We start from the raw sequence: 288358 nt of genomic DNA, 5'->3' as shown, positions 1-288358 counted from the left end.
GAGTGATGTACCGAGTGAATACTAGGAGCAGAGGTAAGAAGTCTGTATGGAAAGCTGAGTGATGTACCGAGTGAATACTAGGAGAAGAGGTAAGAAGTCTGTGTGGAAAGCTGAGTGATGTACCGAGTGAATACTAGGAGCAGAGGTAAGAAGTCTGTGTGGAAAGCTGAGTGATGTACCGAGTGAATACTAGGAGAAGAGGTAAGAAGTCTGTGTGGAAAGCTGAGTGATGTACCGAGTGAATACTAGGAGCAGAGGTAAGAAGTCTGTGTGGAAAGCTGAGTGATGTACCGAGTGAATACTAGGAGCAGAGGTAAGAAGTCTGTGTGGAAAGTTGAGTGACGTACCGAGTGAATACTAGGAGCAGAGGTAAGAAGTCTGTGTGGAAAGCTGAGTGATGTACCGAGTGAATACTAGGAGCAGAGGTAAGAAGTCTGTGTGGAAACCTGAGTGATGTACCGAGTGAATACTAGGAGCAGAGGTAAGAAGTCTGTGTGGAAAGCTGAGTGACGTACCGAGTGAATACTAGGAGCAGAGGTAAGAAGTCTGTGTGGAAAGCTGAGTGACGTACCGAGTGAATACTAGGAGCAGAGGTAAGAAGTCTGTGTGGAAAGCTGAGTGACGTACCGAGTGAATACTAGGAGCAGAGGTAAGAAGTCTGTATGGAAACCTGAGTGATGTACCGAGTGAATACTAGGAGCAGAGGTAAGAAGTCTGTGTGGAAAGCTGAGTGACGTACCGAGTGAATACTAGGAGCAGAGGTAAGAAGTCTGTGTGGAAAGCTGAGTGACGTACCGAGTGAATACTAGGAGCAGAGGTAAGAAGTCTGTGTGGAAAGCTGAGTGACGTACCGAGTGAATACTAGGAGCAGAGGTAAGAAGTCTGTGTGGAAAGCTGAGTGACGTACCGAGTGAATACTAGGAGCAGAGGTAAGAAGTCTGTGTGGAAAGCTGAGTGACGTACCGAGTGAATACTAGGAGCAGAGGTAAGAAGTCTGTATGGAAACCTGAGTGATGTACCGAGTGAATACTAGGAGCAGAGGTAAGAAGTCTGTGTGGAAAGCTGAGTGACGTACCGAGTGAATACTAGGAGCAGAGGTAAGAAGTCTGTGTGGAAAGCTGAGTGACGTACCGAGTGAATACTAGGAGCAGAGGTAAGAAGTCTATGTGGAAAGCTGAGTGACGTACCGAGTGAATACTAGGAGCAGAGGTAAGAAGTCTGTGTGGAAAGCTGAGTGACGTACCGAGTGAATACTAGGAGCAGAGGTAAGAAGTCTGTGTGGAAAGCTGAGTGACGTACCGAGTGAATACTAGGAGCAGAGGTAAGAAGTCTGTGTGGAAAGCTGAGTGACGTACCGAGTGAATACTAGGAGCAGAGGTAAGAAGTCTGTGTGGAAAGCTGAGTGACGTACCGAGTGAATACTAGGAGCAGAGGTAAGAAGTCTGTGTGGAAAGCTGAGTGACGTACCGAGTGAATACTAGGAGCAGAGGTAAGAAGTCTATGTGGAAAGCTGAGTGACGTACCGAGTGAATACTAGGAGCAGAGGTAAGAAGTCTGTGTGGAAAGCTGAGTGACGTACCGAGTGAATACTAGGAGCAGAGGTAAGAAGTCTGTGTGGAAAGCTGAGTGACGTACCGAGTGAATACTAGGAGCAGAGGTAAGAAGTCTGTGTGGAAAGCTGAGTGACGTACCGAGTGAATACTAGGAGCAGAGGTAAGAAGTCTGTATGGAAACCTGAGTGATGTACCGAGTGAATACTAGGAGCAGAGGTAAGAAGTCTGTGTGGAAAGCTGAGTGATGTACCGAGTGACTACTAGGAGCAGAGGTAAGAAGTCTGTATGGAAAGCTGAGTGACGTACCGAGTGAATACTAGGAGCAGAGGTAAGAAGTCTGTGTGGAAAGCTGAGTGATGTACCGAGTGAATACTAGGAGCAGAGGTAAGAAGTCTGTGTGGAAAGCTGAGTGATGTACCGAGTGAATACTAGGAGCAGAGGTAAGAAGTCTGTGTGGAAAGCTGAGTGACGTACCGAGCGAATACTAGGAGCAGAGGTAAGAAGTCAGTGTGGAAAGCTGAGTGACGTACCGAGTGAATACTAGGAGCAGAGGTAAGAAGTCTGTATGGAAAGCTGAGTGACGTACCGAGTGAATACTAGGAGCAGAGGTAAGAAGTCTGTATGGAAAGCTGAGTGACGTACCGAGTGAATACTAGGAGCAGAGGTAAGAAGTCTGTGTGGAAAGCTGAGTGACGTACCGAGTGAATACTAGGAGCAGAGGTAAGAAGTCTGTATGGAAAGCTGAGTGACGTACCGAGTGAATACTAGGAGCAGAGGTAAGAAGTCTGTGTGGAAAGCTGAGTGACGTACCGAGTGAATACTAGGAGCAGAGGCAAGAAGTCTGTATGGAAAGCTGAGTGACGTACCGAGTGAATACTAGGAGCAGAGGTAAGAAGTCTGTGTGGAAAGCTGAGTGACGTACCGAGTGAATACTAGGAGCAGAGGTAAGAAGTCTGTGTGGAAAGCTGAGTGATGTACCGAGTGAATACTAGGAGCAGAGGTAAGAAGTCTGTATGGAAAGCTGAGTGATGTACCGAGTGAATACTAGGAGCAGAGGTAAGAAGTCTATGTGGAAAGCTGAGTGATGTACCGAGTGAATACTAGGAGCAGAGGTAAGAAGTCTGTGTGGAAAGTTGAGTGACGTACCGAGTGAATACTAGGAGCAGAGGTAAGAAGTCTGTGTGGAAAGCTGAGTGATGTACCGAGTGAATACTAGGAGCAGAGGTAAGAAGTCTATGTGGAAACCTGAGTGATGTACCGAGTGAATACTAGGAGCAGAGGTAAGAAGTCTATGTGGAAACCTGAGTGACGTACCGAGTGAATACTAGGAGCAGAGGTAAGAAGTCTGTATGGAAAGCTGAGTGATGTACCGAGTGAATACTAGGAGCAGAGGTAAGAAGTCTGTATGGAAAGCTGAGTGACGTACCGAGTGAATACTAGGAGCAGAGGTAAGAAGTCTGTGTGGAAAGCTGAGTGACGTACCGAGTGAATACTAGGAGCAGAGGTAAGAAGTCTGTATGGAAAGCTGAGTGACGTACCGAGTGAATACTAGGAGCAGAGGTAAGAAGTCTGTGTGGAAAGCTGAGTGACGTACCGAGTGAATACTAGGAGCAGAGGTAAGAAGTCTGTGTGGAAAGCTGAGTGACGTACCGAGTGAATACTAGGAGCAGAGGTAAGAAGTCTGTATGGAAAGCTGAGTGATGTACCGAGTGAATACTAGGAGCAGAGGTAAGAAGTCTATGTGGAAAGCTGAGTGATGTACCGAGTGAATACTAGGAGCAGAGGTAAGAAGTCTGTGTGGAAAGTTGAGTGACGTACCGAGTGAATACTAGGAGCAGAGGTAAGAAGTCTGTGTGGAAAGCTGAGTGATGTACCGAGTGAATACTAGGAGCAGAGGTAAGAAGTCTGTGTGGAAAGATGAGTGATGTACCGAGTGAATACTAGGAGCAGAGGTAAGAAGTCTGTATGGAAAGATGAGTGATGTACCGAGTGAATACTAGGAGAAGAGGTAAGAAGTCTGTGTGGAAAGCTGAGTGATGTACCGAGTGAATACTAGGAGCAGAGGTAAGAAGTCTGTGTGGAAAGATGAGTGATGTACCGAGTGAATACTAGGAGAAGAGGTAAGAAGTCTGTGTGGAAAGCTGAGTGATGTACCGACTGAATACTAGGAGCAGAGGTAAGAAGTCTGTGTGGAAAGCTGAGTGATGTACCGAGTGAATACTAGGAGCAGAGGTAAGAAGTCTGTGTGGAAAGTTGAGTGACGTACCGAGTGAATACTAGGAGCAGAGGTAAGAAGTCTGTGTGGAAAGCTGAGTGATGTACCGAGTGAATACTAGGAGCAGAGGTAAGAAGTCTGTGTGGAAACCTGAGTGATGTACCGAGTGAATACTAGGAGCAGAGGTAAGAAGTCTGTGTGGAAAGCTGAGTGACGTACCGAGTGAATACTAGGAGCAGAGGTAAGAAGTCTGTGTGGAAAGCTGAGTGACGTACCGAGTGAATACTAGGAGCAGAGGTAAGAAGTCTATGTGGAAAGCTGAGTGACGTACCGAGTGAATACTAGGAGCAGAGGTAAGAAGTCTGTATGGAAACCTGAGTGATGTACCGAGTGAATACTAGGAGCAGAGGTAAGAAGTCTGTGTGGAAAGCTGAGTGACGTACCGAGTGAATACTAGGAGCAGAGGTAAGAAGTCTGTGTGGAAAGCTGAGTGACGTACCGAGTGAATACTAGGAGCAGAGGTAAGAAGTCTGTGTGGAAAGCTGAGTGACGTACCGAGTGAATACTAGGAGCAGAGGTAAGAAGTCTGTGTGGAAAGCTGAGTGACGTACCGAGTGAATACTAGGAGCAGAGGTAAGAAGTCTGTGTGGAAAGCTGAGTGACGTACCGAGTGAATACTAGGAGCAGAGGTAAGAAGTCTGTATGGAAACCTGAGTGATATACCGAGTGAATACTAGGAGCAGAGGTAAGAAGTCTATGTGGAAAGCTGAGTGACGTACCGAGTGAATACTAGGAGCAGAGGTAAGAAGTCTGTGTGGAAAGCTGAGTGACGTACCGAGTGAATACTAGGAGCAGAGGTAAGAAGTCTATGTGGAAAGCTGAGTGACGTACCGAGTGAATACTAGGAGCAGAGGTAAGAAGTCTGTGTGGAAAGCTGAGTGACGTACCGAGTGAATACTAGGAGCAGAGGTAAGAAGTCTGTGTGGAAAGCTGAGTGACGTACCGAGTGAATACTAGGAGCAGAGGTAAGAAGTCTGTGTGGAAAGCTGAGTGACGTACCGAGTGAATACTAGGAGCAGAGGTAAGAAGTCTATGTGGAAAGCTGAGTGACGTACCGAGTGAATACTAGGAGCAGAGGTAAGAAGTCTGTGTGGAAAGCTGAGTGACGTACCGAGTGAATACTAGGAGCAGAGGTAAGAAGTCTATGTGGAAAGCTGAGTGACGTACCGAGTGAATACTAGGAGCAGAGGTAAGAAGTCTGTGTGGAAAGCTGAGTGACGTACCGAGTGAATACTAGGAGCAGAGGTAAGAAGTCTGTGTGGAAAGCTGAGTGACGTACCGAGTGAATACTAGGAGCAGAGGTAAGAAGTCTGTGTGGAAAGCTGAGTGACGTACCGAGTGAATACTAGGAGCAGAGGTAAGAAGTCTGTATGGAAACCTGAGTGATATACCGAGTGAATACTAGGAGCAGAGGTAAGAAGTCTGTGTGGAAAGCTGAGTGACGTACCGAGTGAATACTAGGAGCAGAGGTAAGAAGTCTGTATGGAAAGCTGAGTGATGTACCGAGTGAATACTAGGAGCAGAGGTAAGAAGTCTGTGTGGAAAGCTGAGTGACGTACCGAGTGAATACTAGGAGCAGAGGTAAGAAGTCTGTGTGGAAAGCTGAGTGACGTACCGAGTGAATACTAGGAGCAGAGGTAAGAAGTCTGTGTGGAAACCTGAGTGAGGTACCGAGTGAATACTAGGAGCAGAGGTAAGAAGTCTGTGTGGAAAGCTGAGTGACGTACCGAGTGAATACTAGGAGCAGAGGTAAGAAGTCTGTGTGGAAACCTGAGTGAGGTACCGAGTGAATACTAGGAGCAGAGGTAAGAAGTCTGTATGGAAAGCTGAGTGACGTACCGAGTGAATACTAGGAGCAGAGGTAAGAAGTCTGTGTGGAAAGCTGAGTGACGTACCGAGTGAATACTAGGAGCAGAGGTAAGAAGTCTGTATGGAAAGCTGAGTGATGTACCGAGTGAATACTAGGAGCAGAGGTAAGAAGTCTGTGTGTAAAGCTGAGTGACGTACCGAGTGAATACTAGGAGAAGAGGTAAGAAGTCTGTGTGGAAAGCTGAGTGACGTACCGAGTGAGTACTAGGAGCAGAGGTAAGAAGTCTGTGTGGAAAGATGAGTGATGTACCGAGTGAATACTAGGAGCAGAGGTAAGAAGTCTGTATGGAAAGCTGAGTGATGTACCGAGTGAATACTAGGAGCAGAGGTGAGAAGTCTGTATGGAAAGCTGAGTGATGTACCGAGTGAATACTAGGAGCAGAGGTAAGAAGTCTGTATGGAAACCTGAGTGATGTACCGAGTGAATACTAGGAGCAGAGGTAAGAAGTCTGTATGGAAAGCTGAGTGATGTACCGAGTGAATACTAGGAGCAGAGGTAAGAAGTCTGTATGGAAAGCTGAGTGATGTACCGAGTGAATACTAGGAGCAGAGGTAAGAAGTCTGTATGGAAAGCTGAGTGATGTACCGAGTGAATACTAGGAGCAGAGGTAAGAAGTCTGTGTGGAAAGCTGAGTGACGTACCGAGTGAATACTAGGAGCAGAGGTAAGAAGTCTGTGTGGAAATCTGAGTGACGTACCGAGTGAATACTAGGAGCAGAGGTAAGAAGTCTGTGTGGAAAGCTGAGTGACGTACCGAGTGAATACTAGGAGCAGAGGTAAGAAGTCTGTGTGGAAAGCTGAGTGACGTACCGAGTGAATACTAGGAGCAGAGGTAAGAAGTCTGTGTGGAAAGCTGAGTGATGTACCGAGTGAATACTAGGAGTAGAGGTAAGAAGTCTGTGTGGAAAGCTGAGTGACGTACCGAGTGAATACTAGGAGCAGAGGTAAGAAGTCTGTGTGGAAAGCTGAGTGACGTACCGAGTGAATACTAGGAGCAGAGGTAAGAAGTCTGTGTGGAAAGCTGAGTGATGTACCGAGTGAATACTAGGAGCAGAGGTAAGAAGTCTGTGTGGAAAGCTGAGTGACGTACCGAGTGAATACTAGGAGAAGAGGTAAGAAGTCTGTGTGGAAAGCTGAGTGATGTACCGAGTGAATACTAGGAGCAGAGGTAAGAAGTCTGTGTGGAAAGCTGAGTGACGTACCGAGTGAATACTAGGAGCAGAGGTAAGAAGTCTGTGTGGAAAGCTGAGTGACGTACCGAGTGAATACTAGGAGCAGAGGTAAGAAGTCTGTGTGGAAAGCTGAGTGATGTACCGAGTGAATACTAGGAGAAGAGGTAAGAAGTCTGTGTGGAAATCTGAGTGATGTACCGAGTGAATACTAGGAGCAGAGGTAAGAAGTCTGTATGGAAACCTGAGTGATGTACCGAGTGAATACTAGGAGCAGAGGTAAGAAGTCTGTGTGGAAATCTGAGTGACGTACCGAGTGAATACTAGGAGCAGAGGTAAGAAGTCTGTGTGGAAAGCTGAGTGATGTACCGAGTGAATACTAGGAGAAGAGGTAAGAAGTCTGTGTGGAAATCTGAGTGACGTACCGAGTGAATACTAGGAGTAGAGGTAAGAAGTCTGTATGGAAAGCTGAGTGATGTACCGAGTGAATACTAGGAGAAGAGGTAAGAAGTCTGTGTGGAAATCTGAGTGATGTACCGAGTGAATACTAGGAGCAGAGGTAAGAAGTCTGTGTGGAAAGCTGAGTGATGTACCGAGTGAATACTAGGAGAAGAGGTAAGAAGTCTGTGTGGAAATCTGAGTGATGTACCGAGTGAATACTAGGAGCAGAGGTAAGAAGTCTGTGTGGAAAGCTGAGTGATGTACCGAGTGAATACTAGGAGAAGAGGTAAGAAGTCTGTGTGGAAATCTGAGTGATGTACCGAGTGAATACTAGGAGCAGAGGTAAGAAGTCTGTATGGAAAGCTGAGTGATGTACCGAGTGAATACTAGGAGAAGAGGTAAGAAGTCTGTGTGGAAATCTGAGTGACGTACCGAGTGAATACTAGGAGCAGAGGTAAGAAGTCTGTATGGAAAGATGAGTGATGTACCGAGTGAATACTAGGAGAAGAGGTAAGAAGTCTGTGTGGAAATCTGAGTGATGTACCGAGTGAATACTAGGAGCAGAGGTAAGAAGTCTGTGTGGAAAGCTGAGTGATGTACCGAGTGAATACTAGGAGAAGAGGTAAGAAGTCTGTGTGGAAATCTGAGTGATGTACCGAGTGAATACTAGGAGCAGAGGTAAGAAGTCTGTGTGGAAAGCTGAGTGATGTACCGAGTGAATACTAGGAGAAGAGGTAAGAAGTCTGTGTGGAAATCTGAGTGATGTACCGAGTGAATACTAGGAGCAGAGGTAAGAAGTCTGTGTGGAAAGATGAGTGATGTACCGAGTGAATACTAGGAGAAGAGGTAAGAAGTCTGTGTGGAAATCTGAGTGATGTACCGAGTGAATACTAGGAGCAGAGGTAAGAAGTCTGTGTGGAAAGCTGAGTGATGTACCGAGTGAATACTAGGAGAAGAGGTAAGAAGTCTGTGTGGAAATCTGAGTGATGTACCGAGTGAATACTAGGAGCAGAGGTAAGAAGTCTGTATGGAAAGCTGAGTGATGTACCGAGTGAATACTAGGAGAAGAGGTAAGAAGTCTGTGTGGAAATCTGAGTGACGTACCGAGTGAATACTAGGAGCAGAGGTAAGAAGTCTGTGTGGAAAGCTGAGTGATGTACCGAGTGAATACTAGGAGAAGAGGTAAGAAGTCTGTGTGGAAATCTGAGTGATGTACCGAGTGAATACTAGGAGCAGAGGTAAGAAGTCTGTATGGAAAGCTGAGTGATGTACCGAGTGAATACTAGGAGAAGAGGTAAGAAGTCTGTGTGGAAAGCTGAGTGACGTACCGAGTGAGTACTAGGAGCAGAGGTAAGAAGTCTGTGTGGAAAGCTGAGTGATGTACCGAGTGAATACTAGGACAAGAGGTAAGAAGTCTGTGTGGAAATCTGAGTGATGTACCGAGTGAATACTAGGAGCAGAGGTAAGAAGTCTGTGTGGAAAGCTGAGTGATGTACCGAGTGAATACTAGGAGAAGAGGTAAGAAGTCTGTGTGGAAATCTGAGTGATGTACCGAGTGAATACTAGGAGCAGAGGTAAGAAGTCTGTATGGAAAGCTGAGTGATGTACCGAGTGAATACTAGGAGAAGAGGTAAGAAGTCTGTGTGGAAATCTGAGTGACGTACCGAGTGAATACTAGGAGCAGAGGTAAGAAGTCTGTATGGAAAGCTGAGTGATGTACCGAGTGAATACTAGGAGCAGAGGTAAGAAGTCTGTGTGGAAAGCTGAGTGATGTACCGAGTGAATACTAGGAGAAGAGGTAAGAAGTCTGTGTGGAAACCTGAGTGACGTACCGAGTGAATACTAGGAGCAGAGGTAAGAAGTCTGTGTGGAAATCTGAGTGATGTACCGAGTGAATACTAGGAGCAGAGGTAAGAAGTCTGTATGGAAAGCTGAGTGATGTACCGAGTGAGTACTAGGAGCAGAGGTAAGAAGTCTGTATGGAAAGCTGAGTGATGTACCGAGTGAATACTAGGAGAAGAGGTAAGAAGTCTGTGTGGAAATCTGAGTGACGTACCGAGTGAATACTAGGAGCAGAGGTAAGAAGTCTGTATGGAAAGCTGAGTGATGTACCGAGTGAATACTAGGAGCAGAGGTAAGAAGTCTGTGTGGAAAGCTGAGTGATGTACCGAGTGAATACTAGGAGAAGAGGTAAGAAGTCTGTGTGGAAACCTGAGTGACGTACCGAGTGAATACTAGGAGAAGAGGTAAGAAGTCTGTGTGGAAATCTGAGTGATGTACCGAGTGAATACTAGGAGCAGAGGTAAGAAGTCTGTATGGAAAGCTGAGTGATGTACCGAGTGAGTACTAGGAGCAGAGGTAAGAAGTCTGTGTGGAAATCTGAGTGACGTACCGAGTGAATACTAGGAGCAGAGGTAAGAAGTCTGTATGGAAAGCTGAGTGATGTACCGAGTGAGTACTAGGAGCAGAGGTAAGAAGTCTGTGTGGAAAGCTGAGTGACGTACCGAGTGAATACTAGGAGCAGAGGTAAGAAGTCTGTGTGGAAAGCTGAGTGACGTACCGAGTGAATACTAGGAGCAGAGGTAAGAAGTCTGTGTGGAAAGCTGAGTGACGTACCGAGTGAATACTAGGAGAAGAGGTAAGAAGTCTGTGTGGAAAGCTGAGTGATGTACCGAGTGAATACTAGGAGCAGAGGTAAGAAGTCTGTATGGAAAGCTGAGTGACGTACCGAGTGAATACTAGGAGCAGAGGTAAGAAGTCTGTATGGAAAGCTGAGTGACGTACCGAGTGAATACTAGGAGAAGAGGTAAGAAGTCTGTGTGGAAAGCTGAGTGATGTACCGAGTGAATACTAGGAGCAGAGGTAAGAAGTCTGTGTGGAAAGCTGAGTGACGTACCGAGTGAATACTAGGAGAAGAGGTAAGAAGTCTGTGTGGAAAGCTGAGTGACGTACCGAGTGAATACTAGGAGAAGAGGTAAGAAGTCTGTGTGGAAAGCTGAGTGATGTACCGAGTGAATACTAGGAGCAGAGGTAAGAAGTCTGTGTGGAAAGCTGAGTGACGTACCGAGTGAATACTAGGAGCAGAGGTAAGAAGTCTGTATGGAAAGCTGAGTGATGTACCGAGTGAATACTAGGAGCAGAGGTAAGAAGTCTGTATGGAAAGCTGAGTGATGTACCGAGTGAATACTAGGAGCAGAGGTAAGAAGTCTGTATGGAAAGCTGAGTGATGTACCGAGTGAATACTAGGAGCAGAGGTAAGAAGTCTGTGTGGAAAGCTGAGTGACGTACCGAGTGAATACTAGGAGCAGAGGTAAGAAGTCTGTATGGAAAGATGAGTGACGTACCGAGTGAATACTAGGAGCAGAGGTAAGAAGTCTGTATGGAAAGCTGAGTGATGTACCGAGTGAATACTAGGAGCAGAGGTAAGAAGTCTGTATGGAAAGCTGAGTGACGTACCGAGTGAATACTAGGAGCAGAGGTAAGAAGTCTGTATGGAAAGATGAGTGACGTACCGAGTGAATACTAGGAGCAGAGGTAAGAAGTCTGTGTGGAAATCTGAGTGACGTACCGAGTGAATACTAGGAGCAGAGGTAAGAAGTCTGTGTGGAAAGCTGAGTGACGTACCGAGTGAATACTAGGAGCAGAGGTAAGAAGTCTGTGTGGAAAGCTGAGTGACGTACAGAGTGAATACTAGGAGCAGAGGTAAGAAGTCTGTGTGGAAATCTGAGTGACGTACCGAGTGAATACTAGGAGCAGAGGTAAGAAGTCTGTATGGAAAGCTGAGTGATGTACCGAGTGAGTACTAGGAGCAGAGGTAAGAAGTCTGTGTGGAAAGCTGAGTGACGTACCGAGTGAATACTAGGAGCAGAGGTAAGAAGTCTGTGTGGAAAGCTGAGTGACGTACCGAGTGAATACTAGGAGCAGAGGTAAGAAGTCTGTGTGGAAAGCTGAGTGACGTACCGAGTGAATACTAGGAGCAGAGGTAAGAAGTCTATGTGGAAAGCTGAGTGACGTACCGAGTGAATACTAGGAGCAGAGGTAAGAAGTCTGTGTGGAAAGCTGAGTGACGTACCGAGTGAATACTAGGAGCAGAGGTAAGAAGTCTGTGTGGAAAGCTGAGTGACGTACCGAGTGAATACTAGGAGCAGAGGTAAGAAGTCTGTATGGAAACCTGAGTGATATACCGAGTTAATACTAGGGGCAGAGGTAAGAAGTCTATGTGGAAAGCTGAGTGACGTACCGAGTGAGTACTAGGAGCAGAGGTAAGAAGTCTGTGTGGAAAGCTGAGTGACGTACCGAGTGAATACTAGGAGCAGAGGTAAGAAGTCTGTGTGGAAAGCTGAGTGACGTACCGAGTGAATACTAGGAGCAGAGGTAAGAAGTCTGTGTGGAAAGCTGAGTGACGTACCGAGTGAATACTAGGAGCAGAGGTAAGAAGTCTGTATGGAAACCTGAGTGATATACCGAGTGAATACTAGGAGCAGAGGTAAGAAGTCTGTGTGGAAAGCTGAGTGATGTACCGAGTGAATACTAGGAGCAGAGGTAAGAAGTCTGTGTGGAAAGCTGAGTGACGTACCGAGTGAATACTAGGAGCAGAGGTAAGAAGTCTGTGTGGAAAGCTGAGTGACGTACCGAGTGAATACTAGGAGCAGAGGTAAGAAGTCTGTATGGAAACCTGAGTGACGTACCGAGTGAATACTAGGAGCAGAGGTAAGAAGTCTGTATGGAAAGATGAGTGACGTACCGAGTGAATACTAGGAGCAGAGGTAAGAAGTCTGTATGGAAAGCTGAGTGACGTACCGAGTGAGTACTAGGAGCAGAGGTAAGAAGTCTGTATGGAAAGCTGAGTGATGTACTGAGTGAATACTAGGAGCAGAGGTAAGAAGTCTGTATGGAAAGATGAGTGATGTACCGAGTGAATACTAGGAGCAGAGGTAAGAAGTCTGTATGGAAAGATGAGTGACGTACCGAGTGAATACTAGGAGCAGAGGTAAGAAGTCTGTATGGAAAGCTGAGTGACGTACCGAGTGAGTACTAGGAGCAGAGGTAAGAAGTCTGTATGGAAAGCTGAGTGATGTACCGAGTGAATACTAGGAGCAGAGGTAAGAAGTCTGTATGGAAAGATGAGTGACGTACCGAGTGAATACTAGGAGCAGAGGTAAGAAGTCTGTGTGGAAAGCTGAGTGATGTACCTAGTGAATACTAGGAGCAGAGGTAAGAAGTCTGTTTGGAAAGCTGAGTGACGTACCTAGTCAATACTAGGAGCAGAGGTAAGAAGTCTGTGTGGAAAGCTGAGTGATGTACCGAGTGAATACTAGGAGCAGAGGTAAGAAGTCTGTATGGAAAGCTGAGTGATGTACCGAGTGAATACTAGGAGCAGAGGTAAGAAGTCTGTGTGGAAAGATGAGTGATGTACCGAGTGAGTACTAGGAGCAGAGGTAAGAAGTCTGTGTGGAAAGATGAGTGATGTACCGAGTGAATACTAGGAGCAGAGGTAAGAAGTCTGTATGGAAAGCTGAGTGATGTACCGAGTGAATACTAGGAGCAGAGGTAAGAAGTCTGTTTGGAAAGCTGAGTGACGTACCGAGTGAATACTAGGAGCAGAGGTAAGAAGTCTGTATGGAAACCTGAGTGATGTACCGAGTGAATACTAGGAGCAGAGGTAAGAAGTCTGTATGGAAAGCTGAGTGATGTACCGAGTGAATACTAGGAGCAGAGGTAAGAAGTCTGTTTGGAAAGCTGAGTGACGTACCGAGTGAGTACTAGGAGCAGAGGTAAGAAGTCTGTATGGAAAGCTGAGTGACGTACCGAGTGAATACTAGGAGCAGAGGTAAGAAGTCTGTATGGAAAGCTGAGTGATGTACCGAGTGAGTACTAGGAGCAGAGGTAAGAAGTCTGTATGGAAAGCTGAGTGATGTACCGAGTGAGTACTAGGAGCAGAGGTAAGAAGTCTGTTTGGAAAGCTGAGTGACGTACCGAGTGAATACTAGGAGCAGAGGTAAGAAGTCTGTATGGAAAGCTGAGTGATGTACCGAGTGAGTACTAGGAGCAGAGGTAAGAAGTCTGTATGGAAAGCTGAGTGATGTACCGAGTGAATACTAGGAGCAGAGGTAAGAAGTCTGTTTGGAAAGCTGAGTGACGTACCGAGTGAGTACTAGGAGCAGAGGTAAGAAGTCTGTATGGAAAGCTGAGTGATGTACCGAGTGAATACTAGGAGCAGAGGTAAGAAGTCTGTGTGGAAAGCTGAGTGACGTACCGAGTGAATACTAGGAGCAGAGGTAAGAAGTCTGTATGGAAAGCTGAGTGATGTACCGAGTGAATACTAGGAGTAGAGGTAAGAAGTCTGTGTGGAAAGCTGAGTGACGTACCGAGTGAGTACTAGGAGCAGAGGTAAGAAGTCTGTATGGAAAGCTGAGTGATGTACCGAGTGAATACTAGGAGCAGAGGTAAGAAGTCTGTTTGGAAAGCTGAGTGACGTACCGAGTGAATACTAGGAGCAGAGGTAAGAAGTCTGTATGGAAAGCTGAGTGATGTACCGAGTGAATACTAGGAGCAGAGGTAAGAAGTCTGTGTGGAAACCTGAGTGATGTACCGAGTGAATACTAGGAGCAGAGATAAGAAGTCTGTTTGGAAAGCTGAGTGACGTACCGAGTGAGTGCTAGGAGCAGAGGTAAGAAGTCTGTGTGGAAAGCTGAGTGACGTACCGAGTGAATACTAGGAGCAGAGGTAAGAAGTCTGTGTGGAAAGCTGAGTGATGTACTGAGTGAGTACTAGGAGCAGAGGTAAGAAGTCTGTGTGGAAAGCTGAGTGATGTACCGAGTGAATACTAGGAGCAGAGGTAAGAAGTCTGTGTGGAAACCTGAGTGATGTACTGAGTGAGTACTAGGAGCAGAGGTAAGAAGTCTGTGTGGAAAGCTGAGTGATGTACCGAGTGAATACTAGGAGCAGAGGTAAGAAGTCTGTGTGGAAACCTGAGTGATGTACCGAGTGAATACTAGGAGCAGAGGTAAGAAGTCTGTGTGGAAAGCTGAGTGATGTACCGAGTGAGTACTAGGAGCAGAGGTAAGAAGTCTGTATGGAAACCTGAGTGATGTACCGAGTGAATACTAGGAGCAGAGGTAAGAAGTCTGTGTGGAAAGCTGAGTGATGTACTGAGTGAGTACTAGGAGCAGAGGTAAGAAGTCTGTGTGGAAAGCTGAGTGATGTACTGAGTGAATACTAGGAGCAGAGGTAAGAAGTCTGTGTGGAAAGCTGAGTGATGTACTGAGTGAATACTAGGAGCAGAGGTAAGAAGTCTGTGTGGAAAGCTGAGTGATGTACCGAGTGAGTACTAGGAGCAGAGGTAAGAAGTCTGTATGGAAAGCTGAGTGATGTACCGAGTGAATACTAGGAGCAGAGGTAAGAAGTCTGTGTGGAAAGCTGAGTGATGTACTGAGTGAGTACTAGGAGCAGAGGTAAGAAGTCTGTGTGGAAAGCTGAGTGATGTACTGAGTGAATACTAGGAGCAGAGGTAAGAAGTCTGTGTGGAAAGCTGAGTGATGTACTGAGTGAATACTAGGAGCAGAGGTAAGAAGTCTGTGTGGAAAGCTGAGTGATGTACCGAGTGAGTACTAGGAGCAGAGGTAAGAAGTCTGTATGGAAACCTGAGTGATGTACCGAGTGAATACTAGGAGCAGAGGTAAGAAGTCTGTGTGGAAAGCTGAGTGATGTACTGAGTGAGTACTAGGAGCAGAGGTAAGAAGTCTGTGTGGAAACCTGAGTGATGTACCGAGTGAATACTAGGAGCAGAGGTAAGAAGTCTGTGTGGAAACCTGAGTGATGTACCGAGTGAATACTAGGAGCAGAGGTAAGAAGTCTGTGTGGAAAGCTGAGTGATGTACTGAGTGAGTACTAGGAGCAGAGGTAAGAAGTCTGTGTGGAAACCTGAGTGATGTACCGAGTGAATACTAGGAGCAGAGGTAAGAAGTCTGTGTGGAAACCTGAGTGATGTACTGAGTGAGTACTAGGAGCAGAGGTAAGAAGTCTGTGTGGAAAGCTGAGTGATGTACCGAGTGAATACTAGGAGCAGAGGTAAGAAGTCTGTATGGAAAGCTGAGTGATGTACCGAGTGAATACTAGGAGCAGAGGTAAGAAGTCTGTATGGAAACCTGAGTGATGTACAGAGTGAGTACTAGGAGCAGAGGTAAGAAGTCTGTATGGAAAGATGAGTGACGTACCGAGTGAATACTAGGAGCAGAGGTAAGAAGTCTGTGTGGAAAGCTGAGTGATGTACAGAGTGAATACTAGGAGCAGAGGTAAGAAGTCTGTATGGAAAGATGAGTGACGTACCGAGTGAATACTAGGAGCAGAGGTAAGAAGTCTGTGTGGAAAGCTGAGTGATGTACAGAGTGAATACTAGGAGCAGAGGTAAGAAGTCTGTATGGAAAGCTGAGTGATGTACTGAGTGAATACTAGGAGCAGAGGTAAGAAGTCTGTATGGAAAGCTGAGTGATGTACCGAGTGAATACTAGGAGCAGAGGTAAGAAGTCTGTATGGAAACCTGAGTGATGTACAGAGTGAGTACTAGGAGCAGAGGTAAGAAGTCTGTATGGAAAGCTGAGTGATGTACTGAGTGAATACTAGGAGCAGAGGTAAGAAGTCTGTATGGAAAGCTGAGTGACGTACCGAGTGAATACTAGGAGCAGAGGTAAGAAGTCTGTATGGAAACCTGAGTGATGTACAGAGTGAATACTAGGAGCAGAGGTAAGAAGTCTGTATGGAAAGCTGAGTGATGTACTGAGTGAATACTAGGAGCAGAGGTAAGAAGTCTGTATGGAAAGCTGAGTGATGTACCGAGTGAATACTAGGAGCAGAGGTAAGAAGTCTGTATGGAAACCTGAGTGATGTACAGAGTGAGTACTAGGAGCAGAGGTAAGAAATCTGTATGGAAAGCTGAGTGATGTACCGAGTGAATACTAGGAGCAGAGGTAAGAAGTCTGTATGGAAAGCTGAGTGATGTACTGAGTGAATACTAGGAGCAGAGGTAAGAAGTCTGTATGGAAAGCTGAGTGACGTACCGAGTGAATACTAGGAGCAGAGGTAAGAAGTCTGTATGGAAACCTGAGTGATGTACAGAGTGAGTACTAGGAGCAGAGGTAAGAAGTCTGTATGGAAAGCTGAGTGATGTACTGAGTGAATACTAGGAGCAGAGGTAAGAAGTCTGTATGGAAAGCTGAGTGATGTACCGAGTGAATACTAGGAGCAGAGGTAAGAAGTCTGTGTGAAAAGCTGAGTGATGTACTGAGTGAATACTAGGAGCAGAGGTAAGAAGTCTGTATGGAAAGCTGAGTGATGTACTGAGTGAATACTAGGAGCAGAGGTAAGAAGTCTGTATGGAAAGCTGAGTGATGTACTGAGTGAATACTAGGAGCAGAGGTAAGAAGTCTGTATGGAAACCTGAGTGATGTACAGAGTGAGTACTAGGAGCAGAGGTAAGAAGTCTGTATGGAAAGCTGAGTGATGTACTGAGTGAATACTAGGAGCAGAGGTAAGAAGTCTGTATGGAAAGCTGAGTGATGTACCGAGTGAATACTAGGAGCAGAGGTAAGAAGTCTGTATGGAAAGCTGAGTGATGTACCGAGTGAATACTAGGAGCAGAGGTAAGAAGTCTGTGTGGAAAGCTGAGTGATGTACCGAGTGAATACTAGGAGCAGAGGTAAGAAGTCTGTATGGAAAGCTGAGTGATGTACCGAGTGAATACTAGGAGCAGAGGTAAGAAGTCTGTGTGAAAAGCTGAGTGATGTACCGAGTGAATACTAGGAGCAGAGGTAAGAAGTCTGTGTGGAAAGCTGAGTGACGTACCGAGTGAATACTAGGAGCAGAGGTAAGAAGTCTGTGTGGAAACCTGAGTGATGTACCGAGTGAATACTAGGAGCAGAGGTAAGAAGTCTGTGTGAAAAGCTGAGTGATGTACCGAGTGAATACTAGGAGCAGAGGTAAGAAGTCTGTGTGGAAAGCTGAGTGACGTACCGAGTGAATACTAGGAGAAGAGGTAAGAAGTCTGTGTGCAAAGCTGAGTGACGTACCGAGTGAATACTAGGAGCAGAGGTAAGAAGTCTGTGTGGAAAGCTGAGTGATCTACCGAGTGAATACTAGGGGCAAAGGTAAGAAGTCTGTATGGAAAGCTGAGTGATGTACCGAGTGAATACTAGGAGCAGAGGTAAGAAGTCTATGTGGAAAGCTGGGTGATGTACCGAGTGAATACTAGGAGCAGAGGTAAGAAGTCTGTATGGAAAGCTGAGTGATGTACCGAGTGAATACTAGGAGCAGAGGTAAGAAGTCTGTGTGAAAAGCTGAGTGATGTACCGAGTGAATACTAGGAGCAGAGGTAAGAAGTCTGTGCGGAAAGCTGAGTGACGTACCGAGTGAATACTAGGAGCAGAGGTAAGAAGTCTGTGTGGAAAGCTGAGTGATGTACCGAGTGAATACTAGGAGCAGAGGTAAGAAGTCTGTGTGGAAAGCTGAGTGACGTACCGAGTGAATACTAGGAGAAGAGGTAAGAAGTCTGTGTGCAAAGCTGAGTGACGTACCGAGTGAATACTAGGAGCAGAGGTAAGAAGTCTGTGTGGAAAGCTGAGTGATGTACCGAGTGAATACTAGGAGCAGAGGTAAGAAGTCTGTATGGAAAGCTGAGTGATGTACCGAGTGAATACTAGGAGCAGAGGTAAGAAGTCTATGTGGAAAGCTGGGTGATGTACCGAGTGAATACTAGGAGCAGAGGTAAGAAGTCTGTATGGATAGCTGAGTGACGTACCGAGTGAATACTAGGAGCAGAGGTAAGAAGTCTGTGTGAAAAGCTGAGTGATGTACCGAGTGAATACTAGGAGCAGAGGTAAGAAGTCTGTGTGGAAAGCTGAGTGACGTACCGAGTGAATACTAGGAGAAGAGGTAAGAAGTCTGTGTGCAAAGCTGAGTGACGTACCGAGTGAATACTAGGAGCAGAGGTAAGAAGTCTGTGTGGAAAGCTGAGTGATGTACCGAGTGAATACTAGGAGCAGAGGTAAGAAGTCTGTATGGAAAGCTGAGTGATGTACCGAGTGAATACTAGGAGCAGAGGTAAGAAGTCTATGTGGAAAGCTGGGTGATGTACCGAGTGAATACTAGGAGCAGAGGTAAGAAGTCTGTATGGATAGCTGAGTGACGTACCGAGTGAATACTAGGAGAAGAGGTAAGAAGTCTGTGTGGAAAGCTGAGTGATGTACCGAGTGAGTACTAGGAGCAGAGGTAAGAAGTCTGTATGGAAAGCTGAGTGACGTACCGAGTGAATACTAGGAGCAGAGGTAAGAAGTCTGTGTGGAAAGCTGAGTGATGTACCGAGTGAGTACTAGGAGCAGAGGTAAGAAGTCTGTATGGAAAGCTGAGTGACGTACCGAGTGAATACTAGGAGAAGAGGTAAGAAGTCTGTGTGGAAAGCTGAGTGATGTACCGAGTGAGTACTAGGAGCAGAGGTAAGAAGTCTGTATGGAAAGCTGAGTGACGTACCGAGTGAATACTAGGAGAAGAGGTAAGAAGTCTGTGTGGAAAGCTGAGTGATGTACCGAGTGAGTACTAGGAGCAGAGGTAAGAAGTCTGTGTGGAAAGATGAGTGATGTACCGAGTGAATACTAGGAGCAGAGGTAAGAAGTCTGTGTGGAAAGCTGAGTGACGTACCGAGTGAATACTAGGAGCAGAGGTAAGAAGTCTGTGTGGAAAGCTGGGTGATGTACCTGTAGGGAGAATAGACTTGCTGGTTAGATGGTGGCAGGGCACAGTCTGTGTGCGTCATTGTGGATTATTTCTTTTCGCACACTTGTAGGATACACGCTGCAGACAGTGAATACAGGAGTGTCTCTGCCAGTGAGATCTAGGTGAAATCTATATATCCCTCTTTCCTTCGCAGTGAGGGAGCTGCCGCTCGCGCGTGGTGGACACCGTGGGCTCCTTACATCGGTCGCCCGATTGTCTCGGTCCTATAGAAACTCTGCCGGTTGCGGTTTTCTGCTCTCCGTTCGTGAATCACCTGCGCAGGATGAAGATGACGGGACGTGGCGGTGAGGACACAGAAAGCTCTTTATGTCCCGGGAAGGCGGCTTCAGGCTCCTAATGGCTTGTGTGACAATCTCCTTCAGCTTTCACGGGTGATGTACGATCCCCGGCGAGGCGGAGGGTTAGCAGCACATTACTGCCGGTCACCTCTTCCACCCTCTCTCTTGCCCGAGGCCATCGCTACGTGATGTGTTCCTGCACAATCTGCCACCTGGGAGCGCTCCACACTCCGCCGCGCTGCCGAACAAGCGAAGGGCATTGCTTCCATTTCACCTCTGCACAAGTGGGAGCGTCGTCTCATTACTTCCCCCCGCGCACATCTGTCACACACACGAGCCCGGGCGCAGCCGCCACATCTCCGCGCGCTGCCATCATTAATGGTTTATAGATGTCAGACTCTTCACTGACCCCCAGACATCGCTGCACCCCCGGGTTAGCCCCCCAGAGAGAAGGTAAGAAGGACATTCGTTAGATCTTTGTTAGATCCGGTTTGATCAACCAAAGCGAACGTTAGATCACCCCTACAAAATGAGATAGTGACGATCTTTTCCGGGGGGGGCTAATCCGCAGCTAGCCCCCCACTATGAAATATATCTGATATTCGGTAGATCCGGTTTGATCAGCAAAAATTAACGTTAGATTTCCTTTGGTTCCCGAGATATTGGGGGGGTCAGCTGGGGGGTCAGCTGGGGGGTCAGCTGGGGGGGTCAGCTGTGGGGTCAGCTGGGGGGTCAGCTGGGGGGTCAGCTGGGGGGTCAGCTGGGGGGTCAGCTGGGGGGTCAGCTGGGGGGGTCAGCTGGGGGGGTCAGCTGGGGGGTCAGCTGTGGGGTCAGCTGGGGGGTCAGCTGTGGGGGTCAGCTGGGGGGTCAGCTGGGGGGTCAGCTGGGGGGTCAGCTGGGGGGTCAGCTGGGGGGTCAGCTGGGGGGTCAGCTGGGGGGTCAGCTGTGGGGTCAGCTGGGGGGTCAGCTGGGGGGTCAGCTGGGGGGTCAGCTGGGGGGGGTCAGCTGGGGGGTCAGCTGTGGGGTCAGCTGGGGGGTCAGCTGTGGGGTCAGCTGGGGGGTCAGCTGTGGGGGTCAGCTGGGGGGTCAGCTGGGGGGGTCAGCTGGGGGGTCAGCTGTGGGGTCAGCTGTGGGGTCAGCTGGGGGGTCAGCTGTGGGGTCAGCTGGGGGGTCAGCTGGGGGGTCAGCTGGGGGGTCAGCTGGGGGGTCAGCTGGGGGGGTCAGCTGTGGGGTCAGCTGGGGGGTCAGCTGTGGGGTCAGCTGGGGGGGTCAGCTGGGGGGGTCAGCTGGGGGGTCAGCTGGGGGGTCAGCTGGGGGGGGTCAGCTGGGGGGGGGTCAGCTGGGGGGGGTCAGCTGGGGGGGTGTCAGCTGGGGGTGTCAGCTGGGGGTGTCAGCTGTGGGGTCAGCTGTGGGGTCAGCTGTGGGGGTCAGCTGTGGGGTCAGCTGTGGGGGTCAGCTGGGGGGGTCAGCTGGGGGGGGTCAGCTGGGGGGGGTCAGCTGGGGGGTCAGCTGGGGGGTCAGCTGGGGGGGTCAGCTGTGGGGTCAGCTGGGGGGTCAGCTGGGGGGGGTCAGCTGGGGGGTCAGCTGGGGGGTCAGCTGTGGGGGTCAGCTGGGGGGGTCAGGTGGAGGGTCAGCTGGGGGGTCAGCTGGGGGGTCAGCTGGGGGGTTAGCCCACCTACTTTGAGATTTGCCGTTTTTTGGATGGATTGTGATAGATATTGGTTAGATCGGTTTCAGCAGCGGTCCTGAGGTGTAGATGGAGAAGACGGGGGGGTCCAAGGACAGAACATTGGGGGAAACCAACAGAGGGAGAGTGAGGTGGTCTGATAGTTCGGTCAGCGAGTCATTCTCATCCCTGTGATGCCTACAGGCCGCCTCTTCGCAATCACTGGTGCAACCTGCCCCCCTCCCTCGCCGCGACACATCGCCAGTGACGTCCTGCCCACAACTGCCCCCGCTGAAGACGCCGCTGCTCAAACAGATCTAACCAATATCTATCAGAATCCATAAAAAAAGGCAAATTTCAGCGTACGGGGGGCTCGTTTTTTGTTGTATTTTCCTTGGCACCACTTTGGAGGGCATATAATGCTTTGTATAACTTTTATTTATTTTTTAGGAGAGGGAAAATTAAAAAAAAAATTAATTCCGCTAATGATTTTTGAGTTTTATCGTTAATTTCCCGTGCAGTAAAACTAGCAGAGTAGCTTTATTCTCCGGGTCAGGTCGGACACACTGATACCAAATTTATGTAATTTTTTTTTTTTTTACTACTTTGAAAAAGTAAAACAGTTTTTTTTTCAATAATGAGAGAGGATTTGTTGTCGCCGCGTGCGCAGCCCCGTAGAGCTTTTATTTGTCTGTGGGATGCCTCATTTTTTGCGGGAAGAGTTGTAGTTTTTATCCGGACCATTTTGGGATATATCCAATTTTTTGATCGCGTTTTATGCCTTTTTTGTGACTCAAACAGTGAAAAAAAATAGAAATGGCTTTTTTTAAAATTTTTTATGGCGTTTACCGTGTGGAATAAATATTAAAATATTTCATTTTTGGGGGTTGTGATCCCAGCTGACGGTAGGACAGCAGGGATCCCGCGATTGCCGACAGGGCTAGCTGGGGCTGCCATTCCCCACCCGACGTGAAAACTCTATGGCGGAGGAATAAAACCCGGCTAGCCCCGTCAATGGGCGGTCGTCAAGGGGTTAAAAAAGCCTGTACATAGACTGAACAAAAACTCCTCATGTGGTCTCAATTTTAATCAATTTAATTATCAAAAAAATAAATCTTACTTATTAGCACAGTGAAAAACAGAAGTAAAAGTCATACCGTCCAGAGACAGATACTTACAGTGGAAACTGGAAAGTTTAGGACTGGAAATCCCTGTGCTAGAAAGAGAACTCACACGTTTAACGTCTAGACGGCGTTCCTGAGTGATCGGTGTTTGACTTACACAAACAATCACTAATGTGACTCGATATAAATGTATTCAGATGTGTAATCCCCTAGAATACCAATGATAATCTACAATAGATATCCAGGAAAGCTGTGTCTGAAGAATAGAAGGACTGGACATCCCCAGGAGTGCCAAGTAACGCAAAGGAAAGAAGATCGGTGACAGCCCAACACCGGGGTGTCAGGCCGTGTTCACACACAGCGGGTTTTTCGCGGTTTTCCCACGGATTTACCACGGATTTACCAAAAAATCTGCTCAAACGCTTAAAAGAAGCTTCATTTTAATGCATTTTGCACTTTTTGTGCCTATTGATGCGTATTTTACCAGAAACAAAACGCTTCGCAGTAAAAAAGGCAGCACGGTCAATAATTTCTGGCTATTTTCTGTGTGTCTGGGGACGCGCTGCAAAAATGCATGGAAAAAATAAAAAACCGCGGGTTTTCTGGGAAGGAGTCCTGCTTCTATGCAGCAATGTTCTGCACACACCGATCTTCTTTCCTTTGCGTTACTTGGCACTCCTGGGGATGTCCAGTCCTTCTATTCTTCAGACACAGCTTTCCTGGATATTTATTGTAGATTATTATTGGTATTCTAGGAGATTAACATATTGGAATAAATTTATCTCTATTTCTCTTATAGTTTTTCTCCACTCATACAAAAACCCTACTCAGGAATGGAGGAACCGTCTTTGGCTGGGAAGAAGTGCGTGGCGGTCAGAGCGCTCCCCCGAGGCTGGTGTAGCTCCTAGCAGACGCTGCGCCATACGTAGGACATCAATACCGACCGTCACATGTAGTGAACACACTTGTACGAGGATGTGTCTCTCTGCCTGCTCTTAGGACGGAAGGGAAAATGAACATCCAAAGAAAAGGTCACACACAAGGTCAAACAGAGGGCGCGATCAAAATCACTCAGAAGTGGAGACATGGTGCTGATAAAACTACATGCAAAAGTACAAGGCGCTAAGCGGGTTTTCAAGCCATTGCTCACCTGGTTTTCCACATGTGGTTTTCTATGGCGGCATGCAGTGCTTAGGGAGCTGACGAGCATGTGATCGGCTCCATCATGCTGCGCTCCTCTGTTCCGCCGCTATCCCACCTGTTGCGTTTCCTGCCCTGTATTTACCTTTCAGGTAACTTTTGATAAGTCATAGAGGCGTATCAACGTTTATCTGCTGACGTAGGCTGAGTTCACACTGCTTAAATAGGACACCTGTTTTGTCTGAGCCGGCATTAAACTCTGAATGTGGTACTGCAGGGGTTCCTTGGTGTCTCCTGCTGGCGGGGTGACGTCGCTCCTCCAGTGTCCTATGCCGGGGAAACGCCAGGGAACCACAGACGAGCCCTGCAGTACAAGACCCACAGGTAGCCGACAGCAAGGGAGGCCATGAGTACCGGTGCCGCTGCAGCGAAGCGGGAGGACGATGTGCAGGGGAGCACTGCTCACCGGCATCCCTGTGTTGTGACACTGTAAGGATTCCCTGAGCTTTCCTGCTGGCGGGGTGACGTCGCTCCTCCAGTGTCCTATGCCGGGGAAACGCCAGGGAACCACAGACGAGCCCTGCAGTACAAGACCCACAGGTAGCCAACAGCAAGGGAGGCCATGAGTACCGGTGCCGCTGCAGCAAAGCGGGAGGACGATGTGCAGGGGAGCACTGCTCACCGGCATCCCTGTGTTGTGGCACTGTGTGACATCGGCGGCCGTGCCCGCCGATGCCCCTTCAGCGGCGGTGCCCGCCGCAGCTTCCTCTCACCTGCGTCCCCCTGTCCGCGCGCTCTTCCACGCTGCTCGCCGCTCTACTACGGGTGGCCGCGCCGGCCTTAGGCCGCGCCGCGCGCGTTCCCCCGGCCTCTTCTGTTAGTAGGGGGCGTCGCTAGGGGAGGGTCTGTAGGGCGACTTCCGGTCTCCGCATATATCAGGCGTCCTCTCTATTCTGAGGGCGCCTGGTGATTGTTTGTGACTTGCAGCACTCATCGGCCATACCCTTTTCCAGTTTACCCTGCCTGTCCTTGCCGTTTCCATTGTCTGCCCTGTTCCTGTTCCATTTCTGTCTGTCTGTCTTCTCCCCGTGGTCTCTGCTGAGCCTTTCCTGTGGTCTCCTGGCCATTGCCTTCCGCCTTTCCGCCCTGCTATTCCTGCTCTGTCTGCCTGTCCTCCGAGTCGTCCCTGCTGGCTCCGGCTGTCGCGGTTCCGCCCCCTGCGGTCCTGCCCCTAACGATCCCTGTACAGGGGTCGGTCTTCACCAGGTGCGCTCGGCCCAGGGGCTCCGGATCCGCGATCCAGAGGGTCCACTCTTGGACGTATTAGCCAGAGGCGTCACAGTATCACCAGGCCATGGATCCCGCCGGTGCCGCAGCCGCCACACAAAAGGAATTGCTTTTTCTTCGTGAAAATCAGACCCGGATTATGTCCTTTATGAAGTCTATGGACACCCGGTTGTCCGCCCTGCAGACCTCTGACCCCGGGCACGCTCCCCTCTTAGTCAGCCTCCAGCAGGAGCTCGCGCAGCAGCGCGACGCTCAATCCCACATCTTAGGCTACATGGCATCCGTGGATGATCGATTGCTTGCTCTACAATCCTCTGCTGCCGCTGCAACTTCCTCCCCGGCCGTAGTCTCTACTCCGGCTCCCCGTCTGGGTAAACCCCCCAGGTACAGCGGAGATCCCAAGTTATGCCGGGGTTTTCTAAATCAATGCAGGCTACATTTTGAGCTTGCTCCCCTTCAGTACCCCACTGACCGCGCCAAGGTGGCGTTCGTTGTGTCCCATCTCGAGGGTGAGGCCCTGTCCTGGGTGAACCCCTTGTGGGAGAGAGATGACCCCGTAGTGTTAAGTATACAGACCTTCTTGGAAACCTTTCGCAAGGTATTCGATGAACCGGGTCGCTTAGCATCCTCCACGGAGGCCCTTTTTAACCTCCGCCAGGGTTCCCTCACAGTGGGGCAATATGCCATCCGCTTCCGGACCCTCTCTTCTGAGTTGGGGTGGAACAATGAGGCTCTTGTGGGAGCCTTTTGGAGAGGCCTCTCCAGTAAGATCAAGGATGAGCTTGCCGGGCGAGACACCCCCACCACTCTGGAGGACCTTATTTCGCTGGCCACTCGCATCGATCTACGCTTTCAGGAGCGCGCTCGAGAGGCAGTTGGAGAGAGAAGGTCCTTTAGGCTGTATCAGGCTCCTGTCCCCCGTTCCCCTACATCTCCTGTTAGTACTGCTCCTGAGCCTATGCAGATTGATCGTGTCAGACTGTCCGAGCAACGCCGCAGGGAGAGGATGACCAAGGGTCTCTGCCTGTACTGTGGAGGTGCCAACCATTTTGTGCGTTCTTGTCCGGAGAAGCCAGAGAGGTCGGGAAATGCCTCCACCTAGGTCAGGTAGGAGAGGACCCCCTAGGTGATCAAAATCCCTCTCTTCCCCTTACCCTTTCAGCTTTGCTAATTACAGGTCGGGAGCGTGGATCTGTGGAGGCGTATGTGGACTCGGGTGCTGCCGGTAATTTCATCCGCCAGGAGGAGGTTGACAAACTCCAGATTCCGGTGTTGGTATTGAAGAACCCTCGCGCTATTTCCTCCGTTGATGGTAAACCTTTGCCCGGACTCATCACCATGGTTACCGTCGAAGTAGACCTTCAAATCGGAGCTCTCCACCTCGAAAAGATAGCCTTTTATGTCCTGCCACAACTAGCCCATGCTGTTCTTCTAGGGCTACCCTGGCTCAGACGGCACGAGCCGGTGATTGACTGGCGCTCTGGGGAAATTCTCCGTTGGGGGCACTCCTGCCAGGAGCACTGCCTACGGGCTCTCACTCGTTCCCGTCCATGCTCGAAGCCTGCCGACCTTCCGGGCCTACCCGCACCCTATCACACGTTTGCCGATGTGTTCAGCAAAAAGGAGGCGGACTCCTTACCCCCTCATCGCTCCTATGACTGCCCTATCGACCTAGTTCCCGGAGCCACTCCTCCCAGAGGGAGAACTTATCCTTTGTCCCCAGCAGAGACCTCGGCTATGTCGGAATATATACAGGAGAATCTGGCCAAGGGGTTCATCCGGAAGTCCTCGTCCCCTGCGGGCGCAGGTTTCTTCTTCGTCCGGAAGAAAGATGGGTCCCTGCGACCCTGTATTGATTACCGGGGCCTGAACAACATCACTGTTAAAAACCGGTACCCGCTCCCGCTGATTCCTGAACTCTTCGACCGGCTGAGGGGGGCCAGAATCTTCACGAAGTTGGATCTGCGGGGAGCTTACAACTTAATCCGAATCCGAAAGGGGGACGAGTGGAAGACGGCCTTCAATACCCGGGACGGCCATTATGAATACTTGGTCATGCCGTTCGGTCTCTGCAATGCTCCAGCGGTGTTTCAGGAATTTGTAAATGAGGTGTTCCGAGACCTACTCTATTCCTGCGTGGTGGTGTATTTGGATGATATCCTCGTTTTCTCGACCGACCTCTCCTCCCATCGGAGAAGTGTACGCATGGTCCTGCAGCGCCTTCGAGAAAATCGTCTTTACGCCAAGATCGAGAAGTGCCTCTTCGAGCAAACAGCGTTACCCTTCTTGGGGTATATCATCACGGATTCCGGTCTTAAGATGGATCCGGAGAAACTGTCCGCGGTACTCCAGTGGCCTCGTCCAGTTGGCATAAAAGCCATCCAGCGTTTCCTCGGCTTCACTAACTATTACCGACAGTTTGTACCCCACTTCTCTACAGTCACCAAGCCCATCACGGTCCTGACCCGTAAGGGGACGAAGTCTAACGTCTGGTCTTCCGAAACCGAGGACGCCTTTCTTGCCCTGAAACGCTCGTTTGCCTCTGCTCCGATCTTACACCGTCCAATGGCTAGTAGGCCCTTCATCCTGGAAGTTGATGCCTCCTCCACTGGAGCTGGGGCGGTTCTCTCCCAACAAGCTCCATCTGGACGTCTAGTCCCCTGCGGGTTCTTCTCCAAATCCTTTTCTCCGGCGGAGTGCAACTACTCCATTGGGGACCGGGAATTATTGGCCATTAAGATGGCGCTGGAGGAATGGCGATATCTGCTCGAGGGGGCAGTGCATCCCTTTACTATCTTCACGGACCACAAAAACCTGGCCTACCTGCAATCTGCCCAGAGACTCAACTCCAGACAAGCCAGGTGGGCTCTGTATTTTTCCCGTTTTGAGTTTAAGCTCCACTTCCGGCCCGGCAGTAAGAACATCAAAGCTGATGCGCTTTCCAGGTCTTTGCAGCCACCGGAGAAGGAGGAGGATCCATCATATATTATCGAGCCGGCTAAAGTTATCTCCGTGGCCCCCGTGAGATTCTCTACCCTTCCGCCTGGCAAGACCTTCGTCCCTTCAAACAAACGTCTGGAAGTACTGCGCTGGGGACATTCTTCCAAGGTTGCTGGGCACGTTGGGATTAAGAAGACTCTTTTGCTTCTTTCCCGCTATTACTGGTGGCCCTCTCTCCACCAGGATGCTAAGGACTTTGTAGCCTCCTGCAGGACTTGTGCTCAGAACAAGGTTCCTAGGACTCTGCCCTCCGGCCTCCTTCATCCGTTGCCTGTGCCAGAGGCTCCTTGGCAGCAAATCGCCATGGATTTCGTGACTGATCTGCCTCGCTCTGCTGGATGTACTACCATCTTAGTCGTCGCAGACCGCTTTTCCAAGATGGCCCACTTTATTCCCTTGGTCGGACTGCCATCTGCTCCAAAGTTGGCCGAGATCTTTATCCACCACGTGTTCAGGCTACATGGTCTTCCTCTGCGAATCGTGACCGATCGAGGGGTTCAGTTTACTTCCCGATTCTGGAGGGCCCTCTGTCGGCTCCTGGGCACGGCTCTCGACTTCTCCTCAGCGTATCATCCTCAAACCAACGGCCAAGTGGAACGGATTAACCAAATTCTGACCACCTACTTACGCCACTTTTCTAACGCCCATCAGGATAATTGGGTCTCTCTTCTACCTTGGGCGGAATTCGCTCATAATAATCATTCCAGCGAATCAACGTCCAAGACACCGTTCTTTGTGGTAACTGGGCTAAATCCTGGGGTTCCATTGCCCTTTTCTGCATCGTCTGGAGTTCCTGCAGCAGACACTCTCGCCAAGGAGTTTTCGCAAATTTGGAAGGAGACCAGAGAGGCGCTCGAGCTAGCCAACATCCGAATTAAGAAACACGCGGACAAAAGACGAAGGGATCTACCCCCGTACCATCCCGGGGACAAAGTCTGGCTTTCTACCAAACATATCCGCCTGAAAGTCCCTGCTTACAAACTAAGTCCTCGGTACATCGGGCCTTTTGAAGTTCTTGGGCGCATTAACAAAGTAGCCTACAAATTGAGGTTGCCGGCATCACTCCGGGTCCCTAACGCCTTCCATATCTCGCTCCTTAAACCTGTGGTCTTGAATCGGTTCCAACCAACCTCCATGTCCCCTCCCTCGCCAGTTTGTTCTAACAATGTCTTTGAAGTAAAGGACATTCTGGCTATGAAAAGGGTCAAGGGTAAGACTCTTTTTCTTATCGACTGGAAGGGTTTTGGCCCAGAGGAGAGGTCCTGGGAGCCCCGAGAGAATGTCGATGCCCCCCTTATCATGAAAAGATTCCTAACCAACCTCAGAAGGAGAGGACATATGGGAGGGGGTACTGTGACATCGGCGGCCGTGCCCGCCGATGCCCCTTCAGCGGCGGTGCCCGCCGCAGCTTCCTCTCACCTGCGTCCCCCTGTCCGCGCGCTCTTCCACGCTGCTCGCCGCTCTACTACGGGTGGCCGCGCCGGCCTTAGGCCGCGCGCGCGCGTTCCCCCGGCCTCTTCTGTTAGTAGGGGGCGTCGCTAGGGGAGGGTCTGTAGGGCGCACTTCCGGTCTCCGCATATATCAGGCGTCCTCTCTATTCTGAGGGCGCCTGGTGATTGTTTGTGACTTGCAGCACTCATCGGCCATACCCTTTTCCAGTTTACCCTGCCTGTCCTTGCCGTTTCCATTGTCTGCCCTGTTCCTGTTCCATTTCTGTCTGTCTGTCTTCTCCCCGTGGTCTCTGCTGAGCCTTTCCTGTGGTCTCCTGGCCATTGCCTTCCGCCTTTCCGCCCTGCTATTCCTGCTCTGTCTGCCTGTCCTCCGAGTCGTCCCTGCTGGCTCCGGCTGTCGCGGTTCCGCCCCCTGCGGTCCTGCCCCTAACGATCCCTGTACAGGGGTCGGTCTTCACCAGGTGCGCTCGGCCCAGGGGCTCCGGATCCGCGATCCAGAGGGTCCACTCTTGGACGTATTAGCCAGAGGCGTCACACACTGTAAGGATTCCCTGAGCTTTCCTGCTGGCGGGGTGACGTCGCCCCTCCAGTGTCCTATGCCAGGGAAACGCCAGGGAACCACAGACGAGCCCTGCAGTACAAGACCCACAGGTAGCCGACAGCAAGGGAGGCCATGAGTACCGGTGCTGCTGCAGCGAAGCGGGAGGACGATGTGCAGGGGAGCACTGCTCACCGGCATCCCTGTGTTGTGGCACTGTAAGGATTCCCTGAGCTTTCCTGCTGGCGGAGTGACGTCGCCCCTCCAGTGTCCTATGCCGGGGAAACACCAGGGAACCACAGACGAGCCCTGCAATACAAGACCCACAGGTAGCCGACAGCAAGGGAGGCCATGAGTACCGGTGCTGCTGCAGCGAAGCGGGAGGACGATGTGCAGGGGAGCACTGCTCACCGGCATCCCTGTGTTGTGGCACTGTAAGGATTCCCTGAGCTTTCCTGCTGGCGGAGTGACGTCGCCCCTCCAGTGTCCTATGCCGGGGAAACACCAGGGAACCACAGACGAGCCCTGCAATACAAGACCCACAGGTAGCCGACAGCAAGGGAGGCCATGAGTACCGGTGCCGCTGCAGCGAAGCGGGAGGACGATGTGCAGGGGAGCACTGCTCACTGGCATCCCTGTGTTGTGGCACTGTAAGGATTCCCTGAGCTTTCCTGCTGGCGGAGTGACGTCGCCCCTCCAGTGTCCTATGCCAGGGAAACGCCAGGGAACCACAGACGAGCCCTGCAGTACAAGACCCACAGGACAGCAAGGGAGGCCATGAGTACCGGTGCCGCTGCAGCGAAGCGGGAGGACGATGTGCAGGGGAGCACTGCTCACCGGCATCCCTGTGTTGTGGCACTGTAAGGATTCCCTGAGCTTTCCTGCTGGCGGAGTGACGTCGCCCCTCCAGTGTCCTATGCCAGGGAAATGCCAGGAACCACAGACGAGCCCTGCAATACAAGACCCACAGGACAGCAAGGGAGGCCATGAATACCGGTGCCGCTGCAGCGAAGCGGGAGGACGATGTGCAGGGGAGCACTGCTCACCGGCATCCCTGTGTTGTGGCACTGTAAGGATTCCCTGAGCTTTCCTGCTGGCGGAGTGACGTCGCCCCTCCAGTGTCCTATGCCAGGGAAACGCCAGGAACCACAGACGAGCCCTGCAGTACAAGACCCACAGGACAGCAAGGGAGGCCATGAATACCGGTGCCGCTGCAGCGAAGCGGGAGGACGTTGTGCAGGGCAGCACTGCTCACCGGCATCCCTCTGTTGTGGCACTGTAAGGATTCCCTGAGCTTTCTCGCTGGCAGGGTGACGGCACCCCACCAGCGTTCTGCAGCCTGAGGAAATCCCAGGGAACCCCTTCAGCACCACACATCACATGCTCACATTGGATGACAGATCAGGTACTACCAGGGGTCAAGTTCTGGGAAAAAAATGTGGGAACTCACCAAGATTTCCTACTTGCCCCCACTCTGATGAGAGTTACTCCAACGTAGTAATGAAACAATACTGCCATACTGTGACTGAATAAACACCATGCAAAGACCAATATTACTCCTATACAGGGACCACAGATAGGCAGAAACCAGCTACACGGGCGCTCCGCAGGCCGCACTAGCGGCTATGTTACCTTTAGGCCACTTTCACACGATCATATGCGGATTGCAGCGTTGTCACTGCGTATTTCCCGTCGTATTTCCCGCAGCCCAGTGATTTGTATTAATGGGCTAATCATATGATATGCTACAAAATAGAACATCCTGTAACTGCTATTTTATTTACACGCATTTGCGTATGCGTGTAAATAACGCATAAGAGAAAAAACGCATCGGTTTCAATGGGTAGATTTCATCGCGAAATACACATGTGACGTGAAAGAGGCTGTCACGGTCACGTGTGTCTGGACGCAGCAAGTACCGCAAGGCGAACCCATGTGACGCACGTGACCCTGGATACACTGCCTCCAGTGGGGCGAATTTAAATAATAGGACGTGCAGCTGGATACACCGCCTCCAACTGGCGAATTTAGACATTACACGTATTTACAAGTCTGGAAACCCTGCCTCCAGTAAGGCGAATTTAAACAATAAGGGAAACCTGGGAAACATTAACAATGGTGGGCCCTGCAATAGGGAATAGGGAAGTGGAGACCTCCTGAGCTCCCCTGAGACAGTGTCCCTGCACTCCTAACGTTCCCTATGCCAGTTCCGCACCGGGCGCGCAACAGGAACCTAAAAACCCTGACTCGCCCTGACCTAAACCCTCACTAGGGAATTGGTCAGTGCGGAAACTAATCCCACCACTGCACTAAACACACATGAGGAAACATGACAATACAAGGGAAACACCACTTAGCTTTGCTTTGTTGCGTACGCTCCTAGCAACAGAGCCCACCACCTGTGTGCATCTTCTCCTCCACCCGGATCCATCACCATAACTGGATCCTTCACCATAGTGCAGCCTTGGAGCAGAGTCCACCACCTGCGTGCATCTTCTCCTCCACCCGAATCCATCACCATAACTGGATCCTTCACCATAGTGCAGCCTTGGAGCAGAGTCCACCACCAATTGCAGCAGTCCAGTAACAGAGTCCCAAAGATGAGTTCAGCTTCTGCCCTAAAAGTCAAGCATGCTTGAGTCCAGCACTCAGCAGCCAAGTCCCGCATGCTGAGTGCAACTCTCTCCATAGTCGTCACTCCACCAAGCCATGCAAACACCTCCTGCCGACACCATAAACTGTGACTCCACCACGCCATGCCAGCCCTTCTAGCAGACCACCTAGTTGCCACTCGTCCCCTATGGCTGGGCTGTGCAGGACTCATGTTCAGCTCCTTCATTCACCCAGGCATCCTTGTGAATGACTAACACACAATATCTCCAACAGTGATTGAACACCCCTGGCTCCCTTTTATAGAGCCTAACACCTGATTTGTAATTGCATGCACATTAAACCTAAAACTAAGGTGCGATACCACTCACCACCACTGGGACAACTCAGAATGAACGACACCACATGTAATAATTCTAATGGCCACTGGGGGCAATCAACCCCACTTTGGCACCTAGCCAAAGGAAAAAAAAGTTCACTTTTCCATTTAATCTGTCAGATCCACACTGGATCATGACAGAGGCCTTATATCCAATGGTCACATGTGACGTGAAAGAGGCCTTATATCCAATGATTACATGTGAAGCGAAAGAGGCCTTATATCCAAGGGTCACATGTGACGTGAAAGAGGCCTTATATCCAATGATTACATGTGAAGCGAAAGAGGCCTTATATCCAATGGTTACATGTGACGCGAAAGAGGCCTTATATCCAATGGTTACATGTGACGTGAAAGAGGCCTTATATCCAATGGTTACATGTGACGTGAAAGAGGCCTTATATCCAATGGTTACATGTGACGTGAAAGAGGCCTTATATCCAAAGGTCACATGTGACGCGAAAGAGGCCTTATATCCAATGGTTACATGTGACGTGAAAGAGGCCTTATATCCAATGGTTACATGTGACGTGAAAGAGGCCTTATATCCAAGGGTCACATGTGACGTGAAAGAGGCCTTATATCCAATGGTTACATGTGACGTGAAAGAGGCCTTATATCCAATGGTTACATGTGACGCGAAAGAGGCCTTATATCCAATGGTCACATGTGACGCGAAAGAGGCCTTATATCCAATGGTTACATGTGACGCGAAAGAGGCCTTATATCCAAGGGTCACATGTGATGCGAAAGAGGCCTTATATCCAAGGGTCACATGTGACGTGAAAGAGGCCTTATATCCAATGGTTACATGTGACGCGAAAGAGGCCTTATATCCAATGGTTACATGTGATGCGAAAGAGGCCTTATATCCAATGGTCACATGTGATGCGAAAGAGGCCTTATATCCAATGGTCACATGTGATGAGAAAGAAGCCTTATATCCAATGGTTACATGTGATGAGAAAGAGGCCTTATATCCAATGGTCACATGTGATGAGAAAGAAGCCTTATATCCAATGGTCACATGTGATGAGAAAGAGGCCTTATATCCAATGGTCACATGTGATGCGAAAGAGGCCTTATATCCAATGGTCACATGTGATGAGAAAGAGGCCTTATATCCAATGGTCACATGTGATGAGAAAGAGGCCTTATATCCAATGGTCACATGTGATGTGAAAGAGGCCTTATATCCAATGGTCACATGTGATGAGAAAGAGGCTTTATATCCAATGGTCACATGTGATGAGAAAGAGGCCTTATATCCAATGGTCACATGTGATGCGAAAGATGCCTTATATCCAATGGTCACATGTGATGAGAAAGAAGCCTTATATCCAATGGTTACATGTGATGCGAAAGAAGCCTTATATCCAATGGTCACATGTGATGAGAAAGAGGCCTTATATCCATTGGTCACATGTGATGAGAAAGAGGCCTTATATCCAATGGTTACATGTGATGCGAAAGAGGCCTTATATCCAATGGTCACATGTGATGAGAAAGAGGCCTTATATCCAATGGTTACATGTGATGCGAAAGAGGCCTTATATCCAATGGTCACATGTGATGAGAAAGAAGCCTTATATCCAATGGTCACATGTGATGAGAAAGAGGCCTTATATCCAATGGTCACATGTGACGTGAAAGAGGCCTTATATCCAATGGTCACATGTGATGAGAAAGAGGCTTTATATCCAATGGTCACATGTGATGAGAAAGAGGCCTTATATCCAATGGTCACATGTGATGCGAAAGATGCCTTATATCCAATGGTCACATGTGATGAGAAAGAAGCCTTATATCCAATGGTTACATGTGATGCGAAAGAAGCCTTATATCCAATGGTCACATGTGATGAGAAAGAGGCCTTATATCCATTGGTCACATGTGATGAGAAAGAGGCCTTATATCCAATGGTTACATGTGATGCGAAAGAGGCCTTATATCCAATGGTCACATGTGATGAGAAAGAGGCCTTATATCCAATGGTTACATGTGATGCGAAAGAGGCCTTATATCCAATGGTCACATGTGATGCGAAAGAAGCCTTATATCCAATGGTTACATGTGATGCGAAAGAGGCCTTATATCCAATGGTCACATGTGATGAGAAAGAGGCCTTATATCCAATGGTTACATGTGATGCGAAAGAAGCCTTATATCCAATGGTTACATGTGATGCGAAAGAGGCCTTATATCCAATGGTCACATGTGATGAGAAAGAGGCCTTATATCCATTGGTCACATGTGATGCGAAAGAAGCCTTATATCCAATGGTTACATGTGATGCGAAAGAGGCCTTATATCCAATGGTCACATGTGATGAGAAAGAGGCCTTATATCCAATGGTTACATGTGATGCGAAAGAAGCCTTATATCCAATGGTTACATGTGATGCGAAAGAGGCCTTATATCCAATGGTCACATGTGATGAGAAAGAGGCCTTATATCCATTGGTCACATGTGATGCGAAAGAGGCCTTATATCCAATGGTCACATGTGATGAGAAAGAGGCCTTATATCCAATGGTTACATGTGATGCGAAAGAAGCCTTATATCCAATGGTTACATGTGATGCGAAAGAGGCCTTATATCCAATGGTCACATGTGATGAGAAAGAGGCCTTATATCCAATGGTCACATGTGATGAGAAAGAGGCCTTATATCCATTGGTCACATGTGATGCGAAAGAAGCCTTATATCCAATGGTTACATGTGATGCGAAAGATGCCTTATATCCAATGGTCACATGTGATGAGAAAGAGGCCTTATATCCATTGGTCACATGTGATGCGAAAGATGCCTTATATCCAATGGTCACATGTGATGCGAAAGAGGCCTTATATCCATTGGTCACATGTGATGAGAAAGAGGCCTTATATCCATTGGTCACATGTGATGAGAAAGAGGCCTTATATCCATTGGTCACATGTGATGAGAAAGAAGCCTTATATCCATTGGTCACATGTGATGCGAAAGAGGCCTTATATCCATTGGTCACATGTGATGCGAAAGAAGCCTTATATCCAATGGTTACATGTGATGCGAAAGAGGCCTTATATCCAATGGTCACATGTGATGAGAAAGAAGCCTTATATCCATTGGTCACATGTGATGCGAAAGAGGCCTTATATCCATTGGTCACATGTGATGCGAAAGAGGCCTTATATCCAATGGTTACATGTGATGCGAAAGATGCCTTATATCCAATGGTTACATGTGATGCGAAAGAAGCCTTATATCCAATGGTTACATGTGATGCGAAAGAAGCCTTATATCCAATGGTTACATGTGATGTGAAAGAGGCCTTATATCCAATGGTCACATGTGATGCGAAAGAAGCCTTATATCCAATGGTTACATGTGATGTGAAAGAGGCCTTATATCCAATGGTCACATGTGATGCGAAAGAAGCCTTATATCCAATGGTCACATGTGATGAGAAAGAGGCCTTATATCCAATGGTTACATGTGATGCGAAAGATGCCTTATATCCAATGGTTACATGTGATGCGAAAGAAGCCTTATATCCAATGGTTACATGTGATGCGAAAGAAGCCTTATATCCAATGGTTACATGTGATGTGAAAGAGGCCTTATATCCAATGGTCACATGTGATGAGAAAGAAGCCTTATATCCAATGGTTACATGTGATGCGAAAGAAGCCTTATATCCAATGGTTACATGTGATGCGAAAGATGCCTTATATCCAATGGTTACATGTGATGCGAAAGAAGCCTTATATCCAATGGTTACATGTGATGCGAAAGAAGCCTTATATCCAATGGTTACATGTGATGCGAAAGATGCCTTATATCCAATGGTTACATGTGATGCGAAAGATGCCTTATATCCAATGGTTACATGTGATGCGAAAGAAGCCTTATATCCAATGGTTACATGTGATGCGAAAGAAGCCTTATATCCAATGGTCACATGTGATGCGAAAGAAGCCTTATATCCAATGGTTACATGTGATGTGAAAGAGGCCTTATATCCAATGGTCACATGTGATGCGAAAGAAGCCTTATATCCAATGGTCACATGTGATGAGAAAGAGGCCTTATATCCAATGGTTACATGTGATGCGAAAGATGCCTTATATCCAATGGTTACATGTGATGCGAAAGAAGCCTTATATCCAATGGTTACATGTGATGCGAAAGAAGCCTTATATCCAATGGTTACATGTGATGTGAAAGAGGCCTTATATCCAATGGTCACATGTGATGAGAAAGAAGCCTTATATCCAATGGTTACATGTGATGCGAAAGAAGCCTTATATCCAATGGTTACATGTGATGCGAAAGATGCCTTATATCCAATGGTTACATGTGATGCGAAAGAAGCCTTATATCCAATGGTTACATGTGATGCGAAAGAAGCCTTATATCCAATGGTTACATGTGATGCGAAAGATGCCTTATATCCAATGGTTACATGTGATGCGAAAGATGCCTTATATCCAATGGTTACATGTGATGCGAAAGAAGCCTTATATCCAATGGTTACATGTGATGCGAAAGAAGCCTTATATCCAATGGTTACATGTGATGCGAAAGAGGCCTTATATCCAATGGTTACATGTGATGCGAAAGAAGCCTTATATCCAATGGTTACATGTGATGCGAAAGAAGCCTTATATCCAATGGTTACATGTGATGCGAAAGATGCCTTATATCCAATGGTTACATGTGATGCGAAAGAAGCCTTATATCCAATGGTTACATGTGATGCGAAAGAAGCCTTATATCCAATGGTTACATGTGATGCGAAAGATGCCTTATATCCAATGGTTACATGTGATGCGAAAGATGCCTTATATCCAATGGTTACATGTGATGCGAAAGAAGCCTTATATCCAATGGTTACATGTGATGTGAAAGAGGCCTTATATCCAATGGTTACATGTGATGCGAAAGAGGCCTTATATCCAATGGTTACATGTGATGCGAAAGAAGCCTTATATCCAATGGTTACATGTGATGCGAAAGAAGCCTTATATCCAATGGTCACATGTGATGAGAAAGAAGCCTTATATCCATTGGTCACATGTGATGCGAAAGAGGCCTTATATCCAATGGTTACATGTGATGCGAAAGAGGCCTTATATCCAATGGTTACATGTGATGCGAAAGATGCCTTATATCCAATGGTTACATGTGATGCGAAAGAGGCCTTATATCCATTGGTCACATGTGATGCGAAAGAAGCCTTATATCCAATGGTTACATGTGATGCGAAAGAGGCCTTATATCCAATGGTTACATGTGATGCGAAAGATGCCTTATATCCAATGGTTACATGTGATGAGAAAGAAGCCTTATATCCAATGGTTACATGTGATGAGAAAGAGGCCTTATATCCATTGGTCACATGTGATGCGAAAGAAGCCTTATATCCAATGGTTACATGTGATGCGAAAGAGGCCTTATATCCAATGGTTACATGTGATGCGAAAGATGCCTTATATCCAATGGTCACATGTGATGAGAAAGAAGCCTTATATCCAATGGTTACATGTGATGCGAAAGAGGCCTTATATCCAATGGTTACATGTGATGCGAAAGATGCCTTATATCCATTGGTCACATGTGATGCGAAAGAAGCCTTATATCCAATGGTTACATGTGATGCGAAAGAGGCCTTATATCCAATGGTCACATGTGATGAGAAAGAGGCCTTATATCCAATGGTTACATGTGATGCGAAAGATGCCTTATATCCAATGGTTACATGTGATGAGAAAGAGGCCTTATATCCAATGGTCACATGTGATGAGAAAGAGGCCTTATATCCAATGGTTACATGTGATGCGAAAGAGGCCTTATATCCATTGGTCACATGTGATGAGAAAGAGGCCTTATATCCATTGGTCACATGTGATGAGAAAGAGGCCTTATATCCAATGGTCACATGTGATGAGAAAGAGGCCTTATATCCAATGGTTACATGTGATGCGAAAGAGGCCTTATATCCAATGGTCACATGTGATGAGAAAGAGGCCTTATATCCAATGGTCACATGTGATGAGAAAGAGGCCTTATATCCATTGGTCACATGTGATGAGAAAGAGGCCTTATATCCAATGGTCACATGTGATGAGAAAGAGGCCTTATATCCAATGGTTACATGTGATGCGAAAGATGCCTTATATCCAATGGTCACATGTGATGAGAAAGAGGCCTTATATCCAATGGTTACATGTGATGCGAAAGATGCCTTATATCCAATGGTCACATGTGATGAGAAAGAGGCCTTATATCCATTGGTCACATGTGATGAGAAAGAGGCCTTATATCCAATGGTCACATGTGATGAGAAAGAGGCCTTATATCCAATGGTCACATGTGATGAGAAAGAGGCCTTATATCCAATGGTCACATGTGATGAGAAAGAGGCCTTATATCCAATGGTTACATGTGATGCGAAAGATGCCTTATATCCAATGGTCACATGTGATGAGAAAGAGGCCTTATATCCAATGGTCACATGTGATGCGAAAGAGGCCTTATATCCAATGGTCACATGTGATGAGAAAGAGGCCTTATATCCAATGGTTACATGTGATGCGAAAGATGCCTTATATCCAATGGTCACATGTGATGAGAAAGAGGCCTTATATCCAATGGTTACATGTGATGCGAAAGAGGCCTTATATCCAATGGTTACATGTGATGCGAAAGAAGCCTTATATCCAATGGTTACATGTGATGCGAAAGAGGCCTTATATCCAATGGTTACATGTGATGCGAAAGAAGCCTTATATCCAATGGTTACATGTGATGCGAAAGAGGCCTTATATCCAATGGTCACATGTGATGAGAAAGAAGCCTTATATCCAATGGTTACATGTGATGCGAAAGAGGCCTTATATCCAATGGTTACATGTGATGCGAAAGATGCCTTATATCCATTGGTCACATGTGATGCGAAAGAAGCCTTATATCCAATGGTTACATGTGATGCGAAAGAGGCCTTATATCCAATGGTCACATGTGATGAGAAAGAGGCCTTATATCCAATGGTTACATGTGATGCGAAAGATGCCTTATATCCAATGGTCACATGTGATGAGAAAGAGGCCTTATATCCATTGGTCACATGTGATGAGAAAGAGGCCTTATATCCAATGGTCACATGTGATGCGAAAGAGGCCTTATATCCAATGGTCACATGTGATGAGAAAGAGGCCTTATATCCAATGGTTACATGTGATGCGAAAGAGGCCTTATATCCAATGGTCACATGTGATGAGAAAGAGGCCTTATATCCAATGGTTACATGTGATGCGAAAGATGCCTTATATCCAATGGTCACATGTGATGAGAAAGAGGCCTTATATCCAATGGTTACATGTGATGAGAAAGAGGCCTTATATCCAATGGTCACATGTGATGAGAAAGAGGCCTTATATCCAATGGTCACATGTGATGAGAAAGAGGCCTTATATCCAATGGTCACATGTGATGAGAAAGAGGCCTTATATCCAATGGTTACATGTGATGCGAAAGAGGCCTTATATCCAATGGTTACATGTGATGCGAAAGAGGCCTTATATCCAATGGTTACATGTGATGCGAAAGATGCCTTATATCCAATGGTCACATGTGATGAGAAAGAAGCCTTATATCCATTGGTCACATGTGATGCGAAAGAGGCCTTATATCCATTGGTCACATGTGATGCGAAAGAAGCCTTATATCCAATGGTTACATGTGATGCGAAAGAGGCCTTATATCCAATGGTCACATGTGATGAGAAAGAAGCCTTATATCCATTGGTCACATGTGATGAGAAAGAGGCCTTATATCCAATGGTCACATGTGATGAGAAAGAGGCCTTATATCCATTGGTCACATGTGATGAGAAAGAGGCCTTATATCCAATGGTTACATGTGATGCGAAAGATGCCTTATATCCAATGGTCACATGTGATGAGAAAGAGGCCTTATATCCATTGGTCACATGTGATGCGAAAGAGGCCTTATATCCAATGGTTACATGTGATGAGAAAGAGGCCTTATATCCATTGGTCACATGTGATGAGAAAGAGGCCTTATATCCAATGGTTACATGTGATGCGAAAGATGCCTTATATCCAATGGTTACATGTGATGCGAAAGAGGCCTTATATCCATTGGTCACATGTGATGCGAAAGAGGCCTTATATCCAATGGTTACATGTGATGAGAAAGAGGCCTTATATCCATTGGTCACATGTGATGAGAAAGAGGCCTTATATCCAATGGTTACATGTGATGAGAAAGAGGCCTTATATCCAATGGTCACATGTGATGAGAAAGAGGCCTTATATCCAATGGTTACATGTGATGCGAAAGAGGCCTTATATCCATTGGTCACATGTGATGCGAAAGAGGCCTTATATCCAATGGTTACATGTGATGAGAAAGAGGCCTTATATCCAATGGTCACATGTGATGAGAAAGAGGCCTTATATCCAATGGTTACATGTGATGCGAAAGAGGCCTTATATCCATTGGTCACATGTGATGAGAAAGAGGCCTTATATCCAATGGTTACATGTGATGAGAAAGAGGCCTTATATCCAATGGTCACATGTGATGAGAAAGAGGCCTTATATCCAATGGTTACATGTGATGCGAAAGAGGCCTTATATCCAATGGTCACATGTGATGAGAAAGAGGCCTTATATCCAATGGTTACATGTGATGCGAAAGAGGCCTTATATCCATTGGTCACATGTGATGCGAAAGAGGCCTTATATCCAATGGTTACATGTGATGCGAAAGATGCCTTATATCCAATGGTCACATGTGATGAGAAAGAGGCCTTATATCCAATGGTTACATGTGATGCGAAAGAGGCCTTATATCCAATGGTCACATGTGATGCGAAAGAGGCCTTATATCCAATGGTTACATGTGATGAGAAAGAGGCCTTATATCCATTGGTCACATGTGATGAGAAAGAGGCCTTATATCCAATGGTTACATGTGATGAGAAAGAGGCCTTATATCCAATGGTTACATGTGATGAGAAAGAGGCCTTATATCCAATGGTCACATGTGACGTGAAAGAGGCCTTATATCCAATGGTCACATGTGATGAGAAAGAGGCCTTATATCCAATGGTCACATGTGACGTGAAAGAGGCCTTATATCCAATGGTCACATGTGATGAGAAAGAGGCCTTATATCCAATGGTCACATGTGATGCGAAAGAAGCCTTATATCCAATGGTTACATGTGATGCGAAAGAGGCCTTATATCCAATGGTCACATGTGATGAGAAAGAAGCCTTATATACAATGGTCACATGTGATGAGAAAGAGGCCTTATATCCAATGGTTACATGTGATGAGAAAGAGGCCTTATATCCAATGGTCACATGTGACGTGAAAGAGGCCTTATATCCAATGGTCACATGTGATGCGAAAGAAGCCTTATATCCAATGGTTACATGTGATGCGAAAGAGGCCTTATATCCAATGGTCACATGTGATGAGAAAGAGGCCTTATATCCATTGGTCACATGTGATGAGAAAGAGGCCTTATATCCAATGGTTACATGTGATGAGAAAGAGGCCTTATATCCAATGGTCACATGTGATGAGAAAGAGGCCTTATATCCAATGGTTACATGTGATGCGAAAGAGGCCTTATATCCAATGGTCACATGTGATGAGAAAGAGGCCTTATATCCATTGGTCACATGTGATGAGAAAGAGGCCTTATATCCAATGGTTACATGTGATGAGAAAGAGGCCTTATATCCAATGGTCACATGTGATGCGAAAGAAGCCTTATATCCAATGGTTACATGTGATGCGAAAGAAGCCTTATATCCAATGGTTACATGTGATGCGAAAGAGGCCTTATATCCATTGGTCACATGTGATGAGAAAGAGGCCTTATATCCAATGGTTACATGTGATGAGAAAGAGGCCTTATATCCAATGGTTACATGTGATGCGAAAGAAGCCTTATATCCAATGGTTACATGTGATGAGAAAGAGGCCTTATATCCAATGGTTACATGTGATGAGAAAGATGCCTTATATCCAATGGTTACATGTGATGAGAAAGAGGCCTTATATCCAATGGTCACATGTGATGCGAAAGAAGCCTTATATCCAATGGTTACATGTGATGAGAAAGAGGCCTTATATCCAATGGTTACATGTGATGCGAAAGAAGCCTTATATCCAATGGTTACATGTGATGCGAAAGAAGCCTTATATCCAATGGTTACATGTGATGAGAAAGAGGCCTTATATCCAATGGTTACATGTGATGCGAAAGAAGCCTTATATCCAATGGTTACATGTGATGCGAAAGAGGCCTTATATCCAATGGTTACATGTGATGAGAAAGATGCCTTATATCCAATGGTTACATGTGATGAGAAAGAGGCCTTATATCCAATGGTCACATGTGATGCGAAAGAAGCCTTATATCCAATGGTTACATGTGATGAGAAAGAGGCCTTATATCCAATGGTTACATGTGATGAGAAAGAGGCCTTATATCCAATGGTCACATGTGATGAGAAAGAAGCCTTATATCCAATGGTTACATGTGATGCGAAAGAGGCCTTATATCCAATGGTTACATGTGATGCGAAAGAGGCCTTATATCCAATGGTCACATGTGATGAGAAAGAAGCCTTATATCCAATGGTTACATGTGATGCGAAAGAGGCCTTATATCCATTGGTCACATGTGATGAGAAAGAGGCCTTATATCCATTGGTCACATGTGATGAGAAAGAGGCCTTATATCCAATGGTCACATGTGACGTGAAAGAAGCCTTATATCCAATGGTCACATGTGATGAGAAAGAAGCCTTATATCCAATGGTTACATGTGATGCGAAAGAGGCCTTATATCCAATGGTTACATGTGATGAGAAAGATGCCTTATATCCAATGGTCACATGTGATGAGAAAGAGGCCTTATATCCATTGGTCACATGTGATGAGAAAGAGGCCTTATATCCATTGGTCACATGTGATGCGAAAGAAGCCTTATATCCAATGGTCACATGTGATGAGAAAGAGGCCTTATATCCATTGGTCACATGTGATGAGAAAGAGGCCTTATATCCATTGGTCACATGTGATGCGAAAGAAGCCTTATATCCAATGGTTACATGTGATGCGAAAGAGGCCTTATATCCAATGGTTACATGTGACGTGAAAGAAGCCTTATATCCAATGGTCACATGTGATGAGAAAGAAGCCTTATATCCAATGGTTACATGTGATGCGAAAGAGGCCTTATATCCAATGGTTACATGTGATGCGAAAGATGCCTTATATCCAATGGTCACATGTGATGAGAAAGAAGCCTTATATCCAATGGTTACATGTGATGCGAAAGAGGCCTTATATCCAATGGTTACATGTGACGTGAAAGAGGCCTTATATCCAATGGTCACATGTGATGAGAAAGAAGCCTTATATCCAATGGTCACATGTGATGCGAAAGAGGCCTTATATCCAATGGTTACATGTGATGCGAAAGAGGCCTTATATCCAATGGTCACATGTGATGAGAAAGAAGCCTTATATCCAATGGTTACATGTGATGCGAAAGAGGCCTTATATCCAATGGTTACATGTGATGCGAAAGAGGCCTTATATCCAATGGTTACATGTGATGCGAAAGATGCCTTATATCCATTGGTCACATGTGATGAGAAAGATGCCTTATATCCAATGGTCACATGTGATGAGAAAGAGGCCTTATATCCAATGGTCACATGTGATGTGAAAGATGCCTTATATCCATTGGTCACATGTGATGCGAAAGAGGCCTTATATCCAATGGTCACATGTGATGAGAAAGAAGCCTTATATCCAATGGTTACATGTGATGCGAAAGATGCCTTATATCCAATGGTCACATGTGATGAGAAAGAAGCCTTATATCCAATGGTTACATGTGATGCGAAAGAGGCCTTATATCCAATGGTTACATGTGACGTGAAAGAGGCCTTATATCCAATGGTCACATGTGATGAGAAAGAAGCCTTATATCCAATGGTCACATGTGATGTGAAAGAGGCCTTATATCCAATGGTTACATGTGACGTGAAAGAGGCCTTATATCCAATGGTCACATGTGATGAGAAAGAAGCCTTATATCCAATGGTTACATGTGATGCGAAAGAGGCCTTATATCCAATGGTCACATGTGATGAGAAAGAAGCCTTATATCCAATGGTCACATGTGATGCGAAAGAGGCCTTATATCCAATGGTTACATGTGATGCGAAAGAGGCCTTATATCCAATGGTTACATGTGATGCGAAAGAGGCCTTATATCCAATGGTCACATGTGATGAGAAAGAAGCCTTATATCCAATGGTTACATGTGATGCGAAAGAGGCCTTATATCCAATGGTTACATGTGATGCGAAAGAGGCCTTATATCCAATGGTTACATGTGATGGGAAAGAGGCCTTATATCCAATGGTTACATGTGATGAGAAAGAAGCCTTATATCCAATGGTTACATGTGATGCGAAAGAGGCCTTATATCCAATGGTTACATGTGATGCGAAAGAGGCCTTATATCCAATGGTTACATGTGATGCGAAAGAGGCCTTATATCCAATGGTTACATGTGATGAGAAAGAAGCCTTATATCCAATGGTTACATGTGATGAGAAAGAGGCCTTATATCCAATGGTCACATGTGATGAGAAAGAAGCCTTATATCCAATGGTTACATGTGATGCGAAAGAGGCCTTATATCCAATGGTTACATGTGATGCGAAAGAGGCCTTATATCCAATGGTTACATGTGATGCGAAAGAGGCCTTATATCCAATGGTTACATGTGATGGGAAAGATGCCTTATATCCAATGGTTACATGTGATGGGAAAGAGGCCTTATATCCATTGGTCACATGTGATGAGAAAGATGCCTTATATCCAATGGTTACATGTGATGAGAAAGAAGCCTTATATCCAATGGTTACATGTGATGCGAAAGAGGCCTTATATCCATTGGTCACATGTGATGAGAAAGATGCCTTATATCCAATGGTTACATGTGATGGGAAAGAGGCCTTATATCCATTGGTCACATGTGATGAGAAAGAAGCCTTATATCCAATGGTTACATGTGATGAGAAAGAGGCCTTATATCCAATGGTTACATGTGATGCGAAAGAGGCCTTATATCCATTGGTCACATGTGATGAGAAAGATGCCTTATATCCAATGGTTACATGTGATGGGAAAGAGGCCTTATATCCATTGGTCACATGTGATGAGAAAGAAGCCTTATATCCAATGGTTACATGTGATGAGAAAGAAGCCTTATATCCAATGGTTACATGTGATGAGAAAGATGCCTTATATCCATTGGTCACATGTGATGAGAAAGAAGCCTTATATCCATTGGTCACATGTGATGAGAAAGAAGCCTTATATCCAATGGTTACATGTGATGCGAAAGAGGCCTTATATCCAATGGTTACATGTGATGCGAAAGAGGCCTTATATCCAATGGTTACATGTGATGCGAAAGAGGCCTTATATCCATTGGTCACATGTGATGAGAAAGAAGCCTTATATCCATTGGTCACATGTGATGAGAAAGAAGCCTTATATCCAATGGTTACATGTGATGAGAAAGATGCCTTATATCCATTGGTCACATGTGATGAGAAAGAAGCCTTATATCCAATGGTTACATGTGATGCGAAAGAGGCCTTATATCCAATGGTTACATGTGATGCGAAAGAGGCCTTATATCCAATGGTTACATGTGATGCGAAAGAGGCCTTATATCCATTGGTCACATGTGATGAGAAAGAGGCCTTATATCCAATGGTCACATGTGATGAGAAAGAGGCCTTATATCCATTGGTCACATGTGATGAGAAAGAGGCCTTATATCCAATGGTTACATGTGATGCGAAAGAGGCCTTATATCCAATGGTCACATGTGATGAGAAAGAAGCCTTATATCCAATGGTTACATGTGATGCGAAAGAGGCCTTATATCCAATGGTTACATGTGATGCGAAAGAAGCCTTATATCCAATGGTTACATGTGATGCGAAAGAGGCCTTATATCCATTGGTCACATGTGATGAGAAAGATGCCTTATATCCAATGGTTACATGTGATGCGAAAGAGGCCTTATATCCAATGGTTACATGTGATGAGAAAGAAGCCTTATATCCAATGGTTACATGTGATGCGAAAGAGGCCTTATATCCATTGGTCACATGTGATGAGAAAGAGGCCTTATATCCAATGGTCACATGTGATGAGAAAGAAGCCTTATATCCAATGGTTACATGTGATGCGAAAGAGGCCTTATATCCAATGGTTACATGTGATGCGAAAGAGGCCTTATATCCAATGGTCACATGTGATGAGAAAGAGGCCTTATATCCAATGGTTACATGTGATGCGAAAGAGGCCTTATATCCAATGGTTACATGTGATGCGAAAGAGGCCTTATATCCAATGGTCACATGTGATGAGAAAGAGGCCTTATATCCAATGGTCACATGTGATGAGAAAGAGGCCTTATATCCATTGGTCACATGTGATGCGAAAGAGGCCTTATATCCAATGGTTACATGTGATGTGAAAGAGGCCTTATATCCATTGGTCACATGTGATGAGAAAGAGGCCTTATATCCAATGGTTACATGTGATGCGAAAGAAGCCTTATATCCAATGGTTACATGTGATGGGAAAGAGGCCTTATATCCATTGGTCACATGTGATGCGAAAGAAGCCTTATATCCAATGGTTACATGTGATGGGAAAGAGGCGTTATATCCAATGGTCACATGTGATGCGAAAGAAGCCTTATATCCATTGGTCACATGTGATGAGAAAGATGCCTTATATCCAATGGTCACATGTGATGAGAAAGAGGCCTTATATCCATTGGTCACATGTGATGCGAAAGAGGCCTTATATCCAATGGTTACATGTGATGTGAAAGAGGCCTTATATCCATTGGTCACATGTGATGAGAAAGAGGCCTTATATCCAATGGTTACATGTGATGCGAAAGAAGCCTTATATCCAATGGTTACATGTGATGCGAAAGAAGCCTTATATCCAATGGTCACATGTGATGAGAAAGAGGCCTTATATCCATTGGTCACATGTGATGCGAAAGAGGCCTTATATCCAATGGTTACATGTGATGCGAAAGAAGCCTTATATCCAATGGTCACATGTGATGAGAAAGAGGCCTTATATCCATTGGTCACATGTGATGCGAAAGAGGCCTTATATCCAATGGTCACATGTGATGTGAAAGAGGCCTTATATCCATTGGTCACATGTGATGAGAAAGAGGCCTTATATCCATTGGTCACATGTGATGCGAAAGAGGCCTTATATCCAATGGTCACATGTGATGCGAAAGAAGCCTTATATCCAATGGTCACATGTGATGAGAAAGAGGCCTTATATCCATTGGTCACATGTGATGCGAAAGAGGCCTTATATCCAATGGTTACATGTGATGTGAAAGAGGCCTTATATCCATTGGTCACATGTGATGAGAAAGAGGCCTTATATCCAATGGTTACATGTGATGCGAAAGAAGCCTTATATCCAATGGTTACATGTGATGGGAAAGAGGCCTTATATCCAATGGTCACATGTGATGAGAAAGAGGCCTTATATCCATTGGTCACATGTGATGCGAAAGAGGCCTTATATCCAATGGTTACATGTGATGTGAAAGATGCCTTATATCCAATGGTCACATGTGATGAGAAAGAGGCCTTATATCCATTGGTCACATGTGATGAGAAAGAGGCCTTATATCCAATGGTTACATGTGATGCGAAAGAAGCCTTATATCCAATGGTTACATGTGATGGGAAAGAGGCCTTATATCCATTGGTCACATGTGATGCGAAAGAAGCCTTATATCCAATGGTTACATGTGATGGGAAAGAGGCCTTATATCCAATGGTCACATGTGATGCGAAAGAAGCCTTATATCCATTGGTCACATGTGATGCGAAAGAAGCCTTATATCCAATGGTTACATGTGATGGGAAAGAGGCCTTATATCCATTGGTCACATGTGATGAGAAAGATGCCTTATATCCAATGGTCACATGTGATGAGAAAGAGGCCTTATATCCAATGGTCACATGTGATGAGAAAGAGGCCTTATATCCAATGGTCACATGTGATGCGAAAGAAGCCTTATATCCAATGGTCACATGTGATGCGAAAGAGGCCTTATATCCAATGGTCACATGTGATGAGAAAGAGGCCTTATATCCAATGGTCACATGTGATGCGAAAGAAGCCTTATATCCATTGGTCACATGTGATGCGAAAGAAGCCTTATATCCAATGGTTACATGTGATGGGAAAGAGGCCTTATATCCATTGGTCACATGTGATGAGAAAGATGCCTTATATCCAATGGTCACATGTGATGAGAAAGAGGCCTTATATCCATTGGTCACATGTGATGCGAAAGAAGCCTTATATCCATTGGTCACATGTGATGCGAAAGAAGCCTTATATCCAATGGTTACATGTGATGAGAAAGAGGCCTTATATCCATTGGTCACATGTGATGCGAAAGAAGCCTTATATCCATTGGTCACATGTGATGCGAAAGAAGCCTTATATCCAATGGTTACATGTGATGGGAAAGAGGCCTTATATCCATTGGTCACATGTGATGAGAAAGATGCCTTATATCCATTGGTCACATGTGATGAGAAAGAGGCCTTATATCCATTGGTCACATGTGATGCGAAAGAAGCCTTATATCCAATGGTTACATGTGATGTGAAAGATGCCTTATATCCATTGGTCACATGTGATGAGAAAGATGCCTTATATCCAATGGTCACATGTGATGAGAAAGAGGCCTTATATCCATTGGTCACATGTGATGAGAAAGAGGCCTTATATCCAATGGTCACATGTGATGCGAAAGAAGCCTTATATCCATTGGTCACATGTGATGCGAAAGAAGCCTTATATCCAATGGTTACATGTGATGGGAAAGAGGCCTTATATCCATTGGTCACATGTGATGAGAAAGATGCCTTATATCCAATGGTCACATGTGATGAGAAAGAGGCCTTATATCCATTGGTCACATGTGATGCGAAAGAAGCCTTATATCCATTGGTCACATGTGATGCGAAAGAAGCCTTATATCCAATGGTTACATGTGATGAGAAAGAGGCCTTATATCCATTGGTCACATGTGATGCGAAAGAAGCCTTATATCCAATGGTTACATGTGATGGGAAAGAGGCCTTATATCCATTGGTCACATGTGATGAGAAAGAGGCCTTATATCCATTGGTCACATGTGATGAGAAAGAGGCCTTATATCCATTGGTCACATGTGATGAGAAAGAGGCCTTATATCCATTGGTCACATGTGATGAGAAAGAGGCCTTATATCCATTGGTCACATGTGATGCGAAAGAAGCCTTATATCCATTGGTCACATGTGATGCGAAAGAAGCCTTATATCCAATGGTTACATGTGATGAGAAAGAGGCCTTATATCCATTGGTCACATGTGATGCGAAAGAAGCCTTATATCCAATGGTTACATGTGATGGGAAAGAGGCCTTATATCCATTGGTCACATGTGATGAGAAAGAGGCCTTATATCCATTGGTCACATGTGATGAGAAAGAGGCCTTATATCCATTGGTCACATGTGATGGGAAAGAGGCCTTATATCCATTGGTCACATGTGATGAGAAAGAGGCCTTATATCCATTGGTCACATGTGATGAGAAAGAGGCCTTATATCCAATGGTCACATGTGATGAGAAAGAGGCCTTATATCCATTGGTCACATGTGATGCGAAAGAAGCCTTATATCCATTGGTCACATGTGATGAGAAAGATGCCTTATATCCAATGGTCACATGTGATGAGAAAGATGCCTTATATCCAATGGTCACACGTGATGAGAAAGATGCCTTATATCCATTGGTCACATGTGATGAGAAAGAGGCCTTATATCCATTGGTCACATGTGATGCGAAAGAAGCCTTATATCCAATGGTCACATGTGATGAGAAAGAGGCCTTATATCCATTGGTCACATGTGATGGGAAAGAGGCCTTATATCCAATGGTCACATGTGATGAGAAAGAGGCCTTATATCCATTGGTCACATGTGATGCGAAAGAAGCCTTATATCCAATGGTTACATGTGATGAGAAAGAAGCCTTATATCCAATGGTTACATGTGATGAGAAAGAGGCCTTATATCCAATGGTTACATGTGATGGGAAAGAGGCCTTATATCCATTGGTCACATGTGATGCGAAAGAAGCCTTATATCCAATGGTTACATGTGATGGGAAAGAGGCCTTATATCCAATGGTCACATGTGATGAGAAAGAGGCCTTATATCCATTGGTCACATGTGATGAGAAAGAGGCCTTATATCCATTGGTCACATGTGATGCGAAAGAAGCCTTATATCCAATGGTTACATGTGATGGGAAAGAGGCCTTATATCCATTGGTCACATGTGATGAGAAAGAGGCCTTATATCCATTGGTCACATGTGATGCGAAAGAAGCCTTATATCCAATGGTTACATGTGATGGGAAAGAGGCCTTATATCCATTGGTCACATGTGATGAGAAAGAGGCCTTATATCCAATGGTCACATGTGATGAGAAAGAGGCCTTATATCCATTGGTCACATGTGATGCGAAAGAAGCCTTATATCCAATGGTCACATGTGATGAGAAAGAGGCCTTATATCCATTGGTCACATGTGATGGGAAAGAGGCCTTATATCCAATGGTCACATGTGATGAGAAAGAGGCCTTATATCCATTGGTCACATGTGATGCGAAAGAAGCCTTATATCCAATGGTTACATGTGATGGGAAAGAGGCCTTATATCCATTGGTCACATGTGATGCGAAAGAAGCCTTATATCCATTGGTCACATGTGATGAGAAAGAGGCCTTATATCCAATGGTTACATGTGATGGGAAAGAGGCCTTATATCCAATGGTCACATGTGATGAGAAAGAGGCCTTATATCCATTGGTCACATGTGATGAGAAAGAGGCCTTATATCCATTGGTCACATGTGATGCGAAAGAGGCCTTATATCCATTGGTCACATGTGATGAGAAAGAGGCCTTATATCCAATGGTTACATGTGATGGGAAAGAGGCCTTATATCCATTGGTCACATGTGATGAGAAAGAGGCCTTATATCCATTGGTCACATGTGATGCGAAAGAAGCCTTATATCCAATGGTTACATGTGATGGGAAAGAGGCCTTATATCCATTGGTCACATGTGATGAGAAAGAGGCCTTATATCCAATGGTCACATGTGATGAGAAAGAGGCCTTATATCCATTGGTCACATGTGATGCGAAAGAAGCCTTATATCCAATGGTCACATGTGATGAGAAAGAGGCCTTATATCCAATGGTCACATGTGATGAGAAAGAGGCCTTATATCCAATGGTTACATGTGATGAGAAAGAGGCCTTATATCCAATGGTCACATGTGATGAGAAAGATGCCTTATATCCAATGGTCACATGTGATGAGAAAGAGGCCTTATATCCAATGGTCACATGTGATGAGAAAGAGGCCTTATATCCATTGGTCACATGTGATGCGAAAGATGCCTTATATCCAATGGTCACATGTGATGCGAAAGAAGCCTTATATCCAATGGTTACATGTGATGAGAAAGAGGCCTTATATCCAATGGTCACATGTGATGCGAAAGAAGCCTTATATCCAATGGTTACATGTGATGAGAAAGAGGCCTTATATCCAATGGTTACATGTGATGAGAAAGAGGCCTTATATCCAATGGTCACATGTGATGCGAAAGATGCCTTATATCCAATGGTCACATGTGATGCGAAAGAAGCCTTATATCCATTGGTCACATGTGATGAGAAAGAGGCCTTATATCCAATGGTCACATGTGATGCGAAAGAAGCCTTATATCCAATGGTTACATGTGATGAGAAAGAGGCCTTATATCCAATGGTTACATGTGATGAGAAAGAGGCCTTATATCCAATGGTTACATGTGATGAGAAAGAGGCCTTATATCCATTGGTCACATGTGATGCGAAAGAAGCCTTATATCCAATGGTCACATGTGATGAGAAAGAGGCCTTATATCCAATGGTCACATGTGATGAGAAAGAGGCCTTATATCCAATGGTTACAAGTGATGAGAAAGAGGCCTTATATCCAATGGTTACATGTGATGCGAAAGAAGCCTTATATCCAATGGTCACATGTGATGAGAAAGAGGCCTTATATCCATTGGTCACATGTGATGCGAAAGAAGCCTTATATCCAATGGTCACATGTGATGAGAAAGAGGCCTTATATCCAATGGTCACATGTGATGAGAAAGAGGCCTTATATCCAATGGTTACATGTGATGAGAAAGAGGCCTTATATCCATTGGTCACATGTGATGAGAAAGAGGCCTTATATCCATTGGTCACATGTGATGCGAAAGAAGCCTTATATCCAATGGTCACATGTGATGAGAAAGAGGCCTTATATCCAATGGTCACATGTGATGAGAAAGAGGCCTTATATCCAATGGTTACATGTGATGAGAAAGAGGCCTTATATCCATTGGTCACATGTGATGCGAAAGAAGCCTTATATCCAATGGTCACATGTGATGAGAAAGAGGCCTTATATCCAATGGTCACATGTGATGAGAAAGAGGCCTTATATCCAATGGTTACATGTGATGAGAAAGAGGCCTTATATCCAATGGTTACATGTGATGAGAAAGAGGCCTTATATCCATTGGTCACATGTGATGCGAAAGAAGCCTTATATCCAATGGTCACATGTGATGAGAAAGAGGCCTTATATCCAATGGTCACATGTGATGAGAAAGAGGCCTTATATCCAATGGTCACATGTGATGAGAAAGAGGCCTTATATCCAATGGTTACATGTGATGCGAAAGAAGCCTTATATCCAATGGTCACATGTGATGAGAAAGAGGCCTTATATCCAATGGTCACATGTGATGAGAAAGAGGCCTTATATCCAATGGTTACATGTGATGAGAAAGAGGCCTTATATCCAATGGTCACATGTGATGAGAAAGAGGCCTTATATCCATTGGTCACATGTGATGCGAAAGAAGCCTTATATCCAATGGTCACATGTGATGAGAAAGAGGCCTTATATCCAATGGTCACATGTGATGAGAAAGAGGCCTTATATCCAATGGTTACATGTGATGAGAAAGAGGCCTTATATCCATTGGTCACATGTGATGCGAAAGAAGCCTTATATCCAATGATCACATGTGATGAGAAAGAGGCCTTATATCCAATGGTCACATGTGATGAGAAAGAGGCCTTATATCCAATGGTTACATGTGATGAGAAAGAGGCCTTATATCCAATGGTTACATGTGATGAGAAAGAGGCCTTATATCCATTGGTCACATGTGATGCGAAAGAAGCCTTATATCCAATGGTCACATGTGATGAGAAAGAGGCCTTATATCCAATGGTCACATGTGATGAGAAAGAGGCCTTATATCCAATGGTCACATGTGATGAGAAAGAGGCCTTATATCCAATGGTTACATGTGATGAGAAAGAGGCCTTATATCCATTGGTCACATGTGATGCGAAAGATGCCTTATATCCAATGGTCACATGTGATGCGAAAGAGGCCTTATATCCAATGGTTACATGTGATGCGAAAGAAGCCTTATATCCAATGGTCACATGTGATGAGAAAGAGGCCTTATATCCAATGGTCACATGTGATGAGAAAGAGGCCTTATATCCAATGGTTACATGTGATGAGAAAGAGGCCTTATATCCAATGGTCACATGTGATGAGAAAGAGGCCTTATATCCATTGGTCACATGTGATGCGAAAGAAGCCTTATATCCAATGGTCACATGTGATGAGAAAGAGGCCTTATATCCAATGGTCACATGTGATGAGAAAGAGGCCTTATATCCAATGGTTACATGTGATGAGAAAGAGGCCTTATATCCATTGGTCACATGTGATGCGAAAGAAGCCTTATATCCAATGGTCACATGTGATGAGAAAGAGGCCTTATATCCAATGGTTACATGTGATGAGAAAGAGGCCTTATATCCAATGGTTACATGTGATGAGAAAGAGGCCTTATATCCATTGGTCACATGTGATGAGAAAGAGGCCTTATATCCAATGGTTACATGTGATGAGAAAGAGGCCTTATATCCATTGGTCACATGTGATGCGAAAGAAGCCTTATATCCAATGGTCACATGTGATGAGAAAGAGGCCTTATATCCAATGGTTACATGTGATGAGAAAGAGGCCTTATATCCATTGGTCACATGTGATGCGAAAGAGGCCTTATATCCAATGGTCACATGTGATGAGAAAGAGGCCTTATATCCAATGGTTACATGTGATGTGAAAGAGGCCTTATATCCAATGGTTACATGTGATGAGAAAGAGGCCTTATATCCAATGGTCACATGTGATGAGAAAGAGGCCTTATATCCAATGGTTACATGTGATGAGAAAGAGGCCTTATATCCAATGGTTACATGTGATGAGAAAGAGGCCTTATATCCATTGGTCACATGTGATGCGAAAGAAGCCTTATATCCAATGGTCACATGTGATGAGAAAGAGGCCTTATATCCAATGGTCACATGTGATGAGAAAGAGGCCTTATATCCAATGGTTACATGTGATGAGAAAGAGGCCTTATATCCAATGGTTACATGTGATGAGAAAGAGGCCTTATATCCAATGGTTACATGTGATGAGAAAGAGGCCTTATATCCAATGGTTACATGTGATGAGAAAGAGGCCTTATATCCATTGGTCACATGTGATGCGAAAGAAGCCTTATATCCAATGGTTACATGTGATGTGAAAGAGGCCTTATATCCAATGGTTACATGTGATGTGAAAGAGGCCTTATATCCAATGGTTACATGTGATGAGAAAGAGGCCTTATATCCAATGGTCACATGTGATGAGAAAGAGGCCTTATATCCAATGGTTACATGTGATGAGAAAGAGGCCTTATATCCAATGGTTACATGTGATGAGAAAGAGGCCTTATATCCATTGGTCACATGTGATGCGAAAGAAGCCTTATATCCAATGGTCACATGTGATGAGAAAGAGGCCTTATATCCAATGGTCACATGTGATGAGAAAGAGGCCTTATATCCAATGGTTACATGTGATGAGAAAGAGGCCTTATATCCAATGGTCACATGTGATGAGAAAGAGGCCTTATATCCAATGGTTACATGTGATGAGAAAGAGGCCTTATATCCAATGGTTACATGTGATGAGAAAGAGGCCTTATATCCATTGGTCACATGTGATGCGAAAGAAGCCTTATATCCAATGGTCACATGTGATGAGAAAGAGGCCTTATATCCAATGGTCACATGTGATGAGAAAGAGGCCTTATATCCAATGGTTACATGTGATGAGAAAGAGGCCTTATATCCATTGGTCACATGTGATGCGAAAGATGCCTTATATCCAATGGTCACATGTGATGCGAAAGAGGCCTTATATCGAATGGTTACATGTGATGAGAAAGAGGCCTTATATCCAATGGTCACATGTGATGAGAAAGAGGCCTTATATCCAATGGTCACATGTGATGAGAAAGAGGCCTTATATCCAATGGTTACATGTGATGAGAAAGAGGCCTTATATCCATTGGTCACATGTGATGAGAAAGAGGCCTTATATCCATTGGTCACATGTGATGCGAAAGATGCCTTATATCCAATGGTCACATGTGATGCGAAAGAGGCCTTATATCCAATGGTCACATGTGATGAGAAAGAGGCCTTATATCCAATGGTCACATGTGATGAGAAAGAGGCCTTATATCCATTGGTCACATGTGATGCGAAAGATGCCTTATATCCAATGGTCACATGTGATGCGAAAGAGGCCTTATATCCAATGGTTACATGTGATGAGAAAGAGGCCTTATATCCAATGGTTACATGTGATGAGAAAGAGGCCTTATATCCATTGGTCACATGTGATGCGAAAGATGCCTTATATCCAATGGTTACATGTGATGCGAAAGAGGCCTTATATCCAATGGTTACATGTGATGAGAAAGAGGCCATATATCCAATGGTCACATGTGATGAGAAAGAGGCCTTATATCCAATGGTTACATGTGATGCGAAAGAGGCCTTATATCCAATGGTTACATGTGATGAGAAAGAGGCCATATATCCAATGGTCACATGTGATGAGAAAGAGGCCTTATATCCAATGGTTACATGTGATGAGAAAGAGGCCTTATATCCAATGGTCACATGTGATGCGAAAGAAGCCTTATATCCAATGGTTACATGTGATGCGAAAGAGGCCTTATATCCAATGGTTACATGTGATGAGAAAGAGGCCTTATATCCAATGGTCACATGTGATGAGAAAGAAGCCTTATATCCAATGGTTACATGTGATGCGAAAGAGGCCTTATATCCAATGGTTACATGTGATGAGAAAGAGGCCATATATCCAATGGTCACATGTGATGAGAAAGAGGCCTTATATCCAATGGTTACATGTGATGAGAAAGAGGCCTTATATCCAATGGTTACATGTGATGAGAAAGATGCCTTATATCCAATGGTCACATGTGATGCGAAAGAGGCCTTATATCCAATGGTCACATGTGATGAGAAAGAAGCCTTATATCCAATGGTCACATGTGATGATAAAGAGGCCTTATATCCATTGGTCACATGTGATGCGAAAGAGGCCTTATATCCAATGGTTACATGTGATGCGAAAGAGGCCTTATATCCAATGGTCACATGTGATGCGAAAGAGGCCTTATATCCAATGGTTACATGTGATGAGAAAGAGGCCTTATATCCAATGGTCACATGTGATGCGAAAGAGGCCTTATATCCAATGGTCACATGTGATGAGAAAGAAGCCTTATATCCAATGGTCACATGTGATGAGAAAGAGGCCTTATATCCATTGGTCACATGTGATGCGAAAGAGGCCTTATATCCAATGGTTACATGTGATGCGAAAGAGGCCTTATATCCAATGGTCACATGTGATGCGAAAGAGGCCTTATATCCAATGGTTACATGTGATGAGAAAGAGGCCTTATATCCAATGGTCACATGTGATGCGAAAGAGGCCTTATATCCAATGGTTACATGTGATGAGAAAGAGGCCTTATATCCAATGGTCACATGTGATGCGAAAGAGGCCTTATATCCAATGGTCACATGTGATGAGAAAGATGCCTTATATCCAATGGTCACATGTGATGGGAAAGAGGCCTTATATCCAATGGTCACATGTGATGCGAAAGATGCCTTATATCCATTGGTCACATGTGATGCGAAAGAGGCCTTATATCCAATGGTCACATGTGATGAGAAAGAAGCCTTATATCCAATGGTCACATGTGATGAGAAAGAGGCCTTATATCCAATGGTCACATGTGATGAGAAAGAGGCCTTACATCCAATGGTCACATGTGATGCGAAAGAGGCCTTATATCCAATGGTCACATGTGATGAGAAAGATGCCTTATATCCAATGGTCACATGTGATGGGAAAGAGGCCTTATATCCATTGGTCACATGTGATGCGAAAGAGGCCTTATATCCATTGGTCACATGTGATGCGAAAGAGGCCTTATATCCAATGGTCACATGTGATGAGAAAGATGCCTTATATCCAATGGTCACATGTGATGCGAAAGATGCCTTATATCCATTGGTCACATGTGATGCGAAAGAGGCCTTATATCCAATGGTCACATGTGATGAGAAAGAAGCCTTATATCCAATGGTCACATGTGATGAGAAAGAGGCCTTATATCCAATGGTCACATGTGATGAGAAAGAGGCCTTATATCCAATGGTTACATGTGATGCGAAAGAGGCCTTATATCCATTGGTCACATGTGATGCGAAAGAGGCCTTATATCCAATGGTCACATGTGATGAGAAAGAAGCCTTATATCCAATGGTCACATGTGATGAGAAAGAGGCCTTATATCCAATGGTCACATGTGATGAGAAAGAAGCCTTATATCCATTGGTCACATGTGATGCGAAAGAAGCCTTATATCCAATGGTCACATGTGATGAGAAAGAAGCCTTATATCCAATGGTCACATGTGATGCGAAAGATGCCTTATATCCAATGGTCACATGTGATGAGAAAGAAGCCTTATATCCAATGGTCACATGTGATGCGAAAGATGCCTTATATCCAATGGTCACATGTGATGAGAAAGAGGCCTTATATCCAATGGTCACATGTTATGAGAAAGAAGCCTTATATCCAATGGTCACATGTGATGAGAAAGAAGCCTTATATCCAATGGTCACATGTGATGAGAAAGAAGCCTTATATCCATTGGTCACATGTGATGCGAAAGATGCCTTATATCCAATGGTCACATGTGATGAGAAAGAAGCCTTATATCCAATGGTTACATGTGATGAGAAAGAGGCCTTATATCCAATGGTTACATGTGATGTGAAAGATGCCTTATATCCAATGGTTACATGTGATGAGAAAGATGCCTTATATGCAATGGTTACATGTGATGCGAAAGAGGCCTTATATCCAATGGTCACATGTGATGAGAAAGAAGCCTTATATCCAATGGTCACATGTGATGAGAAAGAGGCCTTATATCCAATGGTCACATGTGATGAGAAAGAGGCCTTATATCCAATGGTCACATGTGATGAGAAAGAGGCCTTATATCCAATGGTCACATGTGATGAGAAAGAAGCCTTATATCCAATGGTTACATGTGATGCGAAAGAGGCCTTATATCCAATGGTCACATGTGATGAGAAAGAGGCCTTATATCCAATGGTCACATGTGATGAGAAAGAGGCCTTATATCCAATGGTCACATGTGATGGGAAAGAAGCCTTATATCCAATGGTCACATGTGATGAGAAAGAAGCCTTATATCCAATGGTTACATGTGATGAGAAAGATGCCTTATATCCAATGGTTACATGTGATGCGAAAGAGGCCTTATATGCAATGGTTACATGTGATGAGAAAGATGCCTTATATGCAATGGTTACATGTGATGCGAAAGAGGCCTTATATCCAATGGTTACATGTGATGTGAAAGATGCCTTATATCCAATGGTTACATGTGATGAGAAAGATGCCTTATATGCAATGGTTACATGTGATGCGAAAGAGGCCTTATATCCAATGGTTACATGTGATGTGAAAGATGCCTTATATCCAATGGTTACATGTGATGAGAAAGATGCCTTATATGCAATGGTTACATGTGATGCGAAAGAGGCCTTATATCCAATGGTCACATGTGATGAGAAAGAAGCCTTATATCCAATGGTCACATGTGATGAGAAAGAGGCCTTATATCCAATGGTCACATGTGATGAGAAAGAGGCCTTATATCCAATGGTCACATGTGATGAGAAAGAGGCCTTATATCCAATGGTCACATGTGATGAGAAAGAAGCCTTATATCCAATGGTTACATGTGATGCGAAAGAGGCCTTATATCCAATGGTCACATGTGATGAGAAAGAAGCCTTATATCCAATGGTTACATGTGATGCGAAAGAGGCCTTATATCCAATGGTTACATGTGATGCGAAAGAGGCCTTATATCCAATGGTTACATGTGATGAGAAAGAGGCCTTATATGCAATGGTTACATGTGATGCGAAAGAGGCCTTATATCCAATGGTCACATGTGATGAGAAAGAGGCTTTATATCCAATGGTCACATGTGATGAGAAAGAGGCCTTATATCCAATGGTCACATGTGATGAGAAAGAGGCCTTATATCCAATGGTCACATGTGATGAGAAAGAAGCCTTATATCCAATGGTTACATGTGATGCGAAAGAGGCCTTATATCCAATGGTCACATGTGATGAGAAAGAAGCCTTATATCCAATGGTCACATGTGATGAGAAAGAGGCCTTATATCCAATGGTCACATGTGATGAGAAAGAGGCCTTATATCCAATGGTCACATGTGATGAGAAAGAGGCCTTATATCCAATGGTCACATGTGATGAGAAAGAGGCCTTATATCCATTGGTCACATGTGATGCGAAAGAGGCCTTATATCCAATGGTCACATGTGATGAGAAAGAGGCCTTATATCCAATGGTTACATGTGATGCGAAAGAGGCCTTATATCCAATGGTCACATGTGATGAGAAAGAAGCCTTATATCCAATGGTTACATGTGATGCGAAAGAGGCCTTATATCCAATGGTCACATGTGATGAGAAAGAAGCCTTATATCCAATGGTCACATGTGATGAGAAAGAGGCCTTATATCCAATGGTCACATGTGATGAGAAAGAGGCCTTATATCCAATGGTCACATGTGATGAGAAAGAGGCCTTATATCCAATGGTCACATGTGATGAGAAAGAGGCCTTATATCCATTGGTCACATGTGATGCGAAAGATGCCTTATATCCAATGGTCACATGTGATGAGAAAGAAGCCTTATATCCAATGGTTACATGTGATGAGAAAGATGCCTTATATCCAATGGTTACATGTGATGCGAAAGAGGCCTTATATCCAATGGTTACATGTGATGTGAAAGATGCCTTATATCCAATGGTTACATGTGATGTGAAAGAGGCCTTATATCCAATGGTCACATGTGATGCGAAAGAGGCCTTATATCCAATGGTTACATGTGATGCGAAAGAGGCCTTATATCCAATGGTCACATGTGATGCGAAAGAGGCCTTATATCCAATGGTTACATGTGATGTGAAAGATGCCTTATATCCAATGGTTACATGTGATGAGAAAGAGGCCTTATATCTAATGGTCACATGTGATGAGAAAGATGCCTTATATCCAATGGTTACATGTGATGAGAAAGAAGCCTTATATCCAATGGTTACATGTGATGCGAAAGAGGCCTTATATCCAATGGTCACATGTGATGCGAAAGAGGCCTTATATCCAATGGTTACATGTGATGTGAAAGATGCCTTATATCCAATGGTTACATGTGATGAGAAAGAGGCGTTATATCCAATGGTCACATGTGATGTGAAAGATGCCTTATATCCAATGGTCACATGTGATGCGAAAGAGGCCTTATATCCAATGGTTACATGTGATGCGAAAGAGGCCTTATATCCAATGGTTACATGTGATGCGAAAGAGGCCTTATATCCAATGGTCACATGTGATGTGAAAGATGCCTTATATCCAATGGTCACATGTGATGCGAAAGAGGCCTTATATCCAATGGTTACATGTGATGCGAAAGAGGCCGTATATCCATTGGTCACATGTGATGAGAAAGAGGCCTTATATCCAATGGTTACATGTGATGCGAAAGAGGCCGTATATCCATTGGTCACATGTGATGAGAAAGATGCCTTATATCCAATGGTTACATGTGATGTGAAAGAGGCCTTATATCCAATGGTTACATGTGATGTGAAAGATGCCTTATATCCAATGGTTACATGTGATGAGAAAGATGCCTTATATCCAATGGTTACATGTGATGAGAAAGATGCCTTATATCCAATGGTTACATGTGATGCGAAAGAGGCCTTATATCCAATGGTTACATGTGATGTGAAAGATGCCTTATATCCAATGGTTACATGTGATGTGAAAGATGCCTTATATCCAATGGTTACATGTGATGAGAAAGATGCCTTATATCCAATGGTTACATGTGATGCGAAAGAGGCCTTATATCCAATGGTTACATGTGATGTGAAAGATGCCTTATATCCAATGGTCACATGTGATGCGAAAGAGGCCTTATATCCAATGGTCACATGTGATGCGAAAGAGGCCTTATATCCAATGGTTACATGTGATGTGAAAGATGCCTTATATCCAATGGTTACATGTGATGCGAAAGAGGCCTTATATCCAATGGTCACATGTGATGCGAAAGAGGCCTTATATCCAATGGTTACATGTGATGTGAAAGAGGCCTTATATCCAATGGTTACATGTGATGAGAAAGAGGCCTTATATCCAATGGTTACATGTGATGCGAAAGAGGCCTTATATCCAATGGTCACATGTGATGTGAAAGATGCCTTATATCCAATGGTCACATGTGATGCGAAAGAGGCCTTATATCCAATGGTTACATGTGATGTGAAAGAGGCCGTATATCCATTGGTCACATGTGATGAGAAAGAGGCCTTATATCCAATGGTCACATGTGATGCGAAAGAGGCCTTATATCCAATGGTTACATGTGATGTGAAAGAGGCCTTATATCCAATGGTTACATGTGATGAGAAAGAGGCCTTATATCCAATGGTTACATGTGATGAGAAAGAGGCCTTATATCCAATGGTCACATGTGATGAGAAAGAGGCCTTATATCCAATGGTCACATGTGATGAGAAAGATGCCTTATATCCAATGGTTACATGTGATGAGAAAGAGGCCTTATATCCAATGGTCACATGTGATGCGAAAGAGGCCTTATATCCAATGGTTACATGTGATGTGAAAGATGCCTTATATCCAATGGTTACATGTGATGAGAAAGAGGCCTTATATCCAATGGTTACATGTGATGAGAAAGAGGCCTTATATCCAATGGTTACATGTGATGAGAAAGAGGCCTTATATCCAATGGTCACATGTGATGAGAAAGATGCCTTATATCCAATGGTTACATGTGATGAGAAAGAGGCCTTATATCCAATGGTCACATGTGATGAGAAAGAGGCCTTATATCCAATGGTCACATGTGATGAGAAAGAGGCCTTATATCCAATGGTTACATGTGATGAGAAAGATGCCTTATATCCAATGGTTACATGTGATGAGAAAGAGGCCTTATATCCAATGGTCACATGTGATGAGAAAGATGCCTTATATCCAATGGTTACATGTGATGAGAAAGAGGCCTTATATCCAATGGTCACATGTGATGCGAAAGAGGCCTTATATCCAATGGTTACATGTGATGTGAAAGATGCCTTATATCCAATGGTTACATGTGATGAGAAAGATGCCTTATATCCAATGGTTACATGTGATGAGAAAGATGCCTTATATCCAATGGTTACATGTGATGAGAAAGAGGCCTTATATCCAATGGTCACATGTGATGAGAAAGATGCCTTATATCCAATGGTTACATGTGATGAGAAAGAGGCCTTATATCCAATGGTCACATGTGATGCGAAAGAGGCCTTATATCCAATGGTTACATGTGATGCGAAAGAGGCCTTATATCCAATGGTTACATGTGATGAGAAAGATGCCTTATATCCAATGGTTACATGTGATGAGAAAGAGGCCTTATATCCAATGGTCACATGTGATGAGAAAGATGCCTTATATCCAATGGTTACATGTGATGAGAAAGAGGCCTTATATCCAATGGTCACATGTGATGCGAAAGAGGCCTTATATCCAATGGTTACATGTGATGCGAAAGAGGCCTTATATCCAATGGTCACATGTGATGTGAAAGAGGCCTTATATCCAATGGTTACATGTGATGAGAAAGAGGCCTTATATCCAATGGTTACATGTGATGAGAAAGAGGCCTTATATCCAATGGTTACATGTGATGAGAAAGAGGCCTTATATCCAATGGTCACATGTGATGAGAAAGAGGCCTTATATCCAATGGTCACATGTGATGCGAAAGAGGCCTTATATCCAATGGTTACATGTGATGTGAAAGATGCCTTATATCCAATGGTTACATGTGATGAGAAAGAGGCCTTATATCCAATGGTTACATGTGATGCGAAAGAGGCCTTATATCCAATGGTCACATGTGATGAGAAAGAGGCCTTATATCCAATGGTCACATGTGATGAGAAAGATGCCTTATATCCAATGGTTACATGTGATGAGAAAGAGGCCTTATATCCAATGGTCACATGTGATGAGAAAGAGGCCTTATATCCAATGGTTACATGTGATGAGAAAGAGGCCTTATATCCAATGGTCACATGTGATGCGAAAGAGGCCTTATATCCAATGGTTACATGTGATGTGAAAGATGCCTTATATCCAATGGTTACATGTGATGAGAAAGAGGCCTTATATCCAATGGTTACATGTGATGCGAAAGAGGCCTTATATCCAATGGTCACATGTGATGTGAAAGAGGCCTTATATCCAATGGTTACATGTGATGAGAAAGAGGCCTTATATCCAATGGTTACATGTGATGAGAAAGAGGCCTTATATCCAATGGTTACATGTGATGAGAAAGAGGCCTTATATCCAATGGTCACATGTGATGAGAAAGAGGCCTTATATCCAATGGTCACATGTGATGAGAAAGATGCCTTATATCCAATGGTTACATGTGATGTGAAAGATGCCTTATATCCAATGGTCACATGTGATGAGAAAGAGGCCTTATATCCAATGGTCACATGTGATGCGAAAGAGGCCTTATATCCAATGGTTACATGTGATGTGAAAGATGCCTTATATCCAATGGTTACATGTGATGAGAAAGAGGCCTTATATCCAATGGTTACATGTGATGCGAAAGAGGCCTTATATCCAATGGTCACATGTGATGTGAAAGAGGCCTTATATCCAATGGTCACATGTGATGCGAAAGAGGCCTTATATCCAATGGTTACATGTGATGCGAAAGAGGCCTTATATCCAATGGTTACATGTGATGTGAAAGAGGCCGTATATCCATTGGTCACATGTGATGCGAAAGAGGCCTTATATCCAATGGTCACATGTGATGAGAAAGAGGCCGTATATCCATTGGTCACATGTGATGTGAAAGAGGCCGTATATCCATTGGTCACATGTGATGCGAAAGAGGCCTTATATCCAATGGTCACATGTGATGTGAAAGAGGCCGTATATCCATTGGTCACATGTGATGCGAAAGAGGCCTTATATCCAATGGTCACATGTGATGAGAAAGAGGCCGTATATCCATTGGTCACATGTGATGAGAAAGAGGCCTTATATCCAATGGTCACAGGTGATGTGAAAGAGGCCGTATATCCATTGGTCACATGTGATGCGAAAGAGGCCTTATATCCAATGGTCACATGTGATGTGAAAGAGGCCGTATATCCATTGGTCACATGTGATGCGAAAGAGGCCTTATATCCAATGGTCACATGTGATGAGAAAGAGGCCTTATATCCATTGGTCACATGTGATGAGAAAGAGGCCGTATATCCATTGGTCACATGTGATGAGAAAGAGGCCGTATATCCATTGGTCACATGTGATGCGAAAGAGGCCTTATATCCAATGGTCACATGTGATGAGAAAGAGGCCTTATATCCATTGGTCACATGTGATGAGAAAGATGCCTTATATCCATTGGTCACATGTGATGCGAAAGAGGCCGTATATCCATTGGTCACATGTGATGCGAAAGAGGCCTTATATCCATTGGTCACATGTGATGAGAAAGAGGCCTTATATCCAATGGTCACATGTGATGAGAAAGAGGCCTTATATCCAATGGTCACATGTGATGTGAAAGAGGCCTTATATCCAATGGTCACATGTGATGAGAAAGAGGCCTTATATCCAATGGTCACATGTGATGCGAAAGAGGCCTTATATCCAATGGTCACATGTGATGAGAAAGAGGCCTTATATCCAATGGTCACATGTGATGTGAAAGAGGCCTTATATCCAATGGTCACATGTGACGTGAAAGAGGCCTTATATCCAATGGTCACATGTGACGTGAAAGATGCCTTATATCCAATGGTCACATGTGATGCGAAAGAGGCCTTATATCCAATGGTCACATGTGATGAGAAAGAGGCCTTATATCCAATGGTCACATGTGACGTGAAAGAGGCCTTATATCCAATGGTCACATGTGATGAGAAAGAGGCTTTATATCCAATGGTCACATGTGATGAGAAAGAAGCCTTATATCCAATGGTCACATGTGACGTGAAAGAGGCCTTATATCCAATGGTCACATGTGATGCGAAAGAGGCCTTATATCCAATGGTTACATGTGATGCGAAAGAAGCCTTATATCCAATGGTTACATGTGATGAGAAAGAGGCCTTATATCCAATGGTTACATGTGATGAGAAAGAGGCCTTATATCCAATGGTCACATGTGATGAGAAAGAGGCCTTATATCCAATGGTCACATGTGATGTGAAAGAGGCCTTATATCCAATGGTCACATGTGACGTGAAAGAGGCCTTATATCCAATGGTCACATGTGATGCGAAAGAGGCCTTATATCCAATGGTCACATGTGATGAGAAAGAGGCCTTATATCCAATGGTCACATGTGACGTAAAAGAGGCCTTATATCCAATGGTCACATGTGATGAGAAAGAGGCTTTATATCCAATGGTCACATGTGATGAGAAAGAAGCCTTATATCCAATGGTCACATGTGACGTGAAAGAGGCCTTATATCCAATGGTCACATGTGATGCGAAAGTGGCCTTATATCCAATGGTTACATGTGATGCGAAAGAAGCCTTATATCCAATGGTTACATGTGATGAGAAAGAGGCCTTATATCCAATGGTTACATGTGATGTGAAAGATGCCTTATATGCAATGGTTACATGTGATGTGAAAGATGCCTTATATGCAATGGTTACATGTGATGAGAAAGATGCCTTATATCCAATGGTTACACGTGATGCGAAAGAGGCCTTATATCCAATGGTTACATGTGATGAGAAAGAGGCCTTATATCCAATGGTCACATGTGATGCGAAAGAGGCCTTATATCCAATGGTCACATGTGATGCGAAAGAGGCCTTATATCCAATGGTTACATGTGATGCGAAAGAGGCCTTATATACAATGGTTACATGTGATGTGAAAGATGCCTTATATGCAATGGTTACATGTGATGAGAAAGATGCCTTATATCCAATGGTTACACGTGATGCGAAAGAGGCCTTATATCCAATGGTCACATGTGATGCGAAAGAGGCCTTATATCCAATGGTTACATGTGATGAGAAAGAGGCCTTATATCCAATGGTTACATGTGATGAGAAAGAGGCCTTATATCCAATGGTCACATGTGATGCGAAAGAGGCCTTATATCCAATGGTCACATGTGATGCGAAAGAGGCCTTATATCCAATGGTTACATGTGATGAGAAAGAGGCCTTATATCCAATGGTCACATGTGATGCGAAAGAGGTCTTATATCCAATGGTCACATGTGATGCGAAAGAGGCCTTATATCCAATGGTCACATGTGATGCGAAAGAGGTCTTATATCCAATGGTTACATGTGATGAGAAAGAGGCCTTATATCCAATGGTTACATGTGATGTGAAAGATGCCTTATATGCAATGGTTACATGTGATGAGAAAGATGCCTTATATCCAATGGTTACATGTGATGCGAAAGAGGCCTTATATCCAATGGTCACATGTGATGTGAAAGAGGCCTTATATCCAATGGTCACATGTGATGCGAAAGAGGCCTTATATCCAATGGTCACATGTGATGCGAAAGAGGCCTTATATCCAATGGTTACATGTGATGCGAAAGAGGCCTTATATCCAATGGTTACATGTGATGTGAAAGAGGCCGTATATCCATTGGTCACATGTGATGCGAAAGAGGCCGTATATCCATTGGTCACATGTGATGTGAAAGAGGCCTTATATCCAATGGTTACATGTGATGCGAAAGAGGCCTTATATCCAATGGTCACATGTGATGAGAAAGAGGCCGTATATCCATTGGTCACATGTGATGTGAAAGAGGCCGTATATCCATTGGTCACATGTGATGCGAAAGAGGCCTTATATCCAATGGTCACATGTGATGTGAAAGAGGCCGTATATCCATTGGTCACATGTGATGCGAAAGAGGCCTTATATCCAATGGTTACATGTGATGCGAAAGAGGCCTTATATCCAATGGTTACATGTGATGTGAAAGAGGCCGTATATCCATTGGTCACATGTGATGCGAAAGAGGCCGTATATCCAATGGTCACATGTGATGCGAAAGAGGCCTTATATCCAATGGTTACATGTGATGCGAAAGAGGCCTTATATCCAATGGTCACATGTGATGAGAAAGAGGCCGTATATCCATTGGTCACATGTGATGTGAAAGAGGCCGTATATCCATTGGTCACATGTGATGCGAAAGAGGCCTTATATCCAATGGTCACATGTGATGTGAAAGAGGCCGTATATCCATTGGTCACATGTGATGCGAAAGAGGCCTTATATCCAATGGTCACATGTGATGAGAAAGAGGCCGTATATCCATTGGTCACATGTGATGAGAAAGAGGCCTTATATCCAATGGTCACAGGTGATGTGAAAGAGGCCGTATATCCATTGGTCACATGTGATGCGAAAGAGGCCTTATATCCAATGGTCACATGTGATGTGAAAGAGGCCGTATATCCATTGGTCACATGTGATGCGAAAGAGGCCTTATATCCAATGGTCACATGTGATGTGAAAGAGGCCGTATATCCATTGGTCACATGTGATGCGAAAGAGGCCTTATATCCATTGGTCACATGTGATGAGAAAGAGGCCGTATATCCATTGGTCACATGTGATGAGAAAGAGGCCTTATATCCATTGGTCACATGTGATGCGAAAGAGGCCGTATATCCATTGGTCACATGTGATGAGAAAGAGGCCGTATATCCATTGGTCACATGTGATGAGAAAGAGGCCTTATATCCATTGGTCACATGTGATGCGAAAGATGCCTTATATCCAATGGTCACATGTGATGAGAAAGAGGCCTTATATCCAATGGTCACATGTGATGTGAAAGAGGCCTTATATCCAATGGTCACATGTGATGAGAAAGAGGCCTTATATCCAATGGTCACATGTGATGCGAAAGAGGCCTTATATCCAATGGTCACATGTGATGAGAAAGAGGCCTTATATCCATTGGTCACATGTGATGAGAAAGAGGCCTTATATCCAATGGTCACATGTGATGAGAAAGAGGCCTTATATCCAATGGTCACATGTGATGTGAAAGAGGCCTTATATCCAATGGTCACATGTGATGAGAAAGAGGCCTTATATCCAATGGTCACATGTGATGCGAAAGAGGCCTTATATCCAATGGTCACATGTGATGAGAAAGAGGCCTTATATCCAATGGTCACATGTGATGTGAAAGAGGCCTTATATCCAATGGTCACATGTGACGTGAAAGAGGCCTTATATCCAATGGTCACATGTGATGCGAAAGAGGCCTTATATCCAATGGTCACATGTGATGAGAAAGAGGCCTTATATCCAATGGTCACATGTGATGTGAAAGAGGCCTTATATCCAATGGTCACATGTGACGTGAAAGAGGCCGTATATCCAATGGTCACATGTGATGAGAAAGAGGCTTTATATCCAATGGTCACATGTGATGAGAAAGAGGCCTTATATCCAATGGTCACATGTGACGTGAAAGAGGCCTTATATCCAATGGTCACATGTGATGCGAAAGAGGCCTTATATCCAATGGTTACATGTGATGCGAAAGAAGCCTTATATCCAATGGTTACATGTGATGCGAAAGAAGCCTTATATCCAATGGTCACATGTGATGAGAAAGAAGCCTTATATCCAATGGTTACATGTGATGCGAAAGAGGCCTTATATCCATTGCTCAAATGTGATGCGAAAGAGGCCTTATATCCAATGGTTACATTTGATGCGAAAGAAGCCTTATATCCAATGGTTACATGTGATGCGAAAGAGGCCTTATATCCAATGGTCACATGTGATGAGAAAGAGGCCTTATATCCAATGGTTACATGTGATGCGAAAGAGGCCTTATATCGAATGGTCACATGTGATGCGAAAGAGGCCTTATATCCAATGGTTACATGTGACGTGAAAGAGGCCTCATATCGAATGGTCACATGTGATGCGAAAGAGGCCTTATATCCAATGGTTACATGTGACGTGAAAGAGGCCTTATATCCAATGGTCACATGTGATGAGAAAGATGCCTTATATCCAATGGTTACATGTGATGCGAAAGAGGCCTTATATCGAATGGTCACATGTGATGCGAAAGAGGCCTTATATCCAATGGTTACATGTGACGTGAAAGAGGCCTCATATCGAATGGTCACATGTGATGCGAAAGAGGCCTTATATCCAATGGTCACATGTGATGAGAAAGAGGCCTTATATCCAATGGTCACATGTGATGAGAAAGATGCCTTATATCCAATGGTTACATGTGATGCGAAAGATGCCTTATATCCAATGGTCACATGTGATGAGAAAGAGGCCTTATATCCAATGGTTACATGTGACGTGAAAGAGGCCTTATATCCAATGGTCACATGTGATGAGAAAGAGGCCTTATATCGAATGGTCACATGTGATGTGAAAGAGGCCTTATATCCAATGGTCACATGTGATGCGAAAGAGGCCTTATATCCAATGGTCACATGTGATGCGAAAGAGGCCTTATATCCAATGGTCACATGTGATGCGAAAGAGGCCTTATATCCAATGGTTACATGTGACGTGAAAGAGGCCTTATATCCAATGGTCACATGTGATGAGAAAGAAGCCTTATATCCAATGGTTACATGAGATGCGAAAGAGGCCTTATATCCAATGGTCACATGTGATGAGAAAGAGGCCTTATATCCAATGGTCACATGTGATGCGAAAGAGGCCTTATATCCAATGGTCACATGTGATGCGAAAGAGGCCTTATATCCAATGGTTACATGTGACGTGAAAGAGGCCTTATATCCAATGGTCACATGTGATGAGAAAGAAGCCTTATATCCAATGGTTACATGAGATGCGAAAGAGGCCTTATATCCAATGGTCACATGTGATGAGAAAGAGGCCTTATATCCAATGGTTACATGTGATGCGAAAGAGGCCTTATATCCAATGGTTACATGTGACGTGAAAGAGGCCTTATATCGAATGGTCACATGTGATGCGAAAGAGGCCTTATATCCAATGGTTACATGTGACGTGAAAGAGGCCTTATATCGAATGGTCACATGTGATGCGAAAGAGGCCTTATATCCAATGGTTACATGTGACGTGAAAGAGGCCTTATATCGAATGGTCACATGTGATGCGAAAGAGGCCTTATATCCAATGGTTACATGTGACGTGAAAGAGGCCTTATATCGAATGGTCACATGTGATGCGAAAGAGGCCTTATATCCAATGGTCACATGTGACGTGAAAGAGGCCTTATATCGAATGGTCACATGTGATGCGAAAGAGGCCTTATATCCAATGGTTACATGTGACGTGAAAGAGGCCTTATATCCAATGGTCAAATGTGATGAGAAAGAGGCCTTATATCGAATGGTCACATGTGATGTGAAAGAGGCCTTATATCCAATGGTCACATGTGATGCGAAAGAGGCCTTATATCCAATGGTCACATGTGATGCGAAAGAGGCCTTATATCCAATGGTCACATGTGATGCGAAAGAGGCCTTATATCCAATGGTCACATGTGATGCGAAAGAGGCCTTATATCCAATGGTTACATGTGATGCGAAAGAGGCCTTATATCCAATGGTCACATGTGATGAGAAAGAGGCCTTATATCCAATGGTTACATGTGACGTGAAAGAGGCCTTATATCCAATGGTCACATGTGATGAGAAAGAGGCCTTATATCGAATGGTCACATGTGATGCGAAAGAGGCCTTATATCCAATGGTCACATGTGATGCGAAAGAGGCCTTATATCCAATGGTCACATGTGATGCGAAAGAGGCCTTATATCCAATGGTCACATGTGATGCGAAAGAGGCCTTATATCCAATGGTCACATGTGATGCGAAAGAGGCCTTATATCCAATGGTCACATGTGATGCGAAAGAGGCCTTATATCCAATGGTTACATGTGATGCGAAAGAGGCCTTATATCCAATGGTCACATGTGATGAGAAAGAGGCCTTATATCCAATGGTCACATGTGATGCGAAAGAGGCCTTATATCCAATGGTCACATGTGATGCGAAAGAGGCCTTATATCCAATGGTTACATGTGACGTGAAAGAGGCCTTATATCCAATGGTCACATGTGATGAGAAAGAGGCCTTATATCGAATGGTCACATGTGATGTGAAAGAGGCCTTATATCCAATGGTCACATGTGATGCGAAAGAGGCCTTATATCCAATGGTCACATGTGATGAGAAAGAGGCCTTATATCCAATGGTTACATGTGACGTGAAAGAGGCCTTATATCCAATGGTCACATGTGATGAGAAAGAGGCCTTATATCGAATGGTCACATGTGATGTGAAAGAGGCCTTATATCCAATGGTCACATGTGATGCGAAAGAGGCCTTATATCCAATGGTCACATGTGATGCGAAAGAGGCCTTATATCCAATGGTTACATGTGATGCGAAAGAGGCCTTATATCCAATGGTCACATGTGATGAGAAAGAGGCCTTATATCCAATGGTCACATGTGATGCGAAAGAGGCCTTATATCCAATGGTCACATGTGATGAGAAAGAGGCCTTATATCCAATGGTCACATGTGATGAGAAAGAGGCCTTATATCCAATGGTCACATGTGATGAGAAAGAGGCCTTATATCCAATGGTTACATGTGATGCGAAAGAAGCCTTATATCCAATGGTCACATGTGATGAGAAAGAGGCCTTATATCCAATGGTCACATGTGATGTGAAAGAGGCCTTATATCCAATGGTCACATGTGATGTGAAAGAGGCCTTATATCCAATGGTCACATGTGATGAGAAAGAGGCCTTATATCCAATGGTCACATGTGATGTGAAAGAGGCCTTATATCCATTGGTCACATGTGATGTGAAAGAGGCCTTATATCCAATGGTCACATGTGATGCGAAAGAGGCCTTATATCCAATGGTCACATGTGATGCGAAAGAGGCCTTATATCCAATGGTCACATGTGATGAGAAAGAGGCCTTATATCCAATGGTCACATGTGATGAGAAAGAGGCCTTATATCCAATGGTCACATGTGATGAGAAAGAGGCCTTATATCCAATGGTCACATGTGATGAGAAAGAGGCCTTATATCCAATGGTCACATGTGATGAGAAAGAGGCCTTATATCCAATGGTCACATGTGATGAGAAAGAGGCCTTATATCCAATGGTCACATGTGATGAGAAAGAGGCCTTATATCCAATGGTCACATGTGATGAGAAAGAGGCCTTATATCCAATGGTCACATGTGATGAGAAAGAGGCCTTATATCCAATGGTCACATGTGATGAGAAAGAGGCCTTATATCCAATGGTCACATGTGATGAGAAAGAGGCCTTATATCCAATGGTTACATGTGATGCGAAAGAGGCCTTATATCCAATGGTCACATGTGATGCGAAAGAGGCCTTATATCCAATGGTCACATGTGATGAGAAAGAGGCCTTATATCCAATGGTCACATGTGATGAGAAAGAGGCCTTATATCCAATGGTCACATGTGATGAGAAAGAGGCCTTATATCCAATGGTCACATGTGATGAGAAAGAGGCCTTATATCGAATGGTTACATGTGATGCGAAAGAGGCCTTATATCCAATGGTCACATGTGATGCGAAAGAGGCCTTATATCCAATGGTCACATGTGATGAGAAAGAGGCCTTATATCCAATGGTCACATGTGATGAGAAAGAGGCCTTATATCCAATGGTCACATGTGATGAGAAAGAGGCCTTATATCCATTGGTCACATGTGATGTGAAAGAGGCCTTATATCCAATGGTCACATGTGATGCGAAAGAGGCCTTATATCCAATGGTCACATGTGATGCGAAAGAAGCTTTATATCCTATGGTCACATGTGATGAGAAAGAGGCCTTATATCGAATGGTTACATGTGATGCGAAAGAGGCCTTATATCCAATGGTCACATGTGATGAGAAAGAGGCCTTATATCCAATGGTTACATGTGATGCGAAAGAGGCCTTATATCCAATGGTCACATGTGATGAGAAAGAGGCCTTATATCCAATGGTCACATGTGATGAGAAAGAGGCCTTATATCCAATGGTCACATGTGATGCGAAAGAGGCCTTATATCCAATGGTCACATGTGATGAGAAAGAGGCCTTATATCCAATGGTTACATGTGATGCGAAAGAGGCCTTATATCCAATGGTCACATGTGATGAGAAAGAGGCCTTATATCCAATGGTCACATGTGATGCGAAAGAGGCCTTATATCCAATGGTCACATGTGATGAGAAAGAGGCCTTATATCCAATGGTCACATGTGATGAGAAAGAGGCCTTATATCCAATGGTCACATGTGATGAGAAAGAGGCCTTATATCCAATGGTCACATGTGATGAGAAAGAGGCCTTATATCGAATGGTTACATGTGATGCGAAAGAGGCCTTATATCCAATGGTCACATGTGATGCGAAAGAGGCCTTATATCCAATGGTCACATGTGATGAGAAAGAGGCCTAATATCCAATGGTCACATGTGATGTGAAAGAGGCCTTATATCCAATGGTTACATGTGATGCGAAAGAGGCCTTATATCCAATGGTCACATGTGATGTGAAAGAGGCCTTATATCGAATGGTTACATGTGATGCGAAAGAGGCCTTATATCCAATGGTCACATGTGATGTGAAAGAGGCCGTATATCCATTGGTCACATGTGATGCGAAAGATGCCTTATATCCAATGGTCACATGTGATGTGAAAGAGGCCTTATATCCAATGGTCACATGTGATGAGAAAGAGGCCTTATATCCAATGGTCACATGTGATGAGAAAGAGGCCTTATATCCAATGGTCACATGTGATGTGAAAGAGGCCTTATATCCAATGGTCACATGTGATGAGAAAGAGGCCTTATATCCAATGGTCACATGTGATGTGAAAGAGGCCTTATATCCAATGGTCACATGTGACGTGAAAGAGGCCTTATATCCAATGGTCACATGTGACGTGAAAGAGGCCTTATATCCAATGGTCACATGTGATGTGAAAGAGGCCTTATATCCAATGGTCACATGTGACGTGAAAGAGGCCTTATATCCAATGGTCACATGTGATGTGAAAGAGGCCTTATATCCAATGGTCACATGTGACGTGAAAGAGGCCTTATATCCAATGGTCACATGTGACGTGAAAGAGACCTTATATCCAATGGTCACATGTGATGTGAAAGAGGCCTTATATCCAATGGTCACATGTGACGTGAAAGAGGCCTTATATCCAATGGTCACATGTGATGTGAAAGAGGCCTTATATCCAATGGTCACATGTGACGTGAAAGAGGCCTTATATCCAATGGTTACATGTGATGCGAAAGAGGCCTTATATCCAATGGTCACATGTGATGAGAAAGAGGCCTTATATCCAATGGTCACATGTGATGTGAAAGAGGCCTTATATCCAATGGTCACATGTGATGAGAAAGAGGCCTTATATCCAATGGTCACATGTGATGTGAAAGAGGCCTTATATCCAATGGTCACATGTGATGAGAAAGATGCCTTATATCCAATGGTCACATGTGACGTGAAAGAGGCCTTATATCCAAGGGTCACATGTGATGTGAAAGATGCCTTATATCCAATGGTCACATGTGATGTGAAAGAGGCCTTATATCCAATGGTCACATGTGACGTGAAAGAGGCCTTATATCCAATGGTCACATGTGATGTGAAAGAGGCCTTATATCCAATGGTCACATGTGATGTGAAAGAGGCCTTATATCCAATGGTCACATGTGACGTGAAAGAGGCCTTATATCCAATGGTCACATGTGATGTGAAAGAGGCCTTATATCCAATGGTCACATGTGACGTGAAAGAGGCCTTATATCCAATGGTTACATGTGATGCGAAAGAGGCCTTATATCCAATGGTCACATGTGATGAGAAAGAGGCCTTATATCCAATGGTCACATGTGATGTGAAAGAGGCCTTATATCCAATGGTCACATGTGATGAGAAAGAGGCCTTATATCCAATGGTCACATGTGATGTGAAAGAGGCCTTATATCCAATGGTCACATGTGATGAGAAAGAGGCCTTATATCCAATGGTCACATGTGACGTGAAAGAGGCCTTATATCCAAGGGTCACATGTGATGAGAAAGAGGCCTTATATCCAATGGTCACATGTGATGTGAAAGAGGCCTTATATCCAATGGTCACATGTGATGAGAAAGATGCCTTATATCCAATGGTCACATGTGACGTGAAAGAGGCCTTATATCCAAGGGTCACATGTGATGTGAAAGATGCCTTATATCCAATGGTCACATGTGATGTGAAAGAGGCCTTATATCCAATGGTCACATGTGACGTGAAAGAGGCCTTATATCCAATGGTCACATGTGACGTGAAAGAGGCCTTATATCCAATGGTTACATGTGATGTGAAAGAGGCCTTATATCCAATGGTCACATGTGATGAGAAAGAGGCCTTATATCCAATGGTCACATGTGATGCGAAAGAGGCCTTATATCCAATGGTTACATGTGATGCGAAAGACGCCTTATATCCAATGGTTACATGTGATGTGAAAGAGGCCTTATATCCAATGGTCACATGTGACGTGAAAGAAGCCTTATATCCAATGGTTACATGTGATGTGAAAGAGGCCTTATATCCAATGGTCACATGTGATGAGAAAGAGGCCTTATATCCAATGGTCACATGTGATGCGAAAGAGGCCTTATATCCAATGGTTACATGTGATGCGAAAGAGGCCTTATATCCAATGGTTACATGTGATGCGAAAGAGGCGTTATATCCAATGGTCACATGTGATGAGAAAGAGGCCTTATATCCAATGGTTACATGTGATGCGAAAGAGGCCTTATATTCAATGGTCACATGTGATGCGAAAGAGGCCTTATATCCAATGGTTACATGTGATGTGAAAGAGGCCTTATATCCAATGGTCACATGTGATGCGAAAGAGGCCTTATATCCAATGGTTACATGTGATGCGAAAGAGGCCTTATATCCAATGGTCACATGTGATGAGAAAGAGGCCTTATATCCAATGGTCACATGTGATGTGAAAGAGGCCTTATATCCAATGGTCACATGTGATGAGAAAGATGCCTTATATCCAATGGTCACATGTGACGTGAAAGAGGCCTTATATCCAATGGTTACATGTGAGGAGAAAGAGGCCTTATATCCAATGGTCACATGTGATGTGAAAGAGGCCGTATATCCAATGGTCACATGTGATGTGAAAGAGGCCTTATATCCAATGGTCACATGTGATGAGAAAGAGGCCTTATATCCAATGGTCACATGTGATGTGAAAGAGGCCTTATATCCAATGGTCACATGTGATGAGAAAGAGGCCTTATATCCAATGGTCACATGTGACGTGAAAGAGGCCTTATATCCAATGGTCACATGTGATGTGAAAGAGGCCTTATATCCAATGGTTACATGTGATGTGAAAGAGGCCTTATATCCAATGGTCACATGTGATGAGAAAGAGGCCTTATATCCAATGGTCACATGTGATGCGAAAGAGGCCTTATATCCAATGGTTCCATGTGATGCGAAAGAGGCCTTATATCCAATGGTCACATGTGATGAGAAAGAGGCCTTATATCCAATGGTTACATGTGATGCGAAAGAGGCCTTATATCCAATGGTTACATGTGATGCGAAAGAGGCCTTATATCCAATGGTCACATGTGATGAGAAAGAAGCCTTATATACAATGGTTACATGTGATGCGAAAGAGGCCTTATATCCAATGGTTACATGTCATGAGAAAGATGCCTTATATCCAATGGTCACATGTGATGCGAAAGAGGCCTTATATCCAATGGTTACATGTGATGCGAAAGAGGCCTTATATCCAATGGTCACATGTGATGAGAAAGAAGCCTTATATACAATGGTTACATGTGATGCGAAAGAGGCCTTATATCCAATGGTTACATGTGATGCGAAAGAAGCCTTATATACAATGGTTACATGTGATGCGAAAGAGGCCTTATATCCAATGGTCACATGTGATGAGAAAGATGCCTTATATCCAATGGTCACATGTGATGCGAAAGAGGCCTTATATCCAATGGTTACATGTGATGCGAAAGAGGCCTTATATCCAATGGTCACATGTGATGAGAAAGAAGCCTTATATACAATGGTTACATGTGATGCGAAAGAGGCCTTATATCCAATGGTTACATGTGATGCGAAAGAAGCCTTATATCCAATGGTTACATGTGATGCGAAAGAGGCCTTATATCCAATGGTCACATGTGATGAGAAAGAGGCCTTATATCCAATGGTTACATGTGATGCGAAAGAAGCCTTATATCCAATGGTTACATGTGATGGGAAAGAGGCCTTATATCCATTGGTCACATGTGATGAGAAAGAGGCCTTATATCCAATGGTCACATGTGATGAGAAAGAGGCCTTATATCCATTGGTCACATGTGATGCGAAAGAAGCCTTATATCCATTGGTCACATGTGATGCGAAAGAAGCCTTATATCCAATGGTTACATGTGATGGGAAAGAGGCCTTATATCCATTGGTCACATGTGATGAGAAAGATGCCTTATATCCAATGGTCACATGTGATGAGAAAGAGGCCTTATATCCATTGGTCACATGTGATGCGAAAGATGCCTTATATCCATTGGTCACATGTGATGTGAAAGATGCCTTATATCCATTGGTCACATGTGATGAGAAAGAGGCCTTATATCCATTGGTCACATGTGATGCGAAAGAAGCCTTATATCCAATGGTTACATGTGATGGGAAAGAGGCCTTATATCCAATGGTCACATGTGATGAGAAAGAGGCCTTATATCCATTGGTCACATGTGATGCGAAAGAAGCCTTATATCCAATGGTTACATGTGATGGGAAAGAGGCCTTATATCCATTGGTCACATGTGATGCGAAAGAAGCCTTATATCCAATGGTTACATGTGATGAGAAAGAGGCCTTATATCCATTGGTCACATGTGATGCGAAAGAAGCCTTATATCCAATGGTTACATGTGATGGGAAAGAGGCCTTATATCCATTGGTCACATGTGATGAGAAAGATGCCTTATATCCAATGGTCACATGTGATGAGAAAGAGGCCTTATATCCATTGGTCACATGTGATGCGAAAGAAGCCTTATATCCATTGGTCACATGTGATGAGAAAGATGCCTTATATCCAATGGTCACATGTGATGAGAAAGATGCCTTATATCCAATGGTCACATGTGATGAGAAAGAGGCCTTATATCCATTGGTCACATGTGATGAGAAAGAGGCCTTATATCCAATGGTTACATGTGATGCGAAAGAAGCCTTATATCCAATGGTTACATGTGATGGGAAAGAGGCCTTATATCCATTGGTCACATGTGATGAGAAAGAGGCCTTATATCCAATGGTCACATGTGATGCGAAAGAGGCCTTATATCCATTGGTCACATGTGATGAGAAAGAGGCCTTATATCCAATGGTTACATGTGATGCGAAAGAAGCCTTATATCCAATGGTTACATGTGATGGGAAAGAGGCCTTATATCCATTGGTCACATGTGATGAGAAAGAGGCCTTATATCCAATGGTCACATGTGATGAGAAAGAGGCCTTATATCCATTGGTCACATGTGATGCGAAAGAAGCCTTATATCCATTGGTCACATGTGATGCGAAAGAAGCCTTATATCCAATGGTTACATGTGATGGGAAAGAGGCCTTATATCCATTGGTCACATGTGATGAGAAAGATGCCTTATATCCAATGGTCACATGTGATGAGAAAGAGGCCTTATATCCAATGGTCACATGTGATGAGAAAGAGGCCTTATATCCATTGGTCACATGTGATGAGAAAGAGGCCTTATATCCATTGGTCACATGTGATGCGAAAGAAGCCTTATATCCAATGGTTACATGTGATGGGAAAGAGGCCTTATATCCAATGGTCACATGTGATGAGAAAGAGGCCTTATATCCATTGGTCACATGTGATGCGAAAGAAGCCTTATATCCAATGGTTACATGTGATGAGAAAGAGGCCTTATATCCATTGGTCACATGTGATGCGAAAGAAGCCTTATATCCAATGGTTACATGTGATGAGAAAGAGGCCTTATATCCATTGGTCACATGTGATGCGAAAGAAGCCTTATATCCATTGGTCACATGTGATGCGAAAGAAGCCTTATATCCAATGGTTACATGTGATGGGAAAGAGGCCTTATATCCATTGGTCACATGTGATGAGAAAGATGCCTTATATCCAATGGTCACATGTGATGAGAAAGAGGCCTTATATCCATTGGTCACATGTGATGCGAAAGAAGCCTTATATCCATTGGTCACATGTGATGAGAAAGATGCCTTATATCCAATGGTCACATGTGATGAGAAAGATGCCTTATATCCAATGGTCACATGTGATGAGAAAGAGGCCTTATATCCATTGGTCACATGTGATGAGAAAGAGGCCTTTTATCCATTGGTCACATGTGATGCGAAAGAAGCCTTATATCCAATGGTTACATGTGATGGGAAAGAGGCCTTATATCCAATGGTCACATGTGATGAGAAAGAGGCCTTATATCCATTGGTCACATGTGATGCGAAAGAAGCCTTATATCCAATGGTTACATGTGATGGGAAAGAGGCCTTATATCCATTGGTCACATGTGATGCGAAAGAAGCCTTATATCCAATGGTTACATGTGATGAGAAAGAGGCCTTATATCCATTGGTCACATGTGATGCGAAAGAAGCCTTATATCCATTGGTCACATGTGATGAGAAAGATGCCTTATATCCATTGGTCACATGTGATGCGAAAGAAGCCTTATATCCATTGGTCACATGTGATGAGAAAGATGCCTTATATCCATTGGTCACATGTGATGCGAAAGAAGCCTTATATCCAATGGTCACATGTGATGAGAAAGAGGCCTTATATCCATTGGTCACATGTGATGCGAAAGAAGCCTTATATCCATTGGTCACATGTGATGAGAAAGATGCCTTATATCCAATGGTCACATGTGATGAGAAAGAGGCCTTATATCCATTGGTCACATGTGATGAGAAAGAGGCCTTATATCCATTGGTCACATGTGATGCGAAAGAAGCCTTATATCCAATGGTTACATGTGATGGGAAAGAGGCCTTATATCCAATGGTCACATGTGATGCGAAAGAAGCCTTATATCCAATGGTTACATGTGATGGGAAAGAGGCCTTATATCCATTGGTCACATGTGATGCGAAAGAAGCCTTATATCCAATGGTTACATGTGATGGGAAAGAGGCCTTATATCCATTGGTCACATGTGATGCGAAAGAAGCCTTATATCCAATGGTTACATGTGATGGGAAAGAGGCCTTATATCCAATGGTCACATGTGATGAGAAAGAGGCCTTATATCCATTGGTCACATGTGATGAGAAAGAGGCCTTATATCCATTGGTCACATGTGATGCGAAAGAAGCCTTATATCCAATGGTTACATGTGATGGGAAAGAGGCCTTATATCCATTGGTCACATGTGATGCGAAAGAGGCCTTATATCCAATGGTCACATGTGATGAGAAAGAGGCCTTATATCCAATGGTCACATGTGATGCGAAAGAGGCCTTATATCCATTGGTCACATGTGATGAGAAAGAGGCCTTATATCCATTGGTCACATGTGATGCGAAAGAAGCCTTATATCCAATGGTCACATGTGATGAGAAAGAGGCCTTATATCCAATGGTCACATGTGATGAGAAAGAGGCCTTATATCCAATGGTTACATGTGATGAGAAAGAGGCCTTATATCCAATGGTCACATGTGATGAGAAAGATGCCTTATATCCAATGGTCACATGTGATGAGAAAGAGGCCTTATATCCATTGGTCACATGTGATGCGAAAGATGCCTTATATCCAATGGTCACATGTGATGCGAAAGAAGCCTTATATCCAATGGTCACATGTGATGAGAAAGAGGCCTTATATCCAATGGTCACATGTGATGCGAAAGAAGCCTTATATCCAATGGTTACATGTGATGAGAAAGAGGCCTTATATCCAATGGTCACATGTGATGAGAAAGAGGCCTTATATCCAATGGTTACATGTGATGCGAAAGAAGCCTTATATCCAATGGTTACATGTGATGAGAAAGAGGCCTTATATCCAATGGTTACATGTGATGAGAAAGAGGCCTTATATCCAATGGTCACATGTGATGCGAAAGAAGCCTTATATCCAATGGTTACATGTGATGAGAAAGAGGCCTTATATCCAATGGTCACATGTGATGAGAAAGAGGCCTTATATCCAATGGTCACATGTGATGCGAAAGAAGCCTTATATCCAATGGTTACATGTGATGAGAAAGAGGCCTTATATCCAATGGTTACATGTGATGAGAAAGAGGCCTTATATCCAATGGTCACATGTGATGCGAAAGAAGCCTTATATCCAATGGTCACATGTGATGAGAAAGAGGCCTTATATCCAATGGTCACATGTGATGCGAAAGAAGCCTTATATCCAATGGTTACATGTGATGAGAAAGAGGCCTTATATCCAATGGTTACATGTGATGAGAAAGAGGCCTTATATCCAATGGTTACATGTGATGAGAAAGAGGCCTTATATCCAATGGTTACATGTGATGAGAAAGAGGCCTTATATCCATTGGTCACATGTGATGCGAAAGAAGCCTTATATCCAATGGTCACATGTGATGAGAAAGAGGCCTTATATCCAATGGTCACATGTGATGAGAAAGAGGCCTTATATCCAATGGTTACATGTGATGAGAAAGAGGCCTTATATCCATTGGTCACATGTGATGAGAAAGAGGCCTTATATCCATTGGTCACATGTGATGCGAAAGATGCCTTATATCCAATGGTCACATGTGATGAGAAAGAGGCCTTATATCCAATGGTCACATGTGATGAGAAAGAGGCCTTATATCCATTGGTCACATGTGATGCGAAAGATGCCTTATATCCAATGGTCACATGTGATGCGAAAGAGGCCTTATATCCAATGGTTACATGTGATGAGAAAGAGGCCTTATATCCAATGGTTACATGTGATGAGAAAGAGGCCTTATATCCATTGGTCACATGTGATGCGAAAGATGCCTTATATCCAATGGTCACATGTGATGAGAAAGAGGCCTTATATCCAATGGTTACATGTGATGAGAAAGAGGCCTTATATCCAATGGTTACATGTGATGCGAAAGAGGCCTTATATCCAATGGTTACATGTGATGAGAAAGAGGCCTTATATCCAATGGTTACATGTGATGAGAAAGAGGCCTTATATCCAATGGTTACATGTGATGAGAAAGAGGCCTTATATCCAATGGTTACATGTGATGAGAAAGAGGCCTTATATCCAATGGTCACATGTGATGAGAAAGAGGCCTTATATCCAATGGTTACATGTGATGAGAAAGAGGCCTTATATCCAATGGTCACATGTGATGCGAAAGAAGCCTTATATCCAATGGTTACATGTGATGCGAAAGAGGCCTTATATCCAATGGTTACATGTGATGAGAAAGAGGCCTTATATCCAATGGTCACATGTGATGAGAAAGAGGCCTTATATCCATTGGTCACATGTGATGCGAAAGAGGCCTTATATCCAATGGTTACATGTGATGAGAAAGAGGCCTTATATCCAATGGTCACATGTGATGCGAAAGAGGCCTTATATCCAATGGTTTCATGTGATGAGAAAGAGGCCTTATATCCAATGGTCACATGTGATGGGAAAGAAGCCTTATATCCATTGGTCACATGTGATGCGAAAGAGGCCTTATATCCAATGGTTACATGTGATGAGAAAGAGGCCTTATATCCAATGGTCACATGTGATGCGAAAGAGGCCTTATATCCAATGGTTACACGTGATGAGAAAGATGCCTTATATCCAATGGTTACATGTGATGGGAAAGAAGCCTTATATCCATTGGTCACATGTGATGCGAAAGAGGCCTTATATCCAATGGTCACATGTGATGAGAAAGAAGCCTTATATCCAATGGTCACATGTGATGAGAAAGAGGCCTTATATCCATTGGTCACATGTGATGAGAAAGATGCCTTATATCCAATGGTTACATGTGATGGGAAAGAAGCCTTATATCCATTGGTCACATGTGATGCGAAAGAGGCCTTATATCCAATGGTCACATGTGATGAGAAAGAAGCCTTATATCCAATGGTCACATGTGATGAGAAAGAGGCCTTATATCCATTGGTCACATGTGATGAGAAAGATGCCTTATATCCAATGGTCACATGTGATGAGAAAGAGGCCTTATATCCATTGGTCACATGTGATGCGAAAGAAGCCTTATATCCAATGGTCACATGTGATGAGAAAGAGGCCTTATATCCAATCGTCACATGTGATGAGAAAGAGGCCTTATATCCATTGGTCACATGTGATGCGAAAGATGCCTTATATCCAATGGTCACATGTGATGCGAAAGAGGCCTTATATCCAATGGTTACATGTGATGAGAAAGAGGCCTTATATCCAATGGTCACATGTGATGCGAAAGAAGCCTTATATCCAATGGTTACATGTGATGCGAAAGAGGCCTTATATCCATTGGTCACATGTGATGCGAAAGATGCCTTATATCCAATGGTCACATGTGATGAGAAAGAGGCCTTATATCCAATGGTCACATGTGATGCGAAAGATGCCTTATATCCAATGGTTACATGTGATGAGAAAGAGGCCTTATATCCATTGGTCACATGTGATGCGAAAGATGCCTTATATCCAATGGTTACATGTGATGAGAAAGAGGCCTTATATCCAATGGTCACATGTGATGCGAAAGAAGCCTTATATCCAATGGTTACATGTGATGCGAAAGAGGCCTTATATCCAATGGTTACATGTGATGAGAAAGAGGCCTTATATCCAATGGTCACATGTGATGAGAAAGAAGCCTTATATCCAATGGTCACATGTGATGCGAAAGATGCCTTATATCCAATGGTTACATGTGATGAGAAAGAAGCCTTATATCCAATGGTCACATGTGATGCGAAAGAAGCCTTATATCCAATGGTTACATGTGATGCGAAAGAAGCCTTATATCCAATGGTCACATGTGATGAGAAAGAGGCCTTATATCCAATGGTCACATGTGATGAGAAAGAAGCCTTATATCCAATGGTCACATGTGATGAGAAAGAGGCCTTATATCCAATGGTTACATGTGATGCGAAAGAAGCCTTATATCCAATGGTCACATGTGATGCGAAAGAAGCCTTATATCCAATGGTTACATGTGATGCGAAAGAAGCCTTATATCCAATGGTCACATGTGATGAGAAAGAGGCCTTATATCCAATGGTTACATGTGATGCGAAAGAAGCCTTATATCCAATGGTCACATGTGATGAGAAAGAGGCCTTATATCCATTGGTCACATGTGATGCGAAAGAGGCCTTATATCCAATGGTTACATGTGATGAGAAAGAGGCCTTATATCCAATGGTCACATGTGATGCGAAAGAGGCCTTATATCCAATGGTCACATGTGATGAGAAAGATGCCTTATATCCAATGGTCACATGTGATGGGAAAGAAGCCTTATATCCATTGGTCACATGTGATGCGAAAGAGGCCTTATATCCAATGGTCACATGTGATGAGAAAGAAGCCTTATATCCAATGGTCACATGTGATGAGAAAGAGGCCTTATATCCAATGGTCACATGTGATGAGAAAGAGGCCTTACATCCAATGGTCACATGTGATGCGAAAGAGGCCTTATATCCAATGGTTACATGTGATGCGAAAGAGGCCTTATATCCATTGGTCACATGTGATGCGAAAGAAGCCTTATATCCAATGGTCACATGTGATGAGAAAGAAGCCTTATATCCAATGGTCACATGTGATGCGAAAGAAGCCTTATATCCAATGGTTACATGTGATGCGAAAGAGGCCTTATATCCAATGGTTACATGTGATGAGAAAGAGGCCTTATATCCAATGGTCACATGTGATGAGAAAGAAGCCTTATATCCATTGGTCACATGTGATGCGAAAGAAGCCTTATATCCAATGGTCACATGTGATGAGAAAGAAGCCTTATATCCAATGGTCACATGTGATGCGAAAGATGCCTTATATCCAATGGTCACATGTGATGAGAAAGAAGCCTTATATCCAATGGTCACATGTGATGCGAAAGAGGCCTTATATCCAATGGTCACATGTGATGAGAAAGAAGCCTTATATCCAATGGTCACATGTGATGAGAAAGAAGCCTTATATCCAATGGTCACATGTGATGAGAAAGAAGCCTTATATCCATTGGTCACATGTGATGCGAAAGATGCCTTATATCCAATGGTCACATGTGATGAGAAAGAAGCCTTATATCCAATGGTTACATGTGATGAGAAAGAGGCCTTATATCCAATGGTCACATGTGATGAGAAAGAAGCCTTATATCCAATGGTCACATGTGATGCGAAAGAGGCCTTATATCCAATGGTCACATGTGATGCGAAAGAGGCCTTATATCCAATGGTTACATGTGATGTGAAAGATGCCTTATATCCAATGGTTACATGTGATGAGAAAGATGCCTTATATCCAATGGTCACATGTGATGTGAAAGATGCCTTATATCCAATGGTTTGTGCACTAGGTTTCATATTGCAGGTGTTTTTTCACTAGGTTTCATATTGCAGGTGTTTTTGCACTAGCTTTCATATTGCAGTTGTTTTTGTGCTAGTTTTCACATTGCAGGTGTTTTTGCACTAGGTTTCACTTTGCCTCAGTTTTTGTGCTAGGTTTCAGATTGTGCGTGTTTTTGCACTAGGTTTCACATTGTGGGTGTTTTTGCACTAGGTTTCATATTGCAGGTGTTTTTGTGCTAGGTTTCATATTGCAGGTGTTTTTGCACTAGTTTTCATATTGCAAGTGTTTTTGTGCTAGGTTTCATATTGCTGGTGTTTTTGCACTAGGTTTCACATTGTGGGTGTTTTTGCACTAGGTTTCATATTGCAGGTGTTTTTGTGCTAGGTTTCATATTGCAGGTGTTTTTGTGCTAGTTTTCATATTGCAAGTGTTTTTGTGCTAGGTTTCACATTGCGGATGTTTTTGCGATGGGTTTTACATTGCAGCTGTTTTTGGCAGTAGGTTTCATATTGTGCTTGGTTTTATGGTCGGTTTCATATTGGAGGTGTTTTTGCGCTAGGTTTCACATTGCGGGTGTTTTTTTGTGCTAGCTTTCATATTGGAGGTGTTTTTGCACTAGGTTTCACATTGCTGGTGTTTTTGCACTAGGTTTCATATTGCAGTTGTTTTTGTGCTAGGTTTCACATTTCAGGTGTTTTTTGCGCTAGCTTTCATATTGCAGGTGTTTTTGCACTAGGTTTCACTTTGCCTGAGTTTTTGTGCTAGTTTTCAGATTGCGCGTGTTTTTGCACTAGGTTTCACATTGTGTGTGTTTGTGCACTAGGTTTCATATTGCATGTGTTTTTGCACTTGGATTCAAATTGCAGGTGTTTTTGCACTAGGTTTCACTTTGCCTGTGTTTTTGTGCTAGGTTTCAGATTGCGCGTGTTTTTGTACTAGGTTTCACATTGTGGGTGTTATTGCGCTAGGTTTCACATTGTGTGTGTTTTTGCACTAGGTTTCATATTGCAGGTGTTTTTGCGCAAGGTTACACATTGCAGGTGTTTTTGCGCTAGCTTTCATATTGCTGGTGTTTTCGCGATGGGTTTCATGTTGCAGGTCTTTTTGCGCTAGGTTTCACATTGCAGGTTTTTTTGGCGGTAGCTTTCACATTGCAGGTGTTTTTGAGCTAGGCTGCACATTGCAGGTGTTTTTGGCGGCAGGTTTCATATTGCGCTTGGTTTTATGGTAGGTTTCACATTGTGGGTGTTTTTGCACTAGGTTTCATATTGCTGGTGTTTTTGCACTAGGTTTCATATTGCAGGTGTTTTTGCACTAGGTTTCATATTGCGGGTGTTTTTGTGCTAGGTTTCATATTGCGGGTGTTTTTGCGCTTGTTTCACACTGCAGGTGTTTTTGGTGGTAGGTTTCATATTGCGCATGGTTTTATGGTAGGTTTCACATTGTATGTGTTTTTGTGGTAGGTTTCACATTGTGGGTGTTATTGCGCTAGCTTTCATATTGGTGGTGTTTTTGCACTAGGTTTAATATTGCGGGTGTTTTTGCGCTAGGTTTCACATTGCACTTGGTTTTATGGTAGGTTTCACATTGTGGGTGTTATTGCGCTAGCTTTCATATTGCAGGTGTTTTTGCACTAGGTTTCATATTGCAGGAGTTTTTGCGCTAGGTTTCACATTGCGGGTGTTTTTGGTGGTAGGTTTCATATTGCGCTTGGTTTTATGGTAGGTTTCACATTGCGGGGGCTTTTGCACAAGTTTTCATATTGCAGGTGTTTTTGCACTAGGTTTCACTTTGCATGTGTCTTTGCGCTAGGTTTCACATTGCAGATGTTATTGGCGGTAGCTTTCATATTGCACATGTTTTTGTGCTAGGCTGCACATTGCGGATGTTTTTGCGCTAGCTTTCATATTGCTGGTGATTTTGCACTAGGTTTCATATTGCTGGTGACTTTGCTCTAGGTTTCACTTTGCGGGTGTTTTTGGCGGTAGGTTTCATATTGCGCTTGGTTTTATGGTAGGTTTCACATTGTGGGTGTTTTTGCGCTAGGTTTCACATTGCAGCTGTTTTTGGCAGTAGGTTTCATATTGTGCTTGGTTTTATGGTCGGTTTCATATTGGAGGTGTTTTTGCGCTAGGTTTCACATTGCGGGTGTTTTTTTGCGCTAGCTTTCATATTGGAGGTGTTTTTGCACTAGGTTTCATATTGCAGGTGTTTTTGCACTAGGTTTCATATTACAGTTGTTTTTGTGCTAGGTTTCACATTGCAGGTGTTTTTGCACTAGGTTTCACATTGCGGGTGTTTTTTTGCGCTAGCTTTCATATTGGAGGTGTTTTTGCACTAGGTTTCATATTGCAGGTGTTTTTGCACTAGGTTTCATATTGCAGTTGTTTTTGTGCTAGGTTTCATATTGCAGGTGTTTTTGCACTAGGTTTCATATTGCAGTTGTTTTTGTGCTAGGTTTCATATTGCAGGTGTTTTTGCACTAGGTTTCACTTTGCCTGAGTTTTTGTGCTAGGTTTCAGATTGCGCGTGTTTTTGCACTAGGTTTCATATTGTGTGTGTTTGTACACTAGGTTTCATATTGCAGGTGTTTTTGCACTAGGTTTCAAATTGCAGGTGTTTTTGCACTAGGTTTAACTTTGCCTGTGTTTTTGTGCTAGGTTTCAGATTGCGCGTGTTTTTGCACTAGGTTTCACATTGTGGGTGTTATTGCGCTAGGTTTCTTATTGCAGGTGTTTTTGCGCTAGGTTTCATATTGCTGGTGTTTTTGCACTAGGTTTCATATTGCAGGTGTTTTTGCGCAAGGTTACACATTGCAGGTGATTTTGCGCTAGCTTTCATATTGCTGGTGTTTTTGCACTAGGTTTCACATTGCTGGTATTTTCGCGATGGGTTTCATGTTGCAGGTGTTTTTGCGCTACGTTTCACATTGCAGGTGTTTTTGGCGGTAGCTTTCACATTGCAGGTGTTTTTGAGCTAGGCTGCACATTGCAGGTATTTTTGGCGGTACGTTTCATATTGCGCTTGGTTTTATGGTAGGTTTCACATTGCGGGTGTTTTTGCACTAGGTTTCATATTGCAGGTGTTTTTGCACTAGGTTTCATATTGCGGGTGTTTTTGAGCTAGGCTGCACATTGCAGGTGTTTTTGGTGATACGTTTCATATTGCGCTTGGTTTTATGGTAGGTTTCACATTGCGGGTGTTTTTGTGGCAAGTTTCACATTGTGGGTGTTATTGCGCTCGCTTTCATATTGGTGGTGTCTTTGCACTAGGTTTCATATTGCAGGTGTTTTTGCGCTAGGTTTCACATTGCACTTGGTTTTATGGTAGGTTTCAAATTGTGGGTGTTATTGCGCTAGCTTTCATATTGCTGGTGTTTTTGCACTAGGTCTCATATTGCAGGTGTGTTTGCGCTAGGTTTCACGTTGCAGGTGTTTTTGGTGGTAGGTTTCATATTGCGCTTGGTTTTTTGGTAGGTTTCACATTGTAGGTGTTTTTGTGGTAGGTTTCAAATTGTGGGTGTTATTGCGCTAGCTTTCATATTGCTGGTGTTTTTGCACTAGGTCTCATATTGCAGGTGTTTTTGCGCTAGGTTTCACATTGCTGGTGTTTTTGGTGGTAGATTTCATATTGCGCTTGGTTTTATGGCAGGTTTCACATTGCGGGGGCTTTTGCACAAGTTTTCATATTGCAGGTGTTTTTGCACTAGGTTTCACTTTGCAGGTGTCTTTGCACTAGGTTTCACATTGCAGGTGTTATTGGCGGTAGCTTTTATATTGCAGAAGTTTTTGTGCTAGGCTGCACATTGCAGGTGTTTTTGTCGGTAGGTTTCACATTGCGGATGTTTATGCACTAGGTTTCATATTGCTGGTGTTTTTGCACTAGGTTTCATATTGCAGGTGTTTTTGCACTAGATTTCATATTGCGGGTGTTTTTGCACTAGATTTCATATTGCGGGTGTTTTTGTGCTAGGTTTCATATTGCGGGTGTTTTTGCGCTTGGTTTCACACTGCAGGTGTTTTTGGTTGTAGGTTTCATATTGCGCTTGGTTTTATGGTAGGTTTCACATTGCAGGTGTTTTTGTGGCAGGTTTCACATTGTGGTGTTATTGTGCTAGTTTTCATATTGGTGGTGTTTTTGCACTAGGTTTCATATTGCGGGTGTTTTTGCACTAGGTTTCATATTGCAGGTGTTTTTGCGCTAGGTTTCGCACTGCAGGTGTTTTTGGTGGTAGGTTTCAAATTGCGCTTGGTTTTATGGTAGGTTTCACATTGCGGGTGTTATTGCGCTAGCTTTCATATTGCTGGTGTTTTTGCACTAGGTTTCATATTGCTGGTGTTTTTGCACTCGGTTTCATATTGCAGGTGTTTTTGCGCTAGGTTTCGCACTGCAGGTGTTTTTGGTGGTAGGTTTCAAATTGCGCTTGGTTTTATGGTCGGCTTCACATTGCTGGTGTTTTTGTGGCAAGTTTCACATTGTCGGTGTTTTTGCGCTAGCTTTCATATTGGTGGTGTTTTTGCACTAGGTTTCATATTGCAGGTGTTTTTGCACTAGGTTTCATATTGCGGGTGTTTTTAGTGGTAGGTTTCATATTGCGCTTGGTTTTATGGTAGGTTTCACATTGCACTTTGTTTTATGGTAGGTTTCACATTGCAGCTGTTTTTGCGCTAGATGTCATATTGCTGGTGTTTTTGCACTAGGTTTCACATTGCTGGTGTTTTTGCACTAGCTTTCACATTGCTGGTGTTTTTGCACTAGCTTTCACATTGCAGGTGTTTTTGTGCTAGGTTTCACATTGCGGATGTTTTCGCGATGGGTTTCATATTGCAGGTGTTTCTGCGCTAGGTTTTACATTGCGGGTGTTTTTGCGCTAGGTTTCACATTGCTGTTGTTTTTGCACTAAATTTCACATTGTGGGTGTTTTTGGTGTTATGTTTCATATTGCGCTTGGTTTTTTGGTAGGTTTCACGTTGTGGATGTTTTTGCACTTGGTTTCACATTGTGGATGTTTTTGCTCTAAGCTTCACATTGCTGGAGTTTTTGCACTAGGTTTCACATTGCAGATGTTTTTGCCCTAGGTTTCACATTGCGGGTGTTTTTGCACTAGGTTTCTCATTGCTGGTGTTTTTGCGCTAGGATTCACATTGCGGGTGTTTTTGCACTAGGTTTCACATTGCTGGTGTTTTTGCACTAGGTTTCACATTGCTGGTGTTTTTGCACTAGGTATCACATTGCTGGTGTTTTTGCTCTAGGTTTCACATTGCGGGTGTTTTTGCCCTAGGTTTCACATTGCATGTGTTTTTGCGCTAGGTTTCACATTGCGGGTGTTTGTGCACTAGGTTTCAAATTGCAGGTGTTTTTGAGCTAGGTTTCACAATGCGGGTGTTTTTGCACTAGGTTTCACATTGCTGTTGTTTTTGCACTAGGTTTCAAATTGCTGGGGTTTTTGCACTAGGTTTCACATTGCTGGTATTTTTGCACTAGATTTCACATTGCTTGTGTTTTTGCTCTAGGTTTCACATTGCGGGTGTTTTGGCGCTAGGTTTCACATTGCAGCTGTTTTTGCGCTAGATTTTTTATTGCTGGTGTTTTTGCGCTAGATTTCACATTGCTGGTGTTTTTGCTCTAGGTTTCACATTGCTGGTGTTTTTGCTCTAGGTTTCACATTGCTGGTGTTTTTGCACTAGGTTTCACATTGCTGGTGTTTTTGCGCTAGGTTTCACATTGCAGCTGTTTTTGTGCTAGATTTTATATTGCTGGTGTTTTTGCGCTAGATTTCACATTGCTGGTGTTTTTGCTCTAGGTTTCACATTGCTGGTGTTTTTGCTCTAGGTTTCACATTGCTGGTGTTTTTGCACTAGATTTCACATTGCTGGTGTTTTTGCTCTAGGTTTCACATTGCTGGTGTTTTTGCTCTTGGTTTCACATTGCTGGTGTTTTTGTACTAGGTTTCACATTGCGGGTGTTTGTGCACTAGGTTTCACGTTGCTGGTGTTTTTGCACTAGGTTTCACATTGCAGGTGTTTTTGCGCTAGGTTTCACATTGCAGGTGTTTTTGCGCTAGATTTCACATTGCTGGTGTTTTTGCACTAGGTTTCACATTGATGGTGATTTTGCACTAGGTTTCACATTGCAGGTGTTTTTGCGCTAGGTTTCACATTGCTGGTGTTTTTGCACCAAATTTCACATTGTGGGTGTTTTTACACTAGTTTCACATTGCTGGTGTTTTTGCACTAGGTTTCAAATTGCTGGTGATTTTGCACTAGGTTTCATATTGCAGGTGTTTTTGTGCTAGGTTTCACATTGCAGGTGCTTTTGTGGTAGGTTCCACATTGTGGGTGTTAGGCTAGTTTCACATTAGCGTTTTTTTGCGCAGCGCATCGGGCGCATAAAAAACGCAAAGAAAAACGCAAAACAAACGCGCGTTTTTTTAACGTCATGCGCACGCTGATGTGTAAAAAAACCGCAGCGTTGTTTGCGTTTTACATGCGTTTTTTGCATGCGTTGGCGTTTTTTATGCGCATGCGTTTTTAAGTGTGACGTTTTTTCCATTGTCTAGAGAACATTCTAGACTTGTTTCACTCAAAAACGCATGCGTAAAAAAACGCAACCGTGCGCAAGACCATGCGTACGCATGCGTTACCATAGACTTCAATGTGTTGTTTTTGCGCATTCAGTGCGCAAGCGTGCGCATGCGTTTTTTTGCCGAGACAGGGCGCACCAAAAAATCCAACATGTTGCGTCTGGCGCACCTGGCGCAAAAGACAAAAAAACGCATGCGCACGAAAACGCAAGTGTGCGCAAAAACATGCGCACGTCATGTTAAACATAGGTGCGCAGTGCGCATGCGCACGGGTGCGCACGATGCGCTGCGCACAAAAGCGCAAATGTGAAACCAGCCTTATTGCGGTAACTTTCATATTGCTGGTGTTTTTGCACTAGGTTTCATATTGCTGGTGTTTTTGCACTAGGTTTCATATTGCAGGTGTTTTTGCACTAGATTTCATATTGCAGGTGTTTTTGCACTAGGTTTCATATTGCTGGTGTTTTTGTGCTAGGTTTCATATTGCGGGTGTTTTTGTGCTAGGTTTCATATTGCAGGTGTTTTTGCGCTTGGTTTCATATAGCGGGTGTTTTTGCACTAGGTTTCATATTGCAGGTGTTTTTGCACTAGGTTTCATATTGCAGGTGTTTTTGCACTAGGTTTCATATTGCAGGTGTTTTTGCACTAGGTTTCATATTGCTGGTGTTTTTGTGCTAGGTTTCATATTGCGGGTGTTTTTGTGCTAGGTTTCATATTGCAGGTGTTTTTGCGCTTGGTTTCATATTGCGGGTGTTTTTGCACTAGGTTTCATATTGCAGGTGTTTTTGCACTAGGTTTCATATTGCAGGTGTTTTTGCACTAGGTTTCATATTGCTGGTGTTTTTGTGCTAGGTTTCATATTGCGGGTGTTTTTGTGCTAGGTTTCATATTGCAGGTGTTTTTGCACTAGGTTTCATATTGCTGGTGTTTTTGCACTAGGTTTCATATTGCAGGTGTTTTTGCACTAGGTTTCATATTGCAGGTGTTTTTGCACTAGGTTTCATATTGCTGGTGTTTTTGTGCTAGGTTTCATATTGCGGGTGTTTTTGTGCTAGGTTTCATATTGCAGGTGTTTTTGCGCTTGGTTTCATATTGCGGGTGTTTTTGCGCTAGGTTTCACACTGCAGGTGTTTTTGGTTGTAGGTTTCATATTGCGCTTGGTTTTATGGTAGGTTTCACATTGCAGGTGTTTTTGTGGCAGGTTTCACATTGTGGGTGTTATTGTGCTAGTTTTCATATTGGTGGTGTTTTTGCACTAGGTTTCATATTGCGGGTGTTTTTGAGCTAGGTTTCACATGGCACTTGGTTTTATGGTAGGTTTCACATTGTGGGTGTTAATGCGCTAGCTTTCATATTGCTGGTGTTTTTGCTCTAGGTTTCATATTGCAGGTGTTTTTACGCTAGGTTTCGCACTGCAGGTGTTTTTGGTTTTAGGTTTCAAATTGCGCTTGGTTTTATGGTCAGCTTCACATTGCAGGTGTTTTTGTGGCAAGTTTCACATTGTTGGTGTTATTGCGCTAGCTTTCATATTGGTGGTGTTTTTGCACTAGGTTTCATATTGCAGGTGTTTTTGCGCTAGGTTTCATATTGCGGGTGTTTTTAGTGGTAGGTTTCATATTGCGCTTGGTTTTATGGTAGGTTTCACATTGCAGCTGTTATTGCGCTAGATGTCATATTGCTGGTGTTTTTGCACTAGGTTTCACATTGCAGGTGTTTTTGTGCTAGGTTTCACATTGCGGGTGTTTTCGCGATGGGTTTCATATTGCAGGTGTTTCTGCGCTAGGTTTTACATTGCGTGTGTTTTTGCGCTAGATTTCACATTACAGGTGTTTTTGTGCTAGGTTTCACATTGCGGGTGTTTTCGCGATGGGTTTCATATTGCAGGTGTTTCTGCGCTAGGTTTTACATTGCGGGTGTTTTTGCGCTAGATTTCACATTACAGGTGTTTCTGCGCTAGGTTTTACATTGCGGGTGTTTTTGCGCTAGGTTTCACATTGCTGTTGTTTTTGCACTAAATTTCACATTGTGGGTGTTTTTGGTGTTATGTTTCATATTGCATTTGTTTTTTTGGTAGGTTTCACTTGTTGATGTTTTTGCACTTGGTTTCACATTGCAGATGTTTTTGCCCTAGGTTTCACATTGCTGGTGTTTTTGCGCTAGGATTCACATTGCTGGTGTTTTTGCACTAGGTTTCTCATTGCTGGTGTTTTTGCGCTAGGATTCACATTGCTGGTGTTTTTGCGCTAGGATTCACATTGCTGGTGTTTTTGCACTAGGTTTCTCATTGCTGGTGTTTTTGCACTAGGTTTCACATTGCATGTGTTTTTGCGCTAGGTTTCACATTGCGGGTGTTTGTGCACTAGGTTTCAAATTGCAGGTGTTTTTGCGCTAGGTTTCACAATGCGGGTGTTTTTGCGCTAGGTTTCACATTGCTGGTGTTTTTGCACTAGGTTTCAAATTGCTGGTGTTTTTGCGCTAGGTTTCACATTGCTGGTGTTTTTGCTCTAGGTTTCACATTGCTGGTGTTTTTGCACTAGGTTTCACATTGCATGTGTTTTTGCGCTAGGTTTCACATTGCGGGTGTTTGTGCACTAGGTTTCACATTGCTGGTGTTTTTGCACTAAGTTTCACATTGCAGGTGTTTTTGCGCTAGGTTTCACATTGCAGGTGTTTTTGCGCTAGATTTCACATTGCTGGTGTTTTTGCACTAGGTTTCACATTGATGGTGTTTTTGCACTAGGTTTCACATTGCAGGTGTTTTTGCACTAGGTTTCACATTGCTGGTGTTTTTGCACTAGGTTTCACATTGCTGGTGTTTTTGCACCAAATTTCACATTGTGGATGTTTTTGATGTTAGGTTTCATATTGCGCTTGGTTTTTTGTTAGGTTTCACATTGTGGGTGTTTTTGCGCTTGGTTTCACATTGTGGGTGATTTTGCGCTAGATTTCATATTGCTGGTGTTTTTGCACTAGGTTTCACATTGCTGGTGTTTTTGCACTAGGTTTCATATTACTGGTGTTTTTGCACTAGGTTTCACATTGCTGGTGTTTTTGCACTAGGTTTCACATTGCAGGTGTTTTTCGTGTTAGGTTTCATATTGTGCGTTGTTTTTTCGTAGGTTTCACATTGTGGGTGTTTTTGCCCTAGATTTCATATTGCTGGTGTTTTTGCACTAGGTTTCACATTGCTGGTGTTTTTGCACTAGGTTTCACATTGCTTGTGTTTTTGCGCTAGATGTCACATTGCTGGTGATTTTGCACTAGGTTTCACATTGCTGGTGTTTTTGCACTAGATTTCACATTGCAGGTGTTTTTGGTGTTAGGTTTCATATTGTGCGTTGTTTTTTCGTAGGTTTCACATTGTGGGTGTTTTTGCCCTAGATTTCATATTGCTGGTGTTTTTGCACTAGGTTTCACATTGCAGGTGTTTTTGCGCTAGGTTTCACATTACAGGTGTTTTTGTGCTAGGTTTCAGATTGTGGGTGTTTTCGCGATGGGTTTCATATTGCAGGTGTTTCTGCGCTAGGTTTTACATTGCGGGTGTTTTTGCGCTAGGTTTCACATTGCAGGTGTTTTTGCGCTAGGTTTCACATTGCAGGTGTTTTTGCGCTAGGTTTCACATTGCAGCTGTTTTTGTGCTAGATTTCATATTGCTGGTGTTTTTGCACCAGGTTTCACATTGCTGGTGTTTTTGCACTAGATTTCACATTGCGGGTGTTTTTGCACTAGGTTTCACATTGCTGGTGTTTTTGCACTAGGTTTCATATTGCGGGTGTTTTTGCAATAGGTTTCACATTGCTGGTGTTTTTGCACTAGGTTTCACATTGCTGGTGTTTTTGCACTAGGTTTCACATTGCTGGTGTTTTTGCTCTAGATGTCATATTGCTGGTGATTTTGCTCTAGGTTTCACATTGCTGGTGTTTTTGCACTAGATTTCACATTGCAGGTGTTTTTGGTGTTAGGTTTCATATTGTGCGTGGTTTTTTCGTAGGTTTCACATTGTGGGTGTTTTTGCCATAGATTTCATATTTCTGGTGTTTTTGCACTAGGTTTCACATTGCTGGTGTTTTTTCACTAGGTTTCACATTGCTGGTGTTTTTGCACTAGATTTCACATTGCAGGTGTTTTTGGTGTTAGGTTGCATATTGTGCATGGTTTTTTCGTAGGTTTCACATTGTGGGTGTTTTTGCCCTAGATTTAATATTGCTGGGTTTTTTGCACTAGGTTTCACATTGTGGGTGTTTTTGCACTAGATTTCACATTGCTGGTGTTTTTGCACTAGGTTTCACGTTGCTGGTGTTTTTGCACTAGGTTTCACATTGCGGGTGTTTTTGCACTAGGTTTCACATTACTGGTGTTTTTGCACTAGGTTTCACATTGCTGGTGTTTTTGCACTAGGTTTCACATTGCAGGTGTTTTTGCACTAGGTTTCACATTGCGGATGTTTTTGCACTAGGTTTCACATTACTGGTGTTTTTGCACTATGTTTCACATTGCTGGTGTTTTTGCACTAGGTTTCACATTGCTGGTGTTTTTGCACTAGGTTTCACATTGCTGGTGTTTTTGCACTAGGTTTCACATTGCAGGTGTTTTTGCGCTAGGTTTCAAATTGCTGGTGTTTTTGCACTAGGTTTCACATTGCAGATGTTTTTGCCTTAGGTTTCACATTGCGGGTGTTTTTGCACTAGGTTTCACATTGCATGTGTTTTTGCCCTAGGTTTCACATTGCTGGTGTTTTTGCACTAGATTTCACATTGCAGGTGTTTTTGCACTAGGTTTCACATTGCGGGTGTTTTTGCACTAGGTTTCACATTGCAGGTGTTTTTGCGCTAGGATTCACATTGCGGGTGTTTTTGCGCTAGGTTTCACATTGTGTGTTTGTGCACTACGTTTCATATTGTGTGTGTTTGTGCACTAGGTTTCACATTGCTGGTGTTTTTGCACTAGGTTTCACATTGTGGGTGTTTTTGCGCTAGGTTTCACATTGCTGGTGTTTTTGCACTAGATTTCACATTGCTGGTGTTTTTGCTCTAGGTTTCACATTGCTGGTGTTTTTGCTCTAGGTTTCACATTGCTGGTGTTTTTGCACTAGGTTTCACATTGCGGGTGTTTGTGCACTAGGTTTCACATTGCTGGTGTTTTTGCACTAGGTTTCACATTGCAGGTGTTTTTGCGCTAGGTTTCACATTGCAGGTGTTTTTGCGCTAGATTTCACATTGCTGGTGTTTTTGCCCTAGGTTTCACATTGATGGTGTTTTTGCACTAGGTTTCACATTGCAGGTGTTTTTGCGCTAGGTTTCACATTGCTGGTGTTTTTGCACCAAATTTCACATTGTGGGTGTTTTTACACCAGGTTTCACATTGCTGGTGTTTTTGCACTAGGTTTCACATTGCTGGTGTTTTTGCACTAGATTTCACATTGTGGGTGTTTTTACACCAGGTTTCACATTGCTGGTGTTTTTGCACTAGGTTTCAAATTGCTGGTGTTTTTGCACTAGGTTTCACATTGCTGGTGTTTTTCGTGTTAGGTTTCATATTGTGCGTTGTTTTTTCGTAGGTTTCACATTGTGGGTGTTTTTGCGCTAGATGTCATATTGCTGGTGATTTTGCACTAGGTTTCACATTGCTGGTGTTTTTGCACTAGATTTCACATTGCAGGTGTTTTTGGTGTTACGTTTCATATTGTCCGTGGTTTTTTCGTAGGTTTCACATTGCTGGTGTTTTTGCACTAGGTTTCACATTGCAGGTGTTTTTGCGCTAGGTTTCACATTACAGGTGTTTTTGTGCTAGGTTTCAGATTGCGGGTGTTTTCGCGATGGGTTTCATATTGCAGGTGTTTCTGCGCTAGGTTTTACATTGCGGGTGTTTTTGCGCTAGGTTTCACATTGCAGGTGTTTTTGTGCTAGGTTTCACATTGCAGCTGTTTTTGCACTAAATTTCACATTGTGGGTGTTTTTGGTGTTAGGTTTCATATTGCGCTTGGTTTTTTGGTAGGTTTCACATTGTGGGTGTTTTTGCGCTAGGTTTCACATTGCTGGTGTTTTTGCGCTAGGTTTCACATTGCAGCTGTTTTTGTGCTAGATTTCATATTGCTGGTGTTTTTGCACTAGATTTCACATTGCGGGTGTTTTTGCACTAGGTTTCACATTGCTGGTGTTTTTGCACTAGATTTCAAATTGCGGGTGTTTTTGCAATAGGTTTCACATTGCTGGTGTTTTTGCACTAGGTTTCACATTGCTGGTGTTTTTGCACTATGTTTCACATTGCTGGTGTTTTTGCTCTAGATGTCATATTGCTGGTGTTTTTGCACTAGGTTTCACATTGCTGGTGTTTTTGCACTAGGTTTCACATTGCAGGTGTTTTTCGTGTTAGGTTTCATATTGTCCGTGGTTTTTTCGTAGGTTTCACATTGTGGGTGTTTTTTCCCTAGATTTCGTATTGCTGGTGTTTTTGCACTAGGTTTCACATTGCAGGTGTTTTTGCGCTAGGTTTCACATTACAGGTGTTTTTGTGCTAGGTTTCACATTGCAGCTGTTTTTGTGCTAGGTTTCACATAGCTGTTGTTTTTGCACTAAATTTCACATTGCAGGTGTTTTTGGTGTTAGGTTTCATATTGCGCTTGGTTTTTTGGTAGGTTTCACATTGTGGGTGTTTTTGCGCTAGGTTTCACATTGCTGGTGTTTTTGCACTAGGTTTCACATTGCTGGTGTTTTTGCACTAGATTTCACATTGCGGGTGTTTTTGCACTAGGTTTCACATTGCTGGTGTTTTTGCACTAGGTTTCATATTGCGGGTGTTTTTGCTATAGGTTTCACATTGCTGGTGTTTTTGCATTAGGTTTCACATTGCTGGTGTTTTTGCACTAGGTTTCACATTGCTGGTGTTTTTGCGCTAGGTTTCACATTGCTGGTGATTTTACACTAGGTTTCACATTGCTGGTGTTTTTGCACTAGATTTCACATTGCTGGTGTTTTTGCACTAGATTTCACATTGTGGGTGTTTTTACACTAGGTTTCACATTGCTGGTGTTTTTGCACTAGGTTTCACATTGCTTGTGTTTTTGCACTAGGTTTCACATTGCTGGTGTTTTTGCACTAGATTTCACATTGCAGGTGTTTTTGCACTAGGTTTCACATTGCTGGTGTTTTTGCACTAGGTTTCACATTGCTGGTGATTTTACACTAGGTTTCACATTGCTGGTGTTTTTGCACTAGATTTCACATTGCTGGTGTTTTTGCACTAGATTTCAAATTGTGGGTGTTTTTACACTAGGTTTCACATTGCTGGTGTTTTTGCACTAGATTTCACATTGCTGGTGTTTTTGCACTAGATTTCACATTGTGCGTGTTTTTACACTAGGTTTCACATTGCTGGTGTTTTTGCACTAGGTTTCACATTGCTGGTGTTTTTGCCCTAGGTTTCACATTGCTGGTGTTTTTGCACTAGATTTCACATTGCAGGTGTTTTTGCACTAGGTTTCACATTGCTGGTGTTTTTGCACTAGGTTTCACATTGCAGGTGTTTTTGCGCTAGGTTTCACATTGTGGGTGTTTTTGCGCTAGATTTCACATTGCTGGTGTTTTTGCACTAGGTTTCACATTGATGGTGTTTTTGCACTAGGTTTCACATTGCTGGTGTTTTTGCACCAAATTTCACATTGTGGATGTTTTTGATGTTAGGTTTCATATTGCGCTTGGTTTTTTGTTAGGTTTCACATTGTGGGTGTTTTTGCGCTAGATTTCATATTGCTGGTGTTTTTGCACTAGGTTTCACATTGCAGGTGTTTTTGCGCTAGATTTCATATTGCTGGTGTTTTTGCACTAGGTTTCACATTGCAGGTGTTTTTGCGGTAGGTTTCACATTGTGGGTGTTTTTGCGCTAGATTTCACATTGCTGGTGTTTTTGCACTAGGTTTCACATTGATGGTGTTTTTGCACTAGGTTTCACATTGCTGGTGTTTTTGCACCAAATTTCACATTGTGGATGTTTTTGATGTTAGGTTTCATATTGCGCTTGGTTTTTTGTTAGGTTTCACATTGTGGGTGTTTTTGCGCTAGATTTCATATTGCTGGTGTTTTTGCACTAGGTTTCACATTGCTGGTGTTTTTGCACTACATTTCACATTGTGGGTGTTTTTGCACTAGGTTTCACATTGCTGGTGTTTTTGCGCTAGGTTTCACATTGCTGGTGATTTTACACTAGGTTTCACATTGCTGGTGTTTTTGCACTAGATTTCACATTGCTGGTGTTTTTGCACTAGATTTCACATTGTGGGTGTTTTTACACTAGGTTTCACATTGCTGGTGTTTTTGCACTAGGTTTCACATTGCTTGTGTTTTTGCACTAGGTTTCACATTGCTGGTGTTTTTGCCCTAGGTTTCACATTGCTGGTGTTTTTGCACTAGATTTCACATTGCAGGTGTTTTTGCACTAGGTTTCACATTGCTGGTGTTTTTGCACTAGGTTTCACATTGCAGGTGTTTTTGCGCTAGGTTTCACATTGCGGGTGTTTTTGCGCTAGATTTCACATTGCTGGTGTTTTTGCACTAGGTTTCACATTGATGGTGTTTTTGCACTAGGTTTCACATTGCTGGTGTTTTTGCACCAAATTTCACATTGTGGATGTTTTTGATGTTAGGTTTCATATTGCGCTTGGTTTTTTGTTAGGTTTCACATTGTGGGTGTTTTTGCGCTAGATTTCATATTGCTGGTGTTTTTGCACTAGGTTTCACATTGCTGGTGTTTTTGCACTAGGTTTCACATTGCTGGTGATTTTGCACTAGATTTCACATTGTGGGTGTTTTTACACCAGGTTTCACATTGCTGGTGTTTTTGCACTAGGTTTCACATTGCAGGTGTTTTTGGTGTTACGTTTCATATTGTGCGTTGTTTTTTCGTAAGTTTCACATTGTGGGTGTTTTTGCCCTAGATTTCATATTGCTGGTGTTTTTGCACTAGGTTTCACATTGCTGGTGTTTTTGAACTAGGTTTCACATTGCTGGTGTTTTTGCGCTAGATGTCATATTGCTGGTGATTTTGCACTAGGTTTCACATTGCTGGTGTTTTTGCACTAGATTTCACATTGCAGGTGTTTTTGGTGTTACGTTTCATATTGTCCGTGGTTTTTTCGTAGGTTTCACATTGTGGGTGTTTTTTCCCTAGATTTCGTATTGCTGGTGTTTTTGCACTAGGTTTCACATTGCAGGTGTTTTTGCGCTAGGTTTCACATTACAGGTGTTTTTGTGCTAGGTTTCAGATTGCGGGTGTTTTCGCGATGGGTTTCATATTGCAGGTGTTTCTGCGCTAGGTTTTACATTGCGGGTGTTTTTGCGCTAGGTTTCACATTGCAGTGGTTTTGTGCTAGGTTTCACATTGCAGCTGTTTTTGTGCTAGGTTTCACATTGCTGTTGTTTTTGCACTAAATTTCACATTGTGGGTGTTTTTGGTGTTAGGTTTCATATTGCGCTTGGTTTTTTGGTAGGTTTCACATTGTGGGTGTTTTTGCGCTAGGTTTCACATTGCTGGTGTTTTTGCGCTAGGTTTCACATTGCAGCTGTTTTTGTGCTAGATTTCATATTGCTGGTGTTTTTGCACTAGGTTTCACATTGCTGGTGTTTTTGCACTAGATTTCACATTGCGGGTGTTTTTGCACTAGGTTACACATTGCTGGTGTTTTTGCACTAGTTTTCACATTGCAGGTGTTTTTGCACTAGGTTTCACATTACTGGTGTTTTTGCACTATGTTTCACATTGCTGGTGTTTTTTCACTAGGTTTCACATTACTGGTGTTTTTGCACTATGTTTCACATTGCTGGTGTTTTTGCACTAGGTTTCACATTGCAGGTGTTTTTGCGCTAGGTTCACATTGCTGGTGTTTTTGCACTAGGTTTCACAATGCTGGTGTTTTTGCACTAGGTTTCACATTGCATATGTTTTTGCCCTAGGTTTCACATTGCGGGTGTTTTTGCAATAGGTTTCACATTGCATGTGTTTTTGCACTAGGTTTCACAATGCATATGTTTTTGCTCTAGGTTTCACATTGCTGGTGTTTTTGCACTAGATTTCACATTGCAGGTGTTTTTGCACTAGGTTTCATATTGCAGGTGTTTTTGAACTAGGTTTCATATTGCAGGTGTTTTTGCACTAGCTTTCATATTGCAGTTGTTTTTGTGCTAGTTTTCACATTGCAGGTGTTTTTGCACTAGGTTTCACTTTGCCTCAGTTTTTGTGCTAGGTTTCAGATTGTGCGTGTTTTTGCACTAGGTTTCACATTGTGGGTGTTTGTGCACTAGGTTTCAGATTGCGCTTGTTTTTGCACTAGGTTTCATATTGCAGCTGTTTTTGCGCTAGGTTTCATATTGCAGGTGTTTTTGCACTAGGTTTCACATTGTGGGTGTTTGTGCACTAGGTTTCATATTGCAGGTGTTTTTTCACTAGGTTTCATATTGCAGGTGTTTTTGCACTAGCTTTCATATTGCAGTTGTTTTTGTGCTAGTTTTCACATTGCAGGTGTTTTTGCACTAGGTTTCACTTTGCCTCAGTTTTTGTGCTAGGTTTCAGATTGTGCTTGTTTTTGCACTAGGTTTCACATTGTGGGTGTTTGTGCACTAGGTTTCAGATTGCACTTGTTTTTGTGCTAGGTTTCATATTGCTGGTGTTTTTGCACTAGGTTTCACATTACAGGTGTTTTTGTGCTAGGTTTCACATTGCGGATGTTTTTGCGATGGGTTTCACATTACAGGTGTTTTTGTGCTAGGTTTTACATTGCGGGTGTTTTTGCGCTAGGTTTCACATTGCAGCTGTTTTTGCACTAGGTTTCACATTGCTGTTGTTTTTGCACTAAATTTCACATTGTGGGTGTTTTTTGTGTTAGGTTTCATATTGCGCTTGGTTTTTTGGTAGGTTTCACATTGTGGATGTTTTTGCACTTGGTTTCACATTGCAGCTGTTTTTGTGCTAGATTTCATATTGCTGGTGTTTTTGCACTAGGTTTCACATTGCTGGTGTTTTTGCACTAGGTTTCACATTGTGGGTGTTTTTGCACTAGGTTTCACATTGCAGGTGTTTTTGCGATAGGTTTCACATTGCTGGTGTTTTTGCACTAGGTTTCATATTGCAGGTGTTTTTGCACTTGGTTTCACATTGCAGCTGTTTTTGTGCTAGATTTCATATTGCTGGTGTTTTTGCACTAGGTTTCACATTGCTGGTGTTTTTGCACTAGATTTCACATTGCAGGTGTTTTTGCACTAGGTTTCAGATTGCGCGTGTTTTTGCACTAGGTTTCACATTGTGGGTGTTTGTGCACTAGGTTTCATATTGCAGGTGTTTTTGCACTAGGTTTCATATTGCAGGTGTTTTTGCACTAGGTTTCATATTGCAGGTGTTTTTGAACTAGGTTTCACTTTGCCTGTGTTTTGCTAGGTTTCAGATTGCGCGTGTTTTTGCACTAGGTTTCACATTGTGGGTGTTTGTGCACTAGGTTTCATATTGCAGGTGTTTTTTCACTAGGTTTCATATTGCAGTTGTTTTTGCACTAGCTTTCATATTGCAGTTGTTTTTGTGCTAGTTTTCACATTGCAGGTGTTTTTGCACTAGGTTTCACTTTGCCTCAGTTTTTGTGCTAGGTTTCAGATTGCAGGTGTTTTTGCGATAGGTTTCACATTGCAGGTGTTTTTGCACTAGGTTTCATATTGCAGGTGTTTTTGCACTTGGTTTCACATTGCAGCTGTTTTTGTGCTAGATTTCATATTGCTGGTGTTTTTGCACTAGGTTTCACATTGCTGGTGTTTTTGCACTAGATTTCACATTGCAGGTGTTTTTGCACTAGGTTTCAGATTGCGCGTGTTTTTGCACTAGGTTTCACATTGTGGGTGTTTGTGCACTAGGTTTCATATTGCAGGTGTTTTTGCACTAGGTTTCATATTGCAGGTGTTTTTGCACTAGGTTTCATATTGCAGGTGTTTTTGAACTAGGTTTCACTTTGCCTGTGTTTTGCTAGGTTTCAGATTGCGCGTGTTTTTGCACTAGGTTTCACATTGTGGGTGTTTGTGCACTAGGTTTCATATTGCAGGTGTTTTTTCACTAGGTTTCATATTGCAGGTGTTTTTGCACTAGCTTTCATATTGCAGTTGTTTTTGTGCTAGTTTTCACATTGCAGGTGTTTTTGCACTAGGTTTCACTTTGCCTCAGTTTTTGTGCTACGTTTCAGATTGTGCGTGTTTTTGCACTAGGTTTCACATTGTGGGTGTTTGTGCACTAGGTTTCAGATTGCGCTTGTTTTTGCACTAGGTTTCACATTGTGGGTGTTTTTGCACTAGGTTTCATATTGCAGGTGTTTTTGCGCTAGGTTTCATATTGCAGGTGTTTTTGCACTAGGTTTCACATTGTGGGTGTTTTTGCACTAGGTTTCATATTGCAGGTGTTTTTGTGCTAGGTTTCATATTGCAGGTGTTTTTGCACTAGTTTTCATATTGCAAGTGTTTTTGCACTAGGTTTCACATTACAGGTGTTTTTGTGCTAGGTTTCACATTGCGGATGTTTTTGCGATGGGTTTCACATTACAGGTGTTTTTGTGCTAGGTTTTACATTGCGGGTGTTTTTGCGCTAGGTTTCACATTGCAGCTGTTTTTGCACTAGGTTTCACATTGCTGTTGTTTTTGCACTAAATTTCACATTGTGGGTGTTTTTTGGTAGGTTTCACATTGTGGATGTTTTTGCACTTGGTTTCACATTGCAGCTGTTTTTGTGCTAGATTTCATATTGCTGGTGTTTTTGCACTTGGTTTCACATTGCTGGTGTTTTTGCACTAGGTTTCACATTGCTGGTGTTTTTGCACTAGATTTCACATTGCAGGTGTTTTTGCACTAGGTTTCATATTGCAGGTGTTTTTACACTTGGTTTCACATTGCAGCTGTTTTTGTGCTAGATTTCATATTGCTGGTGTTTTTGCACTAGGTTTCACATTGCTGGTGTTTTTGCACTAGATTTCACATTGCAGGTGTTTTTGCACTAGGTTTCATATTGCAGGTGTTTTTGAACTAGGTTTCAGATTGCGCGTGTTTTTGCACTAGGTTTCACATTGTGGGTGTTTGTGCACTAGGTTTCATATTGCAGGTGTTTTTGCACTAGGTTTCATATTGCAGGTGTTTTTGCACTAGGTTTCATATTGCAGGTGTTTTTGAACTAGGTTTCACTTTGCCTGTGTTTTGCTAGGTTTCAGATTGCGCGTGTTTTTGCACTAGGTTTCACATTGTGGGTGTTTGTGCACTAGGTTTCATATTGCAGGTGTTTTTTCACTAGGTTTCATATTGCAGGTGTTTTTGCACTAGCTTTCATATTGCAGTTGTTTTTGTGCTAGTTTTCACATTGCAGGTGTTTTTGCACTAGGTTTCACTTTGCCTCAGTTTTTGTGCTAGGTTTCAGATTGCGCTTGTTTTTGCACTAGGTTTCACATTGTGGGTGTTTTTGCACTAGGTTTCATATTGCAGGTGTTTTTGTGCTAGGTTTCATATTGCAGGTGTTTTTGCACTAGTTTTCATATTGCAAGTGTTTTTGTGCTAGGTTTCATATTGCTGGTGTTTTTGCACTAGTTTTCATATTGCAAGTGTTTTTGTGCTAGGTTTCACATTACAGGTGTTTTTGTGCTAGGTTTCACATTGCGGATGTTTTTGCGATGGGTTTCACATTACAGGTGTTTTTGTGCTAGGTTTTACATTGCGGGTGTTTTTGCGCTAGGTTTCACATTGCAGCTGTTTTTGCACTAGGTTTCACATTGCTGTTGTTTTTGCACTAAATTTCACATTGTGGGTGTTTTTTGTGTTAGGTTTCATATTGCGCTTGGTTTTTTGGTAGGTTTCACATTGTGGATGTTTTTGCACTTGGTTTCACATTGCAGCTGTTTTTGTGCTAGATTTCATATTGCTGGTGTTTTTGCACTAGGTTTCACATTGCTGGTGTTTTTGCACTAGGTTTCATATTGTGGGTGTTTTTGCACTAGGTTTCACATTGCAGGTGTTTTTGCGATAGGTTTCACATTGCAGCTGTTTTTGCGCTAGATTTCATATTGCTGGTGTTTTTGCACTAGGTTTCACATTGCTGCTGTTTTTGCTCTAGATGTCATATTGCTGGTCATTTTGCACTAGATTTCACATTGCAGGTGTTTTTGGTGTTAGGTTTCATATTGTGCGTGGTTTTTTCGTAGGTTTCACATTGTGGGTGTTTTTGCCCTATATTTCATATTGCTGGTGTTTTTGCACTAGGTTTCACATTACAGGTGTTTTTGTGCTAGGTTTCACATTGCGGGTGTTTTCGTGATGGGTTTCATATTGCAGGTGTTTCTGCGCTAGGTTTTACATTGCGGGTGTTTTTGCGCTAGGTTTCACATTGCAGGAGTTTTTGTGCTAGGTTTCACATTGCAGCTGTTTTTGTGCTAGGTTTCACATTGCACTTGGTTTTTAGGTAGGTTTCACATTGTAGGTGTTTTTGCACTAGATTTCATATTGCTGGTGTTTTTGCTCTAGGTTTCACATTGTGGGTGTTTTTGCGCTAGGTTTCACATTGCGGGTGTTTTTGTGCTAGGTTTCACATTGCGGGTGTTTTCGCGATGGGTTTCATATTGCAGGTGTTTCTGCGCTAGGTTTTACATTGCGGGTGTTTTTGCGCTAGGTTTCACATTGCAGGTGTTTTTGTGCTAGGTTTCACATTGCAGCTGTTTTTGGTGTTAGGTTTCATATTGCGCTTGGTTTTTTGGTAGGTTTCACATTGTAGGTGTTTTTGCACTAGATTTCATATTGCTGGTGTTTTTGCTCTAGGTTTCACATTGTGGGTGTTTTTGCGCTAGGTTTCACATTGCGGGTGTTTTTGCACTAGGTTTCACATTGCTGGTGTTTTTGCACTAGGTTTCACATTGCTGGTGTTTTTGCACCAAATTTCACATTGTGGATGTTTTTGGTGTTAGGTTTCATATTGAGCTTGGTTTTTTGTTAGGTTTCACATTGTGGGTGTTTTTGCGCTAGGTTTCACATTGTGGGTGTTTTTGTGCTAGATTTCATATTGCTGGTGTTTTTGCACTAGGTTTCACATTGCTGGTGTTTTTGCACTAGATTTCACATTGCGGATGTTTTTGCACTAGGCTTCACATTGCTGGTGTTTTTGCACTAGGTTTCACATTGCTGGTGTTTTTGCACCAAATTTCACATTGTGGATGTTTTTGGTGTTAGGTTTCATATTGAGCTTGGTTTTTTGTTAGGTTTCACACTGTGGGTGTTTTTGCGCTAGGTTTCACATTGTGGGTGTTTTTGCGCTAGATTTCATATTGCTGGTGTTTATGCACTAGGTTTCACATTGCTGGTGTTTTTGCACTAGATTTCACATTGTGGGTGTTTTTGCACTAGGTTTCACATTGCTGGTGTTTTTGCACAAGGTTTCAAATTGCTGGTGTTTTTGCACTAGGTTTCACATTGCTGGTGTTTTTGCACTAGCTTTCACATTGCGGATGTTTTTGCGCTAGGTTTCACATTGCAGCTGTTTTTGCGCTAGATTTCATATTGCTGGTGTTTTTGCACTAGGTTTCACATTGCTGGTGTTTTTGCACTAGGTTTCACATTGTGGGTGTTTTTGCACTAGGTTTCACATTGCAGCTGTTTTTGTGCTAGATTTCATATTGCTGGTGTTTTTGCACTAGGTTTCACATTGTGGGTGTTTTTGCACTAGGTTTCACATTGCTGGTGTTTTTGCACTAGGTTTCACATTGCTGCTGTTTTTGCACTAGGTTTCACATTGCAGGTGTTTTTGCGATAGGTTTCACATTGCAGCTGTTTTTGCGCTAGATTTCATATTGCTGGTGTTTTTGCACTAGGTTTCACATTGCAGGTGTTTTTGGGCTAGATGTCATATTGCTGGTCATTTTGCACTAGATTTCACATTGCAGGTGTTTTTGGTGTTAGGTTTCATATTGTGCGTGGTTTTTTCGTAGGTTTCACATTGTGGGTGTTTTTGCCCTATATTTCATATTGCTGGTGTTTTTGCACTAGGTTTCACGTTACAGGTGTTTTTGTGCTAGGTTTCACATTGCGGATGTTTTCGCGATGGGTTTCACGTTACAGGTGTTTCTGCGCTAGGTTTTACATTGCGGGTGTTTTTGCGCTAGGTTTCACATTGCAGGAGTTTTTGTGCTAGGTTTCACATTGCTGTTGTTTTTGCACTAAATTTCACATTGTGGGTGTTTTTGGTGTTAGGTTTCATATTGCGCTTGGTTTTTAGGTAGGTTTCACATTGTAGGTGTTTTTGTGCTAGATTTCATATTGCTGGTGTTTTTGCACTAGGTTTCACATTGCTGGTGTTTTTAACAAATTTCACATTGTGGATGTTTTTGGTGTTAGGTTTCATATTGAGCTTGGTTTTTTGTTAGGTTTCACATTGTGGGTGTTTTTGCGCTAGGTTTCACATTGGGGGTGTTTTTGCACTAGATTTCACATTGTGGGTGTTTTTGCACTAGGTTTCACATTGCTGGTGTTTTTGCACTAGATTTCACATTGTGGGTGTTTTTGCACTAGGTTTCAAATTGCTGGTGTTTTTGCACTAGATTTCACATTGTGGGTGTTTTTGCACTAGGTTTCACATTGCTGGTGTTTTTGCACTAGGTTTCAAATTGCTGGTGTTTTTGCACTAGGTTTCACATTGCTGGTGTTTTTGCACTAGCTTTCACATTGCAGATGTTTTTGCGCTAGGTTTCACATTGCAGCTGTTTTTGCGCTAGATTTCATATTGCTGGTGTTTTTGCACTTGGTTTCACATTGTGGGTGTTTTTGCGCTAGGTTTCACATTGCAGCTGTTTTTGCGCTAGATTTCACATTGCAGGTGTTTTTGGTGTTAGGTTTCATATTGTGCGTGTTTTTTTCACAGGTTTCACATTACAGTTGTTTTTGTGCTAGGTTTCACATTGCGGGTATTTTCGCGATGGGTTTCATATTGCAGGTGTTTCTGTGCTAGGTTTTACATTGCGGGTGTTTTTGCGCTAGGTTTCACATTGCGGGTGTTTTCGCAATGGGTTTCATATTGCAGGTGTTTCTGCGCTAGGTTTTACATTGTGGGTGTTTTTGCGCTAGGTTTCACATTACAGGTGTTTTTGTGCTAGGTTTCACATTGCGGGTGTTTTCGCGATGGGTTTCATATTGCAGGTGTTTCTGTGCTAGGTTTCACATTGCGGTTGTTTTCGAGATGGGTTTCATATTGCAGGTGTTTCTGCGCTAGGTTTCACATTGCAGGTGTTTTTGCGCTAGATGTCATATTGCTGGTGTTTTTGCACTAGGTTTCACATTGCGGGTATTTTCGCGATGGGTTTCATATTGCAGGTGTTTCTGTGCTAGGTTTTACATTGCGGGTGTTTTTGCGCTAGGTTTCACATTACAGGTGTTTTTGTGCTAGGTTTCACATTGCGGGTGTTTTCGCGATGGGTTTCATATTGCAGGTGTTTCTGTGCTAGGTTACACATTGCGGTTGTTTTCGAGATGGGTTTCATATTGCTGGTGTTTCTGCGCTAGGTTTCACATTGCAGGTGTTTTTGCGATAGGTTTCACATTGCAGCTGTTTTTGCGCTAGATTTCATATTGCTGGTGTTTTTGCACTAGGTTTCACATTGCAGGTGTTTTTGCGCTAGGTTTCACATTGCAGCTGTTTTTGCGCTAGATGTCATATTGCTGGTCATTTTGCACTAGATTTCACATTGCAGGTGTTTTTGGTGTTAGGTTTCATATTGTGCGTGGTTTTTTCGTAGGTTTCACATTGTGGGTGTTTTTGCTCTATATTTCATATTGCTGGTGTTTTTGCACTAGGTTTCACATTGCAGGTGTTTTTGCGATAGGTTTCACATTGCAGCTGTTTTTGCGCTAGGTTTCATATTGCTGGTGTTTTTGCACTAGGTTTCACATTGCAGGTGTTTTTGCGCTAGGTTTCACATTGCAGCTGTTTTTGCGCTAGATGTCATATTGCTGGTCATTTTGCACTAGATTTCACATTGCAGGTGTTTTTGGTGTTAGGTTTCATATTGTGCGTGGTTTTTTCGTAGGTTTCACATTGTGGGTGTTTTTGCTCTATATTTCATATTGCTGGTGTTTTTGCGCTAAATTTCACATTGTTGGTGTTTTTGGTGTTAGGTTTCATATTGTGCTTTGTATTTTGGTAGGTTTCACATTGTGGGTGTTTTTGCACTAGGTTTCACATTGTGGGTGTTTTTGCGCTAGGTTTCACATTGCAGCTGTTTTTCTGCTAGATTTCATTTTGCTAGTGTTTTTGCACTAGGTTTCACATTGCTGGTGTTTTTGCACTAGGTTTCAAATTGCTGGTGTTTTTGCACTAGATTTCACATTGTGGGTGTTTTTGCACTAGGTTTCACATTCCTGGTGTTTTTGCACTAGGTTTCAAATTGCTGGTGTTTTTGCACTCGCTTTCACATTGCGGATGTTTTTGAGCTAGGTTTCACATTGCAGCTGTTTTTGCGCTAGATTTCATATTGCTGGTGTTTTTGCACTTGGTTTCACATTGCTGGTGTTTTTGCACTAGCTTTCACATTGTGGGTGTTTTTGCGCTAGGTTTCACATTGCAGCTGTTTTTGCGCTAGATGTCATATTGCTGGTGTTTTTGCACTAGATTTCACATTGCAGGTGTTTTTGGTGTTAGGTTTCATATTGTGCGTGTTTTTTTCGCAGGTTTCACATTGTGGGTGTTTTTGCCCTAGATTTCATATTGCTGGTGTTTTTGCACTAGGTTTCACATTGCAGGTGTTTTTGCGCTAGGTTTCACATTACAGTTGTTTTTGTGCTAGGTTTCACATTGCGGGTGTTTTCGCGATGGGTTTCATATTGCAGGTGTTTCTGTGCTAGGTTTTACATTGCGGGTGTTTTTGTGCTAGGTTTCACATTGCGGGTGTTTTCGCGATGGGTTTCATATTGCAGGTGTTTCTGCGCTAGGTTTCACATTGCTGGTGTTTTTGCACAAGTTTTCACATTGCTGGTGTTTTTGCACTAGGTTTCACATTGCAGGTGTTTTTGCGATAGGTTTCGCATTGCAGCTGTTTTTGCGCTAGATTTCATATTGTTGGTGTTTTTGCACTAGGTTTCACATTGCAGGTGTTTTTGCGCTAGGTTTCACATTGCAGCTGTTTTTGCGCTAGATGTCATATTGCTGGTCATTTTGCACTAGGTTTCACATTGCAGGTGTTTTTGGTGTTAGGTTTCATATTGTGCGTGGTTTTTTCGTAGGTTTCACATTGTGGGTGTTTTTGCTCTATATTTCATATTGCTGGTGTTTTTGCACTAGGTTTCACATTACAGGTGTTTTTGTACTAGGTTTCACATTGCGGGTGTTTTCGCGATGGGTTTCATATTGCAGGTGTTTCTGCGCTAGGTTTTACATTGCGGGTGTTTTTGCGCTAGGTTTCACATTGCAGGAGTTTTTGTGCTAGGTTTTACATTGCAGCTGTTTTTGTGCTAGGTTTCACATTGCTGTTGTTTTTGCACTAAATTTCACATTGTTGGTGTTTTTGGTGTTAGGTTTCATATTGTGCTTGGTTTTTTGGTTTCACATTGGGTTTCATATTGCAGGTGTTTCTGCGCTAGGTTTCACATTGTGGGTGTTTTTGCACTAGATTTCATATTGCTGGTGTTTTTGCACTAGGTTTCACATTGTGGGTGTTTTTGCGCTAGATTTCATATTGCTGGTGTTTTTGCACTAGGTTTCACATTGCTGGTGTTTTTGCACTAGATTTCACATTGCGGGTGTTTTTGCACTAGGTTTCACATTGCTGGTGTTTTTGCACTAGGTTTCACATTGCTGGTGTTATTGCACCAAATTTCACATTGTGGATGTTTTTGGTGTTAGGTTTCATATTGCGCTTGGTTTTTTGTTAGGTTTCACATTGTGGGTGTTTTTGCGCTTGGTTTCACATTGTGGGTGTTTTTGCGCTAGATTTCATATTGCTGGTGTTTATGCACTAGGTTTCACATTGCTGGTGTTTTTGCACTATCTTTCACATTGCAGGTGTTTTTGCGCTAGGTTTCACATTGCAGCTGTTTTTGCGCTAGATGTCACATTGCTGGTGTTTTTGCACTAGATTTCACATTGCAGGTGTTTTTGCGCTAGGTTTCACATTGCAGGTGTTTTTGGCGGTAGCTTTCATATTGCAGGTGTTTTTGTGGTAGGTTGCACATTGCAGGTGTTTTTGGTGGTAGGTTTCATATTGCGCTTGGTTTTATGGTAGGTTTCACACTGCGGGTGCTTTTGCACTAGGTTTCATATTGCTGGTGTTTTTGCGCTAGGTTTCACTTTGCAGGTGTTTTTGCACTAGGTTTCACATTGCAGGTGCTTTTAGCGGTAGGTTTCATATTGCGTTTGGTTTTATGGTAGGTTTCATATTGCAGGTGTTATTGTGCTAGGTTTCACATTGCTGGTGTTTTTGCACTAGGTTTCATATTGCTGGTGTTTTTGCGCTAGGTTTCATATTGCTGGTATTTTTGCACTAGGTTTCATATTGCAGGTGTTTTTGCGCTAACTTTCATATTACTGATGTTTTTGCACTAGGTTTCACTTTGCGGGTGTTTTTGTGCTAGGCTTCACTTTGCACTTGTTTTTGCGGTAGGCTTCACATTGTGGGCATTTTTGCACTAGGTTTCACATTGCTGGTGTTTTCGCGATGGGTTTCATATTGCGGGTCTTATTGCGCTAGATTTCACATTGCAGGTGTTTTTGGCGGTAGCTTTCATATTGCAGGTGTTTTTGTGCTAGGTTGCACATTGCTGGTGTTTTTGGCGGTAGGTTTCATATTGCGCTTGGTTTTAAGGTAGGTTTCACATTGCGGGTGTTTTTGCGCTAGGTTTCATATTGCGCTTGGTTTTAAGGTAGCTTTCATATTGCTGGTGTTTTTGCACTAGGTTTCATATTGCCGGTGTTTTTGCGCTAGGTTTCATATTGCATGTGTTTTTGCGCTTGGTTTCATATTGCGGGTGTTTTTGTGCTAGGTTTCACATTGCAGGTGTTTTTGGTGGTAGGTTTCATATTGCGCTTGGTTTTATGGTAGGTTTCACACTGCGGGTGCTTTTGCACTAGGTTTCATATACCAGGTGTTTTTGTGGTTGGTTTCACATTGCTGGTGTTTTTGCACTAGGTTTCATATTGCTGGTGTTTTTGCGCTAGGTTTCATATTGCTGGTGTTTTTGCACTAGGTTTCATATTGCAGGTGTTTTTGCGCAAGGTTACACATTGCAGGTGTTTTTGCGCTAACTTTCATATTGCTGATGTTTTTGCACTAGGTTTCACTTTGCGGGTGTTTTTGTACAAGGCTTCACATTGCTGGTGTTTTCGCGATGGGATTCATATTGCAGGTCTTATTGCGCCAGGTTTCACATTACAGGTGTTTTTGGCGGTAGCTTTCATATTGCAGGTGTTTTTGTGCTAGGTTGCACATTGCTGGTGTTTTTGGCGGTAGGTTTCATATTGTGCTTGGTTTTATGGTAGGTTTCACATTGCGGGTGTTTTTACGCTAGCTTTCATATTGCTGGTGTTTTTGCACTAGGTTCCATATTGCAGGTGTTTTTGCGCTAGGTTTCATATTGCGGTGGTTTTTGCGCTAGGTTTCACATTGCAGGTGTTTTTGGTGGTAGGTTTCATATTGCGCTTGGTTTTATGGTAGGTTTCATATTGCGCTTGGTTTTATGGTAGGTTTCACATTGCTGGTGTTTTTGTGGTAGGTTTCACATTGTGGGTGTTATTGCGCTAGCTTTCATATTGCTGGTGTTTTTGCACTAGGTTTCATATTGCGGGTGTTTTTGCGCTAGGTTTCATATTGCAGGTGTTTTTGCGCTAGGTTTCACATTGCAGGTGTTTTTGGTGGTAGGTTTCATATTGCGCTTGGTTTTATGGTAGATTTCATTTTGCGCTTGGTTTTATGGTAGGTTTCACATTGCTGGTGTTATTGCGCTAGCTTTCATATTGCTGGTGTTTTTGCACTAGGTTTCATATTGCGGGTGTTTTTGCGCTATGTTTCATATTGCAGATGTTTTTGCGCTAGGTTTCACATTGCAGGTGTTTTTGGTGGTAGGTTTCATATTGCGCTTGGTTTTATGGTAGATTTCATTTTGCGCTTGGTTTTATGGTAGGTTTCACATTGCTGGTGTTTTTGTGGTAGGTTTCACATTGTGGGTGTTATTGCGCTAGCTTTCATATTGCTGGTGTTTTTGCACTAGGTTTCATATTGCAGGTGTTTTTGCGCTAGATTTCATATTGCAGATGTTTTTGCGCTAGGTTTCACATTGCAGATGTTTTTGGTGGTAGGTTTCATATTGCGCTTGATTTTATGGTAGGCTTCACATTGTATGTGTTTTTGTGGTATGTTTCACATTGTGGGTGTTTTTGCGCTAGCTGTCATATTGCAGGTGTTTTTGCGCTAGGTTTCATATTGCTGGTGTTTTTGGTGGTAGGTTTCATATTGCGCTTGGTTTTATGGTAGGCTTCACATTTCGGGTGCTTTTGCACTAGGTTTCACTTTGCGGGTGTTTTTGCGCTAGGTTTCACATTGCGGGTATTTTTGTGCTAGGCTTCACATTGCAGGTGTTTTTGTGGTAGGTTTCACATTGTGGGTGTTATCGCCCTAGCTTTCATATTGCTGGTGTTTTTGCACTATGTTTCACTTTGCGGGTGTTTTTGCGCTAGATTTCACTTTGCAGGTGTTTTTGTGCTAGGATTCACATTGTGGGTGTTATTGCGCTAGCTTTAATATTGCAGGTGTTTTTGCGCTAGGTTTCATATTGCAGGTGTTTTTGGTGGTAGGTTTCACATTGTGGGTGTTATTGCGCTAGCTTTCATATTGCTGGTGTTTTTGCACTAGGTTTCAAATTGCAGGTCTTTTTGCACTAGGGTTCACTTTGTGGGTGTTTTTGCGAAGGGTTTCATATTGCAGGTGCCTTTGCACTAGGTTTCACTTTGTGGGTTTTTTTGTGCTAGGTTTCACATTGCATTTGTTTTTGCACAAGTTTTCACATTGCCTGCGTTTTTGTGCTAGGTTTCAGATTACGCCTGTTTTCGTGATGGGTTTCATATTTCATGTGTTTTTGCGCTAGGTTTCACATTGCGTCGGTTTTTGCACTAGGTTTCACATTGTTGGTGTTTTCGTGATGGGTTTCACATTGCGGGTGTTTTCGCGATGGGTTTCATATTGCGGGTGTTTTTGCACTAGGTTTCATATTGCAGATGTTTTTGCGCTAGGATTCACTTTGCGGGTATTTTTGTGATGGTTTTCTTATTGCGGGTGTTTTTGCGCTAGTTGACACATTGTGGGTGTTTTTGCACTAGGTTTCACATTGCAGGTGTTTTTGCGCTTGGTTTCACTTTGCGGGTGTTTTTGTGCTAGGTTTCACATTGCAGCTGTTTTTGCGCTAGATTTCATATTGCAGGTGTTTTTGCACTAGGTTTCACATTGCAGGTGTTTTTGGTGTTAGGTTTCACATTGCTGGTGTTTTTGCGCTAGGTTTCACATTGCAGCTGTTTTTGCGCTAGATTTCATATTGCTGGTGTTTTTGCACTAGGTTTCACATTGCAGGTGTTTCTTTACTAGATTTCACATTGCAGTTATTTTTGCGCTAGATTTCATATTGTGGGTATTTTTGGTGTTAGGTTTCATATTGCTCTGGGTTTTTTGGTAGGTTTCACATTGCGGGTGTTTTTGCGCTTGGTTTCACATTGCAGGTGTTTTGCGCTAGATTTCATATTGCTGGTGTTTTTGCACTAGGTTTCACATTGCAGGTGTTTTTGCGCTAGGTTTCACATTACAGGTGTTTTTGCACTAGGTTTCACATTGCAGGTGTTTTTGCGCTAGGTTTCACATTGCAGGTGTTTTTGTGCTAGCTTTCACTTTGCAACTGTTTTTGTGCTAGATTTCAAATTGCTGGTGTTTTTGCACTAGATTTCACATTGCTGGTGTTTTTGCACCAAATTTCACATTGTGGATGTTTTTGGTGTTAGGTTTCATATTGCGCTTGGGTTTTTGTTTGGTTTCACATTGTGGGTGTTTTTGCGCTAGATTTCATATTGCTGGTGTTTTTGCAATAGGTTTCAAATTGCTGGTGTTTTTGCACTAGATTTCACATTGCAGGTGTTTTTGGTGTTAGGTTGCATATTGTGCGTGGTTTTTTCGTAGGTTTCACATTGTGGGTGTTTTCGCCCTAGATTTCATATTGTTGATGTTTTTGCACTAGGTTTCACATTACAGGTGTTTTTGTGCTAGGTTTCACAATGCAGGTGTTTTCGCGATGGGTTTCATATTGCAGGTGTTTCTGCGCTAGGTTTTACATTGCGGGTGTTTTTTCGTAGGTTTCACATTGCGGGTGTTTTCGCGATGGGTTTCATATTGCAGGTGTTTTTACGCTAGGTTTCACATTGCGGGTGTTTTTGCGCTAGGTTTCACAATGCAGGTGTTTTTGCGCTAGGTTTCACATTGCAGTTGTTTTTGCGCTAGGTTTCACATTGCTGTTGTTTTTGCACTAATTTTCACATTGTGGGTGTTATTGATGTTAGGTTTCATATTGCGCTTGGTGTTTTCGTAGGTTTCACATTGCTGGTGTTTTTGCACTAGGTTTCACATTGCAGGTGTTTTTGCGCTAGGTTTCACATTGCGTGTGTTTTTGCACTAGGTTTCACATTGCTGGTGTTTTTGCACTAGATTTCACATTGCTGGTGTTTTTGCACTAGGTTTCACATTGCAGGTGTTTTTGCCCTAGGTTTCACATTGCAGGTGTTTTTGCCCTAGGTTTCACATTGCGGGTGTTTTTGCACTAGGTTTCAAATTTTGGGTGTTTTTGCTCTAGGTTTCACATTGCAGCTGTTTTTGTGCTAGATTTCATATTTCTGGTGTTTTTGCGCTAGGATTCATATTGCTGGTGTTTTTGCGCTAGTTTTCATATTGCAGGTGTTTTTGCGCTAGGTTTCACATTGCGGGTGTTTTTGCTCTAGGTTTCACATTGCGGGTGTTTTTGCACTAGGTTTCACATTGCTGGTGTTTTTGCACTAGTTTTCACATTGCATTTGTTTTTGCGCTTGGTTTCACATTGCAGGTGTTTTTGCACTAGGTTTCACATTGCTGGTGTTTTTGCACTAGGTTTTACATTGCTGGTGTTTTTGCACTACGTTTCACATTGCAGGTGTTTTTGTGCTAGGTTTCACATTGCAGCTGTTTTTGCGTTGATTTCATATTGCAGGTGTTTTTGCACTAGGTTTCACATTGCAGATGTTTTTGGTGTTAGGTTTCATATTGCGCTTGGTTTTTTGGTAGGTTTCATATTGCTGGTGTTTTTGCACTAGGTTTCACATTGCAGGTGTTTTTGCTCTAGGTTTCACATTGCAGGTGTTTTTGGTGTTAGGTTTCATATTGCGCTTGGTTTTTTGATAGGTTTCACATTGTGGATGTTTTTGCCCTAGATTTCATATTGCTGGTGTTTTTGCACTAGGTTTCACATTGCTGGTGTTTTTGCACTAGATTTCAAATTGTGGGTGTTTTTGGTGTTAGGTTTCATATTGCGCTTGGTTTTTTGATAGGTTTCACATTGTGGATGTTTTTGCGGTAGGTTTCACATTGCAGCTGTTTTTTCGCTAGATTTTATATTGCTGGTGTTTTTGCACTAGGTTTCACATTGCTGGTGTTTTTGTACTAGGTTTCACATTGCTGGTGTTTTTGTACTAGGTTTCACATTACAGGTGTTTTTGCGATGGGTTTCACATTGTGGGTGTTTTTGGTGTTAGGTTTCATATTATGCTTGTTTTTTTGGTAGGTTTCACATTGCAGCTGTTTTTGCGCTAGATTTCATATTGCTGGTGTTTTTGCACTAGGTTTCACATTGCAGGTGTTTTTGCGCTAGGTTTCACATTGCTGGTGTTTTTGCGCTAGATTTCATATTGCTGGTGTTTTTGCACTAGGTTTCACATTACAGGTGTTTTTGTGCTAGGTTTCACATTGCAGGTGTTTTCGCGATGGGTTTCATTTTGCTGGTGTTTTTGCACTAGGTTTCACATTGCAGGTGTTTTTGCGCTAGGTTTCACATTACAGGTGTTTTTGTGCTAGGTTTCACATTGCAGGTGTTTTCGCGATGGGTTTCATTTTGCTGGTGTTTTTGCACTAGGTTTCACATTGCAGGTGTTTTTGCACCAAATTTCACATTGTGGATGTTTTTGGTGTTAGGTTTCATATTGCGCTTGTTTTTTGTTAGGTTTCACATTGTGGGTGTTTTTGCGCCAGATTTCACATTGCTGGTGTTTTTGCACTAGGTTTCACATTGCTGGTGTTTTTGCACTAGATTTCAAATTGCTGGTGTTTTTGCGCTAGGTTTCACATTGCAGCTGTTTTTGCGCTAGATTTCATATTGCTGGTGTTTTTGCACTAGGTTTCACATTGCAGGTGTTTTTGCACCAAATTTCACATTGTGGATGTTATTGGTGTTAGGTTTCATATTGCGCTTGGTTTTTTGTTAGGTTTCACATTGTGGGTGTTTTTGCGCTTGGTTTCACATTGCTGGTGTTTTTGCACTAGGTTTCACATTGTGGATGTTTTTGGTGTTAGGTTTCATATTGTGGGTGTTTTTGCACTAGCTTTCACATTGCAGGTGATTTTGCGCTAGGTTTCACATTGCAGGTGATTTTGCGCTAGGTTTCACATTGCAGCTGTGTTTGCGCTAGATTTCATATTGCTGGTGTTTTTGCACTAGGTTTCACATTGCAGGTGTTTTTGCCCTAGGTTTCACATTGCAGGTGTTTTTGCCCTAGGTTTCACATTGCGGGTGTTTTTGCACTAGGTTTCAAATTTTGGGTGTTTTTGCTCTAGGTTTCACATTGCAGCTGTTTTTGTGCTAGATTTCATATTTCTGGTGTTTTTGCGCTAGGATTCATATTGCTGGTGTTTTTGCGCTAGGTTTCACATTGCAGGTGTTTTTGCGCTAGGTTTCACATTGCGGGTGTTTTTGCTCTAGGTTTCACATTGCGGGTGTTTTTGCACTAGGTTTCACATTGCTGGTGTTTTTGCACTAGTTTTCACATTGCATTTGTTTTTGCGCTTGGTTTCACATTGCAGGTGTTTTTGCACTAGGTTTCACATTGCTGGTGTTTTTGCACTAGGTTTTACATTGCTGGTGTTTTTGCACTACGTTTCACATTGCAGGTGTTTTTGTGCTAGGTTTCACATTGCAGCTGTTTTTGCGTTGATTTCATATTGCAGGTGTTTTTGCACTAGGTTTAACATTGCAGATGTTTTTGGTGTTAGGTTTCATATTGCGCTTGGTTTTTTGGTAGGTTTCATATTGCTGGTGTTTTTGCACTAGGTTTCACATTGCAGGTGTTTTTGGTGTTAGGTTTCATATTGCGCTTGGTTTTTTGGTAGGTTTCACATTGCAGGTGTTTTTGCGCTAGGTTTCACAATGCAGCTGTTTTTGCACTAGATTTCAAATTGTGGGTGTTTTTGGTGTTAGGTTTCATATTGCGCTTGGTTTTTTGATAGGTTTCACATTGTGGATGTTTTTGCCCTAGATTTCATATTGCTGGTGTTTTTGCACTAGGTTTCACATTGCTGGTGTTTTTGCACTAGATTTCAAATTGTGGGTGTTTTTGGTGTTAGGTTTCATATTGCGCTTGGTTTTTTGATAGGTTTCACATTGTGGATGTTTTTGCGGTAGGTTTCACATTGCAGCTGTTTTTTCGCTAGATTTTATATTGCTGGTGTTTTTGCACTAGGTTTCACATTGCTGGTGTTTTTGTACTAGGTTTCACATTACAGGTGTTTTTGCGATGGGTTTCACATTGTGGGTGTTTTTGGTGTTAGGTTTCATATTATGCTTGTTTTTTTGGTAGGTTTCACATTGCAGCTGTTTTTGCGCTAGATTTCATATTGCTGGTGTTTTTGCACTAGGTTTCACATTGCAGGTGTTTTTGCGCTAGGTTTCACATTGCAGCTGTTTTTGCGCTAGATTTCATATTGCAGGTGTTTTTGCACTAGGTTTCATATTGCAGGTGTTTTTGCACTAGGTTTCACATTACAGGTGTTTTTGTGCTAGGTTTCACATTGCAGGTGTTTTCGCGATGGGTTTCATTTTGCTGGTGTTTTTGCACTAGGTTTCACATTGCAGGTGTTTTTGCGCTAGGTTTCACATTACAGGTGTTTTTGTGCTAGGTTTCACATTGCAGGTGTTTTCGCGATGGGTTTCATTTTGCTGGTGTTTTTGCGCTAGGTTTCACATTGCAGGTGTTTTTGCGCTAGGTTTCACATTACAGGTGTTTTTGTGCTAGGTTTCACATTGCAGGTGTTTTCGCGATGGGTTTCATTTTGCTGGTGTTTTTGCACTAGGTTTCACATTGCAGGTGTTTTTGCACCAAATTTCACATTGTGGATGTTTTTGGTGTTAGGTTTCATATTGCACTTGTTTTTTGTTAGGTTTCACATTGTGGGTGTTTTTGCGCCAGATTTCACATTGCTGGTGTTTTTGCGCTAGGTTTCACATTGCAGCTGTTTTTGCGCTAGATTTCATATTGCTGGTGTTTTTGCACTAGGTTTCACATTGCAGGTGTTTTTGCACCAAATTTCACATTGTGGATGTTATTGGTGTTAGGTTTCATATTGCGCTTGGTTTTTTGTTAGGTTTCACATTGTGGGTGTTTTTGCGCTTGGTTTCACATTGCTGGTGTTTTTGCACTAGGTTTCACATTGTGGATGTTTTTGGTGTTAGGTTTCATATTGTGGGTGTTTTTGCACTAGCTTTCACATTGCAGGTGATTTTGCGCTAGGTTTCACATTGCAGGTGATTTTGCGCTAGGTTTCACATTGCAGCTGTGTTTGCGCTAGATTTCATATTGCTGGTGTTTTTGCACTAGGTTTCAAATTGCAGGTGTTTTTGCACTAAATTTCACATTGTGGGTGTTTTTGGTAGGTTTCACATTGTAGATGTTTTTGCACTTGGTTTCACATTGTGGGTGTTTTTGCACTAGATTTATTATTGCTGGTGTTTTTGCACTAGGTTTCACATTGTGGGTGTTTTTGCGCTAGGTTTCACATTGCAACTGTTTTTGTGCTAGATTTCATATTGCTGGTGTTTTTGCCCTAGGTTTCACATTGCTGGTGTTTTTGCACTAGGTTTCACATTGCTGGTGTTTTTGCACTAGGTTTCACATTGCAGGTGTTTTTGGTGTTAGGTTTCATATTGCGCTTGGTTTTTTGGTAGTTTTCACATTGCAGGTGTTTTTGCGCTAGGTTTCAGACTGCAGCTGTTTTTGCGCTAGATTTCATATTGCGGGTGTTTTTTGCTCTAGGTTTCACATTGCAGGTGTTTTTGGTGTTAGGTTTCATATTGCGCTTGGTTTTTTGGTAGTTTTCACATTGCAGGTGTTTTTGCGCTAGGTTTCAGACTGCAGCTGTTTTTGCGCTAGATTTCATATTGCTGGTGTTTTTTCACTAGGTTTCACATTACAGGTGTTTTTTTACTAGATTTCACATTGCAGCTGTTTTTGCGCTAGATTTCATATTGCTGGTGTTTTTGCACTAGGTTTCACATTGCTGGTGTTTTTGCACTAGATTTCAAATTGTGGGTGTTTTTGGTGTTAGGTTTCATATTGAGCTTGGTTTTTTGGTAGGTTTCACATTGTGGATGTTTTTGCGGTAGGTTTCACATTGCAGCTGTTTTTGCGCTAGATTTTATATTGCTGGTGTTTTTTGCACTAGGTTTCACATTGCTGGTGTTTTTGTACTAGGTTTCACATTGCTGGTGTTTTTGCACTAGGTTTCACATTACAGGTGTTTTTGCGATGGGTTTCACATTGTGGGAGTTTTTGGTGTTAGGTTTCATATTGCGCTTGTTTTTTTGGTAGGTTTCACATTGTGGGTGTTTTTGCGCTAGGTTTCACATTGCAGCTGTTTTTGCGCTAGATTTCATATTGCAGGTCTTTTTGCGCTAGGTTTCACATTACAGGTGTTTTTGTGCTAGGTTTCACATTACAGGTGTTTTCGCGATGGGTTTCATTTTGCTGGTGTTTTTGCACTAGGTTTCACATTGCAGGTGTTTTTGCGCTAGGTTTCACATTACAGGTGTTTTTGTGCTAGGTTTCACATTGCAGGTGTTTTCGCGATGGGTTTCATTTTGCTGGTGTTTTTGCACTAGGTTTCACATTGCAGGTGTTTTTGCACCAAATTTCACATTGTGGATGTTTTTGGTGTTAGGTTTCATATTGCGCTTGTTTTTTTGTTAGGTTTCACATAGTGGGTGTTTTTGCGCCAGATTTCACATTGCTGGTGTTTTTGCACTAGATTTCAAATTGCTGGTGTCTTTGCACTAAGTTTCACATTGCTGGAGTTTTTGCACTAGCTTTCACATTGCAGGTGTTTTTGCGCTAGGTTTCACATTGCAGCTGTTTTTGCGCTAGATTTCATATTGCTGGTGTTTTTGCACTAGGTTTCACATTGCAGGTGTTTTTGCACCAAATTTCACATTGTGGGTGTTTTTGCACCAGCTTTCACATTGCAGGTGATTTTGCGCTAGGTTTCACATTGCAGGTGATTTTGCGCTAGGTTTCACATTGCAGCTGTGTTTGCGCTAGGTTTCAAATTGCAGGTGTTTTTGCACTAAATTTCACATTGTGGGTGTTTTTGGTAGGTTTCACATTGTGGATGTTTTTGCACTTGGTTTCACATTGTGGGTGTTATTGCACTAGATTTAATATTGCTGGTGTTTTTGCACTAGGTTTCACATTGTGGGTGTTTTTGCGCTAGTTTTCACATTGCAACTGTTTTTGTGCTAGATTTCATATTGCAGGTGTTTTTGCACTAGGTTTCACATTGCAGGTGTTTTTGCGCTAGGTTTCACATTGCTGCTGTTTTTGCGCTAGATGTCATATTGCTGGTCATTTTGCACTAGATTTCACATTGCAGGTGTTTTTGGTGTTAGGTTTCATATTGTACGTGGTTTTTTTGTAGCTTTCATATTGCTGGTGTTTTTGCACTAGGTTTGACATTGCAGGTGTTTTCGCGATGGGTTTCATATTGCAGGTGTTTCTGCGCTAGGTTTTACATTGCGGGTGTTTTTGCGCTATGTTTCACATTGCAGGTGTTTTTGTGCTAGGTTTCACATTGCAGCTGTTTTTGTGCTAGGTTTCACATTGCTGTTGTTTTTGCACTAAATTTCACATTGTGGGTGTTTTTGGTGTTAGGTTTCATATTGCGCTTGGTTTTTTGGTAGGTTTCACATTGTGGATGTTTTTGCACTTGGTTTCACAATGTGGGTGTTTTCGCGATGGGTTTCATATTGCAGGTGTTTTTGCACTAGGTTTTACATTGCAGGTGTTTTCGCGATGGGTTTCATATTGCAGGTGTTTTTGCACTAGGTTTTACATTGCGGATGTTTTTGCACCAAATTTCACATTGTGGATGTTTTTGGTGTTAGGTTTCATATTGCGCTTGCTTTTTTGTTAGGTTTCACATTGTGGTTGTTTTTGCGCTAGATTTCATATTGCTGGTGTGTTTGCACTAGGTTTCACATTGCAGGTGTTTTTGCACTAGGTTTCACATTGCTGGTGTTTTTGCAGTAGGTTTCACATTGCTGGTGTTTTTGCACTAGGTTTCACATTGCTGGTGTTTTTGCACTAGGTTTCACATTGCTGGTGTTTTTGCACTAGGTTTCAAATTGCTGGTGTTTTTGTACTAGGTTTCACATTGCAGGTGTTTTTTCGCTAGGTTTCAAATTGCTGGTGTTTTTGCACTAGGTTTCACATTGCTGGTGTTTTTGCACTAGGTTTCAAATTGCTGGTGTTTTTGCGCTAGGTTTCATATTGCTGGTGTTTTTGCAGTAGGTTTCAAATTGCTGGTGTTTTTGTACTAGGTTTCACATTGCAGGTGTTTTTTCGCTAGGTTTCAAATTGCTGGTGTTTTTGTACTAGGTTTCAAATTGCTGGTGTTTTTGCAGTAGGTTTCAAATTGCTGGTGTTTTTGTACTAGGTTTCACATTGCAGGTGTTTTTTCGCTAGGTTTCAAATTGCTGGTGTTTTTGCAGTAGGTTTCACATTGCTGGTGTTTTTGCACTAGGTTTCACATTGCTGGTGTTTTTGCACTAGGTTTCAAATTGCTGGTGTTTTTGCACTAGGTTTCAAATTGCTGGTGTTTTTGCAGTAGGTTTCAAATTGCTGGTGTTTTTGTACTAGGTTTCACATTGCAGGTGTTTTTTCGCTAGGTTTCAAATTGCTGGTGTTTTTGGTGTTAGGTTTCATATTGCGGGTGTTTTTTCGCTAGGTTTCACATTGCGGGTGTTTTTGCGCTAGATTTCATATTGCTGGCGTTTTTGCGCTAGATTTCATATTGCTGGCGTTTTTGCACTAGGTTTCACATTGCAGGTGTTTTTGCGCTAGGTTTCACATTGCAGGTGTTTTTGCGCTAGGTTTCACATTGCGTGTGTTTTTGCGCTAGGTTTCACATTGCAGCTGTTTTTGCACTAGATTTCATATTGCTGGCGTTTTTGCACTAGGTTTCACATTGCAGGTGTTTTTGCACTAGCTTTCACATTGCAGGTGTTTTTGCGCTAGGTTTCACATTGCGGGTGTTTTTGCGCTAGGTTTCACATTGCGGGTGTTTTTGCGCTAGGTTTCACATTGCTGGTGTTTTTGCACTAGGTTTCACATTGCTGGTGTTTTTGCACTAGGTTTCACATTGCTGGTGTTTTTGCACTAGGTTTCACATTGCTGGTGTTTTTGTAATAGGTTTCACATTGCGGGTGTTTTTGCGCTAGGTTTCACTTTGCAGGTGTTTTTGCGCTCGGTTTCACATTGCTGGTGTTTTTGCCCTAGGTTTCACTTTGCGGGTGTTTTTGTGCTAGGTTTTTGTCATGGTATCTGGAATTCTGGTCTGACAAGTGAAGGGTTAATGGTTAAAGCCTCTCTTTGGCCTCAGGGAGGGTATTTATGGCCACAGGCTAGCAACCTTCCCTTTCGTTTATACTTCATACTTGAGTGTGTCCGACCCTGCCTTTGCTAAGTGCCTCTCGCCTGTTTCCGTGTTTGTGGTGTGTATGATCTGGTCTGGTTTCTGGTTTTTGTCTCTTGGCTTTCTGATTTGGTGACGTCATGCTCGACCCGTGTTCTGACCTTTGGCTTCCCTCGACTACCCTCTCGCTTTCTGATTTTTGTACCGTGCAGCCCGGCCCGTGCCTCACCTCCTGCTTCCCTGACCTTTCTTGCTCTGCCCGATTCTGTACTGCAATGCTCCTCCGGTGTATGACTTCTGGATTGCCCGACCATCACTACTGTATAAACCCCTGGTTCTCTGAGCCCCCTGCCCATCACCTCAGCGTCCCGGCGATAATCTCCACCCCCTCTGACGTCACAGGTCACGTGGTGCTAGGTCCTGCAGCCTCTGAGTGTTTCTACCAGCGCTCCGCCCCTTCCACAGGTCCTGCGACCTCCCAAACTGTGTTCCTACACGGGCCCCTCTGACAGCCCCGCGGTCTGAAGTTCTACGCTGACGCCGGGACCGCTGACCGGTCACGCTACCCTCCTGCAGATAAGGGTAAGCGTGATAGTTTCACATTGCGGGTGTTTTCGTGATGGGTTTCATATTACAGGTGTTTTTGCACTAGGTTTCACATTGCGGGTGTTTTTGCACTAGGTTTCACTTTGCGGGTGTTTTTGCACTAGGTTTCACTTTGCGGGTGTTTTTGCACTAGGTTTCACATTGCAGGTTCTTTTGCACTAGGTTTCACATTGTGGGTGTTTTTGCACTAGGTTTCACATTGCTGATGTTTTTGCGATGGGTTTCATACTGCAGGTGTTTTTGCGCTAGGTTTCACATTGCTGGTGTTTTTGGCGGTAGGTTTCATAGAATCATAGAGTTGGAAGGGACCTCCTGGGCCATCTGGTCCAACCCCCTGCTCAAAGCAGGATTCGCTAAATCATCCCAGTCAGATGTCTGTCCAGCCTCTGTTTGAAGACTTCCATTGAAGGAGAACTCACCACTTCTCGTGGCAGCCTGTTCCACTCATTGATCACTCTAACTGTCAAAAAGTTTTTTCTAATATCTAATCTGTGTCTCCTCCCATTCAGTTTCATCCCATTGCTTCTAGTCTTTCCTTGTGCAAATGAGAATAAAGTTGATCCTTCTACAATGTGACAGCCCTTTAGATATTTGTAGACAGCTATTAAGTCTCCTCTCAGTCTTCTCTTTTGCAAACTAAACATTCCCAAATCCTGCAACCTTTCCTCATAAGACAGGGTTTGCAGACCGGTCACCATTCTGGTCGCTTTTTTCTGAACTTGCTCCAGTTTGTTGATGTCTTTTTTAAAATGTGGTGCCCAAAACTGGACACAATATTCCAGATGAGGTCTGACCAAAGAAGAGTAGAGGGCAATAATGACTTCACGTGATCTAGACTGTATGCTTCTGTTAATACATCCTAGAATTGCATTTGCCTTTTTTGCTCCTGCATCACACTGTTGACTCATATTCAGTCTGTGATCTATTAGTATATCCAATTCTTTTTCACATGTGCTGTTGCTTAGCCCTATTCCTCCCATTCTGCATATGCTTTTTTCATTTTTATTACCCAGATGTAGTACTTTGCATTTTTCCCTGTTAAAAACCATTCTGTTAGTTGCTGCCCTCTTCTCCAGTTTATTTAAATCTTTTTGAATCCTCTCTCTCTCTCTTCTATAGTATTAGCTATCCCTCCTAGCTTTGTGTCATCAGCAAATTTAATCAGTTTACCCTCAATTCCTTCATCTAAATCATTGATAAAGATGTTGAGCAATACAGGGCCCAGGACAGAGCCCTGTGGTACCCCACTTGAGACATTCTTCCAACTGGATGTGCAGCCATTTACGACCACTCTTTGGGTCCGATCACTAAGCCAGTTATGAATCCACCTAACAGTTGCCTTGTCCATTCCATACTTACTCATTTTTTCAATAAGGATGGTGTGAGATACTTTGTCAAATGCTTTGCTGAAGTCAAGATATACTATATCTACAGCATTTCCTTGATCCACTCAATCAGTGATTCCGTCATAGAAGGAAATTAAGTTAGTCTGACATGACTTATTAGTTACAAACCCATGCTGACTCTGTTTAATCACTTCATTCTTATCCAGGTACTGACATACATGTTGTTTAATAATTTGTTCAAAGATCTTTCCTGGTATAGAAGTCAGACTCACCGGCCTATAGTTGTCTGGGTCCACCTTCTTCCCGTTTTTGAAGATAGGAACAACATTTGCTCTTCTCCAGTCTTCTGGGACTTCTCCTGTTCTCCAAGAATTTTCAAAGATTATAGAGAGGGGTTCAAAAATTTCTTCTGCTATCTCCTTCAGTACTCTGGGGTGTAATTCATCTGGCCCTGGAGACTTGAATTCATTTAGGTTAGCTAAGTGTTTCCTCACTATCTTTCTGTTTATAGATATCCTGGATTCTTCTATTCCCTTAATAGGACAGTGAAGAACACTTGATGTTACATTTCCTTTCTGAGAGAAAACAGATGCAAAATAGGAATTTAAAAGTTCGGCTGTTATGAATGAGTCACCGAAGGAGGAAAAAACAAAAATACAAGCTAAGTCCAGAAAACCGGAGAGGTTGGTAGCTATCGGATTGCAGACCCCTGATCCTATCCACAACAACTAACAGTAGCCGTGGGGGGCTCCTACGATTCCCTAGACCCCTCGATCACAGCCGGAGAAATAAATAGGCCTAAAGAAAGAAAGGGGAAATCTAAACTGCCCCAGAGCAGACCCCAAAGCAAAAGGCAGCCCCCAACATATAATGACGGTGAAGCAAGATGAAAACACTAACACAGATAGAAAGATAGGTTGAGCAAACAATGGGGCCCAAGCTGACTAAAAAGGATAGGATAGAAAAGCTGCTGTCTGCAATCTGTAAAAAACCCTACCAAAAAATGTCCCAACCGTCTGATAGGATAAACAGGCCCTGAAGTCGCTAGGACTTCAAAAAGACTATATCAGCACTCAGGTAAATTCTGAAGACAAAGCAAAGAGACAAACTGATCAGAGACAAAAATGGAACTCAGCACACCCCCGACCGGGGATGGCTGAACTCCAAAAAACAAGGTAAACAAAACTAATAAGTTTTTGCTCTGCTATTGAACTTATCTTTGGGAAGCAGGAATCAGACTCCAAGAATCCAGCAGAGAAATCACCAGCGACTCAGAAGGGCGTTGGCTGCCTTATATCCAGTCAGAATTTCCTGTTACCCAGTCATCATCTACCAGATCAGGTGTTTGGTAATCAGCCTCACTACCTTCCTTCACCAGAAGAGGGAGTTCTTCAGACATCGATGGTGAAGGGGAAAATGAACTCACAACATTCGGCCTTCTCAACATCCTATCTTACCATTTCATCATTTTCATCCTGTAAAAATCCTATAGCATCTTTGACTTTTCTTTTACTTTTAACATATCCCCAAAATCCTTTATTATTGCTTTTGACATCTCTTTCAAGCCTCAATTCATTGTCAGCTTTAGTAATCTGATTTGTGCCCTGCAGGTTCTGCAGACAGCATTATATTCTTCTTTAGATATGCCTCGCTCTTTCCATTTTATAAACATTTTTTTCTTCCTTTCTAGCATGTGCTTTAGTTCTGTGTTCATTCATCCTGGTTTCCTTAAATGCTTCCTATTCTTCCCTCTTTTCAGAATTGTTAACAACTGTGCTTTGAGAATCTCATTTTTCAAGATTTCCCATCCTTCCTGGACATTTTTGTCTTTAAGGATATCCAGCCATTGGATCCCTCCAATTCTCTTTCTGAATCCCTTAAAATCTGCCTTTCTGAAATCTAACCTTGACGTCTGAGTCTTCACAGGTCTTCCTCCTCTAGTTATCCAAAATTCTAAAATAGCATGGTCGCTACCTCCTAGGGTCCCAGCCACTTTTACCTCCTCAACCATTTCCTCCCTGTTTATAAGGATTAGATCCAAGGTAGCAGTTCCCCTTGTTTTCTCCCCTACCTTTTGGAAGATAATGTTGTCAGCAAGAGAGGATAAGAATTTCCTTGACCTGTTAGTTTTGCCTGAGAGAGATTCCCAACAAATGTCTGGATAGTTGAAATCTCCCATGACAACTATCTCATATTCCGCTTGGTTTTATGGTAGGTTTCACTTTGTGGGTGTTTTTGCACTAGGTTTCACTTTGCGGGTGTTTTTGCACTAGGTTTCACTTTGCCGGTGTTTTTGCGCTAGGTTTCACATTGAGGGTGTTTTTGTGGTAGGTTTCACATTGTGTTTGTTTGTGCACTAGGTTTCATATTGCTGGTGTTTTTGCACTAGGTTTCACATTGTGTTTGTTTGTGCACTAGGTTTCACATTGCAGGTGTTTTTGCACTAGGTTTCACTTTGCGGGTGTTTTTGTGCTAGGTTTCACATTGCAGGTGTTTTTGCACTAGGTTTCACTTTGCGGGTGTTTTTGTGCTAGGTTTCACATTGTGCGTGTTTTTGCGCTAGGTTTCAAATTATGTGTCTGTTTGCACTAGGTTTCACATTGCTGGTGTTTTTGTGGTAGGTTTCATATTGCTGATGTTTTTGCACTAGGTTTCATATTGCAGGTGTTTTTGCGCTACGTTTCAAATTGCAGGTGTCTTTGTGGTAGGTTTCACATTGCGGGTGTTTTCCCGATGTGTTTCATATTGCGGGTGTTATTGCGCTAGGTTTCATATTGCAGGTGTTTTTGCGCTAGGTTTCACATTGCAGGTGTTTTTGGCGGTAGGTTTCATAATGTGCTTGGTTTTATGGTAGGTTTCACATTGCAGGTGTTTTTGCACTAAGTTTCACTTTGCGGGTGTTTTTGTGCTAGTTTTCACATTGCGGGTGTTTTCGCGATGGGTTTCACATTCCAGGTGTATTTGGACGTAGGTTTCATATTGCGCTTGGTTTTATGGTAGGTTTCACATTGCTGGTGTTTTTGCACTAGGTTTCACATTGCAGGTGTTTTTGCGCTAGCTTTCATATTGCGGGTGTTTTTGGCGGTAGGTTTCATAATGTGCTTGGTTTTCTGATAGGTTTCACATTGTGGGTGTTTTTGCACAAGGTTTCACTTTGCGGGTGTTTTTGCGCTAGGTTTCACATTGCTGGTGTTTTTGCGCTAGGTTTCACTTTGCGGGTGTTTTTGCGCTAGGTTTCACATTGCGGGTGTTTTTGCGCTAGGTTTCACATTGTGGGTGTTTTTGCACTAGGTTTCATATTGCGGGTTTTTTTGTGTTAGGCTTCACATTGCAGGTGTTTTTGCTCTAGATTTCACATTGTGGGTGTTTTTGCGTTAGGTTTCACATTGCAGGTGTTTTTGCACTAGGCTTCATATTGCAGGTGTTTTTGCCCTAGGTTTCACATTGCGGGTGTTTTTGCGCTAGGTTTCACATTGCAGGTGTTTTTGTGCTAGGTTTCACATTGTGGGTGTTTTTGCGCTAGGTTTCACATTGCGGGTGTTTTCGCGCTGGATTTCATATTGCGAGTGTTTTCGCGCTGGGTTTCAGGTGTTTGGTGCAGTTTTTACATAAGAATTTGACTCCTTGGAGTCGGACGCTGACACTTGAGGATGAGTTTGGCCATGAGCCGGGTTTATTATACATTCACATGACATGGGACGTCTCACCCAGAGAGCGACGCTGCCGTCTGTTCTCCACATGAGCTCTGCTACTTACATTCATGGACACCACAATGAGATTCACATGGTTTAATGCTGCCATATCTGTGGGTGTGGGCGGGCACCGCAGAGCGTCTATTATGTGGTGATTGGCACACATGACTCCAGCACCATTAGTTGGGTAACGTGTCCAGTCCCAGGGACGCCGCATGCTGTTTTGCACGCATCCGCAGGTTTTCAATACTTGTAGTTTTGCTGTTGAGACTTGGCACGGCCCCAGAGCTCTGCAGGACAGGTGAGGACCACACTTGCTGGGCGTGGGACAAGGACTGATAGTAAGACTGACAGTGTAGGGCGCTGAGTGGTGTCATGCCAACATTCATGCCAAGGTAGGGCACAGCGGGGGGACTGGTCATGTCAAACGATGAGTAGTGGACCAGGTTGTTGGTGGCCGCCATGTGCTGCCGAAACTGTTCTTGAAGGCGAAACAAACTGAGCGGAGAGGAGGAGTAGGAATGAGATGGTGGGAGGCAGGAGCTGGAGGTAGGCGCCATTGTGCTGCTGATCGGGGACTCTGCAACAGAAGCAGAAATTGTCAGCAGATAGCAGCAATCACACTATTACCGTACACAATCTCCATATTCACCATGGCCATACTATATAACCATGCATACTGTGTGTGCAGCACATTGGTAAGCTTCTACAGTTACCATGGTCTCTGATATACACTACAGTCCGCATACACATCCATATTGTCACACAGGGTAGCACTGGGAAATGTCTCAGGGATAGTATCCCCAGAAAGGCCCTTTTCAAACCAGAAACTGCGCTAATACCAGTCCTGCATTCTCTGAGCAGTTTCCAAGTAGTGAAGTGTTCAAGGACCTTTGCAAAAACATCATAGTCATGTGACCACAGGTCCTTACCATTGGAAGAACTGCAGAAGAGAAAGCCTTGTGTCCTTACGCTTTACATGTGAGTGTAACTACAGTGTAGATAATATGCATCCTGAGTGTGTGTATAACATGCAGTGTGTGTGCGCGCAGGTGAAACACAGTGGGTGTGTAATATGCAGCATGTATGTGTGCATGTGTAACACTGTGTGTAACCCTGTGGGTGTACCACATGCAGTGTGTGTGCATAATGCAGTATGTGAGAGACATTCAGTGTTTGTGTGTATAATATACAGTGTGTGTGTAACATACAGTGTGTAACGTGTAGTGTATGTGTGTGTGTAATCTGCAGTGTGTATGTAACATACTGTGTGTGTAACGTGTAGTGTATATGTGTGTAACGTGCAGTGTGTATGTGTGATCACTGGTGACGCTACACACAGGAGCTTTGTATATAGTGTCAGTGTACAGGTAGAGTGATCACCAGTGACATTATACACAGGAGCTCTGCATATAGTGTACAGGTAATACAGGGATCACTGGTGACATTATACACAGGAGCTCTGTATATAGGGTACAGGTAATAGTGTTCATCGGTGACATTATACACAAGAGCTCTGTATGTAGTGTCAGTGTACATGTAATAGAGTGATCATCACCATTGACATTATACACAGGAGCTCTGTATATAGTGTACAGGTAACACAGAGATCACCAGTGACATTATACACAGGAGCTCTGTACATAGTGTCAGTGTACAGGTAATACAGAGATCGCCAGTGACATTATACACGGGAGCTCTGTATATAGTGTCAGTGTACTGGTAATACAGTGATCACCAGTGACATTACACACAGTAACTCTGTATATAGTGTCAGTGTACAGGTAATACAGTGGTCATCGGTGACATTATACACAGGAGCTCTGTATATTGTGACAGTGTACAGGTAATACAGTGATCACCAGTGACATTATACACAGGAGCTCTGTATATAGTGTATAGTGCACAGGTAATACAGGGATCACTGGTGACATTATACACAGGAGCTCTGTATATAGTGTACAGGTAATACAATGATCACCAGTGACATTATACACAGGAGCTCTGTATATAGTGTATAGTGTACAGGTAATACAGGGCTCACCAGTGACATTATACACAGGAGCTCTGTATATAGTGTCAGTGTACAGATAATACAGTGATTACCAGCGGTGACATTATACACAGGAGCTCTGTATATAGTGTCAGTGTACAGGTAATACAGTGATCACCAGTGACATTATACACAGGAGCTCTGTATATAGTGTCAGTGTACAGGTAATACAGTGATCACCAGTGACTTTATACACAGGAGCTCTGTATATAGTGTCAGTGTACAGGTAATACAGTGATCACCAGTGACATTATACACAGGAGCTCTGTATATAGTGTACAGGTAATACAGTGATCACCAGTGACTTTATACACAGGAGCTCTGTATATAGTGTCAGTGTACAGGTAATACAGTGATCACCAGTGACATTATACACAGGAGCTCTCTATATAGTGTACAGGTAATACAGTGATCACCAGTGACATTATACACAGGAGCTCTGTATATAGTGTACAGGTAATACAGTGATTACCGGTGACATTATACACAGGAACTCTGTATATAGTGTCAGTGGCATTCTAGCACAATAGCTTAGTACCAGCAGGTAAGAAGAAGCAAAAAGTAATAGCCCCTCTCTGCTCACCGGGCCCCATACGTCAGTAAGGGCAGTAATGCATATAGATAACAGTCTATTCTACCTGGCATGCTAAAAATAAACGTCTGGTTAATTAAGATATAATGCTGTGTTGCCACACCATAAAAGCTAGTTATCCACATGCAGCACCCTTGTATTTCGGCCCTAAGTACACATTTATTTATAGACTGATTCGGTTTTGTTTTACGTGTGCCCAGGCACTTTTTGTTGTTGTTTTTCTATAAGTAAAATAAATTATTGATGTATAAAGTTTCTAGTGTTCACTATGCCCACTTAGACCCCCAGGGGAGGATTTTACCATGTGGCTCCTTTGATTTATATATAGCCCTGTGACACTCTATTGGTCTTGAACCACTTTCTTATTGATTTAATATCTCAAGAGCTGTACATCATAGCCCTGTGGTACAATATCGGGCCCGTTGGTCCTCAGGCAGCTGGTAGTGTCTGGTGGCCGTTTCAACCCCCCCGCAGAAATATGTCCAAGTCCCCATCCTTGTCCCTCACAGGAAAATGCTTGGGACGAGGTTTTAAGCTGTTGACTTTGCTGGACTCACTACTCGATGGGGAAGATTTCTGCATCTGGATTTGGGTCATCTTCAGCTCGTGGTATCTCTGAGCTTGTCGCTCTCGTGCTGCAGCCTATTGTTCTTGAAATTGCAGAATCCGCTTCAGTTGTCCCTCATGATCATCTCTGCCAATTTGCCACAAGGTCATCTGCAGGTGGGAGTCCACGCTAACTTGGCTGCTGCTGTGGTTTGATTTTATAGGTGGGACATCTGCAGCAGTGTCATCTACCCCTCGGCTAGCCTCCTGTTAAGAATTCTGGTTCTGTGCTCCCACCTGGGAATGGTTCGGGTGTGGTGCTATGCTGCTCCAGTCGCTAGTGACGCCATTGTCCTGACCCTGGAGTTAAAGCTACTACAGGCTCAGGGAAAACATCCCAATGTTATGGAGCATTGTGTTCTGAAGTAGTTGGATGTGTGGGGATGCGGGACACCATATCACCCACGGATTTCACTGCTCGGGGAATATGGAACGCTGCTGTGTCTTGTACCAGGCATTGGTGGGATTGTGTCCATTCTGCTGTCACGCTAGCTGGGAGTGGCTGTCTGGAGATGATTGGAAGGTAGTCCACCCCTGAACAGTTCCTTCAGCATCAGGCGGCTATCTAACCCTGCTCGCTGCTCAGACCTGTGCTGTTTATTGCAGTTCCTATGTGTTGTGGTGGTGAGTGTGCTGGCAATATTGGTTGCTCTCTTTCAGGGTTCGTCTTAGGGTTCATTTCCCTTCGTGCTACACTTCCAGGGTCTCTCGCAGAGGTAAACACCTGTTCTCACCTGTCTCCTGCCAGGTCACCAGACATCATCTGCCCGGTGATAGTGGGTGTGCTGGAAGGGCTCTGCTAATGTCCCCCTCCCATTTAATGGGAGCTGGGTGAAGCGTATTCCGGCCCTTTAAGGCTCACTTAACTGGCTGCAGTTTGGTTCAATTGCTTCTGTGGCTGCGCCTTTGCTGGTTTGGTGCCAGTCTTGCTGGGTCTCACTGCGTTTGCGCATAAAACCTCCCCTTCATTAAGGCTTGGGTGATGGATTTTCTCTGCGCACACTTGCAGCAGATCTCTAATCATTTTCTGCCCAGTTTTGCCAGTGGAGTCAATCTGTTTAACTGTACTGATGGCAGTAAGAACCTCCTTGGCCAGCGGTTTGCACCAGGCCCCCTCAACTGCAGCCATAAATGCCAAACAAAAGACAGGACAGAAAAACAAGACGGGGAGGGGTGTAACTGATACACAGTAATGTTCTAGGTAAAAAAAATAAAGCTGATCCTTAAAACTCTCCACAGAATCCTCACCAGAACCATGCAAGTTTTCTGTGACAAGGGTGATTAATCAAACCAGATCACAGTTGCTCTGTAAAATCCCACTGCTGCCACCAATTTGTCAAAGATCACACAGACGACTCTCCATTACTAACACCTGGGCTTGATGTCAGTGGCCATTAAATAGCTTACATCAAGCCCACATCGCACCATCGCACCAGGGCAAGCGGGAGGAGCTGCGCAAAGTGCCAGAATTGATGCATTTAATAGATACTCCTTTTCTGGGGTGTCTGCAGGCTGTTATTTTTAGGCTGAATGGCCAATATCTATGGCACCTTACCAGTCTGAGAATACCAGCCCCCAGCTATTTGCTTTAGGTTGGCTGGTTGTCAATTTTTTTTTTTTATTATTTATTTAAATAATTTAAAAAAAAAATGTCATGGAACCACTTTATTCTTGATAACCTGCCATGATAAAGTTGACAGCTGAAGGTTGCCAGAGCTGTTAGTTTTATCTGTGCTGGTTATTTAAATGGAAGAGACCCTAAGTAATTGTTTAATATTTATTTAAAGCACAGGGACTGGCTGATGAATACTCCCATCAGCGGCGCCTGCTCTCACTGTTATTAGCGACAGCAGGCATAGGCTGATGGGAGTAGTACTCATCAGCCGACGCAAGTGACCAGACGTAACCTTTTATGTGCTGTCTTCCTGGTGCAAAAATTAAAGATGTGTCTGACAGGATATCAGGACTCTTCAGACCTACAGATGACTACCCATTTCTGCTACTACATGTGGGGACAAATGACACCGCAAGAAATGACCTGGAAACCATCTGCAGAGGCTTTGAAGACTTAGGCAAGAAAGTGAAAGAACTGGGAGCGCAGGTGGTCTTCTCTTCCATCCTCCCAGTAGATGGCCATGGAACAAGGAGGTGGAATAAGATTCTGCAGGTGAACAACTGGCTACGCCGATGGTGCCGTCAGCAAGGATTTGGATTTATGGATCACGCAGTGAATTACCTTTACAATGGACTACTTGCTAGAGATGGGGTGCACCTTACGAAGACTGGAAAACATGTATTTGGAAGTCGCCTTGCTACACTTGTATGGAGAGCTTTAAACTAGAACAGCATGGGAAGGGAAGAAAAAGGCCATAAAAAGCCATACACCTGATAAATGCTATTGAGAACTCTGCTATTAGAAGTGGAAAGGAAGAACAAAGACAAAAGAATCTAATTAATAAAAATATTGGAGAAAGAGAAACCAATCACAAACTAAAGTGTTTCTATACTAATGCACAAAACATGGGCAACAAACAAGGAGAATTGGAACTACTAACACAGGAAAAGAAATATGATGTCATTGGAATCACTGAAACTTGGTGGGACGATACACATGATTGGAATACAAGGCTAGAAGCATACAACTTATTTGCAAGAAACAGACTTGATAAACGAGGAGGAGGTGTCGCATTGTATGTTAGAAACGCGTATATCTGCACAGAGATCCAAGCTTCAGAGACTGGGAGTTCTGTGGAAACTGTTTGGGTAAGAATACAAGGACAGAACAATGGAAAGGACACTATTGTAGGCATTTACTACAGGCCGCCTGTGCAAGCTGAAGATATGGATGAACTCTTTATGCATCAAATGGCCAACTTCTCCAAAAAATATGACATAGTTGTTATGGGAGATTTCAACTATCCAGACATTTGTTGGGAATCTCTCTCAGGCAAAACTAACAGGTCAAGGAAATTCTTATCCTCTCTTGCTGACAACTTTATCTTCCAAAAGGTAAGGGAGAAAACAAGGGGAACTGCTACCTTGGATCTAATCCTCATAAACAGGGAGGAAATGGTTGAGGAGGTAAAAGTGGCTGGGACCCTAGGAGGTAGCGACCATGCTATTTTAGAATTTTGGATAACTAGAGGCGGAAGACCTGTGAAGACTCAGACATCAAGGTTAGATTTCAGAAAGGCAGATTTTAAGGGCTTCAGAAAGAGAATTGGAGGGATCCAATGGCTGGATATCCTTAAAGACAAAAATGTCCAGGAAGGATGGGAAATCTTGAAAAATGAAATTCTCAAAGCACAGTTGTTAACAATTCCGAAAAGAGGGAAAAATAGGAAGCATTTAAGGAAACCAGGATGGATGAACACAGAACTTAAGCACATGCTAAAAAAGAAAAAAATGTTTATAAAATGGAAAGAGGGAGGCATATCTAAAGAAGAATATAATGCTGTCTGCAGAACCTGCAGGGCACAAATCAGATTATCTAAATCTGAAAATGAATTGAGGCTTGCAAGAGATGTCAAAAGGAATAATAAAGGATTTTGGGGATATGTCAAAAGTAAAAGAAAAGTCAAAGATGCTATAGGATTTTTACAGGATGAAAATGATGAAATGGTAAGACAGGAAGTTGAGAAGGCTGAACTTTTAAATTCCTATTTTGCATCTGTTTTCTCTCAGAAAGGAAATGTAACATCAAGTGTTCTTCACTGTCCTATTAAGGGAATAGAAGAATCCAGGATATCTATAAACAGAAAGATAGTGAGGAAACACTTAGCTAACCTAAATGAATTCAAGTCTCCAGGTCCAGATGAATTACACCCCAGAGTACTGAAGGAGATAGCAGAAGAAATTTTTGAACCCCTCTCCATAATCTTTGAAAATTCTTGGAGAACAGGAGAAGTGCCAGAAGACTGGAGAAGAGCAAATGTTGTTCCTATCTTCAAAAAGGGGAAGAAGGTGGACCCAGACAACTATAGGCCGGTGAGTCTGACTTCTATACCAGGAAAGATCTTTGAACAAATTATTAAACAACATGTATGTCAGTACCTGGATAAGAATGAAGTGATTAAACAGAGTCAGCATGGGTTTGTAACTAGTAAGTCATGTCAGACTAACTTAATTCCCTTCTATGACGGAATCACTGATTGGGTGGATCAAGGAAATGCTGTAGATATAGTATATCTTGACTTCAGTAAAGCATTTGACAAAGTCTCTCATACAATCCTTATTGAAAAAATGACTAAGTATGGAATGGACAAGGCAACTGTTAGGTGGATTCATAACTGGTTTAGTGATCGGACCCAAAGAGTGGTCGTAAATGGCTGCACATCCAGTTGAAAGAATGTCTCAAGTGGGGTACCACAGGGCTCTGTCCTGGTGCCTGTATTGTTCAACATCTTTATCAACGATTTAGATGAAGGAATTGAGGGTAAACTGATTAAATTTGCTGATGACACAAAGCTAGGAGGGATAGCTAATACTAGAGAAGAGAGAGAGAGAGGATTGAAAAAGATATAAATAAACTGGAGAAGTGGGCAGCAACTAACAGAATGGTTTTTAACAGGGAGAAATGCAAAGTACTACATCTGGGCAATAAAAATGAAAAAAGCATATACAGAATGGGAGGAATAGGGCTAAGCAACAGCACATGTGAAAAAGACTTGGGTATACTAATAGATCACAGACTGAATATGAGTCAACAGTGTGATGCAGCAGCAAAAAAGGCAAATGCAATTCTAGGATGTATTAACAGAAGCATACAGTCTAGATCACGTGAAGTCATTATTGCCCTCTACTCCTCTTTGGTCAGACCTCATCTGGAATATTGTGTCCAGTTTTGGGCGCCACATTTTAAAAAAGACATCAACAAACTGGAGCAAGTTCAGAAAAGAGCGACCAGAATGGTGACCGGTCTGCAAACCCTGTCTTATGAGGAAAGGTTGCAGGATTTGGGAATGTTTAGTTTGCAAAAGAGAAGACTGAGAGGAGACTTAATAGCTGTCTACAAATATCTAAAGGGTTGTCACATTGCAGAAGGATCATCTTTATTCTCATTTGCACAAGGAAAGACTAGAAGCAATGGGATGAAGCTGAATGGGAGGAGACACAGATTAGATATTAGAAAAAACTTTTTGACAGTTAGAGTGATCAATGAGTGGAACAGGCTGCCACAAGAAGTGGTGAGTTCTCCTTCAATAGAAGTCTTCACACAGAGCCTGGACAGACATCTGACTGGGATGATTTAGCGAATCCTGCTTTGAGCAGGGGGTTGGACCAGATGGCCCAGGAGGTCCCTTCCAACTCTACCATTCTATGATTCTATACCGCCGGTCACAGTTGCTGGCTCATGCTGTCATCTGACAGTGTGAGAATCGCAGCTCTCTGACTTACGTTAATGATCTTACCGCCAATCAGAGCCCGTGTTTGCCATGTTGTCGTGCAGTCGACAGCGTGGCAAACAACGGATGTTAGGGCCCCTCATTCATCTCAATGGAGTCTGGTAATCTAACCAAACTGTTTTTATATGTTCGGTCAAAGCTGGAGGACCCAAACATCCATGGGCTCACCTATTACTAGTTGGGTCATTGGATGTAACATAGTAACATAGTTATTAAGGTTGAAGGGAGACTTTAAGTCCATCTAGTTCAACCCATATCCTATCCTAACTTGCCCTAACATGTTGATCCAGAGGAAGGCAAAAAAACCCATGTGGCAAACAGTAAGCTTCACATTGGGGAAAAAAATTCCTTCCCGACTCCACATACGGCAATCAGACTAGCTCCCTGGATCAACGCAATATTAAGGAAACTAGTGTATATACCCTGTAATATTATACTTTTCAAGAAAGGCATCCAGTCCCTTCTTAAATTTTAGTAGGGAATCACTCATTACATCATCATATGGCAGAGAGTTCCATAGTCTCACTGCTCTTACAGTAAAGAATCCGCGTCTGTGCGTATGCTTAAACCTTCTTTCCTCCAGACGTAGAGGATGCCCCCTTGTCCCCGTCACAGGTCTAAGAGTAAAAAGATCATTAGAAAGGTCTTTGTACTGTCCCTGCATATATTTATACATTGTAATAAGATCACCCCTAAGCCTTCGATTCTCCAAACTAAATAACCCCAAGTGTAATAACCTGTCTTGGTATTGCAGACCCCCCAGTTCCCTAATAACCTTGGTCGCTCTTCTCTGCACCCGCTCCAGTTCAGCTATGTCTTTCTTATACACCGGAGACCAGAACTGTACACAAATGTTTGAGGAATCAACCCCAACTCCGCTTTTCTTCCTCTTCGTTCTTGCTATCATCCTTTTTGCTCATACCTACATTAAATTTTTCCAATGGTAAAAGGGAAAACATTTCGACGTACTCGTCTTTCCAATTTTTTTTCCCTTACCTCCTTCTTAACCCCTTAACGACCACTGATCCGCCTTTTAACGGTGGCAGTTAAGGGTACTTATTCCTCAGCGCCGGCGCTGAGAAATAAGGGTATAGCGCCCTCCAGTGTAGGAATTTATCCGGGGTCTTGGCTAGGGGGTACCTGAGACCCCACAGAAAATGATTTGGGTCGACCCCAGTGGTGCAATCGCTGTTATTAACGGAATGATGGCGACCGCAAAAAAAGTCTGATTTCCCATTGAACTTCTCTCTCCTCTGATGTGATCGCTGTGTGGGGGTGGGGGCGGCTCTGCTCCAGCCTTTCCTAGACCTCATACAGATCTGCATTCAAAAGTAGTGGTGAATTGGCAATCCTACTTAATGGGGAAACAATGGAGCACATACATACTATTAGATATGTAAAATTTCAGCGCATGGAGACAAATTAGGAAACCAGGAGATTCAGCTTAGACCTCAACGCGTTTCACCATAAGGATCATCAGGAGGTGAGGAGGTTGATAGCATGAAGTATCTGTGTGCTCCATGTGTGCGTGTGTAACATTCAGTGTGTGAACTGTCGCGCTTCCATATAAATTCACCAGCAATGCAGATGAGCACACATGTCAGCAGTCATCCAACAATTGTGTGAAATGTCCTACTTTTTGTTGTTGTGTAGGCCACACTCGGATCTGCCATGTTTTCCGCTTCCACCCTGTATAGTCCAGCACTGTTTATACCCTGGAGGCCATGATGGGAGTGGAGCATCTTATTGCTGTGCTCTTGGACCTACCTGTTTTGGGACTTGCTCTCTTGTAGCTCAGGACTTTGGCCTCTGTGAGTGGCGATTTTGCGGGCTTGGATCCTTCTTGTGGGGTTTTTGGCTCATCTTCTTTATCCGTTTGCTCTTCTGCCGCAGACTCGCTGGTGGACTGGTCAGATAGAGTGGAGTTTAGCTCCAGATTGGCCTCACTCACGGAGCTGTGTAGGGTCTTAGTGTCACGGCTGGGAGCTGCTGGCTCCGCAGGGGTGGGATCAAGCTTCACATCGCTGCTACCCAGTTCGGAATCTTTGTGTTTCTGGAGTTGCTCTTTCTGGAGACTTCTTTGCTTTTTGCGGAATTTAGCTCTTCGGTTCTTAAACCAGACCTACAATGTAAGGAGCACAAAAATGTGATCAGGGATCAGCTATTATATAAAACAATAATAAAACTGCTGATAATAATCAAGTCAGACTGATAACATTTAACAACCAATGGAAAACATGTACTAGTATAATTTGTGACCATTGGAATGCACTTCATACAAACCCTCTCTAATAGACCTTGTATCACGGCTAAAAGGTCTAAATATCTGTCTGACCTGCTTGTAAGGAGTCATTTCCCCCTAAAGAAAAGATATAAAGTGGTCTCCTGGGTGAAATTCAGGGATTTCTCCCTTGTAGGCATTGTAAGGCCTGCGCCAACACGATAAAAGCAAGGGACTTTCAATGTGCGGACCACACCAGGACTTTTCCATCAGGAGATGCCTCACATGCTCTTCTAAGGGTGTGATATATTACGCAAGTTGCCCCTGTAACAAAATATATATAGGGATGACCACGAGGGAGCTACGGATTAGGATACAGGAACATGGTCATGACATTGAGAAAACCAAAGAGGCCAAGGAGGGAGAACAACTAAAGACCCTTCCAAGGAATTTTAAGGTTTTCCACAATTCCGATGCAAGGGGTCTCCAGATCTGTGCTATAGATCAGTAGATCAGGTATCACTGGGTATGAGGGGTGGGGATTTATTTAGGGAGCCATCTCAAGTGGGGAGTCGCTGGACTTATAGGCGCAACACAATGGTTCCAGATGGGTTGAATGAAAACCATGGCTTTGGGTCCTTCTTATAAATTTATGGGTAACTTTTCATTTAGTTTTGGTTTTAGTGTATGTACATTTTTGTGATTTTTATTTATATAACTGCCTTGCAATGTTTTCATTTCCTGTTCTGTTCAGATGTCACCATATCACAGAATTCCAAGCGGAGGACCCAAGTGATGGGTGTCTCAATATGGAAACTGCTGCTGGTACCAACCTATTGCGCGGTACCACCAGCGGAACACCGTCGCACCACACACTCTATACGCCGTACCCAACGCACACACACACACACTCTCACACACTCACACACATTCATACTCACACTCATTCACACTCAGTCACACTCACACACTCACTCACACACTCTCACACTCACGAAGCCTTTTGCACGATACCACCATGAATTCTGCGCAGGCGCAGTGAATCATTCGGCTGATCCCGGCGGAAGATGCGCGACGTGTCTACAAGCAGAGGAAGCCGGTCACATTAAAGGGGTTTTCCCACGAACAAAAGTTCATTTTAAAAATTGTCTGTGTCTGACCGTGTACAGAACATACCACATCTCCTGGACAGGGGAGGAAGCAAAAGACAATACTGACATTACAGCAGGGGATCACAGAGGATTCATTGCTTCCTCCCCTGCCCAGGAGATGTGGTATGTTTTGTACATGGTCAGAACAAAGAGTGGACTGTCTCCATATGGAAGTTTTTTGTTTTTTCAAGATGAAATGCCATACAATTAATTACGGGATTATTTTTTGTTTTAGACTAAGTATATCACGTTATGTAATTTTCTATGCATTTTGAAAAAAATTAATTTGTCACATCCCCCCATTTTTTTTTTCTATTGGTATGTATGTCTTATTTCACGGTTGGAGTACTTTCCCAAATTGTGTGTTTATTCATATACATATTTAATAGTATGTCCAATTTACAACTGTTATTATTATTCATTTTTATAGCGCCATTTATTCCATGGCGCTTTATATGTGAAAAAGTACAATAGACATGAGGAAGACAAGGCACACACAAGAAGGAGAGAGGACCCTGCCCGCGAGGGCTCACACTCTACAGTTACACCTTATGATTGTGCCTAGGTACTTATCATTAGAGTTCCACTTTAGCACTAACATATAGTGTCATTTTTCACGCTGTCATGATCATAATTTTCACATTTTATAATAGCATCATTGCAGTCTCAATCCAATCATTTTTATCACATTAGCACTTACTCTTAGGCCGGGATCACACTTGCTAGTGCAATGCAGGTCTCTCGCGTCTCAATGCTTGGCACTGCCGCCGGCACTCGGACCGGAATGTGCGGCTGCATGTATTTCTATGGAGCAGCACACTCCGGTCTCGAGTGCTGGAGGCAGTGCTGGGTATTGAGGCAAGTTTCTTGCATTGCATTGTGTGACCCCGGCCTTAGTGTCCTTTTCACTTTAGTCAAGATTTCTGCCTTTAATAAATTTTTTTTGTAGATTTCATATCACTTTCCCGCAATTAAGGTGGGTTTATTAACTTTTGCTTTGACTATTTGTCAAGAACTCTAGGGTATAAGGGCTTTTATCTAGATGAGTCTTTATGCATTTTTTATCATCAATGATAGTGGTGTAACGCTCGCGCCCAGGCAGGGCCCCACTGTGCCACAAACCAGACTACCCTGGAAGAGGCATGACTAGCAGCTACCTAGGTGTTCACTGGAGCCTCTAGTGGTGAGGTCAGGCTTGATATCAGGAATCCCAGAATGCCAAGTCTCTCTCTGCCCAACGAGGTCAACTCACGTCCCCAAAGATACAACAATCTGAATCTCTTCCTCCAGGTTGGTGGAAACCAGAGACTTGAAAGCTTCCGTTTTGACATCTATATCAACCGGCCACCTGGAAACTGAAGGCACCCTCACTGGGTCCATCTTGTGCCCGTTATCCAGAGAAAGACATCCTAGAGACAAGGATGTTCCTGGAATCAGATCATTGGTACAATTGTTGGAGATGTGAGGAGAAATCGACACTGATCCATTTTCTTTGGTGACATCAGCACACCATGACTCAACGACTGGCAGACCAGGTGGAGAAGAAGACAAAACTACTGCTGAGCTTGATGTATGGGGACCAGACACCTCTTGTGACTTGGTTGTTCCAAACAAAGCACGACGCTGGGTCTCCAAACCAAACCAGACAGTAGAGTTCTCGGCTCTGATTGACCTATGGGCATACCAGACAGCAGACAGCTGTGGAAGACAAATCTCTCCATATGTAATGCTCCGACTTGGAGCTGCAGTTGTTCCTGAAAGACTAGAATGTTCTTAAATAGGGCTCGGCAATCATCAGACAACACGCTCACCGGATTCTGGAGCTGTTGAACAGGAACCACACACTGACTCCGTGTGGCTTGCAGCTTGCAGCTTTAATACATCTGCTGAACCGATGATCCCACAAGGCACAGAAACAGTCAGACTTTAGTGGAGAGGAAGTACTGTTGCCAAGGGAAGACTCTCCCACTGGCTCAAAGTTTTAGTGTTTAAGCTTCTCAGGGCAGAGATCGTCAGGATGTTCTACACAACCGCAGCGATAACAGGATTCAGGCTGCTGCTCTGCCAGCCCACTTATATCAGCCTTCTTGGGTTTTGCTCAGGTAGCTGCTTTTGTAAGTTGAAGAACAGATAGTTTTTGGAGGTCGTGGACTGACGTGACGGTTTACCCACAGGTGTCCCCCGTCTGGTCCGTTTCTGGAAGCTTGGAAGGGCAGTCTTTGCAGAAGAAGCGGAAATAAGCACATCAAAGACTTTACGGAAGACCACCAGGAAGGCCTCTAGGCCTGAGGTGATAGGATCCCCTACTTCCCAGAGGTGGTTAAGCCACTCCAAGGCATCTCCTCTTAATTAGGAATCCCACCTTGACTCGATCAGAGAAAAATGGGGAGAATACCATTCGAAGTACTGCTCCAGGAACACATGACACTGCTTTGGATCCCCGTTGTACCGTGGCAGATCCGCTGGAACAGATTTAACTCTGGGAGCGCAAGTCGCAAGTTGAGTAAATACATCTGCAGAGACTGTGATATGGGCTTGTGTAGCGAAAGTCAGAGATTCGGATGGGGTAAAAAATATATTCAGTTGCTTATACTGATAGAAAAAATGTTAATCTAGCTCCAAGAGCGAAGGGCCATGGGACTCAGCGGGAACCATGGCCTGAGCAAACTGTAATGCTCGCACCCAGACTGGATGGCACGAGCGTGGATTGTGGCCCCACTCTGCCACAAACCAGACTACTGTGGAAGGGGCATGACTAAGCAGCTACCTTGGTGTTCACTGGAGCCTCTAGTGGTGAAGTCAGGCTTATGCGGCAGGTAGCTGCCAGGTACCACTCCAGGGCGGTGTCTGGCTGCAGCAGCTGATCCCACTGGGGGACTAAACACTAGTGACAGGTGTGGGCAAGTATAGATGTATAGATGGGCACAACTGGAACTCTGGCAGGCAGGCCGGCATGACAGACACTCTGGCATGCAGGTGGGCACGGCTGGCACTCTGGCAGGCAGGTGGGCATGACTGGCACTCTGGCACGCAAGCAGGCACAGCTGGCACTCTGGCAGGCAGGCTGGCACGGCTGGCACTCTGACAGGCAGGCGGGCACGGCTGACACTAAGGCAGGCATGCGGGCACAGTTCAGACTGGAGGAACTGGAACTGTTACGGGTAGAGCAGGAACACAGGCAGGTATGAGTAGGATAAGGGAGCAGATAGGAACCAGTTCAGACTAGAAGGACAAAACTGCAGGGTGCGGGACGGGAGCAGAGCCGAACCCTAAGGTGCGGAACGGGAGCAGAGCAGAACTGCAAGATGCAGAGCGGAAAGCGGAGCAAAGCCGCAGGGTGCGGAGCAGAGAGCAGAGCAGAGCTGCAGGGCGCAGAGCAGAGAGAAGAGAAGAGGCGCAGGGAGCGTAGAGCAGAGCAGAAGGAGTATACACAAGGCTATACACAGCTGAGTATGGAAGGAAACAGGTAAGGATACGAACGGGTACAAGAAACAGACTTAGTACAGACAAGGACGGACACGGGAACAGGATCAGGATGAAGGATACTTGCCTGGGTATCCAGCCCGCAGGAAGGCAGAAACAAGACACTAAGAGTACACAAACGGCCCTGGGTATGGAGCCCCCAGGAAGGCAGAAACAGGACAGGACCTGGCAACTCAGTAGCAAAGTACAGACTGACAGAGTTTGTTGCTCAGACATCTCCCTATTGGTTGAAATGCCTTAAGTACCCCATACCTCTTGGCAATAGGCTGGGGACAAATTAAGAGTGTGCACACTGTCTCTATAAAACTCAGGAAGTGCCAGCACTGCCACCCTAAGCATAAAGCCAGGAAGTATGCAGAAAGCAAGGACATGAGGTTCACAGCAAGGAGCAGGCAGAGGACAGAACTCACAGCATGGCCCGGAGTGATGCGTAAGATGGGAAACCATGCAGTGATGATGGAAGGGATGTTATAACTGGTCATATGGATGTTATAGTCACTCCTGTTCATGACAAAAGTTTAGGTTTTGATCAAAATCACATTTAATATACACTTTTGTTAGGTTTGGGGTTGTGGCTAGGATTGTTATCTTCCAGCGCAGCCTGATGTATAAAATCCCCGAATGACTTTACTAGGTCCTGTGCGTGGGTCCTTTTCATTCCGAACGTCCTGGTGCATGAATTCCTCAAAGGATTCATCGGGCCTTGTGCACATGCCCGGGTCTGTTTCCACTCGGGTCTTCCCTATGCGCTCCATTTGCTCCGCAGGCGATTCCTGGCTGTCTAGCGGCGAATTCCTGCATGTGCTCTATGAGCGCAAGAGGAAGTTTCCTGCTACAGAGTGGTTCCACATCTGCGCATGCGCCGGCAGAGACCCGACATCACTTTTCACACAGCGTTTCCAATTGGACACCGATCTCTATTTATACTAACACCGAGGCTAGCTTGAGTCATGCCTCCTGACGAAGCGTAACGCGCATAGGGGCGGCAGGCCAGAGGATCTTGTCACTGTACCAAAAATGTAAGTATCTATTCAACATTGCACCTTAATGACTGGTTTACTTATGCACCATATACACTTTATATAAGCACTAGTCTCAGGCACCTTAGTACGCCTGTCCTCTATTCTCTCACCTGTCCTCGTACTATGATAAACAGAATGGTGGTTAGGGTTAGGGCCTGTCCGCTATTCTCTCACCAGAGACTAATGTCCTTGTACTAGGATAAACAGAATGGTGGTTAGGGTTAGGGCCTGTCCGCTATTCTCTCACCAGAGACTAATGTCCTCGTGCTAGGATAAACAGAATGGTGGTTAGGGTTAGGACATGTCCGCTATTCTCTCATCAGAGACTAATGTCCTCGTACTAGGATAAACAGAATGGTGGTTAGGGTTAGGACATGTCCGCTATTCTCTCTCCAGAGACTAATGTCCTTGTACTAGGATAAACAGAATGGTGGTTAGGGTTAGGACATGTCCGCTATTCTCTCACCAGAGTCTAATGTCCTCATGCTAGGATAAACAGAATGGTGGTTAGGGTTAGGGCCTGTCCGCTATTCTCTCACCAAAGACTAATGTCCTCGTACTAGGATAAACAGAATGGTGGTTAGGGTTAGGGCCTGTCCGCTATTCTCTCTCCAGAGACTAATGTCCTTGTACTAGGATAAACAGAATGGTGGTTAGGGTTAGGACATGTCCGCTATTCTCTCACCAGAGTCTAATGTCCTCATGCTAGGATAAACAGAATGGTGGTTAGGGTTAGGGCCTGTCCGCTATTCTCTCACCAAAGACTAATGTCCTCGTACTAGGATAAACAGAATGGTGGTTAGGGTTAGGACATGTCCGCTATTCTCTCTCCAGAGACTAATGTCCTTGTACTAGGATAAACAGAATGGTGGTTAGGGTTAGGACATGTCCGCTATTCTCTCACCAGAGACTAATGTCCTCATGCTAGGATAAACAGAATGGTGGTTAGGGTTAGGGCCTGTCCGCTATTCTCTCACCAAAGACTAATGTCCTCGTACTAGGATAAACAGAATGGTGGTTAGGGTTAGGACATGTCCGCTATTCTCTCACCAGAGACTAATGTCCTCGTACTAGGATAAACAGAATGGTGGTTAGGGTTAGGACATGTCCGCTATTCTCTCTCCAGAGACTAATGTCCTCGTACTAGGATAAACAGAATGGTGGTTATGGTTATGGCCTGTCCGCTATTCTCTCTCCAGAGACTAATGTCCTCGTACTAGGATAAACAGAATGGTGGTTAGGGTTAGGACATGTCCGCTATTCTCTCTCCAGAGACTAATGTCCTCGTACTAGGATAAACAGAATGGTGGTTAGGGTTAGGGCCTGTCCGCTATTCTCTATCCAGAGACTAATGTCCTCGTACTAGGATAAACAGAATGGTGGTTAGGGTTAGGACATGTCCGCTATTCTCTCACCAGAGACTAATGTTCTCATGCTAGGATAAACAGAATGGTGGTTAGGGTTAGGGCCTGTTCACTATTCTCTCACCAAAGACTAATGTCCTCGTACTAGGATAAACAGAATGGTGGTTAGGGTTAGGGCCTGTTCGCTATTCTAATCACCAGAGACTAATGTCCTCGTACTAGGATACATCACAAAACAATCACTGACCTCAGGGAGACCAGTCAAAGAAAACACTGCGGCAGCCGGCAAAGGCGCTCAATCAGTGAAATCCTAGGTGCATTGCTCCCTGGGAAATACGAATATGCAAATAAAGTCTGTGGAGCCTCATTTAAGAGTCTCAAACACGGGACTGGCCAGATCTTCCTCCAGGGAAAGACCCAGCCAAGGAGTGGCTCCTTTCGGAAACCACCATTTGTGTGGTTCTCCTGATGAAGGGGGCATGAGACCCCTGAAACGCGTAGAGTAAGACCACTGCAATCATACAGCATTCTCCTGGAATTTGTCTTAACGGCAGCGTGGAATATAACTACGAATTCCCTTTGGTTTTATCATTTCTTCTGGACATTGGGGACCTGTGGATCTGCAGCAGCCGCTACCTACACGCCTTTATCTCATCCTAACCAGGTGAGCATATTTCAAGAAATACTGTCTTTTGTAACGTGGATAAGACCCTACTGCGCTTTTTGTCTCCCCCCTTTTCTCTTTGTACAATCTTTGGTGTACAGAGAATTTCATTTTTGAGATGTTTTATATCTGCTGATCAGGATGATTGGGTCTCATTTTTGCCCTTGGCCGAATTCGCACTGAACAATAGAGCTAGTTCTGCCACTCTGATGTCACCCTTTTTCTGTAACTTTGGGCTTCATCCTCGATTCTCTTCAGGGCAAGTGGAATCTTCGCCCTGCCCAGGTGTGGACACTGTGGTTGAGAGAATGCAGCAGATATGGGACCAAGTGGTGGATAAGTTGTCACTCTCTCAGGAAAAGGCCAAGCGATTTTCCAACCGGCATAGGACCATTGGTCCCCGGTTTAAAGTGGGTGATATGGTTTGGTTGTCGTCTAAGAAAATTCCTATGAAGGTTGCATCTCCAAAATTTAAGCCAAGATTTATTGGACCTTATAAGATTTTGGAGATTCTTAATCCTGTTTCGTTTCGATTGGCTCTTCCAGTTAAGTTCAAGATCCATAACGTATTTCACAAATCTCTGTTAAAGAGGTTTGTTGAGCCAGTGGTTCCTATGGCAGCACCTCCTGACCCTGTGTTGGTTGAAGGCAATGTGGAATATGAGGTAGAGAAAATATTGGATTCTCGTTTGGTTAGACGGAGACTCCAGTATTTGGTCAAATGGAAGAGTTATGGCCAGGAGGATAATTCTTGGGTCTCTGCCTCTGATATTCATGCCAATAGATTGGTTCGTGCTTTTCACCGGGCCCATCCTGATCGGCCTGGTGGCGTTGATGAGGGTTCGGTGACCCCTCCTCAAGGGGGGGTACTGTTGTGAGTTCATTTTCTGGTCCACCAGTTGTGAGTTCTCCTGCCAGGCTCCCTCTGGTGGTAACAGTAGGTAGTGAGGCTGATATAATCAGTAGAGATCTGCCACCTGATAATGAGGATGACGATTGGACCTCAGGAATCTCAGACTGGATTTAAGACAGCTGACACCCTATTCTGGTGATGATGATTCCTTCTGGTTTGTCAGGTCTTGGTTTTCAGCTCTGTTCCAGTCATCTAAAGCTAAGTTTTTCTGCTAATGTTCACACTTGATTTTGTTGTTCTATTCAGTTTTTTACGTGGTCAGCCAGCCCCGGCTGGGACTGTGCTGAATTTCCACTCTTATTTACCTGTATTTGCAAATTTTCTTTTTGTCCCTTATTAGATTGGCCTCTTTTTGCTCTGTCTCAGAATATTTCAGAGTGCTGATATAATGGGAGAAGTCTAGTGACTTCAGGGTTAATTTTGCTATCAGAATTGTTGGACATTATTTTTGTAGGGTTTTTTGCAGATTGCAGACAGTGTCTTCCCTTTCTTATCCTTTCTAGTTGGCTTGGGCCCCATCCTTTGCTCAGCCTATTTTCCTGCCTGTGTTTGTGCTTTCATCTTGTTTCACTGTCAATATATGTGTGGGGGCTGTCTTTCCTTTGGGGTCTGCTCTGGGGCAGTTAGTTTTCCCCTTTTCTTGCTTCAGGCTTATGTAGTTCTCTGCCTGTGACGAAGTGTCTAGGATCATCGTAGGTACGCTCCACGGCTGCTGCTAGTTGTGTGGTAAGATCAGGGATCTGCAATCTGCATAGTTACCAACCTCTCTGGTTTTCTGTGACTTAGCTTGTTTTGTTTTTTTCTCCTCGGTGACCCATTCATAACAGTTAGGGTTAGGGCCGGTCCGCTATTCTCTCACCAAAGACTAGTGTCCTCATACTAGGATAAACAGAATGGTGGTTAGGGTTAGGACCTGTCCGCTATTCTCTCACCAGAGACTAATGTCCTTGTACTAGGATAAACAGAATGGTGGTTAGGGCCTGTCCGCTATTCTCTCACCAGAGACTAATGTCCTTGTACTAGGATAAACAGGATGGTGGTTAGGGTTAGGGCCTGTCCGCTATTCTCTCACCAGAGACTAATGTCCTCGTACTAGGATAAACAGAATGGTGGTTAGGGTTAGGGCCTGTCCACTATTGTCTCACCAGAGACGAATGTCCTCATACTAGGATAAACAGAATGGTGGTTAGGGTTAGGGCCTGTCCACTATTCTCTCACCAGAGACTAATGTCCTCGTACTAGGATAAGCAGAATGGTGGTTAGTAGAGTTGAGCGAAACGGGTCGAACAATTTCAAAAGTCGCCGACTTTTGGCAAAGTCGGGTTTCATGAAACGAAACCCGACCCTAGGATGAGGTCGGAGACGAGGTCGGCGACTTACGCGCCAAAGTCGCGTTTCAAAAGTATGTTTAGCGCTCTTTTTCAGCCAATCAGGATCCACGGACACTGTGGGCAACGTGATGACATAGGCAGGGGTCGCCACCATCTTTCAGAAGGGCATGCAAGTGATTGGCTTGCTTTGGTGGGCGTCACAGGGGTTATAAAAGGGCGTGCATGCCGACTGCCATCTTACTTCTGCCGATCTTAGCATAGGGAGAGGTTGCTGATTCTGTAGGGAGAGCGTTAGGCAGGGAAGAAGACAAAAAAACTGCTTCTGCTGCTAGCGATTTTGCCTGTGCAACACACCAGTCACTGTGTGTGCCGTGCAAGGGGAGGCTATATTGTGGTGGATCAGCGGTGTTGGTTGTTAGGCTGCCTTCTAAGGCTTCCTGACAGCTGCATTGCTGTTTTCCCACTGCTCTGCAAACTGCTTTTTTAAAAGCAATCCCAATTTTTTTTTTGTCCTGCTAAGGTACTGAGCGTGCATTTATTCGCACCATACAGCGGTGTACGCTCCTCACACAGTACCGTGTAACGGCTGTTATCACAGCCACAGTGAAGCTATCTGTGTGTCACTGTGGAGGACTTGTTCCGTTCTTACAGACCTACACTCTAGGGAGATTCCTATTCTGCCCAATTCTACAATTCACTTTTTTCACACCTGTGCCATCGAGCCTGTGACATAGCGCTCTGATATTCAGTGGGCCTCACACAATCCAAAAGTGTCCAGTGTCCACAAGTGTGTGCAGAAATTCAAAATCTCCCTTATCCTGTAGTCACTTTTTTCACACCTGCTGCATCGAGCCTGTGACATAGCGCTGTGATATTCATTGGGCCTCACACAATCCAAGTGTCCAGTTTCTGCAGAAATTCAAAATCTCCCTTATCCTGTAGTCACTTTTTTCACACCTGTGCCATCGAGCCTGTGACATAGCGCTCTGATATTCATTGGGCCTCACACAATCCAAAAGTGTCCAGTGTCCACCAGTGTCTGCAGAAATTCAAAATCTCCCTTATCCTGTAGTCACTTTTTTCACACCTGTGCCATCGAACCTGTGACATAGCACTGTGATATTCAGTGGGCCTCACACAATCCAAGTGTCCAGTGTCCACAAGTGTCTGCAGAAATTCAAAATCTCCCTTATCCTGTAGTCACTTTTTTCACACCTGTGCCATCGAACCTGTGACATAGCACTGTGATATTCAGTGGGCCTCACACAATCCAAGTGTCCAGTGTCCACAAGTGTCTGCAGAAATTCAAAATCTCACAGAAATTCAAAATCTCCCTTATCCTGTAGTCACTTTTTTCACACCTGTGCCATCGAGCCTGTGACATAGCACTGTGATATTCAGTGGGCCTCACACAATCCAAGTGTCCAGTGTCCACAAGTGTCTGCAGAAATTCAAAATCTCCCTTATCCTGTAGTCACTTTTTTCACACCTGCTGCATCGAGCCTGTGACATAGCGCTGTGATATACAGTGGGCCTCACACAATCCAAGTGTCCAGTGTCCACAAGTGTCTGCAGAAATTCAAAATCTCCCAGAAATTCAAAATCTCCCTTATCCTGTAGTCACTTTTTTCACACCTGTGCCATCGAGCCTGTGACATAGCGCTGTGATATTCAGTGGGCCTCACACAATCCAAGTGTCCAGTGTCCACAAGTTTCTGCAGAAAATCTAAATCTCCCTTATCCTGTAGTCACTTTTTTCACACCTGTGCCATCGAGCCTGTGACATAGCGCTGTGACATTCAGTGGGCCTCACACAATCCAAGTGTCCAGTGTCCACAAGTGTCTGCAGAAATTCAAAATCTTACAGAAATTCAAAATCTCCCTTATCCTGTAGTCACTTTTTTCACACCTGTGCCATCGAGCCTGTGACATAGCGCTGTGATATTCAGTGGGCCTCACACAATCCAAGTGTCCAGTGTCCACAAGTGTCTGCAGAAAATCTAAATCTCCCTTATCCTGTAGTCACTTTTTTCACACCTGTGCCATCGAGCCTGTGACATAGCGCTGTGATATTCAGTGGGCCTCACACAATCCAAGTGTCCAGTGTCCACAAGTGTCTGCAGAAATTCAAAATCTCACAGAAATTCAAAATCTCCCTTATCCTGTAGTCACTTTTTTCACACCTGTGCCATCGAGCCTGTGACATAGCGCTCTGATATTCAGTGGGCCTCACACAATCCAAAAGTGTCCAGTGTCCACTAGTGTGTGCAGAAAATCTAAATCTCCCCTGTCCTATAGACACCTTGTACCTTGTTTTACATTACTATATAGTTTGTTGGATTTTGTCTACATTTCTACCAAAAATGAGGAAGGTTGGTGGAAGAGGCCGTGGAATTGGGCGGGGGTTGGCAGCTGGTAATGATGGTGTTGGTGGTGGATCTGATGGTAGTGGCAAAAGCAAAATAGGACCGAATGCAGGAGGTGTTGAGCCTGCGTCATCGTCTGGCTCCATAAGGCTTCGAAGGCTTAGTTTTCTAGGAGTTGGCAAACCGCTTTTAACGCCAGAGCATCAGGAAAAAGTTTTGTCTTACATTGCTGACTCAGCCTCCAGCTCTATCGCCTCCTCTTCTGAAGTTGTAAAAAGTAAAAGCACTGAGTCATCATTGGAGGCTCATGATCATGAACCACACCTTTCCTTGTGTCCTTCACCCCAACCAAGATTGAAGGATGACGCAGGCCATACTACTGATTACTCCATGGAGCTGTTTTCACATACCATGCCTGGATTATCAAGTGAAATGGTGAATTACCCAGGCCAAGATGATTCTGACATGGAGTGCACTGATGCACAGCCGCTGATAGATGATTCTGCTGGTACATTTACTCAGAGCACTACATTGTCCTCGCAGTGTACAGAGCCAGATTCTGACCCTGATGAGACTCAGGTGCCCCTTCCCGCACACTATACCACCATACACGGTGACACAGAGGAAGGTGCACATGACATTGAAGAGGAGGTGATGGATGATCCAGTTGTTGACCCAGATTGGCATCCATTGGGGGAAGAGGGTGCTGCTTCCAATAGCTCAGATGAGGAGCATCCACAGCAGACATCGACATCGCAACAGCTGTTATCTGGCAGGCCCGGAGCACTCCAAAGACAGGTTCCAAAAATCAAAAGAGTTGCTGGACAGCTTGTCCAGAGGGTCAAAACATCACAGCGTGCTAGGCCGCAAAATGTCTGCCAAAGTAGGAAGAGTGCAGTGTGGCACTTTTTTGAACAAAATCCTCATGATCAGGCCAAGGTTATCTGTAAGAAGTGCGCAAAGACCTTTAGCCGAGGGAAAAATCTGAAAATTTGAATACCAGTTGCATGCTTAGACATTTAACCAGCATGCACTTGCAAGCTTGGACACAACACCAAACCTCAAGTGCCACATGTGCAACTGATCACAAAGAAGGTAGTCAGCAACGCTACATTGTTTCCCCCACTGTAAGCCCACCGGTTAGCACAGCAGCAAATGTTGAGGTGTCGTTGCAAGACCACAGCAGTCAGGGAATCCCACTGTTATATCAACGAAATACTGAATCTAGGCCATCAGAAAGAACACCAACTCCATCACCATCATCAACCCTCTCTCAGTCCGCCCTGTCCACCGCTACTTCCACCATATGCAGCTCTCAAGTCCAGCTCACCCTCCCAGACACTATGAGTAGGTCAAGAAAGTACTCAGTCTCTCATCCGCGTACACTGGGTTTGAATGCCCACATTGCCAAACTAATCTCGTTTGAGATGATGCTTTATCGGTTGGTGGAAAGCGCAGCTTTCCGCGTACTCATGGCCTATGCAGTACCACGCTATGACCTACCCAGTCGCCACTTCTTCTCTCGCAAAGCCATCCCAGCCCTCCACCAACATGTGAAAGACCGCATTGTCCATGCACTCAAGCAGTCAGTGAGCGGAAAGGTGCACCTCACAACTGATGCATGGTCCAGTCGGCATGGCCAGGGCCGTTACGTGTCCATCACTGCGCACTGGGTTATTGTGGTGGATGCAGGGTCCACAGGGGACAGCGGTGGTGGGACAGTGCTGCCTAGCCCACGGTATAGGAAACAGTTGGCTGTAGGCGTTCCACCCTCCTCCTCCTCCTCCTCCTCCTCCAGAAGCGAAAGCTCGTCCACAGAGCGCAGTCGTACGAGCACTCCATCTGCAGCTGCCACTGTTGCACACGATGTGTCCCCCTATCGAGCAGCTAGTGGAAAGCGTCAGCAGGCTGTGTTGCAGATGATGTGTTTGGGCGACAGACACACCGCCGAGGTGCTGGCCGAGTGCTTGAAGCGACAAACGGAGTCATGGCTGGGCAGTGTACATCTTGAGGCAGGCAAGGTAGTTAGTGATAACGGCCGTAATTTTGTGGCAGCCATAGCCCTTTCAAAACTCAGCCACATACCTTGCTTGGCTCACACCTTGAACCTGGTGGTGCAGTGCTTCCTCAAAAATTATCCGGAGTTAACAGCCCTGCTCCAGAAGGTGCGAAGACTGTGCGCGCACATCCGCCGGTCGCCTGTACACTCCGTTCGTATGCAGAAGCTGCAGCGATTGCTCCACCTTCCCAACCACCGCCTCATTATCGACATTGCAACAAGGTGGAACTCCACCCTGCACATGGTGGAGCGGCTGTGCGAGCAGAGGCAGGCCATAATGCATTTGTGGGAGGATACACGGCCAGGCACTTTGAGAGCAGACATGGAGTTGACAGGTGTGCAGTGGTCGAAGCTGAAAGACCTCTGTAAAGTCCTTCAGTGTTTTGAGGAATGCACACGGCTGGTAAGCGCAGACGACGCCATCCTAAGCATGAGCATCCCACTTATGCGTCTGCTCATGCAAACTTTGACGCACCTTAAGGAGCAGGCGTCTGCAGCCAATGTTGACGAGGAGGAAGAGGTGGAGGGAATCCTTGATGACATTCAGCCATTGTCTGCTCAGGGACCTCTCCTGGACGAGTTGGAGGAAGAAGAGGATGAGGAGAATGATGATGGGGATGATTACTTAGGGGAGGAGGATGCATCTCGTGGGGCAAGTGAAAATGTTGGCGTGGCAAGGTCTGGTACAGGGTTTGTGCGTGACTGGAGGGATGTGGATTTGCCAGAAAGTGCTCCTCCACCCAGCACTCGCAGTGCATCATTGACACCGGGAACATTGGCCCACATGTCAGATTATGCCTTGCGGATCCTAAAAAGGGACCCCCGCATTGCCAAAATGATGAACGATGACGACTACTGGTTGGCCAGCATCCTGGATCCACGCTATAAAGGCAAATTACAAAACATCATGCCACAGGAGAACCTTGACCTAATATTGGCTACTAAACAAGCAACTCTGGTAAATCGGTTGCTTGAGGCATTCCCAGCACACAGCAGCGGTGATGGTTCTCACACGAGCCGTACGGGCCGGGGGCAGCTTGGCAGAGGTGTTCGTGGTGCACACAGCAGAAGTGGCGTTGGAGACAGGGGTTTCATGACAATGTTGTGGACTGATTTTTCAAGTACCGCTCACACAACTGGTAATACTGCATCGATGGAAAGTGACAGGAGACAGCAGTTGTCAACTATGGTTACAAACTACTTTTCCTCCCATATCGATGTTCTCCCACACAGGTCATTCCCCTTTGACTATTGGGCCGCTAAACTGGACACCTGGCCTGAATTGGCACAATATGCCTTACAGGAGCTCGCTTGCCCAGCTGCAAGTGTGCTATCGGAAAGAGTCTTCAGTGCAGCTGGATCAATCCTGACAGAAAAAAGGACCCGTCTGTCAACCCAAAATGTGGATGATCTAACCTTCACTAAAATGAACCACGCATGGGTTTCCAAGGATTTTGTCCCACCTTACCCTGATGACACATAGGGTGACAGAAAAATGGCTTGCTTTGGTCCACCTCTTCCTGGGACTGGACCTATTTCGCCTTTTGCATCAGCTGAATGTCCAACATCAGCATATGCCACTTTCTAAAACTCCCTAACTGTGCTGCCTCCCCCCCCATGGCCGGGGTCACCACCTAGCGCACAACACCGTGCGAGTGCCGTTGCCCTGGACAGGTGGGTAGGCCGACTCTTGGGCGCGGGCACTGGCACAGGGTCCCTCATAGTGCAATCAAGTGTCTCTGACGGTGGTGGTGCACACCCGCCGTCAGACACACCGCCGTACTATCAGGGGCCCAGTGCCAGTACCGACGCCCACGAGTGGGCCCCCCTTGCTTGGGCAGGGCCCCAGCATTTGCAATCTTTACCTTTCCCTGCTCCTCCGCTGTGTAGTCTGGGCCGTCAAATCCATACTGTGCCTGACACCGTCTGACCCTGCCTCCTGGTGTATTGACATATATTTTGAATGTGTACGCTATCCATACATGTTATCCGGGGATACGGTACCCTTTCTAACCTTTGTGCAATCACGTGCAATCCATACTGGGCCTTACACCGTCTGAGCCTGCCTCCTGATGTATAGACATATATTTTGAATGTGTACGCTATCCATACATGTTATCCGGGGATACGGTACCCTTTCTCACCTTTGTGCAATCACGTGTAATCCATACTGGGCCTGAGAACGGCTGGCGAGCTGTTAAGCAAGCTACAGCACCTGTGGTTTGCACACGAAAGTTTTTCATTTTTTCAGGAATGACGGTTAGGCCTAATTCCGGAACTGCGGTTGACCTGCACTTACTGGGAAATCATTGTTCGCGGGTAATAATTGTAATCAGTGATCCGCATCACTAACGTTGTTCAGCGGGTTATCTGCACCTGTAAGCGACAAACGCTCGCCTTTTCAGTGTAGCGCACATGCAGCCACGGACATGTAAGGGCATGACATTGTGTCCAAGGGCATGATATTGTGTCCAGTTTTGGGCACCACATTTTAAAAAAGACATCAACAAACTGGAGCAAGTTCAGAAAAGAGCGACCAGAATGGTGACCGGTCTGCAAACCCTGTCTTATGAGGAAAGGTTGCAGGATTTGGGAATGTTTAGTTTGCAAAAGAGAAGACTGAGAGGAGACTTAATAGCTGTCTACAAATATCTAAAGGGCTGTCACATTGTAGAAGGATCAACTTTATTCTCATTTGCACAAGGAAAGACTAGAAGCAATGGGATGAAACTGAATGGGAGGAGACACAGATTAGATATTAGAAAAAACTTTTTGACAGAGTGATCAATGAATGGAACAAGCTGCCATGAGAAGTGGTGAGTTCTCCTGCAATGGAAGTCTTCAAACAGAGGCTGGACAGACATCTGACTGGGATGATTTAGCGAATCCTGCTTTGAGCAGGGGGTTGGACCAGATGGCCCAGGAGGTCCCTTCCAACTCTGCGATTCTATGATTCTATGACACACCAGTTATTGGCCAATCTCATGTGCCAGAGCCTCACGTGTCCCTCTAGTAAGCCAGACTCGGACCGCGGGGCATGACGGAGTCTCGTTCGTTAACGGAATTAAGCTTGCAATGTGTGCATCTGTTCTGTAGCTGGCATGGTTGAGGTTGCCCGTGTTGAGTCAAATTACGCCGTAGGCTCCACTCCTGGTGGTGCCCTTCTGGACATTCCTTTAAGGTTCAGCTTTGCAACCATACTGCCCACATAAAACAAACACTTTGCCTTCATGAACGCTGTTTGGAGGGTCATGACTCGTGGGAATAACGCCGCCCAATCAGTTAACCTGCTAGAGAGATCCTTCGTTGCTCCCAAGCATGACATCACACTCCCTAGGAAGAAGGTAATGCCACTGCGGCGACCGTACTCCTGGGGGCGACACAAGTGCACTGATGCCCAGCCACTGCTCGATGAATCTGCTGGTACATTGACCCAGACCACTACATTCCCCTCGCACGCTACACGGCCTGAATCTGACCCTGATGAAACTCAGGTTACCCTTCCCATATACAGTTCCATCTTACACGGTGACAAAGAGGAAGCTGCAGATGAAAGTGCAGGTTCGGCCCACCCGCCATCAGACACACCACCGTACTATCAGGGGCCCTGTGCCAGTGCCGTCGCCAATGAGTGGGCCCCCCCTGCTTGCTCAGGATCACAGCACTTGCAAGGTTGAAATACTGTGCAGTGAGATGGAAGATGGGGACGACGAGGAGTCCAGACTAGTACAGGGATTCCCTAGCGAGGAGACTTATTTGATTGTTTTCAATGTTGGGACAGCAATTTTTGGGGAGCACTATACTCTGGAGAATGATAGATGGGGCCCACCATACACTGGAACATTCCAAAGGTGGACATCAGACACTGGAGCAGCATTTACAGGGCCCATTATACACTAGATCATTAGAAATGGGGCCCATTATGTTTGGAGCATTATTTGGGCCCATAAGACAGTGGAGCTTCATCCATGGGGACCAACATATACTGTAGCATTATGTGGAGCTCATCATATACTGTTTCAAACATTATATGGGACCAATGATTCTGTATGGAGAAATAGATGGGCCTCGACATGAGATGTAAAAAGTGAGGTATTTTTCATTGTACTATACCGCTATTTCTCTGCCGTATCGGAGCATGATGAGTTGTGGTATTATGTGTTAAAGGGGCGCTCTTTCGCCCAGGGCACATGAAAACCTGGAGCCAGCCCTACCCCCCCACAACTTTAGCCAAATAACCCCCATTTTTCAGTGCGTAACTTGTATTATGAAGTTAATTAAGGTTGACAAGCTTAAGTAATAAGAATTGATGCTTTTGGCATTCAAATGGGCACTGTAGGTGTGTTTCCTGTCCTCCTCTCACTGCCGACTTTTATTCCCCATTGACTTACATTGGGTTTCGTGTTTCGGGACGACCCCGACTTTTCCCTATAATCGGCCGATCTTGCTCGACCCGACTTTTGGAAAAGTCGGGTTTCACGAAACGAAACTCGACCATAAAAAACCAAAAGTCGCTCAACTCTAGTGGTTAGGATTAGGGCCTGTCCACTATTCTCTCACCAGAGACTAATGTGTTCGTACTAGGATAAACAGAATGGTGGTTATGATTAGGGCCTGTCCACTATTGTCTCACCAGAGACTAATGTCCTCTTACTAGGATAAACAGAATCGTGGTTAGGGTTAAGGCCTGTCCGCTATTCTCTCACCAGAGACTAATGTCCTCATACTAGGATAAACAGAATGGTGGTTAGGGTTAGGGTTAGGGTTAGGGCCTGTCCGCTATTCTCTCACCAGAGACTAATGTCCTCGTACTAGGATAAACAGAATGGTGGTTACGATTAGGGCCTGTCCACTATTGTCTCACCAGAGACTAATGTCCTCTTACTAGGATAAACAGAATCGTGGTTAGGGTTAAAGCCTGTCCGCTATTCTCTCACCAGAGACTAATGTCCTCATACTAGGATAAACAGAATGGTGGTTAGGGTTAGGGCCTGTCCACTATTCTCTCACCAGAGACTAATGTCCTCGTACTAGGATAAACAGAATGGTGGTTAGGGTTAGGACCTGTCCGCTATTCTCTCACCAGAGACTAATGTCCTCATACTAGGATAAACAGAATGGTGGTTAGGGTTAGGGCCTGTCCGCTATTCTCACACCAGAGACTAATGTCCTCATACTAGGATAAACAGAATGGTGGTTAGGGTAAGGGCCTGTCCGCTATTCTCTCACCAGAGACTAATGTCGTCATACTAGGATAAACAGAATGGTGGTTAGGGTTAGGACATGTCTGCTATTCTCTCACCAGAGACTAATGTCCTCATACTAGGATAAACAGAATGGTGGTTAGGGTTAGGGCCTGTCTGCAATTCTCTCACCAGAGACTAATTTCCTCCTATTTGGATAAACAGAATGGTGGTTAGGGTTAGGGCCTGTCCGCTGTTCTCTCACCAGAGACTAATGTCCTCGTACTAGGATAAACAGAATGGTGGTTAGGGTTAGGGCCTGTCCGCTATTCTCTCACCAGAGACTAATGTCCTCCTACTAGGATAAACAGAATGGTGGTTACGGTTAGGGCCTGTCCGCTGTTCTCTCACCAGAGACTAATGTCCTCGTACTAGGATAAACAGAATGGTGGCTAGGGTTAGGGTTAGGGCCTGTCCGCTATTCTCTCATCAGAGACTAAAGTCCTCGTACTAGGATAAACAGAATGGTGGTTAGGGTTAGGGCCTGTCCGCTATTCTCTCACCAGAGACTAATGTCCTCGTACTAGGATAAACAGAATGGTGGTTAGGGTTAGGGCCTGTCCGCTATTCTCTCACCAGAGACTAATGTCCTCGTACTAGGATAAACAGAATGGTGGTTAGGGTTAGGGCCTGTCCGCTATTCTCTCATCAGAGACTAATGTCCTCGTACTAGGATAAACAGAATGGTGGTTAGGGTTAGGGCCTGTCCGCTATTCTCTCACCAGAGACTAATGTCCTCGTACTAGGATAAACAGAATGGTGGTTAGGGTTAGGGCCTGTCCGCTATTCTCTCACCAGAGACTAATGTCCTCGTACTAGGATAAAGAGAATGGTGGTTAGGGTTAGGACATGTCCGCTATTCTCTCACCAGAGACTAATGTCGTCAAACTAGGATAAACAGAATGGTGGTTAGGGTTAGGGCCTGTCCGCTATTCTCTCACCAGAGACTAATGTCCTCGTACTAGGATAAACAGAATGGTGGTTAGGGTTAGGGCCTGTCCGCTATTCTCTCACCAGAGACTAATGTCCTCGTACTAGGATAAACAGAATGGTGGTTAGGGTTAGGGCCTGTCCGCTATTCTCTCACCAGAGACTAATGTCCTCGTACTAGGAAAAAGAGAATGGTGGTTAGGGTTAGGACATGTCCGCTATTCTCTCACCAGAGACTAATGTCGTCAAACTAGGATAAACAGAATGGTGGTTAGGGTTAGGGCCTGTCCGCTATTCTCTCACCAGAGACTAATGTCCTCGTACTAGGATAAACAGAATGGTGGTTAGGGTTAGGGCCTGTCCGCTATTCTCTCACCAGAGACTAATGTCCTCGTACTAGGATAAACAGAATGGTGGTTAGGGTTAGGGCCTGTCCGCTATTCTCTCATCAGAGACTAATGTCCTCGTACTAGGATAAACAGAATGGTGGTTAGGGTTAGGGCCTGTCCGCTATTCTCTCACCAGAGACTAATGTCCTCGTACTAGGATAAACAGAATGGTGGTTAGGGTTAGGGCCTGTCCGCTATTCTCTCACCAGAGACTAATGTCCTCGTACTAGGATAAAGAGAATGGTGGTTAGGGTTAGGACATGTCCGCTATTCTCTCACCAGAGACTAATGTCGTCAAACTAGGATAAACAGAATGGTGGTTAGGGTTAGGGCCTGTCCGCTATTCTCTCACCAGAGACTAATGTCCTCGTACTAGGATAAACAGAATGGTGGTTAGGGTTAGGGCCTGTCCGCTATTCTCTCACCAGAGACTAATGTCCTCGTACTAGGATAAACAGAATGGTGGTTAGGGTTAGGGCCTGTCCGCTATTCTCTCACCAGAGACTAATGTCCTCGTACTAGGATAAAGAGAATGGTGGTTAGGGTTAGGACATGTCCGCTATTCTCTCACCAGAGACTAATGTCGTCAAACTAGGATAAACAGAATGGTGGTTAGGGTTAGGGCCTGTCCGCTATTCTCTCACCAGAGACTAATGTCCTCGTACTAGGATAAACAGAATGGTGGCTAGGGTTAGGGTTAGGGCCTGTCCGCTATTCTCTCACCAGAGACTAATGTCCTCATACTAGGATAAACAGAATGGTGGTTAGGGTTAGGGCCTGTCCGCTATTCTCTCATCAGAGACTAATGTCCTCGTACTAGGATAAACAGAATGGTGGTTAGGGTTAGGGCCTGTCCTCTATTATCTCACCAGAGACTAATGTCCTCATACTAGGATAAACAGAATGGTGGTTAGGGTTAGGGTTAGGGCCTGTCCGCTATTCTCTCACCAGAGACTAATGTCCTCATACTGGGATAAACAGAATGGTGGTTAGGGTTAGGGCCTGTCTGCTATTCTCTCATCAGAGACTAATGTCCTCGTACTAGGATAAACAGAATGGTGGCTAGGGTTAGGGTTAGGGCCTGTCCGCTATTCTCTCACCAGAGACTAATGTCCTCATACTAGGATAAACAGAATGGTGGTTAGGGTTAGGGCCTGTCCGCTATTCTCTCATCAGAGACTAATGTCCTCGTACTAGGATAAACAGAATGGTGGCTAGGGTTAGGGTTAGGGCCTGTCCGCTATTCTCTCACCAGAGACTAATGTCCTCGCACTAGGATAAACAGAATGGTGGCTAGGGTTAGGGTTATGGTTATGGCCTGTCTGCTATTCTCTCACCAGAGACTAATGTCCTCGCACTAGGATAAACAGAATGGTGGCTAGGGTTAGGGTTATGGTTATGGCCTGTCCGCTATTCTCTCACCAGAGACTAATGTCCTCGCACTAGGATAAACAGAATGGTGGCTAGGGTTAGGGTTATGGTTATGGCCTGTCCGCTATTCTCTCACCAGAGACTAATGTCCTCGTACTAGGATAAACAGAATGGTGGTTAGGGTTAGACAGAGACACAGATTAGATATTAGAAAAAACTTTTTGACAGTTAGAGTGATCAATGAGTGGAACAGGCTGCCACGAGAAGTGGTGAGTTCTCCTTCAATGGAAGTCTTCAAACAGAGGCTGGACAGACATCTGACTGGGATGATTTAGCGAATCCTGCTTTGAGCAGGGGGTTGGACCAGATGGCCCAGGAGGTCCCTTCCAACTCTACGATTCTATGATTCTATTCTCTCACCAGAGACTAATGTCCTCATACTAGGATAAACAGAATGGTGGTTTGAACCGCTCTTTTGCGGTGCAGCGGTTATTCACTTGTTCACACGGTGCTTGTTTAGACAATTTCACTTTATTCATTGGTGTGCTCTTGTGATATATTTTTTCTTTGGTTCCCTGTGTTATCCTACAATAGCGGTGATATTCTGTTATTTATTTTTATGTACAAATTTCAATACAATCTTTATCTTTTTAGTCTAAGATACCCTTTTGATTTTCCTTTTGATCTAATTGGCTGAGTGGGGATTTGTTGTCGTCTTCATATTTGAGTTTTTTGACTATGTACTTATTTCATCGTGCAGGGAATTTCAGTGCCTAAATGTAAGGAGCGTGTGTGATTTCTGTCCTCGGAAAATGCAGCACGTCCATCTATTTCTCCCTACCTTAGTAAAGCTTCCTTGCTGGGTCCACACCATCCCCCACATATCTGATAACCCCAAAACTACGCTCTGACCTTCTCTATTATGTGCAAGATCTGTGGCCCATGAGTGGCCCCTCCAGTACCCTGCCGTGTGTATGGCGGTGTACCTGTACTCTGGCTTCTGGTAGGTTGGTGCACATGGCCAGACGCTCCCTCATCACAACATCTGGATAGTGCGTTTTCTGGAATGTCTTCTCCAGAGCCTCCAGCTGCTGAGCGGTGAACGCCGTGCGGCTTCTTCTCTGTTTGCGGTGCTGGGACCCATATCGGGCTTCCAGGATAATGTCTTGAAATGTACAGCCGTTGGAAGATAAAACAGCGCCAATTTAATTACAGGAAGGAAAAAGACAATGAATTCTGAAATGAGACAGTCTATGAATCCCACCACTCACCAGCGCCCCAGTCACCCCTCACCACCGCACCAGTCACCTCTCGCCTCCACCCCAGTCACCCCTCGCCACCACCCCAGTCAACCCTCACCACCGCACCAGTCACCACTCACCAGCACCCCAGTCACCCCACGCCACCCCACCAGTCACCCCTCGCCACCGCACCAGTCACCCCTCACCACCGTACCAGTCACCCCTCGCCACCGCACCAGTCACCCCTCACCACCGTACCAGTCACCTCTCGCCTCCACCCCAGTCACCCCTCGCCACCACCCCAGTCAACCCTCACCACCGCACCAGTCACCACTCACCAGCACCCCAGTCACCCCACGCCACCCCACCAGTCACCCCTCGCCACCGCACCAGTCACCCCTCACCACCGTACCAGTCACCCCTCGCCACCGCACCAGTCACCCCTCACCACCGTACCAGTCACCTCTCGCCACCACCCCAGTCACCCCACGCCACCCCACCAGTCACCCCTCGCCACCGCACCAGTCACCCCTCACCACCGTACCAGTCACCTCTCGCCACCACCCCAGTCACCCCACGCCACCGCCCCAGTCACCCCTCGCCACCCCACCAGTCACCCCTCCCACCACCCCAGTCACCCCTCGCCACCGCACCAGTCACCCCTCACCACCGTACCAGTCACCTCTCGCCTCCACCCCAGTCACCCCTCGCCACCACCCCAGTCAACCCTCACCACCGCACCAGTCACCACTCACCAGCACCCCAGTCACCCCACGCCACCCCACCAGTCACCCCTCGCCACCGCACCAGTCACCCCTCACCACCGTACCAGTCACCCCTCGCCACCGCACCAGTCACCCCTCACCACCGTACCAGTCACCTCTCGCCACCACCCCAGTCACCCCACGCCACCCCACCAGTCACCCCTCGCCACCGCACCAGTCACCCCTCACCACCGTACCAGTCACCTCTCGCCACCACCCCAGTCACCCCACGCCACCGCCCCAGTCACCCCTCGCCACCCCACCAGTCACCCCTCCCACCACCCCAGTCACCCCTCACCACCGCACCAGTCACCTCTCGCCACCACCCCAGTCACCCCACGCCACCGCCCCAGTCACCCCTCGCCACGCCACCAGTAACCCCTCCCACCACCCCAGTCACCCCTCACCACCGCACCAGTCACCTCTCGCCACCACCCCAGTCACCCCACGCCACCGCCCCAGTCACTCCTCGCCACCCCACCAGTCACCTTTCGCCACCACCCAAGTCACCCCACGCCACCGCCCCAGTCACCCCTCGCCACCCCACCAGTCACCCCTTGCCATCACCTCAGTCACCCGTCGCCACCACCCCAGTCACCTCTCACCACCGCCTCAGTCACCCCTTGCCACCGCCCCAGTCACCCCTCGCTACCACCTCAGTCACCCCACGCCACTGCTCCAGTCACCTCTCACCACCGTCTCAGTCACCCCTCGCCACTGCACCAGTCACCGTTTACCACTGCCCTAGTCACCCCTCGCCACCGCCCCAGTCACCCCTCACCACGGCCCCAGTCACCCCTCGCCACCGCCCGTCACCCCTCGCCACCGCCCCAGTCACCCCTCGCCACTGCCCCAGTCACCCCTCGCCACTGCCCCAGTCACCCCTCACCACGACCCCAGTCACCCCTCGCCACTACCTCAGTCACCCCTCGCCACTACCTCAGTTACCCCTTGCCACCGCCCCAGTCACCCCTCGCCACTACCTCACTCACCCCTCGCCACCACCCCAGTCACCCCTCGCCACTGCCCCAGTCACCCCTCGCCACTGCCCCAGTCACCCCTCGCCACTGCCCCAGTCACCCCTCACCACGACCCCAGTCACCCCTCGCCACTACCTCAGTCACCCCTCGCCACTACCTCAGTTACCCCTTGCCACCGCCCCAGTCACCCCTCGCCACTACCTCACTCACCCCTCGCCACCGCCCCAGTCACCCCTCGCCACAGCCCTATTCACCCCTCACCATGACCCCAGTCACCCCTCACCACGGCCCCAGTCACCCCTTGACACCGCCCCAGTCACCTCCCTTGATACCCACTGCTTCCCAGTATAAACTAATGAGCACTGTAAAGGTCCCATTATCTTACCAGCCAGTCTCTCAGCCAGGGTCAAGGCGTGCACAGAGGGTCGGTAGTCTGGGGTGTGCTGTGCCTGCTGTGCTGCCTGTTGGTGCAGGTTATACATGGCGCTGAGCGAGTTCATTGCATGCAGGGAATATCCATTCACTCCGTAATGCTGCATGGCCGGAAATTCCTGGGGAGAGATCGGGACCATCATTACCAGAATTATCTCAATCTCCATAACTAGTATCACTCTCTTCATCATGGCAATAAGGGTCTGGCCACCGCGATCCCTATTGAAGCTCATTGTGGCCCCTTTTTCTTTTTTCTTCAAATGAGACGCTGCAAATAAATAACAAAACACCATCAACTCCACAAATGTCCCCCGAACTGAAGACCCTGCACTGTTTATGGGGAGGACACCACATGTATCGGCTGCGGTGCTGTGCGGTCACATGACATAGGGATCACTTTAATCCCACACACAGACCCTGCACTGTATATAGGAGGGAGCGATAGCAAACACTCAGTGAATGGATGGAAGTGTCAGCGCCATCTTTGCGTCTTCTCCTCGGTGACACGTCGCCCTCAGTTTCGCCCCGGTTGTCCTGTAAGGTGAGACGAGTAATCCTTCTCAGTGTGAATTGGCGGATTAGGGCGACGCGTCGTGTTGTTCTGCCGTGTTCTGAGGCTTCATTGTTCTCAGGCCTCGTGATGACATGTCTTCCCTCCTGCCCAGCACTCGCCCCCGGGCCGCTCCGCCCTATCTTGGCTTGATCCCAGTCTGTGGTTTTCACTCTTGGCCGTAACTTACAGGAAAGAGCGGGAAGCAACTACAATGAGAGCTGACAAGGTAGCAAGGGGTTAATAGCATACTACAACTCCCAACATCCTGCAAGTCATCTCATGAGACCAGACAGAATTCCTGGACACAAAGTGAAGACAAGAGGCAAAATCTGCCAACGCAAGGCCAGAGACAATATGTCAGTCCCATGACTCATAGTGAGGGCCACGGGCCCAATCTATCCATGCGTGGGCTCATACCGGGGGCCACAGGCCCCATCCGTCCATGTGTGGGCTCATAGTGAGGGCCATGGGCTCCATCTGTCCATGTGTGGGCTCATACTGGGGGCCACAGGCACCATCCATCCATGTGTGGGCTTAAACTGGGGGCCACAGGCACCATCCATCCATGTGTGGGATCATACTGGGGGCCACAGGCACCATCCATCCATGTGTGGGCTCAAACTCGGGGCCACGGGCACCATCCATTCATGTGTAACAGAAGTGAGAGGTCCCAGTACAAGGAGATGGGAGGAAAACCTGAAAACCAGCAATAAAATAGCAACATTATGACCACTTCATCACCCAAACCCTTAATCCAGTCCACCCTTCTCACTCAGACCCTTGATCCATATCACCCCTTCATCACCTCACCCAGACTCTTTGTCCAGACCACCCTGGCTCACCCGGATCACTAATTCTTTGCCCCAACAAATCCGACTATCAACCACATTCAGATCCTTCAGACGGAACCTGAAAACCCACCTCTTCAAGAAAGCCTGCAGTGATCCTCGCTTCCCCCTCACCATTACAGGAGCTACCACCTCAAAAACACCGGAACTGCTGCAACCCCCCAACCTACTGTCTCCTTCCCCACCATCCTGTAGAATGTAAGCCCCCCGGGGCAGGGTCCTCTCCCCTCTGTATCAGTCTGTGATTGTTAGTTTGCTGTAAGTGATATCTGTAATTTGTATGTAACCCCTTCTCATGTACAGCACCATGGAACCAATGGCGCTATATAAATAAATAATAATAATATTCACACCCAGACTCTTCTTACAGACCACCACCCTCACCCAGGTCGCGCCTCTCATCCAGATCGTTCATACAGACCAACCTGAGTCCTCCCTTCAGACAGACCACCTCTCACCAAGAATTTGTACAGACCACCTTCTTCACCCATATCCTTCATTCAGACTACCCCTCTCATCAAGATGCCCCTTCACCCAGACCCTTCATTCAGACCATCTTTCTCATCCAGACATCCTCCTTCACCCAGAACCTTCGTGCAGACCAACCCTTTGACCCAGACCTCGCCTTCACGGAGACCTTTCTTCCAGACCACCTCTCTAACCCAGACCTCCCCTTCATCCAAATCAACCCCTTTACCCAGACCCTTCGTTCAGACCTCCCCCTTTACCCACACCCTTAGCCAAGACCACCCCTCTCATCAACATCAAGACTGTTCATCCACACCTCCCCCTCCCACAAATCCCTCAACCAGACCACCCCTTCACCCAGACCCTTTATCCAGACCACCCCCTCACCCAGACAGCCCCTTCACCCAGACCACTCTGTTCACACAGATTCTTCGCTCAGTCCACCCCTCTCACAGAGACCACCCCCTTATAATCATTTGTATGATAATCATTTTTATTTTTAGAGCACCAACATATTCGTCAGAACTGTACAATTTTAGAGGGAACTTGTACCGACAATAAGGACATTACAGAATAAGCATAACTCCGATACGAAGAGGAGTGAGGGTCGTGCTTCTCGCAAGCTACAATCTATGAGGAAATATGGGGGACACGACAGGTGGATGTTGAAATGAGCTTATATTGTACGGACCAGACGTAATATACTAACTAGGCTCTGCACATAATGCAGCATGAACTGGTCACCAGCCAGTATGTGAATTTTAGTTTTAAGCCATTAGCAGAACAGAGCTCACGGTTGGGGTGGTAGACTGAGACAATAGAGGAGATGTAGGTGGTGCTGATCCGTTTAGGGCATGGATGGGGTGGTAGACTGAGACAATAGAGGAGATGTAGGTGGTGCTGATCCGTTTAGGGCATGGGTGGGGTGGTAGACTGAGACAATAGAGGAGATGTAGGTGGTGCTGATCCGTTTAGGGCATGGGTGGGGTGGTAGACTGAGACAATAGAGGAGATGTAGGTGGTGCTGATCCGTTTAGGGCATGGGTGGGGTGGTAGACTGAGACAGTAGAGGAGATGTAGGTGGTGCTGATCCGTTTAGGGCATGGTTGGGGTGGTAGACTGAGACGATAGAGGAGATGTAGGTGTTGCTGATCCGTTTAGGACACGGTTGGGGTGGTAGACTGAGACGATAGAGGAGATGTAGGTGTTGCTGATCCGTTTAGGGCACGGTTGGGGTTGTAGACTGAGACAATAGAGGAGATGTAGGTGGTGCTGATCCGTGAAGCGCTTTATGGGTGAAAGTGATAAGTTTATATTAAACTCTGTTTTGGATGGGCAACCAGTGTAATGACTGGCACAGGGAAGAGGCATCAGTATAAAAGTTGGTGAGGAATATGATCCTGGCTGCAGCATTTAGGATGGATTGGAGAGGGGAGAGTTTGAAAAGAGAGAGACAAACAGTAGAAAGTTACAGTAGCCCATACAAGAATGAATAAGAGCCACAGCTGAGTCAAAGGGAAGAAAAGGTCAAATTCTAGAAATGTTTTTGAGGTGTATATGACATGAGCGGGAGAGTGATCGGATATGGGGAGTGAATGAAAGATCTGAATCAAGTAAGACCACAAGACAGCGGGCGTGTTGCTGAGGACTAAGGGAAGAGCCGCATCCAGAAATGTCAGTGCCGCATATATGTAGGTCAGTGGAGCATGGAAACACGAGAAGTTCAGTTTTTGACTTAGTCAGATTTAGATACAGGGAGAACATGATGGAGACAGCGATAAGACAATCACTGGTATTTTGTAGTAATGAAGGGTGATGTCAGGAGAAGATAGGTATAATTGGGTGTCATCACCATAGAGATGGTCCTGAAAATCTAATCTACTATTTGTCCAATAGGGGCTGTTCTGCCCATTCATGTGCAGCAAGTAATTTCTTAAGTGCTGTTCCATCTATGGCCATTAGATGTCATAGTTGTCTTCTTTTCCTATTCATGGATTTATAATCCTTTCCCTTTAACAGTTGTTCTGTTTAGAACCGCCCCTTCATCTTTCTCAGGCTAGGAAGCTTGTAGCCATCTTCTCCCGGATCCCTGAGCTTCACACACGTGTCCTGCTCTATGCAAAATCACTGCTTCTGTCAAGCAGTTTTCGGAGAGGGTTTAATACAGTTATTTGTTTGTGCGATGTATCAGTGTTAGCTAACCTTAATGCAGCCCCCGTGATATGTGCAATGTATCTGTGTTAGCTAACCTTAATGCAGCCCCCGTGATATGTGCAATGTATCTGTGTTAGCTAACCTTAATGCAGCCCCCGTGATATGTGCAATGTATTTCCAGCTCGTTGTAATGCCCTTACACTGCATGTAGTTAAATGCATTTCTGTTCAAGGTAGTGCAATTCTGGCAGCCTAAGTTTGCTTAGTTATTCTCTTCACTGCATTGTGTGTTGTATTACTCATCCTCTGTAATAATGCCTGCTACTGATATAATAGCTATTCAAAGGAGAAAAAGAGATGCGGCACTCACCCGATTTGCAATGCAGTGTTACTTTATTCAACCATTACAGGTCACACAATAAAGGACGGGCAGGGAACATGAGGAATGTGGGGAAAAGACAGACGACAGCCGTTTTGCGTATACAGACGCTTCAACAGGTCCAGGGTTGACCCCGCATTGATCCTGAACTAGTTGCTGGCAAATCAGTGCCTTGGTGCCGTTCATCTGTGTCTTCTTTGAATTGAACTGATATAATAGCACTCTATCATTGCCTTTACTGATGTAATAGCACCCTGTATTACTGCTGTTGTTGTTATCTGCCAGTACTGATATACTGTACTGTCTATTTCTTTGCAGTTTTTACCCGATATCGTCCACTATTGTGTTCACCAATCTCCTCCACTATATCATCCGTTATCATCTACCATTGTTGTTCACATCATCTCAATAAATATAGACTTTAGCACCCATACAGTCTTTTACTGGGAGTGGATGAAGGGTTTAGCCGTATGCTGGAATCCATACAGCGTCATACGTGGAGGAAGGCAGAACAGGGGCAGTGTACAAGAAGGAAAGGAGGGGACATACGACAGAACCATGATGAACCCCGACAGTAAAGGTAAAGGGAGAGGAGGACAGCTAAAGATACAGCGAAGTAGCGGTTAGAGAGGTAGGAGGAGAACCAGGAGAGAGCAGTGTTCTTTAGCCCGGTAGAGCGGAGCAAAGTGAGGAGAAGCTGGTGATCCACAGTGTCAAATGCTGCAGAGAGATCCAAACCTACCCCTTCACCCATAAACCTATTTGCCTTCATTCAGACATTCCCTCACACCCAGACTTCCCGATTCACCCAGAAACTTTGCCTAGACCAGCCTTTTTCATCCAGACTGTTCATCTAGACCACCCCTCCCATAAATTACTTAACTAGACCACTTCCTTTATCCAGATCCTCACCCAGACTGCCTCTTCACCTAGACCAATCCCTTCACACAGATCCTTCAATCAGTCCACATCTCACCCAGAAATCCCCCTTCACCCAGCTCTTCGTCAGACCACCCCTCTCACCAAGATCCCCCCGTCACCCAGACCCTTAGTCAAGACCACCCATTTACCCATATGCCTTTATTCAGACCTCCCGCATCACCCTGATCCTTCGCCCAGACCACCCCTCTCATTCAGACTGTTCGTCTAGACCATCCTCTCCTACAAATTCCTTAATCAGACCACCCCCTCACCCAGACCCTTTATCCAGACTGCCTCCTCACTCAGATTGCCTCTTCACCCAGACCCTTCGTTCAGTCCACCTTTCTCACCCAGACCTTACCCTTATCATAGTCTCATAAAATGGTAGAATTGGAAGGGACCCCCATGGTCATCGTGTCCAACACCCTGCTCAATGCAGGGGTTACTAAATCATCCCAGACAGATGTCTGTCCAGCCTCGGAAGACTTCCATTGAAGGAGAACTCACCACCTCTCGTGGCAGCCTGTTCCACTCATTGATCACCCTCACTGTCAAAAAGTTTTATCTAATATCTAATCTGTGCCTCCTCCCATTCATATAACACCAAAGAAAATGCTTTATGACCACAATATATCAATTCAAAATAGATATTTTTACTAGACCAATTTATTTTAAAAAAAATTGAAGGTAGAACAAGATAGCGCAGGTTTAGTAAAACTTAAGGTGGGAAACCAGGGGGAGAAAGGTAAGTAGTCAGTACCTAGTGTACCTACCGTAACTGAGGAATAACCTTATGGAAGATTTGTTTTACTGATTAATGAATGTGGAGGATGGAATATGATTGTGTCACTCTATCTTGTGACCCCATGCCTGTGGAGTAACACTAGGTCTTACCTTTCTCCCCCTGGTTTCCCACCTTAAGTTTTACTAAACCTGTGTTATCTTGTTCTACCTTCAATTTTTTTTTAAATAAATTGGTCTAGTAAAAATATCTATTTTGAATTGATATATTGTGGTCATAAAGCATTTTCTTTGGTGTTATGTGATAGTTTCCTTGCCTTTTGATTGGTTATACATGGGATAAATATTTGGAGCTTCTTCTTCCTTTCAGTTTCATCCCATTGTTTCTCGTGTTTCCTTGTGCAAATGAGAATGATGATCCCTCTACACTATGACATCCCCTCAGAAATTTGTAGACAGCTATTAAGTCTCTTCTTAGCCGGTTCACCCAGTCCCTTCGTTCTCTGCCTCCCTTAGACCCCTAGACCACCCCCTTCACCTAGACCCTTCATTCAAAGTACCCCCTCACCCAGTCCACAGCCTTCATCCAGACCACCCCTCTCACCTAGACCACCCTTCACCAAGACACTTTGTCCTCATCACCCTCTTTGCCCAGGCCCTTTGTTCAGTCCCTCTCTTTCACCCAGACCTCATTTTTCACCCAGTCCCTTTGTTCCTTTGTTCACTGCCTCCCTTAGACCCCTTACCCAAAGTTCTCGCACAGATGACAGCCTTCATTCAGACCACCTAGAGTCCTAGACCCTTCATCCAGATCATCCCCCCTTTACCCAGACCCTTCATTCAGACCACCCCTTTCACCCAGACCTCCCCTTCACCCAGTCTCTTTGTCCAGACCACCTCTTCCCCAGACCCCTTACCCAGACCACCCTCTCACTCAGACATTTCCATTCTCCGAGAACCTTTGTCCACACCGCCCCCTCCCCTAGACCACGTCTTCTCTGAGACCCACTCTTCCCAGTGTTTCCATAGTAGTGGTAATCCTACTGATTGTTATATTCTCACTTTATTACTTTCCTCACTCGTTATTAATGTTATTCACAGCCCTAATAATTAATAATGCTAACAGAGACCGATAATCTAGATAATATGTAACATCAGAAATAATGGTGGAACGATGATAGTAATGATTATGGAGGGTAATAAATGTGGGTTATAAAGTGTATAGCTAGAGTTATTAATAACCAGGTAATAATAATGAGAATGGTGGCAAAACATATTAGTTATGTAAAGCAATCAGAGTAAATATTAATAAGATACATGAAAAATATTTAGAATTGAGAGTGCTCAGTGATTGATACCTTTTAATGGCTAACTGAAAAGATGATAAATTGCAAGCTTTTGAGACTACTCAGGTCTCTTCATCAGGCTAGACTAATACAACATCTGAAGAATGACATACAGTATTATACACAGCACAGAAAAAAATGCAAAAGAATCATAGAATCACAGAATGTCAGAGTTGGAAGGGACCTCCTGGGCCATCTGGTCCAACCCCCTGCTCAAAGCAGGATTCGCTAAATCATCCCAGTTAGATGTCTGTCCAGGCTCTGTGTGAAGACTTCTATTGAAGGAGAACTCACCACCTCTCGTGGCCGCCTGTTCCACTCATTGATCACCCTCACTGTCACCCACCTAATATCCAATCTGTGTCTCCTCCCATTCAGTTTCATCCCATTGCTTCTAGTCTTTCCTTTTGCAAATGAGAATAAAGATGATCCTTCTACAATGTGACAGCCCTTCAGATATTTGTAGACAGCTATTAAGTCTCCTCTCAGTCTTCTCTTTTGCAAACTAAACATTCCCAAATCCTGCAACCTTTCCTCATAAGACAGGGTTTGCAGACCGGTCACCATTCTGGTCGCTCTTTTCTGAACTTGCTCCAGTTTGTTGATGTCTGTTTTAAAATGTGGCACCCAAAACTGGACATAATATTCCAGATGAGGTCTGACCAAAGAGGAGTAGAGGGCAATAATGACTTCACGTGATCTAGACTGTATGCTTCTGTTAATACATCCTAGAATTGCATTTGCCTTATTTGCTGCTGCATCACACTGTTGACTCATATTCAGTCTGTGATCTATTAGTATACCCAAGTCTGTTATGAATGTGCAAAAGCAGAAATACAAGCTAAGTCCAGAAAACCAGAGAAGTTGGCAACTATCAGATTGCAGACCCCTGAACCTATCAACACAACTAGCAGTAGCCGTGGGGGGTTCCTACGATGACCTAGACCCCTCGATCACAGCCGGAGAAATACATAGGCCTAAAGAAAGAAAGGGGAAATCTAAACTGCCCCAGAGCAGACCCCAAAGCAAAAGGCAGCCCCCCACATATAATGACGGTGAAGCAAGATGAAAATACTAACAGACAGAAAGATAGACTGAGCAAAGACGGAGCCCCAAAACTACCTAGATAGGAAAGGACAGGAAGGCTGCTGTCTGCACTAACATAACAGGGGACTGAACAAACTGACACAAGCTGTAACATATCGAGCAGGGCCCAGCGCTGCCCCCAGCAGGGAGAAAGCTGAACCCTAGCAACAAAGCAGAATGCAAAAAAAAGGCACAACCAGATTAGATGCAAAGGATTAACAAAAGAATCACTTAACTGAACCATGCAGATCAGGCAGGGGACAAAAGAACTCCAAATGCACAAGGAGGAAAATCACGAGCAACCTCCAAGAGCAGCCAGCTCAATTATATGCTCCTAGCCAGTAATCCCAGGTTCCTAATTATCGTCGTCAGGTGGGGAACTTCCATCAACCTGGCCAGCTCCACTACTCTCAGTAACCACCAGAGGGAGCAGAGGGAGCTTCAGCTCAGAAATCCGAACAAGGGAATTCACAACAGTACCCCTCCTTGAGGAGGGGTCACCGAACCCTCATCCACGTCACCAGGCCGATCAGGATGGGCCCGGTGAAAGGCACGAATCAATCTCTTGGCATGGATGTCAGAAGCAGAGACTCAAGAATTATCCTCCTGGCCATAACCCTTCTACTTAACCAAGTACTGAAGTCTCCGTCTAGCCAGACGAGAATCCAATATCTTCTCTACCTCATACTCCAAATTACCCTTAACCAGTACAGGGTCCGGGGGCACCGCCATGGAAACTACTGGCTTCACAAACCTTTTCAACAAAGATTTATAAAAAACGTTATGAATCTTAAACGTAACTGGAAGAGCTAAACGGAAAGGTTAAGGATTTCCAAAATCTTATAAGGTCCAATAAACCTTGGCTTGAATTTTGGAGATGCAACCTTCATGGGAATATTTTTTGAGGACAACCAAACCATATCACCCACTTTAAACCGGGGACCCATGGTCCTATGCCGGTTGGAAAACCATTGGGCCTTTTTCTGAGAGTGGGACAACTTATCCACTGCTTGGTCCCAAATCTGCTGCATTTTCTCTACCACAGAATCCACACCTGGGCAGGCAGAAGCTTCCACCTGCCCTGAAGAAATTCGAGGATAAAACTCAAAGTTACAAAAGAAAGGGGACATCAAAGTGGCATAACTAGCCCTATTGTTTAGCACGAATTCGGCCAAGGGCAAAAATGAGACCCAATCATCCTGATCAGCAGATATGAAACATCTCAAATAGGACTCCAAAGTCTGGTTTGTTCTCTCAGTCTGCTCATTGGTCTGAGGATGAAATGCAGAGGAGAAAGACAACTGAATTCCCAGTTTGGAACAAAAAGCTCTCCAAAATCTGGAAACAAACTGGACCCCTCTGTCTGAAACAATGTTCTCAGGAATCCCGTGCAAACTAACCACTTGTTGTAAAAACAAGGGCACCAACTCAGAAGAAGATGGCAACTTTGGGAGTGGTACAAGATGGACCATCTTAGAAAATCTATCAAAGATCACCCAAATAACAGTCATTCTCTGAGAGACAGGGAGATCAGAGATAAAATCCATTGAGATATGGGTCCATGGTCTCCTGGGCACCGGCAGGGGCATCAACAACCCTCTAGAACGAGAACAGGGTTTGGACAGAGAACAAGTCCCACAGGACTGTACAAAATTCCTGACATCACGAGATAAGGCAGGCCACCAAAAAGACCTGAAATGCCGAGACTGCCTCTGGAGACCAATTCAGCACATCACCTCCCTTCTTGGTCAAATCCATCAGAGGTTTAACAATACCAGAAAAATTATTATAAATTTACGGTAGAAATTAGCAAAACCCAAAAACTTCTGAAGAGCCTTCAAGGAAGTGGGCTGAACCCAATCATAAATGGCCTGTACCTTGGCCGGGTCCATTTCAATAGTCGATGGAGACAAGATAAATCCTAAAAATGAAATCCTCTGTACACCAAAAAGGCACTTCAATCCCTTAACAAACAGGGAACTCTCCCTCAAAATCCGGTACACAGTCCGGACATGTTCCACATGGGAATGCCAATCACTAGAAAAGATCAAAATATCATCCAGATAGATGATCAAAAACTTATCCACAAAGTCACGGAAAATATTCATAAAGGACTGGAAGACAGAAGGGGCATTAGTGAGCCCAAAAGGCATCACCAGGTACTCAAAATGTCCCTCCGGAGTATTAAACGCCGTCTTCCATTCATCCCCGTGCTTGATGCGAATAAGATTATACGCCCCCCTGAGGTCAAGCTTGGTAAACCAGCAGGCACTCTTAACTCTGGAGAATAAATCAGAAATCAGAGGTAACGGATACTGATATTTAACCGTCATCTTGTTAAGGGAACGATAATCAATACAAGGCCTTAACCCCTTCACCCCCAAGGGTGGTTTGCATGTTAATGATCTGGCCAATTTTTACAATTCTGATCACTGTCCCTTTATGAGGTAATAACTCTGGAGCTTCCATGGATCCCCGTGATTCTGACATTGTTTTCTCGTGACATATTGTTCTTCATGTTAGTGGTAAAATTTCATTCATATAACTTGCGTTTATTTGTGAAAAAAATGGAAATATGGCGAAAATTTTGAAAATTTTGCAATTTTCCAACTTTTAATTCTTATGCCCTTAAATCACAGAGATATGGCACACAAAAAACTTAATAAGTAACATTTCCCACATGTTTACTTTACATCAGCACAATTTTGGAACGAAATTTTTTTTTGTTAGGACGTTATAAGGGTTAAAAATTGACCAGCGATTTCTCATTTTAACAACACAATTTTATTTTTACGGACCACATCACATTTGAAGCCACTTTGAGGGGTCTATATGATAGAAAATACCCAAAAGTGACACCATTCTAAAAACTGCACCCCTCAAGGTGCTCAAAACCACATTCAAGAAGTTTATTAACCCTTCAGGTGCTTCACAGAAATTTTTTGAATATTTAAAAAAAATGAACATTTAACTTTTTTTCACAAAAAAAATACTTCAGGTTCAATTTTTTTTATTTTCCCAAGGGTAACAGGAGAAATTGGACCCCAAAAGTTGCTGTCCAATTTGTCCTGAGTACGCTGATACCTGATATGTGGGAGAAAACTACTGTATGGGCACACGTCGGGGCTCGGAAGGGAAGTAGTGACGTCTTGGAATGCAGACTTTGATGGAATGGTCTGTGGGTGTCATGTTGCCTTTGGAGAGCCCTGAATGTACCTAAACAGTGGAAACCCCCCACAAATGACCCCATTTTGGACACTAGACCCCCCAAGGAACTTATCTAGATGTGTGGTGAGCACTTTGAACCCCCCAGTGGTTCACAGAAGTTTATAGCGCCCGGGCGTGAAAATAAAAAAATCATATTTTTTTCCCATAAAAATGATATTTTTGCCCCCAATTTTTTATTTTGCTAAGGGTAACAGGAGAAATAGGCCCCCAAAAGTTGTTTTGCACTTTGTCCTGAGTAGGCTGATACCCTACATGTGGGGGTAAAACACTGTTTGGGCGCATGGCAGAGCTTGGAAGGGAAGGAGCACCATTTGACTTTTTCAACGCAGAATTGGCTGGAATTGAGATCAGACGCCATGTTGCATTTGGAGAGCACCTGATGTGCCCAAACAGTGGAAACCCCCAATTCTAACTCCAGCCCTAACCCCAATACACCCCTAACCCTAATCTCAGCCCTAGCCCTAACCCTAACCCTAGCCCTAACCCTAGCCCTAACCCTAACCCTAAACCTAACCCTAGCCCTAACCATAATGGGAAAATGGAAATAAATACATTTTCTTTTAGTTTTATTATTTTTCCCTAACTAAGGGGGTGATAACGGGGGGTTTGATTTACTATTTATGGTGGTTTTTATGTTTGGCGGCTGTCGCACGCTAAAAGACGCTTTTTATTGTAAAAATAGTTTTTGCATCACCACATATTGAGAGCTATAATTTTTCCATATTTTGACCCACCGAGTCATGTGAGGTCTTATTTTTTGCGGGACGAGTTGACGTTTTTATTGGTACCATTTTCGGGCACATGACATTTATTGATCGCTTTTTATTCCGATTTTTGCGACGCATAATGAACAAAAACCAGCGTTTCATGAATTTCTTTTGGGGGGTGCGTTTACACCGTTCCGCGTGCGGTAAAATTAATAAAGCGGTTTTATTCTTCGGGTCAGTACGGTTACAGCGATACCTCATTTAGGCTGTTTTTTTATGTTTTGTCGGTTTTATGCAATGAAAACAATTTTATATTAAAAATAATTATTTTTGCATCGCTTTATTCTGCGAGCTATAACTTTTTTACTTTTTCGCTGATGACGCTGTGTGGCGGCTCGTTTTTTGTGGGACACGATGACATTTTCAGCGGTACCATGGATATTTATATGCGTCTTTTTGATCGCGTGTTATTGCACTTTTTGTTCGGCAGTGTGATAATAGATCATTATTTTTTAATTCGTTTTTTATTTTTATTTTTTAAGGGGTTCGCTAAAGGGGTTAACTAATGGGACAGTTTTATAGGGCGGGTCGTTACGGACATGGCGATAACAAATATGTGTACTTTTATTGTTTGTTTTTTTTTATTTCCAAAAAATGAATTTATTAGGGAATATTTTTTTCTTATTTATTTAGCGATTTTTTAAAAATTATTTTTATACTTTTTTTTTTAAACTTTATTACATAGTCCCAGGTGGAACATCACTGTCCTGTGACAGATCGCTGATCTGTCACATCACAGATCACTGTGACAGATCAGCGATCTGTCACAGGCACTGCTGCAGACTTCCTCATGCCTGTGCTTTGCAGGCAATGAGGAAGCCCGTTCCCTGCAGGCCCCCGAAGGTCCCCGTCGCCATCTTGGATTCGGGATCTGCAGGGATGGAGCCCCCCGCAGCAGTGATGCACATTGCGCTGCCGTGGGGGGCTCAGGGAAGCACGGAGGGAGCCCACTCCCTGCCGATGCTTCCCTTTAACCCCCAGTACACCGCGATCGTGTTTGATCGCGGTGTGCAAGGGGTTAATGTGTCGGGGGCGGTCCGTGACCGCCCCTGACACATTTTGCCAGGTGTCAGCTGTGATAATCAGCTGACACCTGGCCGCGATCAGCGGCGCTCACCTAAAGGTGACGAGGATGGTCTAATATGACCCTTCTCCAACGACTCCTTAATATAGGATCGCATAGCCTCATGTTCGGGTACAGATAAGTTGAAAAGCCGACCCTTGGGAAATTTACACCCAGGCATCAACTCAATTGCACAGTCATAACTCCTATGAGGAGGCAAAGACGCAGACTCATTCTCACTAAATACATCAGAAAAATCGGCCAGATAATCAGGAATATCATGAGACTGAGGAGAGGTGGAGAAAACAGGAGCGTCCCTAAGAACACACTGACAACCCCAACTCACCACAGACACAGATCTCCAATCCAAAACTGGATTATGAGTTTGCAACCAAGGAAAACCCCAGAACAATAGTATCATGTAAATTATGCAGTACTAAAAATTTTCAATTTTCTTGGTGGTCTGGAGCAACTCGCATCGTCACCTGGGTCCAAAACTGAGGTTTATTCTCTGCCAAAGGAGTAGCATCAATACCCCTCAAAGGGATAGGCGTCCGCAGGGGTATCATGTACAAACCACAACGTTTAGCAAAGTCCAAATCCATCAGATTCAAAGCTGCTCCTGAATCAACAAAGGCCTTAGCAGAAAATGTAGACAAGGAGCAGATCAGAGTAATTGCCAACAGGAACTTAAGGCCCCGTCACACAAGTGCTAAGTCACAAGATTTTTGACACAACAGCGATCTCACCAGTGAGATCACTGTGTTTGACAGCGATCAGCGACTGCCCCCCCTGCCGGTATCGCTGATCGCTGTAGGAAAGCCCAGGACTTTTCTTTGGTCGCTGGTCTCCCACTGGCTAGCACGCATTGCTGCGTGTGACAGGCGGGAGACCAGCGATCAGCTGGTAACTAACGTACACATCAGATATCCAAGGGACATTCGTCCCTTAGAAACCCGATGTATACGTTAGTTACCAGCTCCCTGCATCAGCGTGCTGGTAACTAACGAACACAGCGACGCCGCGCGCTCGGCGTCGCTGTGCTTATCGCTGGTGAAGCTGCCTGTCTGACAGCTCACCAGCGATCATATAGCTGTCATGATCTCAGTGCGGGTTTGACTCGCACACGTGGGGTTAATGTTTGGAACCAGTGCTGATGACTGGCATTTCTGGGGTTAAAGGTTGTGATCCCAGTGCAGGCTTACCTGCACACCTGGGGCTATGATTGTGGCCTCTCCCTGGTTCTGGGGGAGGCTTCTTATAGCCTCAGGACGCTCCCATCCCTGTCAGTTATACTCTTGCCCTTGGCGTTGTGTGGTGACCCCTGAGTGTGTTTGTGCTTTGTTCTGGTTACTTGATTCTCTGTGTATGACTCGGTCTGTTCTCTGGATATCGCTTTGGATTCTGCCTGGTACCTCCTATGTCTGTTTGGTTTTGATCTCTGCTTGGCCCTGATTATCCGCTCTGTCTCACCCGGTTACGGTGATCACGGATCACAAAAATTTGTCGTACATTGAGTCTGCTAAAAGACTAACGCCCAGACAAGCCCGTTGGTCACTTTTTTTTTCCCGTTTTCAGTTTACGATTACATTTCGTCCAGGGTCTAAGAATGTCAAGGCTGACGCCTTACACGCAGTTTTCAGCCGGTGTCGCTGTCATGATTTGTAGTCTTGCCCTGTCCTGTATTTTGTATAATAGGTCATTTAACTTTCCTCTGATTCATTTGCTGTAAATTAACCATGTCTCCTTCCCCCAATACTTTGCAATGTCTTGTGATGTACCTGGACCATAATCTAATTTAGGCTTGTGTCAACAGCTAGTGGAACTTTGGCTATTGTTTTCCTAAGCAGAAGATAACCTACAATACACATCCTGTAGACTAAGTGGAGCCCTTACATTTCTAGAATCTTCTGATGGACCAAACCATTGAATAGTAGGTGTGACCCCTACCCCCCTTCAGATGGACTGATCCCAGGAGCCCTGACAATACATTCTTGCTTTAAGATCAGATGTGAGTTGGATGCTAAAAGAGAAGGATGAGGCTGTCTGAGGAAGCTTCGGCCTCTGTGTGATCGTGGTGGATTTCTGGGACTCTTAAAGGACTATGGTTTTGTGATCTGGCACAAGGATTGTCGGGAGGTGCCCCCGAATCAGTTTCCTGTGGACTTATTTTGGGACTCTGCAAATTACCTTCGTGTTGTTCCTGTTTTTTGGTCAATAAATCTGTTGGATTATTCCCAGGCCTGTTGTCCCTCCTTGCTCTGGAGAATACTCCCGTCACAAACTGGTTGGCAGCGGTGGGATCAGAGCAGAAGAAATGGAGGACAACGGCCCATCAACTTCTGGAACCAGAGCCTCAGAGTACAAGAACTGGACTGCAAAGAACCTACAAACAAAGGCCCGTGAACTGGGAGTCAGCTACAAGGGACTCTCCAAGGAGCAGCTGATTGAAGCTTTGGAAGCAGTTCGCCTGCAAGATGATGCTGAGGAAGGATCCTCACAGCAAAGAGAGGAAAGGCGGCAGTCGGAGGTAAATACCCAAAAAAGTCAGTGGGTTGTGTGGTACGAGGAGGAGATGGCCTTACTGGGAGAAGAGGCTACCATAGAAGATAAGAGGGAGGTCATGCGCACAGCCAAGGAGAGGCAGCGCAGGATGGAGGAGAGGGCAATGCTGGAGAGGGAGATCGCTTTGGAGGCAGCGAGAAGCTCCAGACAGACTGTACCCACAGCATCCCCCATGAGGGAACTCCCCAGAGTGTCCCGCAAAGACTTCAAGCCGTTTAATGAGGCTTCCGGTGACATTGAGGGCTTCTTCCTGGACTTTGAGCATCAGTGTCGATTAATGGAAGTCCCGGAAAGGGAGCGCGTCCGACATCTTGTGGGGCTCTTAGAGGGTGGAGCTGCCGCAGCCTATAGAGCTATGGACCCTCGGTGGAACTGTGAGTATGCAGAGATTAAACGGACTGTTCTAGAACATTATGCTGTGACCCCAGACACTTACAGGACCCAGTTTCGTACTTTAGCCTGTAATGAGGAAGTGTCTTTCAAGATGTATGCCCACAGACTCAAACAAATATGTAATCGCTGGCTGGAGGCAGAGGAGGCCTTAACCTGGAACACCTGTCTCCAGGTTATCCTAAAAGAACAATTTTTTGCCCAGTGCCCCGCTGAGATCAGGGAATGGGTGCGTGAGAGGAAACCTGCTACAGTGGAAGAAGCTGCATCTCTCGCTGATGAGGCTCTCACCATCAAGCCTCGGTGGAGAGTTCTGTTGGAGGATGGAGAGAGGCCTACCAGCTCCACAACACCGGTGGCCCCCAGTTCTTCTGTCCCCATTGTTCCCCGTTCCTCTGAGCCACCACCTCGTGTTGATACCTGTGTTAATGTGCCTCCTGTTGCTTCCACTGCGTTTTCTGGAATACGACGAGGAGAGGAAGTAGCAGAGCGCAGGTGTTATGGTTGTGGGCATCCGGGGCATCTGCAGGCCTCATGTCCAGCCAGCTCATGGAGGAATCGTCCTCAAACCCCTACAGCACCTTCAGGTGGGAGCCGACCGGCAGGTTCCCTTACTCCTCGCCCAAGAGGACGCATTGGATGGAGTGAGACACAGCACAGATGCTATCGATGTGGGCAGCCTGGGCATCTGCAAGCCTCCTGCCCAGCTGTTCAAATGAGGATTGATCCTGTACCCAATCATATTATTAATTATGTACAGCCAAGTGCCATGGAGGAAGACGTGTCACCACTAAGTGAGGACTGGCCTAGTGCCTCACCCACCCATGTTGCACCACTAGGAGTTTATGGTGTGCGACCCGCAGCTATGACGACTTCAGCTCATCGAGGTAAGCACTTGCAGGAGGTCGTGCTGGATGGACAAAGACTTGTTGGATTTTGTGACTCAGGGGCTTTCCTCACGCTGGCTGATCCCCGAGTGGTTCGGCCTGAGGCAATCCATAGAGGACCTGGAATTGTCATTGAACTGGCTGGTGGACAATGGAGGACTATTCCCACAGCCACTGTGGATCTGAACTTTGGTTTTGGGGTCAGGCGATGTTTGGTTGGGGTGATGGGTGGTCTGCCTGCAGCTGTTCTCCTGGGCAATGATGTGGGAAAGCTACGATGCCAATTCGTGGCTGCATGAAGCCACATGTAAGTTACGCCATGCCTGTGTGTACTTAACCAGTGACCTGTAGAGGTCCCTAGTACGTACACAAATTAGGAGGGGAAGGGATTGTCATGATTTGTAGTCTTGCCCTGTCCTGTATTTTGTATAATAGGTCATTTAACTTTCCTCTGATTCATTTGCTGTAAATTAACCATGTCTCCTTCCCCCAATACTTTGCAATGTCTTGTGATGTACCTGGACCATAATCTAATTTAGGCTTGTGTCAACAGCTAGTGGAACTTTGGCTATTGTTTTCCTAAGCAGAAGATAACCTACAATACACATCCTGTAGACTAAGTGGAGCCCTTACATTTCTAGAATCTTCTGATGGACCAAACCATTGAATAGTAGGTGTGACCCCTACCCCCCTTCAGATGGACTGATCCCAGGAGCCCTGACAATACATTCTTGCTTTAAGATCAGATGTGAGTTGGATGCTAAAAGAGAAGGATGAGGCTGTCTGAGGAAGCTTCGGCCTCTGTGTGATCGTGGTGGATTTCTGGGACTCTTAAAGGACTATGGTTTTGTGATCTGGCACAAGGATTGTCGGGAGGTGCCCCCGAATCAGTTTCCTGTGGACTTATTTTGGGACTCTGCAAATTACCTTCGTGTTGTTCCTGTTTTTTGGTCAATAAATCTGTTGGATTATTCCCAGGCCTGTTGTCCCACCTTGCTCTGGAGAATACTCCCGTCACAGTCGCCCCCTGAGCCACCGTCCTCCATTCTTCACCCTGGGGTTGTGATAGCAGAGGTCTCATCTGAATTGGAACGGGAGATTCAGGGGGCCCAGTCGCAGGCCTCGGCGGCCAAGCCAGAGGGGAAGTTGTTTGTCCCAGAGCAACTTCGCCTGAAACTCTTGCAGGAGTTCCATGAATCCAAGCTGAGTGCTCACCCTGGTATTTCAGCCACACGTCTGGCGGTGGCTAGGATCTTTTGGTGGCCTACCCTTGGTTCGGACATAAAAAAATTCATTGCTGGTTGTGGGGTCTGCGCTCGTTCTAAAAGCTCTCATAGCCGGCCGGCAGGGGAGCTGATACCCTTGGCAGTGCCCGAGAGGCCATGGACTCACTTGTCCATGGATTTTGTTACCAATCTCCCTCCATCGAAGGGTAATACAGTGGTATGGGTAGTGGTGGACAGGTTTTCTAAGCAGGCTCATTTCGTACCCCTGTCCGCACTACCGTCAGCTGAGACTTTGTCCAGGTTGTTTGTGCAGCATGTGATCCGGTTGCATGGGGTACCCCTGAATGTGGTGTCTGATCGTGGTGTGCAGTTTGTGGCTAAGTTTTGGCGTGCTTTCTGCAAAAAATTAGGTATGTCTCTGTCCTTTTCGTCTGCATACCATCCTGAGAGCAATGGGCAGACGGAGCGCACTAACCAGTCCCTGGAACAGATCCTCAGGTCCCTAACCTCTGCTAGACAGAGTGACTGGTGCGATGCACTGCCGTTGGCTGAATTTGCCTTCAATAGTCGGGTGAGTCAATCCACTGGTAGGTCCCCTTTCTTGATTAACTATGGGTTCAGTCCTCATTTTGGTGAGTTTTCTCGTCTGGATTCGGGGTGCCCCGGGGCTGAGGACTCTGTTCATTGGTTAAAAGATACATGGGCAGAAGTCCAGTGGCGTATATCCAGGTCTCAAGGCAGGTATAAGTTTTTCGCGGACAGGAAACGAACACCTGGTCCCACGTTTCAGGTTGGAGAGAAAGTTTGGCTCTCCACGCGAAACATTAAGTTAAAGATTCCGTCAGCCAAGTTAGGACCCAAATTCATTGGCCCGTACAAGATTGTGGAAAAAATCAATCCAGTGGCGTATAGGCTGTGCCTTCCACCCTCTTTCAAGATCCCTAACGTCTTCCACAAATCTTGTGACGTCTGCCTGCGGTCTGGACTGCAGCCAGACAGCACCCCGAGAAACACTGATACCCTTTACCCCTATACAGGGATCTGGATTTATAGCAGAGCCCAGGAGGCGCTGTCTGAATAGGAGCAATGAACAGAGCAGGACGGTCGCCAGAAAGGTGTTCCAATACAGGACACAGAGGCAATGATATCCGAGACTAAACCAGTCAGGCAGAAATGGTAAAAAAACAGTAGACAGTAGCAGAGTCAGATTCCAGGCCGAAGCCAGAGTCATAAACCAGGAGGGCAGCAGAGGTACAAAGTCGTTAGGCAGAAGCAGAGTCAGAAGTCCAGGCAAAAGTCAGAGTCAGTCAAACAGCAATTCACACAGTAACACGCAGGGGAACCAAGAATATATCCGGCGGCCTGTAAGAGCAGTCCCAAGGTATTTGAGGGATCAGATCAGCCCTCACAGGCTGCTGGACTGATGATGTCATCCGGACCGCCCCCAGGACCAGGCTGGATGGTGATGCACCAGCCCCTTCATGACTGACCGAGGAGCGAAGCCTGCGTTCAGCGGACGCCTGCGCAGGAGGCTCATACCCATCGCCGCCATCACTCGGGGTTGAAGCACAGCGCCTCCCAGAGACCGAGGCCGGAACTGCACGCCGCGAGTCAGACGGTGATGGGACAGTCCGGCGCCTCCTAGTAGTCGAGGCCGGGACAGCAGGCCCTGAGTCTGACGGTGATGTGACCGTCCGGCGCCTCCTAGTGGCCGAGGCCGGGACAGCAGGCCCTGAGTCTGACGGTGATGTGACAGTACCCCCCCCTCTAAAAGGGGCCTCTGGACCCACAAATCAACCCCTTTGCATGAATGTCACTAGCGGGAACCCAGGACCTCTCCTCTGGGCCGTAGCCCTTCCAATGCACCAAATATTGCACCGAGTTTCTCACTAGCCGGGAATCAAAGATGCCCTGGACTTCGTATTCCAAGGCACCCTTGACCAAAACTGGAGGAGGAGGGGACTGGACGGGACGAATTGGGGAGCGGTACACCTTGAGGAGGGATTTATGGAACACATTAGGAATTTTAAACGACTGCGGGAGCTTTAACCGAAACGCTACCGGGTTAATTACTTCTAATATTTCGTATGGGCCGATGAACCTGGGACCCAGTTTGGCAGACGGTACCTTAAGTTTGATGTTTCTTGTAGAGAGCCAAACCTTGTCACCAACTCCCAGGTGCGGCCCCTGGGATTGTCATCTATTAGCCGCCGAAGCCTGTCTAATCTGAGTCCCTTTCAAATTAGAATTTACTTCGGACCAAATTGTCTTCAGACGACGTATATTTTGCTCAACCCCTGGGAGTTCCGACATCTTGGCCGAAAATGATCCAAAGCGCGGATGTAGTCCAAGGTTACAGAAAAAGGGGGTGGTTTTGATGGAGTCTTGGTATCTATTATTGAGAGCGAACTCCGCCAATGGCAAGTGTTCCACCCAATCTGACTGATGTGCTGAGACATAGCAGCGGAGGTATTGCTCCAGCTCTTGGTTAGCACGCTCAGTCTGGCCATTGGTTTCGGGATGGTATGCCGAGGAGAAGGACAACTCAACACCAATACGTTTACAGAACGCCCTCCAGAACTTTGAGACAAACTGGGTACCCCTGTCGGACACAATATTTGCCGGAACGCCGTGCAAACGTACAACATGAAGAACAAACAAATTACTTAAAGTTTCAGAGTTAGGCAAGCCAGACAGGGGAACAAAGTGGCACTGCTTACTGAACCTGTCCACCACCACCCAGATACAAGTTTTCCCATCGGAGGGTGGCAGGTCTGTAATGAAGTTCATGGAGATGTGGGTCCATGGACTCTCAGGGGTGGGCAAGGACTGGAGCCAGCCGGTAGGACGGTTATGGGGGGGGACTTGGCGCGGGCACAGACTTCACACGCTGAGACGTAGTTCTTACAGCCCTTGACCACCGTCGGCCACCAAAAGTTCCTGGTTACCAGCCTAGTGGTATTATTGAGACCAGGATGGCCTGCCAGGACGGAGTCGTGAGACTCTTTTAACACTTGTAAGCGAAAGGTAGCTGGAACAAATAATTTTTTGGGGGGTGTAGTGTCAGGAGCTCGTTCTGATGACCTACGGATCTCCTCCAGAAGGTCCAGAGATACTGTCGACACGACAATCCCATTAGCCAATATTGGAACTGGTTCATAGTCCTCGGTCTGTGTGGGGCAAAAGCTGCGGGAGAGGGCATCTGCCCTCACATTCTTAGTTCCGGGGCGATAGGTGATTAAAAAATCGAACCTGGAGAAAAACAAGGCCCACCTGGCCTGCCTAGGATTTAGTCTTTTAGCCGACTCTAGGTAGGTTAGGTTTTTGTGGTCGGTAATAACAGTAACCTTGTGTTTGGCACCTTCGAGGAAGTGGCGCCATTCCTCAAAGGCCCACTTGATTGCCAGTAATTCCCAATTGCCGATGTCATAGTTTCTCTCCGTGGCAGAAAACTTGCGGGAGAAAAAGGCACATGGGCGAAGCTGAGTGAGGGATGCAGTGCCTTGCGAGAGCACTGCTCCCACTCCGACTTCGGAGGCATCTACTTCTACAATAAACGGGTGGTCCAAGTTTGGTTGAATCAACACCGGGTTGGCCACGAAGCACTCTTTTAGTGTAGAAAAAGCCCGGGTTGCCTCAGGATTCCAATTGGTCACGTCCGCCCCTTTCCGGGTAAGGTCCGTGAGTGGCTTGGCAATCTCTGAGAATCCCCTGATGAATTTGCGATAATTCGCAAATCCCAAAAATCGCTGCAGTGCTTTTAGCGACTTGGGTTGCACCCAATCCTTAATAGGTTGAATCTTGGTAGGATCCATGTGGAACCCCTTCCCTGAGACCATGTATCCTAAAAATTGCACCTCTTCGGCAAAAAAAACACATTTTTCGAATTTTGCAAACAAAGAGTTTTCGCGCAGTCTTTGCAGTACTGAACGGACGTGTTGAGCATGTGTCACAGGGTCAGCAGAATAAATCAAAATGTCTTCCAGATATACGACGACATACACCCCACAAATGTCTCTGAAAATATCGTTGACGAAGTGCTGAAATACTGCAGGAGCGTTACTGAGTCCGAAGGGCATTACCAGGTACTCAAAATGGCCAAGGGGTGTATTAAAGGCCGTTTTCCATTCGTCCCCATCTCTTATGCGGACCAGGTTATATGCCCCCCGGAGGTCAAGTTTAGTAAACCAGCGAGCTCCCAGTAACTGATTAAAAAGATCAGGAATGAGTGGGAGCGGGTACTGATTTTTTACAGTAATGGCGTTCAGCTCACGGTAATCAATACATGGTCTGAGTCCACCATCTTTTTTCTCTACAAAGAAAAACCCAGCTCCTACAGGTGAGGTGGAAGGTCTAATGAAGCCCTTTCGTAGGCTGTCTGCTATGTAGTCATTCATGGCTACACGCTCAGGACCAGAGAGCTTGAATATTCTCCCCATAGGGAGACGGGCACCAGGGACCAAGTCAATAGGACAATCGTATTCTCTGTGCGGAGGTAGTTTCTCCGACTCCACTATAGAGAAAACATCTTCATAATCCCTAAACGCATGTGGAATAGAAGGTGTTTTAATTTTAATCTGGTTTACAAAAAAGGACATACAGTGATTCTGACACCGTGGACTCCAGCGCACAACGTCACCTATGCGCCAGTCAATAACTGGATTATGCTGGTGCAACCATGGCATGCCTAACACAATTGGATCTGATAAATTGTGTGTAACAAAAAATGACATTTGCTCGTTATGTAATGTCCCCACTGACATAGAAATTTCGGCAGTAATGAATTCCACGCCTCCCTGGAATATAGATGTACCATTAATTGTAATAGTCTGAATAGGCGCTTTTAGCCTTGACAGAGGTACACCAAGGCTCCTAGCAAATAAAAAATCCATAAGGTTGCCGGCAGCACCACAATCCACATAAGCCTTCACACACAGACGTTTCTTAGCAAAAGAAAGGGAAACTGGTAACAACAGTTTGGCCGCATTTGCGGGCAATACCTGACCCCCAGCGCTGTCCAGGGGGCGATGATCCAGGAATGTGGATTTCCAACAGCCAGCATTTTCTTTGAAGCTTCCAGGCTGCAGCATGCTTGAGCCTGAGAGTGACCTTCCAGGCTGTGCAGTGTAACAGGTGTTTGGGCCAGGAATCAGCTCAGTCAGGAGGAAGAAGAAAAAAGGTGAGGAAAAACTGCTTTTATATGTGTTAAGTATAAACACAAGAGCAGTTTTATTTTTTTGTGGCCGGATATAATGTGACGTCTGCCTGCGGTCTGGACTGCAGCCAGACAACACCCCGAGAAACACTGATACCCTTTACCCCTATACAGGGATCTGGATTTATAGCAGAGCCCAGGAGGTGCTGTCTGAATAGGAGCAGTGGCCAGAGCAGGACGGTCGCCAGAAAGGTGTTCCAATACAGGACACAGAGGCAATGATATCCGAGACTAAACCAGTCAGGCAGAAATGGTATAAAAACAGTAGACAGTAGCAGAGTCAGATTCCAGGCCCGAAGCCAGAGTCATAAACCAGGAGAGTCGCAGAGGTACAGAATCGTTAGGCAGAAGCAGAGTCAGAATCCAGGCCGAAGTCAGAGTCATAAACCAGGAGAGTCGCAGAGGTACAGAATCGTTAGGCAGAAGCAGAGTCAGAAGTCCAGGCAAAAGTCAGAGTCATAAACCAGGAGAGTCGCAGAGGTACAGAATCGTTAAGCAGGAGCAGAGTCAGTCAAACAGCAATTCACACAGTAACACGCAGGGGAACCAAGAATATATCCGGCGGCCTGCAAGAGCAGTCCCAAAGTATTTGAGGGATCAGATCAGCCCTCACAGGCTGCTGGACTGATGATGTCATCCGGACCGCCCCCAGGACCAGGCTGGATGGTGATGCACCAGCCCCTTCATGACTGACCGAGGAGCGAAGCCTGCGTTCAGCGGACGCCTGTGCAGGAGGCTCATACCCATCGCCGCCATCACTCGGGGTTGAAGCACAGCGCCTCCCAGAGACCGAGGCCGGAACTGCAGGCCACGAGTCAGACAGTGATGGGACAGTCCGGCGCCTCCTAGTAGTTGAGGCCGGGACAGCAGGCCCTGAGTCTGACGGTGATGTGACCGTCCGGCGCCTCCTAGTGGCCGAGGCCGGGACAGCAGGCCCTGAGTCTGACGGTGACGTGACAAATCTCTACTGAAACCTTTTGAAGCAGTCCGGGGAGACTCAGAGTCTGCTGCTTCTCCTGTTTTGGTCGAGGGGCAGGTGGAGTACGAGGTTGGTCATATCGTAGATTCCAGGTTGGTACGGCGGTCGGTACAGTACCTGGTTCATTGGAAGGGGTATGGACCGGAGGACAGGTCCTGAGTACCGGCCCGGTTGATGCAAGCTGTTCGCCTGGTACGGGCTTTCCATGCTAAGTACCCGGGCAAGCCTGGGGGTCCAGAGGCCCCCTGTTGAGAGGGAGGTACTGTCATGATCTCGGTGCGGGTTTGACTCGCACACGTGGGGTTAATGTCTGGAACCAGTGCTGATGACTGGTATTTCTGGGGTTAAAGGTTGTGATCCTGATGCAGGCTTACGTGCACACCTGGGGCTATGATTGTGGCCTCTCCCTAGAATCATAGAATCATAGAATCGTAGAGTTGGAAGGGACCTCCTGGGCCATCTGGTCCAACCCCCTGCTCAAAGCAGGATTCGCTAAATCATCCCAGTCAGATGTCTGTCCAGCCTCTGTTTGAAGACTTCCATTGAAGGAGAACTCACCACTTCTCGTGGCAGCCTGTTCCACTCATTGATCACTCTAACTGTCAAAAAGTTTTTTCTGATATCTAATCTGTGTCTCCTCCCATTCAGTTTCATCCCATTGCTTCTAGTCTTTCCTTGTGCAAATGAGAATAAAGTTGATCCTTCTACAGTGTGACAGCCCTTTAGATATTTATAGATAGCTATTAAGTCTCCTCTCAGTCTTCTCTTTTGCAAACTAAACATTCCCAAATCCTGCAACCTTTCCTCATAAGACAGGGTTTGCAGACCGGTCACCATTCTGGTCGCTCTTTTCTGAACTTGCTCCAGTTTGTTGATGTCTTTTTTAAAATGTGGTGCCCAAAACTGGACACAATATTCCAGATGAGGTCTGACCAAAGAGGAGTAGAGGGAAATAATGACTTCACGTGATCTAGACTGTATGCTTCTGTTAATACATCCTAGAATTGCATTTGCCTTTTTTGCTGCTGCATCACACTGTTGACTCATATTCAGTCTGTGATCTATTAGTATACCCAAGTCTTTTTCACATGTGCTGTCACTTAGCCCTATTCCTCCCATTCTGTATATGCTTTTTTCATTTTTATTGCCCAGATGTAGTACTTTGCATTTCTCCCTGTTAAAAACCATTCTGTTAGTTGCTGCCCACTTCTCCAGTTTATTTATATCTTTTTGAATCCTCTCTCTCTCTTCTCTAGTATTAGCTATCCCTCCTAGCTTTGTGTCATCAGCAAATTTAATCAGTTTACCCTCAATTCCTTCATCTAAATCGTTGATAAAGATGTTGAATAATACAGGGCCCAGGACAGAGCCCTGTGGTACCCCACTTGAGACATTCTTCCAACTGCTAAGTGTTTCCTCACTATCTTTCTGTTTATAGATATCCTGGATTCTTCTATTCCCTTAATAGGACAGTGAAGAACAGTTGATGTTACATTTCCTTTGTCAGAGAAAACAGATGCAAAATAGGAATTTAAAAGTTCAGCCTTCTCAGCATCCTGTCTTACCATTTCATCTTTTTCATTCTGTAAAAATCCTATAGCATCTTTGACTTTTCTTTTACTTTTGACATATCCCCAAAATCCTTTATTATTGCTTTTGACATCTCTTGCAAGCCTCAATTCATTTTCAGCTTTAGATAATCTGATTTGTGCCCTGCAGGTTCTGCAGACAGCATTATATTCTTCTTTAGATATGCCTCCCTCTTTCCATTTTATAAACATTTTTTTCTTCCTTTTTAGCATGTGCTTAAGTTCTGTGTTCATCCATCCTGGTTTCCTTAAATGCTTCCTATTCTTCCCTCGTTTCGGAATTGTTAACAACTGTGCTTTGAGAATTTCATTTTTCAAGATTTCTCATCCTTCCTGGACATTTTTGTCTTTAAGGATATCCAGCCATTGGATCCCTCCAATTCTCTTTCTGAATCCCTTAAAATCTGCCTTTCTGAAATCTAACCTTGACGTCTGAGTCTTCACAGGTCTTCCGCCTCTAGTTATGCAAAATTCTAAAATAGCATGGTCGCTACCTCCTAGGGTCCCAGCCACTTTTACCTCTTCAACCATTTCCTCCCTGTTTGTAAGGATTAGATCCAAGGTAGCAGTTCCTCTTGTTTTCTCCCTTACCTTTTGGAAGATAAAGTTGTCAGCAAGAGAGGATAAGAATTTCCTTGAGCTGTTAATTTTGCCTGAGAGAGATTCCCAACAAATGTCTGGATAGTTGAAATCTCCCATGACAACTATGTCATATTTTTTGGAGAATTTGGCCATTTGATGCATAAAGAGTTCATCCATATCTTCAGCTTGCACAGGCGGCCTGTAGTAAATGCCTACAATGGTGTCCTTCCCATTGTTCTGTCCTTGTATTCTTACCCAAACAGTTTCCACAGAACTCCCAGTCTCTGAAGCTTCAATCTCTGTGCAGATATACGTGTTTCTAACATACAATGCGACACCTCCTCCTCGTTTATCAAGTCTGTTTCTTGCAAATAAGTTGTATCCTTCTAGTCTTGTATTCCAATCATGTGTATCGTCCCACCAAGTTTCAGTGATTCCAATGACATCATATTTCTTTTCCTGCGTTAGTAGTTCCAATTCTCCTTGTTTGTTGCCCATGCTTTGTGCATTAGTATAGAAACATTTTAGTTTGTGATTTGTTTCTCTTTCTCCAATATTTTTATTAATTAGATTCTTTTGTCTTTGTTCTTCCTTTCCACTTCTAATAGCAGAGTTCTCAGTAGCATTTGTCAGGTGTATGGCTTTTTCTGGTCTTTTGCTTCCCTTCCCATGTTGTTCTAGTGTAAAGCTCTCCTTACAAGTGTAGCAAGGCGACTTCCAAATACCTGCTTTCCAGTCTTCGTAAGGTGCACCCCATCTCTAGCAAGTAGTCCATCGTATAAGTAATTCTGGTTCTGTGAGAGGCTTCTTGTAGCCTCAGGAAGCTCCCATCCCCCGTCAGTTATACTTTCGCCCTTCTATACACTAGAAGGTTGAGACAAGAGCGCAATAGGGTCTTATCCGGGTAAAATGTATGGATAATTAGAGTAATTATACTCACCTTCTTAGAAAGAAAGTAAAGCCTGTATAGTATGTCAGCCTGCTGCACGTCCAACGGTCCACAGCGGAACCGCAACAAAGTTACTTAGGAATAAATTCATGGACTTTGAGTGCGCTGCCAGACAAATTTCATAATCACACAAGGTTACAAAAGTTAACCCTTTAATCCCTACGCGTTTCGAAGCATAGCACTTCTTCTTCAGGGGTTGACACATGAATACAGAGAGCTATCACAGCATTTATACATACAGAATTCAAATTTGGCGCCATGAAAGACACAAGGTGCGTCGCAAAGGTCAAAGATCACAGTAATACATAAAAGTTAACTGTTCTATAAAACATAAAATCAGTTATATATTTATTATATTTTACAGATAAAAAGGAATGGGGAGAGAGGAAAAAAGAAAAAAATGTGAATATGAGAAAGAAAAACGGGAATCGTAGTGCGACAAACACACCTCTGCACCAGGGAGAGTGCTCGGATTAGAAACAGAAAAAAAGAACCAAAAAGAAGAAAGAAATGTATCTCCGAAATAAATGAATAAAGTGTATATTAATATGTGTATGAAAGTGATGTGTTATTAAAAAAGTTTTTTTATATGAATATAAAGTGTATAAAATATTGAATAAATGATTAAAAAATTGGAGTGTTCAAGTTAATTTCCTATGAGCTCCAAAGGAAATCAGTGGCGCAACTCAATGAATGAGGATGCACTCAAAAGAATTCCCACAAAAAATCAAGGGATCGATCACCAGTAAGGCTGAATTCACACGTAGCGTTTTTTTCGCGTTTCCGCGGCGGTTTTAACCGCGCGATTTTGCCGCGAAAACGCGAAAAATAAGCATCCCATGTATTCCTATGGGATTCCGCAATGCTGTGCTAATGCTGCGGTTTTTACCGCGGCGGAATCGCTTCGCGGTAAAAACCGCAGCATGCTCATTAATTTGCGGAATCGCGGCGATCCCGCACCCATAGGAATGCATTGTTCCGCTTATTTCCCGCATGTTGCTGTGCACACCATGCGGAAAGTAAGCAGAACAATTGCGGATGGTACCCACGGTCCGGAGGAGAGGAGACTGTCCTCCGGGCTGTGGGTACCATATCCCTGTAAAAAATAGAATTTAAAAATAAAAAATATTGTTATTCTCACCCTCCGACGTCCCGCGCAGCCTTCCCGCTTCTCTCCACGCTCTCGTTCCCAGTAGTCCTTTGCGAAAATGCTCGCGATGACGTCTGTTCTCGCGGGATCGCGAAGTCTCGCGGTCATTCGCGCGACGTCATCGCGAATTACCGCGAGACGTCGCGATCCCGCGAGAACTGACGTCATCGCGGGCATTTTCGCAAAGGACTACTGGGAACGGCTGCGTGGGACGTCGGAAGGTAAGAATAACACCATTTTTTATTTTTTTTTACATTCTATCTTTTACTATTGATGCTGCATAGGCGGCCTCAGTAGTAAAAAGTTGGTCACACTGTCAAGCACTATGTTTGACGAGTGTGACCAACCTGTCAATCAGTTCTCCAAGCGATGCTACAGATCGCTTGGAAAACGCTAGCATTCTGCAAGCTAATTACGCGTGCAAAATGCTAGTTTTTCCGCGGGAAAATTGCGGGAATTTAAAATGCGATTTTCCCGCGGACTGGAATTCCGGAATTCTCGCGGTAATTTCCGCGAGAGTTCCGTTACGTGTGCACTTAGCCTAAGGGCGGAAAATAATATAATAAAATGTAGACTTAGTATTCATGTTAAAAAATAAAATATATATTTAATTTGTTAAAAAATATTTAAAAACGGGGGAGACATTAAGAGCATGGAGAATTATGAAAGAGGAAAAACGAGGAATCAAGTTAACCCATGGGTAAAAAAGGAAGGAGAATGAAAAGAAATATGTCTATGAGCATACAAAAACGAAAAAACGCATTAGTTATTTAATTCCCAAGATAAAATGAAGATACAAAATTTTGGAAAAATTAATCAGTTTACCAGGAATAAATTATCAGAAACGAAAAATTATGTTAATAATCCGAAGAATATATGGATAAAATTAACCCATTGTGTTTAATAACATATACATGAGAATTTATTTAAAAATAGATGTAAAAATGTATAGAAACGCATTAGTCATTTGATTCAAAAGGCGCAATACGATCCGAGATATTGGAAGCGTGAAAGTGTGGATTATTAAAAACATGTTTAACCCATTGTATTAATGTGAGAAATGAACCATTGTGTTCTATAAAAAGGAAGAAAAGAACCTGAATATTAGTGAGGGACCACAATTAATAGAAAGTGAAAAAAGGGGGGGGGGAGAAATTTATATGCGATAAAAAACGTTGAAAAGGGGAATATATCTGAGTGCATATATGATCCTGAACGATTTTTATTATAGTGAGATATATGTAAGAATAAGCATTTTTAATATTGTGAAATATATGTAAAAATAAGAATCAATTTTTGAATTAAAAATTTAAGAATCCGGAGTTCTTTAGGTATATAAACCGGACTAACAGGAATAGATTGATAAAAACCATAAGGAAAATTAACCCATTGTGTCTCATATAAGAAAAGAAGAACCTAGTGTGATGGAAGAGGAAAGCGAAGAAAAGAAAGAACAACTAAATGCAACAATGTATGGGGAGACCTCTAACAAAATTGTATAATGAAAGTACTCATAAAAAAATTTTTTTTATATAAATATATGTATAACTAAACTGGACAATGAGATAGATAAATTAACCCATTGATGAGGGTTACAGATAACAAGATAACGAGAATATTAAAGAAACACTTCAGAAATTTCATTTAACCCATTGGGTTTCAGAGTATTCAACCTATATATCCAAAAGATTTCCTTTCTATTTAGTTGCCCCATCCTATCGGGATGGTTAATAGGAATATGTTCAATAGGGCTAATCCTTAATCCTTGAGGGTTCTTATCATGTTCAATAGCAAAATGTCTGGACAGACCATGCAGTAAAAAACCTTTTTTAATATTATACCTATGGGAGTTCATTCTAAGATGTAGCGGTTGTGTGGTTCTGCCGACATATTGTCTCCCACAGTCACACTCAATTAAATAAATCACATATTCTGAAGTACAATTAAGAAATTCACGGATGGGAAAAGATTCATTCGTAGTGGTTGATCTAAACCATTTAGTTCTATGTGTTATATTAACGCAACAAGCGCAATTTTTCTTCCCACATCGGAAGATGCCCCTTGGTTGACTGTTGGTTGTTACTAGGGTTTTTTTCTCATTTTTTAACCGACTGGGAGCTACAAGATTTTTGATATTAGGAGCCCTCCTGAAAGTAATCCTCGGATTATTAGGGAGAACTTTTTGCAGAAGTGGGTCATTTAGTAAGATGTGCCAGTTCTTACAAAGAACTTTCCTTATTTCTTTGTTCTCCATGCAAAATTGTGTTATAAAATTGGTAGTAAATTTATTATCATCAGCTTTGGCTTTTTTTTATTATTTTATTATTAAGGGTTAGCCCTATTGAACATATTCCTATTAACCATCCCGATAGGATGGGGCAACTAAATAGAAAGGAAATCTTTTGGATATATAGGTTGAATACTCTGAAACCCAACGGGTTAAATGAAATTTCTGAAGTGTTTCTTTAATATTCTCGTTATCTGTAACCCTCATCAATGGGTTAATTTATCTATCTCATTGTCCAGTTTAGTTATACATATATTTATATAAAAAAAATTTTTTTATGAGTACTTTCATTATACAATTTTGTTAGAGGTCTCCCCATACATTGTTGCATTTAGTTGTTCTTTCTTTTCTTCGCTTTCCTCTTCCATCACACTAGGTTCTTCTTTTCTTATATGAGACACAATGGGTTAATTTTCCTTATGGTTTTTATCAATCTATTCCTGTTAGTCCGGTTTATATGCCTAAAGAACTCCGGATTCTTACATTTTTAATTCAAAAATTGATTCTTATTTTTACATATATTTCACAATATTAAAAATGCTTATTCTTACATATATCTCACTATAATAAAAATCGTTCAGGATCATATATGCACTCAGATATATTCCCCTTTTCAACGTTTTTTATCGCATATAAATTTCTCCTCCCCCCCTTTTTTCACTTTCTATTAATTGTGGTCCCTCACTAATATTCAGGTTCTTTTCTTCCTTTTTATAGAACACAATGGTTCATTTCTCACATTAATACAATGGGTTAAACATGTTTTTAATAATCCACACTTTCACGCTTCCAATATCTCGGATCGTATTGCGCCTTTTGAATCAAATGACTAATGCGTTTCTATACATTTTTACATCTATTTTTAAATAAATTCTCATGTGTATGTTATTAAACACAATGGGTTAATTTTATCCATATATTCTTCGGATTATTAACATAATTTTTCGTTTCTGATAATTTATTCCTGGTAAACTGATTAATTTTTCCAAAATTTTGTATCTTCATTTTATCTTGGGAATTAAATAACTAATGCGTTTTTTCGTTTTTGTATGCTCATAGACATATTTCTTTTCATTCTCCTTCCTTTTTTACCCATGGGTTAACTTGATTCCTCGTTTTTCCTCTTTCATAATTCTCCATGCTCTTAATGTCTCCCCCGTTTTTAAATATTTTTTAACAAATTAAATATATATTTTATTTTTTAATATGAATACTAAGTCTACATTTTATTATATTATTTTCCGCCCTTACTGGTGATCGATCCCTTGATTTTTTGTGGGAATTCTTTTGAGTGCATCCTCATTCATTGAGTTGCGCCACTGATTTCCTTTGGAGCTCATAGGAAATTAACTTGAACACTCCAATTATTTAATCATTTATTCAATATTTTATACACTTTATATTCATATAAAAAAACTTTTTTAATAACACATCACTTTCATACACATATTAATATACACTTTATTCATTTATTTCGGAGATACATTTCTTTCTTCTTTTTGGTTCTTTTTTTCTGTTTCTAATCCGAGCACTCTCCCTGGTGCAGAGGTGTGTTTGTCGCACTACGATTCCCGTTTTTCTTTCTCATATTCACATTTTTTTCTTTTTTCCTCTCTCCCCATTCCTTTTTATCTGTAAAATATAATAAATATATAACTGATTTTATGTTTTATAGAACAGTTAACTTTTATGTATTACTGTGATCTTTGACCTTTGCGACGCACCTTGTGTCTTTCATGGCGCCAAATTTGAATTCTGTATGTATAAATGCTGTGATAGCTCTCTGTATTCATGTGTCAACCCCTGAAGAAGAAGTGCTATGCTTCGAAACGCGTAGGGATTAAAGGGTTAACTTTTGTAACCTTGTGTGATTATGAAATTTGTCTGGCAGCGCACTCAAAGTCCATGAATTTATTCCTAAGTATACTTTCGCCCTTGGCATAGTGTGGTGACCCCTGAGTGTGTTAGTGCTGTGTTCTGGTTGCTTGATTCTCTGTGTATGACTCGGTCTGTTCTCTGGATATCGCTTTGGATTCTGCCTGGTACCTCCTATGTCTGTTTGGTTTTGATCTCTGCTTGGCCCTGATTATCCGCTCTGTCTCATCCCTGGTACTGTACTGTGATCCTGTGTATGACCTTTGGCTCTGTCTGACCTCCCGTCTGTTTGTCCCTCCTGTACTCCATTTGCCCGTACTGTTGTGACCTCCGTTTTGCCTGACTCTGAGTTGTACTGTCATATCTGAAAGCAGGACGCTAAGCCACGCCCCCTTGCAGTCACATGACCATAGGTCCCGTGCAAGCTTGTTCATTGTCAGTGTCCGCAGGTCCCGTGCCTCCTTACTTTCCAGCACTGACTGGACCCTGACACTATTAGCTTGTAGCACGCATTGTCACCTCTGCTGCCCTGCTCCCCAGGTAACTCTTAGCACTGCTTCTGTACTCAGGACACGCGCACTGGCTCTATGAGCAAGTGTAGTGCGGTGTCTCTGACAATAGCGACTTACCAGCGATCGTGACACGTTGATTTCATTGTCGGGATGTGTGACGGGGCCTTTAGGTTGTACACTGCCCACCGCAAATGCGTGAGCAAAACATTTTTCTCATTTAGGGCAGACACAAATAATATGAGAGGCGTCCCCACAAAAGAAGCATAACTTATTACGGCTTCTGAATTCCTGACGTTGCGCCCTAGACAAAACCCCATCACATTGCATAGGTTCAGAGGTTTGTTCAAAAGGTGGCAGCGCCTCCCGTGTAGTTTTATGTTCACGAAAACGCCGATCAACCTGAATGGCTAATGACTAGAGATGAGCGACTTTGCCTTTTTTCGGGTCGAGTCAGATTTCGTGAAAACCGACTTTCGCAAAAGTCGGGTGGAACGAAATCGGCCGATTATCGTGAAAAGTCGAAGGCCGACTGAAACACGAAACCCAATGCAAGTCAATGGGGAAGCAAAGTCGGCAGGGAGTGGAGGACAGGAAACACCTACAGTGCCTATTTTAATGCCAAAAACATCAATTCTGATTACTTAAGCTTGTCAACCTTAATTTACTTCATAATACAAGTTACGCACTGAAAAATGGGGGTTATTTGGCTAAAGATGTGGGGGGAGGGCTGGCTCCAGGTTTTCATGTGCCCTGGGCCAAAGAGCGCCCCTTTAACACATACCACAACTCATGATGCTCCGATACGGCAGAGAAATAGCGGTATAGTACAATGAAAAATACTTCACTTCTTACATCTCATGACTGATATCCATTTTAAATTCTCCAATAGCTCCAAAAACGGACAGTATATAACTCCATACAGTATTATGGCCACCGCATAGTGCGCTATACAGAGTAATGAGGCCCATATAGTTCTCCACACAGAATCATTGGTCCCATATAATGTTTGAAACCGTATATGATGAGCTCCACATAATGCTACAGTATATGTTGGTCCCCATGGATGAAGCTCCACTGTCTTATGGGCCCAAATAATGCTCCAAACATAATGGGCCCCATTTCTAATGCTCTAGTGTATAATGGGCCCTGTAAATGCTGCTCCAGTGTCTGATGTCCACCTTTGGAATGCTCCAGTGTATGGTGGGCCCCATATATCATTCTCGAGAGTATAGTGCTCCCCAAAAATTGCTGTCCCAACATTGAAAACAATTAAATAAGTCTCCTCGCTTGGGAATCCTTGTACTAGTCTGGACTCCTCGTCGTCCCCATCGTCCATCTCACTGCACTTGGCTGTTTAGGCAGAGGGCGTACAGACGTGATGTCATTGCGCTCTCTGATCAGAATATTTCTGTCAGGACACGCGGAAGATGTCATGGCGGTGAAGCAGGGAGAGGTAAGTATTTCAACTTTGCAAGTGCTGTGCTCCTGAGCAAGCAGGGGGGCCCCTCATAGTACAGTGGTGTGTGGCGGTGTGTCTGACGGCGGGCGGGCCCTCCCACCGGCAGAGACACTTTTGCGTACTATGAGGGGCCCTGTGCCAGTGCCATCGCCCATGAGTATGCCCCCCCAACTGCTCAAAGAACCTGCACTTTCATCTGCACCTTCCTCTTTGTCACCGTGTAAGGTGGTATAGTATGTGGGAAGGGGAACCTGAGTTTCCTCAGGGTCAGATTCTGGCTGTGTAGAGTGTGAGGGGAATGTAGTGGTCTGGGTCAATGTACCAGCAGCATCATCCAGCAGTGGCTGGGCCTCAGTGCACTTGTGGTGTCTCCAGGAGTATGGTCGCCACAGTGGCATTACCTTCCTCCTAGGGAGTGTGATGTCATGCTTGGGAGCAACGAAGGATCTCTCTAGCAGTTAAAACAACACACAACACATTTCCCACTCCAGGCCAGCAGGGAGACCTCTGAACCTGACTGCTGAAGAGCTGCTCTCTGTGGTCGGGAAGGGGAAGTGTGTGGACGTGAGAAGGGGAGCTGGAGGATGAGCAGAGTTAAGGCTCACTCCTAGCTGGAGCACAAGTTCCGGATTCCGGTCTCCGAGTTTGCAGGGACACTGACGTTCCTGCAGCAGAAATCGGAGGAAGTAGCAGCTGTAAATGCTCTGTACCCAACTAAGGCTCGGAGGCCCCAGCATCGACATGTGGGAGCTAGAAGGAAAAGGCTACGGCTGCCTGCCATACAAGAACGTTCCAAAAGAGAGTCAGCAGGGGGAACTTCATTAAACTCAGCACTGCGAGTACCTCAGATAAGTGCTAGAGCGGAGGCCACACTACCTATCTGCAGAGAGAGAATTCGAAACTGGCTTCCAGGCTGACCAACTCGTTCTCCATCTGTACTCTGGGTTTGGACGGCACTTACCAAGTACAGGTAAAGGAACGGCACGACTGTGTCTGTTGTTATGAATGGGTCACCGAGGAGGAAAAACCTAAACATGCTAAGCCCAGAAAAACCAGAGAGGTTGGTAACTATGCAGATTGCAGACCCCTGATCTTACCACACAACTAGCAGTAGCCGTGGAGCGTGCCTACAATGATCCTAGACGCCTCGTCACGGCCGGAGGACTAAATAAGCCTAAAGCAAGAAAAGGGAAAACTAACTGCCCCAGAGCAGACACCAAAGGAATAGACAGCCCCCACACATGTATTGATGGTGAAACAAGATGAAAACACAAACACATGTAGGAAAATAGGCTGAGCAAACGATGGGGCCCAAACTAACTAGAGAGGATAGGAAAGGAAAGACACTGTCTGCAATCTGCCCCAAACCATACAAAATAATGTCCAACACTTCTGATAGCAAAATTAACCCTGAAGTCACTAGACTTCTCCCACTATATCATCACTCTGAAATATTCTGAGACAGAGCAAAAAGAGACCGAACTAGTAAGGGACAAAAAGCAAATTGGCAAATACAGATAAATAAGAGTGGAAATTCAGCATAGCCCAAGCTGGGGCTGGCTGACCACACAAAAAACTGAATAGAACAACAAAATCAAGTGTGAACATTAGCAGAGAACTTAGCTTGAGCTGACTGGAACAGAGCTGAGAAACAAGACCTGACAAGCAGAAGGAATCATCAGCACCAGAGTAGGGCGTCGGCTGTCTTAAATCCAATCTGAGATTCCTGATGTTCAATTGTCATCCTCATTATCAGGTGGCAGATCTCTACTGATTAAATCAGCCTCACTACCTCCTGTTACCACCAGAGGGAGCCTGACTGGTAGACCAGAAAATGAACTCACAACAGTCTGTCATCTTTCTACTGCACCTGGCGCATGGCTCTACTACATCCTGCACTGCACACCATCTACCAACTCTTTCATCTGCCCTGCAACTACAGCCCTACCTGTGCAGGGCTTCTATATCTTAGCTGCACCACAACATCTGTCCCAGTGAAGCGACACTTCAGCGCTGGTCAATCTAATCAGAAACCACAGGTGGCATCACGTATCATTCACCTATAAACGTAATTCACCCCTTTGCATGGACGCCCAGGGCCACGGAACGGGTCACCACCACCGTGACACATCCCTGTGAGACACCGGCCCGGTACCGATTAATCCCACTGCCCTGGCTGGCCACCCCACTCCATGTCAGATTCATCTTGGGCTTGGGAATTCACGATTTGACTTGATAACCCAGGCATTGTATGATAGAAAGAGCTACATGGACTAATGTGAAGTGTGGCCTGCTGTATCATTCACTTTGAGTGGGGGTGCAGGAGACAAGGAAAGGGGTTCTTCCTGACCAGGAGCCAGCACTTGACAACTCAGTGCTTGCATTTTTTGAAACTTCAGAAGAGGAGGGCATATTTGCTGGAGTCTGTTTCGGCAATGTAAGCCCAAACCAGTTCCTCATGCTCCGGCTTTAATAACGGTTAACCTACTCCCAGAAAAGGTAGCCTTCCAGGCGTTCTGGAGCCAGACCATGATGCAGGCTCAACACCTCCTGCCTTAGCTGCTATTGTGCTTTTGCCACTACCAGCAGATGCACCACCACCATCAGCACCAGCTGGCCCCCCCACGTCCGCGGCCTCTTACACCAAACTTCAAAATTTTGCAGAAAATAGACCCAAAATAACATCAGATATATGGTACTGTATCAGAAGCGTACAGCTCTATTCAGTCAAAGGATAATTGTAAATCTCTGTATATATTTCATGAGTCACACAGAGACGCTCACAGGCTCAGTATGGATTAGACAAGAATATAAAAAGTAGACAAAGTGTACAGTATCATCAGATAGCAGGTATATATAGTATAGTTTAAACATTCTAAATCTCCGTAGACATTTGAGGAGGCACACACAGACACTCTCAGGCTCAGTATTGGATTACAACACAATCTAAAAAGATGTAAAATGGTAATGGATCTCAAGAGTACAGCTGTATACAGTGTAGGGGTCATTGTTGTCAATCTCAGTATTTATTTGCACAGTCAGAAAATAACTCTCACTTGGTCAGTTTGGATTAGACCAGGATATAACAAGCAGTAAATGGGTAATGTATCACAAGCGCAGAGCTGTATACAGTGTTGGGGTAATTTTTAAATGTACATCTAAATTGCAGGAGTAACCCATAGACACTCACACGCTCAGGATGGATCACACCACAATATAAAAAGAAGATCCACAAGAAATAATCACACATGTGGAACAATGTTCCAGGTGTCAATGATACACTTAGAGTGTTGGTTGGAGGAGGACTTCCTGGCAGAAAGGGTACAGTATCACCAGATACCAGGTATATATAGCATAGTTTAAACCTTAACAATGTACGTCTATATATCAGGAGTAGTGTTGAGCCACCCCGCTAGTGTTTTGGTTCGTCGCACAGGAGGCAAGTTCGTCGAATGTTCGTCGAACCCCATTGAAAATAATGGCAGGCAAACACATACAAACACATAGAAAACAATTACAAAACACCTTGAAAGGTGTCCCAAAGCAGAGAAAATGCTCAGAAGACAAAAATAGCATATGGAAAAGGGCAACTACATTTAGAAAAGAGGTGGAGGAGTAAAAGGAGGAGGTGGAGGAGACACAGATATAGGCTTGTCATGCCCTTATGAAGTCAAGAAAGTCTGGAATAAAAATGTAAAATACCAACCAAAAAAAAAAAAATAATTCTGAAATCGAACACGATCATATACCGTCGGACTTCCCACCAATAAATTATGCCAACTGGCGATCGGGCGTTATTCCCACGAACCTCCAAACAGCATCCATGAAGGCAAAGTGTTTGCTTTCCGGGGGCAGTATGATTGCAAAGCTGAACCTTAAAGGAATGTCCAAAAGGGCACCACCAGGAGTGGAGCCTGCGGCTTAATTGGATTCCACCCGGGAAACCACAACCATACAAGCTGCAGAAAAGATGCACACATTGAAAGCTTTGTCGATTCTGTGTGTGGTGTGGTATGTCCGTTTGTAGTTGTGCTAGCAATTTCTCAGCTTTATTCCGCTAACGACCGAGACTCCGGCATGCCCCCGCGGTACGCGTCAAGCTTATTAGAAGGATACGGGAGGCTCTGGCACTATCATGGTCTATCATGGCGTTACATGTCCGGGGCTGCATGCGCGCTACACTGAAAGGACCAGCTTTTGTCGCTTACAGGTGCTGATAACTCTCTGATCACCGTTAGTGATGGGGATCTGGGATTACAATTCTTCCCCGCGAACAATGATTTCCCACTAAGTGCAGGTCAACCCCATTTACTGAAATAGGCCTAACCAGCATTCCTGAAAAAGTGAAAAAATTAAGTGTCCAAGCCACAGGTGCTGTAGCTTGCTTAACAGCTCGGCAGCCGTTCTCAGGCTCAGTATGGATTCGACAACATTGTAGAAAGTTGATAAAGGGTACAGTTTCACCGGGTAACACGTATATATGTAGCATAGTTTACACATTAAAAACCTATGTGTATTGATCAGGAGGTAGGCTCAGACGGTCTCAGGCCCTGTATGGATTAGACGTGATTGGACAAAGGTGAGAAAGGGTACATTATCACTGGATAGCAGGTATATAGAGCATAGTTTAAACATTTAAAATCTCCGTCTTCTCAGTATGGATTAGACAACAATCTAAAAAGTAGAAAAAAGGAAATGTATTTGAAGCGTACACCAGTCTACACTTTTGGTGGTATTTTTAAATCTTCATATTTATTTCTGTCTCAGTAACACAGTCCAGCCTCTCCGCAATAGGAAATGAGATGCATACAATTACTGACATAAAGTCTAGTGATTGCAGAAATCTAGGAATCCCTATTCACGGGAAAAACTTCCTTCACAATTCTCAGAGGCGATGCTGACCCTCAATTAATTTGTGTGTGGAGACAGCGAAAACCTTTCTTTGTGAAGAAAGTGTTGCTGTATTGCAGTACCGATGATCCCATCGCCGTTACTCATATCCATATAATTTTGATCACAGGGAGAGATGTAAACATGGTGCTCACTGCCTATCATGCTCTGTCACGTAACTTTGGAGTGCAAAAGACAGAAGCCACAGGCCGTAGGCGATTCAATTGGATTGGCATGAGAGGGCACATTTATAAATGTGCGCTGGAATGTCACACGTCTGTGGGTAGGAAAACTGTTAAAGCTGATGAGAAACCACCACTGCATCTCATTGTGAGTTGACGTCCATAAGAAGTGGAAGCCATTGATTATCTGAAGCTAGAGCCCGGCTAGCGGGACAGGGCATAGCTACGTCTTAACCATCATCTTCTATCAGTTCACCAAATTTGTAGTGGCAGTCCCAGTGAAGGATTTGACAGCCCAGACTACACAGCGGAGGAGCAGGGAGAGGTAAACATTGCAAATGCTGGGGCCTTGCCCAAGAAAGGGGGGCCCACTCGTGGGCGTCGGCACTGGCACTGGGCCCCTCATAGTACGGCGGTGTGTCTGACAGCGGGTGTGCACCCCCACCGTCAGAGACACTTGATTGCACTATGAGGGACCCTGTGCCAGTTCCCGCGTCCAAGAGTCGGCATACCCACCTGTCCAGGGCAATGGCACTCACACGGTTGCGTGCGCTAGGTGGTGACCCCGGCCATGGGGGGGAGGCAGCCCAGTTAGGGAGGTTTACAAAATGGCATATGTTGATGTGGGTCATTCAGCTGCTGCTAAAGGCGAAACTGGTCAAGTCCGAGGAAGAGGAGGACCAAAGCAAGCCATTTTTCTGGCCTATGTGTCATCAGGGTAAGGTGGGACAAAATCCTTGGAAACCCATGCATGGTTCATTTTAATGAAGGTTAGATCATCCACATTTTGGGTCGACAGACGGGTCCTTTTTTCTGTCAGGATTGATCCAGCTGCACTGAAGACTCTTTCCGATAGCACACTTGCAGCTGGGCAAGCGAGCTCCTGTAAGGCATATTGTGCCAATTCAGGCCAGGTGTCCAGTTTAGAGGCCCAATAGTCAAATGGGAATGACCTGTGAGGGAGAACATTGATATGAGACGAGTAGTTTGTAACCATAGTTGACAACTGCTGTCTCCTGTCACTTTCAATCGATGCAGTATTACCAGTCGTGTGAGCGGGACTTGAAAAATCAGTCCACAACATGGTCATGAAACCCCTGTCTCCAACGCCACTACTGATGTGTGTACCACGAACACCTCTTCCAAGCTGCCCCCGGCCCCTACGGCTCATGTGAGAACCATCACTGCTGCTGTGTGCTGGGAATGCCTCAACCAACCGGTTTACCAGAGTTGCTTGTTTGTTAGCCAATATTAGGTCAAGGTTCTCCTGTGGCATTATGTTTTGGAATTTGCCTTTATAGCGTGAATCCAGGATGCTAGCCAACCAGTAGTCATCATCGTTCATCATTTTGGCAATGTGGGGGTCCCTTTTTAGGATCTGCAAGGCATAATCTGACATGTGGGCCAATGTTCCCGGTGTCATTGATGCACTGCGAGTGCTGGGTGAAGGAGCACTTTCTGGCAAATCCACATCCCTCCAGTCACGCACAAACCCTGTACCAGACCTTGCCACTCCAACATTTTCTCTTGCCCCATGAGAAGCATCCTCCTCCCCTAAATAATCATCCCCATCATAATCCTCCTCCTCCTCCTCTTCCTCTTCTTCCTCCACCTCGTCCAGAAGAGGTCCCGGAGCAGACAATGGCTGACTGTCATCAAGGCTTCCCTCCTCCTCCTCCTCCGCTGCAGACGCCTGCTCCTTAATGTGCGTCAAAGTTTGCATGAGCAGACGCATAAGTGGGATGTTCATGCTTATGATGGCATCGTCTGCGCTTACCAGCCATGTGCATTCCTCAAAACACTGAAGGTCTTTACAGAGGTCTTTCAGCTTCGACCACTGCACACCTGTCAACTCCATGTCTGCCCTCAAAGTGCCTGCCCGTCTATCCTTCCACAAATGCATTACGGCCTGCCTCTGTTCGCACAGCCGCTCCACCATGTGCAGGGTGGAGTTCCACCTTGTTGCAACGTCGATAATTAGGAGGTGCTTGGGAAGGTGGAGCAATCGCTGCAGTTTCTGCATGCGACTGGAGTGTACCGGCGACCGGCGGATGTGCGAGCACAGTCTTCGAACCTTATGAAGCAGGCCTGTTAACTCCGGATAATTATTGAGGAAGCACTGCACCACCAGGTTCAAGGTGTGAGCCAAGCAAGGTATGTGTCTGAGTTTTGAAAGGGCTATGGCTGCCACAAAATTCCGGCCTTTATCACTAACTACCTTGCCTGCCTCAAGATGTAGACTGCCCAGCCATGACTCAGTTTGTCGCTGAAAGTAGTCGGCCAGCACCTCTGCGGTGTGTCTGTCGCCCAAACACATCATCTGCAACACAGCCTGCTGACACTTTCCACTAGCTGATCGATAGGGGGACACCTCGTGTGCAACACTGGCAGCCACGGATGGAGTGCTCATGCGACTGCGCTCTGTGGACGAGCTTTCGCTTCTGGAGGAGGAGGAGGAGGGTCGAACGCCTACAGCCAAATGTTTCCTATACCGTGGGCTAGGCAGCACTGTGCCACCACCGCTGTCCCCTGTGGACCCTGCATCCACCATATTAACCCAGTGCGCAGTCATGGACACGTAACAGCCCTGGCCATGCCTACTGGACCATGCATCTGTTGTGAGGTGCACCTTTCCACTCACTGATTGCTTGAGTGCATGGACAATGCGGTCTTTCACATGAAGGTGGAGGAATGGGATGGCTTGGCAAGAAAAGAAGTGGTGACTGGGTAGGTCATAGCATGGTACTGCGTAGGCCATGAGTTCGCGGAAAGCTGCGCTTTCAATCAAGTGATAGGGCATCATCTCTAACGAGATTAATTTTGCAATGTGGGCGTTCAAACCCAGTGTACGCGGATGAGTCTCTGGTAGGGTGAGCTGGACTTGAGAGTTGCATATGGTGGAACTAGCAGTGGACATGTTGGACTGAGAGAGGGTTGATGATGGTGATGGAGTTGGTGTTCTTTCTGATGGCCTAGATTCAGTCTTTCATTGATATAACAATGTGATTCCCTGACTGCTTTGGCCTTGTGACGACACCTCAACATTTGCTGCTGGTGGTGTGCTAACCGGTGGGCTTACAGTGGGGGAAACAATGTAGCGTTGCTGACTACCTTCTTTGGGAGCAGTTGCACATGTGGTACGTGAGTTTGGTAGTCCGTCCACGCTTGCAAGTGCATGGTGGTTAAATGTCTAAGCATGCAACTGGTATTCAAATTTCTCAGATTTTTCCCTCGGCTAAAGGTCTTTGCGCACTTCTTACAGATAACCTTGGCCTGATCATTAGGATTTTGTTCAAAAAAGTGCCACAGTGCACTCTTCCTACTATGGAAGACATTTTGAGGCCTTGCACGCTGTGCTATTTTGACCGTCTGGCCAAGCTGTCCTGCACCTCTTTTGGTTTTTGTAACCCGTTTTTGGACTGCTCCGGGCCTGCCAGATAACAGCTGTTGCGATGTCGATGCCCGCTGCGGATGCTCCTCCTCTTCTGAGCTATTGGCAGCAGCACCCTCTTCCCGCAATGGATGCCAATCTGGGTCAACAACTGGGTCATCCATCACCTCCTCTTCAATGTCATGTGCACCTTCCTCTGTGTCACCGCGTATGGTGGTATAGTGTGCGGGAAGGGGCACCTGAGTCTCATCAGGGTCAGAATCTGGCTCTGTACACTGCGAGGACAATGTAGTGCTCTGAGTGAATGTACCAGCAGATAAATCTTGCAGTGGCTGTGCATCAGTGCACTTCATGTCAGATTCATCTTGGACTGGGGAATTCAGGATTTGACTTGATACCACAGGCATGGTATGAGAAAAGAGTTCCATGGAGTAATCTGTAGTGTGGCCTGCCGCATTCTTCACTTTTGGTAGGGGTGAAGGACACAAGGGTGTTGTTCTTGACCAAGAGCCTACACTGACGACGCAGTGCTTTTATTTTTTGAAACTTCAGAAGAGGAGGCGATAGAGCTGGAGGCTGTGTCAGCAATGTAAGCCAAAACTTGTTCCTGAAGCTCCGGCTTTAAAAGCGGTTTACCTACTCCCAGAAAAGGGAGCCTACGAGGCCTTGTGGAGCCAGACAATGACGCCGGCTCACCAGCTCCTGCCTTAGGTGCTATTGTGCTTTTGCCACTACCAGCAGAAGCACCACCACAAACACCACCATCAGGACCAGCTGGCAACCCCCGCCCACTTCCACGGCCTCTTCCACAATACTTCATTTTTTTGAAATAGGTACCCAAAATAACAGCTATATGGTACTGTAAAACAAGGTAGAGGGTCTATAGAGTATTGGTGAGAATTTGAAGCTCACTGTAGATTGGAGGACACTGAACTATTGTCTCAGGCCCAGTATAGATTACACTGCAATGTGACAGGCAGAAATTGGCTGGTGTATGAGAAGGCAGAAGCTGTATATAGTATTGGTGAGAATTTGAAGCTCACTGTAGATTGGAGGACGCTGAACTAATGTATTGTCACAGGCCCAGGACAGATTACACCGCAATGTGACAGGCAGAAATTGACTGGTGTATGAGAAGGCAGAAGCTGTTTATAGTTTTGGTGAGAATTTGAAGCTCACTGTAGATTGGAAAACGCTGAACTATTGTCTCAGGCCCAGGACAGATTACACCACAATGTGACAGGCAGAAATTGGCAGGTGTATGAGAAGGCAGAAGCTGTATAGAGTATTGGTGAGAATTTGAAGCTCACTGTAGATTGGAGGGCACTGACATATTGTCTCTGGCCCAGGACAGATTACACAGCAATGTAACAGGCAGAAATTGGCTGGTGTATGACAAATTACAAGGTGTATATAGAATTGGGCAGAATTGGAATCTCCCTAGAGTGTAGGTCTGTAAGAACGGACAAACTCCTCAGCTTTTTCTTACAGAGTCACACCCAGATAGCTTCAATTTGGCCGCTGAACTAGTATCAAGCGCAGTTGAGATTACACCGCAATGTCACAGGCAGAAATTGGCTGGTGTATGACAAACTACAAGGTGTATATAGAATTGGGCAGAATTGGAATCTCCCTAGAGTGTAGGTCTGTAAGAACGGACAAACTCCTCGGCTTTTTCTTACAGAGTCACACCCAGATAGCTTCAATTTGGCCGCTGAACTAGTATCAAGCGCAGTTGAGATTACACCGCAATGTCACAGGCAGAAATTGGCTGGTGTATGACAAACTACAAGGTGTATATAGAATTGGGCAGAATTGGAATCTCCCTAGAGTGTAGGTCTGTAAGAACGGACAAACTCCTCGGCTTTTTCTTACAGAGTCACACCCAGATAGCTTCAATTTGGCCGCTGAACTAGTATCAAGCGCAGTTGAGATTACACCGCAATGTCACAGGCAGAAATTGGCTGGTGTATGACAAACTACAAGGTGTGTATAGAATTGGGCAGAATTGGAATCTCCCTAGAGTGTAGGTCTGTAAGAACGGACAAACTCCTTGGCTTTTTCTTACAGAGTCACACACAGATAGCTTCTATTTGGCCGTGATAACAGCCGGTACACAGTACTGTGTGAGGAGCGTACACCGCTGTACGATGTGTGAAAAAAATGAACACTCAGTAACTCACCAGGACAAAACAATATAATTCCCCAGGATTGGGCGTTTTCTTTGACACCTGGTGATCCTATTCTAACTAATGTGGAGGCATTTTTTCAAGCCTTGGGGTTGTTGTATGATGAACCTAATGCTATTGATCAAGCTGAAAAAGCCCTGTTGGCATTGAGGCAGGGTCAGGATTCTGCAGAGTCGTACTGTCAAAAATTCCAAAAGTGGGCGGTCCTTACTACCTGGAATGATGGTGCCTTGGCAGCTCTCTTTCGGAAGGGTTTGTCAGAAACCGTAAAAGATACTATGGTGGGATTTCCTGTTCCCTCTGGTCTTGACGATTCTATGTCATTAGCCATTCAGGTTGATCGGCGTTTACGTGAACGTAAAATTACACGAGAAATGTTGCCACCTGTTGAACAAATGTCTGAACCTATGTGATAGAGTTTTGTCTAGGGCGCAACGTCAGGAGTTCAGAAGGTGTAATAAGCTGTGTTTTTTTGTGGAGATGCCTCTCATATTATTTCTGTCTTCCCTAAACGAGAGAAATGTTTTGCACACACATTTGCTGTGGGTGGTGTTCAACCTAAGTTTCTTCTGGCAATTACTCTGATCTACTCCCTGTCCACATTTTCCGCTAAGGCTTTTGTGGATTCAGGAGCGGCTCTGAACCTGATGGACTTGGATTTTGCTAAACGTTGTGGGTTTCCTATGACACCTCTGCGGACGCCTATCCCTTTGAGGGGTATTGATGCTACTCCTTTGGCGAAGAATAAACCTCAGTTTTGGACCCAGGTGGTAATGTGGGTCGCCCCAGACCATCAAGAAAATTTCAGATTTTTGGTGTTGCATAATTTGCATGATACCATTGTTCTGGGATTTCCCTGGTTGCAAATCCATAATCCAGTTTTGGATTGGAAATCTGTGTCTGTGGTGAGTTGGGGTTGTCGGTGTGCTCTTAGTGACGCTCCTGTTTTCTCCACCTCTCCCCAGTCGCATGATGTTCCTGACTATTTGGCTGATTTTTATGATGTATTTAGTGAGAATAAGTCTGCGTCTTTGCCTCCTCATAGGAGTTATGACTGTGCAATTGAGTTGAGCCCTGGGTGTAAATTTCCCACGGGTCGACTTTTCAATTTATCTGTACCCGAACACGAGGCTATGAGATCTTATATTAAGGAGTCGTTGGAGAAGGGTCATATTAGACCATCCTCTTCACCCTTGGGTGCTGGGTTTTTTTTTTTGTGGCCAAGAAAGATGGTTCATTAAGGCCTTGTATTGACTATCTTTCCCTCAACAAAATTACTGTTAAATATCAGTATCTGTTACCCGTGATTTCTGATCTATTCTCCAGAGTTAAAGGTGCTTGCTGGTTTACCAAGCTTGACCTCAGGGGGCGTATAATCTTATTCACATTAAGCATGGGGATGAATGGAAGACGGCGTTTAATACTCCGGAGGGACATTTTGAGTACCTGGTGATGCTTTTTGGGCTCACTAATGCTCCTTCTGTCTTCCAGTGCTTCATGAATGATATTTTCTGGGACTTTGTGGATACATTTTTGATCATCTATCTGGATGATATTTTGATCTTTTCCAGGGATTGGGACTCTCATGTGGAACATGTTCGGACTGTGTTCCAGATTTTGAGGGAGAATTCCCTGTATGTTAAGGGATCGAAATGCCTTTTTGGTTTACAGAGGATTTCATTTTTGGGATTTATTTTGTCTCCGTCATCTATTGAAATGGACCCGGCCAAGGTACAGGCCATTTATGATTGGGTTCAGCCCACTTCTTTGAAGGCCCTCCAGAAGTTTTGGGGTTTTGCTAATTTTTATCATAAATTTATAGCTATTTTTTCTTGTATTGCCAAACCACTGACTTATTTGACTAAGAAGGGTGCTGATGTGCTGAATTGGTCTCCAGAGGCTGTTTCTTCCTTTCAGGAGCTGAAGCGGAGGTTCACTTCTGCTCCGGTTTTTCGGCAACCTGATGTCTCACTCCCGTTTCAGGTAGAGGTGGACGCTTCTGAGATTGGTGCAGGAGCTGTTTTGTCCCAAAAAGATCCGGTAACATCTAAAATGAATCCCTGTGCTTTCTTTTCCCAAAAGTTCTCCCCATCCGAACGCAACTATGATGTGGGGAATCGGGAACTGTTAGCCATCAAATGGGCATTTAAGGAGTGGAGACATTGGTTGGAGGGAGCTAAACATCAAGTCGTGGTCCTTACTGACCACAAGAATTTGATTTACCTTGAGTCGGCCAAACTCTTGAATCTTAGACCGGCTAGGTGGGCCTTGTTTTTCACACGTTTTGATTTTGTGGTCTCTTTTCTTCCGGGCACTAAGAATGTCAAGGCTGATGCCCTCTCTAGGAGTTTCTTTGCTGATTCTCCTATTGTGACCAAGCCTGCTACCATCTTAGGTGAGGGGAGAGTTCTTTCTGCCATCTCGCCCGATTTGAGACGTGCTCTGGAAGAGTTTCAGGAGGACAAACCTGACCGTTGTCCCATTGGAAAATTGTATGTTCCTGACCAGTGGAGGAAGAGAGTAATGTCTGAAGTTCATTGCTCCGCATTGGCTGGTCATCCAGGTATTTTTGGTACTAGAGATTTGGTGAGTCAGTCTTTTTGGTGGCCCGCCTTATCTCGTGATGTCAGGAATTTTGTGCAATCCTGTGGGACTTCCTCCCGGTCTAAACCTTGTTCTCACTCTAGTGGGTGGTTGATGCCTTTGCCGGTGCCCAGGAGGCCATGGACCCATATTTCAATGGATTTTATCTCTGATCTGCCTGTCTCTCAGAGAATGACTGTTATCTGGGTGAATTGTGATGGATCTAAGATGGTCCATCTTGTACCACTCCCTAAGTTGCCATCTTCCTCAGAGTTGGTGCCCTTGTTTTAGCTACAGGTGGTTCGCTTGCATGAGTTTCCTGAGAACATTGTATCTGACAGAGGAGTTCAGTTTGTTTCTAGATTTTGGAGGACTTTTTGTTCGAAGCTGAGAATTCAATTGTCCTTCTCCTCTGCGTTTCACCCTCAGACCAATGGGCAGACGGAGAGAACAAACCAGACTTTGGAGTCTTATTTGAGATGTTTTATCTCTGCTGATCAGGATGATTGGGTCTCATTTTTACCCTTGGCCGAATTTGCTTTAAATAATAGAGCTAGTTCTGCCACTTTGATGTCACCTTTTTTTGTAACTTTGGGTTTCATCCTCGATTCTCTTCAGGGCAGGTGGAGTCTTCTGCCTGCCCAGGTGTTGACACTGTGGGGGAGAGAATGCACCAGATTTGGGACCAAGTGGTGGATAAGTTGTCTCTCTCCCAGGAAAAGGCCCAGCGGTTTTCCAACCAGCATAGGACCATTGGTCACCGGTTTAAGGTGGGTGATATGGTTTGGTTGCCATCAAAGAATACCTCTATGAAGGTGGCTTCTCCAAAGTTTAAACCTAGATTTATTGGACCTTACAAGATTTTGGAGATTCTTAATCCGGTCTCTTTTCAATTGGCTCTTCCTGTTACATTTAAGATCCATAACGTGTTTCATAAGTCTCTGTTGAAGAGGTTTGTTGAGCCAGTAGTTCCTGTGGTGGCACCTCCTGACCCTGTATTGGTTGAAGGTAATGTGGAATATGAGGTTGAGAATATACTGGATTCTCGTCTGGCTAGACGGAGACTCCAGTATTTGTTTAAGTGGAAGGGTTATGGCCAGGAGGATAATTCTTGGGTCTCTGCATCCGATATTCATGCCGAAAGATTGGTTTGTGCTTTTCATCGGGCCCATCCTGATCGGCCTGGTGGCGTGGATGAGGGTTCGGTGACCCCTCCTCAAGGGGGAGGTACTCTTATGAGCTCATTTTCTCATTCACCTTTGATGTCCGATGAACTCCCTCTGCTGGTGAAAGGAGGTGGTGAAACTGATTTGGATGGGAGAAACCTGTCACCTGAACAGGTGGATTGCGATTGGACATCCGGAATCTCTGAGTGGATATAAGGCAGCCGACGCCCTGTAGGGTTGCTGGTGATTTCTCTGCTCTGAGCTCTGGCCTCCAGTTCAGTTCCTGTCTTCTAAAGCTAAGTTTTTTCTCTGTTATTGTTCCATGAGATTTTGTCTGATTTGCTTAGTTTTGTGTTCAGCCAGCCCCAGCTGGGGCTTTGCTGAATTTCCATTTTTGTCCCTGATCGGTTAATTCTCTTTTGCTCTGTCTTCAGAATATATCGGAGTGCTGATATAGGGATTTTGAAGTCTAGTGACTTCAGGGCCGTTTTTCCTATCAGACGTGTTGGGACATTTTTGGTAGGGTTTTTGCGGATTGCAGCCAGCATCTTTTCTGTCCTTTCCTATCTAGTTAGTTGGGCCCCATCGTTTGCTCTGTCTGTCTTTCTGTGTGTGTTTCTGTTTTCATCTGTTTTCACCGTCAATACATGTTGGGGGCTGTCTATTGCTTTGGGTTTGCTCTGGGGCAGTTTAGATTTCTCCTTTCTTTCTTTAGGCTTATTTAGTTCTCAGGCTGTGACGAAGTGTCTAGGACCACCGTAGGAACACTCCACGGCTACTGTTAGTTGTTGTGAATAGAATCAGGGGTCTGCAATCCGCTAGCTACCAACCTCTCCGGTTTTCTGGACTTAGATTGTATTTTTGTTTTTTCCTCCTCCGGTGACTCATTCATAACAGCTCCTGGCTTCTTCCATGTTTTACTGTAACTGATATATGAAAGTGGTGAAAAGCGTGAGTGCAGTTTACCGATGTCCTCCTTTCAGCTGCAGCAGCCAAAATCCAGTGTTCTTTGAGCTCATGGAGACTTCACTTATCCCAGAATGCACTGGGAATATGTAAATTATCTCCTCAGGACTCCTACCCTTGTCCAAATTCCTTGATTGAAGTAAAAAGACCTAAATCTATGCGACACATTCATTCCTGCATTGAGTGTGTCAAAGGTTGTCATAAGTTTATACTTTTTACATCAATTATTTGCTCTTCAGATCTTCAGACCTTCTGGGGTCATCACTAGTGTTGAGCATTCCGATATCGCAAGTATCGGGTATCGGCCGATACTTGCTGTATCGGAATTCCGATACCGACTTCCGATATTTTTTCAATATCGGAATTCGGCATCGGAATCGGAAGTTCAAAGTTGATTGACAGCCTGACGTCATCATGATGCGCGGTGTGTGCGCATCATGATGCGCCGTCATTTCGGGCCTTCCGGGGGTCTCTGCCGGCCTGCCGGGGGGCTGTGTGGACTGCCCGGGGTCTGTACCGGCCTGCCGGGGGGCTGTGCCGGCCTGCCGGTGGTCTGTGCACCCTGTGGGGGTCTGTACCGGCCTGCCGGGGGGCTGTGCCGGCCTGCCGGTGGTCTGTGCACCCTGTGGGGGTCTGTACCGGCCTGCCGGGGGGCTGTGCCGGCCTGCCGGTGGTCTGTGCACCCTGTGGGGGTCTGTACCGGCCTGCCGGGGGGCTGTGCCGGCCTGCCGGGGGGCTGTGCTGATGTCCGGGGGTCTGTGCAAGCATCGTCCGATGGGACTATAAGTCCCATCTGGCGATGCCTGCTACCATGACAGTGATTGACACATTAGCCAATGATGGGACAGTAGTAGTCCCATCATCCGGCTAATGTGTTAAATGTTAAAAAAAAAAAAAAAAAAAATTACTACATACATAATACATGCATGCTACATACATACTACATGCTACATACATACTACATATATACTACATGCATGCTACATACATACTGCATGCTACATACATGCTACATACATACTACATGCATGCTACATACATACTACATGCATGCTACATACATACTACATGCATGCTACATACATAACATATATACTACATGCATGCTACATACATACTACATGCTACATACATACTACATACATACTACATACATACTACATGCATGCTACATACATACTACATGCTACATACATACTACATATATACTACATGCATGCTACATACATACTACATGCTACATACATACTACATACATACTACATGCATGCTACATACATACTACATGCATGCTACATACATACTACATATATACTACATGCATGCTACATACATACTGCATGCTACATGCATACTACATACATACCACATATATACTACATACATACTACATGAATGCTACATACATACTACATACATACTACATGCATGCTACATACATAACACATATATACTACATGCATGCTACATACATACTACATGCTACATACATACCACATACATACTACATACATACTACATGCATGCTACATACATACTGCATGCTACATACGTACTGCATGCTACATACATACTACATATATACTACATGCATGCTACATACATACTACATATATACTACATACATACTACATGCATGCTACATGCTACATACATACCACATACACACTACATACATACTACATACATACTACATGCTACATACATACTACATATATACTACATGCATGCTACATACATACTACATGCTACATATATACTACATGCTACATACATACTACATGCATGCTACATACATACTACATACATACTACATGCATGCTACATACATACTACATGCTACATACATACTACATATATACTACATGCATGCTACATACATACTACATGCTACATACATACCACATACATACTACATATATACTACATGCATGCTACATACATACTGCATGCTACATGCATGCTACATACATACTACATACATACTACATGCTACATACATACCACATATATACTACATACATACTACATACAATACATTCATACAATACATACATAGACATACAGTACATATAACATAGAGTAACATACTTACCAATACTTGTCACATTGTTCCCCGAAGCCATTGTCTTTTAAAGGAATAAATATTAACATAACAAACCACAAAAATACTCACCCACGATCCGAAGCAGTCCACGAGTGTGTCCCACGACGATCTTGGGTAGAGAACGGCAGCATCAGCTGATGCCGCCGTTCTCTACGGGCTGCAGGAATCCAATGACGGAAGGTAGGTATCCTTCCGCACTGTATTCCTCCGCCACTTAAAAAAAAAAAAGTCCCTAGTCTCACTTTATGCCATTGCTGCGTGGGAAATTCCCACACAGCAATGGCATAAAGTGAGACTAGGGACTTTTTTTTTTTTAAGTGGCGGAGGAATACAGTGCGGAAGGATACCTACCTTCCGTCATTGGATTCCTGCAGCCCGTAGAGAACGGCGGCATCAGCTGATGCTGCCGTTCTCTACCCAAGATCGTCATGGGACACACTCGTGGACTGCTTCGGATCGTGGGTGAGTATTTTTGTGGTTTGTTATGTTAATATTTATTCCTTTAAAAGACAATGGCTTCGGGGAACAATGTGACAAGTATTGGTAAGTATGTTACTCTATGTTATATGTACTGTATGTCTATGTATGTATTGTATGAATGTATTGCATGTAGTATGTATGTAGTATATATGTGGTATGTATGTAGCATGTAGTATGTATGTAGTATGTATGTAGCATGCATGTAGCATGCAGTATGTATGTAGCATGCATGTAGTATATATGTAGTATGTATGTGGTATGTATGTAGCATGTAGTATGTATGTAGCATGCATGTAGTATATATGTAGTATGTATGTAGCATGTAGTATGTATGTAGCATGCATGTAGTATGTATGTAGTATGTATGTAGCATGCATGTAGTATGTATGTAGCATGTAGTATATATGTAGCATGTAGTATGTATGTAGCATGCATGTAGTATATATGTAGTATGTATGTAGCATGTAGTATGTATGTAGTATGTATGTAGTGTGTATGTGGTATGTATGTAGCATGTAGCATGCATGTAGTATGTATGTAGTATATATGTAGTATGTATGTAGCATGCATGTAGTATATATGTAGTATGTATGTAGCATGTAGTATGTATGTAGCATGCATGTAGTATGTATGTAGTATGTATGTAGCATGCATGTAGTATGTATGTAGCATGTAGTATATATGTAGCATGTAGCATGCATGTAGTATATATGTAGTATGTATGTAGCATGTAGTATGTATGTAGTATGTATGTAGTATGTATGTAGTATGTATGTGGTATGTATGTAGCATGTAGCATGCATGTAGTATGTATGTAGTATATATGTAGTATGTATGTAGCATGCATGTAGTATATATGTAGTATGTATGTAGCATGCAGTATGTATGTAGCATGCAGTATGTATGTAGCATGCATGTAGTATATATGTAGCATATATGTAGTATGTATGTAGCATGTAGTATATATGTAGTATGCATGTTGCATGCATGTAGTATATATGTAGTATGTATGTTGCATGTAGTATATATGTAGTATGAATGTAGCATGTATGTAGCATGTAATTTTTTTTTTTTACATTCAACACATTAGCCGGATGATGGGACTACTACTGTCCCATCATTGGCTAATGTGTCAATCACTGTCATGGTAGCAGGCATCGCCCGATGGGACTTGTAGTCCCATCGGACGATGCCTGCACAGACCCCCGAAGCCTGCACAGCCCCCCGGCAGGCCGGCACAGCCCCCCGGCAGGCCGGCACAGCCCACCGGAGCCTGCACAGACCACCGGCAGGCCGGCACAGCCCCCCGGCAGGCCGGCACAGCCCACCGGAGCCTGCACAGCCCCCCGGCAGGCCGGCACAGACCACCGGAGCCTGCACAGCCCCCCCGGCAGGCAGGCACAGCCCACCGGAGCCTGCACAGCCCCCCCGGCAGGCCGGCACAGCCCCCCCGGCAGGCCAGCACAGACCCCCGGGCAGGCCGGCACAGCCCCCCGAAAGGCCCGTACAGACCCCAGAGAGGCTGTACAAGGCAAAAACAGGGTTTTTCTTATTCCGATACCGGAAGTCCCATAGACTTGAATGGGACTTCCGGTATCGGAATCGGCGATACCGATACTTTTTTTTAAGATCGGCCGATCCATTCCGATCCGATACTTTGAAGTATCGGACGGTATCGCTCAACTCTAGTCATTGTCCATCTGTAGTATGAAACGACGACCAATCAGTTTGGCTGCATTTGGCTGGATCTGAGCACACAGTGTGGCTCTGAATACCTCAGAATTCATTTGGCTGCTTCTGTCCTGTGTCACATCATCAATAAACACTAGTGACCCAGTGCCACTGGCAGCCATGCATGCCAAAGCCATCACACTGCCTCCACCGTGTTTTACAGATGGTGTGGTATGCTTTGGATCATGAGCTGTACCACGCCTTCGCCATACTTTTCTCTTTCCATCATTCTGGTAGAGGTTGATCTTGGTTTCATCTGTCCAAAGAATGTTCTTCCAGAACTGTGCTGGCTTTTTTAGATGTTTTTTAGCAGAGTCCAGTCTAGCCTTTTGATTCTTGATGCTTATGAGTGGCTTGCACCGTGCAGTGAACCCTCTGTAGTCACTTTCATGCAGTCTTCTCTTTATGGTAGATTTGGATATTGATACGCCTGCCTCCTGGAGAGTGTTGGTCACTTGGTTGGCTGTTGTGAAGGGGTTCTCTTCACCATGGAGATTATTCTGCGATCATCCACCACTGTTGTCTTCCGTGGGCGCCCAGGTCTTTTTGCATTGATGAGTTCACCAGTGCTTTCTTCCTTTCTCAGGATGTACCAAACTGTAGATTTTGCCGCTCCTAATGTTGTAGCAATTTCTCGGATGGTTTTTCTGTTTTTGCAGCTTAAGGATGGCTTGTTTCACCTGCATGGAGAGCTCCTTTGACCACATGTTTTCTTCACAGCAAAACCTTCCAGATGCAAGCACCGCACCTCAAATCAACTCCAGGCCTTTTATCTGCTTAATTGAGAATGACATAACGAAGGGATTGCCCACACCTGTCAATGAAATAGCCTTGGAGTCAATTGTCCAATTACTTTTGGTCCCTTTATAAACAGGGTGGCACATGCTAAGGAGCTGAAACTCCTAAACCCTTCACCCAATGTTAATGTGGAGACCCTCAAATGAAAGCTGAAAGTCTGAACTTCAACGGCATCTGAATTGTTTTGTTTAAAATTCATTGTGGTAATGTCTAGAACCAAAATTAGAAAAATGTTGTCTCTGTCCAAATATATATGGACCTAACTGTGTATCTTTCCTGAAAGATACATGAGTGATGATTACGGGGAGCAGGGCGTCCGCTATCGCCCGGGGCTGCGGGGATCAGATGTTCCCTTCCTGGGGACGGTGGTCCTGGCCACTCTCCCCAGAGCTGTCAGTGTAATAGGACTGTTATTGCTGCTTTCTCTGTGCGGGGCGGAGGCGGTGCAGCCTCAGGGAAACCCCAAGATGGCTCCTGACTCACAAAGAAAACTGTTATCCATTAACATCCAATTATCACCAGGACTAAGCCATTAATTATAAATCAGTCCCTAATTGGGATAATTAGCTTTCTCTGGGTAATTCAGCGTGACTGATGCGATGCGAGGAAGCTTAATCACTTCATTCTCCGGGTAGCGAGGGAGCGATCTCAGAATGAAAGACGCTATGGCTCTAATACAAGGTCTGTAAATAGCGAGTCAATGACCCAGTAATATCCAGAGCCAAAATCCATGTCAATCAGCCCCAGGGGCGCAGCCGGGAGATGACACCGCATCCCGTGCCCCGGGGTCAGGCACATACACTCGGGGGGGGTTACAAGCTCCCACCCGACATACACTGCAGCCACACGATGATAAAAATCACCATCAAACAGCAAAAAATACAAAGTAAGAAATGAGCACAACATCGAAACAACAAAAGTATCACATAACAAAAAGAACAAAAGGAAAAAAAGGAACAACCACTCTCCAAGACGACTAGAATTACAAGGCAGAACACAACAAGGAAACATATAAGGAACAAGCGGACCAGGAGACGCCAGGGACCTGCTCCGTGTGTGAACCCACAGATGGAGCAGCGCGCGGAGCCCCCGCGGTGCGTCCTGGCAGCACAGGACGGTCACAGAGTTTCCCTCTATTATTTGTATTTCTAGAAGGAAGAAGCTGCACAGATGCCGCTCGTCTCCTCCTGACGCGTCGGCTGTTAGTAGTCACAACACTCTAACATGACCAAACCACAAAAAATGATAAAAAAGGAGTTCAGGAAAAAAAACCGAGAGAAATGACCACAAAGCAGACAGAAGTGAACTTCACCGGCGAAAACACCGACCCCGCGGACCAAAGGACCACACAGAAACCAACTCTGCTCCTACCAATAACAAAGCAACACATGGGATGTAACCACTGACATGTGACTTATCACTACATACATGTGAACCACTGACATGTGACTTATCACTACATACATGTGTACCACAGACATGTAACTTATCTCTACATACATGTGTACCACCAACATGTAACTTATCACTACATACATATGTACCAACAACATATAACTTATCACTACATACATGTGTACCACCAACATGTAACTTATCACTACATACATGTGTACCAACAACATATAACTTATCACTACATACATGTGTACCACCAACATGTAACTTATCATTACATACATGTGTACCAACATGTAACTTATCACTACATACATGTGTACCACCAACATGTAACTTATCACTACATACATGTGTACCACAGACATGTAACTTATCACTACATACATGTGTACCACAGACATGTAACTTATCACTACATACATGTGTACCACAGACATGTAACTTATCACTACATACATGTGTACCACAGACATGTGACTTATCACTACATACATGTGTACCAACAACATATAACTTATCACTACATACATGTGTACCACCAACATGTAACTTATCACTACATACATGTGTACCAACATGTAACTTATCACTACATACATGTGCACCACCAACATGTAACTTATCACTACATACATGTGTACCAACATGTAACTTATCACTACATACATGTGTACCACAGACATGTGACTTATCACTACATACATGTGTACCAACAACATATAACTTATCACTACATACATGTGTACCACTAACATGTAACTTATCACTACATACATGTGTACCACTGACATGTAACTTATCACTACATACATGTGTACCACTGACATGTAACTTATCACTACAAACATGTGTACTACCAACATGTAACTTATCACTACATACATGTGTACCAACATGTAACTTATCACTACATACATGTGTACCACAGACATGTGACTTATCACTACATACATGTGTACCAACAACATATAACTTATCACTACATACATGTGTACCACTAACATGTAACTTATCACTACATACATGTGTACCACTGACATGTAACTTATCACTACATACATGTGTACCAACAACTTTTAACTTATCACTACATACATGTGTACCACTAACATGTAACTTATCACTACATACATGTGTACCAACATGTAACTTATCACTACATACATGTGTACCACTAACATGTAACTTATCACTACATACATGTGTAACACTGACATGTAACTTATCACTACATACATGTGTACCAACAACATATAACTTATCACTACATACATGTGTACCACCAACATGTAACTTATCACTACATACATGTGTACCAACATGTAACTTATCACTACATACATGTGTACCACTAACATGTAACTTATCACTACATACATGTGTACCACAGACATGTAACTTATCACTACATACATGTGTACCACTAACATGTAACTTATCACTACATACATGTGTAACACTGACATGTAACTTATCACTACATACATGTGTACCACAGACATGTAACTTATCACTACATACATGTGTACCAACAACATGTAACTTATCACTACATACATGTGTAACACCAACATGTAACTTATCACTACATACATGTGTACCACCAACATGTAACTTATCACTACATACATGTGTACCAACATGTAACTTATCACTACATACATGTGTACCACTAACATGTAACTTATCACTACATACATGTGTAACACTGACATGTAACTTATCACTACATACATGTGTACCAACAACATATAACTTATCACTACATACATGTGTACCACCAACATGTAACTTATCACTACATACATGTGTACCAACATGTAACTTATCACTACATACATGTGTACCACTAACATGTAACTTATCACTACATACATGTGTAACACCGACATGTAACTTATCACTACATACATGTGTACCAACAACATATAACTTATCACTACATACATGTGTACCACCAACATGTAACTTATCACTACATACATGTGTACCAACATGTAACTTATCACTACATACATGTGTACCACTAACATGTAACTTATCACTACATACATGTGTAACACTGACATGTAACTTATCACTACATACATGTGTACCACAGACATGTAACTTATCACTACATACATGTGTACCAACAACATGTAACTTATCACTACATACATGTGTAACACCAACATGTAACTTATCACTACATACATGTGTACCACCAACATGTAACTTATCACTACATACATGTGTACCAACATGTAACTTATCACTACATACATGTGTACCACTAACATGTAACTTATCACTACATACATGTGTAACACTGACATGTAACTTATCACTACATACATGTGTACCAACAACATATAACTTATCACTACATACATGTGTACCACCAACATGTAACTTATCACTACATACATGTGTACCAACATGTAACTTATCACTACATACATGTGTACCACTAACATGTAACTTATCACTACATACATGTGTAACACTGACATGTAACTTATCACTACATACATGTGTACCACAGACATGTAACTTATCACTACATACATGTGTACCAACAACATGTAACTTATCACTACATACATGTGTAACACCAACATGTAACTTATCACTACATACATGTGTACCACCAACATGTAACTTATCACTACATACATGTGTACCAACAACATATAAATTATCACTACATACATGTGTACCACCAACATGTAACTTATCACTACATACATGTGTAACACCAACATGTAACTTATCACTACATACATGTGTACCACCAACATGTAACTTATCACTACATACATGTGTACCAACAACATATAACTTATCACTACATACATGTGTACCACCAACATGTAACTTATCACTACATACATGTGTACCAACATGTAACTTATCACTACATACATGTGTACCACAGACATGTGACTTATCACTACATACATGTGTACCACTAACATGTAACTTATCACTACATACATGTGTACCACTGACATGTAACTTATCACTACATACATGTGTACCACCAACATGTAACTTATCACTACATACATGTGTACCAACAACATATAACTTATCACTACATACATGTGTACCACCAACATGTAACTTATCACTACATACATGTGTACCAACATGTAACTTATCACTACATACATGTGTACCACAGACATGTGACTTATCACTACATACATGTGTACCACTAACATGTAACTTATCACTACATACATGTGTACCACTGACATGTAACTTATCACTACATACATGTGTACCACTAACATGTAACTTATCACTACATACATGTGTAACACTAACATATAACTTATCACTACATACATGTGTACCACCAACATGTAACTTATCACTACATACATGTGTACCACAGACATGTGACTTATCACTACATACATGTGTACCACTAACATGTAACTTATCACTACATACATGTGTACCAACAACTTTTAACTTATCACTACATACATGTGTACCACTAACATGTAACTTATCACTACATACATGTGTAACACTAACATATAACTTATCACTACATACATGTGTACCACCAACATGTAACTTATCACTACATACATGTGCACCACTAATATGTAACTTATCACTACATACATGTGTACCACTAACATATAACTTATCAATACATACATGTGTACCACTAATATGTTACTTATCACTACATACATGTGTACCACTAATATGTTACTTATCACTACATACATGTGTACCACCAACATGTAACTTATCACTACATACATGCGTACCATTGACATGTAACTCATCACTACATACATGTGTACCACTATCATGTAACTTATCACTACATACATGTGTACCACTAACATGTAACTTATCACTACATACATGTGTACCACTAACATGTAACTTATCACTACAAACATGTGTACCACTGACATGTAACTTATCACTACATACATGTGTACCACCATGTAACTTATCACTGTGACGAACAGCCCACCGCCGTTCGTCCACTTACGGGCGACACTAACGGGAGTCCCGCTGCCACCAAAACGCGACGGACAGCGGACCCTGTGTCACCACTATGTCACAGTCCCACCACTGACACGGGTGTATCAGCGGACGGAGGGGCGTGACACAATGCCGGCACACGGCTATCACAGGCGCAGTGGGGCTTATCTTAGTTATCCCAACACTGGCACCATGTGACCAAAAATATCCAGCAAGCTAATCTCGCTCTACAATTTGCCACAGGGGGAGTTTAATTTGGATGCCCCACCACTGCTATCAATCTTCCAAGTACTGCGGGGATTTATGTATATCCCACTTTCTCAGTTCCACTTTGGAACTCGCAGCTCTCCGGCACCCCCCTTACCCTCAGGTCAGTCAGGGAACTGCACCTAGGATAATTAGTCGCCGGACGGGCTGCCTGTTGTGAACCGGCAATTAGGCTTCTGCAGTAAGGGAATTATCAATGCTGTGGCTGAAGCCCCTTACTCAGCAATATAAGACCCTTCTAGACTGCCAGCAAGCCGTAATAGCCGTACACAACGCGCTACCACCAGTCACGGTTACTTAATTCACAGTGTTAAATTAAGAGGGTCCGTGGCAAACCCCTTGAATTAGTAGCGATTATCTATCAAAGGCGTATAGTTCGATTCTTAGAGCATGGAGACAGATCTAAATAATTTCATTTATTTTCCGAAAGAGGACAGTGATTACAGATAAAAGTTGCTATAAAATTGAGACATAAAATATGTACAGTACAGGTATAAAATAAAAGTGGAGAAAACAAAGAGATTACACTCACAGTTCCATATTGTTCCTTAGGCAGACCATGCGGCTAAGGTGGGTGGAGGCGGAGCTGCACTTCTCCGCTCATTGGGGTCCTTCTAGCACGACGACTTGAGCTGTTCTGAGCTGGTTTGCCCAGGAAATGCCTTATAGACTTTCCTATGTGACATCACAGAGAGGTGCATTCTGGGTTGATCCCACCTCTCTTATCCAAGTTATGTTTTGGCTACAAAACTTAGATTAGCTATAACTTTATGGGAGAAGCTGGTATGGACTCATCAGTGGTATCATGTTTCCCAGCGTAATGAGCCCATCAAGAAAACATCAAACATCTATGCGATATGACCGTCCATTTGGGCGCAAATCCTATCTCATGTTCTGGACAGGGTAGAACTTCGAAACATACGCGGTCTCGAAGCTGGGACCGCTCAGGTTACAAAAATATGATTTTCATATCTCTAGGGTATTTGGTTCTTATGGTATAGTCTCTCATAGTTTTATTCGTTTCAAACAAAGAAGTTTTTCCCGCTCTGAAGAGGAGAGAAGGCAAATGGTGTGAGGAAGATGGTCTAGCTAATTAACATTCCTGCTCTTCCAGAGGAAGTGGCAGGGTTGATAAAACCTGGGGGGAAGGAATTCCTACTACTGAGAGTTTACAATGTCCTAGGATGGAGGATTTGTTAGCACATTGCAACAGAAAACATATCTTGCAGACATGGTACATCACAATCACTACATACATGTGTACCATTGACATGTAACTTATCACTACATACATGTGCACCACTAACATGTAACTTATCACTACATACATGTGTACCATTGACATGTAACTTATCATTACATACATGTGCACCACTGACATGTAACTTATCACTACATACATGTGTACCACTAACATGTAACTTATCACTACATACATGTGTACCACTAACATGTAACTTATCACTACATAAATTGTGTACCACTAACATGTAACTTATCACTACATACATGTGTACCATTGACATGTAACTTATCACTACATACATGTGCACCACTGACATGTAACTTATCACTACATACATGTGTACCACTAACATGTAACTTATCACTACATACATGTGTACCACCAACATGTAACTTATCACTACATACATGTGTACCACTAACATGTAACTTATCACTACATACATGTGCACCACTAACATGTAACTTATCACTACATACATGTGTACCATTGACATGTAACTTATCACTACATACATGTGCACCACTGACATGTAACTTATCACTACATACATGTGTACCACTAACATGTAACTTATCACTACATACATGTGTACCACTAACATGTAACTTATCACTACATACATGTGTACCATTGACATGTAACTTATCACTACATACATGTGTACCATTGACATGTAACTTATCACTACATACATGTGCACCACTGACATGTAACTTATCACTACATACATGTGTACCACTAACATGTAACTTATCACTACATACATGTGTACCACTAACATGTAACTTATCACTACATACATGTGAACCACCAACATGTAACTTATCACTACATACATGTGCACCACTAATATGTAACTTATCACTACATACATGTGTTCCAACAACATAGAACTTATCACTACATACATGTGTACCACAGACATGTAACTTATCATTACATACATGTGTACTACCAACATGTAACTTATCACTACATACATGTGTACCATTGACATGTAACTTATCACTACATACATTTCTACCACCAAAATGTAACTTATCACTACATACATGTGTACCATTGACATGTAACTTATCACTACATACATGTGTACCACTAACATGTAACATATCACTACATACATGTGTACCACCAACATGTATCTTATCACTACATACACGTGTACTACTAACATGTAACTTATCACTACATACATGTGTACCATTGACATGTAACTTATCACTACATACATGTCTGCCACCAACATGTAACTTATCACTACATACATGTGTACCAACAACATGGAACTTATCACTACATACATGTGTACCACAGACATGTAACTTATCATTACATACATCTTTACTACCAACGTGTAAATTATCACTACATACATGTGTACTACCAAAATGTATCTTATCACTACATACATGTGTACAATTGACATGTAACTTATCACTACATACATGTGTACCACTAACATGTAACTTATCACTACATACATGTTTACCACCAACATGTATCTTATCACTACATACATGTGTACTACTAACATGCAACTTATCACTACATACATGTGTACCACCAACATGTATCTTATCACTTCATACATGTGTACTACCAACATGTAACTTATCACTACATACATGTGTACCATTGACATGTAACTTATCACTACATACATGTGTACTACCAACATGTATCTTATCACTACATACATGTGTACCACCAACATGTAACTTATCACTACATACATGTATACCACTGACATATAACTTATCACTACATACATGTGCACCACTAATATATAATTTATCACTACATACATGTGTACCATTGACATGTAACTTATCACTACATACATGTGTACCACCAACATGTAACTTATCACTACATACATGTGTACCACTAACATGTAACTTATCCCTACATACATGTGTACCACCAACATGTAACTTATCACTACATACATGTGTACTACCAACATGTAACTTATCACTACATACATGTGTACCACAGACATGTAACTTATCACTACATACATGTGTACCACCAACATGTAACTTATCACTACATAAATGTGTACTACCAACATGTAACTTATCACTACATACATGTGTACCATTGACATGTAACATATCACTCCATACATGTGTACCACCGACATGTATCTTATCACTACATACATGTGTACCACCAACATGTAACTTATCACTACATACATGTGTACCACTAACATGTAACTTATCCCTACATACATGTGTACCACCAACATGTAACTTATCACTACATACATGTGTACTACCAACATGTAACTTATCACTACATACATGTGTACCACAGACATGTAACTTATCCCTACATACATGTGTACTACCAACATGTAACTTATCACTACATACATGTGTACCATTGACATGTAACTTATCACTACATACATGTTTACCACCAACATGTAACTTATCACTACATACATGTGTACTACCAACATGTAACTTATCACTACATATATGTGTACCATTAACATGTAACATATCACTACATACATGTGTACCAACATGTAACTTATCAGTACATACATGTGTACCACCAACATGTAACTTATCACTACATACATGTGTACCACCAACATGTATCTTATCACTGCATACATGTCTACCACCAACATGTAACTTATCACTACATACATGCGTACCATTGACATGTAACTCATCACTACATACATGTGTACCACTAACATGTAACTTATCACTACATACATGTGCACCACTAACATGTAATTTATCACTACATACATGTGTACCACTGACATGTAACTTATCACTACATACATGTGTACCACAGACATATAACTTATCACTACATACATGTGTATCACCAACATGTAACTTATCACTACATACATGTGTACCATTGACATGTAACTTATCACTACATACATGTGCACCACTAACATGTAACTTATCACTACATACATGTGTACCATTGACATGTAACTTATCACTACATACATGTGCACGACTAACATGTAACTTATCACTACATACATGTGTACCACTGACATGTAACTTATCACTACATACATGTGCACCACTGACATGTAACTTATAACTACATACATGTGTACCACTAACATGTAACTTATCACTACATACATGTGTACCATTGACATGTAACTTATCACTACATACATGTGTACCACTAACATGTAACTTATCACTACTTACATGTGTACTACCAACATGTAACTTATCACTACATACATGTGTACCATTGACATGTAGCTTATCAATACATTCATGTGTACCACTAACATGTAACTTATCACTACATACATGTGTACCACAGACATATAACTTATCACTACATACATGTGTATCACCAACATGTAACTTATCACTACATACATGTGTACCATTGACATGTAACTTATCACTACATACATGTGCACCACTAACATGTAACTTATCACTACATACATGTGTACCATTGACATGTAACTTATCACTACATACATGTGCACGACTAACATGTAACTTATCACTACATACATGTGTACCACTGACATGTAACTTATCACTACATACATGTGCACCACTGACATGTAACTTATAACTACATACATGTGTACCACTAACATGTAACTTATCACTACATACATGTGTACCATTGACATGTAACTTATCACTACACGCATGTGTACCGCTAACATGTAACTTATCAGTACATACATGTGTACCACTAACATGTATCTTATCACTACATGCATGTGAACCACCAACATGTAACTTATCACTACATACATGTGCACCACTAATATGTATCTTATCACTACATACATGTGTACCAACTGTGATGTACAATGTCTGTGAGGTATGGGGTTTTGTCCACAAAATATGATGTTTTCTGTTGTAACTTTCCAGAAAGATCCGGCAGATATGACAATCCAGGCTGCTAGCTCTGCAGCTTCATCCCTCCTCCCTTCACACACACACAGAGCAGTGCCACCCCCCCTCCTCTACAGCCTGTGTTCGCACTAGTAATAGGAGACCCCCCTGCTGCTACAACCATTTGTTTCCTTCTCTCCTCTTCAGAGCGGGAAAAACTTCTTTGTTTGAAACGAATAAAACTATGAGAGACTATACCATAAGAACCAAATTACCCTAGAGATATGAAAATCACATTTTTGTAATCCGGGCGGTCACAGCGTCGCTGCTGTGGTTCTTGCGAAGCCTAATCCTTTCAGAACCTGAGATATGTGTTCCAGCTAAACGGTGTATCAGAACTACTGCATATTTGGTCTTGAATTATTGTACTCAACAAATCCCAACCAATGATGCCCTATATGTGTCTGTGCGGGCTGCCCCCACGGAGTTATGATTAGTATAAGTTTTCTAGTGTAATTCTAAATCCAAAAGGGAGAGGTGGGATTAACCCAGCATGCATCTCTCCGTGATGTCACATAGCAAGTCTATATAGCATTTCCTGGACAAAACCAGAGCAGAACAGCTCAAGTCGTCATGCTAGAAAGACCCAGATGAGCGGAGAAGTGCAGCTCCGCCTCCACCCCCTTTAGCCGCATGGTCTGCCTAAGGAACAATATGGAACTGTGAGTGTACTCTCTTTGTTTTCTCCACTTTTATTTTATACCTGTACTGTACAGATTTTATTTCTCAATTTTATAGCAACTTTTATCTGTAATCACTGTCCTCTTTCGGAAAATAAATGAAATAATTATTTAGATCTGTCTCTATGCTCTAAGACTCGAACTATACGCCTTTGATAGATAATCGCTACTAATTCAAGGGGTTTGCCATGGACCCTCTTAATTTAACACTGTGAATTAAGTAACCGTGACTGGTGGCAGCGCGTCTTGCACGGCTATTGCGGCTTGCTGGCAGTCTAGAAGGGTCTTATATAGCTGAATGAGGGGCTGCGGCCACAGCTGATAATTCCCTTACTGCAGAAGCCTAATTGCCGGTTCACAACAGGCAGCCCGTCCGGCAACTAATTATCCTAGGTGCAGTTCCCTGACTGACCTGAGGGTAAGGGGGGTGCCGGAGAGCTGCGAGTTCCAAAGTGGAACTGAGAAAGTGGGATATACATAAATCCCCGCAGTACTTGGAAGATTGATAGCAGTGGTGGGGCATCCAAATTAAACTCCCCCTGCGGCAAATTGTAGAGCGAGATTAGCTTGCTGGATATTTTTGGTCACATGGTGCCAGAGTTGGGATAACTAAGATAAGCCCCACTGCGCCTGTGATAGCCGTGTGCCGGCATTGTGTCTCGTCCCTCCATCCGCTGATACACCCGTGTCAGTGGTGGGACTGTGACATAGTGGTGACACAGGGTCCGCTGTCCGTCACGTTTTGGTGGCAGCGGGACCCCCGTTAGTGTCCCCAGTAAGTAGACGAACGGCGGTGGGCTGTTCGTTACATATTGGTGGCAGAGCGGTGGGATAATCCTAGAGCATTAGTGATTTGGTTTGAGCAATCATTCCTCTCACTAAAAACCTGCACGGTTCCTGCGGGAATCCTGCATCATAGGTTTTGGAGAACAGACTCTGTGGTTACTAGTTCTGAGACATTTGTGTGTACGTACAAGTATTCCCTCCCATTTCTTCGTTTTTCTTTTTCTATCTTTTATTTGGCAACCATGGCGGCAAAAGGAGAACCTTGGTACAACCGGCAGACAAAGGAAGTTCTTGCTGGGTTATGCACGTACCAAGGCCTTGACGCCACAAACTAAAACAGAGCTCAAATGATCGCAGCTCTAGTGCAGCTGGACAACGACAAGAATCCAGCGAGCGCAGAAGTTGGCCCAAGTGACAATGGGGCTTCAGCAGAGGCTCCACTCATGAGCGTGGGGCCCACATTCAATCAGAGCACGCTGGACCCCTACCTGCAAGCGGCCTTGGACGCACTCCCTGCCGAAGACCGTGACGGACGTCTGCAGCTGATCCAGCAAGCTCAAGAGAGAGCAGAGCAGCGAGCCGAGCGGGAGGCGGAGAGACGCGAGCGCCAAGCTGAGGCTGAGAGAGCAGAGCAGCGAGCCGAGCGGGAGGCGCAGAGGGCCCATGAACTGGAGGTACTCCAGCGGGGTGGGAATGCCCCCACAGCCCGAAGCAGTGAGCCCAGCAGCGTCCAGACTCCTAAACCCCGGCCAGAGCACTTTCCCGTGATGGAAAAGGATGGGGACTTGGACACGTTTCTGCGAGCCTTTGAGAAAGCCTGCAGACAGTACCGACTGCCCGAAGACCAATGGGCCAGGTACTTGACCCCAGGGCTAAAAGGCAAAGCTCTGGAGGCGTTTGCTTCTCTTCCGCAAGCACATGATGATGACTATCGCGCCATAAAAGAGGCGCTGATCACCAAATATCGGCTGACACCTGAGGTATACCGAAAGAAGTTCCGACACCTCCAACGTGGCCCACATGATAGCTACAGTGATGTGGTGCAAGGACTCAGGACCCACTTTGACCAGTGGATCCATGGACTGTCCGTTGAAACCTTTGAGCAGCTACGGGACCTGATGATCAAAGACCAGTTCCTGCATCTCTGCCCAGCTGAGGTCCGACAGTTCATCCTGGACCGCGAACCAACGAACGCGGACAAAGCGGCGCAGATCGCCGACAACTACGAGGCGAACCGGAAGCCCGAGACGCGGAGGCCAGTCGCCACCAGCTGGAAAGGGGGTAAGCCAGCAACCAACCCCAGTGCCCCAGCTAGCCGTCCCTCCGGAGGCCCAGTCCCTGTTGTCAACAGCAGGCCGGCTACTGACAGTCGCCTGTGTCACCACTGCCAGCGGCCTGGTCACTTCTTTTACACCTGTCCGAATAGGCCGAAGAACCCCCCAGCCAAGGCCCCCGGGCCCAACGCCTCTGTTCTTTTGGTGGGAGGTGTGGTTGGGAGGGCTGACGACAACGTTCAACCTGTTCAGGTGGGGGCCCGTCTTGCTACAGGCCTCAAGGACACCGGGGCTGAACGAACCCTCATCCGTCCTGGACTGGTGGCCCCTGAAGAGTTTGTTGAGGGGAAAACCCTGACTGTCACCGGGATTGGAGGCACCCGTTGTCCCTTGCCAGTGGCACGAGTTTATCTCGATTGGGGTGCTGGGAGCGGGTTGAGGGAGGTGGGAGTGTCTGAAAACCTGCCCACTGATGTTTTATTGGGGACTGACTTGGGGCGGATGGTTGCATACTACGTCCCTGACACCCTTCCCCAAACTGATAATAAGGGTAACGTTAACCCTGATGATGATGATGATGATGTTGATGTATCGGTGCCGACTGAACCCGTTAACCCTTTCTTTGAAGCGGTAGATGTGTCCACAGGTACCGAAGTACTCAGCCCCGTCACTCTGCGGAGTGAGACGGCTGAGGAACCCCTGGCAGGAGTAAGCAACGGTGCTCAAGGAAGTGGGGAGGTGCATGGGGGCCATGAGGAAGGTAATGCCATGCAGCTGACCAGTGCCACCGAGGAAGGTAACTGGCCCATAAGTAGCCCTGCTCCTGAAGTGTTGGGGGTGGATGGGGAGGTAGAGCCCAAGCCAGCACCGGCTGGTGGGTCTGTAGAAATCCCCAGGGAGACAGCATACATAGCAGCTGTCACACGCAGTCAGAGTGCCCAGATCGCAGGTAACGTCTTCTGGACCCTCTGCTGCTACAGGAGAGACTGAACCAGAGGTGAACCCAGCACCGGTTCCAGAGGGTCCCAGTAAAGAGGGGACCCTGACGTCACTTCTGGCAGCCTCCAGCATGGAGTTCCAGGCTGCTCTGCACTCAGATGCCAGCCTGGAGAAATTGAGAGGTCTCGCCGAGACGCCCACCTCCAAGTCTGATAAGGAGAGGGTGTTCTGGGAACGAGGAAGGTTGTACCGGGATACAGTACCCGGAGATCCTAAAAAGGAGTGGTTGAGGGAAAGACAGCTGGTCGTCCCCTATCAGTTCAGAACTGAGTTGTTGCGGATTGCCCATGAGATTCCACTCGCTGGACACTTGGGGATCAGCAAAACAAAGGCACGGCTGTCTCAACACTTCTATTGGCCCAAGATGGGGACAGATGTAACACACTACTGCCGCTCCTGCGCCACCTGTCAAAAAGTGGGTAAGGCGGGGCCTGCTCTTAAGGCTCCCCTTATTCCTTTGCCGGTGATAGAGGAGCCTTTCCAGAGAATCGCGGTGGACATTGTAGGACCGCTGTCCGTCCCCAGCAGCCCCGGAAAGCGATACATTCTCACCGTGGTAGACTACGCAACCCGGTACCCAGAGGCAGTAGCTCTGTCTTCAACCAGGGCAGATAAGGTGGCTGACGCACTGGTGACCATCTTTTCAAGAGTAGGATTTCCCAGGGAGATGCTTACCGATCAAGGGCCCAATTCATGTCTCGCCTAATGGAGGCTCTCTGTGAGAAAATGCAGGTGACGCAGCTGGTATCGAGTCCGTATCACCCACAGACTAATGGTTTGTGTGAACGTTTCAACGGTACCCTCAAACAGATGCTCCGCATACTGGTTGAGACCCAAGGGCGCGACTGGGAGCGGTACCTCCCACACCTGCTGTTCGCTTACAGAGAAGTTCCGCAGGCCTCAACCGGGTTCTCCCCCTTCGAGCTCCTGTATGGCAGGCGAGTCCGGGGACCCCTTGGGTTGATAAGAGAATCCTGGGAAGATGAGCCAAACCCCACAGAAGTGTCCATCGTGGATTATGTCATGCGCTTCCGTGACAAGATGCAGACCTTGACGCAGTTGGTGCATGACAACATGACGCAGGCTCAGGCTGACCAGAAGCGCTGGTACGACCAGAACGCCCGGGAGCGGACCTACCAGGTGGGTCAAAAGGTATGGGTGCTGGTCCCTGTACCAACGGATAAGCTTCAGGCAGCCTGGGAAGGCCCATACGTCGTCCACCAACAGCTCAATCCGGTCACCTACGTGGTCACGCTTGACCATGCTCGGGGTAGGCGCAAGGCCTTTCACGTCAACATGCTGAAGGCGCACTACGAACGTGAAGCTTGCGTCCTACCGGTCTGCAATCTGCCAGAGGATGGAGAGGAAGATCCCCTCCTGGACATGCTGGCCCAGGCCAAGGCCAATGGGTCCATTGAGGACATGGAGATAAGTGGTTCGCTCACCGTGTCCCAGCGGTTGCAGTTGATGGCCACCCTGAAACTCTTCCGGCCCGTGTTCACCAACCAACCGGGGAGGACGGAGTTAGCGGTTCATGAGGTGGACACCGGGAATCACGCCCCATTACGGCGAACACCTTATCGGATCTCTGAAACGGTGCAACAAGTCATGCACCAAGAGATCGATGAGATGTTAAGGCTGGGGGTGATTCGACGGTCAAAAAGCGCGTGGGCTTCACCTGTAGTCCTCGTGCCTAAAAAGGATCGAACCACCCGGTTCTGCGTGGACTACAGAGGGCTCAACGCCATCACAACCTCTGATGCGCACCCAATGCCGCGCATCGAGGATCTGCTCGAGCGGTTGACAAACGCCAACTACATATCCATCATGGATTTGAGTCGGGGATACTGGCAGATTCCCCTGAGCCCTGAGGCGCAGGAGAAATCCGCCTTTATCACCCCCTTTGGACTGTACGAGTCCACGGTCATGCCCTTCGGCATGAAGAATGCCCCTGCCACTTTCCAGCGGATGGTCAACCACCTGCTTCGGGGACTGGAGGAGTACGCGGTGGCCTACTTAGACGATATTGCCGTCTTCAGTTCCACCTGGGAGGAACACCTTCAGCAGCTCCAGGAGGTGCTCAAGCGTCTTCACCAGGCAGGCCTGACCATCAAGCCGGGGAAGTGCCAGATAGGCATGCGCGAGGTCCACTACCTGGGGCACCGGGTAGGCGTGGGTTCCATGAGTCCGGAGCCAGAAAAAGTGGACGCCATCGTGTCCTGGCCCACCCCCAGGACCAAGAAACAGGTGAAGTCCTTCTTGGGCACTGCAGGGTACTATAGGCGGTTCGTACAGGACTATAGCGCCCTTGCCAAACCCTTGACTGACCTCACCAAGCAGAGGCTACCCCAAACAGTCAACTGGACAGATGACTGTGAGGCGGCTTTCCAAGCTTTGAAAGCAGCCCTGTGCAACTCTCCAGTGTTGAGAGCAGTCGACAGCAGTCGCCCGTTTCTGGTACAGACCGACGCCAGCGAGTTTGGCCTCGGTGCTGTGCTTAGCCAGGTCGACTCGGGGGACCAAGAACACCCCGTGTTGTACCTGAGCCGGAAACTTTTGCCGAGGGAAGTGGCATACTCGACCATCGAGAAGGAGTGTCTGGCCATGGTGTGGGCACTGCAACGTTTGCAGCCCTACCTGTACAGGCGCGCCTTAACGGTGATAACTGACCACAACCCTCTGAGCTGGTTGCACACAGTGTCCGGAACCAATGGAAGGTTGCTCCGCTGGAGCCTTGCCCTTCAACAGTACGACTTCACTGTAAAACACAGGAAGGGCAGTGAAAACGGCAATGCCGATGGGTTGTCCCGCCGGGGCGAACCCGCTGAGGTGTGCATGGCCGATTACCGAGAGGTAATGCCTCCTTAGCGCCCTCTTAAGGGGGGAGGTGTGATGTACAATGTCTGTGAGGTATGGGGTTTTGTCCACAAAATATGATGTTTTCTGTTGTAACTTTCCAGAAAGATCCGGCAGATATGACAATCCAGGCTGCTAGCTCTGCAGCTTCATCCCTCCTCCCTTCACACACACACAGAGCAGTGCCACCCCCCCTCCTCTACAGCCTGTGTTCGCACTAGTAATAGGAGACCCCCCTGCTGCTACAACCATTTGTTTCCTTCTCTCCTCTTCAGAGCGGGAAAAACTTCTTTGTTTGAAACGAATAAAACTATGAGAGACTATACCATAAGAACCAAATTACCCTAGAGATATGAAAATCACATTTTTGTAATCCGGGCGGTCACAGCATCGCTGCCGTGGTTCTTGCGAAGCCTAATCCTTTCAGAACCTGAGATATGTGTTCCAGCTAAACGGTGTATCAGAACTACTGCATATTTGGTCTTGAATTATTGTACTCAACAAATCCCAACCAATGATGCCCTATATGTGTCTGTGCGGGCTGCCCCCACGGAGTTATGATTAGTATAAGTTTTCTAGTGTAATTCTAAATCCAAAAGGGAGAGGTGGGATTAACCCAGCATGCATCTCTCCGTGATGTCACATAGCAAGTCTATAAAGCATTTCCTGGACAAAACCAGGGCAGAACAGCTCAAGTCGTCGTGCTAGAAAGACCCAGATGAGCGGAGAAGTGCAGCTCCGCCTCCACCCACCTTAGCCGCATGGTCTGCCTAAGGAACAATATGGAACTGTGAGTGTACTCTCTTTGTTTTCTCCACTTTTATTTTATACCTGTACTGTACAGATTTTATGTCTCAATTTTATAGCAACTTTTATCTGTAATCACTGTCCTCTTTCGGAAAATAAATGAAATAATTATTTAGATCTGTCTCTATGCTCTAAGACTCAAACTATACACCTTTGATAGATAATCGCTACTAATTCAAGGGGTTTGCCACGGACCCTCTTAATTTAACACTGTGAATTAAGTAACCGTGACTGGTGGCAGCGCGTCGTGCATGGCTATTGCGGCTTGCTGGCAGTCTAGAAGCTGATAATTCGCTTACTGCAGAAGCCTAATTGCCGGTTCACAACAGGCAGCCCGTCCGGCGACTAATTATCCTAGGTGCAGTTCCCTGACTGACCTGAGGGTAAGGGGGGCGCCGGAGAGCTGCGAGTTCCAAAGTGGAACTGAGAAAGTGGGATATACATAAATCCCCGCAGTACTTGGAAGATTGATAGCAGTGGTGGGGCATCCAAATTAAACTCCCCCTGTGGCAAATTGTAGAGCGAGATTAGCTTGCTGGATATTTTTGGTCACATCGTGCCAGTGTTGGGATAACTAAGATAAGCCCCACTGCGCCTGTGATAGCCGTGTGCCGGCATTGTGTCTCGTCCCTCCGTCCGCTGATACACCCGTGTCAGTGGTGGGACTGTGACATAGTGGTGACACAGGGTCCGCTGTCCATCACGTTTTGGTGGCAGCGGGACCCCCGTTAGTGTCCCCCGTAAGTAGAAGAACGGTAACTTATCACTACATACATGTGTACCACTAACATGTAACTTATCACTACATACATGTGTACCATTGACATGTAACTTATCACTACACACATGTGTACCGCTAACATGTAACTTATCACTACATACATGTGTACCACTAACATGTATCTTATCACTACATACATGTGCACCAACATGTAACTTATCACTACATACATGTGCACCACTAATATGTATCTTATCACTACATACATGTGTACCACAGACATGCAACTTATCACTACATACATGTGTACTACCAACATGTAACTTATCACTACATACATGTGTACCATTGACATGTAACTTATCACTACATGCATTTCTACCACCAACATGTAACTTATCACACATACATGTGTACTACCAACATGTAACTTATCACTACATACATGTGTACCATTGACATGTAACTTATCACTACATACATGTGTACCACTAACATGTGACTTATCACTACATACATGTGTACCACCAACATGTATCTTATCACTACATACATGTGTACCATTGACATGTAACTTATCACTACATACATGTGTACTACCAACATGTAACTTATCACTACATACATGTGTACCACTGACATATAACTTATCACTACATACATGTGCACCACTAATATATAATTTATCACTACATACATGTTTACCATTGACATGTAACTTATCACTACATACATGTGTACTACCAACATGTAACTTATCACTACATACATGTGTACCACAGACATGTAACTTATCACTACATACATGTGTACTACCAACATGTAACTTATCACTACATACATGAGTACCACTAACATGTAACTTATCACTACATACATGTGTACTACCAACATGTAACTTATCACTACATACATGAGTACCACTAACATGTAACATATCACTACATACATGTGTACCAACATGTAACTTATCAGTACATCCATGTGCACCACTAATATATAATTTATCACTACATACATGTTTACCATTGACATGTAACTTATCACTACATACATGTGTACTACCAACATGTAACTTATCACTACATACATGTTTACCATTGACATGTAACTTATCACTACATACATGTGTACCACTAACATGTAACTTATCCCTACACACATGTGTACCACAGACATGTAACTTATCACTACATACATGTGTACTACCAACATGTAACTTATCACTACATACATGTGTACCACAGACATGTAACTTATCACTACATACATGTGTACTACCAACATGTAACTTATCACTACATACATGAGTACCACTAACATGTAACTTATCACTACATACATGTGTACTACCAACATGTAACTCATCACTACATACATGAGTACCACTAACATGTAACATATCACTACATACATGTGTACCAACATGTAACTTATCAGTACATCCATGTGTACCACCAACATGTATCTTATCACTGCATACATGTCTACCACCAACATGTAACTTATCACTACATACATGTGTACCACCAACATGTAACTTATCACTACATACATGTGTACCATTGACATGTAACTTATCACTACATACATGTGTACCACCAACATGTAACTTATCACTACATACATGTGTACCACTAACATGTAACTTATCACTACATACATGTGTACCACAGACATGTAACTTATCACTACATACATGTGTACTACCAACATGTAACTTATCACTACATACATGTGTACCACAGACATGTAACTTATCACTACATACATGTGTACTACCAACATGTAACTTATCACTACATACATGAGTACCACTAACATGTAACTTATCACTACATATATGTGTACCATTAACATGTAACATATCACTACATACATGTGTAGCAACATGTAACTTATCAGTACATACATGTGTACCACTAACATGTAACTTATCACTACATACATGTGTACCACCAACATGTAACTTATCACTACATACATGTGTACCACTAACATGTAACTTATCACTACATACATGTGTACTACCAACATGTAACTTATCACTACATACATGTGTACCACCAACATGTATCTTATCACTACATACATGTGTACCATTGACATGTAACATATCACTCCATACATGTGTACCACCGACATGTATCTTATCACTACATACATGTGTACCACCAACATGTAACTTATCACTACATACATGTGCACCACTAATATATAATTTATCACTACATACATGTGTACCACCAACATGTAACTTATCACTACATACATGTGTACCATTGACATGTAACTTATCACTACATACATGTGTACCATTGACATGTAACTTATCACTACATACATGTGTACCACCAACATGTAACTTATCACTACATACATGTGTACCATTGACATGTAAGTTATCACTACATACATGTGTACCACTAACATGTAACTTATCACTACATACATGTGTACCACAGACATGTAACTTATCACTACATACATGTGTACTACCAACATGTAACTTATCACTACATACATGTGTATCACAGACATGTAACTTATCACTACATACATGTGTACTACCAACATGTAACTTATCACTACATACATGAGTACCATTGACATGTAACATATCACTCCATACATGTGTACTACCAACATGTAACTTATCACTACATACATGTGTATCACAGACATGTAACTTATCACTACATACATGTGTACTACCAACATGTAACTTATCACTACATACATGAGTACCATTGACATGTAACATATCACTACATACATGTGTACCACCGACATGTATCTTATCACTACATACATGTGTACCACCAACATGTAACTTATCACTACATAAATGTGTACTACCAACATGTAACTTATCACTACATACATGTGTACCATTGACATGTAACATATCACTCCATACATGTGTACCACCGACATGTATCTTATCACTACATACATGTGTACCACCAACATGTAACTTATCACTACATACATGTGCACCACTAATATATAATTTATCACTACATACATGTGTACCACCAACATGTAACTTATCACTACATACATGTGTACCATTGACATGTAACTTATCACTCCATACATGTGTACCACCAACATGTAACTTATCACTACATACATGTGTACCACTAACATGTAACTTATCACTACATACATGTGTACCACAGACATGTAACTTATCACTACATACATGTGTACTACCAACATGTAACTTATCACTACATACATGTGTACCACAGACATGTAACTTATCACTACATACATGTGTACTACCAACATGTAACTTATCACTACATACATGAGTACCATTAACATGTAACATATCACTACATACATGTGTAGCAACATGTAACTTATCAGTACATACATGTGTACCACTAACATGTAACTTATCACTACATACATGTGTGCCACCAACATGTAACTTATCACTACATACATGTGTACCACTAACATGTAACTTATCACTACATACATGTGTACCACCAACATGTAACTTATCACTACATAAATGTGTACTACCAACATGTAACTTATCACTACATACATGTGTACCACCAACATGTAACTTATCACTACATAAATGTGTACTACCAACATGTAACATATCACTACATACATGTGTACCACCAACATGTAACTTATCACTACATACATGTGCACCACTAATATATAATTTATCACTACATACATGTGTACCACCAACATGTAACTTATCACTACATACATGTGTACCATTGACATGTAACTTATCACTACATACATGTGTACCACTGACATGTAACTTATCACTACATACATGTGTACTACCAACATGTAACTTATCACTACATACATGTATACCACAGACATGTAACTTATCACTACATACATGTGTACTACCAACATGTAACTTATCACTACATACATGTGTACCACAGACATGTAGCTTATCACTACATACATGTGTACTACCAACATGTAACTTATCACTACATACATGTGTACCACAGACATGTAACTTATCACTACTTACATGTGTACTACCAACATGTAACTTATCACTACATACATGTGTACCAACAACATATAACTTATCACTATATACATGTGTACCAACAACATATAACTTATCACTACATACATGTGTACCAACAACATATAACTTATCACTACATACATGTGTACCAACAACATATAACTTATCACTACATACATGTGTACCACAGACATGTAACTTATCACTACATACATGTGTACTACCAACATGTAACTTATCACTACATACATGAGTACCACTAACATGTAACTTATCACTACATATATGTGTACCATTAACATGTAACATATCACTACATACATGTGTAGCAACATGTAACTTATCAGTACATACATGTGTACCACTAACATGTAACTTATCACTACATACATGTGTGCCACCAACATGTAACTTATCACTACATACATGTGTACCACTAACATGTAACTTATCACTACATACATGTGTACCACCAACATGTAACTTATCACTACATAAATGTGTACTACCAACATGTAACTTATCACTACATACATGTGTACCACCAACATGTAACTTATCACTACATAAATGTGTACTACCAACATGTAACATATCACTACATACATGTGTACCACCAACATGTAACTTATCACTACATACATGTGCACCACTAATATATAATTTATCACTACATACATGTGTACCACCAACATGTAACTTATCACTACATACATGTGTACCATTGACATGTAACTTATCACTACATACATGTGTACCACTGACATGTAACTTATCACTACATACATGTGTACCACAGACATGTAACTTATCACTACATACATGTGTACTACCAACATGTAACTTATCACTACATACATGTATACCACAGACATGTAACTTATCACTACATACATGTGTACTACCAACATGTAACTTATCACTACATACATGTGTACCACAGACATGTAGCTTATCACTACATACTTGTGTACTACCAACATGTAACTTATCACTACATACATGTGTACCACAGACATGTAACTTATCACTACTTACATGTGTACTACCAACATGTAACTTATCACTACATACATGTGTACCAACAACATATAACTTATCACTATATACATGTGTACCAACAACATATAACTTATCACTACATACATGTGCACCACTGACATGTAACTTATCACTACATACATGTGCACCACTAACATATAACTTATCACTACATACATGTGTACCAACAACATATAACTTATCACTACATACATGTGCACCACTGACATGTAACTTATCACTACATACATGTGTACTACCAACATATAACTTATCACTACATACATGTGCACCACTGACATGTAACTTATCACTACATACATGTGCACCACTAACATATAACTTATCACTACATACATGTGTACCACTAACATGTAACTTATCACTACATACATGTGTACCAACAACATATAACTTATCACTACATACATGTGCACCACTAACATATAACTTATCACTACATACATGTGTACCACCAACATGTAACTTATCACTACATGCATGTGCACCACTGACATGTAACTTATCACTACATACATGTGCACCACTAACATATAACTTATCACTACATACATGTGCACCACTGACATGTAACTTATCACTACATACATGTGTACCACAGACATGTAACTTATCACTACATACATGTGTACTACCAACATGTAACTTATCACTACATACATGTGTACCACTAACATATAACTTATCACTACATACATGTGTACCACCATGTAACTTATCACTACATACATGTGTACCACAGACATGTAACTTATCACTACATACATGTGTACTACCAACATGTAACTTATCACTACATACATGTGTACCACTAACATGTAACTTATCACTACATACATGTGCACCACTAACATATAACTTATCACTACATACATGTGTACCAACAACATATAACTTATCACTACATACATGTGCACCACTGACATGTAACTTATCACTACATACATGTGTACTACCAACATATAACTTATCACTACATACATGTGCACCACTGACATGTAACTTATCACTACATACATGTGCACCACTAACATATAACTTATCACTACATACATGTGTACCACTAACATGTAACTTATCACTACATACATGTGTACCAACAACATATAACTTATCACTACATACATGTGCACCACTAACATATAACTTATCACTACATACATGTGTACCACCAACATGTAACTTATCACTACATGCATGTGCACCACTGACATGTAACTTATCACTACATACATGTGCACCACTAACATATAACTTATCACTACATACATGTGCACCACTGACATGTAACTTATCACTACATACATGTGTACCACAGACATGTAACTTATCACTACATACATGTGTACTACCAACATGTAACTTATCACTACATACATGTGTACCACTAACATATAACTTATCACTACATACATGTGTACCACCATGTAACTTATCACTACATACATGTGTACCACAGACATGTAACTTATCACTACATACATGTGTACTACCAACATGTAACTTATCACTACATACATGTGCACCACTAACATGTAACTTATCACTACATACATGTGTACCACAGACATGTAACTTATCACTACATACATGTGTACTACCAACATGTAACTTATCACTACATACATGTGTACCACTAACATATAACTTATCACTACATACATGTGTACCACTGACATGTAACTTATCACTACATACATGTGTACCACCAACATGTAACTTATCACTACATACATGTGCACCACAGACATGTAACTTATCACTACATACATGTGTACTACCAACATGTAACTTATCACTACATACATGTGTACCAACAGCATATAACTTATCACTATATACATGTGTACCAACAACATATAACTTATCACTATATACATGTGTACCAACAACATATAACTTATCACTACATACATGTGTACCACTGACATGTAACTTATCACTACATACATGTGCACCACTAACATATAACTTATCACTACATACATGTGTACCAACAGCATATAACTTATCACTATATACATGTGTACCAACAACATATAACTTATCACTACATACATGTGTACCACTAACATGTAACTTATCACTACATACATGTGCACCACTAACATGTAACTTATCACTACATACATGTGTACCACAGACATGTAACTTATCACTACATACATGTGTACTACCAACATGTAACTTATCACTACATACATGTGTACCAACAACATATAACTTATCACTACATACATGTGTACCAACAACATATAACTTATCACTACATACATGTGTACCACTAACATGTAACTTATCACTACATACATGAGTACCAACAACATATAACTTATCACTACATACATGTGTACCAACAACATATAACTTATCACTACATACATGTGCACCACTAACATATAACTTATCACTACATACATGTGTACTACCAACATATAACTTATCACTACATACATGTGCACCACTGACATGTAACTTATCACTACATACATGTGTACCACTAACATATAACTTATCACTACATACATGAGTACCAACAACATATAACTTATCACTACATACATGTGTACCAACAACATATAACTTATCACTACATACATGTGCACCACTAACATATAACTTATCACTACATACATGTGTACTACCAACATATAACTTATCACTACATACATGTGCACCACTAACATGTAACTTATCACTACATACATGTGTACCAACAACATATAACTTATCACTACATACATGTGTACCAACAACATATAACTTATCACTACATACATGTGTACCAACAACATATAACTTATCACTACATACATGTGTACCACTAACATATAACTTATCACTACATACATGTGTACTACCAACATATAACTTATCACTACATACATGTGTACCACTGACATGTAACTTATCACTACATACATGTGTACTACCAACATATAACTTATCACTACATACATGTGTACCACAGACATGTAACTTATCACTACATACATGTGTACTACAACATGTAACTTATCACTACATACATGTGTACTACAACATGTAACTTATCACTACATACATGTGTACCAACAACATATAACTTATTACTACACACATGTGTACCACTGACATGTACCTTATCACTACATACATCTATAGGGTGGACACCGTATGAGAGAACAATGTGGAGAGCATGTACCATAAGAGGGACAGCGTGAGGGCATGTTTTGTGCAGGGATATAGTAAGGGGTAATTATGTATTCCGGGGCCCAGCGCAGGACAGATATTTTTATTTAGGAGCATTATAATGACACTTTAAGGGCATCATGTGGGGATGTTCTGCAGAAGACCGTAGAAGATGGACATCTGCAGAGACGAGATGTGGAGGAGAAAACTCATCATGGGGTCTGGACAAGAAGAAAAGAAGGAGATCGACTCCAGAGACGACGTCATCTATGAGGTTCCTGGATGTAAACGTTATTTGTGATACTAGTTCTCATGTTTTTTTATAATAGGAGCATTACAGGGGTTGTCCAGGCCTGTGCTGTCTGCAGTCATTCTATGTGACTGCAGACTTCTGAATTCTCACTGTGCTCACTGCGCGCTGTCAGGATTCCCTCATGCTGGTAATTTACATACATACGGTCACATGCTGACTAGACGTGCGGCCTCACTCCATGAAAATGAACGGAGCCAGGCCGGGCACGTCTAGTCGGAATGTGGCCAGAACTATACAAATCACATACTTGTGCTTGCATGACTGTGTACTCTTGCCACCGGTACGGGAGAATCCTAAAAGTGTGCAGTGCATCCACTGTGAGAATTCAGAAGCTGCAGTGTCAGGACTCAGCTCTGCAGGTTCCAGTAGTCATCACACGGACACTTCACTCATATGCGATTTTCACACTTATGATCCTATGACAGCGAGCTTCTCGTCTGCTTCTTTTAGTTTTTCACTGAACATTGAGAGCATCAGGAATAGCAGCTTGTCGGTACCTAAGTGTGCAAATCGCATGTGTGCGGGGGGCGCCGGAGCAAATTCTCGCCCTGGGTGCCAGAAAGCCTAGATACACCTCTAGAGAGACAGATATATAGATAGACAGATAGATAGATAGATAAATAGATAGATACCTGAGGATCAGTAAAGTATCCACTGTTTTCACATTTAATTTGAGTGCTGCCTATTTTTTTCCTTTTGTTAATTTGGCTGTTTGGACACTGCTGAATAGGTTTTGCACCTACTACCGTATATTAATTTGGTAGTGCTGCCCTTTTCTCTTGACTTAGATAGTTAGATAGATAGATAGATAAGATAGATAGATAATAGAGCCCTGGATCTACTGGTAAAGAAATTTAGCGGCAGGGGATAGCCTAAGAAAATGTTAACACTACAAAGAAATAGGGTAAAAACTTGGACAGGAATTCATTAGTACATAGTAAAAATATGAAAAAAGAATTCTTGAGAATACCAGTAGTAACAAATTATACAGAAGAAAGCAAAAGTCCTCATGTAGAATGAGTAGAAACCATAGAGACCAATTGATACAATCAGATTTTGGCCCCTTTAAGAAGTGATCACAAAGATACTGGACAGGGGTGCAAAGAAAAGGTTGTTTCTCATGTGTGGCCTGCGTGAATTGTCCTTTGGATAGGAAAATGTCGAATCTTTCATCATTAATCACTTAAAAAGTGTACACAATGGAACATTACTTCAGAATACGTTGTCTACTTGTTCCAATGTCCGTGTTCCCTATTGTATGTCGGTGAAACCACACCTATCATTTCAAAACCCGCATAAATCACCACTGCTATATAATATGGAGAAGACACTGGAGAGCCCCATGTCTAAAGATTTGGTAGAAATGAACCCTCTGAAAACAGGTGAAATTCAGTATTATTGATACAGTCCCTCCAGAGAAGAGGGGGATAGAGCTGGAGTGGACAGAGCTGGAACAGACAGAGCAGGAACGGACAGAGCTGGAACGGACAGAACTGAAGCGGACAGAGCTGGAGCAGACGGAGCTGGAGCGGACAGAGCTGGAGTGGATAGAGCTGAAGTGGACAGAGCTCCAGCGGACAGAGCTGGAGTGGGTAGAGCTGGAGTGGACAGAGCTGGAGTGGGTAGAGCTGGAGCAGACAGAGCTGGAGCGGGTAGAGCTGGAGCAGACAGAGCTGGAGTGGACAGAGCTGGAGCGGGTGGAGCTGGAGCAGACAGAGCTGGAGCGGACAGAGCTGAAGTGGACAGAGCTGCAGCAGACGGAGCTGCAGAGGGTAGAGCTGGAGCAGACGGAGCTGGAGCGGGTAGAGCTGGAGCAGACAGAGCTGGAGCGGGCAGAGCTGGAGCGGACAGAGCTGGAGTGGACAGAGCTGGAGCAGACAGAACTGAAGTGGGCAGAGCTGGAGTGGACAGCTGGAGTGGACAGAGCTGGAGCGGACAGAGCTGAAGTGGACGGAGCTGCAGCGGATGGAGCTGGAGTGGGTAGAGCTGGAGAGGGTAGAGCTGGAGTGAGTAGAGCTGGAGCGGACAGAGCTGAAGCAGACAGAGCTGGAGCGGACAGAGCTGGAGCGGACAGGGCTGAAGTGGACGGAGCTGCAGCGGACGGAGCTGGAGTGGGTAGAGCTGGAGCAGACGGAGCTGGAGAGGGTAGAGCTGGAGCAGACAGAGCTTGAGCGGACAGAGCTGGAGCGGACAGAGCTGAAGTGGGCAGAGCTGCAGCAGACGGAGCTGGAGCGGGTAGAGCTGGAGCGGACAGAGCTGGAGCGGGTAGAGCTGGAGCGGACAGAGCTGGAGTGGGTAGAGCTGGAGCAGACAGAGCTGGAGTGGACAGAGCTGCAGCGGACAGAGCTGGAGTGGGTAGAGCTGGAGCAGACGGAGCTGGAGCAGACAGAGCTGGAGCGGACAGAGCTGGAGCAGACAGAGCTGGAACGGACTGAGCTGGAGCGGACAGAGCTGGAGTGGACAAAGCTGGAGCAGACAAAGCTGGAGTAGACAGAGCTGGAGCAGACAGAGCTGGAGCGGACAGAGCTGAAGCAGACAAAGCTGGAGCAGACAGAGCTGGAGCGACAGAACTGGAGCGGACAGAGTTGAAGCGGACAGAGCTGCAGCGGATGGAGCTGGAGCGGGTAGAGCTGGAGCGGACGGAGCTGGAGCGGACAGAGCTGGAGCGGACAGAGCTGGAGCGGACAGAGCTGAAGTGGGCAGAGCTGCAGCGGACGGAGCTGGAGCGGGTAGAGCTGGAGCAGACAGAGCTGGAGCGGACAGAGCTGGAGCGGACATATGAACTACACGCACTCACACCAGCGGCTCACCTGCTGAATGTAAAATTAACCCAATAATGTGAAGACAATGAAATCCCCCCCGATTCCTCCATCCGATCCTCAGAAGAGTAGTAGGGATCATAAGACCACCCAGGAATATTAGTTATATCTTTCAGAAAGTCACCATGTTATTTTTTGTTTGTGTTTTTAAAGAATTGTAAAATGTATATGTATTTATCTCCACAGATGAATCATCTTTATATGAAAACACCTATGAGGACACATACTCATCCGGGACGCTGCATAGCTCTATGAAAAGGAAAAATAAGGGGAAAGGCTGAACTGCCACTATCCCATATCCACAATGCCATACTATAACCTTCTTACTAAGAACTTACCGCATATTAGCTTTATTGGCAAAAAAAATATCTATACGAAAACCCTCCCTCCTAATGGTTAATCCATTACCAGTGTAATGCTGTTAGATGCCAGAGTGACAAGGTGGCAGCTACACATAACATAACCACAGGACGCCACTCGGGCGCAGTAATGTACAGTGAGGGTGCCACACTAAACATGGCGCTGACATTCCTCCCACCTCCCTTAGTGCGCATGTGCAGGTAAAATCCTGGTGCATTGATTTTTTTGTATTGGCAGAGCGGCTGTTGACTGGGAGAACACCGGGAATGGCGCATATGCTAGTCAAATATCGGATATAGCAATGCACACCTGGGTGAGAGATCAAATATTAATACAATGCATACCAGGGTGAGGGATCCGATATTAATGTAAAGCATACCTGGGTGACGGATCTGATATTAATACAATGAACACCTGGGTGATGGATCCGATATTAATACAATGAACACCTGGGTGATGGATCTGATATTAATACTATGCACATCTGGGTGAGGATCTCACATTAACACAATGCACACCTGGGTGACAGATCCAAAATTAATACAATGCACACCTGGGTGATGGATCCGATATTAATACAATGCACACCTGGGTGAGGATCCGACATTAATACAATGCACACCTGGGTGAGAGATCGGACATTAATACAATGCACACCTGGGTGAGGATCCGACATTAATACAATTCACGCCTGGGTGATGGATCCGACATTAATACAATGCAGACCTGGGCGAGGATCTGACATTAATACAATGCACACCTGGGCGATTGATCCGATATTAAAACAATGGACACCTGGGTGAGGGATCCGACATTAATACAATGCACACCTGGGTGAGAGATCCGATATTAATACAATGCACACCTGGGTGAGAGATCTGATATTAATACAATGCACACCTGGGTGAGAGATCCGACATTAATACAATGCACACATGGGTGAGAGATCCGACATTAATACATTGCACACCTGGGTGATGGATCCGATGTTAATACAATGCACACCTGGATGAGAGATCCAACATTAATACAACGCACACCTGGGTGAGGGATCTGACATTAATACAATGCACACCTCGGTGAGGTTCTGACATTAATACAATGCACACCTGGGTGATGGATCTGAAATTAATACAATGCACACCTGGGTGAGGGATCTGACATAATACAATGCACACCTGGGTGAGGATCCGACATTAATACAATGCACACCTGGGTGATGGATCCGATATTAATACAATGCACACCTGGGTGATGGATCCGACAATAATACAATGGACACCTGGGTGATGGATCTGATATTAATACAAAGCACACCTGGGTGAGAGATCTGACATTAGTACAATGCACACCTGGGGGAGGATCCAACAATAATACCATGCACACCTGGGTGAGGATCCAACATTAATACAATGCACACCTGGGTGATGAATCCAATATTAATACAATGCCCACCTGGGTGAGGATCCGACATTAATACAATGCAGACCTGGGTGAGGATCTGACATTAATACAATGCACACCTGGGTGATGGATCTGACATAATACAATGCACACCTGGGTGAGGATTCGACATTAATACATTGCACACCTGGGTGAGAGATCCGACATTAATACAATGCCCACCTGGGTGAGGATCCGACAATTAATACAATGCACACCTGGGTGAGGATCTGACATTAATACAATGCACACCTGGGTGATGGATCTAACATAATACAATGCACACCTGGGTGAGGATCCGACATTAATACAATGCACACCTGGGTGAGAGATCCGACATTAATACAATGCACACCTGGTGAGGATCTGACATTAATACAATGCACACCTGGGTGGGAGATCTGTCATTAATACAATGCACACCTGGGTGATGGATCCGACAATAATACAATGCACACCTGGGTGATGGATCCGACAATAATACAATGCACACCTGGGTGATGGATCCAACATTAATACAATGCACACCTGGGTGAGGGATCTGACATTAATACAATGCACACCTGGGTGAGGGATCCAACATTAATACAATGCACACCTGGGTGAGGGATCTGACATTAATACAATGCACCCCTGGGTGATGGATCCAACATTAATACAATGTACACCTGGGTGATAGATCCAACATTAATACAATGCACACCAGGGTGATGGATCCAACATTAATACAATGTACACCTGGGTGATGGATCTGACAATAATACAATGCACACCTGGGTGATGGATCCAACATTAATACAATGCACACCTGGGTGAGGGATCTGACATTAATACAATGCACACCTGGGTGATGGATCCAACATTAATACAATGCACACCTGATTGAGGATCCGACATTAATACAATGCACACCTGGGTGAGAGATCCGACAGTAATACAATGCACACATGGGTGAGGATCTGACATTAATACAATGCACAGCTGGGTGAGAGATCCGACATTAATACAATGCACACCTGGTGAGGATCTGACATTAATACAATGCACAGCTGGGTGAGAGATCCGACATTAATACAATGGACACCTGGGTGATGGATCCGATATTAATACAATTCACACCTGGGTGGTCGTAAATGGCTGCACATCCAGTTGGAAGAATGTCTCAAGTGGGGTACCACAGGGCTCTGTCCTGGGCCCTGTATTGTTCAACATCTTTATCAATGATTTAGATGAAGGAATTGAGGGTAAACTGATTAAATTTGCTGATGACACAAAGCTAGGAGGGATAGCTAATACTAGAGAAGAGAGAGAGGATTCAAAAAGATTTAAATAAACTGGAGAAGTGGGCAGCAACTAACAGAATGGTTTTTAACAGGGAGAAATGCAAAGTACTACATCTGGGCAATAAAAATGAAAAAAGCATATATAGAATGGGAGGAATAGGGCTAAGTGACAGCACATGTGAAAAAGACTTGGGTATACAAATAGATCACAGACTGAATATGAGTCAACAGTGTGATGCAGCAGCAAAAAAGGCAAATGCAATTCTAGGATGTATTAACAGAAGCATACAGTCTAGATCACGTGAAGTCATTATTTCCCTCTACTCCTCTTTGGTCAGACCTCATCTGGAATATTGTGTCCTGGGTGATGGATCTGACGTAATACAATGCACACCTGGGTGAGGATCCGACATTAATACAATGCACACCTGGGTGAGAGATCCGACATTAATACAATGCACACCTGGTGAGGATCTGACATTAATACAATGCACACCTGGGTGGGAGATCTGTCATTAATACAATGCACACCTGGGTGACGGATCCGACAATAATACAATGCACACCTGGGTGATGGATCCGACAATAATACAATGCACACCTGGGTGATGGATCCAACATTAATACAATGCACACCTGGGTGAGGGATCTGACATTAATACAATGCACACCTGGGTGAGGGATCCAACATTAATACAATGCACACCTGGGTGAGGGATCTGACATTAATACAATGCACCCCTGGGTGATGGATCCAACATTAATACAATGTACACCTGGGTGATGGATCCAACATTAATACAATGCACACCTGGGTGATGGATCCAACATTAATACAATGTACACCTGGGTGATGGATCCGACAATAATACAATGCACACCTGGGTGATGGATCCAACATTAATACAATGCACACCTGGGTGATGGATCCAACATTAATACAATGCACACCTGGGTGAGGGATCTGACATTAATACAATGCACACCTGGGTGATGGATCCAACATTAATACAATGCACACCTGGGTGAGGGATCTGACATTAATACAATGCATACCTGGGTGAGGGATCTGACATTAATACAGTACAATAAAAACAATGGGGGGCGTTGATCGCTCCGATCAACTCCTACAACCGTACAATGCTTTGAGAAAGGCCAAGGTGTGGTACAAAAAGCTGGCCGTGCACATCGTCCAATTGGCAATGCTCAACGCATTCCTGCTGTCACCATGTGCATGCCTCACCGATACGTCGTACCTTCAGTTCCAGGAGGTAGTGGTTAAGGCCCTGATGTTTGGCACTCTGGAGGAGCAGGCCCCAGAACTTCCGGAACTGAAGGTGCTCGTATTGTACCAGGTCAGCATTTCCCGGGGGAGGTCCCGCAAACTGGAAAAAAAGGTAAATCCCCAAAAAAGGTGTCGAGTGTGTTACAAAAACGGAAAATGCAAGGACATCATTTATCAATGCGATACCTGCCCCGAAAAACCTGGCCTGTGTATGAAGGATTGCTTCAAATTGTACCACACCTCAATGCACTACTAAATTTCTTTACCGGAAACATTAGATTAGTTGGGGCACATCTAGATAAGTTCCTTGGGGGTCTAGTTTCCAAATCAATGTCACTTGTGGGGTTTTTTTACTGTGTAGGCACATCAGGGGATCTGCAAATGGAAAATGACGCCCGCAGACCATTCCATCTAAGTCTGCATTTCAAAACGTCACTCCCTTCCGACCCCGACGTGTGCCTAAACAGTTTTTTCCCACATATTGGGTACCCGCGTACTCAGGACAACTTTTGGAGTCCAATTTCTCCTGTTACCCTTGGGAAAATTTAAAATTGGGGACTAAACGATCATTTTTGTGGGCACAAAATAGGATTTTTTTTTTCACGCCTGGGCAGTATAAACTTTAATGAAACAGTTGAGGGTTCAAAGTTCTCACCACATATCTAGATAAGTTCCTTAGGGGCTCTAGTTTCCAAAATGGGGTCAATTGTGGGGGGTTTCCACTGTTTTGGCACATTGGGGGCTCGTCAAACGCAACATTGCGTCCAATCTCAATTCCAGCCAATTTTAGGTTGAAAAAGTCAAACGGCGCTGCTTTCCTTCCGAGCCGAGCCCTGCCGTGCGCCCAAACAGTGGTCCCCCCCACATATAGGTTATCAGCGTACTCAGGACAACTTTTGGAGTCCAATTTCTCCTGCTACCTTTGGGAGAATAAAAATTTGGGGACTAAACGATCATGTTTGTGGAAAAAATATGATTTTTTATTTTCACGCCCGGGCGTTATAAACTCCTGTGAAGCCCTAGGGGGTTCAAGGTGCTCACCACACATCTAGATAAGTTCCTTAGGGGGTCTAGTTTCCAAAATGGGGTCACTTGTGGGGAGTTTCCACTGTTTGGGCACATTGGGGGCTCGTCAAACGCAACATGGCATCCAATCTCAATTCCAGCCAATTTTAGGTTGAAAAAGTCAAACGGCGCTGCTTCCCTTCCGAGCCCTGCCGTGCGCCCAAACAGTGGTCCCCCACATATGGGGTATCAGGGTACTCAGGACAAATTGGACAACAACTTTTGGGGTCCAATTTCTCCTGTTACCCTTGGGAAAATTAAAAAATTGATGCTAACAGATCATTTTTGTGACTAAAAAGTTAAATGTTAATTTTTTCCTTCCATGTTGCTTCTGTTCCTGTGAAGCGCCTGAACGGTTAAAAATCTTCTTGAATGTAGTTTTGAGTAGCTTGAGGGGTACAGTTTTTAGAATGGTGTCACTTTTGGGTATTTTCTGCCATATAGACCCCTCAAAGTGACTTCAAATGTGAGGTGGTCCCTAAAAAAATGGTTTTGTAAATTTTGTTGTAAAAATGAGAAATCGCTGGTCAACTTTTAACCCTTATAACTTCCTAACAAAAAAATTTAGTCTCCAAAATTGTGCTGATGTAAAGTAGACATGTGGGAAATGTTATTTATTAACTATTTTGTGTCACATAACTCTCTGGTTTAAGGGTATAAAAATTCAAAGTTTGAAAATCGCAAAATTTTCTAATTTTTCGCCATATTTCCGTTTTTTTCATAAATAAACGCAAGTTATAGCAAAGAAATTTTATCACTAAAGTGAATTAAAATATGTCACGAGAAAACAATGTCAGAATCGCCTAGATCCGTTGAAGCGTTCCAGAGTTATTACCTCATAAAGGGACAGTGGTCAGAATTGTAAAAATTGGCCCGGGAGTTAACGTGCAAACCACCCTTGGTAGTGAAGGGGTTAATACAATGCACACCTGGGTGATGGATCCGATATTAATACAATGCACACCTGGGTGATGGATCCGACATTAATACAATGCACACCTGGGTGAGAGATCCAACATTAATACAATGCACACCTGGGTGAGAGATCCAACATTAATACAATGCACACCTGGGTGAGGATCCGACATTAATACAATGCACACCTGGGTGAGAGATCCGACATTAATACAATGCACACCTGGATGAGGATCCGACATTAATACAATTCACACCTGGGTGATGGATCCGACATTAATACAATGCACACTTGGGTGAGGATCCGACATTAATACAATGCACACCTGGGTGAGAGATGCGACATTAATACAATGCACACGTGGGTGAGGATCCGACATTAATACAATGCACAGCTGGGTGAGGATCAAACATTAATACAATGCACACCTGATTGAGGATCCTACATTAATACAATGCACACCTGGGTGAGAGATCCGACAGTAATACAATGCACACGTGGGTGAGGATCTGACATTAATACAATGCACAGCTGGGTGAGAGATCCGACATTAATACAATGCACACCTGGGTGAGAGATCCGACATTAATACAATGGACACCTGGGTGATGGATCCGATATTAATACAATGCACACCTGGGTGAGCGATCCGACATTAATACAATGGACACCTGGGTGATGGATCCGATATTAATACAATGCACACCTGGGTGAGAGATCCGACATTAGTACAATGCACACCTGGGTGAGAGATCCGACATTGATACAATGCACACCTGGTGAGGATCTGACATTAATACAATGCACACCTGGGTGAGAGATCCGACATTAGTACAATGCACACCTGGGTGATGGATCCGACATTAATACAATGCACACCTGGGTGAGGATCCGACATTAATACAATGCACACCTGGGTGAGAGATGCGACATTAATACAATGCACACCTGGGTGAGAGATCCGACATTAATACAATGCACACCTGGGTGATGGATCCGACATTAATACAATGCACACCTGGGTGATGGATCCGACATTAATACAATGCACACCTGGTGTGGATCTGACATTAATACAATGCACACCTGGTGAGGATCTGACATTAATACAATGCACACCTGGTGAGGATCTGACATTAATACAATGCACACCTGGGTGAGAGATGCGACATTAATACAATGCACACCTGGGTGATGGATCCGACATGAATACAATGCACACCTGGGTGAGAGATCCGACATTAATACAATGCACACCTGGGTGAGAGATCCGACATTAATACAATGCACACCTGGATGAGGATCCGACATTAATACAATTCACACCTGGGTGATGGATCCGACATTAATACAATGCACACTTGGGTGAGGATCCGACATTAATACAATGCACACCTGGGTGAGAGATGCGACATTAATACAATGCACACGTGGGTGAGGATCCGACATTAATACAATGCACAGCTGGGTGAGGATCCAACATTAATACAATGCACACCTGATTGAGGATCCGACATTAATACAATGCACACCTGGGTGAGAGATCCGACAGTAATACAATGCACACGTGGGTGAGGATCTGACATTAATACAATGCACACCTGGGTGATGGATCCAACATTAATACAATGCACACCTGGGTGAGAGATCCGACATTAATACAATGGACACCTGGGTGATGGATCCGATATTAATACAATGCACACCTGGGTGAGCGATCCGACATTAATACAATGGACACCTGGGTGATGGATCCGATATTAATACAATGCACACCTGGGTGAGAGATCCGACATTAGTACAATGCACACCTGGGTGAGAGATCCGACATTGATACAATGCACACCTGGTGAGGATCTGACATTAATACAATGCACACCTGGGTGAGAGATCCAACATTAATACAATGCACACCTGGGTGAGAGATCCGACATTAATACAATGGACACCTGGGTGATGGATCCGACATGAATACAATGCACACCTGGGTGAGAGATCCGACATTAATACAATGCACACCTGGGTGAGAGATGCGACATTAATACTGCACCTATATACTGCATATACTTGTATGCACATGATTTTCACTGCTTTAGAAAGGCTTTGAGACCCTAATAGGCCACATCGCGTGGTGACGAATAATGTCCACCTTTACTCTGAAAACCTCGGAGGCCGCTTCCTATGTTTTATCTATATATATATATTTGGCAGGTATATGGATTAGTTGCCGGGAGGCCGGTGCATCCATCTGACTGAATGTGCTGTTGCATGTTTTTCTAACTAGATGGATAACAGACAGACAGAAAATAGATATATCACAGAAAATAGGTAGATAGATAAATGATAGATAATAGATATACAGATAAGAGATACATATTATATATATATATATATAGATAGATAGATAGATGTTAGATATAGTAGATAGATGTATTAATAGATAAATAATAGATAATATATAGATAATAGAGAGATACTAGATAGAAAATAGTTAAATAGATAATAGATAGATAATAAATAAATAGATAATAGACGATAGATAGATAGATAGATGGATAGAAAGTGAGATAGATAGATAATAGATAATAAATAGATAGATAATAGATATAGAGATAGATAATAGATAGATTGATAGATAGGTAATAAATAGATAATAGATGATAGATAATAGATGATAGATAGATAGATAGATAGATTATATATAATAGATGATAGATAATAGATAGATAGGTAATAGAAATATAGATATAGAGATAGATAGATAATAGATAGTAGATAAATATTAAATAGATGTTAAATAGATAATAGATGATGGAAAATAGATAGATAATAGATAATAGATAGATAATAGATAGATCAATAGATAGATAGATAGATAATAAATAGATAATCGATGGATAGATAGATAATCGATAGATAGATGATAGATAATATATAGATAGATAGATAATAGATGATAGATAGGTAATAGATAGATAGATAGATGACAGATAGATAATGGATAGATAATAGATAATAGATAGATAGATAATAAATAGATAATCGATGGATAGATAGATAGATAAATAGATACTCGATAGATAGATGATAGATAATATTTGGATAGATAGATAGATAATATATGATAGATAGGTAATAGATAGATAGATAGATAGATAGATGACAGATAGATAATGGATAGATAATAGATATATTGATAGATCTATATATAGATAATAGATAGATAGATGATAGATAGATAATATATAATAGATAGATGATAGATAGATAACAGATAGATAATAGATAGATAGATAATAGATAGATACATAGATAGATAATATATAGATAGATACATAGATAGATAATGGATAGATAGATAGATGACAGATAGATAGATAATAGATAGATAATAGATATATTGATAGATCGATAGATGATAGATAGATAGATAGATAATAGATAGTTAATAGATAATAGATAGATGATAGATAATAGAGAGATAGATAGATAGATAGATAGATAATAGATAGATGATACTAGATAGATAGACAGATAATAGATAGATAGATAGATAGATAGATAGATGATAATAGATAGACAGACAGATAATATATAGATAGATAACAGATAGATATATAGATAGATAGATAATAGATAATAGATAGATAATAGATAGATATATAGATAGATAATAGATGATAGATAGATAATAGATAGATATATATAGATAGATAATAGATAATAGATAGATAGATAATAGATAGATATATAGATAGGTAATAGATAATAGATAGATAATAGATAGATAGATATAGATAGATAATAGATATATATATATATATAGATAGATAGATAATAGATACTAGATAGATAATAGATAGATAGACAGATAGATAGATAATAGATAGATAGTTGATAGATAGATAGACAGATAATAGATAGATAGACAGATAATAGATAGATAATAGATAGATAATAGATAGATAGACAGGCAGATAATAGATAGACAGATAATAGATAGATAATAGATAGATATATAGATAGATAATAGATAGATATATAGATAATAGATAGATAATAGGTAGATATATAGATAGATAATAGAGAGATAATAGATAGATAGATAGACAGACAGATAATAGATAGATAGATAGATAGATAGATAGACAGATAATAGATAGATATATAGATAGATAATAGATAGATAATAGATAATAGATAGATAGATAGATAGACAGACATATAATAGATAGATAGAAAGACAGATAATAGATAGATAGATAATAGATAGATGATAATAGATAGACATAGACATATAATAGATAGATAGAAAGACAGATAATAGATAGATAGATAATAGATAGATGATAATAGATAGACAGACAGACAGATAATAGATAGATATATAGATAGATAATAGATAGATAATAGATAATAGATAGATAGATAGATAGATAGATAGATAGATAGACAGACATATAATAGATAGATAGAAAGACAGATAATAGATAGATGATAATAGATAGACAGACAGACAGATAATAGGTAGATAGATAGATAGACAGATAATAGATAGATATATAGATAGATAATAGATAATAGATAGATAATAGATAGATAGATAGATAGATAGATAGATAGACAGACATATAATAGATAGATAGAAAGACAGATAATAGATAGATAGATAATAGATAGATGATAATAGACAGACAGACAGATAATAGATAGATAGATAGATAGATAGATAGATAGATAGATAGATAGACACAGTGGCCATCTCAGTATTTGATCCGCTGCCGATTCTGCAGGTTTTCTGACCTACAGAGAAGGGAGAGGTCTGTGATTTTTATCGTCGGTACACTACACCTGTGAGAGACAGAATCTACTGTAAAATCCAGTCGATCACATTGTCGGATTGTTACATCATTAATTTGCATTTTATTACATGAAATTAGTATTTGATCACAGACCAACCAGCGAGAACTCTGCCTCTCACAGACCTGATAGTTTTTCTGTAAGAAGCCTCCTACTCCGCACTCATTATTTGGATTAATTTCTCCTGTTTGCTCTCGTTACCTGTATAAAAGACACCTGTCCACACACTCAATCACACTCCATCCTCTCCAAGACAAAAGAGCTGTATATGGTCACCAGGGTCAAAATTGTGTACCTGCACAAGGCTGTGATGGGCTACAGGGCAATAGGCAAGCAGCATGGTGAGAAGGAGCAACTGTTGGCACAATTATTAGAAAATGGAAGAAACACAAGATGATTGTCAATTTTCCTCAGTCTGGGAATCCATGCAAGATCTTGCCTTGAGGGATAAGGATGGTTCTGAGAAAGGTCAAGAATCATCCCAGAACAACATGGGAGGACCTGGTCAATGACTTAAAGAGAGCTGGGACCACAGCCTCAAACATTACCATTAGTAACACACTACACTGTCATGGATTAAAATCCTGAAGCACACGGAAGGTCCTCAGCTCACACCATCAGATGACCAGACCCATTTGAAGCTTGCCTGCCATCAACTGGATGATCCAGAGGAGGCATAGGAGAAGGTCATAAGGTCAGATGAGACTAACAAAAGTTTTGGGTATCAACTCCTCTTGCCGTGTTTGGAGGAAGAAAAAGTATGAGTATAACTCCAAGAACACCATCCCAACCATGAAGCATGGTGGGGGATAGATCATACTCTGGGGGTGTTTTTCTGCAAAGGGGATAGGATGACTGCACCATATTGAAGGGAGGATGGATGAGACAATGTGTCACAAGAAATTTTGGCCAACAACCTCCTTCTTTCCGTAAGAGAATTTAAAATGGGTTGTGGATGGGTCTTCCACCCGGAACACATAGCCAGAGCAACTAAGGAGCAGCTCCGTAAGAAGCATATCACGGTCCGGGAGATCCCTAGTCAGTCTCTAGACCTGAACCCAATAGAAAATCCTCGGAGGAGCTGAATCTCAATGTCAGTGACCTGAAAGATCTGGAGAAGATCTGTATGGAGGAGGGGGCCAAAATCCCTGCTGCTGTGTGAGCAAACCTGGTCAAGAACCACAGGAAACGTCCGGCCTCTGTAATTACAAAGGTGTCTGCACCAAATACTAACTTCTGTTTTTCTATTGTATCAAAAACTTATTTCATGTGATAAAATGTAAATCAATGATGTAACAATGAATCGAATGTGATTCCTGGATTTTATCTCTAGATTCGGTCTCTCACAGGAGACGTGATCTGAGATAAATTACCGCCCGCTCCATTCTGTGTCGGGGCGGAAACTGCAGAATTGTCAGCGGATCAAATACTGAGACCCGCACGGTAGGCAGAGAGCAACAAATGTCACTCAGCGTCCGACTCCAAGTACAGCGATGTAGTGACTGCCGTCCGCGGGGGCCGGCGACGTGCGGCTCAGTCACAGGAGAGGCGGGGTGACGGTCACTTGCTCTGGAGAGCCGACGTCGCCTCCGGTGCTCGGACTCAGCGGCTTTCTGCTCGGTATCGGCTATCGGGAGCCGCACGCAATTCTGTAACATTACTATGTACCATAGATTGAAGTGCCGGAGTCTGGACTCGCACGTCTGCTGGTCAGGAGCCATTGTTTTGTATTAGAGATAGATAGATAATAGATAGATAAATAGATAGATAGATAATAGATAGATAGATAATAGATAGATAAATAGATAGATAGATAATAGATAGATAAATAATAGATAGATAGATAAATAGATAGATAGATAATAGATAGATAAATAATAGATAGATAGATATATAATAGATAGATAAATAGATAGATAGATAATAGATAGATAAATAATAGATAGATAGATAGATAATAGATAGATAATAGATAATAGATAGATAATAGATAAATAGATATATAGATAGATAATAGATGGATAGATAGATAATAGATAAATAGATAGATAATAGATAGATAATAGATATATAATAGATAAATAGATAGATAATAGATAGATAGATAATAGATATATAGATAGATTAAATAAATATGTAGGTAGATAGATAATAGATAGATAGATCGATAGATAGATAACAGATATATAATAGATAGCAGATAGATAATAGATAGATATATAGATAGATAATATATAGATAATAGATAGTAGATAGATAAATAGAGATAGACAGTTAGATAATAGATAGATAGATAGATAGATAATAGAGAGACCAGGGACAGAGACAGGGACAGAGATATATAATAGATAGATAATAGATAGATAGATAATAGATAGATGATAGATAGAGATGGAGAGATAGAGAGCTGGAGAGACGCTGTCCCACCCCGGCTGCTCCCTGCTCCTCACCTTGCTGCTCGGGGCTCGGTCCCTGTGACTGGTCCTGGTGCAGTCTCTCTGCCATGTGCTGGGGGGAGGGATTAGTAGGGACTTTTAACTCAGGCTGCTCCACCCAGCTGTCAATCATCAACTCCAGCAACTCCAACTGGTCCTCCAATGAGTGAGGGGTCACACAACCCAGAGGAAGAAATGCCAGGGACAGAGACAGGGACAGAGACAGGGACAGAGAGACCAGGGACAGAGACAGGGACAGAGACAGGGACAGAGACAGGGACAGAGAGACCAGGGACAGAGAGACCAGGGACAGAGACATTGAGACCGAGGACTGACACAGGGAAAGACAGACCAGGGACAGAGACAAGGAATGACACAGGGACAGAGATAGGGACAGACACAGGGACAGAGACTGACACAGAGACAGGAACAGGGACTGACACAGGGAGACTGGGGACAGAGACAGGGAGACCAGGGACAGAGAGAGGGAGACCGGAGGCAGGGACAGGGACTGACACAGAGACGGAAACAGGGACTGACACAGGGACAGACAGACCAGGGACACAGACAGGGACTGACACAGGGACAGAGACAGGGACAGAGAGACCAGGGACTGACAACAGGGACAGAGACAGGGAGACCGGGGACAGGGACAGGGACTGACACAGGGACAGAGACAGGGACAGAGAGACCAGGGACTGACAACAGGGACAGAGACAGGGAGACCGGGGACAGGGACAGGGACTGACACAGGGACAGAGACAGGGACAGAGAGACCAGGGACTGACAACAGGGACAGAGACAGGGAGACCAGGGACAGGGACTGACACAGGGACGGAAACAGGGACTGACACAGGGACAGACAGACCAGGGACACAGACAGGGACTGACACAGGGACAGAGACAGGGACAGAGAGACCAGGGACTGACAACAGGGACAGAGACAGGGAGACCGGGGACAGGGACAGGGACTGACACAGGGACAGAGACAGGGACAGAGAGACCAGGGACTGACAACAGGGACAGAGACAGGGAGACCGGGGACAGGGACAGGGACTGACACAGGGACAGAGACAGGGACAGAGAGACCAGGGACAGAGACATTGAGACCGGGGCTGACACAGGGAAAGACAGACCAGGGACAGAGACAAGGAATGACACAGGGACAGAGACTGGCACAGGGACAGAGACAGGGACAGACACAGGGACAGAGACTGACACAGAGACAGGAACAGGGACTGACACAGGGACTGACACAGAGACAGGAACAGGGACTGACACAGGGACTGACACAGACAGGAACAGGGACTGACACAGGGACAGACACAGACAGGAACAGGGACTGACACAGGGACTGACACAGACAGGAACAGGGACTGACACAGGGACAGACACAGAGACAGGAACAGGGACTGACACAGGGACTGACACAGATACAGGAACAGGGACTGACACAGGGACTGACGCAGACAGGAACAGGGACTGACACAGGGACTGACACAGACAGGAACAGGGACTGACACAGGGACAGACACAGAGACAGGAACAGGGACTGACACAGGGACTGACACAGATACAGGAACAGGGACTGACACAGGGACTGACGCAGACAGGAACAGGGACTGACACAGGGACTGACACAGACAGGAACAGGGACTGACACAGGGACAGACACAGAGACAGGAACAGGGACTGACACAGGGACTGACACAGACAGGAACAGGGACTGACACAGGGACTGACACAGACAGGAACAGGGACTGACACAGGGACAGACACAGAGACAGGAACAGGGACTGACACAGGGACTGACACAGATACAGGAACAGGGACTGACACAGGGACTGACGCAGACAGGAACAGGGACTGACACAGGGACTGACACAGAGACAGGAACAGGGACTGACACAGGGACTGACACAGATACAGGAACAGGGACTGACACAGGGACTGACACAGATACAGGAACAGGGACTGACACAGGGACTGACACAGACAGGAACAGGGACTGACACAGGGACTGACACAGACAGGAACAGGGACTGACACAGGGACTGACACAGACAGGAACAGGGACTGACACAGGGACTGACACAGACAGGAACAGGGACTGACACAGGGACTGACACAGACAGGAACAGGGACTCACACAGGGACAGACACAGAGACAGGAACAGGGACTGACACAGGGACTGACACAGATACAGGAACAGGGACTGACACAGGGACTGACACAGACAGGAACAGGGACTGACACAGGGACTGACACAGAGACAGGAACAGGGACTGACACAGGGACTGACACAGACAGGAACAGGGACTGACACAGGGACTGACACAGACAGGAACAGGGACAGACACAGAGACAGGAACAGGGACTAGCACAGAGACTGACATAGGGACAGAGACAGGGACAGAGAGAGGAAGACCAGAGACAGAGAGAGGGAGACCGGGGACAGAGACAGGGAGACCAGGGACAGAGACAGGGAGACCAGGGAAAGAGAGAGGGAGACCAGAGACAGAGAGAGGGAGACCAGGGACAGAGAGAAGGAGACCAGGGACAGAGACAGGGAGACCAGGGACAGAGAGAAGGAGACCAGGGACAGAGACAGGGAGACCAGGGACAGAGACAGGGAGACCAGGGACAGAGAGAGAGAGACCAGGGACAGAGAGAGAGAGACCAGGGACATAGAGAGGGAGACCAGAGACAGAGAGAGGGAGACCAGAGACAGAGAGAGGGAGACCAGGGACAGAGACAGGGAGACCAGGGACAGAGACAGGGAGACCGGGACAGAGACAGGGAGACCAGAGACAGAGAGAGGGAGACCAGGGACAGAGAGAGGGAGACCAGGGACAGAGAGAGGGAGACCAGAGACAGAGAGAAGGAGACCAGAGACAGAGAGAGGAGACCAGAGACAGAGACAGGGAGACCAGGGACAGAGACAGGGAGACCGGGGACAGAGAGAGGGAGACCGGGACAGAGACAGGGAGGCCAGGGACAGAGACAGGGAGACCAGGGACAGAGAGAGGGAGACCGGGGACAGAGACAGGGACACCGGGACAGAGACCGGGGACAGAGACAGGGAGACCAGGGACAGAGACAGGGAGACCGGGGACAGAGACAGGGAGACCAGGGACAGAGACAGGGAGACCAGGGACAGAGACAGGGAGACCGGGGACAGAGACAGGGAGACCGGGGACAGAGAGAGAGAGACCAGGGACAGAGACAGGGAGACCAGGGACAGAGACAGGGAGACCAGGGACAGAGAGAAGGAGACCAGAGACAGAGAGAGGGAGACCAGAGACAGGGAGACCAGGGACAGAGACAGGGAGACCAGGAACTGAGACAGGGAGACCGGGACAGAGACAGGGAGACCAGGGACAGAGACAGGGAGACCAGGGACAGAGAGAGGGAGACCAGGGACAGAGACAGGGAGACCGGGGACAGAGACAGGGAGACCAGGGACAGAGAGAGAGAGAGAGACCAGGGACAGAGACAGGGAGACCAGGGACAGAGACAGGGAGACCAGAGACAGAGAGAAGGAGACAAGGACAGAGACAGGGAGACCAGGGACAGAGAGAAGGAGACCGGGGACAGAGACAGGGAGACCAGGGACAGAGAGAGAGAGAGAGACCAGGGACAGAGACAGGGAGACCGGGGAAAGAGAGAGGGAGACCAGAGACAGAGAGAAGGAGACCGGGGACAGAGACAGGGAGACCGGGGACAGAGAGAAGGAGACCGGGACAGAGATAGGGAGACCGGGACAGAGAGAAGGAGACCGGGGACAGAGACAGGGAGACCAGAGACAGAGACAGGGAGACCAGGGACAGAGACAGGGAGACCGGGGACAGAGAGAGGGAGACCGGGACAGAGACAGGGAGGCCAGGGACAGAGACAGGGAGACCGGGGACAGAGACAGGGACACCGGGACAGAGACCGGGGACAGAGACAGGGAGACAAGGGACAGAGACAGGGAGACTGGGGACAGAGACAGGGAGACCAGGGACAGAGACAGGGAGACCAGGGACAGAGACAGGGATACCGGGGACAGAGACAGGGAGACCAGGGACAGAGAGAGAGAGAGACCAGGGACAGAGACAGGGAGACCAGGGACAGAGACAGGGAGACCAGAGACAGAGAGAGGGAGACCAGAGACAGGGAGACCAGGGACAGAGACAGGGAGACCAGGGACTGAGACAGGGAGACCGGGACAGAGACAGGGAGACCAGGGACAGAGACAGGGAGACCAGGGACAGAGAGAGAGAGAGAGACCAGGGACAGAGACAGGGAGACCAGGGACAGAGACAGGGAGACCAGAGACAGAGAGAAGGAGACCGGGACAGAGACAGGGAGACCAGGGACAGAGAGAAGGAGACCGGGGACAGAGACAGGGAGACCAGGGACAGAGAGAGGGAGACCAGAGACAGAGAGAAGGAGACCGGGGACAGAGACAGGGAGACCGGGGACAGAGAGAAGGAGACCGGGGACAGAGACAGGGAGACCAGGGACAGAGAGAGAGAGAGAGACCAGGGACAGAGACAGGGAGACCAGGGACAGAGACAGGGAGACCAGAGACAGAGAGAAGGAGACCGGGACAGAGACAGGGAGACCAGGGACAGAGAGAAGGAGACCGGGGACAGAGACAGGGAGACCAGGGACAGAGAGAGAGAGAGAGAGACCAGGGACAGAGACAGGGAGACCAGGGACAGAGACAGGGAGACCAGAGACAGAGAGAAGGAGACCGGGACAGAGACAGGGAGACCAGGGACAGAGAGAAGGAGACCGGGGACAGAGACAGGGAGACCAGGGACAGAGACAGGGAGACCAGGGACAGAGACAGGGAGACCAGGGACAGAGAGAGAGAGAGAGAGACCAGGGACAGAGAGAAGGAGACCGGGGACAGAGACAGGGAGACCAGAGACAGAGAGAAGGAGACCGGGACAGAGACAGGGAGACCAGGGACAGAGAGAAGGAGACCGGGGACAGAGACAGGGAGACCAGGGACAGAGAGAGAGAGAGAGAGACCAGGGACAGAGACAGGGAGACCGGGGACAGAGAGAGGGAGACCAGAGACAGAGAGAAGGAGACCGGAGACAGAGACAGGGAGACCGGAGACAGAGACAGGGAGACCGGAGACAGAGACAGGGACAGAGACAGGGAGACCGGGGACAGAGAGAAGGAGACCGGGACAGAGAGAAGGAGACCGGGACAGAGACAGGGACAGAGACAGGGAGACCGGGGACAGAGAGAAGGAGACCGGAGACAGAGACAGGGAGACCGGAGACAGAGACAGGGAGACCGGAGACAGAGACAGGGACAGAGACAGGGAGATCAGGGACAGAGACAGGGAGACCGGGGACAGAGAGAGGGAGACCGGAGACAGAGACAGGGAGACCGGAGACAGAGAGAAGGAGACCGGAGACAGAGACAGGGAGACCGGGGACAGAGAGAAGGAGACCGGGACAGAGAGAAGGAGACCGGGACAGAGACAGGGACAGAGACAGGGAGATCAGGGACAGAGACAGGGAGACCGGGGACAGAGAGAGGGAGACCGGAGACAGAGACAGGGAGACCGGAGACAGAGAGAAGGAGACCGGAGACAGAGACAGGGAGACCAGGGACAGAGGAGCGCTGTAGTGGGCGGTGAGTGTCAGCTCTGCGGCTCAGGGCGATGGGCGCCGGTCGCTGGATAAGAGGATTAGATGAATAAAGACTTCGCTTCTTCAAGGGGCTTTTTAAGAAAAGTCTCTTCTCCTGCAGGAAAACCGTTTAGGGGGAATTAAAAGCCTTTTACTTTAATCCTGGATCCTGCTCTTCTCACAATAAGGGATGAGAAGCCCCCGACCCCCCCGGGGAGAAGCGCAGAAAGGACGGCGGCAAAGAGGAGGAGAAGACCCCGAGAAAGAGGCACCGAGACCCCAATATACAGGACGGCATGACCCTATATATTATATATCTGTGTATAATAATCCTGCCTGCTCCTATATAATATATATCACTGTGTATAATAATCCTGCCTGCTCCTATATAATATATATAACTGTGTATAATAATCCTGCCTGCTCCTATATAATATATATCACTGTGTATAATAATCCTGCCTGCTCCTATATATTATATATCTGTGTATAATAATCCTGCCAGCTCCTATATAATATATATAACTGTGTATAATAATCCTGCCTGCTCCTGTATAATATATAACTGTGTATAATAATCCTGCCTGCTCCTATATATTATATATCTGTGTATAATAATCCTGCCTGCTCCTATATAATATATATAACTGTGTATAATAATCCTGCCTGCTCCTATATAATATATATAACTGTGTATAATAATCCTGCCTGCTCCTATATAATATATATAACTGTGTATAATAATCCTGCCTGCTCCTATATAATATATATCACTGTGTATAATAATCCTGCCTGCTCCTATATAATATATATAACTGTGTATAATAATCCTGCCTGCTCCTATATAATATATATAACTGTGTATAATAATCCTGCCTGCTCCTATATAATATATATAACTGTGTATAATAATCCTGCCTGCTCCTATATAATATATATAACTGTGTATAATAATCCTGCCTGCTCCTACCTAATATATATAACTGTGTATAATAGTCCTGCCTGCTCCTATATAATATATATAACTGTGTATAATAATCCTGCCTGCTCCTATATAATATATATAACTGTGTATAATAATCCTGCCTGCTCCTATATAATATATATAACTGTGTATAATAATCCTGCCTGCTCCTATATAATATATATAACTGTGTATAATAATCCTGCCTGCTCCTATATAATATATATAACTGTGTATAATAATCCTGCCTGCTCCTATATAATATATATAACTGTGTATAATAATCCTGCCTGCTCCTATATAATATATATCACTGTGTATAATAATCCTGCCTGCTCCTATATAATATATATAACTGTGTATAATAATCCTGCCTGCTCCTATATAATATATATCACTGTGTATAATAATCCTGCCTGCTCCTATATAATATATATAACTGTGTATAATAATCCTGCCTGCTCCTATATAATATATATAACTGTGTATAATAATCCTGCCTGCTCCTATATAATATATATCACTGTGTATAATAATCTTGCCTGCTCCTATATAATATATATAACTGTGTATAATAATCCTGCCTGCTCCTATATAATATATATAACTGTGTATAATAATCCTGCCTGCTCCTATATAATATATATAACTGTGTATAATAATCCTGCCTGCTCCTATATAATATATATAACTGTGTATAATAATCCTGCCTGCTCCTATATAATATATATAACTGTGTATAATAATCCTGCCTGCTCCTATATAATATATATAACTGTGTATAATAATCCTGCCTGCTCCTATATAATATATATAACTGTGTATAATAATCCTGCCTGCTCCTATATAATATATATAACTGTGTATAATAATCCTGCCTGCTCCTATATAATATATATAACTGTGTATAATAATCCTGCCTGCTCCTGTATAATATATAACTGTGTATAATAATCCTGCCTGCTCCTGTATAATATATATAACTGTGTATAATAATCCTGCCTGCTCCTATATAATATATATAACTGTGTATAATAATCCTGCCTGCTCCTATATAATATATATAACTGTGTATAATAATCCTGCCTGCTCCTATATAATATATATCACTGTGTATAATAATCCTGCCTGCTCCTATATAATATATATAACTGTGTATAATAATCCTGCCTGCTCCTATATAATATATATAACTGTGTATAATAATCCTGCCTGCTCCTATATAATATATATAACTGTGTATAATAATCCTGCCTGCTCCTATATAATATATATAACTGTGTATAATAATCCTGCCTGCTCCTACATAATATATATAACTGTGTATAATAATCCTGCCTGCTCCTACCTAATATATATAACTGTGTATAATAGTCCTGCCTGCTCCTATATAATATATATAACTGTGTATAATAATCCTGCCCGCTCCTATATAATATATATAACTGTGTATAATAATCCTGCCTGCTCCTATATAATATATAACTGTGTATAATAATCCTGCCTGCTCCTGTATAATATATATAACTGTGTATAATAATCCTGCCTGCTCCTATATAATATATATAACTGTGTATAATAGTCCTGCCTGCTCCTATATAATATATATAACTGTGTATAATAATCCTGCCTGCTCCTATATAATATATATAACTGTGTATAATAATCCTGCCTGCTCCTATATAATATATATAACTGTGTATAATAATCCTGCCTGCTCCTATATAATATATATCACTGTGTATAATAATCCTGCCTGCTCCTATATAATATATATAACTGTGTATAATAATCCTGCCTGCTCCTATATAATATATATCACTGTGTATAATAATCCTGCCTGCTCCTATATAATATATATAACTGTGTATAATAATCCTGCCTGCTCCTATATAATATATATAACTGTGTATAATAATCCTGCCTGCTCCTATATAATATATATCACTGTGTATAATAATCCTGCCTGCTCCTATATAATATATATAACTGTGTATAATAATCCTGCCTGCTCCTATATAATATATATAACTGTGTATAATAATCCTGCCTGCTCCTATATAATATATATAACTGTGTATAATAATACTGCGTGCTCCTATATAATATATATCACTGTGTATAATAATACTGCCTGCTCCTATATAATATATATCACTGTGTATAATAATCCTGCCTGCTCCTATATAATATATATAACTGTGTATAATAATACTGCCTGCTCCTATATAATATATATAACTGTGTATAATAATACTGCCTGCTCCTATATAATATATATAACTGTGTATAATAATCCTGCCTGCTCCTATATAATATATATAACTGTGTATAATAATACTGCGTGCTCCTATATAATATATATAACTGTGTATAATAATCCTGCCTGCTCCTATATAATATATAACTGTGTATAATAATCCTGCCTGCTCCTATATAATATATATAACTGTGTATAATAATCCTGCCTGCTCCTATATAATATATATAACTGTGTATAATAATACTGCCTGCTCCTATATAATATATATAACTGTGTATAATAATCCTGCCTGCTCCTATATAATATATATAACTGTGTATAATAATACTGCGTGCTCCTATATAATATATATAACTGTGTATAATAATCCTGCCTGCTCCTATATAATATATAACTGTGTATAATAATCCTGCCTGCTCCTATATAATATATATCACTGTGTATAATAATCCTGCCTGCTCCTATATAATATATAACTGTGTATAATAATCCTGCCTGCTCCTATATAATATATATAACTGTGTATAATAATCCTGCCTGCTCCTATATAATATATATAACTGTGTATAATAATCCTGCCTGCTCCTGTATAATATATATAACTGTGTATAATAATCCTGCCTGCTCCTATATAATATATATCACTGTGTATAATAATCCTGCCTGCTCCTATATAATATATATAACTGTGTATAATAATCCTGCCTGCTCCTATATAATATATATCACTGTGTATAATAATCCTGCCTGCTCCTATATAATATATATAACTGTGTATAATAATCCTGCCTGCTCCTATATAATATATCACTGTGTATAATAATCCTGCCTGCTCCTATATAATATATATAACTGTGTATAATAATCCTGCCTGCTCCTATATAATATATATCACTGTGTATAATAATCCTGCCTGCTCCTATATAATATATAACTGTGTATAATAATCCTGCCTGCTCCTATATAATATATATAACTGTGTATAATAATCCTGCCTGCTCCTATATAATATATATAACTGTGTATAATAATCCTGCCTGCTCCTATATAATATATATAACTGTGTATAATAATCCTGCCTGCTCCTGTATAATATATATATCTGTGTATAATAATCCTGCCTGCTCCTATATAATATATATCACTGTGTATAATAATCCTGCCTGCTACTATATAATATATATAACTGTGTATAATAATCCTGCCTGCTCCTATATAATATATATCACTGTGTATAATAATCCTGCCTGCTCCTATATAATATATATAACTGTGTATAATAATCCTGCCTGCTCCTATATAATATATATCACTGTGTATAATAATCCTGCCTGCTCCTATATAATATATATAACTGTGTATAATAATCCTGCCTGCTCCTATATAATATATATCACTGTGTATAATAATCCTGCCTGCTCCTATATAATATATATATAACTGTGTATAATAATCCTGCCTGCTCCTATATAATATATATATAACTGTGTATAATAATCCTGCCTGCTCCTATATAATATATATCACTGTGTATAATAATCCTGCCTGCTCCTATATAATATATATCACTGTGTATAATAATCCTGCCTGCTCCTATATAATATATATAACTGTGTATAATAATCCTGCCTGCTCCTATATAATATATATCACTGTGTATAATAATCCTGCCTGCTCCTATATAATATATATCACTGTGTATAATAATACTGCCTGCTCCTGTATAATATATATAACTGTGTATAATAATCCTGCCTGCTCCTATATAATATATATCACTGTGTATAATAATCCTGCCTGCTCCTATATAATATATAACTGTGTATAATAATCCTGCCTGCTCCTATATAATATATATAACTGTGTATAATAATCCTGCCTGCTCCTATATAATATATATATCTGTGTATAATAATCCTGCCTGCTCCTGTATAATATATATAACTGTGTATAATAATCCTGCCTGCTCCTATATAATATATATAACTGTGTATAATAATCCTGCCTGCTCCTATATAATATATATAACTGTGTATAATAATCCTGCCTGCTCCTATATAATATATATCACTGTGTATAATAATACTGCCTGCTCCTATATAATATATATCACTGTGTATAATAATCCTGCCTGCTCCTATATAATATATAACTGTGTATAATAATCCTGCCTGCTCCTATATAATATATAACTGTGTATAATAATCCTGCCTGCTCCTATATAATATATATAACTGTGTATAATAATCCTGCCTGCTCCTATATAATATATATAACTGTGTATAATAATCCTGCCTGCTCCTATATAATATATAACTGTGTATAATAATACTGCCTGCTCCTATATAATATATATAACTGTGTATAATAATCCTGCCTGCTCCTGTATAATATATATAACTGTGTATAATAATCCTGCCTGCTCCTATATAATATATATAACTGTGTATAATAATCCTGCCTGCTCCTATATAATATATATCACTGTGTATAATAATCCTGCCTGCTCCTATATAATATATATAACTGTGTATAATAATCCTGCCTGCTCCTATATAATATATATAACTGTGTATAATAATCCTGCCTGCTCCTATATAATATATATCACTGTGTATAATAATCCTGCCTGCTCCTGTATAATATATATAACTGTGTATAATAATCCTGCCTGCTCCTATATAATATATATAACTGTGTATAATAATACTGCCTGCTCCTATATAATAATTATTATTATTATTATTATTATTATTATTATTTATTGTTATAGCGCCATTTATTCCATGGCGCTTTACATGTGAGGGGGGTATACATAAAAACAAGTACAATAATCTTAAACAATACAAGTCATAACTGGTACAGGAGGAGAGAGGACCCTGCCCGCGAGGGCTCACAACCTACAAGGGATGGGTGATAATACAGTAGGTGAGGGTAGAGCTGGTCGTGCAGCGGTTTGGTCGATCGGTGGTTACTGCAGGTTGTAGGCTTGTCTGAAGAGGTGGGTCTTCAGGCTCTTTTTGAAGGTTTCAATGGTAGGTGAGAGTCTGATATGTTGTGGTAGAGAGTTCCAGAGTAGGGGTGATGCGCGAGAGAAATCTTGTATGCGATTGTGGGAAGAGGAGATAAGAGGGGAGTAGAGAAGGAGATCTTGTGAGGATCGGAGGTTGCGTGCAGGAAAGTACCGGGAGACGAGGTCACAGATGTATGGAGGAGACAAGTTGTGGATGGCTTTGTATGTCATGGTTAGGGTTTTGTAATGGAGTCTCTGGGCAATTGGGAGCCAGTGAAGGGATTGACAGAGGGGGGAAGCTGGGGAATAGCGGGGGGACAGGTGGATTAGTCGGGCAGCAGAGTTTAGAATAGATTGGAGGGGTGCGAGAGTGTTTGAGGGGAGGCCGCAGAGCATGAGGTTGCAGTAGTCAAGGCGAGAGATGATGAGGGCATGGACTAGGGTTTTTGCAGATTCTTGGGTGAGGAATGAACGGATGCGTGAAATATTTTTGAGTTGAAGTCGGCAGGAAGTGGAAAGGGTTTGGATATGTGGTTTGAAGGAGAGATCAGCATCAAGGATTACTCCGAGGCAGCGAGCTTGTGGGACTGGGGAGAGTGGGCAGTCATTTACTGTAATTGATAGGTTCGTAGGGGGGGTCACGTGAGATGGGGGAAAGATGATGAATTCTGTTTTGTCCATGTTGAGTTTCAGATATCTAGTGGAGAAGAAGGATGAAATAGTGGACAGACATTGAGGAATTCTGGTTAGTAGGGAGGTGATATCTGGTCCAGAGATGTAGATCTGTGTGTCATCAGCATAGAGGTGATACTGAAAGCCATGAGATTCTATGAGCTGTCTGAGGCCGAAGGTGTAAACGAAGAAGAGCAGGGGTCCTAGGACTGAACCTTGTGGGACTCCGACAGATAGGGGGCGAGGTGAGGAGGTGGTGTGTGAGTGGGAGACGCTGAATGTCCGGTCTGTTAGGTATGATGAGATCCAGGAGAGGGCCAAGTCTGTGATGCCGAGGGATGAGAGGGTCTGTAATAATAGGGAATGGTCCACTGTGTCAAAGGCAGCCGACAGGTCCAGGAGGAGGAGGACAGAGTAGTGTCGCTTGCTCTTGGCAGTTAAGAGGTCATTGGTGACCTTAGTAAGGGCAGTTTCAGTGGAGTGGTGTGACCGGAAGCCAGATTGTAAGCGGTCGAAGAGGGAGCAAGAAGAGAGATGGGGGGACAGTTCAAGGTAGACGTGTTGTTCCAGTAGCTTGGAGGCGTATGGGAGAAGTGATATAGGGCGATAGCTAGATGCAGAGGATGGGTCAAGAGAGGGCTTTTTGAGGATAGGTGTGATGGAGGCATGTTTAAAGCTTGAGGGGAAAACACCAGTTGTTAGTGATAGGTTGAAGAGATGGGTTAGGGTTGGGATGAAGACTGTGGTGAGGTTTGGGATGAAGTGGGATGGGATCGGGTCGAGTGCACAGGTGGTGAGATGTGATCATAATATATATCACTGTGTATAATAATACTGCCTGCTCCTATATAATATATATCACTGTGTATAATAATCCTGCCTGCTCCTATATAATATATATAACTGTGTATAATAATCCTGCCTGCTCCTATATAATATATAACTGTGTATAATAATCCTGCCTGCTCCTATATAATATATATAACTGTGTATAATAATCCTGCCTGCTCCTATATAATATATAACTGTGTATAATAATCCTGCCTGCTCCTATATAATATATATAACTGTGTATAATAATCCTGCCTGCTCCTATATAATATATAACTGTGTATAATAATCCTGCCTGCTTCTATATAATATATATCACTGTGTATAATAATCCTGCCTGCTCCTATATAATATATATAACTGTGTATAATAATCCTGCCTGCTCCTATATAATATATATAACTGTGTATAATAATCCTGCCTGCTCCTATATAATATATATCACTGTGTATAATAATCCTGCCTGCTCCTATATAATATATAACTGTGTATAATAATCCTGCCTGCTTCTATTTAATATATATCACTGTGTATAATAATCCTGCCTGCTCCTATATAATATATATAACTGTGTATAATAATCCTGCCTGCTCCTATATAATATATAACTGTGTATAATAATCCTGCCTGCTCCTATATAATATATATAACTGTGTATAATAATCCTGCCTGCTCCTATATAATATATAACTGTGTATAATAATCCTGCCTGCTCCTATATAATATATATCACTGTGTATAATAATCCTGCCTGCTCCTATATAATATATATAACTGTGTATAATAATCCTGCCTGCTCCTATATAATATATATAACTGTGTATAATAATCCTGCCTGCTCCTATATAATATATATAACTGTGTATAATAATCCTGCCTGCTCCTATATAATATATAACTGTGTATAATAAATCCTGCCTGCTCCTATATAATATATAACTGTGTATAATAATCCTGCCTGCTCCTATATAATATATATCACTGTGTATAATAATCCTGCCTGCTCCTATATAATATATAACTGTGTATAATAATCCTGCCTGCTCCTATATAATATATATAACTGTGTATAATAGTCCTGCCTGCTCCTATATATTATATAGAACTTTGTATAATAATCCTGCCTGCTCCTATATAATATATAACTGTGTATAATAATCCTGCCTGCTCCTATATAATATATAACTGTGTATAATAATCCTGCCTGCTCCTATATAATATATATAACTGTGTATAATAATCCTGCCTGCTCCTATATAATATATATAACTGTGTATAATAATCCTGCCTGCTCCTATATAATATATATAACTGTGTATAATAATCCTGCCTGCTCCTATATAATATATATAACTGTGTATAATAATCCTGCCTGCTCCTATATAATATATATCACTGTGTATAATAATCCTGCCTGCTCCTATATAATATATATAACTGTGTATAATAATCCTGCCTGCTCCTATATAATATATATCACTGTGTATAATAATCCTGCCTGCTCCTATATAATATATATAACTGTGTATAATAATCCTGCCTGCTCCTATATAATATATATCACTGTGTATAATAATCCTGCCTGCTCCTATATAATATATATATAACTGTGTATAATAATCCTGCCTGCTCCTATATAATATATATATAACTGTGTATAATAATCCTGCCTGCTCCTATATAATATATATCACTGTGTATAATAATCCTGCCTGCTTCTATATAATATATATCACTGTGTATAATAATCCTGCCTGCTCCTATATAATATATATAACTGTGTATAATAATCCTGCCTGCTCCTATATAATATATATCACTGTGTATAATAATCCTGCCTGCTCCTATATAATATATATCACTGTGTATAATAATACTGCCTGCTCCTGTATAATATATATAACTGTGTATAATAATCCTGCCTGCTCCTATATAATATATATCACTGTGTATAATAATCCTGCCTGCTCCTATATAATATATAACTGTGTATAATAATCCTGCCTGCTCCTATATAATATATATAACTGTGTATAATAATCCTGCCTGCTCCTATATAATATATATATCTGTGTATAATAATCCTGCCTGCTCCTGTATAATATATATAACTGTGTATAATAATCCTGCCTGCTCCTATATAATATATATAACTGTGTATAATAATCCTGCCTGCTCCTATATAATATATATAACTGTGTATAATAATCCTGCCTGCTCCTATATAATATATATCACTGTGTATAATAATACTGCCTGCTCCTATATAATATATATCACTGTGTATAATAATCCTGCCTGCTCCTATATAATATATAACTGTGTATAATAATCCTGCCTGCTCCTATATAATATATAACTGTGTATAATAATCCTGCCTGCTCCTATATAATATATATAACTGTGTATAATAATCCTGCCTGCTCCTATATAATATATATAACTGTGTATAATAATCCTGCCTGCTCCTATATAATATATAACTGTGTATAATAATACTGCCTGCTCCTATATAATATATATAACTGTGTATAATAATCCTGCCTGCTCCTGTATAATATATATAACTGTGTATAATAATCCTGCCTGCTCCTATATAATATATATAACTGTGTATAATAATCCTGCCTGCTCCTATATAATATATATCACTGTGTATAATAATCCTGCCTGCTCCTATATAATATATATAACTGTGTATAATAATCCTGCCTGCTCCTATATAATATATATAACTGTGTATAATAATCCTGCCTGCTCCTATATAATATATATCACTGTGTATAATAATCCTGCCTGCTCCTGTATAATATATATAACTGTGTATAATAATCCTGCCTGCTCCTATATAATATATATAACTGTGTATAATAATACTGCCTGCTCCTATATAATAATTATTATTATTATTATTATTATTATTATTTATTGTTATAGCGCCATTTATTCCATGGCGCTTTACATGTGAGGGGGGTATACATAAAAACAAGTACAATAATCTTAAACAATACAAGTCATAACTGGTACAGGAGGAGAGAGGACCCTGCCCGCGAGGGCTCACAACCTACAAGGGATGGGTGATAATACAGTAGGCGAGGGTAGAGCTGGTCGTGCAGCGGTTTGGTCGATCGGTGGTTACTGCAGGTTGTAGGCTTGTCTGAAGAGGTGGGTCTTCAGGCTCTTTTTGAAGGTTTCAATGGTAGGTGAGAGTCTGATATGTTGTGGTAGAGAGTTCCAGAGTAGGGGTGATGCGCGAGAGAAATCTTGTATGCGATTGTGGGAAGAGGAGATAAGAGGGGAGTAGAGAAGGAGATCTTGTGAGGATCGGAGGTTGCGTGCAGGAAAGTACCGGGAGACGAGGTCACAGATGTATGGAGGAGACAAGTTGTGGATGGCTTTGTATGTCATGGTTAGGGTTTTGTAATGGAGTCTCTGGGCAATTGGGAGCCAGTGAAGGGATTGACAGAGGGGGGAAGCTGGGGAATAGCGGGGGGACAGGTGGATTAGTCGGGCAGCAGAGTTTAGAATAGATTGGAGGGGTGCGAGAGTGTTTGAGGGGAGGCCGCAGAGCATGAGGTTGCAGTAGTCAAGGCGAGAGATGATGAGGGCATGGACTAGGGTTTTTGCAGATTCTTGGGTGAGGAATGAACGGATGCGTGAAATATTTTTGAGTTGAAGTCGGCAGGAAGTGGAAAGGGTTTGGATATGTGGTTTGAAGGAGAGATCAGCATCAAGGATTACTCCGAGGCAGCGAGCTTGTGGGACTGGGGAGAGTGGGCAGTCATTTACTGTAATTGATAGGTTCGTAGGGGGGGTCACGTGAGATGGGGGAAAGATGATGAATTCTGTTTTGTCCATGTTGAGTTTCAGATATCTAGTGGAGAAGAAGGATGAAATAGTGGACAGACATTGAGGAATTCTGGTTAGTAGGGAGGTGATATCTGGTCCAGAGATGTAGATCTGTGTGTCATCAGCATAGAGGTGATACTGAAAGCCATGAGATTCTATGAGCTGTCCCAGGCCAAAGGTGTAAATAGAGAACAGCAGGGGCCCTAGGACTGAACCTTGTGGGACTCCGACAGATAGGGGGCGAGGTGAGGAGGTGGTGTGTGAGTGGGAGACGCTGAATGTCCGGTCTGTTAGGTATGATGAGATCCAGGAGAGGGCCAAGTCTGTGATGCCGAGGGATGAGAGGGTCTGTAATAATAGGGAATGGTCCACTGTGTCAAAGGCAGCCGACAGGTCCAGGAGGAGGAGGACAGAGTAGTGTCGCTTGCTCTTGGCAGTTAAGAGGTCATTGGTGACCTTAGTAAGGGCAGTTTCAGTGGAGTGGTGTGACCGGAAGCCAGATTGTAAGCGGTCGAAGAGGGAGCAAGAAGAGAGATGGGGGGACAGTTCAAGGTAGACGTGTTGTTCCAGTAGCTTGGAGGCGTATGGGAGAAGTGATATAGGGCGATAGCTAGATGCAGAGGATGGGTCAAGAGAGGGCTTTTTGAGGATAGGTGTGATGGAGGCATGTTTAAAGCTTGAGGGGAAAACACCAGTTGTTAGTGATAGGTTGAAGAGATGGGTTAGGGTTGGGATGAAGACTGTGGTGAGGTTTGGGATGAAGTGGGATGGGATCGGGTCGAGTGCACAGGTGGTGAGATGTGATCATAATATATATCACTGTGTATAATAATACTGCCTGCTCCTATATAATATATATCACTGTGTATAATAATCCTGCCTGCTCCTATATAATATATATAACTGTGTATAATAATCCTGCCTGCTCCTATATAATATATAACTGTGTATAATAATCCTGCCTGCTCCTATATAATATATATAACTGTGTATAATAATCCTGCCTGCTCCTATATAATATATAACTGTGTATAATAATCCTGCCTGCTCCTATATAATATATATAACTGTGTATAATAATCCTGCCTGCTCCTATATAATATATAACTGTGTATAATAATCCTGCCTGCTTCTATATAATATATATCACTGTGTATAATAATCCTGCCTGCTCCTATATAATATATATAACTGTGTATAATAATCCTGCCTGCTCCTATATAATATATATAACTGTGTATAATAATCCTGCCTGCTCCTATATAATATATATCACTGTGTATAATAATCCTGCCTGCTCCTATATAATATATAACTGTGTATAATAATCCTGCCTGCTTCTATATAATATATATCACTGTGTATAATAATCCTGCCTGCTCCTATATAATATATATAACTGTGTATAATAATCCTGCCTGCTCCTATATAATATATAACTGTGTATAATAATCCTGCCTGCTCCTATATAATATATATAACTGTGTATAATAATCCTGCCTGCTCCTATATAATATATAACTGTGTATAATAATCCTGCCTGCTCCTATATAATATATATCACTGTGTATAATAATCCTGCCTGCTCCTATATAATATATATAACTGTGTATAATAATCCTGCCTGCTCCTATATAATATATATAACTGTGTATAATAATCCTGCCTGCTCCTATATAATATATATAACTGTGTATAATAATCCTGCCTGCTCCTATATAATATATAACTGTGTATAATAAATCCTGCCTGCTCCTATATAATATATAACTGTGTATAATAATCCTGCCTGCTCCTATATAATATATATCACTGTGTATAATAATCCTGCCTGCTCCTATATAATATATAACTGTGTATAATAATCCTGCCTGCTCCTATATAATATATATAACTGTGTATAATAGTCCTGCCTGCTCCTATATATTATATAGAACTTTGTATAATAATCCTGCCTGCTCCTATATAATATATAACTGTGTATAATAATCCTGCCTGCTCCTATATAATATATATAACTGTGTATAATAATCCTGCCTGCTCCTATATAATATATATCACTGTGTATAATAATCTTGCCTGCTCCTATATAATATATATAACTGTGTATAATAATCCTGCCTGCTCCTATATAATATATAACTGTGTATAATAATCCTGCCTGCTCCTATATAATATATATAACTGTGTATAATAATCCTGCCTGCTCCTATATAATATATATAACTGTGTATAATAATCCTGCCTGCTCCTATATAATATATATAACTGTGTATAATAATCCTGCCTGCTCCTATATAATATATATAACTGTGTATAATAATCCTGCCTGCTCCTATATAATATATATC

General features: G+C 43.8%; 2 protein-coding genes across 4 annotated transcripts; one reads left to right on the top strand and one right to left on the bottom strand.

Annotated features, from left to right (window-relative positions):
• Window positions 1-132434: 132434 nt before the first annotated feature.
• DMBX1 (diencephalon/mesencephalon homeobox 1) lies at window positions 132435-270035 on the bottom strand. Of its 3 annotated transcripts, XM_073563955.1 has the most exons (5): window positions 268791-270035; window positions 169010-169174; window positions 166625-166819; window positions 142899-143253; window positions 132435-133055 (listed from the first exon to the last, which is right to left on the bottom strand). In XM_073563955.1, exons 2-5 carry the CDS (start codon window positions 169160-169162, stop codon window positions 132655-132657), a joined length of 1104 nt encoding a protein of 367 aa, XP_073420056.1. In that variant the 5' UTR covers window positions 169163-169174; window positions 268791-270035; the 3' UTR covers window positions 132435-132654. The 3 variants fall into 3 exon arrangements, with proteins under 3 accessions (XP_073420056.1, XP_073420053.1, XP_073420054.1); XM_073563952.1 differs by lacking the exon at window positions 268791-270035 and having other exon boundaries at window positions 169010-171015; XM_073563953.1 differs by lacking the exon at window positions 268791-270035 and having other exon boundaries at window positions 166625-166803; window positions 169009-171013.
• On the top strand, window positions 254919-273528 carry LOC141076469 (uncharacterized; the record flags this gene model as incomplete). Its single annotated transcript, XM_073563940.1, has 2 exons — window positions 254919-255128; window positions 272530-273528. Coding segments are annotated over exons 1-2 (1209 nt in total), but the record flags the coding sequence as incomplete, so codon positions are not given.
• Between the last annotated feature and the right edge of the window lie 14830 nt (window positions 273529-288358).

The sequence above is a fragment of the Dendrobates tinctorius genome, unplaced genomic scaffold, assembly GCF_039654945.1.
Source record: "Dendrobates tinctorius isolate UK_male_01 unplaced genomic scaffold, ASM3965494v1 ptg000410l, whole genome shotgun sequence".
Taxonomy (NCBI): Eukaryota; Metazoa; Chordata; class Amphibia; order Anura; family Dendrobatidae; genus Dendrobates; species Dendrobates tinctorius.
The sequence above is the reverse complement of the archived record's forward strand: the minus strand, read 5'-3'. Positions and strand labels throughout refer to the sequence as shown.

Bases quoted from the DNA above. Each gene is read 5' to 3' on its own strand.
- DMBX1 (XM_073563952.1), bottom strand. From the start codon at position 169,348: ATGGTGTTTTGTTATTTATTTGCAGCGTCTCATTTGAAGAAAAAAGAA. The intron at 166,820-169,009 runs GGTAAGATAATG...TTATCTTCCAAC, and splicing joins CCCTGGCTGAGAGACTGGCT to GGCTGTACATTTCAAGACAT. The intron at 143,254-166,624 runs GTACACCGCCAT...CTTACATTGTAG, and splicing joins TACCAGAAGCCAGAGTACAG to GTCTGGTTTAAGAACCGAAG.